The sequence below is a fragment of the Salmo salar genome, chromosome ssa02 (assembly GCF_905237065.1).
Source record: "Salmo salar chromosome ssa02, Ssal_v3.1, whole genome shotgun sequence".
Lineage (NCBI taxonomy): Eukaryota > Metazoa > Chordata > Actinopteri > Salmoniformes > Salmonidae > Salmo > Salmo salar.
Window position 1 is genome coordinate 62908196 of NC_059443.1, and position 275829 is coordinate 63184024.

The following is a 275829-nucleotide window of genomic DNA, read 5'->3' on the forward strand; positions in this document are numbered from 1 at the left end:
CATCCCCCTCCCAATCAGATACACACAATGGTCAGACTATGTGATTGGTTAGGGAATCGAATGTCAACTTGTACCACTTCCACTTCCCTGGACACTCATCACATAACAACCCACACACCCGACAGGCACAGGAACTGGCTAAAACACACCCACACAAACATACACACTCGATATGGCATACATACATGTACACACAACCCATATAGCGGAACCAATAAAATGAAACAAGTAGGGATGTGTAAGAAGGTTTCTAAAAATGGAATTCCTCTTCTATGTAGCCCCTTTAATTGCACAGGGACTACTACATTTGATCTAGAATGGACCTTACATAATCATCACACCAAGAATATTGTGTCTGAAAACAGAAAAGTGCTGGTTTGAAAATTAGTATAGGCTTTGAGTTGAGAAATATTATTAGAAACATAGGCTATTTCTGGCATTGTTATTGTTGTAGTGTACAGGTAAAATAAAGGAAACATCATCATAAAACATCTTAATTCAATTTAGTTGAGTCAAAGATCTCAGATCTTGTCACAAACAAAATTAAGGTCAACTGGGCCTGCTCAGCTTTTTTTATACATGACCCTAAGCATGATGGGGACCAGGAACCACACCTGTGTGGAACTGGTATTAATGTCTATGGTGTGGAAGCACCTGCTTTCAATATACATTATACCCCCTAATTTATGCAAGTGTTTCCTTTATTTTGGCAGTTACTTGTATGTGCATGCTAAATTAAATCCTGTAAGAGTTATATTCATTCACGCCAATTATTCTGAATTCCACCAATAATTTCCCCCCATTTGGGTCTAAATGGAATCAATCCTGAAATTCTCCTGAATTCGATTCCATCCCCACCTGTCACGTCCTGACCAGTATAGGGGTTATTTTTTATTGTAGTTTGGTCAGGACGTGGCAGGGGGTATTTGGTTTATGTGGTTCGGGGTGTGTGTCTATGTAGAGGGGTAGTTGATTTATGTGTTCTGGGGTTTTTGGTCACTGTTCTATGTTTATGTATTTCTATGTTCTATCTAGTTTAATCTATTTCTATGTGTAGGTAATTTGGGTGTGGACTCTCAATTGGAGGCAGGTGTTTTCTAGTTGCCTCAGAGTCCTATAAATAGGTATGTGGTTGTAGTTTGTGGGAGGTTGTTCTTGTTTTGCTGTATGTTGCCTTCAAGACTGTTTTTTTTGTTGTCGTTCAGCGTTTTGTTGTTTTTGTTTGTTAATAAGTGATCACATTAAAATTTCATTATGAGCACTCAACCTGCTGCGCCTTGGTCAATTCCTCACGACGAACGTTACACCACCATTCATCAGTGTAGTATAAATAATCCCAACAGAAATATCTCAAAGCCAAACGGGTCAGAATAGAAGCAATATATGCCTCTAAATAAGACATTGTCTATAAATTGTGACTGGATTTAAATCAGGCCCCAGCCAGTGGCGTGTAGCGGATGACCTTGGATCTGAGTTGCTGAGAGGCTCTGCTCCTCGGCTGCTCGCCTCAAACTCCCACCCCCACAAACCCCAAACTACAGCCCAGGTCTACCACACACTACTAATCGAGTGACTGGGAACAGCACCGAGACTCATTATGTGACAGAGATTAATTACAGCCTACCAGTGTCCCACTGAAGCCACAGCCGTTCACTATATAAAGGCTGGGGCCATTCAATTCCAGACATATCCACAGCCACACGGTTTAAACTAACTTAATGACCCAACTGTTACAGCCACACTTGATGTATTTTTGCATAGGCACAGGTATAAACAGCTTGCCTGTGTTGCCCATATGTTAAATGCACAATGATGTGTGTGATATGCATATGGATTGGATAGATTTGTTTTGGTGCGGGCCTAATATAGACTGTGGTTGGTTGATATATAGAGATACAAGCTTGCATCTGATATCGGCTGATTTCAATTTCCAGACTGTGGACAGGGAGTAAAGCCATATTGAAAGGTAAATATGGTAGATAATCCAATATGTCTTGATGTATATATTTATATATCTCGGCGCTGACACCAGAGGCCTGGTTGTGTGTTACAATGAGAAATACCATTGCCCTCTGCTGTAGCAGACTGATCTTGTTGTCAATCTCTTGCTGGTCTGTTCTTGATGTTAAAGGGGCAATCTGTAGTTGCTACCTCCATTTTTTGACAAATTATATGGTATGTACCCATTGATTCTTGAAGAATATAACTTATAAATGCCTCATGAGCTTAGTTCAACTGTCAAACCCCATACAGAACCCAAAATATGAGCTTGTTAAATTCCAATGTCTCCACGTAAATGTAAACAACCACTGTATAGCCTCAAAACATGGTTAAAACTATAATTTTGAAATCCTGGCTGGTCAGTCCTTGAATTTCTTCTGTCTATGAATTTGAGACTGGTTATATTTCTCCAGTCCCATCACTCAGCTTTTTACCGAAACTGGGAGAACGCCTTGTTTTGTTTCAACTGTTTGGTTATGGTTTCAACTGCTGATTGCCGCTTTAAGGGTTTTTCTTGGATAGTGTGGGGTGTAATTTCAATGTCTGGTCCAGCATCCATTTCTGTGAACGCGTTTCAATGCAGGAGGACTAAGTTTGAGAAAACATTTGCCACAAAATCCCCGGTCGAATAAACAAAGATGTTAAGAGTCTAGGCTTTTCTGCAGGATCAGGTCTGTTTTAGTGTGCATTTTCATCCTGAAAATCACATACAGTGCAAGCCACATAGTAATCTGGACAAAATGTTTTACGGTTCTCCCAGTGCCGAAAGTGACACGGTTACAGACAGAGACAAGTGGCCCTTAACTCATTCCAGACAGACAAGTGGCCCTTAGCTCATTACAGACAGAGATAAGGAGCCCTTAGCTCATTACAGACAGAGATAATGGGCCCTTAGATCATTCCAAAGACACAAAACTCTGCTTTTTTTATTTTGCATACATTGTAAAGTTTAAACAAAGTAGCTGACGGTTTTGTTAGTGCATGTCTCCCCTAGGGGACAATGTGGCAGTGTGCTATATAGTAACTATAATATTGTAATTTTGTATTTGTAGTATGAGATGCTTCCATAGTCCTACTTGTTAAAACCATACACTCATTAATTCAAAGGCCTTATGTATATAATCTTAAAGAGTGTTCAGTCAGCCATGACTGATATAAGAGGGGTTTTCAAATACCCTGTTGGACATTTTAGTAACTACACTGCTATTATTACACACCTAAGGGTAGAGATGAGTAGGCCTAATTATTTGAAGCATCCTTGCACATTGACCCTGTACAATATTGATTTACAATATTACAATATTATAATATTGATACAATATTGAAGAATGATTGCCTACGGAGCTGTGAAGGGAACGGCACCTCCATACCTTCAGGCTCTGATCAGGCCCTACACCCAAACAAGGGCACTGCGTTCATCCACCTCTGGCCTGCTGGCCCCCCTACCTCTGAGGAAGCACAGTTCCCGCTCAGCCCAGTCAAAACTGTTCGCTGCTCTGGCACCCCAATGGTGGAACAAGCTCCCTCACGACGCCAGGACAGCGGAGTCAATCACCACCTTCCGGAGACACCTGAAACCCCACCTCTTTAAGGAATACCTAGGATAGGATAAAGTAATCCTTCTAACCCCCCCCCTTAAAAGATTTAGATGCACTATTGTAAAGTGGTTGTTCCACTGGATATCATAAGGTGAATGCACCAATTTGTAAGTCGCTCTGGATAAGAGCGTCTGCTAAATGACTTAAATGTAATGTAAATGTAAATATTCCCTGCCGTTCTCTGAGTGCAACTTCACTCTATAGTCGGTCATTAAAACACAAGGGAATTGGAGTTTCTGACCTTACAGAGTTGAGGCCAGTTGTATGACTAGAAACAGTGAAGTACACTCCTTTACAGAACCTGTGTGAATTGTTTGCTTAAAAAAAAAATCTGGTCTTGCAAAGAGGGAAAGCTGGTTGAGGTGTAGGTTTTAGACTGTGTCTGCAGGAGGAAATCTAGGGGTCTGAGGTGTAAAACAGAATACAGAGGAGTCTTAATGTACTGTCACATGCCTATTTTGATATCTATTTCCCATACCTCTTTATTTCTCTTTGTCGCTCGCTCTCTCTCATTTCCTTTTTCTCTCTCTCTCTCTCTCTCTCTCTCTCTCTCTCTCACACTGCAGTGGGTCTGTACCAGTCAGAGGTGAAGGGGCACATCCTGCTCTTCATCAACAGGGGGAGTGGTGACTATGAAGTGCTCAAGGACCGGCTAGTTCAGGAGCTCTGGCCCCAGAATTCGTTCAAAAGGTATGAGCAGGCAAGCAGCTACTGGACCTGAAAAGAGCGACTCACGAAAACCTCTATTATATTGGCTATTTGATTCAGATCTTAAGATAATGTTCATAAACCACTATTTGGAACAAGTTATTTTGAATCAACTCTTTAATTGCAGCTTGAATTGAATTTGTAAATTGATTCATTGGAGTCAGATGTTTTAAACTGCTCTGTGAACTGAGAAAACCCTTATCAAATGCAGGAGATAAGGAACTGCCCATCAACAAAATTCATATATATATATAATATATATATATATATATTGAACTACTGTTGACATTGGTCTCGTCCAATAAAACCACAGATTTTAGTTTTAGTTTCGGTTGCAGAACGTTTTGCTACGTTGTGCCCTACTGAACATAACTATGATTTATTTGTCACAGTTCCTGTTTGTGCTGGTAAACAGGGTGAAGTACAATGAAAAATCTCTGAGCTACTTCAGCCTGATGTCACGTGACCTTTGCCGCGTGGGCATTTACGACGGCGTGTCAGACATGAAATGCCTCATGCCCGAGGGAGAGATCTCCACTCACTTATAAGAGGCGATCTCAAGGTTTGAGGTGAAAACAAACCTGAAGTTGGAGACTTATATCTCCCTCACTAACTTTAAGCGTCAGCTGTCAGAGCAGCTTACCGACCGCTCCAGCTGTACACAGCCCATCTGTAAATAGCCCATCCAACCAACTACCTACCTCATCCCCATATTTGTTTTTGTTTTGCGAACAGTTTTGACTGGGCTGAGCGGGAACTGTGCTTCCTCAGAGGTAGGGAGGCGAGCAGGCCAGAGGTGGATGAACGCAGTGCCCTTGTTTGGGTGTAGGGCCTGATCGGAGCCTGAAGGTACGGAGGTGCCGTTCCCCTCTCAGCTCCATAGGCAAGCACCATGGTCTTGTAGCGGATGCGAGCTTCGACTGGAAGCCAGTGGAGAGAGCGGAGGAGCGGGGTGACGTGAGAGAACTTTGGAAGGTTGAACACCAGACGGGCTGCGGCGTTCTGGATGAGTTGTAGGGGTTTAATGGCACAAGCAGGGAGCCCAGCCAACAACGAGTTGCAGTAATCCAGACGGGAGATGACAAGTGCCTGGATTAGGACCTGCGCCGCTTCCTGTGTGAGGCAGGGTCGTACTCTGCGAATGTTGTAGAGCATGAACCTACAGGATCGGGTCACCGCCTTGATGTTAGTGGAGAACGACAGGGTGTTGTCCAGGGTCACGCCGAGGCTCTTAGCACTCTGGGAGGAGGACACAAGGGAGTTGTCAACCGTGATGGCGAGATCATGGAACGGGCAGTCCTTCCCCGGGAGGAAGAGCAGCTCCGTCTTGCCGAGGTTCAGCTTGAGGTGGTGATCCGTCATCCACACTGATATGTCTGCCAGACATGCAGAGATGCGATTCGCCACCTGGTTGTCAGAAGGGGGAAAGGAGAAGATTAATTGTGTGTCATCTGCATAGCAATGATATGAGAGACCATGTGAGGATATGACAGAGCCAAGTGACTTGGTGTATAGCGAGAATAGGAGAGGGCCTAGAACAGAGCCCTGGGGGACACCAGTGGTGAGAGCACGTGGTGCGGAGACAGATTCTCGCCACGCCACCTGGTAGGAGCGACCTGTCAGGTAGGACGCAATCCAAGCGTGGGCCGTGCCAGAGATGCCCAGGTCGGAGAGGGTGGAGAGGAGGATCTGATGGTTCACAGTATCAAAGGCAGCAGATAGGTCTAGGAGGATGAGAGCAGAGGAGAGAGAGTTAGCTTTAGCAGTGCGGAGAGCCTCCGTGACACAGAGAAGAGCAGTCTCAGTTGAATGCCCAGTCTTGAAACCTGACTGATTAGGATCAAGAAGGTCATTCTGAGAGAGATAGCAAGAGAGCTGGCCAAGGACGGCACGTTCAAGAGTTTTGGAGAGAAAGGAAAGAAGGGATACTGGTCTGTAGTTGTTGACATCGGAGGGATTGAGTGTAGGTTTTTTCAGAAGGGGTGCAACTCTCGCTCTCTTGAAGACGGAAGGGACGTAGCCAGCGGTCAAGGATGAGTTGACGAGCGAGGTGAGGTAGGGGAGAAGGTCTCCGGAAATGGTCTGGAGAAGAGAGGAGGGGATAGGGTCAAGTGGGCAGGTTGTTGGGCGGCCGGCCGTCACAAGACGCGAGATTTCATCTGGAGAGAGAGGGGAGAAAGAGGTCAAAGCACAGGGTAGGGCAGTGTGAGCAGGACCAGCCGTGTCGTTTGACTTAGCAAACGAGGATCGGATGTCGTCAACCTTCTTTTCAAAATGGTTGACGAAGTCATCCGCAGAGAGGGAGGAGGGGGGGGGAGGGGGAGGAGGATTCAGGAGGGAGGAGAAGGTAGCAAAGAGCTTCCTAGGGTTAGAGGCAGATGCTTGGAGTTTAGAGTGGTAGAAAGTGGCTTTAGCAGCAGAGACAGAAGAGGAAAATGTAGAGAGGAGGAAGTGAAAGGATGCCAGGTCCGCAGGAGGCGAGTTTTCCTCCATTTCCGCTCGGAAGAGATGATAGGATGGAAGAGGCGAGAGTAGCGGGAGAGAGAGAGCGAAGGTTGGGACGGCGCAATACCATCCGAGTAGGGGCAGAGTGAGAAGTGTTGGATGAGAGCGAGAGGGAAAAGGATACAAGGTAGTGGTCAGAGACTTGGAGGGGAGTTGCAATGAGATTAGTGGAAGAACAGCATCTAGTAAAGATGAGGTCAAGCGTATTGCCTGCCTTGTGAGTAGGGGGGGAAGGTGAGAGGGTGAGGTCAAAAGAGGAGAGGAGTGGAAAGAAGGAGGCAGAGAGGAATGAGTCAAAGGTAGACGTGGGGAGGTTAAAGTCACCCAGAACTGTGAGAGGTGAGCCATCCTCAGGAAAGGAACTTATCAAGGCGTCAAGCTCATTGATGAACTCTCCAAGGGAACCTGGAGGGCGATAAAGGATAAGGATGTTAAGCTTGAAAGGGCTGGTAACTGTGACAGCATGGAATTCAAATGAGGAGATAGACAGATGGGTCAGGGGAGAAAGAGAGAATGTCCACTTGGGAGAGATGAGGATTCCAGTGCCACCACCCCGCTGGCTCGATGCTCTAGGGGTATGCGAGAACACGTAGGCAGACGAGGAGAGAGCAGTAGGAGTAGCAGTGTTCTCTGTGGTAATCCATGTTTCCGTCAGCGCCAGGAAGTCTAGGGACTGGAGAGTAGCATAGGCTGAGATGAACTCAGCCTTGTTGGCCGCAGACCGGCAGTTCCAGAGGCTGCAGGAGACCTGGAACTCCACGTGGGTCGTGCGCGCTGGGACCACCAGGTTAGAGTGGCAGCGGCCACGCGGTGTGGAGCGTTTGTATGGCCTGTGCAGAGGGGAGAGAACAGGGATAGACAGACAAATAGTAGACAAGCTACAGAAGAGGCTACGCTAATGCAAAGGAGATTGGAATGACAAGTGGACTACACGTCTCGAATGTTCAGAAAGTTAAGCTTACGTTGCAAAAATCTTATTGACTAAAATTACGTAAATGATACAGTACTGCTGGCTGGTGGAGTAGGCTAGCTAGCAGTGGCTGCGTTAGGTAACCTCGATAGTTTCAGTACTACCCCTTGTCATGATACAAAGCAACTTTGTAGCTAGCTAGCTAACATAACACTAATCAAGACGTTCCTTGTAATGTATTTAGTTTCTACAATGCTGCTCGTCGGTAATAGTTGGCTGGGTTAGGAAAAATGGCGTCGCGGGGGACGGAAATAGCTGGCTAGCTGACCTCAATGGCTGGCTAGCTAACCTCGGCAATTACTAGACTACACAATTATCAAGCTATGACAAAGACAACTAAGTAGCTAGCTAGCTAACACTGCACTAGTCAAATCGTTCCGTTGTAAAGTATTAGTATCTACAGCGCTGCTAGTCGGTAACGGTTGGCTAGCTAGCAGTGGGTTAATGATGACTAGGTGTGTTGACTAAGTCTGGCGCCGCGTCGCGGCTGGCTTGCTCACCTCGATAATTACTCAAACTACACAATTATCTTAGATACAGAGACAGCAAAGACAACTATGTAGCTGGCTAACTAACACTAACACCACACTAATCAAGTCATTACGTTGTAATGTAATAGTTTCTGCAGTGCTGCTAGTCGGTAGAAGTTGGCTAGCTAGCAGTGATGACTAGCTAGCTAGCAGCTAGCAGTGTTGACTACGTTAGGATGACGAAGATAGCTAGCCTCGATATTTACTCTAATTACTCTAAACTACACAATTATCTTTGATACAAAGACGGCTATGTAGCTAGCTAAGAAGAATTGCTCAGATCAAACAAATCAAGCCGTTGTAATGTAGTGAAGTGTAATATTACCTGTGGAGCGAAGCGTAGTGCGACTGCTCGCTCCAAACCGGAACCATGGGAACATTATTTTGATTGAGTTTCTATTTCCCAAATTAACTCAAAGGATATCAGAATATCGATTTTACAACAGTTGCTAAATTAATCAACCTCTTGTCTCATGTCTGAACGTCGCATAATCCGGGAATCTGCACGGACCCGGGTCCCACCAATGAGTTTACCATACCAATCTTAGTTGATTATTTATTTACTAGCAAGCTAAAATGATGATAAAAATACACATACACAAAACACAGTATAGCTATTGATTAGGACTTAGTATAACGGGCCAACACACTATGGCGAGTGTTACCCAAAATGGGGATTTAAAAAAGAGAGAAACCAAGAAAGTACACGAGAGAAATATACATTTGGTTCATTTGTCAGCCATGCTTATTTAAACCTAGCCTTGCCCCGAACTGCCGCTCTTATGGGTCAGAATATAATGATGTAATTACGTGTTGGAGGTCTCAGGTGGGAAGCTCCGCATGTGTCGTTTAGGCTTCTCAATGACGCACTTCTCCGGCGCAACTCTCTGGTTGTCCTCACGATGTCAGTGTCCTTCTTGGCTTAGGGGTCTGATCCCTCGCCTTTGATCTGAAAGGGGTCTTCTGAGGACAGACAGCTCTGTAGCTCAGAGCTCACAGTTTTGGACTCGAACGGTGTAGATACCACGATTCAATGGAGAGTGGAGGCTGGGTGGTTCGGCTTGAATTCACCCGCTTAGACACAGCTACTCGTCCGTAGCTCGTGTAGAAAAAGATTTCTTTGTCTTCAACCTTGTGTTTCGTTTTGGGGTTCGTTGACTTTGTTAGACCTTCGCTGCAGCTTGGGGTCAATTAGTCTGATATGTTAATTCTTCACTCTCCTGTCTTATACCCTCGGGTCAGAAGTGGGCGTAACCGCCTTTAGGGAAATTCTCTGGGCGGACCAAGTTAAGGGGCAAGGCCTAGATTTGACTAAAATCCTATTTTAGACACTACCTTCACATCTCATCTTTACCAAAACATTCTCTTTGATTTGGATATTTTCCACACAACGTACAATGTATAAACATCAGGCATATACTGGGAAAACTCTTAAAGGTACAATGTTTTCATAATAACGTCATCTCTTAACCTTTAATAACAATACAAAAGTTACATACATTTTCATATTCCACCTCTCGTCATGACCACCATTGTGGCTGACGGAAACCATTGTTCCAAAGTCCCTTTATTGCATGTTTAATGTTCTGAGGCCAGTTCTCCATTGTGAGGACAAAGGAATTTCTCTGTGGCCTAAGGTTTATTATGGGCGTGAGGGGTCATAAAACCCCCACATCTTCAGACCCCTAGATCTCTCCTCCTCTGTTGGGGGTTTGGGAGATAATCTGTAGGGTGGTGGTCTCCTGTACCCTGACCTGATCAGGACAGTCATGACAGTCCCCCTCTGGTAGGTTCAACTTGGAATGATTCTGCATGTTGCAACCCACCATAAGAATGACCATCGGATGTCCTGGTCTGTGGATCATCAGAGCAGCCCCCCCCTTTGGTGGTTCACCCTGGTAGGCTTTCCGCAAGCTGTGGATCACCACCAGAATGGACCTAGGAGGTCTGGCAGTGGCTCTGTGTTCCGGCCCGTCGTCCGGTTATCCCGGCTAGTGGACCTAGTCAGTAACTTGGCAGACGTTAATAATGCACAACACTCAGGCAATACATCATTACATTTCCTCCCCAAACGAGCGGTGTCTTGGCTCTAAGGCTTCCTAAGTGTCAAAGGTAATGAAACGAAAAATTGGAATAAAAACATAAAAGTATACAAAATATGTCTACCACACCTTAATCATCTAATATGGACTATGTTCTATATATGTCCAAGGTCTAGGCTAAATAGCTCTATCATGGCATTGTCTCTAATGTCATGTCTAGGGTGATCCTACTTGCAGGTGGGTAGTTAAGGCACTTGCAAAAACTTGGCCCCTGAAGGCCAAAGCTTACATCAGGGACATTACTGGACTGACCTAGCGAGTTCGGGAGAGGAGGCTGGGACTGGGCCCTGTAAGAGGGTTTCCGGATCCATTGCCAACTTTCCAAAAATCGGGATCGCTTCCGTCCCACGGGTGATCCTAGTATAAGACCTCTTTAGGTCTTCCATTGCACGTGTGTGCCTGTGTACGTAGTATGTGCACACGCCAAGGGAAATGAGACCAAGGATCATGGTAACAGTCAGGATACTGTCCGGCACCGTCCAAGAGCGGGCGACAGACCAATCTTTTGGTCTGTAGTCAGTCGGGTCGACTAACAGTGCCTCATCCAGTACGATAAGATCAACAGTCATGGGTCCCTCGTACTGGATTTGGTATTGAATGGCTTGTGGTAACTCAAGGGAACGTTTAGCAAAAGCCTCCGGCATTTCAATCTCTGTGTCTATCCGGTCGTCGGGAAGGTGGTATAGAGCGAGGTCGTCTACGTGAATAATCGCCCCCTCTGGTACCGTAACAAAAACAGTCTGGTTGGGGAGGTTCAATTGGGTGATGGAGTCATGGCGTTCGTAAGTCATAGTGGCGGACGCGAACGGTGTGTTGACCAACCATCGGTTCCCTACCACCTCCACTTGTGTGGTGGTGGCCCCATCCCTGGCTGTTAGTTTGGCTCTACAGCGTTCTTCGCTGGTGATAGCTTTAATACCACAAAGACGTTTGGTGTTATCCCTGACAAATGGTTTGCTAGGACAAAGGTAGTGGACATCTTTGGTTAGAGTACACATTAGCAGGTTAGGGGTGAGATAGAAATCTGGGTTGTTTTCCTGGTAAGCTACAACTGGGGGCGTGGCAATCTTTACGTGGGTACTGTCGCGCCAAAATCCTACATTGAGAACCGTTTTCAATCTATAGATATTCTCCAGTTCAACAACCGGCAGCGTCAGTAGAAAACCCACTTCATTACGATCAACATCAACGTGTATTGGGATGGTCGACCCCAGACTATAGGCCAAATGTGACTGTAACGGCCTTATCGTGGTTGAAGTAGCTGAGGTCAATATGTCGTGCACCATTGAGAGGGGCACTAGATATGAGGGGATTCGATTCATGGCCAAGTGGTCCATAGAAGAGCTAACTTCACGGAGAAAATCCTCCAGTAACAATCGAACCAATTGGACATGGGCATAGTCATGGTTCATGACCTCTGCTAGCTTTCCTACAGACAGGATAGTTTTGTTCAGGAGAGTAGCGTGTGTGTTGACCACCAGAATAGTGTCCTGGAGAGACTTTCCCACATGTTGCAACCTAAGGGCCTGTGCCTTCATCTGCTGCTGGATAAGTGGCATCTCTTCAGTAATCTCCCTAACATTCCTCTTGACTGTGGCTAGACTGACTGCGTTGACGGCAGTGGTACCTAGGGCAAATAGTGACCCTACGGCTGCCCCTATCGATAGTAGCACCCCGATGAATCGTTTTTCTCGCCTGGGCTCAGCTAGTTCTGACTGGGTTATTGTGAACTTTTGGAGTTGGGCCAACATATGGGCAGTGTCTAGCTGGGCGTGCTTAATTGCCTGGCTGGTCCAGTCAGCCCCGGCCCAACTCAAATGCGCCGCAGGTGGAATGTGTTGGCGGTACACATTCTCTGCATCTAGGCGGACATATACCCTCTGCGTGTGTACTCTGCAGTTAGTTATGAGGAGTCCTGGATCGTCGCGGAGAACGATTCCCGTAGGGGGTCCGTTCGTGATTACGTCTGCTGGGTTGGTTTTGACCAGGGCGCAGAGTGTCAGGATCATCCAAAGGAACTCCATCCTACAGAAACGCATAATCAGAGATTGTTGGATTATTTCAGTTATTTGTGTTCGTAAACAAAAATTGTTTTGACAACTATTTTTCTGTTTTTCTTATTTTTAATCAGTACAGCGCAGGACGATATCACTAGTGACAACAGATGTATATCTGGTAGCTGGGAAGAGAATAAAATATGTTAGGTGCAACGTACTGGTCTCCTGGAAGGGATCAGCTGAGGGTACTTAAGAATTTTCTTAGTACCTCTGGTTTTGCTAGGTTTTTATCTATTCGGTGCTGGCTAGCACCCCTTCTATTCCCATGGGGGGAGTGTACAACTTGATTTGGTTCCGGTGGACCTACTTTAATGTGGCGTTTTGTCAACCTTTGCTGATTTTGATCTGGTAAGCTACAGGTGATAGCTTCACCACAATCTCGTGTGGCCCCGTCCAGTGGGGCAGGAACTTTGTTGCGATGCCCGCGGGTTTGGTGTATATGTAGTACCACACCTTATCTCCGACCTCGAACACCTGGTGTGAGGCTTTTTTGTCGTAATAGGTCTTGTCACCTTCTGCACTTCTTTCCAATTGTCCTTGAGCGTACGCAAAGGTAGTCTGGAGATGGTTCCGCAAGTCGGTCACGTATTGATGAGCCATGTAGGCGGTGGCTGCGGCGACATCTCCCGGTTGGTACAGGAGATGCAGTGGAAGGGTCATTTGCCGGCCCATCATCATCTCAAAGGGTGTCATTCCCGTAGACCTGTTGCATGTGGCTCTGATTGCCATCAGTACCAATGGGAGTTTGAGGTCCCAATCTTTGTGGTTGGCTGCCACATATTTCCTCAAGATTCTGACAATTGATTGGTTGCTCCTTTCTACCCCCCCGAGCTCCTAGGGTGGTACGCGATGTGGAGTTTAGCTTTGACTCCCAGGAGTTTCCACAGTTCGGTCATTACAGCTGCCGAAAAGTGGGTTCCTCTGTCGCTGTCCACGGTTTCTCCTGGCAGGCCGAAACGACTGAAAACGTGGTTTAGCAAAAGAACGGCAGTGGTTTCCGCTGTGTCATTGGTCGCCGGCAGGCACTCCACCCACTTTGTGAATGCGCAAGTCACTGTGAGGAGGTACTTGTTGCCTCTGGCCGACCTGGCAACTGGGCCGACCCAGTCGATCTGGATCGAGCTCCAGGGGTAAGACACACCCTTGCGTTGCAGGGGTGCTCTGTGAAGTGGCTTGGTGGGTTGAAACTGGCAGCAAACTAGACACCCCCTCACGTATCGTGCCACGTCTTGTTCCATGTGAGGCCAGTGGGCCACCTGTCGCAATGTTTCACATGTAGCCTTGACCCCCCTATGGCCTCCGCATGGCTCGTCGTGGGCATGAGCTATCATTATCCCCCTCTGTGTTTTAGGAACCACCCACCTTCGAGCGGTGTCGGTTTCTGAAACATACACCAATAGGTCATCTACAAGTGTGAAGTGCTGTTTAGTTGCGTACAGCGAACGCAAGTCGTGTGAACCTGCCAAAGCCAGTTCGGACACTGGGTGGTTGACAGGATCCGACAGGAATGCCATCAAAGTGGCGAGGGACTCATCTTGGTGTTGCATTGCTACCAGGTCGCCATTCATGAATGAATGCGTTAGCAACACATTATGTTCGTGCGAAGACGTTTTCCGTGGTGCTACATGGCTACGCGTTACCGCAGACACCATAGCTTCCTCAGTGGGTTTCTCGTCTCGAGCATCAAACACCCAAGGGGTGCCGTGAATTGCACCAGATTTCGCCATGCTGTCAGCATGGTCGTTGCCAAGTTTGTCACGACCAGGTGATTTGGAGTGTCCCTTGACTTTCTTCCAATACACCTGTATGTCGTGTTTGGTGATGAGGTCATCACAAGCTAGAATGAGCTCTTTGTTTTTCACCTCTTTACCACTTGAAGTAGTCATGTGCTTTTGTTTCCAAAATGGCAAGTGGCATAAGAAGGTGAGTCTCGCGTAGTTTGAGTCAGTGCAGATCGCCAGTTCTGCCAATTCATGTTTTACCGCTGTTTGCAGGGTGATCAGCACGCCAGCCACTTCTGCAAACTGGCTGGTCTTGTTGCCAAGCTGAAATTGAAGTGGTTTGCACGGAATGTCGTTGTGCCCTACCAATCCCACCCCAGCTTGCAAGTGGTCTAGATGGCGGTAAGAACAGCCATCTACAAATGCCATCGGCATGTCGAGACACACGTTCTCTTCGAAATAGTGATGGTTCGAAGGCAATGGCGGAGCGATGTCACGCGGGGGTGGTCCGGAGTCGGTTTCATCGTCACCACAGTGTTGACACACCGCCAAAGCACTGCCCAAAGGCAGGTTTTTTGCTTTTGCGTAGTTGATTACTACATCATGGCTCTGCAGCGTCATGAGCCAAGCCGCTATCCTGCTGTTGTGTACAGCACCCTCACGGATTCGTTGGCTTTTCAGAAAAGTCACAGGCTGGTGACATGTTTCTATGATCACCTTTTGTCCGCCGACATAACTGGTGAAGTGTTTGATTGCCCAGACTGTCGACAGCAGCGCTTTTTCGCAGTCTGAGTATTTGTGTTCGGCGGGGTTGAGTGTTTTGCTCGCGTAAGCAACCACACGTTTGTCTTGGTCGTATTTTTGGTACAACCCAGCACTAAGGCAGTGCTCTGAGAAACCGACTTCCAAAAAGAATGTCTTGTCTTTGTTGAGGTATACCAGGCAGGGTGCCTCGCAAAGCAGGTTTTTCAAGGAAGCCACCGCTTCGTTGTGAGTGGCATCCCAAACGAATGGCGTGTCTTTCTGAAGAAGGTGAGTCAACGGTTTTGACAAGTCGGCATAGTTTTCGATGAATTGACGGGAGTAATTACATACTCCCAAGAAGCTGCGCACCTCGTGAAGGTTTGTAGGTGTTTTGATGTTGCGGATTCTTGGATTCTGTTAGACTGTGGCAGGATGCCCTCGGCACCCACCAGAAGCCCAACGTAGTTTACCTTGGTCCTGCACCATTGTCCTTTCATGATGGCCAACTTAGCCCCTGCAGTCCCGAGTTGGGTGAGAACGTGTCAATTTCATTGAGGTGATGTGACCAAGTCTCACTTCTCATGAGAACGTCGTCCACGTAAATTATCGTCCCCCTAGAGGCTGCGTCTGGCATCGCCTTGTGCAGGAAGATGTTGAACTCTGAGGGGGAGTTCGCATACCCGAATGGGCAACGATTGAACGTGAAGAGCTTGTTCGAGAAAGAGAAAGCCAACTTGTGTTGGTCACGCGGGTCGACTGTCATGGTCCAGAAACCATTTGCCACGTCGACGGTGGAGAAGTACTTGGCGTTTGCCACCTTTGGCAACTCTTGGTCGAGCTGTGTCATTGGCCAACGAGACAACGGAACCCGTTTGTTGAGTTGTCTATAGTCAATGGTAAGACGCCATTTACCTGTTGGTTTCAGAACGGGCCACACAGGAGCGCTGTACGTACTGTTACATTCCCTGATTATCCGTTTAGCTAATAAGGAATCGATAATCTCTTGTACTGCTGCGTATGCTGTGAGCGGGATTTTGTATTGTCTAACAAACGTAGGAGTTGCTCCGGGTGGCGTAGGAATACGCACCACATGGATACCCGTAACCCCGCAATCCAGCGAGTCTGTCGACCAGATCTCACTGTGTTTATTAAACAATTCTCTCAACTGATGGCGTTCAGTGTCATTGACAAGAGCATCAGCCTCCGACAGTAGTTGTATTACCTGTGCATGGAAACCAGGATATGGTTCGGCGACATTGTACAGGTCTTCATCGGGTGGTGACGGCATGTCACTTTTGGAAGAGTCATCGGTTGTTACCTCACAAGAGTGTACTTCGCATGCAGGAGGAGACGCAATATCATCCTCCGTGACGATGGAGTATATTAACAGGTTGCTGTCAGGATCGACATCCAGCCGGAACGCCGATGTGTCGTCCAGTGGCAATACGGGAGTTAGTGCTATTGCTTTTGACTGACAAGTAAACAGTGTACCTCCCTCGCCATCTAGGTCTAGGGAGGACGGAAGAGGCCCAATCACGGGAACAACTAGTTCAAAATCATGGAAGGCGTAATTGATCAATGTTCCTAGCTGAGTGTGCCGAGGAATGGAAATATCCGCTTGAGTCAGATTTTGTACCAGGAGGTAAGTGGATCTAGCGGTTAGTTCCAACAGTGGGTTGCCATTGATAGTTAGCCCCAAGTCGAATAGTTTTGGAGAGGGTTGGAAGAACGCAGTGGTGCCTTCCATCCGGTATCCGGGAGCCAGGTTCAGTCTTACAGAAACCTCTGTGGTTCTTGCCGGTATCAACATGGCGGACTCAGTTATCGCCTTGCAAGCTTCAGGAATAGTCTGCCCGGAAGCCATTCGCACCGGGTCGAAAGACAAGGCATGTTGGTTTGGCTGCGCCAAAGACCAAAGAACTTGGTGTATGGTATCAAGTTTAACACCCAATCTTACCAAGATGTCCGCTCCCACATAGACTGTATGTGGGAGGTCCGCGACAACCAGTAGGTAGTGGGATAATTCCTTGGTTCCAATGCGGATCGATAGCGCACACACCCCTATTGCGGTGAGTGTTGTCTGGGGAGTTGTTCCCAGTGGAAATCTAAACGTTTTCGGCACAAGGGGATGGCAGTTAGCTGTTTTTCGAAATTTCGTTGAACATTTCCAAACTGATTGCGGATTTTTCTGACCAGGTGGCCAGACTGGTATCCTCAGCCATAGTGCCGTTCAGGCCCACGCCCCCTATCAGAGGAGGGCGGTAAGTGTCGGCTGGTGAATCACCCAAGCCACACAAGAAAACCTCATGTTCGGTTAAGTTCCGAGTCGAACTCACATTGTCATTTGCCACAAATGGCGGGCTCATGGCCAAGTTCACCGGGTTTGCGTCAGATGCTGACGTCGGACCCACGTCGTTGCACAATGTATGGCAGGTAGCCTTGGAAGAATGCGGCGAAGTCAACGGAGTTGGCATAGGTATTTGTGACCAGATTTGATTGGTTTTCCAATCCATTAGTGGTACCAAACGGTCAATTAAATCACTCCCAATCAGCATCCGTTCGATTTCGATGCTAGTCACATACACGGGGTGTATCAGTGACACGCTTTCGAAGTTGAGTTTAAGTAGGAGACGTTTGGTTAGGGGCGAGGTAGCTTGAGTGAAACCTTGAAGATTCGTATCGCAATGTTCCGTTTTCAACCAACGTTTTGTTGGGTCCACTGCCCTTTTTAGTTCATCCAGCAAGGTTTCGGATATGAGGGAAATTGTCGAACCCGAATCTATCAGAGCGTGACAGGTCACACAGTCCTCCAGGACTGTTCTAAGGTATGGCCTGTTCGAGTTGGTTTTTCTCGTCATATCCCCAACAAAATGGAGTGGGTTGGGAGAACGGAGCGGTTTGTAATCTGCGTCGATTTCAAGACAGATAAGTCACCTACGTGACCCCGTGGGTCCTCTATCGGAATGGGAGAGGAATCATCTGTTGCAAAGCTGCTTATCTCGTGCATCTCCACCTCCGTGTCAAAGTCTGTAGACAAAACCTGCGGGCTTGTGTCTAGAACGGGCGGTACCTGGACAGGGATTTGAGTGGGGGCGGGGGTAATGGAAATGTTTGCGTCCTCTTGAATTCCATGAATTTCGGCGGACTCGGTTTCCAACGATTTTACGCCTAGTCATGAGGACTTATCCTTGTCCTCTTTCTCAAATTTCTTACGATGCAGTACATCTTTTATCAGAGCTTCTATATCATTTCGGTTAGCGTTTAAATCATTGTTGAACACTTTGTTGCCCTTGTTACGCTTGTTACCCTTGTGTCCTGACCCTTTGTGAGAGTTAGGCGGAGGGGCATGTCGGCTGGGTTGATCTCTACGGGACCTGTTAGATTGGGGACGTTCATCGTAGCTATTGTTACGGCGGTGGTTGTTGGGGTGGTGGTTACTTGGTAGCCACCCCCTTTGATTGTCATCTTTTACCGCATATGTCCCTGATGCAGCCCCTTCTTATTCGAGTGATGGTTCCCGCCTAAGCTCGAAAGTCGAGGTGTCCGGGCTCTTAGCCCGGCTTGCTTTTGATGCTTCAAAAGCGGTGCTTGCCAGCTCTCGGAGCGTCGAAATTGGCAACCCGACGTGGGCAGTAGGGCCCAAGTAGTTAATGAAGTTGGGAGACATGTTTGACAGAAAAAGTTGTTTGAACGGTAATAGGTCTTCCATTCCTGTTTCAGTGAGCATGCCAAAGTAAGCTGAACGAAGCCGGTGGTAGTAGGCTTGTGGGTGTTCATTTCGAGCTTGTCTGATATTGTTAGCCAACGAACTATCGTGTTTGCGAGTCGCAGAACCACTGAATTCTATTTTCAAAACCGTGGCAAGTTTAGCATAGTCGTTTTGCACGTGTTGCTCTTGTAGACGGATGAACCGTGTCACGTGTCTGTTGGATGTTCGCTTCAAAAGATAGAGCCTGTCTGCATTCATAGCGTTTGGGTAGCCATCCAAGGCGTCCTCTATGTCTGCTAAGAATGTCTCAGTGTCGTTTGGCTTTCCCGGAACGGGGTCGAAGAGGCGGAAGTTTTTGACGATTTTGTCAAGGCGATCCTTGCCAAGTGCGCGGGGAGCATCTGCACTCTCCCGTGGAGAATTGTGGGCCGAGAGGCCAAGAGGAAAAGTCAAGCTGTGGTTGTGTTGGCGAGGAGGCCCCAATTCACTGTGGGCCGAATGGCCAAGAGAAAGAGGCTGAAATCTCCTGTCATCTACATTCCCTCGTTCTCTTAGCTCCGGATGTGAGCTAGGTTGCTTGGTTTGGTTGTCCCGCGATAGCGCGTGACTGTTCTGGAGTTCCTCCAGATGATACCTAAGGGTGGTGTTATGCTGCATCGCAGAGTCCACCTGGGAGTTGAGGGTGTTTATTTTCGACACGTAGGTGTCGCCCTTGCTTCGCTCGGCCTCATACTTATCTGTCATGGTTTGCAGGGAGAGGTCGCGAGTGTGGAGTGAGAGATCCAGTGATGAGATGTCCTCCTTTTGTTTAGAGGTCACATTTTCCAACTTTCTCACCTGGTCTTTCTCATCCTTCATTAAATCAGCGACTTCAATGAGTTCTGCTGTTTTGTCCTCCAACTTGGTCATTGTGTTCATTAACTGATAGTCTTTGGTCTGCAGCTTTTGGAATAGAGCATTATTGCTTTGAGTGGTTTCATTCACAACTGCTTGCAGGGCATCAATTTGCTCGCCCCGTTTTCTAGCTAGCTCGTCCGATTCATCTAGTTTCGCGTGGACTTCATCGTATTTAGTTTTGGCTAAACCGAGTTGTTCTTTTAGAATACGGGCTTGGTCAAGAGTTTGTTTGCGTTCTTTGTTATAAGTGTTAGACAGATCTTCCAATTTATCTGTTCTCACACACAGTTCCTCGGCTAGCAGTAGCTTATCTTTTTCGGCTTTCGATGCAAGCTCCTTGGTTCTCTCCACCTGTACCCTGAACTCCCCCGCTTCCTGCTCGTGCCTCTGCTGGGCACTGAGGTACTGGTGCACTGTCCATCTCTGCTGGTGGGCATAGTTGAGGGCTAAACTGGAGAGAACCTTCACAAGGCCTCCGCCTGATGGTCTATTTTGAAGAGCGTCTGTCGCAATGTCTGCATTTTTCTCGCTTATGGCATTGAAATCTAACATTTCCAGCCCCTCGGCATAGTTAGGATTTGCATTGTTGCTGAGGTCCGCGATCAATCTTTCCGTGGGTGAAGGTCCACTGATTAGAGGGCAATTGGGTGGAAACCCATCTGATGGATTGCTCATTATTATGATTGTCAGTTATTTCAATTTACGTAATGTTTGGGTTTTTTAGTTGGAGGCTGCAAACACGATTTAACTCAGTTTGTAAACGTCAATGAATCATCAAGACTGGGTCAGTAATGTGAGTTAGTTATTACTGAACTTGCCAAAACAGGTTTAATTGATTAAATCGATTTTAATGATAAATCTAACCTGTATAGGCTATTTGGGAATTTTTATTTTAATTCACCTGAAAGAGTTGCTATCTCTAAGTTAACGTTGAGAAGTTTAACTATGTCTCATTGGTTAGAACACATTAGTTTGCGTATTACTCCAATAACCAACCTGGACAGGTAGTGTAGCAATTTAATGTATATTCAATTGAACGAGACAATGATATCCAATCAGTTGAGACTGGTTAGATATCGTACAGTATAACCTGAATTATTTAAAAATAATTACTGGTGATTCTTCACCACCGGAGGTCACTGTTAACACAAGCTAAAATCGACAGCGTACCAGTGAAAATAGAATTTTACAATACTGTTAAAAAGTCTACCTAAACACCATTAAGCTGGTAAAACAGCTTTAATCTATTAATCAATTTGAATGATTAGTCAACCCTGTATAGGCTAAAGGAATTAGCTTTAATTAACCTGAAGTAGTTGCTATATCTAAGTTAACGTTGAAAAGTTTAACTATGTCTCATTGGTTAGAACACATTAGTTTGCGTATTATTCCAATAACCAACCTGGACAGGTAGTGTAGCAATTTAATGTATATTAAATTGAACGAGACAATGATATCCAATCAGTTGAGACTGGTTAGATATCGTACAGCATAACCTGAATTATTTAAAAATAATTACTGGTGATTCTTCACCACCGGAGGTCACTGTTAACACAAGCTAAAATCGACAGGGTACCAGTGAAAATAGAATTTTACAATACTGTTAAAAAGTCTACCTAAACACCATTAAGCTGGTAAAACAGCTTTAATCTATTAATCACTTTGAATGATTAGTCAACCCCGTATAGGCTAAAGGAATTAGCTTTAATTAACCTGAAATAGTTGCTATATCTAAGTTAACGTGGAACAGTTTAACCATGTCTCATTGGTTATGGCACATTCGTGTGTGTATTATTCCCATAACCAACCTGGAAAGGTAGTGTATCAATTTAATGTATGTATAAAATTGAACAAGACAATGATATCTAATCAGTTAAGACTGGCTTGATATCCTACAGCGTAACCTGACTTATTTCATGAAAAATGACTGGCGATTCTTCGCCAGAGGTTACGGATAGCCCAAGCTGAGATCTCACAGGATTCCCGTCTAACGCGGGAATTCACTATGAACAAAAAGGAAAACAAAAATGGCTGCTCCCCTTTGTTAGCTTAGCATCTGGCGCAATGCTTAGCTTTCCTTGCACGGGGTTTCCCCCTCGCCGCACAAGGGAAGTTCCCTCCAACGTCTCACGTTCAACCCTTAACCTCTTCCCGTTACCAAACGCGAGAGGTAGAGAGATAATAACTTCGCTTCGGTCAAACGAATAGATCTACTCTAATTTCTGTAATGGCTGGCTCATATGTCCTCTGCTCTAGGAATTACTTATGACCGAGTCAGATCACTCCTGAAAGCGATCGACAGAAATAACACTACGTTAGGCCCAACTAGTATTATTTCTCAGAATGCCTACATCGGCTGGTACATATGTCCTAGCTCGTAGCATTCAGTAGACCCCCCTTCACACTGGCTTTGGTCAGATATACAACAGGGGTCGTTCTCTTCCGACCAGTATCTGGGTGAAATGGAACGACACACACACTTCTCTCCCGCACTAGTCCTGCCTATAGCTATTAATGGAATGTATATATCTTGCTACACAATTGATATGGACTCACCCAACAGTGCGGCCTAGTCCTATCTTAGACTCCTCACAGGGGGCGCCATATGTCGTGACATTGTATTAGTTAATGTGACGACTGTTGCTCATCGAATGATTAACGGTTTATAATTGCGTGATTAAATGAATTAAGCAATGAATCAAGCAATTATTAACTCATTAACCTGGGGCACCATGGGAACATTATTTTGATTGAGTTTCTATTTCCCAAATTAACTCAAAGGATATCAGAATATCGATTTTACAACAGTCGCTAAATTAATCAACCTCTTGTCTCATGTCTGAACGTCGCATAATCCGGGAATCTGCACGGACCCGGGTCCCACCAATGAGTTTACCATACCAATCTTAGTTGATTATTTATTTACTAGCAAGCTAAAATGATGATAAAAATACACATACACAAAACACATTATAGCTATTGATTAGGACTTAGTATAACGGGCCAACACACTATGGCGAGTGTTACCCAAAATGGGGATTTAAAAGAGAGAGAAACCAAGAAAGTACACAAGAGAAATATACATTTGGTTCATTTGTCAGCCATGCTTATTTAAACCTAGCCTTGCCCCGAACTTCCGCTCTTATGGGTCAGAATATGATGTAATTACGTGTTGGAGGTCTCAGGTGGGAAGCTCCGCATGTGTCGTTTAGGCTTCTCAATGACGCACTTCTCCGGCGCAACTCTCTGGTTGTCCTCACGATGTCAGTGTCCTTCTTGGCTTAGGGGTCTGATCCCTCGCCCTTGATCTGAAAGGGGTCTTCTGAGGACAGACAGCTCTGTAGCTCAGAGCTCACAGCTTCGGACTCGAACGGTGTAGATACCACGATTCAATGGAGAGTGGAGGCTGGGTGGTTCGGCTTGAATTCACCCGCTTAGACACAGCTACTCGTCCGTAGCTCGTGTAGAAAAATATTTCTTTGTCTTCAACCTTGTGTTTCGTTTTGGGGTTCGTTGACTTTGTTAGACCTTCGCTGCAGCTTGGGGTCAATTAGTCTGATATGTTAATTCTTCACTCTCCTGTCTTATACCCTCAGGTCAGAAGTGGGCGTAACCGCCTTTAGGGCAATTCTCTGGGCGGACCAAGTTAAGGGGCAAGGCCTAGATTTGACTAAAATCCTATTTTAGACACTACCTTCACATCTCATCTTTACCAAAACATTCTCTTTGATTTGGATATTTTCCACACAACGTACAATGTATAAACATCAGGCATATACTGGGAAAACTCTTAAAGGTACAATGTTTTCATAATAACGTCATCTCTTAACCTTTAATAACAATACAAAAGTTACATACATTTTCATATTCCACCTCTCGTCATGACCACCATTGTGGCTGACGGAAACCATTGTTCCAAAGTCCCTTTATTGCATGTTTAATGTTCTGAGGCCAGTTCTCCATTGTGAGGACAAAGGAATTTCTCTGTGGCCTAAAGTTTATTATGGGCGTGAGGGGTCATTAAACCCCCACATCTTCAGACCCCTAGATCTCTCCTCCTCTGTTGGGGGTTTGGGAGATAATCTGTAGGGTGGTGGTCTCCTGTACCCTGACCTGATCAGGACAGTCATGACATTTGTTTATCCCATATGTATCTCTGTGTGGTTGTTTTTGTCGCACTGCTTTGCTTTATCTTGGCCAGGTCGCAGTTGTAAATGAGAACTTGTTCTCAACTGGCCTAACTGGTTAAATAAAGGTGAAATAAAAAAAATAAGAACAAGTACATTTTTCTAAACCAAGTATTGTTGGTGAAATCATCTAACTACATAGTATGAGAACTCAGACCTTAAATGGATCCATTTAAGTTCCAATGATGAAGCCGGCAAGGCACTAGGAGGGAAGCTTAGCTAGGATACATGGAACTCATTCACAAACATTGACACAAATGAACACATGTGCCTGCTGTAGTCGACTGCCTGTTTGGCCAAAGACTCATGACACGGGATGAAATTGTATACGCATTCAATGCTCTGCTTTTATGTAAAAAAATGTAATTCTGTGTTGTCGGACAATCTCTTGTCTACCATGCAGTAGCACTCAAATTTGGACACCCCTACTCATTCAAGAGTTTTCTTTATTTTTACTATTTTCTACATTGTAGAATAATGGTGAAGACATCAGAACTATGAAATAACACATATGTGACCCGATTCAGGGAACTAGGCGTATGTCGCAAGTCACGACGTCACAGGAGAGCCGTTTGAACGTAAAAATCTAAATGCGTTTTTTGGCAGAAATTCCTTCTCGAACATGTGAACTTTCATGTGCCTTAATAACAAACATGTATGCCATCTGTAAATACCAATACAATTGTTAAATTACGAGCCTTGCTGGTTAAGCCACAGTAAAAGTAAGCAAACTTCTCACTAGCCATGATTGTTTGAGATAATGAGTGGGCTGGACATGCCGAGAGAGGAGTTCGGATTGGTCTGCCATATTGAAGTCGTCTGTCTATTTGAGTTCGTCAGTCTGTGTTAGTAATCCTGTCGAACGCTGCTTTAAAAAAAAATTGTATAGTGGAGCTGCATAAGTGTTTCTCTCCGTTTTCTGGAGGATCAACATTTGAAATCAGTGTAATTAGAGTATGATAGCTAAAGAGATGGAGAAAACACCTGTCTCCGGATAACATCTTCAAACCGTGCAACCATGGTATGGCATTCCTGACAGGGAGACCGTCCATGATGCATGTTTATAGTCTAGCATTAGCTAGCTACATTTTCAGATATGACACATTTGTAATTTTGACAAAGTGGTTTCATTTCAAGCTAAAGTTTACAGTTAGCTGGCTGGTTCCCTAGCTGACGTTATTATTTGTTTCCCAGAGCCATTTGCTTTTCTAGTTAGAGCCTAATGTTAGCTAGCTAACATTGGACCTGGTTGGTTAGCTCCCAGCACTGTGGCATTGTTGCCACTTTGTTCATTGTTGTTTATCTAGCTAACGTTAGCTGGCTAGCTCGTTAGCTAACGTTACGTGACGTGTGTACAACACCCGTTGAATATGGCCGATGTCAGTAAACGTCTGCAAGAAAGCATCATGAAATTGTTTCCAGCAGAATTGGTTAGGCTGTTTTCATGTTATCCAGAGGTAAACAAATCATCGTGAACGATGCTGAATGGGTGTAGACAAAGAAGAGCTCTAAACTACATACCAAAACATTCAAAAGTGATTTTCTCAAAAGTGAGATTAAAAGTTAATCAACTGTCATGATATACACCATTTTGAAGCTCTGAGTCTCTACTTTTAGCAGATGTAAAAAAAAACACAATTTCACATTTTACTACATAAGATCGAATCCAGGTGGTGAGTCACATATGGAATCATGTAGTAACCAAAACAAGTGTTAAAAAAATCAAAATATATTTTATATTTGAAATTCTTCAAAGTAGCCACCCTTTGCACTGGGTGAGCTTAATAATCAAGTGCACCTTTTATTTCACGCTAATTAATATCCTGCCAGGGGCTTTTGCAGGTGCAACCTCAGTGGTCCGGTAGAAGTGTGATATGCAAAAATATATTTTAGATTTTTCAAAGTAGCCACCCTTTTCCTTGATGACAGCTTTGCACACTCTTGGCATTCTCTCAACCAGCTTCATGACGTAGTCACTTGGAATGCATTTCAATTAACAGGTGTGCCTTGTAAAAAGTTTATTTGTGGAATTTCTTTCCTTCTCAATGCGTCAGTTGTGTTGTGACAAGGTAGGGGTGGTATATAGAAGATAGCCCTATTTGGTAAAAGACCAAGTCCATATTATAGTGAGAACCATTCAAATAAGCAAAGGGAAACGACAGTCAGGAACATTTCAAGAACTGAAAGTTTCTTCAAGTGCATCAAGAGCTATGATGAAACTGGCTCTCATGAGGACCACCACAGGAAAGGAAGACCCAGAGTTACCTCTGCGGAAGAGGATAAGTTCATGAGAGTTACCAGACTCAAAAATTGCAGCCCAAATAAGTGCTTCACAGAGGTCAAGTAACAGACAGATCTCAACATCAACTGTTCAGAGGAGACTGCGTGAATCAGGCCTTCATGGTCGAATTGCTGCAAAGAAACCACTACCCAAAGAAACCAATAAGAAGAGACTTGCTTGGGCCAAGAAACACGAGCAATGGACATTAGACCGGTGCAAATCTGTCCTATGGTCTGATGAGTAAAAATTTGAGATTTGTGGTTCCAACCGCCGTGTCTTTGTGAGACGCAGAGTAGGTGAACGGATGATCTCCGCATGTCTGGTAACCACCATGAAGCATGGAGGACGAGGTGTGATGGTGTGGGGCTGCTTTGCTGGTCACACGGTCTGTGATTTATTTAGAATTCAAGGCACGCTGGCTACCACAACATTCTGTAGCTATACGCCATCGCATCTGGTTTGCGCCTAGTGGGACAATCATTTGTTTTTCAATAGGACAATGACCCAACACACCTCCAGGCTGTGTAAGGTCTATTTGACCAAGAAGGAGAGTGATGGAGTGCTGCATCAGATGACCTGGCCTCCACAATCACCCGACCTCAACCCAATTGAGATGGTTTGGCATGAGTTGGACCATAGAGTGAAGGAAAAGCAGCCAACAAGTGCTCAGCAAATGTTGGAACTCCTTCAAGACTGTTGGAAAAGCATTCCAGGTGAAGCTGGTTGAGAGAATGCCAAGAGTGTGCAAAGCTGTCATCAAGGCAAAGTGAGGCTACTTTGAAAAATCTAAAATATATTTTTGCATATCACACTTCTACCGGACCACTGAGGTTGCACATGCAAAAGCCCCTGGCAGGATATTAATTAGCATGAAATAAAAGGTGCACTTGATTAAGCTCACCCAGTGCAATGGGTAGGTAGAGTTCACTCTTTAAAACCATTGGATTTGTCCATGATGCGCAAACCCTCCAGCACACCAGCTGAATGAAATCAAGCGCACCTAATCTCAATTGGGAAATTGGACCAATGGAAATGATGTTCAGTGGCTTGCAGATGTACCTAATTAACCAGCCAGATTAGAAGGGTCTAGGATTCCTTTGTAAGGCACAGCAAGAAAGACAATCAGATACAATATCAGGGATCTCCTGGTAAGGCTTCTGGCTACCATTAGTTCTGAATACTGAGGTTTTGATGAGAAAAATGGCTGTGAGTTTTGAAATGTCTTTGAGGTAAGTTGTATGGCTCTAGTTTGTTTCCCTTGTCTTCCATGTTTTACAGGTAGCTGTATTTAACTGACTAGGATGTTTTTCTTTTCTTTAGAATTTCTTGGATTTGTTGCCTGCTAATTGGAGGGATAACCTGTTATCCTCCACCTAAAGGTGTGTTTTGTTCTACACATTTAATTCAGTAAAAATAACACTGTATAAATCCCAGAACTTCAAATGCTGGCATTTTACGATTTGTAACTTTCTTTTATTTCGTAGGTAACTATAGATATATTCCCCCAAATAAATTAAAAGGAACCACGACTGGCCCAAATACTTTAGGTGGAGCAACTGGATCCCGTACCTCAGCAGCAGAAGCAGCCACCCACAATGCCTCAGCAAGTGCCACGACTGGCCCAAATACTTTAGGTGAAGCAACTGGATCCCGTACCGCAGAAGCAGCCACCCACAATGCCTCAGCAAGCGCCACGACTGGCCCAAATACTTTAGGTGAAGCAACTGGCCACAGTGCCTCGGCAGCGGCCCCCGTAATGCCTCGGCAGCGGAAGCGGCCACCCATAATGCCTCGGCAAGTGTGGTAACTGGCCCAAATACCTTAGGTGAATCACCTGGCCACAATGCTTCATCAGGTGTCACGGCGTGCCCAAATACCATGGGTGAAGCATCTGACTCCCGTGCCTCAGCAGCAGCAGCAACCCGAAATGCCTCAGCAAGCGTCACAGCTGGGCCAAATACCTTAGGTGAAGCAACTGGCCACGGTTTCTCGGAAACAACTGGCCACAGTGCCTCGGCAGCGGAAGCTACTGGCCACAGTGCCTCGCAAGCGGCCCCCCATAATGCAGCGGAAGCGGCCACCCATAATGCCTCAGCAAGTGTGCTAACTGGCCCAAATACCTTAGGTGAAGCAACTGGCCACAATGCTTCATCAGGCGTCACGGCTGGCCCAAATACCTTGGGTGAAGCATCCGACTCTCGTGCCTCAACAGCAACCCGAAATGCCTCAGCAAGCGTCACGGCTGGGCCAAATACCTTAGGTGAAGCAACTGGCCACGGTTCCTCGGCAGCAGAAGCAACTGGCCACAGTGCCACCCACAATGCCTCGGCAAGTGTGGCAACTGGCCCAAATACTTTAGGTGAAGCACCTGGCCACAATGCTTCATCAGGTGTCACGGCTGGCCCAAATACCTTGGGTGAAGCATCCGACTCCCGTGCCTCAGCAGAAGCAGCCACCCACAATGCCTCAGCAAGCGTCACGGCTGGCCCAAATACCTTATGTGAAGCAACCGGCCACAGTGCCTCAAGTGCGGAATCTGGTTCAAATGCCTCGGCAGAAGCGACAGGCGCCCTTGCCTCGGCAGAAGCGACAGGCGCCCTTGCCTCGGCAGAAGCGACAGGCGCCCTTGCCTCGGCAGAAGCGACAGGCGCCCTTGCCTCGGCAGAAGCGACAGGCGCCCTTGCCTCGGCAGAGCGACAGGCGCCCTTGCCCCGGCAGAGCGACAGGCGCCCTTGCCTCGGCAGAAGCGACAGGCGCCCTTGCCTCGGCAGAAGCGACAGGCGCCCTTGCCTCGGCAGAGCGACAGGCGCCCTTGCCTCGGCAGAAGCGACAGGCGCCCTTGCCCCGGCAGAAGCGACAGGCGCCCTTGCCTCGGCAGAAGCACAGCCTTGAACAGGAGGGCCAACTCCTCAAGCAACATGGATTTTAGCAGCAGTGATGTTTCTCAGGATTTTGTGTCTGATGGTGACAATGAAGGCACCTAATGTGTCAGCTCCAGCAGCGTTCAAGGCAGCATCGTTGAACAGTCAGTTCTCATCCCAATATAGTTACAAATCGTTTATGAGAATGGCAGAACTGTCTACTCCCAATCCTGCCACACCACTGGGGAGGTTATACCTTTTTGATAGCGGAGAAGCATATCCCCACCTGCTAAAAACTCACAACCTGTTAAAGGAACCCCACCACAAGGGAACGGCTACTGGGATGCAATGTATAACTTTTACACATCTGAACTTTGCGTTCTGATTTTGAAATCCTTTGTACTAATCATCTATCAACAGAATTGTAAATGTAGATTCATCCTTTGGATGACAATTCTGAGTTGTTGCTGACACTTTCTTTAAGCTTCCACTGTATGCTTTTGCGACGGCCAGGGAGTTGCTGCTGCTCATGCTACCCTGCATTACTTGTAAAACAATAAAATATTGTACCTTTAAAAGTGCCTCCTTGTGTTTTTGAAATATTGTGTGTTTAATGTCTACCTTTGGCTTGCTGGTTGAGAACAGTGTTGGTTGCCAGTGCAATTTGTAGTAAAAGGGAATGTGGTTCACAGTTCCTAATCTTTTGGATTTCAAATGTATAATTTCTTTGCTGCTGGTTGACAAATCCCAAGATTGGCTCTACATTAAAGCCACTGAACCACGTTTACATGGATACTGAAGTATTTATTTTGTGTTGACATGTAAAGATCAAATCCTGTTTTACAAAAACCTGAAAGCTTGTACCCTGGAGATGGGCTACTATGGCATGTAAACATCTTAATTCTGTGTTTTGTAGTATGCACAGGCTCCGTTTTCGCATTTCATGGTTGTCTGACTCTGTCAAACAAATCAATTTAAAGTTGGCTACCTGCTCAGTTTGATCCACCATAACTGAGTTTAATGGCTACTTTCACCCCTAATTTGGACAAGTTTCTGCTTACTTACATTAGGTAGGCCATTTGTCAACTATAGTTTAATACATGCAACTTGTTGCCCCATAAGACTAAAGTAGTGCTCACAAATGTCTTACGTTGATAGACTGAATGCATTACTAATCTTAACAGGTAAAATGATTGAAGGCGCAGGTAGCATGCTAGAACACATTGGTCCTGTGCCAAATGTCATTTTGACAGATGAGGAAATGGAAAGCTGAGAATGGTAACTTCAGTTAGTCTTGGGTGTGTATTTTATGTGGTTGAAATGCTGTCTGTTAGCAAAAGTGTCAAAGATTACACATGCATTCGCATTTACCCTGAGACGCTGATAGAAATATTTATCAACTCCTGTTCCCAAGACAATTTAAAGATACATTTTTATCATTTCACTGCAAATGAAGTTAAAATAAACTCAAAAGAAACGTCCTCTCGCTGTCACCTGTTTTTATTTTCAGCAAACTTAACTTGTAAATATTTGTATGAACATGAGAACAGACATAAACTGAACAAGTTCCACAGACATGACGAACAGAAATGGAATTTTGTGTCCCTGAACAAAGGGGATTCAAAAGTAATAGTATCTGGTGTGGCCACCTGCTGCATTAAAACCTCTCTAGGGTAGGGGGCAGTATTTTCACGTCCGGATAAAAAACGTACCGATTTAAACTGGTTACAACTCTTTTCCAGAAATGAGAATATGCATATAATTGGTAGATTTGGATAGAAAACACTCTAAAGTTTATAAAACTGTTTGAATGGTGTCTGTGAGTATAACAGAACTCATATGGCAGGCCAAAACCTGAGAAGATTCCACACAGGAAGTGCCCTCTCTGACCATTTCTTGTGCTTCTGTGGCATCTCTGTCGAAAATACAGGATCTCTGCTGTAACGTGACAATTTCTAAGGCTCCCATAGGCTCTCTGAAGGTGCCAGAAAGTGGAATGAGATCTCTGCTGTCTCTGGGCTAGGTACAGGAGCACTGTTTGTGAGTGGTCAGGCTGGTGGCTCAGAGACAGGAGATGCGTGGCCCCGAGAAGTGGCCATGTTTTTCTTTCAGCCTTTGAACGAAAACAACGTTGCCCGGTTGGAATATTATCGCTATTTTACGGTAATTTTAAACAGCGTTTGACATGCTTCGAAGAACGGTAATGGAATATTTTGAAATTTTTTGTCACGACATGCATCCGCGCATCACCGTTCGGATAGGGACCTGAACGCACGGACAAAACGGAGGATATTTGAACATAACTATGGATTATTTTGAACCAAAACAACATTTGTGGTTGAAGTAGAAGTCCTGGGAGTGCATTCTGACGAAGAAGAGCAAAGGTAATCCAATTTCTAAGTATGAGTGAACGCCAAACTTGGTGGGTGTCAAATTAGCTAGCCCGTGATGGCGAGCTATCTACTCAGAATATTGCAAAATGTGCTTTTGCCAAAAAGCTATTTTAAAATCTTACATAAAGGAGTTCTGTATCTATAATTCTTTAAATAATTGTTATGTATTTTGTAAACGATTATCAAGAGTAATTTTGTAAATTCCCCGGAAGTTTTCGGTGTGTTTGCTAGTTCTGAACATCACATGCTAATGTAAAAAGCTGGTTTTTGATATAAATATGAACTTGATTGAACAAAACATGCATGTATTGTATAACATAATGTCCTAGGAGTGTCATCTGATGAAGATCATCAAAGGGTAGTGCTGCATTTAGCTGTGGTTTGGGTTTATGTGACATATATGCTTGCTTGAAAAATGGCTGTGTGATTATTTCTGGCTGGGTACTCTCCTAACATAATCTAATGTTTTGCTTTCGTTGTAAAGCCTTTTTGAAATCGGACAATGTGGTTAGATTAACGAGAGTCTTGTCTTTTAAATGGTGTAAAATAGTCATATGTTTGAGAAATTGAAGTTATAGCATTTTTAAGGTTTTTCGTATTTCGCGCCACTCGATTCCACTGGCTGTTGACTAGGTGGGATTTCGTCCCACATACCCGAGAGAGGTTAAGTACTGCACTGCATCTCCTCCTCATGGACTGCACCAGATTTGCCAGTTCTTGCTGTGAGATGTTACCCCACTCTTCCACCAAGGCACCTGCAAGTTCCCGGACACTTCTAGGGGGAATGACCCTAGCCCTCACCCTCGGATCCAACATGTGCCAGACGTGCTCAATGGGATTGAGATCCGGGCTCTTTGCCTGCCATGACAGAACACTGACATTCCTGTCTTGCAGGAAATCACGAACAGAACGAGCAGTATGGCTGGTGGCATTGTCATGCTGGAGGGTCATGTCAGGATGAGCCTTCAGGAAGGTTACCACATAAGGGAGGAGGATGTCTTCCCTGTAACACACAGCGCTGAGATTGCCTGCAGTGACAAGCTCAGTCCGATGATGCTGTGACACACCGCCCCAGACCATGACGGACCCTCCACCTACAAATCGATCCCGCTCCAGAGTACAGGCCTCGGTGTAACACTCATTCCTTCAAGGATAAACGCAAATCCCACCATCACCCCTGGTGAGACAAAACCGCGACTCGTCAGTGAAGAGCACTTTTTGCCAGTCCTGTCTGGTCCAGCGAAGCTGGGATTGTGCCCATAGGCAACGTTGTTGCCGGTGATGTCTGGTGAGGACCTGCCTTACAACAGGCCTACAAGCCCTCAGTCCAGCCTCTCTCAGCCTATTGCGGACAGTCTGAGCACTGATGGAGGGATTGTGCGTTCCTGGTTTTAATTATCATTTTTTTATTTCACCTTTATTTAACCAGGTAAGCTAGTTGAGAACAAGTTCTCATTTACAACTGCAACCTGGCCAAGATAAAGCAAAGCAGTGCGACACAAACAACAACACAGAGATACACATTGAATAAACAAGCATACAGTCAATAACACAATAGAACAAAAAGAAAGTCTATATACAGTGTGTGCAAATGGCGTGGTGAGGTAAGGCAATAAATAGTCCATAGTAGCGAAGTAATTACAGTTTAGCAAATTAACACTGGAGTGATAGATGAGCAGATGATGATGTGCAAGTAGAAATACTGTGTGCAAAAGACAGAAAAGTAAATAAAAACAATATGGGGATGCGGTAGGTAGATTGGGTGGCCTATTTACATATGGGCTATGTACACCTGCAGCGATCGGTTAGTTGCTCAGATAGCTGATGTTTAAAGTTAGTGAGGGAAATATAGGTCTCCAGCTTCAGTGATTTTTGCAATTCGTTCCAGTCATTGGCAGCAGATAACTGGAAGGAAAGGCGGACAAAGGAGGTGTTGGCTTTGGGGACGACCAGTGAGATATACCTGCTGGAGCATGTGCTACGGGTGGGTGTTGTTATCGTGACCATTGAGCTGAGATAAGGCGGTGCTTTACCTAGCATAGACTTATAGATGACCTGGAACCAGTGGGTCGGGCGACGAATATGTAGCGAGGGCCAGCCGACTAGAGCATACAGGTCGCAGTGGTGGGTGGTATAAGGGGCTTTGGTGACAAAACGGATGGCACTGTGATAGACTGCATCCTGTTTGCTGAGTAGAGTATTGGAAGCTATTTTGTAAATGGCATCGCCGAAGTCGAGGATCGGCATGATAGTCAGTTTTATGAGGGTATGTTTGGCGGCGTGAGTGAAGGAGGCTTTGTTGCGAAATAGGAAGCCGATTCTAGATTTAATTTTGGATTGGAGATGTTTAATATGAGTCTGTGTCAGGACTTCTGCCGAAGTCGGTTCCTCTCCTTGTTCGGGTGGCGTTCGGTGGTCGACCTCACCGGTCTTCTAGCCATCGTCGATCTATTTTTCATGTTCCATTTGTTTTGTCTGGTTGTCGCACTCACCTGCTTTCAATTCCCTAATTACATGTTGTATATGTCCCCTCTGTTTCCCCCACTGTTTCCCCCACCTCTGTTTTCCTTGTCGGGAAATGTTTATTGTAAGTACGTGTGCTTTATGTGACTGGTGCAATACGGGTTTTGTGCCCATGTGTTTTGTTATTTTTGTATGCCGGTAGTTATGTACATTAAACGGCTCCGGCTATTTACCAAGTTCTGCTCTCCTGCGTTTGACTTCCATGCCACCAGTTACGCACCCCTGACAGAATTCCCGACCCCAATGGTCGACGAGATTTTCAGGGACCTGCACAGGCAGGGTGTAGTGGTGTATATCGATGACATTCTGGTATACTCCGCTACTCGCGCCGAGCATGTGTGTTTGGTGCGCAAGGTACTTGGACGACTGTTGGAGTATGACCTGTACGCCAAGGCTGAGAAATGCCTGTTCTTTCAGCAAGCCATCACCTTCCTAGGGTACCAGCCTTGTTAAAACTATACCGTGGCATCACATCTTTGTATTATTAGCCTTTCATGTTCAGTCATATAACCAGACTATACCTACAGACAGTTAATGTACTGTCACATGCCTATTTTGATATCTATTTCCCATACCTCTTTCTTTCTCTTTGTCGTTCGTTCGCTCTCTCTCATTTCCTTTTTCTCCTTTCTCTCTCTCTCTCACACAGCAGTGGGTCTGTACCAGTCAGAGGTGAAGGGGCACATCCTGCTCTTCATCAACAGGGGGAGTGGTGACTATGAAGTGCTCAAGGACCGGCTAGTTCAGGAGCTCTGGCCCCAGAATTCGTTGAAAAGGTGAGAGCAGCTACTGGACCTGAAAAGAGCGACTCACCAAAACCTATATATATATATATATATATATATATATATATATATACAGTATCTCACAAAAGTGAGTACACCCCTCACATTTTTGTAAATATTTGAGTATATCTTTTCATGTGACAACACTGAAGAAATGACACTTTGCTACAATGTAAAGTAGTGAGTGTACAGCTTGTATAACAGTGTAAATTTGCTGCCCCCTCAAAATAACTCAACACACTGCCATTACTGTCTAAACCGCTGGCAACAAAAGTGAGTACACCCCTAAGTGAACATTTCCAAATTGGGCCCAATTAGCCATTTTCCCTCCCCGGCTTCATGTGACTCGTTAGTGTTACAAGGTCTCAGGTGTGAATGGGGAGTAGGTGTGTTAAATTTGGTGTCATCGCTCTCACACTCCCTCATACTGACTGGTCACTGGAAGTTCAACGTGGCAGCTCATGGCAAAGAACTCTCTGACGATCTGAAAAAAAGAATTGTTGCTGTACATAAAGAAGAAGATTGCCAAGACCCTGAAACTGAGCTGCAGCACGGTGGCCAAGACCATACAGCGGTTTAACAGGACAGGTTCCACTCAGAACAGGCCTCGCCATGGTCGACCAAAGAAGTTGAGTGGACGTGCTCAGCGTCATATCCAGAGGTTGTCTTTGGGAAATAGATGTATGAGTGCTGCCAGCATTGCTGCAGAGGTTGCAGGGGAGGGGGGGGTCAGCCTGTCAGTGCTCAGACCATACGCCGCACACTGCATCAAATTGGTCTGCATGGCTGTCGTTCCAGAAGGAAGCCTCTTCTAAAGATGATGCACAAGAAAGCCCGCAAACAGTTTGCTGAAGGCAAGCAGACTAAGGACATGGATTACTGGAACCATGTCCTGTGGTCTGATGAGACCAAGATAAACTTATTTGGTGCAGATGGTGTCAAGCGTGTGTGGCGGCAACCAGGTGAGGAGTACAAAGACAAGTGTGTCTTGCCTACAGTCAAGCATGGTGGTGGGAGTGTCATGGTCTGGGGCGGCATGAGTGCTGCCAGCACTGGGGAGCTACAGTTCATTGAGGGAACCATGAATGTCAACATGTACTGTGACATACTGAAGCAGAGCATGATCCCCTCCCTTCGGAGACTGGGCCACGGGGCAGTATTCCAACATGATAACGACCCCAAACACACCTCCAAGACGACCACTGCCTTGCTAAGGAAGCTGAGGGTAAAGGTTATGGACTGGCCAAGCATGTCTCCAGATCTAAACCCTATTGAGCATCTGTGGGGCATCCTCAAACGGAAGGTGGAGAAGTGCAAGGTCTCTAACATCCACCAGCTCCGTTATGTCGTCATGGAGGAGTGGAAGAGGACTCCAGTGGCAACCTATGAAGCTCTGGTGAACTCCATGCCCAAGAGGGTTAAGGCAGTGCTGGAAAATGATGGTGGCCACACAAAATATTATATATATATATTTCTTCAGTGTTGTCACATGAAAAGATATACTCAAATATTTACAAAAATGTGAGGGGTGTACTCACTTTTGTGAGATACTGTATATATTGAACTACTGTTGACATTGGTCTCGTCCAATAAAACCACAGGTTTTAGTTTCCGTTGCAGAACGTTTTGCTACGTTGTGCCCTACTGAACATAACTATGATTTATTTGTCACAGTTCCTGTTTGTGCTGGTAAACAGGGTGAAGTCCAATGAAAAATCTCTGAGCTACTTCAGCCTGATGTCACGTGACCTTTGCCGCGTGGGCATTTACGACGGCGTGTCAGACATGAAATGGCTCATGCCCGAGGGAGAGATCTCCACTCACTTATAAGAGGCGATCTCAAGGTTTGAGGTGAAAACAAACCTGAGTTCAAATAGTATTGGTTTTCTTTGAGGGTTGATTGAGCCTGCCTGGAGTGACAAACTCAATTAAGAGCAGCTAAAAAAGTATTTCAAAGAAACAAATTCTATTTGAACACATGTCTATGGAGCAGTATACGTTTAAGTGGCTTTGATAATATATAGAAAGCAGCAGTAAATTATACTGAGTTGCCTCTTTATAATGTCTCTATATTGCTTCTCAAATATTTTTTTCTTAATTTTAGGAGGTGAAGCAGGCAGTACTACCTGATCCTAAAACTGAGTTGTAAAACAAACAAATAAATGAATGTAAATAATAATTGTGTCTGTTTTGGAGTCAGTATTGATTTCTACCTGAATCGTATGTAGGCTATGTGTGTGCTCTGGTGGGCATGGTGTGTCTATATGTGAGGTCAAGTCTGCCATCGCGAGTTGACAACAGCTCAGTGGCTACTCACCACTGAAATTTTGGATCTGATGGTTACAATCACAACTGACTGACCTCAGTAGACTAATAGGGCCTGGAGGGTCTAACAGAAAGAAGAATTGGAATCTGTCTTCAGAAAAAAATAACAGTTGAGGATTTCAAATATAATCACAAAGAAACAACAAATACAATAGAATATGATGCAGTATATTACAATACAATACATATTTGTGTATTTTCATGCAAATGCTACATTTAAGCGCAGACCTGTGTTCAAAAACATTTGTATTTCAGGATCTTGTAATACACAGCCCCCCCCCCCAAAAAAAACAACGTATTTTTGTATTTGAATGCTTATTTGTAAAAACCAAATAGTCGGACAAATTGTATTATTTGACAGTATTTTCAAATACTTTGCAGTGGAGTGTATTTGAGTGTGTGAATTTGAGTTTTTCAAACACTTTCCAAGTGTATTTCCAAATACATAAAAGCATTTAACTACTTATCTTTTCAAATAAAAGATCAGAATACTTACTTTGAATGTATGTGAAATTAATTGAAATATTTTAAATAGTATTTGAACCCAGGTCTGATTTAAGTGACATACATTTGTGTACAGTAGGCCAGCCTATAGCAGTGGAAGAGGGGAGTGAGTGCAGATTTCTAGACATTAAGGGCTGTATAATAAAGTAAAGAAGGATTGGAGCACTTGGGGTGAATATAAAAGAACAGATTGTCTGCCTGCTGTGCTTAAACAAACAGGAGAAGAAAAGGAGATGGGAATTTTCAAGGCACAGACTTGGAATCAAGTATAATTATCAGGGATGGAGTGCAAAGTGGAAACATCAGTCGGAATAGGGAAAACACAATTTGGCATATTTAAGGGGGCTGGAGATATATGCATAGCTATCTAAACAGTTGCATTCCAGTTTATGTGTTTGTGGATGTGTACTACAATCAAAGTTGAGACAACATTGGAAAAAAATGCTTCCACAAAGGAGGGTAGACGGTCAGAGGATGATGAGATGGGTTGTTGTCTTGTGTTTTATTTCATCCACATGAGGGAGACATTTTATGGAGATAGTGGGCACCTTCGAGCCGATCACTATTGTCAAGTCGGTGACAATTGTTGGTCACCGCCTTTCAAAGTGTGTTGCGTTCTGGGAATAAAACATTTCTGACGTGAGTATATATGTGGACTGCATGAACTTTACAAAAATCTCTGCTCTTCACCAACTTCATCCTACAGCCGTCACCTGTCACGTGGAGGCTCCGTCGTGTGGTGGCTAATTTCTGCATTACTAAATGAGGAGAGTTACAAACTTCACACACCAGTCAGAGTTATACTTAAAACTACATCTTTAATAATTAAGATGCTTTTGCAAAAGCACTTGACTTTCAATGATGCGCTATCTCTAATGAACCATTGAAAAGTGACTACACAGAAGTACAAAGATCTTTCATAGCCAAGATACAGCCCTCTCAACGTACATGACGAACCACAGATACATAGAATGGGTCACAAGGTTAAGTTTTGTATGAAAGATATCTATAAAACATAGCAGACAGCAACTGCTGTGTCAACAGTGTTCATTGTATAGACCATTGTCTGGTCCTCCTACCCCAAACTGGAACCATCTCTCCCTGGTACGATATAGAACTGAACCATTAGCTCATCCAATGGCATAAATCAATTGACAACTCTAGATACTCTCATCTCGAGTAAACCCCCTCTTGACTCTACTCCTGGACAAGCTCACTGAGGGGAGTGAGCCTCTAGGTCATACACTATCCCAAGATAAGTGCAACATCAGAGAGGACATACAATGGTCCAGACACTGCCATACACCTTCCCCCAATGCCAAAGGAGGGAGTGACTTGCGCACAGACATTGTGGAGACAAGTAATTGGTTCCCCATTAATCACGCCATCCCTCCACATGGTTTAACAGATGCATTCACATATGACAAGTATCTCACATGAGCATATTATGCAAATAAAACATCTTAATTATCTATGTTACCCAACTAATTCTGATTCATCCGCCATTAGTGTTTTTGATTGACCCATGCAAACAAAAACATGACTGAAACAGGAACCAATTTGCTGCAGTTAATGTGTAGCCTACAGTGCATAAATGAATGACGTGATTGAGGCTCTCTCTCATTTATTGATTGTATAATGTACACACAAATTATTTCAGTTTGTGAGTGGGTGTTGGAGACATGTTTTTTTTACATTATAAAGGAAACCTTTTATAAACAATGGCAACACTGCCATGGTGATCTGAGCCTTGCTGTTGGAAAATAACATTAGTATCCGAATTTTGGGTTGTGGCAGATGCACCTTTCCTGACTTTACTTCTTGACTTTGGTCTACAGTCAGTTGCTTTAGCATTACCATTCAAATGAGCCCTACTATATGTTTGCGTCTGAAAAATTAAAGACTCAAATCATCAAAAGCATATGTGTGTGGTGTGTTTGCATAATGTGAGTGTTTAATTGGCGTCTGTCTGAATTCAGAATTTGTCCAAGATGATGCGCTATGTACACCTGAAACTTGTTAACCATCTACTCTTCCTATGCTGAATGAAACACACTGTTTAAAAGAAGGCATGTGTAAAAAAAATGGTGCCTAACTGCTCATTTAGCCTCTAAACTTCAAATGAATCAAGTGAATTTTGTACAAGCAATAATTTAAACCCGATCAATGAAGTGCCAAGACAAAATGTGTTTCCTACTTGAGAGCAGGGTTGTCAAACTCATTCCATGGAGGGCCTAGTGTCTGTAGGTTTTAGTTTTTTCCTTTCAATTAAGACCTAGACAACTACTGTAGGTGAGGGGAGTAATTAGTGGCCCTAATTCAGCAATCAAGTACAAGGAAGGAGCGAAAACCCACAGACACTCGGCCCTCCGTGTAATGAGTTTGAAGCGTGCTTTAGAGTAAGGGCTGTCACACCTGTCAGGAACTCAATTAGAGAATCAACCACACCTGAGTACATTTCTGAATTCCAAATCAACCCCTAGCCCCTACACCTACCACTTAGTCACTTATGGGCATTTGAAACGATCAGATAGGTTATAGCAATATGGTAATTGCTTCACTTTGCCTTCTGATAGGCTGGATGCAATTGTGGCCATATTGCTTATACCTATTCAATCATTTCTGATTCACAGGAGTGTTTAGGCCAGGGTGTAGGAATTAGGGGTCAATTTGGAATTAGGAATCAAATGTAGTTCATGGGTTTACAGCTGTCCTTAATTAGCCAATGACATTAGAAGGGTCTGGGGATTTGTTTAAAAGGAGCAACCAAAAGCCTGCCAGATACAGCAAAAGGGTTATTATGCTAGGGCTTATACTGACCATTAGTTCTGATTACTGGGGAGGTTTTGAAGTGCAAAAGTGGACATGATGATTGGAATCGCTTTCAGGTAGGTTTTTAAAAGTATTGATCTAGTTTGTTTCCCTTGTCCTTCAGGTGTTACAGGTAGCTATGTCTATAACAGACTTTCTTTTTTTTTTAAAGTTTCTTGGCTTTGTTGCCTGCTAATTGGAGGGATAACCTGTTCTACATCAAGTGAGTTTCTACACATTAATTTCAAATAACAGTTGCGGTTCCAGTAACTTCAAAGGCTGGCATTATACTTTACTTTTTCTAACCTAGGTGATGGGTATCCTGCACTAGGGTCTGATGCAGCATGGCTCTATGCAGGCTCACTTGGGTCTAAAGGATATGGTAATTACAGCTCTCCAACAGCTCAAATGCAAGCGCAGCTGACCGAAGGGCAACAGAAACATCCGGCTGCCATCCTGCAAAAACAACTGGTCCCCATGCCCCAGGCACCTCAGAAAACGTGGTATCCAGCTCAAATGCCCCAGAAGCAACCAGCTACTGAACTTCAGCATCAGAAGGAACAGGCCTCCATACCCCAGCTACCTCAGCAAGTGTGGTATCCAGTTCAAATTCCCCAGCAGCAAAAGCAACCAGCTACTGGTCCTCAGCAGCAGAAGGAACTGACCACCATGCCCCAGAAGCAACTGGCTCCAATGCCTATACCGCAGAAACAACCAACAGCTATGCCACAGCAAGCATGGTATCCAGCCCCAATGCCGCAGAAGCAACCGGCCGCCATGCCCCAGCAAGTGTGGTATCCAGCTCAAATGCCCCAGAAGCAATCGACCGCCTTGGCCCAGGAAGTGTGGACTCCAGCTCAATGTACCCAGCAGCAGAAGCAACCGGCTGCTGAAACTCGGCAGAAAATTGAACCGACTGCCATGCCCCAGCCACCTCAGCAAGTGATGCATCCAGCTAAATTTCCCCAGGAGCAGAAGCAACCAGCCCCAATGCCTTTACCGCAGAAGGAACTGACCGCCATACCCCAGCAACCTCAGCAAGTGTGGCATCTGGCGCAGAAGCAACCGGCCCCTATGCCCCAGCAGCCTCACGACGTGTGGTATCCAGCTAAAATGGTCCAGAAGCAACAAGTCGCTGCACTGACCGCCATGCCGCAGGCACATCAGCAAGTGTGGCATCCAGCTCAATTTCCCCAGCAGCAAAAGCAACCAGCTACTGAACTTCAGCAGCAGAAGGAACCGGCCGCCGTAACTCAGCAAGTGTTGCATCCAGCTCAAATGCTGCTGAAGCAACTGACTGCCATGCCCCAGCAAGTGTGGTATCCAGCTCAAAAGCCCCAGAATCAACCAGTCCCTATGCGTCAACCGCAGAAGGAACTGACCGCCATTCCACCACAACTGTGGCAATCGGCTCAAATGCCCCAGCAGCATAAGCAACCGGCTGCCACGCTTCAGCAAGTGTGGCAAGCGGCCCCCATGCCCCAGCAGCCTCATGATGTGTGGTATCCAGCTAAAATGGTCCAGAAGCAACAAGCCTCTGCAACTCGGCGGCAGAAGGAAATGACCACCATGCCTCAGCAAGAGTGGCATCCAGCTCAAATGCCCCAGAAGCAATCACCCACTGAACCTCGGCAGCAGAAGCAATCGACCACCTTGGCCCAGGAAGTGTGGACTCCAGCTAAATTTCCCCAGAAGCAACCAGCCCCAATGCCTTTACCGCAGAAGGAACTGACCGCCATACCTCAGCAAGTGTGGCATCTGGCGCAGAAGCAACCGGCCCTTATGCCCCAGCAGCCTCACGACGTGTGGTATCCAGCTCAAATGCCTCAGCAGCAACCGACTGCTGAGCCTCAGCAGCAACCGACTGCTGAGCCTCAGCAGCAGAAGCATCCGGCCACCATAACGCCGCAAGTGTTGCATCCAGTGCACATGCCCCAGCAGCAACAGGAACTGGCCACCATACCCCAGCAAGTTGGGTATCCAGCTCAAATGCCCCAGAATCATCTGGCCTCCATGCCTCTACCGCAGAAGCAACTGACCCCCGTGCCTCAGCAATTATGGCATGTAGCTCAAATGCCCCAGAAGCAACTTGCCCCAATGTCTCAGCAGAAGCACTACGAAAGCACTGAAGATGGTGTCTCTGGTAGCTCTCAGGCCAGCATTGTTGAACAGTTGGGTGTCATCCCAATCTATTCCTACAGTTCCAAATCGCACTACGAGAAGGGCAGAACTGTCTTCTCCCAAACCCGCTACACTCCTAGGGAGGCTATGCCTGTTGACAGTGGAAATGCTCCCAAGGATAGTTATGTTGGCATTGGTGCACCAAGCATACATCCACCACTAGTGAAGGATTCTGCAAGGTAATGGTTAACTTTAACCTCTTAACTTTGCTCTCTGACTTTGAAGTTCTGTGTACTAACCATGTGTTTATCAACAGGGAAATGTAACGGAGTCATCCTCTAGAAGCTCTAATGGTGAGAATTGTTTTTGACATTGGTTACTTAACATTCTGTGTTGCTGACACTGTTTGCATTTCTTTCTGCTTTTGTTTCGACCAGGAAGTTGCTGGTGCTCTAGCGTGATGGAATCAATAAACAATTTTATTTTCAAAAATGTTTTGTCTCTTTGAAATAATGATTCTTGTGTCCATTGCTTGCTAATTGAGAACAGGTGGTGTGCAGTCTGTAGTAAAAATGACTGCTGTTAAGTTAATTCTTTGCTTTTCTAATCTTTTCACCTTTGCTACTGGTTGTTCAAAATAATAGCTTGGGTCTACATAAGAACATTTGTCAAGGGGTGACTTGTCAGACATTCCTCATGTTCATACTTCAGCTGTAGGCATGCATTGGTGAGTAAGCTAATGTATAGGGAATTGTTTTTAGATGGCTCATTTGGCATTAGAATTGAGTGACCTTTTAGTTTTAAACTTGCATTTGGCCTTATACTATAGCCCATATGGCAAAGTCAAATCAGTTTAGGTGTCTGTCCCATATCTAGGTGATGGCTCAAATGTTATTTTGGACACTTCAACCCCAGACTACTTCATTTAATTTGACACAATCTCAATGTGTCTGCAGCCTTTATGCACAACACATTTCTACCGGACCACTGAGGTTGCACCTGCAACAGCCCCTGGCATTAAAAGGTGCACTTGATTTAAGCTCACCCAGTGCAGTGGATAGTTAGATTTCCCTCTATAAAACCATCGGATGGGTCCATGATGTGCAAACCCTCCAGCACACCAGCTGAATGAAGTATAGCGCACCTAATCTCAATTGGGCCAATGGAAGTGAAGTTCAGTGGCTGGCAGGGTCTAGGATTCCTTTATAAGGTGCAGCAACAAAGATGAGCAGCTACAATTAGGAAGATCTCCTTAATGCTTCTGGCTACCATTAGTTTTTCATATTGAGGTGTGGATTTGAAAAAGGGCTGTGACTTTTGAACTACTTGAGGTGAGTTGTATAGCTCTAGTTTGTTTCCCTTTTTGTTCCAGGTTTTACAGGTAGCTGTTAACTGACAAGGATACATTTTTATTATTCCTTGGATTTGTTGCCTGTTAATTGGAGGGATAACCTGCTATGCTCCAGCTAAAGGTGTTTGTGCTACACAAAGTAATTCAGTTAAAATAACACTTTGTATAGTGCCAATAACTTTAATAAATGATGGCATTTTACTATGCAGAAATGTCTTGGCTCCTAGGTAATTATTGATATAAAGACACCAGCTCCTATTCTAAAGCAACAAAAGGGACCAGCTCCTATGCCCCAGCAAGAAGGCCTCCCGAGTGGTGCAGGAACTGCATCGCAGCGCTAGAGGCGTCGCTACAGACCCGGGTTTGTTCAGTGCTGTATCACAAATGGCTGTGATCGGGAATCCCATAGGGCAGCGCACAATTCGCCCAGCGTCGTCTGGGTTAGGGGAGGGTTTGGCCGGTGGACTTCACAAGTAGGCGGTCACTGTAAATAAGAATTTGTTTTTAACTGACTTGCCTAGCTAAACAAAATAAACTGTCTTGTGTCCCAGCAACAAAAGGAACCGGCTCCCATGCCGCCTCGGCAGAAGCAACCAGCGACAATGTCTCAGCAAGTGTGGCGGCTAGCGCAAATATCTTCGGTGAAGCAACCGGCTGCTGTGCCTCAGCAGCAGAAGCAACCGACTGCCATGCCACAGAATCCTTAGCAAGTGTGGCATCCTAAGCAACCTCAGCAAGTGTGGTATAAAGCTCCAATTTCCCCAGCAACTGTGGCATCTGGCTCAAATGCCGCAGCAGCAGAATCAACCGGCCCCCAATCCCCAACAAGTGTGGCATCCAGCTCCAGCAGCAGAAGCAACCGACTGCCGTGCCCCAACAAGTGTGACATCTGGTTTAAATGCCCCAGCAAAAAAAAGCAACCGGCCACTGAGCCTCGGCGGCAGACGCAACCGACCGCCATGCCTTAGCAAGTGTGGCGTCCAGCTTGAATGCAGCAGAAACAACCGACTGCCATGCCTCAGCAGCAGAAGCAAGTGTGGCATCCAGCCCAAATTCCCAAGCAGCAGAATCAACCGGCCCCTATGCCCCAGCAAGTGCGGCATCCAGCTCCGATGCAAAAGCAGCTGGACGCTGATCCTAAGCAGCCTCCGCTAGTGTGGTATCCAGCTCCAATGCCCCAGCAGCAGAAGCAACTGACTGCCATGCCTCAGCAAGTCTGCCATCCAGCCCAAATGCCCCAGAAGCAACTGGCCCCATGTCTCAGCAGAAACACTACGAAAGTACTAAAGATGGTGGTTCTGGTAGCTCTCAGGCCAGCATCGTTGAACAGTCCCAATCCGTTCCTACAGTTCCTGTTGACTGATTATGCCTGTTGACAGTTGAAATGCTCCCAATGACAGTGATGTTGGCATATTTGAACCAAGCACATACCCGCCACTAGTAAAGGATCCTACAAGGTAACGTACAACTTTAATCTGATCTTATCTTAACTTTGCTTTCTGTATTTGAAGTCCTTTTTACTAACCATGTATGGGCCAACAGGAAAATCTAATGGTGGAGTCATCCTTTAGAAGCTGATGGTAAGACTTTTAATGTCAAATTGATTAAATAAGATTCTGTTGCTGACACTGTTTTAATTTCTTTCAGGTTTTAGTCATGCTTTTGTTTTGACCAGGAAGTTGCCGGTACTCTTGCATGATTGAATAAATAAAAATGTGTCATTGAAATACATACTGAGGGTTCTCCTGTGCCCACTGTGCTTGCTGATTTCAAACATATGATGTGGGTTGCCAGTGCAGGTTGTAGTAAAAGGGAATGTGGCTCAGTTTTCAAATATCTGGTGTTTACATTTGCTACTGGTTGTTCAAATTCAAATATTGGCTCTACGTTAGTGTTGTCAAGTGGCGAAATGTCAGACCTTCCTCATGGTCCTATTTTGTGTATGTTGACACCCCTTCAAATTACTGGATTCGGCTATTTTGGCCTCATCAGCGTATAAAATCGAGCACACAGCCTTGCATGCAGCCTTACTGAAGAGCTCAGTCTCAATAACATTCTAGACAATTCTGTGGTTCCAACTGTGGCAACAGTTTGGGGGGGAAGGCCCTTTGCTGTTTCAGCATGACAATGCCCCTGTGCACAACGCAAGGTCCATACAGAAACGGTTTGAGATTGGTGTGGAAGAATTTCACGGGCCTGCAAATAGCCTTGACCTCAACCCTATCGAACACCTTTGGGATGAATTGGAACGCCGACTGCGAGCCAGGCCTAATCAATCAACATCAGTTTCTGACCTCATTAATGCTGTTGCGGCTAAATGGAAGGAAGTTCCCGCAGCAATGTTCAAACATCTAGTGGAACGCCTTCCCAGAAGAGTGGAGGCTTTTATAGCTGCAATTGGGGGGGAGCAAACTCTATATTAATGCCCATGATTTTGAAATGAGATGTTCAACAAGCTGCTGTCCACAAAATGTTGGTCATGTAGTGCACTTTAGATGTAGTTATGTAGGCATGCATTGTACACGGTGTTGACAATCCAGACGTATTCTTCAACCGCAGTCTGAGCCTTAGGGAGAGTACTAAGCTAACATAAGGAATTGTTTTAAACGTTCATACCATGATCAATTAGCTGTATACATTTTTGGGACACTTTAGGTATCAACATTTTATCACAATGTTTTGATAAAATATAGAATTTAGCCTTTGCTGCCCACAGAAACACATTGAATAACACCTTTCTATAAATGGCAAAGTTTTGAAGTCTGTCCAATATCTAGGTGATGGCACATATTTAACCCTTTATGTGTGTTGACACAACTACCTCCATACTTCCATTAGTTTGTATGGGTTACGTTCAGATGAGTCCGTGAAACTTGTTGGGGTCGTAGAGCAAAACGGAACCATATTCGTGAGTCTCCCCTTTCCATAGTGGTCATAATAGTTTGTAGGCCAAACCGTTCAGATGCCACAGATGCTTTCGTGAGAAGATGGATTTCTGTTATGTCACATGGTCTGACAAACTCCGCTGTAGCTCAGGTGCACCAGATGCGGAAGGGCGACATGGGCAGGCGGATAAAGTGGATTAAGATGCAGCCCATTCAAAAACCTGATATGTTTAGCTTAAATTTATCGATTTCTTTGTTACCTATACTGATTCACATGAGCGTCAATAGATTTTTAACCTATAGCTCATTCCTCCTGCAAGTCCATATATCGTACCACAGGGTCTTAAAAAATGGATTCAGCGTACTTGAACTTTACAATGCCTGGAACGGTTTAACCTATCAATTAACAAAGATATTCTTGAACAGACTATAGAATGTCAACAAAGCCTCCTTCACTCATGCTGCCAAACATGCCCTCATAAAACTGACTATCCTACCGATCCTTGACTTCGGTGATGTCATTTACAAAATAGCCTCCAACACTCTACTCAGCAAATTGGATGCAGTCTATCACAGTGCCATCCGTTTTGTCACCAAAGCCCCATATACTACCCACCACTGTGACCTGTGTGCTCTCATTGGCTGGTCCTCGCTACATATTCGTCGCCAAACCCACTGGCTCCAGGTCATCTATAAGTCTTTGCTAGGTATAGCTCCGCCTTGTCTCAACTCACTGGTCTCCATAGCAACACCCACCCTTAGCACGCGCTCCAGCAGGTATATTTCACTGGTCATCCCTAAAGCTAACACCTCCTTTGGCCACCTTTCCTTCCAGTTCTCTGCTGCCAATGACTGGAACGAATTGCAAAAATCACTGAAGTTGGAGACTTATATCTTCCTCACTAACTTTAAGCGTCAGCTGTCAGAGCAGCTTACCGATCGCTCCAGCTGTACACAGCCCATCTGTAAATAGCCCATCCAACCAACTACCTACCTCATCCCCATATTTGTTTTTGTTTTTCTGCTCTTTTGCACACAAGTATTTCTACTTGCACATTCTCAACTGCACATATATCACTCCAGTGTAAATTGCTAAATTGTAATTACTTTGCCACTATTGGCCTATTTATTGCCTTACCTCCTTACTTCATTTGCATACACTGTATACAGATTTTTCTATTGTTTTATTGACTGTACGTTTGTTTATCCCATATGTATCTCTGTGTGGTTGTTTTTGTCGCACTGCTTTGCTTTATCTTGGCCAGGTCGCAGTTGTAAATGAGAACTTGTTCTCAACTGGCCTAACTGGTTAAATAAAGGTGAAATTAAAAAAATAAGAACAAGTACATTTTTCTAAACCAAGTATTGTTGGTGAAATCATCTAACTACATAGTATGAGAACTCAGACCTTAAATGGATCCATTTAAGTTCCAATGATGAAGCCGGCAAGGCACTAGGAGGGAAGCTTAGCTAGGATACATGGAACTCATTCACAAACATTGACACAAATGAACACATGTGCCTGCTGTAGTCGACTGCCTGTTTGGCCAAAGACTCATGACACGGGATGAAATTGTATACGCATTCAATGCTCTGCTTTTATGTAAAAAAATGTAATTCTGTGTTGTCGGACAATCTCTTGTCTACCATGCAGTAGCACTCAAATTTGGACACCCCTACTCATTCAAGAGTTTTCTTTATTTTTACTATTTTCTACATTGTAGAATAATGGTGAAGACATCAGAACTATGAAATAACACATATGTGACCCGATTCAGGGAACTAGGCGTATGTCGCAAGTCACGACTTCACAGGAGAGCCGTTTGAACGTAAAAAATCTAAATGCGTTTTTTGGCAGAAATTCCTTCTCGAACGTGAACTTTCATGTGCCTTAATAACAAACATGTATGCCATCTGTAAATACCAATACAATTGTTAAATTACGAGCCTTGTTGGTTAAGCCACAGTAAAAGTAAGCAAACTTCTCACTAGCCATGATTTTTTGAGATAATGAGTGGGCTGGACATGCCGAGAGAGGAGTTCGGATTGGTCTATCATATTGAAGTCGTCTGTCTATTTGAGTTCGTCAGTCTGTGTTGGTAATCCTGTCGAACACTGCTTTTTAAAAAATGTTTTGTATTGTGGAGCTGCATAAGTGTTTCTCTCCGTTTTCTGGAGGATCAAGATTTGAAATCAGTGTAATTAGAGTATGATAGCTAAAGAGATGGAGAAAACACCTGACTCTGGATAACATCTTCAAACCGTGCAACCGTGGTATGGCATTCCTGTCCATGATGCATGTTTATAGTCTAGCATTAGCTAGCTACATTTTCAGATATGACACATTTCTAATTTTGACAAAGTGGTTTCATTTCAAGCTAAAGTGTACAGTTAGCTGGCTGGTTCCCTAGCTGACGTTATTATTTGTTTCCCAGAGCCATTTGCTTTTCTAGTTAGAGCCTAATGTTAGCTAGCTAACATTGGACCTGGTTGGTTAGCTCCCAGCACTGTGGCATTGTTACCACTTTGTTCATTGCTGTTTATCTAGCTAACGTTAGCTGGCTAGCTCGTTAGCTAACGTTACGTGACGTGTGTACAACACCCGTTGAATATGGCCGATGTCAGTAAACGTCTGCAAGAAAGCATCATGAAATTGTTTCCAGCAGAATTGGTTAGGCTGTTTTCATGTTATCCAGAGGTAAACAAATCATCGTGAACGATGCTGAATGGGTGTAGACAAAGAAGAGCTCTAAACTACATACCAAAACATTCAAAAGTGATTTTCTCAAAAGTGAGATTAAAAGTTCATCAACTGTCATGATATACACCATTTTGAAGCTCTGAGTCTCTACTTTTAGCAGATGTAAAAAAAATTTTTTTTTAAAAATAACACAATTTCACATTTTACTACATAAGATCGAATCCAGGTGGTGAGTCACATATGGAATCATGTAGTAACCAAAACAAGTGTTAAAAAAATCAAAATATATTTTATATTTGAAATTCTTCAAAGTAGCCACCCTTTGCACTGGGTGAGCTTAATAATCAAGTGCACCTTTTATTTCACGCTAATTAATATCCTGCCAGGGGCTTTTGCAGGTGCAACCTCAGTGGTCCGGTAGAAGTGTGATATGCAAAAATATATTTTAGATTTTTCAAAGTAGCCACCCTTTTCCTTGATGACAGCTTTGCACACTCTTGGCATTCTCTCAACCAGCTTCATGACGTAGTCACTTGGAATGCATTTCAATTAACAGGTGTGCCTTGTAAAAAGTTTATTTGTGGAATTTCTTTCCTTCTCAATGCGTCAGTTGTGTTGTGACAAGGTAGGGGTGGTATATAGAAGATAGCCCTATTTGGTAAAAGACCAAGTCCATATTATAGTGAGAACCATTCAAATAAGCAAAGGGAAACGACAGTCAGGAACATTTCAAGAACTGAAAGTTTCTTCAAGTGCATCAAGAGCTATGATGAAACTGGCTCTCATGAGGACCACCACAGGAAAGGAAGACCCAGAGTTACCTCTGCGGAAGAGGATAAGTTCATGAGAGTTACCAGACTCAAAAATTGCAGCCCAAATAAGTGCTTCACAGAGGTCAAGTAACAGACAGATCTCAACATCAACTGTTCAGAGGAGACTGCGTGAATCAGGCCTTCATGGTCGAATTGCTGCAAAGAAACCACTACCCAAAGAAACCAATAAGAAGAGACTTGCTTGGGCCAAGAAACACGAGCAATGGACATTAGACCGGTGCAAATCTGTCCTATGGTCTGATGAGTAAAAATTTGAGATTTGTGGTTCCAACCGCCGTGTCTTTGTGAGACGCAGAGTAGGTGAACGGATGATCTCCGCATGTCTGGTAACCACCATGAAGCATGGAGGACGAGGTGTGATGGTGTGGGGCTGCTTTGCTGGTCACACGGTCTGTGATTTATTTAGAATTCAAGGCACGCTGGCTACCACAACATTCTGTAGCTATACGCCATCGCATCTGGTTTTGCGCCTAGTGGGACAATCATTTGTTTTTCAATAGGACAATGACCCAACACACCTCCAGGCTGTGTAAGGTCTATTTGACCAAGAAGGAGAGTGATGGAGTGCTGCATCAGATGACCTGGCCTCCACAATCACCCGACCTCAACCCAATTGAGATGGTTTGGCATGAGTTGGACCATAGAGTGAAGGAAAAGCAGCCAACAAGTGCTCAGCAAATGTTGGAACTCCTTCAAGACTGTTGGAAAAGCATTCCAGGTGAAGCTGGTTGAGAGAATGCCAAGAGTGTGCAAAGCTGTCATCAAGGCAAAGTGAGGCTACTTTGAAAAATCTAAAATATATTTTTGCATATCACACTTCTACCGGACCACTGAGGTTGCACATGCAAAAGCCCCTGGCAGGATATTAATTAGCATGAAATAAAAGGTGCACTTGATTAAGCTCACCCAGTGCAATGGGTAGGTAGAGTTCACTCTTTAAAACCATTGGATTTGTCCATGATGCGCAAACCCTCCAGCACACCAGCTGAATGAAATCAAGCGCACCTAATCTCAATTGGGAAATTGGACCAATGGAAATGATGTTCAGTGGCTTGCAGATGTACCTAATTAACCAGCCAGATTAGAAGGGTCTAGGATTCCTTTGTAAGGCACAGCAAGAAAGACAATCAGATACAATATCAGGGATCTCCTGGTAAGGCTTCTGGCTACCATTAGTTCTGAATACTGAGGTTTTGATGAGAAAAATGGCTGTGAGTTTTGAAATGTCTTTGAGGTAAGTTGTATGGCTCTAGTTTGTTTCCCTTGTCTTCCATGTTTTACAGGTAGCTGTATTTAACTGACTAGGATGTTTTTCTTTTTCTTTAGAATTTCTTGGATTTGTTGCCTGTTAATTGGAGGGATAACCTGTTATCCTCCACCTAAAGGTGTGTTTTGTTCTACACATTTAATTCAGTAAAAATAACACTGTATAAATCCCAGAACTTCAAATGCTGGCATTTTACGATTTGTAACTTTCTTTTATTTCGTAGGTAACTATAGATATATTCCCCCAAATAAATTAAAAGGAACCACGACTGGCCCAAATACTTTAGGTGGAGCAACTGGATCCCGTACCTCAGCAGCAGAAGCAGCCACCCACAATGCCTCAGCAAGTGCCACGACTGGCCCAAATACTTTAGGTGAAGCAACTGGATCCCGTACCGCAGAAGCAGCCACCCACAATGCCTCAGCAAGCGCCACGACTGGCCCAAATACTTTAGGTGAAGCAACTGGCCACAGTGCCTCGGCAGCGGCCCCCCGTAATGCCTCGGCAGCGGAAGCGGCCACCCATAATGCCTCGGCAAGTGTGGTAACTGGCCCAAATACCTTAGGTGAATCACCTGGCCACAATGCTTCATCAGGTGTCACGGCGTGCCCAAATACCATGGGTGAAGCATCTGACTCCCGTGCCTCAGCAGCAGCAGCAACCCGAAATGCCTCAGCAAGCGTCACAGCTGGGCCAAATACCTTAGGTGAAGCAACTGGCCACGGTTTCTCGGAAACAACTGGCCACAGTGCCTCGGCAGCGGAAGCTACTGGCCACAGTGCCTCGCAAGCGGCCCCCCGTAATGCAGCGGAAGCGGCCACCCATAATGCCTCGGCAAGTGTGCTAACCGGCCCAAATACCTTAGGTGAAGCAACTGGCCACAATGCTTCATCAGGCGTCACGGCTGGCCCAAATACCTTGGGTGAAGCATCCGACTCTCGTGCCTCAACAGCAACCCGAAATGCATCAGCAAGCGTCACGGCTGGGCCAAATACCTTATGTGAAGCAACCGGCCACAGTGCCTCGGCAGCAGAAGCAACTGGCCACAGTGCCACCCACAATGCCTCGGCAAGTGTGGCAACTGGCCCAAATACCTTAGGTGAAGCACCTGGCCACAATGCTTCATCAGGTGTCACGGCTGGCCCAAATACCTTGGGTGAAGCAACTGGCCACGGAGCCTCGGCAGCAGAAGCAACTGGCCACAGTCACCAATGCCTCGAACAGCACTGGCCCAAATACCTTAGGTGAAGCACCTGGCCACAATGCTTCATCAGGTGTCACGGCTGGCCCAAATACCTTGGGTGAAGCATCCGACTCCCGTGCCTCAGCAGAAGCAGCCACCCACAATGCCTCAGCAAGCGTCACGGCTGGCCCAAATACCTTATGTGAAGCAACCGGCCACAGTGCCTCAAGTGCGGAATCTGGTTCAAATGCCTCGGCAGAAGCGACAGGCGCCCTTGCCTCGGCAGAAGCGACAGGCGCCCTTGCCTCGGCAGAAGCGACAGGCGCCCTTGCCTCGGCAGAAGCGACAGGCGCCCTTGCCTCGGCAGAAGCGACAGGCGCCCTTGCCTCGGCAGAAGCGACAGGCGCCCTTGCCTCGGCAGAAGCGACAGGCGCCCTTGCCTCGGCAGAAGCGACAGGCGCCCTTGCCTCGGCAGAAGCGACAGGCGCCCTTGCCTCGGCAGAAGCACAGCCTTGAACAGGAGGGCCAACTCCTCAAGCAACATGGATTTTAGCAGCAGTGATGTTTCTCAGGATTTTGTGTCTGATGGTGACAATGAAGGCACCTAATGTGTCAGCTCCAGCAGCGTTCAAGGCAGCATCGTTGAACAGTCAGTTCTCATCCCAATATAGTTACAAATCGTTTATGAGAATGGCAGAACTGTCTACTCCCAATCCTGCCACACCACTGGGGAGGTTATACCTTTTTGATAGCGGAGAAGCATATCCCCACCTGCTAAAAACTCACAACCTGTTAAAGGAACCCCACCACAAGGGAACGGCTACTGGGATGCAATGTATAACTTTTACACATCTGAACTTTGCGTTCTGATTTTGAAATCCTTTGTACTAATCATCTATCAACAGAATTGTAAATGTAGATTCATCCTTTGGATGACAATTCTGAGTTGTTGCTGACACTTTCTTTAAGCTTCCACTGTATGCTTTTGCGACGGCCAGGGAGTTGCTGCTGCTCATGCTACCCTGCATTACTTGTAAAACAATAAAATATTGTACCTTTAAAAGTGCCTCCTTGTGTTTTTGAAATATTGTGTGTTTAATGTCTACCTTTGGCTTGCTGGTTGAGAACAGTGTTGGTTGCCAGTGCAATTTGTAGTAAAAGGGAATGTGGTTCACAGTTCCTAATCTTTTGGATTTCAAATGTATAATTTCTTTGCTGCTGGTTGACAAATCCCAAGATTGGCTCTACATTAAAGCCACTGAACCACGTTTACATGGATACTGAAGTATTTATTTTGTGTTGACATGTAAAGATCAAATCCTGTTTTACAAAAACCTGAAAGCTTGTACCCTGGAGATGGGCTACTATGGCATGTAAACATCTTAATTCTGTGTTTTGTAGTATGCACAGGCTCCGTTTCGCATTTCATGGTTGTCTGACTCTGTCAAACAAATCAATTTAAAGTTGGCTACCTGCTCAGTTTGATCCACCATAACTGAGTTTAATGGCTACTTTCACCCCTAATTTGGACAAGTTTCTGCTTACTTACATTAGGTAGGCCATTTGTCAACTATAGTTTAATACATGCAACTTGTTGCCCCATAAGACTAAAGTAGTGCTCACAAATGTCTTACGTTGATAGACTGAATGCATTACTAATCTTAACAGGTAAAATGATTGAAGGCGCAGGTAGCATGCTAGAACACATTGGTCCTGTGCCAAATGTCATTTTGACAGATGAGGAAATGGAAAGCTGAGAATGGTAACTTCAGTTAGTCTTGGGTGTGTATTTTATGTGGTTGAAATGCTGTCTGTTAGCAAAAGTGTCAAAGATTACACATGCATTCGCATTTACCCTGAGACGCTGATAGAAATATTTATCAACTCCTGTTCCCAAGACAATTTAAAGATACATTTTTATCATTTCACTGCAAATGAAGTTAAAATAAACTCCTCAAAAGAAACGTCCTCTCGCTGTCACCTGTTTTTATTTTCAGCAAACTTAACTTGTAAATATTTGTATGAACATGAGAACAGACATAAACTGAACAAGTTCCACAGACATGACGAACAGAAATGGAATTTTGTGTCCCTGAACAAAGGGGATTCAAAAGTAATAGTATCTGGTGTGGCCACCTGCTGCATTAAAACCTCTCTAGGGTAGGGGGCAGTATTTTCACGTCCGGATAAAAAACGTACCGATTTAAACTGGTTACAACTCTTTTCCAGAAATGAGAATATGCATATAATTGGTAGATTTGGATAGAAAACACTCTAAAGTTTATAAAACTGTTTGAATGGTGTCTGTGAGTATAACAGAACTCATATGGCAGGCCAAAACCTGAGAAGATTCCACACAGGAAGTGCCCTCTCTGACCATTTCTTGTGCTTCTGTGGCATCTCTGTCGAAAATACAGGATCTCTGCTGTAACGTGACAATTTCTAAGGCTCCCATAGGCTCTCTGAAGGTGCCAGAAAGTGGAATGAGATCTCTGCTGTCTCTGGGCTAGGTACAGGAGCACTGTTTGTGAGTGGTCAGGCTGGTGGCTCAGAGACAGGAGATGCGTGGCCCCGAGAAGTGGCCATGTTTTTCTTTCAGCCTTTGAACGAAAACAACGTCGCCCGGTTGGAATATTATCGCTATTTTACGAGAAAAATAGCATAAAAATTGATTTTAAACAGCGTTTGACATGCTTCGAAGAACGGTAATGGAATATTTTGAAATTTTTTGTCACGACATGCATCCGCGCATCACCGTTCGGATAGGGACCTGAACGCACGGACAAAACGGAGGATATTTGAACATAACTATGGATTATTTTGAACCAAAACAACATTTGTGGTTGAAGTAGAAGTCCTGGGAGTGCATTCTGACGAAGAACAGCAAAGGTAATCCAATTTTAGTAGAGAACGCCAAACTTGGTGGGTGTCAAATTAGCTAGCCCGTGATGGCGAGCTATCTACTCAGAATATTGCAAAATGTGCTTTTGCCAAAAAGCTATTTTAAAATCTTACATAAAGGAGTTCTGTATCTATAATTCTTTAAATAATTGTTATGTATTTTGTAAACGATTATCAAGAGTAATTTATTCCGGTTGTGTGTTTGCTAGTTCTGAACATCACATGCTAATGTAAAAAGCTGGTTTTTGATATAAATATGAACTTGATTGAACAAAACATGCATGTATTGTATAACATAATGTCCTAGGAGTGTCATCTGATGAAGATCATCAAAGGGTAGTGCTGCATTTAGCTGTGGTTTGGGTTTATGTGACATATATGCTTGCTTGAAAAATGGCTGTGTGATTATTTCTGGCTGGGTACTCTCCTAACATAATCTAATGTTTTGCTTTCGTTGTAAAGCCTTTTTGAAATCGGACAATGTGGTTAGATTAACGAGAGTCTTGTCTTTTAAATGGTGTAAAATAGTCATATGTTTGAGAAATTGAAGTTATAGCATTTTTAAGGTTTTTCGTATTTCGCGCCACTCGATTCCACTGGCTGTTGACTAGGTGGGATTTCGTCCCACATACCCGAGAGAGGTTAAGTACTGCAGTGACTCTCCTCCTCATGGACTGCACCAGATTTGCCAGTTCTTGCTGTGAGATGTTACCCCACTCTTCCACCAAGGCACCTGCAAGTTCCCGGACACTTCTAGGGGGAATGACCCTAGCCCTCACCCTCGGATCCAACATGTGCCAGACGTGCTCAATGGGATTGAGATCCGGGCTCTTTGCCTGCCATGACAGAACACTGACATTCCTGTCTTGCAGGAAATCACGAACAGAACGAGCAGTATGGCTGGTGGCATTGTCATGCTGGAGGGTCATGTCAGGATGAGCCTTCAGGAAGGTTACCACATAAGGGAGGAGGATGTCTTCCCTGTAACACACAGCGCTGAGATTGCCTGCAGTGACAAGCTCAGTCCGATGATGCTGTGACACACCGCCCCAGACCATGACGGACCCTCCACCTACAAATCGATCCCGCTCCAGAGTACAGGCCTCGGTGTAACACTCATTCCTTCAAGGATAAACGCAAATCCCAATCATCACCCCTGGTGAGACAAAACCGCGACTCGTCAGTGAAGAGCACTTTTTGCCAGTCCTGTCTGGTCCAGCGAAGCTGGGATTGTGCCCATAGGCAACGTTGTTGCCGGTGATGTCTGGTGAGGACCTGCCTTACAACAGGCCTACAAGCCCTCAGTCCAGCCTCTCTCAGCCTATTGCGGACAGTCTGAGCACTGATGGAGGGATTGTGCATTCCTGGTTTTAATTATCATTTTTTTATTTCACCTTTATTTAACCAGGTAAGCTAGTTGACAACAAGTTCTCATTTACAACTGCGACCTGGCCAAGATAAAGCAAAGCAGTGCGACACAAACAACAACACAGAGATACACATGGAATAAACAAGCATACAGTCAATAACACAATAGAACAAAAAGAAAGTCTATATACAGTGTGTGCAAATGGCGTGGTGAGGTAAGGCAATAAATAGTCCATAGTAGCGAAGTAATTACAGTTTAGCAAATTAACACTGGAGTGATAGATGAGCAGATGATGATGTGCAAGTAGAAATACTGTGTGCAAAAGACAGAAAAGTAAATAAAAACAATATGGGGATGCGGTAGGTAGATTGGGTGGGCTATTTACATATGGGCTATGTACACCTGCAGCGATCGGTTAGTTGCTCAGATAGCTGATGTTTAAAGTTAGTGAGGGAAATATAGGTCTCCAGCTTCAGTGATTTTTGCAATTCGTTCCAGTCATTGGCAGCAGATAACTGGAAGGAAAGGCGGACAAAGGAGGTGTTGGCTTTGGGGACGACCAGTGAGATATACCTGCTGGAGCATGTGCTACGGGTGGGTGTTGTTATCGTGACCATTGAGCTGAGATAAGGCGGCGCTTTACCTAGCATAGACTTATAGATGACCTGGAACCAGTGGGTCGGGCGACGAATATGTAGCGAGGGCCAGCCGACTAGAGCATACAGGTCGCAGTGGTGGGTGGTATAAGGGGCTTTGGTGACAAAACGGATGGCACTGTGATAGACTGCATCCTGTTTGCTGAGTAGAGTATTGGAAGCTATTTTGTAAATGGCATCGCCGAAGTCGAGGATCGGCATGATAGTCAGTTTTATGAAGGTATGTTTGGCGGCGTGAGTGAAGGAGGCTTTGTTGCGAAATAGGAAGCCGATTCTAGATTTAATTTTGGATTGGAGATGTTTAATATGAGTCTGTGTCAGGACTTCTGCCGAAGTCGGTTCCTCTCCTTGTTCGGGTGGCGTTCGGTGGTCGACCTCACCGGTCTTCTAGCCATCGTCGATCTATTTTTCATGTTCCATTTGTTTTGTCTGGTTGTCGCACTCACCTGCTTTCAATTCCCTAATTACATGTTGTATATGTCCCCTCTGTTTCCCCCTCTGTTTCCCCCCCCTCTGTTTTCCTTGTCGGGAAATGTTTATTGTAAGTACGTGTGCTTTATGTGACTGGTGCAATACGGGTTTTGTGCCCATGTGTTTTGTTATTTTTGTATGCCGGTAGTTATGTACATTAAACGGCTCCGGCTATTTACCAAGTTCTGCTCTCCTGCGTTTGACTTCCATGCCACCAGTTACGCACCCCTGACAGAATTCCCGACCCCAATAGTCGACGAGATTTTCAGGGACCTGCACAGGCAGGGTGTAGTGGTGTATATCAATGACATTCTGGTATACTCCGCTACTCGCGCCGAGCATGTGTGTTTGGTGCGCAAGGTACTTGGACGACTGTTGGAGTATGACCTGTACGCCAAGGCTGAGAAATGCCTGTTCTTTCAGCAAGCCATCACCTTCCTAGGGTACCAGCCTTGTTAAAACTATACCGTGGCATCACATCTTTGTATTATTAGCCTTTCATGTTCAGTCATATAACCAGACTATACCTACAGACAGTTAATGTACTGTCACATGCCTATTTTGATATCTATTTCCCATACCTCTTTCTTTCTCTTTGTCGTTCGCGCTCTCTCTCATTTCCTTTTTTCTCCTTTCTCTCTCTCTCTCACACAGCACTGGGTCTGTACCAGTCAGAGGTGAAGGGGCACATCCTGCTCTTCATCAACAGGGGGAGTGGTGACTATGAAGTGCTCAAGGACCGGCTAGTTCAGGAGCTCTGGCCCCAGAATTCGTTGAAAAGGTGAGAGCAGGAGAGCAGCTACTGGACCTGAAAAGAGCGACTCACCAAAACCTATATATATATATATATATATACAGTATCTCACAAAAGTGAGTACACCCCTCACATTTTTGTAAATATTTGAGTATATCTTTTCATGTGACAACACTGAAGAAATGACACTTTGCTACAATGTAAAGTAGTGAGTGTACAGCTTGTATAACAGTGTAAATTTGCTGCCCCCTCAAAATAACTCAACACACTGCCATTACTGTCTAAACCGCTGGCAACAAAAGTGAGTACACCCCTAAGTGAACATTTCCAAATTGGGCCCAATTAGCCATTTTCCCTCCCCGGCTTCATGTGACTCGTTAGTGTTACAAGGTCTCAGGTGTGAATGGGGAGTAGGTGTGTTAAATTTGGTGTCATCGCTCTCACACTCCCTCATACTGACTGGTCACTGGAAGTTCAACGTGGCAGCTCATGGCAAAGAACTCTCTGACGATCTGAAAAAAAGAATTGTTGCTCTACATAAAGAAGAAGATTGCCAAGACCCTGAAACTGAGCTGCAGCACGGTGGCCAAGACCATACAGCGGTTTAACAGGACAGGTTCCACTCAGAACAGGCCTCGCCATGGTCGACCAAAGAAGTTGAGTGGACGTGCTCAGCGTCATATCCAGAGGTTGTCTTTGGGAAATAGATGTATGAGTGCTGCCAGCATTGCTGCAGAGGTTGCAGGGGAGGGGGGGTCAGCCTGTCAGTGCTCAGACCATACGCCGCACACTGCATCAAATTGGTCTGCATGGCTGTCGTCCCAGAAGGAAGCCTCTTCTAAAGATGATGCACAAGAAAGCCCGCAAACAGTTTGCTGAAGGCAAGCAGACTAAGGACATGGATTACTGGAACCATGTCCTGTGGTCTGATGAGACCAAGATAAACTTATTTGGTGCAGATGGTGTCAAGCGTGTGTGGCGGCAACCAGGTGAGGAGTACAAAGACAAGTGTGTCTTGCCTACAGTCAAGCATGGTGGTGGGAGTGTCATGGTCTGGGGCTGCATGAGTGCTGCCAGCACTGGGGAGCTACAGTTCATTGAGGGAACCATGAATGTCAACATGTACTGTGACATACTGAAGCAGAGCATGATCCCCTCCCTTCGGAGACTGGGCCACGGGGCAGTATTCCAACATGATAACGACCCCAAACACACCTCCAAGACGACCACTGCCTTGCTAAGGAAGCTGAGGGTAAAGGTTATGGACTGGCCAAGCATGTCTCCAGATCTAAACCCTATTGAGCATCTGTGGGGCATCCTCAAACGGAAGGTGGAGAAGTGCAAGGTCTCTAACATCCACCAGCTCCGTTATGTCGTCATGGAGGAGTGGAAGAGGACTCCAGTGGCAACCTATGAAGCTCTGGTGAACTCCATGCCCAAGAGGGTTAAGGCAGTGCTGGAAAATGATGGTGGCCACACAAAATATTATATATATATATTTCTTCAGTGTTGTCACATGAAAAGATATACTCAAATATTTACAAAAATGTGAGGGGTGTACTCACTTTTGTGAGATACTGTATATATTGAACTACTGTTGACATTGGTCTCGTCCAATAAAACCACAGGTTTTAGTTTCCGTTGCAGAACGTTTTGCTACGTTGTGCCCTACTGAACATAACTATGATTTATTTGTCACAGTTCCTGTTTGTGCTGGTAAACAGGGTGAAGTCCAATGAAAAATCTCTGAGCTACTTCAGCCTGATGTCACGTGACCTTTGCCGCGTGGGCATTTACGACGGCGTGTCAGACATGAAATGGCTCATGCCCGAGGGAGAGATCTCCACTCACTTATAAGAGGCGATCTCAAGGTTTGAGGTGAAAACAAACCTGAGTTCAAATAGTATTGGTTTTCTTTGAGGGTTGATTGAGCCTGCCTGGAGTGACAAACTCAATTAAGAGCAGCTAAAAAAGTATTTCAAAGAAACAAATTCTATTTGAACACATGTCTATGGAGCAGTATACGTTTAAGTGGCTTTGATAATATATAGAAAGCAGCAGTAAATTATACTGAGTTGCCTCTTTATAATGTCTCTATATTGCTTCTCAAATATTTTTTTCTTAATTTTAGGAGGTGAAGCAGGCAGTAGTACCTGATCCTAAAACTGAGTTGTAAAACAAACAAATAAATGAATGTAAATAATAATTGTGTCTGTTTTGGAGTCAGTATTGATTTCTACCTGAATCGTATGTAGGCTATGTGTGTGCTCTGGTGGGCATGGTGTGTCTATATGTGAGGTCAAGTCTGCCATCGCGAGTTGACAACAGCTCAGTGGCTACTCACCACTGAAATTTTGGATCTGATGGTTACAATCACAACTGACTGACCTCAGTAGACTAATAGGGCCTGGAGGGTCTAACAGAAAGAAGAATTGGAATCTGTCTTCAGAAAAAAATAACAGTTGAGGATTTCAAATATAATCACAAAGAAACAACAAATACAATAGAATATGATGCAGTATATTACAATACAATACATATTTGTGTATTTTCATGCAAATGCTACATTTAAGCGCAGACCTGTGTTCAAAAACATTTGTATTTCAGGATCTTGTAATACACAGCCCCCCCCCAAAAAAAACAACGTATTTTTGTATTTGAATGCTTATTTGTAAAAACCAAATAGTCGGACAAATTGTATTATTTGACAGTATTTTCAAATACTTTGCAGTGGAGTGTATTTGAGTGTGTGAATTTGAGTTTTTCAAACACTTTCCAAGTGTATTTCCAAATACATAAAAGCATTTAACTACTTATCTTTTCAAATAAAAGATCAGAATACTTACTTTGAATGTATGTGAAATTAATTGAAATATTTTAAATAGTATTTGAACCCAGGTCTGATTTAAGTGACATACATTTGTGTTCCAACAGTAGGCCAGCCTATAGCAGTGGAAGAGGGGAGTGAGTGCAGATTTCTAGACATTAAGGGCTGTATAATAAAGTAAAGAAGGATTGGAGCACTTGGGGTGAATATAAAAGAACAGATTGTCTGCCTGCTGTGCTTAAACAAACAGGAGAAGAAAAGGAGATGGGAATTTTCAAGGCACAGACTTGGAATCAAGTATAATTATCAGGGATGGAGTGCAAAGTGGAAACATCAGTCGGAATAGGGAAAACACAATTTGGCATATTTAAGGGGGCTGGAGATATATGCATAGCTATCTAAACAGTTGCATTCCAGTTTATGTGTTTGTGGATGTGTACTACAATCAAAGTTGAGACAACATTGGAAAAAAATGCTTCCACAAAGGAGGGTAGACGGTCAGAGGATGATGAGATGGGTTGTTGTCTTGTGTTTTATTTCATCCACATGAGGGAGACATTTTATGGAGATAGTGGGCACCTTCGAGCCGATCACTATTGTCAAGTCGGTGACAATTGTTGGTCACTGCCTTTCAAAGTGTGTTGCGTTCTGGGAATAAAACATTTCTGACGTGAGTATATATGTGGACTGCATGAACTTTACAAAAATCTCTGCTCTTCACCAACTTCATCCTACAGCCGTCACCTGTCACGTGGAGGCTCCGTCGTGTGGTGGCTAATTTCTGCATTACTAAATGAGGAGAGTTACAAACTTCACACACCAGTCAGACTTATACTTAAAACTACATCTTTAATAATTAAGATGCTTTTGCAAAAGCACTTGACTTTCAATGATGCGCTATCTCTAATGAACCATTGAAAAGTGACTACACAGAAGTACAAAGATCTTTCATAGCCAAGATACAGCCCTCTCAACGTACATGACGAACCACAGATACATAGAATGGGTCACAAGGTTAAGTTTTGTGTGAAAGATATCTATAAAACATAGCAGACAGCAACTGCTGTGTCAACAGTGTTCATTGTATAGACCATTGTCTGGTCCTCCTACCCCAAACTGGAACCATCTCTCCCTGGTACGATATAGAACTGAACCATTAGCTCATCCAATGGCATAAATCAATTGACAACTCTAGATACTCTCATCTCGAGTAAACCCCCTCTTGACTCTACTCCTGGACAAGCTCACTGAGGGGAGTGAGCCTCTAGGTCATACACTATCCCAAGATAAGTGCAACATCAGAGAGGACATACAATGGTCCAGACACTGCCATACACCTTCCCCCAATGCCAAAGGAGGGAGTGACTTGCGCACAGACATTGTGGAGACAAGTAATTGGTTCCCCATTAATCACGCCATCCCTCCACATGGTTTAACAGATGCATTCACATATGACAAGTATCTCACATGAGCATATTATGCAAATAAAACATCTTAATTATCTATGTTACCCAACTAATTCTGATTCATCCGCCATTAGTGTTTTTGATTGACCCATGCAAACAAAAACATGACTGAAACAGGAACCAATTTGCTGCAGTTAATGTGTAGCCTACAGTGCATAAATGAATGACGTGATTGAGGCTCTCTCTCATTTATTGATTGTATAATGTACACACAAATTATTTCAGTTTGTGAGTGGGTGTTGGAGACATGTTTTTTTGACATTATAAAGGAAACCTTTTATAAACAATGACAACACTGCCATGGTGATCTGAGCCTTGCTGTTGGAAAATAACATTAGTATCCGAATTTTGGGTTGTGGCAGATGCACCTTTCCTGACTTTACTTCTTGACTTTGGTCTACAGTCAGTTGCTTTAGCATTACCATTCAAATGAGCCCTACTATATGTTTGTGTCTGAAAAATTAAAGACTCAAATCATCAAAAGCATATGTGTGTGGTGTGTTTGCATAATGTGAGTGTTTAATTGGCGTCTATCTGAATTCAGAATTTGTCCAAGATGATGCGCTATGTACACCTGAAACTTGTTAACCATCTACTCTTCCTATGCTGAATGAAACACACTGTTTAAAAGAAGGCATGTGTAAAATAAATGGTGCCTAACTGCTCATTTAGCCTCTAAACTTCAAATGAACCAAGTGAATTTTGTACAAGCAATAATTTAAACCCGATCAATGAAGTGCCAAGACAAAATGTGTTTCCTACTTGAGAGCAGGGTTGTCAAACTCATTCCATGGAGGGCCTAGTGTCTGTAGGTTTTAGTTTTTTCCCTTTCAATTAAGACCTAGACAACTACTGTAGGTGAGGGGAGTAATTAGTGGCCCTAATTCAGCAATCAAGTACAAGGAAGGAGCGAAAACCCACAGACACTCGGCCCTCCGTGTAATGAGTTTGAAGCGTGCTTTAGAGTAAGGGCTGTCACACCTGTCAGGAACTCAATTAGAGAATCAACCACACCTGAGTACATTTCTGAATTCCAAATCAACCCCTAGCCCCTACACCTACCACTTAGTCACTTATGGGCATTTGAAACGATCAGATAGGTTATAGCAATATGGTAATTGCTTCACTTTGCCTTCTGATAGGCTGGATGCAATTGTGGCCATATTGCTTATACCTATTCAATCATTTCTGATTCACAGGAGTGTTTAGGCCAGGGTGTAGGATTTAGGGGTCAATTTGGAATTAGGAATCAAATGTAGTTCATGGGTTTACAGCTGTCCTTAATTAGCCAATGACATTAGAAGGGTCTGGGGATTTGTTTAAAAGGAGCAACCAAAAGCCTGCCAGATACAGCAAAAGGGTTATTATGCTAGGGCTTATACTGACCATTAGTTCTGATTACTGGGGAGGTTTTGAAGTGCAAAAGTGGACATGATGATTGGAATCGCTTTCAGGTAGGTTTTTAAAAGTATTGATCTAGTTTGTTTCCCTTGTCCTTCAGGTGTTACAGGTAACTATGTTTATAACAGACTTTCTTTTTTTTTAAAGAGTTTCTTGGCTTTGTTGCCTGCTAATTGGAGGGATAACCTGTTCTACATCAAGTGAGTTTCTACACATTAATTTCAAATAACAGTTGCGGTTCCAGTAACTTCAAAGGCTGGCATTATACTTTACTTTTTCTAACCTAGGTGATGGGTATCCTGCACTAGGGTCTGATGCAGCATGGCTCTATGCAGGCTCACTTGGGTCTAAAGGATATGGTAATTACAGCTCTCCAACAGCTCAAATGCAAGCGCAGCTGACCGAAGGGCAACAGAAACATCCGGCTGCCATCCTGCAAAAACAACTGGTCCCCATGCCCCAGGCACCTCAGAAAACGTGGTATCCAGCTCAAATGCCCCAGAAGCAACCAGCTACTGAACTTCAGCATCAGAAGGAACAGGCCTCCATACCCCAGCTACCTCAGCAAGTGTGGTATCCAGTTCAAATTCCCCAGCAGCAAAAGCAACCAGCTACTGGTCCTCAGCAGCAGAAGGAACTGACCACCATGCCCCAGAAGCAACTGGCTCCAATGCCTATACCGCAGAAACAACCAACAGCTATGCCACAGCAAGCATGGTATCCAGCCCCAATGCCGCAGAAGCAACCGGCCGCCATGCCCCAGCAAGTGTGGCATCCAGCTCAAATGCTGCTGAAGCAACTGACTGCCATGCCCCAGCAAGTGTGGTATCCAGCTCAAATGCCCCAGAAGCAATCGACCGCCTTGGCCCAGGAAGTGTGGACTCCAGCTCAATGTACCCAGCAGCAGAAGCAACCGGCTGCTGAAACTCGGCAGAAAATTGAACCGACTGCCATGCCCCAGCCACCTCAGCAAGTGATGCATCCAGCTAAATTTCCCCAGGAGCAGAAGCAACCAGCCCCAATGCCTTTACCGCAGAAGGAACTGACCGCCATACCCCAGCAACCTCAGCAAGTGTGGCATCTGGCGCAGAAGCAACCGGCCCCTATGCCCCAGCAGCCTCACGACGTGTGGTATCCAGCTAAAATGGTCCAGAAGCAACAAGCCTCTGCAACTCGGCGGCAGAAGGAAATGACCGCCATGCCTCAGCAAGAGTGGCATCCAGCTCAAATGCCCCAGAAGCAATCACCCACTGAACCTCGGCAGCAGAAGCAATCGACCACCTTGGCCCAGGAAGTGTGGACTCCAGCTAAATTTCCCCAGAAGCAACCAGCCCCAATGCCTTTACCGCAGAAGGAACTGACCGCCATACCCCAGCAACCTCAGCAAGTGTGGTATTCAGCTCAAATGCCTCAGCAGCAACCGACGGCTGAGCCTCAGCAGCAACCGACGGCTGAGCCTCAGCAGCAACCGACGGCTGAGCCTCAGCAGCAACCGACGGCTGAGCCTCAGCAGCAACCGACGGCTGAGCCTCAGCAGCAACCGACGGCTGAGCCTCAGCAGCAACCGACGGCTGAGCCTCAGCAGCAACCGACGGCTGAGCCTCAGCAGCAACCGACGGCTGAGCCTCAGCAGCAACCGACGGCTGAGCCTCAGCAGCAGAAGCAACAGGCCACTATACCCCAGCAAGTTAGGTATCCAGCTCAAATGCCCCAGAAGCATCTGGCCTCCATGCCTCTGCCGCAGAAGCAACCGACCGCCGTGCCCCAGCAAGGGTGGCATCCAGCTCAAATGCTGCAGACACAACTGACCGCCATGCCCCTGCAAGCATGGTATCCAGCTCAAAAGCCCCAGCTGCAGAAGCAATTAGCCGCTGAACCTCAGCAGCAAATTGAACTGACCGCAATGCCCCAGCCACCTCAGCAAGTGTGGCATCCAGATCAATTTCCCCAGCAGCAAAAGCAACCAGCTACTGAACCTCAGCAGCAGAAGGAACCGGCCGCCGTAACTCAGCAAGTGTTGCATCCAGCTCAAATGCTGCTGAAGCAACTGACTGCCATGCCCCAGCAAGTGTGGTATCCAGCTCAAAAGCCCCAGAATCAACCAGTCCCTATGCGTCAACCGCAGAAGGAACTGACCGCCATTCCACCACAACTGTGGCAATCGGCTCAAATGCCCCAGCAGCATAAGCAACCGGCTGCCACGCTTCAGCAAGTGTGGCAAGCGGCCCCCATGCCCCAGCAGCCTCATGATGTGTGGTATCCAGCTAAAATGGTCCAGAAGCAACAAGCCTCTGCAACTCGGCGGCAGAAGGAAATGACCGCCATGCCTCAGCAAGAGTGGCATCCAGCTCAAATGCCCCAGAAGCAATCACCCACTGAACCTCGGCAGCAGAAGCAATCGACCACCTTGGCCCAGGAAGTGTGGACTCCAGCTAAATTTCCCCAGAAGCAACCAGCCCCAATGCCTTTACCGCAGAAGGAACTGACCGCCATACCCCAGCAACCTCAGCAAGTGTGGTATTCAGCTCAAATGCCTCAGCAGCAACCGACTGCTGAGCCTCAGCAGCAACCGACTGCTGAGCCTCAGCAGCAGAAGCAACAGGCCACTATACCCCAGCAAGTTAGGTATCCAGCTCAAATGCCCCAGAAGCATCTGGCCTCCATGCCTCTGCCGCAGAAGCAACCGACCGCCGTGCCCCAGCAAGGGTGGCATCCAGCTCAAATGCTGCAGACACAACTGACCTCCATGCCCGAGCTAACGTGGTATCGAGCTCAAATGCTCCAGCAGCAGAAACAACTGGCCACCATGCTGCAGAATCAACCAGCCCCAATGCATCTGCCGCAGAAGCAACCGGCCACCATGCCGCCGCAAGTGTTGCATCCAGCTCAAATGCTGCAGAAGCAACATACTGCCATGCCCCAGCAAGCATGGTATCCAGCTCAAAAGCCCCAGCTGCAGAAGCAATCGGCTGCTGAACCTCAGCAGCAAATTGAACTGACCGCAATGCCCCAGCCACCTCAGCAAGTGTGGCATCCAGATCAATTTCCCCCGGAGCAGAAGCAACCAGCCCCTATGCATCTACCGCAGAAGGAACTGACCGCCATACCCCAACTGTGGCAAACAACTCAAATTCCCCAGCAGCATAAGCAACCGGCTGCCATGCTTCAGCAAGTGTGGCATCTGGCGCAGAAGCAACCGGCCCCTATGCCCCAGCAGCCTCACGACGTGTGGTATCCAGCTAAAATGGTCCAGAAGCAACAAGTCGCTGCACTGACCGCCATGCCGCAGGCACATCAGAAAGTGTGGCATCCAGTTCAAATGCCTCAGCAGCAGAAGCAACCAGCTACTGAACCTCAGCAGCAAATTGAACTGACCGCCATGCTTCAGACACATCAGCAAGTGTGGCATCCAGCTCAATTTCCCCAGCAGCAGAAGCAACCGGCCTCCATGCCTCTTCCGCAGGAGAAACCGACCGCCATACCCAAGCAAGTGTGGTATCCAGCTCAAATGTCCCAGCAGCAACTGGCCTCCATGCCTCTACCGCAGAAGCAACTGACCCCCGTGCCTCAGCAATTATGGCATGTAGCTCAAATGCCCCAGAAGCAACTTGCCCCAATGTCTCAGCAGAAGCACTACGAAAGCACTGAAGATGGTGTCTCTGGTAGCTCTCAGGCCAGCATTGTTGAACAGTTGGGTGTCATCCCAATCTATTCCTACAGTTCCAAATCGCACTACGAGAAGGGCAGAACTGTCTTCTCCCAAACCCGCTACACTCCTAGGGAGGCTATGCCTGTTGACAGTGGAAATGCTCCCAAGGACAGTTATGTTGGCATTGGTGCACCAAGCATACATCCACCACTAGTGAAGGATTCTGCAAGGTAATGGTTAACTTTAACCTCTTAACTTTGCTCTGACTTTGAAGTTCTGTGTACTAACCATGTGTTTATCAACAGGGAAATGTAACGGAGTCATCCTCTAGAAGCTCTAATGGTGAGAATTGTTTTTGACATTGGTTACTTAACATTCTGTGTTGCTGACACTGTTTGCATTTCTTTCTGCTTTTGTTTCGACCAGGAAGTTGCTGGTGCTCAAGCGTGATGGAATCAATAAACAATTTTATTTTCAAAAATGTTTTGTCTCTTTGAAATAATGATTCTTGTGTCCATTGCTTGCTAATTGAGAACAGGTGGTCTGTAGTAAAAATGACTGCTGTTAAGTTAATTCTTTGCTTTTCTAATCTTTTCACATTTGCTACTGGTTGTTCAATATAATAGCTTGGGTCTACATCAGAACATCTGTCAAGGGGTGACTTGTCAGACATTCCTCATGTTCATACTTCAGCTGTAGGCATGCATTGGTGAGTAAGCTAATGTATAGGGAATTGTTTTTAGATGGCTCATTTGGCATTAGAATTGAGTGACCTTTTAGTTTTAAACTTGCATTTGGCCTTATACTATAGCCCATATGGCAAAGTCAAATCAGTTTAGGTGTCTGTCCCATATCTAGGTGATGGCTCAAATGTTATTTTGGACACTTCAACCCCAGACTACTTCATTTAATTTGACACAATCTCAATGTGTCTGCAGCCTTTATGCACAACACATTTCTACCGGACCACTGAGGTTGCACCTGCAACAGCCCCTGGCATTAAAAGGTGCACTTGATTTAAGCTCACCCAGTGCAGTGGATAGTTAGATTTCCCTCTATAAAACCATCGGATGGGTCCATGATGTGCAAACCCTCCAGCACACCAGCTGAATGAAGTATAGCGCACCTAATCTCAATTGGGCCAATGGAAGTGAAGTTCAGTGGCTGGCAGGGTCTAGGATTCCTTTATAAGGTGCAGCAACAAAGATGAGCAGCTACAATTAGGAAGATCTCCTTAATGCTTCTGGCTACCATTAGTTTTTCATATTGAGGTGTGGATTTGAAAAAGGGCTGTGACTTTTGAACTACTTGAGGTGAGTTGTATAGCTCTAGTTTGTTTCCCTTTTTGTTCCAGGTTTTACAGGTAGCTGTTAACTGACAAGGATACATTTTTATTATTCCTTGGATTTGTTGCCTGTTAATTGGAGGGATAACCTGCTATGCTCCAGCTAAAGGTGTTTGTGCTACACAAAGTAATTCAGTTAAAATAACACTTTGTATAGTGCCAATAACTTTAATAAATGATGGCATTTTACTATGCAGAAATGTCTTGGCTCCTAGGTAATTATTGATATAAAGACACCAGCTCCTATTCTAAAGCAACAAAAGGGACCAGCTCCTATGCCCCAGCAAGAAGGCCTCCCGAGTGGTGGAGGAACTGCATCGCAGCGCTAGAGGCGTCGCTACAGACCCGGGTTTGTTCAGTGCTGTATCACAAATGGCTGTGATCGGGAGTCCCATAGGGCAGCGCACAATTCGCCCAGCGTCGTCTGGGTTAGGGGAGGGTTTGGCCGGTGGACTTCACAAGTAGGCGGTCACTGTAAATAAGAATTTGTTTTTAACTGACTTGCCTAGCTAAACAAAATAAACTGTCTTGTGTCCCAGCAACAAAAGGAACCGTCTCCCATGCCGCCTCGGCAGAAGCAACCAGCGACAATGTCTCAGCAAGTGTGGCGGCTAGCGCAAATATCTTCGGTGAAGCAACCGGCTGCTGTGCCTCAGCAGCAGAAGCAACCAACTGCCATGCCACAGAATCCTTAGCAAGTGTGGCATCCAGCCCAAATTCACCCAGCAGCAGAAGCAACCGGCCATTCCTCAGCAAGTGTGGCATCCCGCAATGCCGCAGAAGCAACCGACTGCCATGCCTCGGCCAAACCTCAGCAAGTGTGGCATCCAGCTCTGATGCAAAGCAGCCGCCTTAAGCAACCTCAACAAGTGTGGTATAAAGCTCCAATTTCCCCAGCAACTGTGGCATCTGGCTCAAATGCCGCAGCAGCAGAATCAACCGCCCCCCAATCCCCAACAAGTGTGGCATCCAGCTCCAGCAGCAGAAGCAACCGACTGCCGTGCCCCAACAAGTGTGACATCTGGTTTAAATGCCCCAGCAAAAAAAAGCAACCGGCCACTGAGCCTCGGCGGCAGACGCAACCGACCGCCATGCCTTAGCAAGTGTGGCGTCCAGCTTGAATGCAGCAGAAACAACCGACTGCCATGCCTCAGCAGCAGAAGCAAGTGTGGCATCCAGCCCAAATTCCCAAGCAGCAGAATCAACCGGCCCCTATGCCCCAGCAAGTGCGGCATCCAGCTCCGATGCAAAAGCAGCTGGACGCTGATCCTAAGCAGCCTCCGCTAGTGTGGTATCCAGCTCCAATGCCCCAGCAGCAGAAGCAACTGACTGCCATGCCTCAGCAAGTCTGCCATCCAGCCCAAATGCCCCAGAAGCAACTGGCCCCATGTCTCAGCAGAAACACTACGAAAGTACTAAAGATGGTGGTTCTGGTAGCTCTCAGGCCAGCATCGTTGAAAAGTCCCAATCCGTTCCTACAGTTCCTGTTGACTGATTATGCCTGTTGACAGTTGAAATGCTCCCAATGACAGTGATGTTGGCATATTTGAACCAAGCACATACCCGCCACTAGTAAAGGATCCTACAAGGTAACGTACAACTTTAATCTGATCTTAACTTTGCTTTCTGTATTTGAAGTCCTTTTTACTAACCATGTATGTGCCAACAGGAAAATCTAATGGTGGAGTCATCCTTTAGAAGCTGATGGTAAGACTTTTAATGTCAAATTGATTAAATAAGATTCTGTTGCTGACACTGTTTTAATTTCTTTCAGGTTTTAGTCATGCTTTTGTTTTGACCAGGAAGTTGCCGGTACTCTTGCATGATTGAATAAATACAAATGTGTCATTGAAATACTGAGGGTTCTCCTGTGCCCACTGTGCTTGCTGATTTCAAACATATGATGTGGGTTGCCAGTGCAGGTTGTAGTAAAAGGGAATGTGGCTCAGTTTTGAAATATCTGGTGTTTACATTTGCTACTGGTTGTTCAAATTCAAATATTGGTTCTACGTTAGTGTTAAGTGGCGAAATGTCAGACCTTCCTCATGGTCCTATTTTGTGTATGTTGACACCCCTTCAAATTACTGGATTCGGGCTATTTTGGCCTCATCAGCGTATAAAATTGAGCACATAGCCTTGCATGCAGCCTTACTGAAGAGCTCAGTGACTTTCAACGTGGCACAGTCACAGGATGACACTTTTCCAAGTCAGTTTGTCAAATGCTAACCCGGTCAAATAAGTCCTGTTGATGTGACAGGCCACACAAACTCTCAGAACAGTGCTGTAGCGCGTAATCGTCTGTCCTCGGTTACAACACTTGGTGTAAAGCTCGCTGCCATTGGACTCTAGCGCAATGGAAGTGAGTTCTCTGGAGAGACTGATCCCTCCCCCCATCGGGCAGGAAGAATCTGTGTTTTGCGGAAGCCAGGAGAACGCTACGTGCCCGACTGCATAGTGCCAACTAAAGTTTGTTGGAGGAATAATGGTCTGGGGCTGTTTTTGATGGTTTGGGCTAGACCGCTTAGTTCCAGTGAAGGGAAATCTCTAACATTCTAGACAATTCTGTGATTCCAACTGTGGCAACAGTTTGGGGGGAAGGCCCTTTGCTGTTTCAGCATGACAATGCCCCTGTGCACAACGCAAGGTCCATACAGAAACGGTTTGAGATTGGTGTGGAAGAATTTCACGGGCCTGCAAATTGCCTTGACCTCAACCCTATCGAACACCTTTGGGATGAATTGGAACGCCGACTGCGAGCCAGGCCTAATCAATCAACATCAGTTTCTGACCTCATTAATGCTGTTGCGGCTAAATGGAAGGAAGTTCCCGCAGCAATGTTCAAACATCTAGTGGAACGCCTTTCCAGAAGAGTGGAGGCTTTTATAGCTGAAATTGGGGGGAGCAAACTCTATATTAATGCCCATGATTTTGAAATGATATGTTCAACAAGCTGCTGTCCACAAAATTTTGGTCATGTAGTGCACTTTAGATGTCATTATGTAGGCATGCATTGTACACGGTGTTGACAATCCAGACGTATTCTTCAACCGCAGTCTGAGCCTTAGGGAGAGTACTAAGCTAACATAAGGAATTGTTTTAAACGTTCATACCATGATCAATTAGCTGTATACATTTTTGGGACACTTTAGGTATCAACATTTTATCACAATGTTTTGATAAAATATAGAATTTTGCCTTTGCTGCCCACAGAAACACATTGAATAACACCTTTCTATAAATGGCAAAGTTTTGAAGTCTGTCCAATATCTAGGTGATGGCACATATTTAACCCTTTATGTGTGTTGACACAACTACCTCCATACTTCCATTAGTTTGTATGGGTTACGTTCAGATGAGTCTGTGAAACTTGTTGGGGTCGTAGAGCAAAACGGAACCATATTCGTGAGTCTCCCCTTTCCATAGTGGTCATAATAGTTTGTAGGCCAAACCGTTCAGATGCCACAGATGCTTTCGTGAGAAGATGGATTTCTGTTATGTCACATGGTCTGACAAACTCTGCTGTAGCTCAGGTGCACCAGATGCGGAAGGGCGACATGGGCAGGCGGATAAAGTGGATTAAGATGCAGCCCATTCAAAAACCTGATATGTTTAGCTTAAATTTATTGATTTCTTTGTTACCTATACTGATTCACATGAGCGTCAATAGATTTTTAACCTATAGCTCATTCCTCCTGCAAGTCCATTTATCGTACCACAGGGTCTTAAAAAATGGATTCAGCGTACTTGAACTTTACAATGCCTGGAACGGTTTAACCTATCAATTAACAAAGATATTCTTGAACAGACTATAGAATGTCAACAAAGCCTCCTTCACTCATGCTGCCAAACATGCCCTCATAAAACTGACTATCCTACCGATCCTTGACTTCGGTGATGTCATTTACAAAATAGCCTCCAACACTCTACTCAGCAAATTGGATGCAGTCTATCACAGTGCCATCCGTTTTGTCACCAAAGCCCCATATACTACCCACCACTGTGACCTGTGTGCTCTCATTGGCTGGTCCTCGCTACATATTCGTCGCCAAACCCACTGGCTCCAGGTCATCTATAAGTCTTTGCTAGGTATAGCTCCGCCTTGTCTCAACTCACTGGTCACCATAGCAACACCCACCCTTAGCACGCGCTCCAGCAGGTATATTTCACTGGTCATCCCTAAAGCTAACACCTCCTTTGGCCACCTTTCCTTCCAGTTCTCTGCTGCCAATGACTGGAACGAATTGCAAAAATCACTGAAGTTGGAGACTTATATCTCCCTCACTAACTTTAAGCGTCAGCTGTCAGAGCAGCTTACCGATCGCTCCAGCTGTACACAGCCCATCTGTAAATAGCCCATCCAACCAACTACCTACCTCATCCCCATATTTGTTTTTGTTTTTCTGCTCTTTTGCACACAAGTATTTCTACTTGCACATTCTCAACTGCACATATATCACTCCAGTGTAAATTGCTAAATTGTAATTACTTTGCCACTATTGGCCTATTTATTGCCTTACCTCCTTACTTCATTTGCATACACTGTATACAGATTTTTCTATTGTTTTATTGACTGTACGTTTGTTTATCCCATATGTATCTCTGTGTGGTTGTTTTTGTCACACTGCTTTGCTTTATCTTGGCCAGGTCGCAGTTGTAAATGAGAACTTGTTCTCAACTGGCCTAACTGGTTAAATAAAGGTGAAATTAAAAAAATAAGAACAAGTACATTTTTCTAAACCAAGTATTGTTGGTGAAATCATCTAACTACATAGTATGAGAACTCAGACCTTAAATGGATCCATTTAAGTTCCAATGATGAAGCCGGCAAGGCACTAGGAGGGAAGCTTAGCTAGGATACATGGAACTCATTCACAAACATTGACACAAATGAACACATGTGCCTGCTGTAGTCGACTGCCTGTTTGGCCAAATACTCATGACACGGGATGAAATTGTATACGCATTCAATGCTCTGCTTTTATGTAAAAAAATGTAATTCTGTGTTGTTGGACAATCTCTTGTCTACCATGCAGTAGCACTCAAATTTGGACACCCCTACTCATTCAAGAGTTTTCTTTATTTTTACTATTTTCTACATTGTAGAATAATGGTGAAGACATCAGAACTATGAAATAACACATATGTGACCCTATTCAGGGAACTAGGCGTATGTCGCAAGTCACGACTTCACAGGAGAGCCGTTTGAACGTAAAAATCTAAATGCGTTTTTTGGCAGAAATTCTTTCTTGAACATGTGAACTTTCATGTGCCTTAATAACAAACATGTATGCCATCTGTAAATACCAATACAATTGTTAAATTACGAGCCTTGCTGGTTAAGCCACAGTAAAAGTAAGCAAACTTCTCACTAGCCATGATTGTTTGAGATAATGAGTGGGCTGGACATGCCGAGAGAGGAGTTCGGATTGGTCTGCCATATTGAAGTCGTCTGTCTATTTGAGTTCGTCAGTCTGTGTTGGTAATCCTGTCGAACGCTGCTTTTTAAAAAATGTTTTGTATAGTGGAGCTGCATAAGTGTTTCTCTCCGTTTTCTGGAGGATCAAGATTTGAAATCAGTGTAATTAGAGTATGATAGCTAAAGAGATGGAGAAAACACCTGTCTCCGGATAACATCTTCAAACCGTGCAACCGTGGTATGGCATTCCTGACAGGGAGACCGTCCATGATGCATGTTTATAGTCTAGCATTAGCTAGCTACATTTTCAGATATGACACATTTCTAATTTTGACAAAGTGGTTTCATTTCAAGCTAAAGTGTACAGTTAGCTGGCTGGTTCCCTAGCTGACGTTATTATTTGTTTCCCAGAGCCATTTGCTTTTCTAGTTAGAGCCTAATGTTAGCTAGCTAACATTGGACCTGGTTGGTTAGCTCCCAGCACTGTGGCATTGTTACCACTTTGTTCATTGTTGTTTATCTAGCTAACGTTAGCTGGCTAGCTCGTTAGCTAACGTTACGTGACGTGTGTACAACACCCGTTGAATATGGCCGATGTCAGTAAACGTCTGCAAGAAAGCATCATGAAATTGTTTCCAGCAGAATTGGTTAGGCTGTTTTCATGTTATCCAGAGGTAAACAAATCATCGTGAACGATGCTGAATGGGTGTAGACAAAGAAGAGCTCTAAACTACATACCAAAACATTCAAAAGTGATTTTCTCAAAAGTGAGATTAAAAGTTCATCAACTGTCATGATATACACCATTTTGAAGCTCTGAGTCTCTACTTTTAGCAGATGTAAAAAAAAAACACAATTTCACATTTTACTACATAAGATCGAATCCAGGTGGTGAGTCACATATGGAATCATGTAGTAACCAAAACAAGTGTTAAAAAAATCAAAATATATTTTATATTTGAAATTCTTCAAAGTAGCCACCCTTTTCCTTGATGACAGCTTTGCACACTCTTGGCATTCTCTCAACCAGCTTCATGAGGTAGTCACATGGAATGCATTTCAATTAACAGGTGTGCCTTGTAAAAAGTTCATTTGTTGAATTTCTTTCCTTCTCAATGCGTCAGTTGTGTTGTGACAAGGTAGGGGTGGTATATAGAAGATAGCCCTATTTGGTAAAAGACCAAGTCCATATTATAGTGAGAACCATTCAAATAAGCAAAGGGAAACGACAGTCAGGAACATTTCAAGAACTGAAAGTTTCTTCAAGTGCATCAAGAGCTATGATGAAACTGGCTCTCATGAGGACCACCACAGGAAAGGAAGACCCAGAGTTACCTCTGCGGAAGAGGATAAGTTCATGAGAGTTACCAGACTCAAAAGTTGCAGCCCAAATAAGTGCTTCACAGAGGTCAAGTAACAGACAGATCTCAACATCAACTGTTCAGAGGAGACTGCGTGAATCAGGCCTTCATGGTCGAATTGCTGCAAAGAAACCACTACCCAAAGAAACCAATAAGAAGAGACTTGCTTGGGCCAAGAAACACGAGCAATGGACATTAGACCGGTGTAAATCTGTCCTATGGTGTGATGAGTCAAAATTTGAGATTTGTGGTTCCAACCGCCGTGTCTTTGTGAGACGCAGAGTAGGTGAACGGATGATCTCCGCATGTCTGGTAACCACCATGAAGCATGGAGGACGAGGTGTGATGGTGTGGGGCTGCTTTGCTGGTGACACGGTCTGTGATTTATTTAGAATTCAAGGCACGCTGGCTACCACAACATTCTGTAGCTATACGCCATCGCATCTGGTTTGCGCCTAGTGGGACAATCATTTGTTTTTCAATAGGACAATGACCCAACACACCTCCAGGCTGTGTAAGGTCTATTTGACCAAGAAGGAGCGTGATGGAGTGCTGCATCAGATGACCTGGCCTCCACAATCACCCGACCTCAACCCAATTGAGATGGTTTGGCATGAGTTGGACCATAGAGTGAAGGAAAAGCAGCCAACAAGTGCTCAGCAAATGTTGGAACTCCTTCAAGACTGTTGGAAAAGCATTCCAGGTGAAGCTGGTTGAGAGAATGCCAAGACTGTGCAAAGCTGTCATCAAGGCAAAGTGAGGCTACTTTGAAAAATCTAAAATATATTTTTGCATATCACACTTCTACCGGACCACTGAGGTTGCACCTGCAAAAGCCCCTGGCAGGATATTAATTAGCATGAAATAAAAGGTGCACTTGATTAAGCTCACCCAGTGCAATGGGTAGGTAGAGTTCACTCTTTAAAACCATTGGATTTGTCCATGATGCGCAAACCCTCCAGCACACCAGCTGAATGAAATCAAGCGCACCTAATCTCAATTGGGAAATTGGACCAATGGAAATGATGTTCAGTGGCTTGCAGATGTACCTAATTAACCAGCCAGATTAGAAGGGTCTAGGATTCCTTTGTAAGGCACAGCAAGAAAGACAATCAGATACAATATCAGGGATCTCCTGGTAAGGCTTCTGGCTACCATTAGTTCTGAATACTGAGGTTTTGATGAGAAAAATGGCTGTGAGTTTTGAAATGTCTTTGAGGTAAGTTGTATGGCTCTAGTTTGTTTCCCTTGTCTTCCATGTTTTACAGGTAGCTGTATTTAACTGACTAGGATGTTTTTCTTTTTCTTTAGAATTTCTTGGATTTGTTGCCTGCTAATTGGAGGGATAACCTGTTATCCTCCACCTAAAGGTGTGTTTTGTTCTACACATTTAATTCAGTAAAAATAACACTGTATAAATCCCAGAACTTCAAATGCTGGCATTTTACGATTTGTAACTTTCTTTTATTTCGTAGGTAACTATAGATATATTCCCCCAAATAAATTAAAAGGAACCACGACTGGCCCAAATACTTTAGGTGGAGCAACTGGATCCCGTACCTCAGCAGCAGCAGCAGCAGCAACCCGAAATGCCTCAGCAAGCGTCACAGCTGGGCCAAATACCTTAGGTGAAGCAACTGGCCACGGTTTCTCGGAAGCAACTGGCCACAGTGCCTCGGCAGCGGAAGCTACTGGCCACAGTGCCTCGCAAGCGGCCCCCCGTAATGCAGCGGAAGCGGCCACCCATAATGCCTCGGCAAGTGTGCTAACCGGCCCAAATACCTTAGGTGAAGCAACTGGCCACAATGCTTCATCAGGCGTCACGGCTGGCCCAAATACCTTGGGTGAAGCATCCGACTCTCGTGCCTCAACAGCAACCCGAAATGCCTCAGCAAGCGTCACGGCTGGGCCAAATACCTTAGGTGAAGCAACTGGCCACGGTTCCTCGGCAGCAGAAGCAACTGGCCACAGTGCCACCCACAATGCCTCGGCAAGTGTGGCAACTGGCCCAAATACCTTAGGTGAAGCACCTGGCCACAATGCTTCATCAGGTGTCACGGCTGGCCCAAATACCTTGGGTGAAGCAACTGGCCACGGAGCCTCGGCAGCAGAAGCAACTGGCCACAGTGCCACCCACAATGCCTCGGAAAGCGTGGCAACTGGCCCAAATACCTTAGGTGAAGCACCTGGCCACAATGCTTCATCAGGTGTCACTGCTGGCCCAAATACCTTGGGTGAAGCATCCGACTCCCGTGCCTCAGCAGAAGCAGCCACCCACAATGCCTCAGCAAGCGTCACGGCTGGCCCAAATACCTTATGTGAAGCAACCGGCCACAGTGCCTCAAGTGCGGAATCTGGTTCAAATGCCTCGGCAGAAGCGACAGGCGCCCTTGCCTCGGCAGAAGCGACAGGCGCCCTTGCCTCGGCAGAAGCGACAGGCGCCCTTGCCTCGGCAGAAGCGACAGGCGCCCTTGCCTCGGCAGAAGCGACAGGCGCCCTTGCCTCGGCAGAAGCGACAGGCGCCCTTGCCCCGGCAGAAGCGACAGGCGCCCTTGCCTCGGCAGAAGCGACAGGCGCCCTTGCCTCGGCAGAAGCGACAGGCGCCCTTGCCCCGGCAGAAGCGACAGGCGCCCTTGCCTCGGCAGAAGCGACAGGCGCCCTTGCCTCGGCAGAAGCGACAGGCGCCCTTGCCTCGGCAGAAGCGACAGGCGCCCTTGCCTCGGCAGAAGCGACAGGCGCCCTTGCCTCGGCAGAAGCACAGCCTTGAACAGGAGGGCCAACTCCTCAAGCAACATGGATTTTAGCAGCAGTGATGTTTCTCAGGATTTTGTGTCTGATGGTGACAATGAAGGCACCTAATGTGTCAGCTCCAGCAGCGTTCAAGGCAGCATCGTTGAACAGTCAGTTCTCATCCCAATATAGTTACAAATCGTTTATGAGAATGGCAGAACTGTCTACTCCCAATCCTGCCACACCACTGGGGAGGTTATACCTTTTTGATAGCGGAGAAGCATATCCCCACCTGCTAAAAACTCACAACCTGTTAAAGGAACCCCACCACAAGGGAACGGCTACTGGGATGCAATGTATAACTTTTACACATCTGAACTTTGCGTTCTGATTTTGAAATCCTTTGTACTAATCATCTATCAACAGAATTGTAAATGTAGATTCATCCTTTGGATGACAATTCTGAGTTGTTGCTGACACTTTCTTTAAGCTTCCACTGTATGCTTTTGCGACGGCCAGGGAGTTGCTGCTGCTCATGCTACCCTGCATTACTTGTAAAACAATAAAATATTGTACCTTTAAAAGTGCCTCCTTGTGTTTTTGAAATATTGTGTGTTTAATGTCTACCTTTGGCTTGCTGGTTGAGAACAGTGTTGGTTGCCAGTGCAATTTGTAGTAAAAGGGAATGTGGTTCACAGTTCCTAATCTTTTGGATTTCAAATGTATAATTTCTTTGCTGCTGGTTGACAAATCCCAAGATTGGCTCTACATTAAAGCCACTGAACCACGTTTACATGGATACTGAAGTATTTATTTTGTGTTGACATGTAAAGATCAAATCCTGTTTTACAAAAACCTGAAAGCTTGTACCCTGGAGATGGGCTACTATGGCATGTAAACATCTTAATTCTGTGTTTTGTAGTATGCACAGGCTCCGTTTCGCATTTCATGGTTGTCTGACTCTGTCAAACAAATCAATTTAAAGTTGGCTACCTGCTCAGTTTGATCCACCATAACTGAGTTTAATGGCTACTTTCACCCCTAATTTGGACAAGTTTCTGCTTACTTACATTAGGTAGGCCATTTGTCAACTATAGTTTAATACATGCAACTTGTTGCCCCATAAGACTAAAGTAGTGCTCACAAATGTCTTACGTTGATAGACTGAATGCATTACTAATCTTAACAGGTAAAATGATTGAAGGCGCAGGTAGCATGCTAGAACACATTGGTCCTGTGCCAAATGTCATTTTGACAGATGAGGAAATGGAAAGCTGAGAATGGTAACTTCAGTTAGTCTTGGGTGTGTATTTTATGTGGTTGAAATGCTGTCTGTTAGCAAAAGTGTCAAAGATTACACATGCATTCGCATTTACCCTGAGACGCTGATAGAAATATTTATCAACTCCTGTTCCCAAGACAATTTAAAGATACATTTTTATCATTTCACTGCAAATGAAGTTAAAATAAACTCCTCAAAAGAAACGTCCTCTCGCTGTCACCTGTTTTTATTTTCAGCAAACTTAACTTGTAAATATTTGTATGAACATGAGAACAGACATAAACTGAACAAGTTCCACAGACATGAACAGAAATGGAATTTTGTGTCCCTGAACAAAGGGGATTCAAAAGTAATAGTATCTGGTGTGGCCACCTGCTGCATTAAAACCTCTCTAGGGTAGGGGGCAGTATTTTCACGTCCGGATAAAAAAAGTACCGATTTAAACTGGTTACAACTCTTTTCCAGAAATGAGAATATGCATATAATTGGTAGATTTGGATAGAAAACACTAAAGTTTATAAAACTGTTTGAATGGTGTCTGTGAGTATAACAGAACTCATATGGCAGGCCAAAACCTGAGAAGATTCCACACAGGAAGTGCCCTCTCTGACCATTTCTTGTGCTTCTGTGGCATCTCTGTCGAAAATACAGGATCTCTGCTGTAACGTGACAATTTCTAAGGCTCCCATAGGCTCTCTGAAGGTGCCAGAAAGTGGAATGAGATCTCTGCTGTCTCTGGGCTAGGTACAGGAGCACTGTTTGTGAGTGGTCAGGCTGGTGGCTCAGAGACAGGAGATGCGTGGCCCCGAGAAGTGGCCATGTTTTTCTTTCAGCCTTTGAACGAAAACAACGTCGCCCGGTTGGAATATTATCCATAAAATTGATTTTAAACAGCGTTTGACATGCTTCGAAGAACGGTAATGGAATATTTTGACATTTTTTGTCACGACATGCATCCGCGCATCACCGTTCGGATAGGGACCTGAACGCACGGACAAAACGGAGGATATTTGAACATAACTATGGATTATTTTGAACCAAAACAACATTTGTGGTTGAAGTAGAAGTCCTGGGAGTGCATTCTGACGAAGAACAGCAAAGGTAATCCAATTTAGTGAACGCCAAACTTGGTGGGTGTCAAATTAGCTAGCCCGTGATGGCGAGCTATCTATTCAGAATATTGCAAAATGTGCTTTTGCCAAAAAGCTATTTTAAAATCTGACATAAAGGAGTTCTGTATCTATAATTCTTTAAATAATTGTTATGTATTTTGTAAACGATTATCAAGAGTAATTTTTTCGGTGTGTTTGCTAGTTCTGAACATCACATGCTAATGTAAAAAGCTGGTTTTTGATATAAATATGAACTTGATTGAACAAAACATGCATGTATTGTATAACATAATGTCCTAGGAGTGTCATCTGATGAAGATCATCAAAGGGTAGTGCTGCATTTAGCTGTGGTTTGGGTTTATGTGACATATATGCTTGCTTGAAAAATGGCTGTGTGATTATTTCTGGCTGGGTACTCTCCTAACATAATCTAATGTTTTGCTTTCGTTGTAAAGCCTTTTTGAAATCGGACAATGTGGTTAGATTAACGAGAGTCTTGTCTTTTAAATGGTGTAAAATAGTCATATGTTTGAGAAATTGAAGTTATAGCATTTTTAAGGTTTTTCGTATTTCGCGCCACTCGATTCCACTGGCTGTTGACTAGGTGGGATTTCGTCCCACATACCCGAGAGAGGTTAAGTACTGCACTGCATCTCCTCCTCATGGACTGCACCAGATTTGCCAGTTCTTGCTGTGAGATGTTACCCCACTCTTCCACCAAGGCACCTGCAAGTTCCCCGGACACTTCTAGGGGGAATGACCCTAGCCCTCACCCTCGGATCCAACATGTGCCAGACGTGCTCAATGGGATTGAGATCCGGGCTCTTTGCCTGCCATGACAGAACACTGACATTCCTGTCTTGCAGGAAATCACGAACAGAACGAGCAGTATGGCTGGTGGCATTGTCATGCTGGAGGGTCATGTCAGGATGAGCCTTCAGGAAGGTTACCACATAAGGGAGGAGGATGTCTTCCCTGTAACACACAGCGCTGAGATTGCCTGCAGTGACAAGCTCAGTCCGATGATGCTGTGACACACCGCCCCAGACCATGACGGACCCTCCACCTACAAATCGATCCCGCTCCAGAGTACAGGCCTCGGTGTAACACTCATTCCTTCAAGGATAAACGCAAATCCCAATCATCACCCCTGGTGAGACAAAACCGCGACTCGTCAGTGAAGAGCACTTTTTGCCAGTCCTGTCTGGTCCAGCGAAGCTGGGATTGTGCCCATAGGCAACGTTGTTGCCGGTGATGTCTGGTGAGGACCTGCCTTACAACAGGCCTACAAGCCCTCAGTCCAGCCTCTCTCAGCCTATTGCGGACAGTCTGAGCACTGATGGAGGGATTGTGCATTCCTGGTTTTAATTATCATTTTTTTATTTCACCTTTATTTAACCAGGTAAGCTAGTTGACAACAAGTTCTCATTTACAACTGCGACCTGGCCAAGATAAAGCAAAGCAGTGCGACACAAACAACAACACAGAGATACACATGGAATAAACAAGCATACAGTCAATAACACAATAGAACAAAAAGAAAGTCTATATACAGTGTGTGCAAATGGCGTGGTGAGGTAAGGCAATAAATAGTCCATAGTAGCGAAGTAATTACAGTTTAGCAAATTAACACTGGAGTGATAGATGAGCAGATGATGATGTGCAAGTAGAAATACTGTGTGCAAAAGACAGAAAAGTAAATAAAAACAATATGGGGTTGCGGTAGGTAGATTGGGTGGGCTATTTACATATGGGCTATGTACACCTGCAGCGATCGGTTAGTTGCTCAGATAGCTGATGTTTAAAGTTAGTGAGGGAAATATAGGTCTCCAGCTTCAGTGATTTTTGCAATTCGTTCCAGTCATTGGCAGCAGATAACTGGAAGGAAAGGCGGACAAAGGAGGTGTTGGCTTTGGGGACGACCAGTGAGATATACCTGCTGGAGCATGTGCTACGGGTGGGTGTTGTTATCGTGACCATTGAGCTGAGATAAGGCGGCGCTTTACCTAGCATAGACTTATAGATGACCTGGAACCAGTGGGTCGGGCGACGAATATGTAGCGAGGGCCAGCCGACTAGAGCATACAGGTCGCAGTGGTGGGTGGTATAAGGGGCTTTGGTGACAAAACGGATGGCACTGTGATAGACTGCATCCTGTTTGCTGAGTAGAGTATTGGAAGCTATTTTGTAAATGGCATCGCCGAAGTCGAGGATCGGCATGATAGTCAGTTTTATGAAGGTATGTTTGGCGGCGTGAGTGAAGGAGTCTTTGTTGCGAAATAGGAAGCCGATTCTAGATTTAATTTTGGATTGGAGATGTTTAATATGAGTCTGTGTCAGGACTTCTGCCGAAGTCGGTTCCTCTCCTTGTTCGGGTGGCGTTCGGTGGTCGACCTCACCGGTCTTCTAGCCATCGTCGATCTATTTTTCATGTTCCATTTGTTTTGTCTGGTTGTCGCACTCACCTGCTTTCAATTCCCTAATTACATGTTGTATATGTCCCCTCTGTTTCCCCCTCTGTTTCCCCCCCTGTTTTCCTTGTCGGGAAATGTTTATTGTAAGTACGTGTGCTTTATGTGACTGGTGCGATACGGGTTTTTGTGCCCATGTGTTTTGTTATTTTTGTATGCCGGTAGTTATGTACATTAAACGGCTCCGGCTATTTACCAAGTTCTGCTCTCCTGCGTTTGACTTCCATGCCACCAGTTACGCACCCCTGACAGAATTCCCGACCCCAATGGTCGACGAGATTTTCAGGGACCTGCACAGGCAGGGTGTAGTGGTGTATATCAATGACATTCTGGTATACTCCGCTACTCGCGCCGAGCATGTGTGTTTGGTGCGCAAGGTACTTGGACGACTGTTGGAGTATGACCTGTACGCCAAGGCTGAGAAATGCCTGTTCTTTCAGCAAGCCATCACCTTCCTAGGGTACCAGCCTTGTTAAAACTATACCGTGGCATCACATCTTTGTATTATTAGCCTTTCATGTTCAGTCATATAACCAGACTATACCTACAGACAGTTAATGTACTGTCACATGCCTATTTTGATATCTATTTCCCATACCTCTTTCTTTCTCTTTGTCGTTCGCTCTCTCTCATTTCCTTTTTCTCCTTTCTCTCTCTCTCTCACACAGCAGTGGGTCTGTACCAGTCAGAGGTGAAGGGGCACATCCTGCTCTTCATCAACAGGGGGAGTGGTGACTATGAAGTGCTCAAGGACCGGCTAGTTCAGGAGCTCTGGCCCCAGAATTCGTTGAAAAGGTGAGAGCAGGAGAGCAGCTACTGGACCTGAAAAGAGCGACTCACCAAAACCTATATATATATACAGTATCTCACAAAAGTGAGTACACCCCTCACATTTTTGTAAATATTTGAGTATATCTTTTCATGTGACAACACTGAAGAAATGACACTTTGCTACAATGTAAAGTAGTGAGTGTACAGCTTGTATAACAGTGTAAATTTGCTGCCCCCTCAAAATAACTCAACACACTGCCATTACTGTCTAAACCGCTGGCAACAAAAGTGAGTACACCCCTAAGTGAACATTTCCAAATTGGGCCCAATTAGCCATTTTCCCTCCCCGGCTTCATGTGACTCGTTAGTGTTACAAGGTCTCAGGTGTGAATGGGGAGTAGGTGTGTTAAATTTGGTGTCATCGCTCTCACACTCCCTCATACTGACTGGTCACTGGAAGTTCAACGTGGCAGCTCATGGCAAAGAACTCTCTGACGATCTGAAAAAAAGAATTGTTGCTCTACATAAAGAAGAAGATTGCCAAGACCCTGAAACTGAGCTGCAGCACGGTGGCCAAGACCATACAGCGGTTTAACAGGACAGGTTCCACTCAGAACAGGCCTCGCCATGGTCGACCAAAGAAGTTGAGTGGACGTGCTCAGCGTCATATCCAGAGGTTGTCTTTGGGAAATAGATGTATGAGTGCTGCCAGCATTGCTGCAGAGGTTGCAGGGGAGGGGGGTCAGCCTGTCAGTGCTCAGACCATACGCCGCACACTGCATCAAATTGGTCTGCATGGCTGTCGTCCCAGAAGGAAGCCTCTTCTAAAGATGATGCACAAGAAAGCCCGCAAACAGTTTGCTGAAGGCAAGCAGACTAAGGACATGGATTACTGGAACCATGTCCTGTGGTCTGATGAGACCAAGATAAACTTATTTGGTGCAGATGGTGTCAAGCGTGTGTGGCGGCAACCAGGTGAGGAGTACAAAGACAAGTGTGTCTTGCCTACAGTCAAGCATGGTGGTGGGAGTGTCGTGGTCTGGGGCTGCATGAGTGCTGCCAGCACTGGGGAGCTACAGTTCATTGAGGGAACCATGAATGTCAACATGTACTGTGACATACTGAAGCAGAGCATGATCCCCTCCCTTCGGAGACTGGGCCACGGGGCAGTATTCCAACATGATAACGACCCCAAACACACCTCCAAGACGACCACTGCCTTGCTAAGGAAGCTGAGGGTAAAGGTTATGGACTGGCCAAGCATGTCTCCAGATCTAAACCCTATTGAGCATCTGTGGGGCATCCTCAAACGGAAGGTGGAGAAGTGCAAGGTCTCTAACATCCACCAGCTCCGTTATGTCGTCATGGAGGAGTGGAAGAGGACTCCAGTGGCAACCTATGAAGCTCTGGTGAACTCCATGCCCAAGAGGGTTAAGGCAGTGCTGGAAAATGATGGTGGCCACACAAAATATTATATATATATATTTCTTCAGTGTTGTCACATGAAAAGATATACTCAAATATTTACAAAAATGTGAGGGGTGTACTCACTTTTGTGAGATACTGTATATATTGAACTACTGTTGACATTGGTCTCGTCCAATAAAACCACAGGTTTTAGTTTCCGTTGCAGAACGTTTTGCTACGTTGTGCCCTACTGAACATAACTATGATTTATTTGTCACAGTTCCTGTTTGTGCTGGTAAACAGGGTGAAGTCCAATGAAAAATCTCTGAGCTACTTCAGCCTGATGTCACGTGACCTTTGCCGCGTGGGCATTTACGACGGCGTGTCAGACATGAAATGGCTCATGCCCGAGGGAGAGATCTCCACTCACTTATAAGAGGCGATCTCAAGGTTTGAGGTGAAAACAAACCTGAGTTCAAATAGTATTGGTTTTCTTTGAGGGTTGATTGAGCCTGCCTGGAGTGACAAACTCAATTAAGAGCAGCTAAAAAGTATTTCAAAGAAACAAATTCTATTTGAACACATGTCTATGGAGCAGTATACGTTTAAGTGGCTTTGATAATATATAGAAAGCAGCAGTAAATTATACTGAGTTGCCTCTTTATAATGTCTCTATATTGCTTCTCAAATATTTTTTTCTTAATTTTAGGAGGTGAAGCAGGCAGTACTACCTGATCCTAAAACTGAGTTGTAAAACAAACAAATAAATGAATGTAAATAATAATTGTGTCTGTTTTGGAGTCAGTATTGATTTCTACCTGAATCGTATGTAGGCTATGTGTGTGCTCTGGTGGGCATGGTGTGTCTTTATGTGAGGTCAAGTCTGCCATCTGCGAGTTGACAACAGCTCAGTGGCTACTCACCACTGAAATTTTGGATCTGATGGTTACAATCACAACTGACTGACCTCAGTAGACTAATAGGGCCTGGAGGGTCTAACAGAAAGAAGAATTGGAATCTGTCTTCAGAAAAAAATAACAGTTGAGGATTTCAAATATAATCACAAAGAAACAACAAATACAATAGAATATGATGCAGTATATTACAATACAATACATATTTGTGTATTTTCATGCAAATGCTACATTTAAGCGCAGACCTGTGTTCAAAAACATTTGTATTTCAGGATCTTGTAATACACAGCCCCCCCCCAAAAAAAACAACGTATTTTTGTATTTGAATGCTTATTGTAAAACCAAATAGTCGGACAATTGTATTATACGTTTTCAAATCTTTGCAGTGGGTGAATTTGGTGTGTGAATTTGAGTTTTTCAAACACTTTCCAAGTGTATTTCCAAATACATAAAAGCATTTAACTACTTATCTTTTCAAATAAAAGATCAGAATACTTACTTTGAATGTATGTGAAATTAATTGAAATATTTTAAATAGTATTTGAACCCAGGTCTGATTTAAGTGACATACATTTGTGTTCCAGTTACAGTAGGCCAGCCTATAGCAGTGGAAGAGGGGAGTGAGTGCAGATTTCTAGACATTAAGGGCTGTATAATAAAGTAAAGAAGGATTGGAGCACTTGGGGTGAATATAAAAGAACAGATTGTCTGCCTGCTGTGCTTAAACAAACAGGAGAAGAAAAGGAGATGGGAATTTTCAAGGCACAGACTTGGAATCAAGTATAATTATCAGGGATGGAGTGCAAAGTGGAAACATCAGTCGGAATAGGGAAAACACTATTTGGCAGATTTAAGGGGGCTGGAGATATATGCATAGCTATCTAAACAGTTGCATTCCAGTTTATGTGTTTGTGGATGTGTACTACAATCAAAGTTGAGACAACATTGGAAAAAAATGCTTCCACAAAGGAGGGTAGACGGTCAGAGGATGATGAGATGGGTTGTTGTCTTGTGTTTTATTTCATCCACATGAGGGAGACATTTTATGGAGATAGTGGGCTGATCACTATTGTCAAGTCGGTGACAATTGTTGGTCACCGCCTTTCAAAGTGTGTTGCGTTCTGGGAATAAAACATTTCCGACGTGAGTATATATGTGGACTGCATGAACTTTACAAAAATCTCTGCTCTTCACCAACTTCATCCTACAGCCGTCACCTGTCACGTGGAGGCTCCGTCGTGTGGTGGCTAATTTCTGCATTACTAAATGAGGAGAGTTACAAACTTCACACACCAGTCAGAGTTATACTTAAAACTACATCTTTAATAATTAAGATGCTTTTGCAAAAGCACTTGACTTTCAATGATGCGCTATCTCTAATGAACCATTGAAAAGTGACTACACAGAAGTACAAAGATCTTTCATAGCCAAGATACAGCCCTCTCAACGTACATGACGAACCACAGATACATAGAATGGGTCACAAGGTTAAGTTTTGTGTGAAAGATATCTATAAAACATAGCAGACAGCAACTGCTGTGTCAACAGTGTTCATTGTATAGACCATTGTCTGGTCCTCCTACCCCAAACTGGAACCATCTCTCCCTGGTACGATATAGAACAGAACCATTAGCTCATCCAATGGCATAAATCAATTGACAACTCTAGATACTCTCATCTCGAGTAAACCCCCTCTTGACTCTACTCCTGGACAAGCTCACTGAGGGGAGTGAGCCTCTAGGTCATACACTATCCCAAGATAAGTGCAACATCAGAGAGGACATACAATGGTCCAGACACTGCCATACACCTTCCCCCAATGCCAAAGGAGGGAGTGACTTGCGCACAGACATTGTGGAGACAAGTAATTGGTTCCCCATTAATCACGCCATCCCTCCACATGGTTTAACAGATGCATTCACATATGACAAGTATCTCACATGAGCATATTATGCAAATAAAACATCTTAATTATCTATGTTACCCAACTAATTCTGATTCATCCGCCATTAGTGTTTTTGATTGACCCATGCAAACAAAAACATGACTGAAACAGGAACCAATTTGCTGCAGTTAATGTGTAGCCTACAGTGCATAAATGAATGACGTGATTGAGGCTCTCTCTCATTTATTGATTGTATAATGTACACACAAATTATTTCAGTTTGTGAGTGGGTGTTGGAGACATGTTTTTTACATTATAAAGGAAACCTTTTTATAAACAATGGCAACACTGCCATGGTGATCTGAGCCTTGCTGTTGGAAAATAACATTAGTATCCGAATTTCGGGTTGTGGCAGATGCACCTCTCCTGACTTTACTTCTTGACTTTGGTCTACAGTCAGTTGCTTTAGCATTACCATTCAAATGAGCCCTACTATATGTTTGTGTCTGAAAAATTAAAGACTCAAATCATCAAAAGCATATGTGTGTGGTGTGTTTGCATAATGTGAGTGTTTAATTGGCGTCTGTCTGAATTCAGAATTTGTCCAAGATGATGCGCTATGTACACCTGAAACTTGTTAACCATCTACTCTTCCTATGCTGAATGAAACACACTGTTTAAAAGAAGGCATGTGTAAAATAATGGTGCCTAACTGCTCATTTAGCCTCTAAACTTCAAATGAACCAAGTGAATTTTGTACAAGCAATAATTTAAACCCGATCAATGAAGTGCCAAGACAAAATGTGTTTCCTACTTGAGAGCAGGGTTGTCAAACTCATTCCATGGAGGGCCTAGTGTCTGTAGGTTTTAGTTTTTTCCTTTCAATTAAGACCTAGACAACTACTGTAGGTGAGGGGAGTAATTAGTGGCCCTAATTCAGCAATCAAGTACAAGGAAGGAGCGAAAACCCACAGACACTCGGCCCTCCGTGTAATGAGTTTGAAGCGTGCTTTAGAGTAAGGGCTGTCACACCTGTCAGGAACTCAATTAGAGAATCAACCACACCTGAGTAAATTTCTGAATTCCAAATCAACCCCCTAGCCCCTACACCTACCGCTTAGTCACTTTTGGGCATTTGAAACGATCAGATAGGTTATAGCAATATGGTAATTGCTTCACCTTGCCTTCTGATAGGCTGGATGCAATTGTGGCCATATTGCTTATACCTATTCAATCATTTCTGATTCACAGGAGTGTTTAGGCCAGGGTGTAGGATTTAGGGGTCAATTTGGAATTAGGAATCAAATGTAGTTCATGGGTTTACAGCTGTCCTTAATTAGCCAATGACATTAGAAGGGTCTGGGGATTTGTTTAAAAGGAGCAACCAAAAGCCTGCCAGATACAGCAAAAGGGTTATTATGCTAGGGCTTATACTGACCATTAGTTCTGATTACTGGGGCGGTTTTGAAGTGCAAAAGTGTACATGATGATTGGAATCGCTTTCAGGTAGGTTTTTAAAAGTATTGATCTAGTTTGTTTCCCTTGTCCTTCAGGTGTTACAGGTAGCTATGTTTATAACAGACTTTCTTTTTTTTTTAAAGAGTTTCTTGGCTTTGTTGCCTGCTAATTGGAGGGATAACCTGTTCTACATCAAGTGAGTTTCTACACATTAATTTCAAATAACAGTTGCGGTTCCAGTAACTTCAAAGGCTGGCATTATACTTTACTTTTTCTAACCTAGGTGATGGGTATCCTGCACTAGGGTCTGATGCAGCATGGCTCTATGCAGGCTCACTTGGGTCTAAAGGATATGGTAATTACAGCTCTCCAACAGCTCAAATGCAAGCGCAGCTGACCGAAGGGCAACAGAAACATCCGGCTGCCATCCTGCAAAAACAACTGGTCCCCATGCCCCAGGCACCTCAGAAAACGTGGTATCCAGCTCAAATGCCCCAGAAGCAACCAGCTACTGAACTTCAGCATCAGAAGGAACAGGCCTCCATACCCCAGCTACCTCAGCAAGTGTGGTATCCAGTTCAAATTCCCCAGCAGCAAAAGCAACCAGCTACTGGTCCTCAGCAGCAGAAGGAACTGACCACCATGCCCCAGAAGCAACTGGCTCCAATGCCTATACCGCAGAAACAACCAACAGCTATGCCACAGCAAGCATGGTATCCAGCCCCAATGCCGCAGAAGCAACCGGCCGCCATGCCCCAGCAAGTGTGGCATCCAGCTCAAATGCTGCTGAAGCAACTGACGCCATGCCCCAGCAGTGTGGTATCCAGCTCAAATGCCCCAGAAGCAATCGACCGCCTTGGCCCAGGAAGTGTGGACTCCAGCTCAATGTACCCAGCAGCAGAAGCAACCGGCTGCTGAAACTCGGCAGAAAATTGAACCGACTGCCATGCCCCAGCCACCTCAGCAAGTGATGCATCCAGCTAAATTTCCCCAGGAGCAGAAGCAACCAGCCCCAATGCCTTTACCGCAGAAGGAACTGACCGCCATACCCCAGCAACCTCAGCAAGTGTGGCATCTGGCGCAGAAGCAACCGGCCCCTATGCCCCAGCAGCCTCACGACGTGTGGTATCCAGCTAAAAGGTCCAGAAGCAACAAGCCTCTGCAACTGACCGCCATGCCGCAGGCACACATCAGCAAGTGTGGCATCCAGCTCAAATTCCCCAGCAAGCAATCAGCCACTGAACCTCAGCAGCAGAAGCAATCGACCACCTTGCCCAGGAAGTGTGGACTCCAGCTCAAAATTTCCCCAGAAGCAACCAGCCCCAATGCCTTTACCGCAGAAGGAACTGACCGCCATACCCCAGCAACCTCAGCAAGTGTGGTATTCAGCTCAAATGCCCCAGAAGCAACCACTCTGAACCTCAGCAGCAACCGACTGCTGAGCCTCCAGCAACCGACGGCTGAGCCTCAGCAGCAACCGACGCTGAGCCTCAGCAGCAACCGACCGCTGAGCCTCAGCAGCAAGCGTTACGGCTCCAAAGCCTCAGCAGCAACCGACGGCTGCCGAGCCTCAGCAGCAACCGACGGCTGAGCCTCAGCAGCAACCGACGGCTGAGCCTCAGCAGCAACCGACGGCTGAGCCTCAGCAGCAGAAGCAACAGGCCACTATACCCCAGCAAGTTAGGTATCCAGCTCAAATGCCCCAGAAGCATCTGGCCTCCATGCCTCTGCCGCAGAAGCAACCGACCGCCGTGCCCCAGCAAGGGTGGCATCCAGCTCAAATGCTGCAGACACAACTGACCGCCATGCCCCTGCAAGCATGGTATCCAGCTCAAAAGCCCCAGCTGCAGAAGCAATTAGCCGCTGAACCTCAGCAGCAAATTGAACTGACCGCAATGCCCCAGCCACCTCAGCAAGTGTGGCATCCAGATCAATTTCCCCAGCAGCAAAAGCAACCAGCTACTGAACCTCAGCAGCAGAAGGAACCGGCCGCCGTAACTCAGCAAGTGTTGCATCCAGCTCAAATGCTGCTGAAGCAACTGACTGCCATGCACCAGTATGTGTGGTATCCAGCTCAAAAGCCCCAGAATCAACCAGTCCCTATGCGTCAACCGCAGAAGGAACTGACCGCCATTCCACCACAACTGTGGCAATCGGCTCAAATGCCCCAGCAGCATAAGCAACCGGCTGCCACGCTTCAGCAAGTGTGGCAAGCGGCCCCCATGCCCCAGCAGCCTCATGATGTGTGGTATCCAGCTAAAATGGTCCAGAAGCAACAAGCCTCTGCAACTCGGCGGCAGAAGGAAATGACCGCCATGCCTCAGCAAGAGTGGCATCCAGCTCAAATGCCCCAGAAGCAATCACCCACTGAACCTCGGCAGCAGAAGCAATCGACCACCTTGGCCCAGGAAGTGTGGACTCCAGCTAAATTTCCCCAGAAGCAACCAGCCCCAATGCCTTTACCGCAGAAGGAACTGACCGCCATACCCCAGCAACCTCAGCAAGTGTGGTATTCAGCTCAAATGCCTCAGCAGCAACCGACTGCTGAGCCTCAGCAGCAACCGACTGCTGAGCCTCAGCAGCAACCGACTGCTGAGCCTCAGCAGCAGAAGCAACAGGCCACTATACCCCAGCAAGTTAGGTATCCAGCTCAAATGCCCCAGAAGCATCTGGCCTCCATGCCTCTGCCGCAGAAGCAACCGACCGCCGTGCCCCAGCAAGGGTGGCATCCAGCTCAAATGCTGCAGACACAACTGACCTCCATGCCCGAGCTAACGTGGTATCGAGCTCAAATGCTCCAGCAGCAGAAACAACTGGCCACCATGCTGCAGAATCAACCAGCCCCAATGCATCTGCCGCAGAAGCAACCGGCCACCATGCCGCCGCAAGTGTTGCATCCAGCTCAAATGCTGCAGAAGCAACATACTGCCATGCCCCAGCAAGCATGGTATCCAGCTCAAAAGCCCCAGCTGCAGAAGCAATCGGCCGCTGAACCTCAGCAGCAAATTGAACTGACCGCAATGCCCCAGCCACCTCAGCAAGTGTGGCATCCAGATCAATTTCCCCCGGAGCAGAAGCAACCAGCCCCTATGCATCTACCGCAGAAGGAACTGACCGCCATACCCCAACTGTGGCAAACAACTCAAATTCCCCAGCAGCATAAGCAACCGGCTGCCATGCTTCAGCAAGTGTGGCATCTGGCGCAGAAGCAACCGGCCCCTATGCCCCAGCAGCCTCACGACGTGTGGTATCCAGCTAAAATGGTCCAGAAGCAACAAGTCGCTGCACTGACCGCCATGCCGCAGGCACATCAGAAAGTGTGGCATCCAGTTCAAATGCCTCAGCAGCAGAAGCAACCAGCTACTGAACCTCAGCAGCAAATTGAACTGACCGCCATGCTTCAGACACATCAGCAAGTGTGGCATCCAGCTCAATTTCCCCAGCAGCAGAAGCAACCGGCCTCCATGCCTCTTCCGCAGGAGAAACCGACCGCCATACCCAAGCAAGTGTGGTATCCAGCTCAAATGTCCCAGCAGCAACTGGCCTCCATGCCTCTACCGCAGAAGCAACTGACCCCCGTGCCTCAGCAATTATGGCATGTAGCTCAAATGCCCCAGAAGCAACTTGCCCCAATGTCTCAGCAGAAGCACTACGAAAGCACTGAAGATGGTGTCTCTGGTAGCTCTCAGGCCAGCATTGTTGAACAGTTGGGTGTCATCCCAATCTATTCCTACAGTTCCAAATCGCACTACGAGAAGGGCAGAACTGTCTTCTCCCAAACCCGCTACACTCCTAGGGAGGCTATGCCTGTTGACAGTGGAAATGCTCCCAAGGACAGTTATGTTGGCATTGGTGCACCAAGCATGCATCCACCACTAGTGAAGGATTCTGCAAGGTAATGGTTAACTTTAACCTTTCTTAACTTTGCTCTCTGACTTTGAAGTTCTGTGTACTAACCATGTGTTTATCAACAGGGAAATGTAACGGAGTCATCCTCTAGAAGCTCTAATGGTGAGAATTGTTTTTGACATTGGTTACTTAACATTCTGTGTTGCTGACACTGTTTGCATTTCTTTCTGCTTTTGTTTCGACCAGGAAGTTGCTGGTGCTCAAGCGTGATGGAATCAATAAACAATTTTATTTTCAAAAATGTTTTGTCTCTTTGAAATAATGATTCTTGTGTCCATTGCTTGCTAATTGAGAACAGGTGGTGTGCAGTCTGTAGTAAAAATGACTGCTGTTAAGTTAATTCTTTGCTTTTCTAATCTTTTCACATTTGCTACTGGTTGTTCAATGTAATAGCTTGGGTCTACATCAGAACATCTGTCAAGGGGTGACTTGTCAGACATTCCTCATGTTCATACTTCAGCTGTAGGCATGCATTGGTGAGTAAGCTAATGTATAGGGAATTGTTTTTAGATGGCTCATTTGGCATTAGAATTGAGTGACCTTTTAGTTTTAAACTTGCATTTGGCCTTATACTACAGCCCATATGGCAAAGTCAAATCAGTTTAGGTGTCTGTCCCATATCTAGGTGATGGCTCAAATGTTATTTTGGACACTTCAACCCCAGACTACTTCATTTAATTTGACACAATCTCAATGTGTCTGCAGCCTTTATGCACAACACATTTCTACCGGACCACTGAGGTTGCACCTGCAACAGCCCCTGGCATTAAAAGGTGCACTTGATTTAAGCTCACCCAGTGCAGTGGATAGTTAGATTTCCCTCTATAAAACCATCGGATGGGTCCATGATGTGCAAACCCTCCAGCACACCAGCTGAATGAAGTATAGCGCACCTAATCTCAATTGGGCCAATGGAAGTGAAGTTCAGTGGCTGGCAGGGTCTAGGATTCCTTTATAAGGTGCAGCAACAAAGATGAGCAGCTACAATTAGGAAGATCTCCTTAATGCTTCTGGCTACCATTAGTTTTTCATATTGAGGTGTGGATTTGAAAAAGGGCTGTGACTTTTGAACTACTTGAGGTGAGTTGTATAGCTCTAGTTTGTTTCCCTTTTTGTTCCAGGTTTTACAGGTAGCTGTTAACTGACAAGGATACATTTTTAATATTCCTTGGATTTGTTGCCTGTTAATTGGAGGGATAACCTGCTATGCTCCAGCTAAAGGTGTTTGTGCTACACAAAGTAATTCAGTTAAAATAACACTTTGTATAGTGCCAATAACTTTAATAAATGATGGCATTTTACTATGCAGAAATGTCTTGGCTCCTAGGTAATTATTGATATAAAGACACCAGCTCCTATTCTAAAGCAACAAAAGGGACCAGCTCCTATGCCCCAGCAAGAAGGCCTCCCGAGTGGTGCAGGAACTGCATCGCAGCGCTAGAGGCGTCGCTACAGACCCGGGTTTGTTCAGTGCTGTATCATAAATGGCTGTGATCGGGAGTCCCATAGGGCAGCGCACAATTCGCCCAGCGTCGTCTGGGTTAGGGGAGGGTTTGGCCGGTGGACTTCACAAGTAGGCGGTCACTGTAAATAAGAATTTGTTTTTAACTGACTTGCCTAGCTAAACAAAATAAACTGTCTTGTGTCTCAGCAACAAAAGGAACCGGCTCCCATGCCGCCTCGGCAGAAGCAACCAGCGACAATGTCTCAGTAAGTGTGGCGGCTAGCGCAAATATCTTCGGTGAAGCAACCGGCTGCTGTGCCTCAGCAGCAGAAGCAACCGACTGCCATGCCACAGAATCCTTAGCAAGTGTGGCATCCTAAGCAACCTCAGCAAGTGTGGTATAAAGCTCCAATTTCCCCAGCAACTGTGGCATCTGGCTCAAATGCCGCAGCAGCAGAATCAACCGGCCCCCAATCCCCAACAAGTGTGGCATCCAGCTCCAGCAGCAGAAGCAACCGACTGCCGTGCCCCAACAAGTGTGACATCTGGTTTAAATGCCCCAGCAAAAAAAGCAACCGGCCACTGAGCCTCGGCGGCAGACGCAACCGACCGCCATGCCTTAGCAAGTGTGGCGTCCAGCTTGAATGCAGCAGAAACAACCGACTGCCATGCCTCAGCAGCAGAAGCAAGTGTGGCATCCAGCCCAAATTCCCAAGCAGCAGAATCAACCGGCCCCTATGCCCCAGCAAGTGCGGCATCCAGCTCCGATGCAAAAGCAGCTGGACGCTGATCCTAAGCAGCCTCCGCTAGTGTGGTATCCAGCTCCAATGCCCCAGCAGCAGATGCAACTGACTGCCATGCCTCAGCAAGTCTGCCATCCAGCCCAAATGCCCCAGAAGCAACTGGCCCCATGTCTCAGCAGAAACACTACGAAAGTACTAAAGATGGTGGTTCTGGTAGCTCTCAGGCCAGCATCGTTGAACAGTCCCAATCCGTTCCTACAGTTCCTGTTGACTGATTATGCCTGTTGACAGTTGAAATGCTCCCAATGACAGTGATGTTGGCATATTTGAACCAAGCACATACCCGCCACTAGTAAAGGATCCTACAAGGTAACGTACAACTTTAATCTGATCTTATCTTAACTTTGCTTTCTGTATTTGAAGTCCTTTTTACTAACCATGTATGGGCCAACAGGAAAATCTAATGGTGGAGTCATCCTTTAGAAGCTGATGGTAAGACTTTTAATGTCAAATTGATTAAATAAGATTCTGTTGCTGACACTGTTTTAATTTCTTTCAGGTTTTAGTCATGCTTTTGTTTTGACCAGGAAGTTGCCGGTACTCTTGCATGATTGAATAAATAAAAATGTGTCATTGAAATACATACTGAGGGTTCTCCTGTGCCCACTGTGCTTGCTGATTTCAAACATATGATGTGGGTTGCCAGTGCAGGTTGTAGTAAAAGGGAATGTGGCTCAGTTTTCAAATATCTGGTGTTTACATTTGCTACTGGTTGTTCAAATTGAAATATTGGCTATACGTTAGTGTTGTCAAGTGGCGAAATGTCAGACCTTCCTCATGGTCCTATTTTGTGTATGTTGACACCCCTTCAAATGACTGGATTCGGCTATTTTGGCCTCATCAGCGTATAAAATCGAGCACACAGCCTTGCATGCAGCCTTACTGAAGAGCTCAGTCTCAATACATTCTAGACAATTCTGTGGTTCCAACTGTGGCAACAGTTTGGGGGGAAGGCCCTTTGCTGTTTCAGCATGACAATGCCCCTGTGCACAACGCAAGGTCCATACAGAAACGGTTTGAGATTGGTGTGGAAGAATTTCACGGGCCTGCAAATAGCCTTGACCTCAACCCTATCGAACACCTTTGGGATGAATTGGAACGCCGACCGCGAGCCAGGCCTAATCAATCAACATCAGTTTCTGACCTCATTAATGCTGTTGCGGCTAAATGGAAGGAAGTTCCCGCAGCAATGTTCAAACATCTAGTGGAACGCCTTCCCAGAAGAGTGGAGGCTTTTATAGCTGCAATTGGGGGGGAGCAAACTCTATATTTTTCCAGTTCTCTGCTGCCAATGACTGGAACGAATTGCAAAAATCACTGAAGTTGGAGACTTATATCTCCCTCACTAACTTTAAGCGTCAGCTGTCAGAGCAGCTTACCGATCGCTCCAGCTGTACACAGCCCATCTGTAAATAGCCCATCCAACCAACTACCTACCTCATCCCCATATTTGTTTTTGTTTTTCTGCTCTTTTGCACACAAGTATTTCTACTTGCACATTCTCAACTGCACATATATCACTCCAGTGTAAATTGCTAAATTGTAATTACTTTGCCACTATTGGCCTATTTATTGCCTTACCTCCTTACTTCATTTGCATACACTGTATACAGATTTTTCTATTGTTTTATTGACTGTACGTTTGTTTATCCCATATGTATCTCTGTGTGGTTGTTTTTGTCACACTGCTTTGCTTTATCTTGGCCAGGTCGCAGTTGTAAATGAGAACTTGTTCTCAACTGGCCTAACTGGTTAAATAAAGGTGAAATTAAAAAATAAGAACAAGTACATTTTTCTAAACCAAGTATTGTTGGTGAAATCATCTAACTACATAGTATGAGAACTCAGACCTTAAATGGATCCATTTAAGTTCCAATGATGAAGCCGGCAAGGCACTAGGAGGGAAGCTTAGCTAGGATACATGGAACTCATTCACAAACATTGACACAAATGAACACATGTGCCTGCTGTAGTCGACTGCCTGTTTGGCCAAAGACTCATGACACGGGATGAAATTGTATACGCATTCAATGCTCTGCTTTTATGTAAAAAAATGTAATTCTGTGTTGTCGGACAATCTCTTGTCTACCATGCAGTAGCACTCAAATTTGGACACCCCTACTCATTCAAGAGTTTTCTTTATTTTTACTATTTTCTACATTGTAGAATAATGGTGAAGACATCAGAACTATGAAATAACACATATGTGACCCGATTCAGGGAACTAGGCATATGTCGCAAGTCACGACTTCACAGGAGAGCCGTTTGAACGTAAAAATCTAAATGCGTTTTTTGGCAGAAATTCCTTCTCGAACGTGAACTTTCATGTGCCTTAATAACAAACATGTATGCCATCTGTAAATACCAATACAATTGTTAAATTACGAGCCTTGTTGGTTAAGCCACAGTAAAAGTAAGCAAACTTCTCACTAGCCATGATTTTTTGAGATAATGAGTGGGCTGGACATGCCGAGAGAGGAGTTCGGATTGGTCTATCATATTGAAGTCGTCTGTCTATTTGAGTTCGTCAGTCTGTGTTGGTAATCCTGTCGAACACTGCTTTTTAAAAAATGTTTTGTATTGTGGAGCTGCATAAGTGTTTCTCTCCGTTTTCTGGAGGATCAAGATTTGAAATCAGTGTAATTAGAGTATGATAGCTAAAGAGATGGAGAAAACACCTGACTCTGGATAACATCTTCAAACCGTGCAACCGTGGTATGGCATTCCTGTCCATGATGCATGTTTATAGTCTAGCATTAGCTAGCTACATTTTCAGATATGACACATTTCTAATTTTGACAAAGTGGTTTCATTTCAAGCTAAAGTGTACAGTTAGCTGGCTGGTTCCCTAGCTGACGTTATTATTTGTTTCCCAGAGCCATTTGCTTTTCTAGTTAGAGCCTAATGTTAGCTAGCTAACATTGGACCTGGTTGGTTAGCTCCCAGCACTGTGGCATTGTTACCACTTTGTTCATTGCTGTTTATCTAGCTAACGTTAGCTGGCTAGCTCGTTAGCTAACGTTACGTGACGTGTGTACAACACCCGTTGAATATGGCCGATGTCAGTAAACGTCTGCAAGAAAGCATCATGAAATTGTTTCCAGCAGAATTGGTTAGGCTGTTTTCATGTTATCCAGAGGTAAACAAATCATCGTGAACGATGCTGAATGGGTGTAGACAAAGAAGAGCTCTAAACTACATACCAAAACATTCAAAAGTGATTTTCTCAAAAGTGAGATTAAAAGTTAATCAACTGTCATGATATACACCATTTTGAAGCTCTGAGTCTCTACTTTTAGCAGATGTAAAAAATTTTTTTTTTTAAATAACACAATTTCACATTTTACTACATAAGATCGAATCCAGGTGGTGAGTCACATATGGAATCATGTAGTAACCAAAACAAGTGTTAAAAAAATCAAAATATATTTTATATTTGAAATTCTTCAAAGTAGCCACCCTTTGCACTGGGTGAGCTTAATAATCAAGTGCACCTTTTATTTCACGCTAATTAATATCCTGCCATGGGCTTTTGCAGGTGCAACCTCAGTGGTCCGGTAGAAGTGTGATATGCAAAAATATATTTTAGATTTTTCAAAGTAGCCACCCTTTTCCTTGATGACAGCTTTGCACACTCTTGGCATTCTCTCAACCAGCTTCATGACGTAGTCACTTGGAATGCATTTCAATTAACAGGTGTGCCTTGTAAAAAGTTTATTTGTGGAATTTCTTTCCTTCTCAATGCGTCAGTTGTGTTGTGACAAGGTAGGGGTGGTATATAGAAGATAGCCCTATTTGGTAAAAGACCAAGTCCATATTATAGTGAGAACCATTCAAATAAGCAAAGGGAAACGACAGTCAGGAACATTTCAAGAACTGAAAGTTTCTTCAAGTGCATCAAGAGCTATGATGAAACTGGCTCTCATGAGGACCACCACAGGAAAGGAAGACCCAGAGTTACCTCTGCGGAAGAGGATAAGTTCATGAGAGTTACCAGACTCAAAAATTGCAGCCCAAATAAGTGCTTCACAGAGGTCAAGTAACAGACAGATCTCAACATCAACTGTTCAGAGGAGACTGTGTGAATCAGGCCTTCATGGTCGAATTGCTGCAAAGAAACCACTACCCAAAGAAACCAATAAGAAGAGACTTGCTTGGGCCAAGAAACACGAGCAATGGACATTAGACCGGTGCAAATCTGTCCTATGGTCTGATGAGTAAAAATTTGAGATTTGTGGTTCCAACCGCCGTGTCTTTGTGAGACGCAGAGTAGGTGAACGGATGGTCTCCGCATGTCTGGTAACCACCATGAAGCATGGAGGACGAGGTGTGATGGTGTGGGGCTGCTTTGCTGGTCACACGGTCTGTGATTTATTTAGAATTCAAGGCACGCTGGCTACCACAACATTCTGTAGCTATACGCCATCGCATCTGGTTTGCGCCTAGTGGGACAATCATTTGTTTTTCAATAGGACAATGACCCAACACACCTCCAGGGTGTGTAAGGTCTATTTGACCAAGAAGGAGAGTGATGGAGTGCTGCATCAGATGACCTGGCCTCCACAATCACCCGACCTCAACCCAATTGAGATGGTTTGGCATGAGTTGGACCATAGAGTGAAGGAAAAGCAGCCAACAAGTGCTCAGCAAATGTTGGAACTCCTTCAAGACTGTTGGAAAAGCATTCCAGGTGAAGCTGGTTGAGAGAATGCCAAGAGTGTGCAAAGCTGTCATCAAGGCAAAGTGAGGCTACTTTGAAAAATCTAAAATATATTTTTGCATATCACACTTCTACCGGACCACTGAGGTTGCACATGCAAAAGCCCCTGGCAGGATATTAATTAGCATGAAATAAAAGGTGCACTTGATTAAGCTCACCCAGTGCAATGGGTAGGTAGAGTTCACTCTTTAAAACCATTGGATTTGTCCATGATGCGCAAACCCTCCAGCACACCAGCTGAATGAAATCAAGCGCACCTAATCTCAATTGGGAAATTGGACCAATGGAAATGATGTTCAGTGGCTTGCAGATGTACCTAATTAACCAGCCAGATTAGAAGGGTCTAGGATTCCTTTGTAAGGCACAGCAAGAAAGACAATCAGATACAATATCAGGGATCTCCTGGTAAGGCTTCTGGCTACCATTAGTTCTGAATACTGAGGTTTTGATGAGAAAAATGGCTGTGAGTTTTGAAATGTCTTTGAGGTAAGTTGTATGGCTCTAGTTTGTTTCCCTTGTCTTCCATGTTTTACAGGTAGCTGTATTTAACTGACTAGGATGTTTTTCCTTTTCTTTAGAATTTCTTGGATTTGTTGCCTGTTAATTGGAGGGATAACCTGTTATCCTCCACCTAAAGGTGTGTTTTGTTCTACACATTTAATTCAGTAAAAATAACACTGTATAAATCCCAGAACTTCAAATGCTGGCATTTTACGATTTGTAACTTTCTTTTATTTCGTAGGTAACTATAGATATATTCCCCCAAATAAATTAAAAGGAACCACGACTGGCCCAAATACTTTAGGTGGAGCAACTGGATCCCGTACCTCAGCAGCAGAAGCAGCCACCCACAATGCCTCAGCAAGTGCCACGACTGGCCCAAATACTTTAGGTGAAGCAACTGGATCCCGTACCGCAGAAGCAGCCACCCACAATGCCTCAGCAAGCGCCACGACTGGCCCAAATACTTTAGGTGAAGCAACTGGCCACAGTGCCTCGGCAGCGGCCCCCGTAATGCCTCGGCAGCGGAAGCGGCCACCCATAATGCCTCGGCAAGTGTGGTAACTGGCCCAAATACCTTAGGTGAATCACCTGGCCACAATGCTTCATCAGGTGTCACGGGCGTGCCCAAATACCATGGGTGAAGCATCTGACTCCCGTGCCTCAGCAGCAGCAGCAACCCGAAATGCCTCAGCAAGCGTCACAGCTGGGCCAAATACCTTAGGTGAAGCAACTGGCCACGGTTTCTCGGAAACAACTGGCCACAGTGCCTCGGCAGCGGAAGCTACTGGCCACAGTGCCTCGCAAGCGGCCCCCCGTAATGCAGCGGAAGCGGCCACCCATAATGCCTCGGCAAGTGTGCTAACCGGCCCAAATACCTTAGGTGAAGCAACTGGCCACAATGCTTCATCAGGCGTCACGGCTGGCCCAAATACCTTGGGTGAAGCATCCGACTCTCGTGCCTCAACAGCAACCCGAAATGCCTCAGCAAGCGTCACGGCTGGGCCAAATACCTTAGGTGAAGCAACTGGCCACGGTTCCTCGGCAGCAGAAGCAACTGGCCACAGTGCCACCCACAATGCCTCGGCAAGTGTGGCAACTGGCCCAAATACCTTAGGTGAAGCACCTGGCCACAATGCTTCATCAGGTGTCACGGCTGGCCCAAATACCTTGGGTGAAGCAACTGGCCACGGAGCCTCGGCAGCAGAAGCAACTGGCCACAGTGCCACCCACAATGCCTCGGAAAGCGTGGCAACTGGCCCAAATACCTTAGGTGAAGCACCTGGCCACAATGCTTCATCAGGTGTCACGGCTGGCCCAAATACCTTGGGTGAAGCATCCGACTCCCGTGCCTCAGCAGAAGCAGCCACCCACAATGCCTCAGCAAGCGTCACGGCTGGCCCAAATACCTTATGTGAAGCAACCGGCCACTTTGCCTCGGCAGTGGAAGCAACCGGCCACAGTGCCTCATCAAGTGCGGAATCTGGTTCAAATGCCTCGGCAGAAGCGACAGGCGCCCTTGCCTCGGCAAAAGCGACAGGCGCCCTTGCCTCGGCAGAAGCGACAGGCGCCCTTGCCTCGGCAGAAGCGACAGGCGCCCTTGCCTCGGCAGAAGCGACAGGCGCCCTTGCCTCGGCAGAAGCGACAGGCGCCCTTGCCTCGGCAGAAGCGACAGGCGCCCTTGCCTCGGCAGGCGACAGCGCGGGCAAGCGACAGGCGCCCTTGCCTCGGCAGAAGCGACAGGCGCCCTTGCCTCGGCAGAAGCACAGCCTTGAACAGGAGGGCCAACTCCTCAAGCAACATGGATTTTAGCAGCAGTGATGTTTCTCAGGATTTTGTGTCTGATGGTGACAATGAAGGCACCTAATGTGTCAGCTCCAGCAGCGTTCAAGGCAGCATCGTTGAACAGTCAGTTCTCATCCCAATATAGTTACATCGTTTATGAGAATGGCAGAACTGTCTACTCCCAATCCTGCCACACCACTGGGGAGGTTATACCTTTTTGATAGCGGAGAAGCATATCCCCACCTGCTAAAAACTCACAACCTGTTAAAGGAACCCCACCACAAGGGAACGGCTACTGGGATGCAATGTATAACTTTTACACATCTGAACTTTGCGTTCTGATTTTGAAATCCTTTGTACTAATCATCTATCAACAGAATTGTAAATGTAGATTCATCCTTTGGATGACAATTCTGAGTTGTTGCTGACACTTTCTTTAAGCTTCCACTGTATGCTTTTGCGACGGCCAGGGAGTTACTGCTGCTCATGCTACCCTGCATTACTTGTAAAACAATAAAATATTGTACCTTTAAAAGTGCCTCCTTGTGTTTTAGAAATATTGTGTGTTTAATGTCTACCTTTGGCTTGCTGGTTGAGAACAGTGTTGGTTGCCAGTGCAATTTGTAGTAAAAGGGAATGTGGTTCACAGTTCCTAATCTTTTGGATTTCAAATGTATAATTTCTTTGCTGCTGGTTGACAAATCCCAAGATTGGCTCTACATTAAAGCCACTGAACCACGTTTACATGGATACTGAAGTATTTATTTTGTGTTGACATGTAAAGATCAAATCCTGTTTTACAAAAACCTGAAAGCTTGTACCCTGGAGATGGGCTACTATGGCATGTAAACATCTTAATTCTGTGTTTTGTAGTATGCACAGGCTCCGTTTCGCATTTCATGGTTGTCTGACTCTGTCAAACAAATCAATTTAAAGTTGGCTACCTGCTCAGTTTGATCCACCATAACTGAGTTTAATGGCTACTTTCACCCCTAATTTGGACAAGTTTCTGCTTACTTACATTAGGTAGGCCATTTGTCAACTATAGTTTAATACATGCAACTTGTTGCCCCATAAGACTAAAGTAGTGCTCACAAATGTCTTACGTTGATAGACTGAATGCATTACTAATCTTAACAGGTAAAATGATTGAAGGCGCAGGTAGCATGCTAGAACACATTGGTCCTGTGCCAAATGTCATTTTGACAGATGAGGAAATGGAAAGCTGAGAATGGTAACTTCAGTTAGTCTTGGGTGTGTATTTTATGTGGTTGAAATGCTGTCTGTTAGCAAAAGTGTCAAAGATTACACATGCATTCGCATTTACCCTGAGACGCTGATAGAAATATTTATCAACTCCTGTTCCCAAGACAATTTAAAGATACATTTTTATCATTTCACTGCAAATGAAGTTAAAATAAACTCCTCAAAAGAAACGTCCTCTCGCTGTCACCTGTTTTTATTTTCAGCAAACTTAACTTGTAAATATTTGTATGAACATGAGAACAGACATAAACTGAACAAGTTCCACAGACATGATGAACAGAAATGGAATTTTGTGTCCCTGAACAAAGGGGATTCAAAAGTAATAGTATCTGGTGTGGCCACCTGCTGCATTAAAACCTCTCTAGGGTAGGGGGCAGTATTTTCACGTCCGGATAAAAAACGTACCGATTTAAACTGGTTACAACTCTTTTCCAGAAATGAGAATATGCATATAATTGGTAGATTTGGATAGAAAACACTCTAAAGTTTATAAAACTGTTTGAATGGTGTCTGTGAGTATAACAGAACTCATATGGCAGGCCAAAACCTGAGAAGATTCCACACAGGAAGTGCCCTCTCTGACCATTTCTTGTGCTTCTGTGGCATCTCTGTCGAAAATACAGGATCTCTGCTGTAACGTGACAATTTCTAAGGCTCCCATAGGCTCTCTGAAGGTGCCAGAAAGTGGAATGAGATCTCTGCTGTCTCTGGGCTAGGTACAGGAGCACTGTTTGTGAGTGGTCAGGCTGGTGGCTCAGAGACAGGAGATGCGTGGCCCCGAGAAGTGGCCATGTTTTTCTTTCAGCCTTTGAACGAAAACAACGTCGCCCGGTTGGAATATTATAAACAGCGTTTGACATGCTTCGAAGAACGGTAATGGAATATTTTGACATTTTTTGTCACGACATGCATCCGCGCATCACCGTTCGGATAGGGACCTGAACGCACGGACAAAACGGAGGATATTTGAACATAACTATGGATTATTTTGAACCAAAACAACATTTGTGGTTGAAGTAGAAGTCCTGGGAGTGCATTCTGACGAAGAACAGCAAAGGTAATCCAATTTAGTGAACGCCAAACTTGGTGGGTGTCAAATTAGCTAGCCCGTGATGGCGAGCTATCTATTCAGAATATTGCAAAATGTGCTTTTGCCAAAAAGCTATTTTAAAATCTGACATAAAGGAGTTCTGTATCTATAATTCTTTAAATAATTGTTATGTATTTTGTAAACGATTATCAAGAGTAATTTTTTTCGGTGTGTTTGCTAGTTCTGAACATCACATGCTAATGTAAAAAGCTGGTTTTTGATATAAATATGAACTTGATTGAACAAAACATGCATGTATTGTATAACATAATGTCCTAGGAGTGTCATCTGATGAAGATCATCAAAGGGTAGTGCTGCATTTAGCTGTGGTTTGGGTTTATGTGACATATATGCTTGCTTGAAAAATGGCTGTGTGATTATTTCTGGCTGGGTACTCTCCTAACATAATCTAATGTTTTGCTTTCGTTGTAAAGCCTTTTTGAAATCGGACAATGTGGTTAGATTAACGAGAGTCTTGTCTTTTAAATGGTGTAAAATAGTCATATGTTTGAGAAATTGAAGTTATAGCATTTTTAAGGTTTTTCGTATTTCGCGCCACTCGATTCCACTGGCTGTTGACTAGGTGGGATTTCGTCCCACATACCCGAGAGAGGTTAACCTGTTGGGTCTAGGGGGCAGCATTTGCACGTCTGGATAAAAAAAATGTACCCGATTTAATCTGGTTACTAATCCTACCCAGTAACTAGAATATGCATATACTTATTATATATGGATAGAAAACACTCTAAAGTTTCCAAAACTGTTTGAATGGTGTCTGTGAGTATAACAGAACTCATTTGGCAGGCAAAACCCTGAGACATTTTCTGACAGGAAGTGGATACCTGATGTGTTGTATTGACTTTAAACCTATCCCATTGAAAAACACAGGGGCTGAGGAATATTTTGGCACTTCCTATTGCTTCCACTAGATGTCACCAGCCTTTACAAAGTGTTTTGAGTCTTCTGGAGGGAGATCTGACCGAACAAGAGCCATGGAACGATGATGGCCCATTAGACACCTTGCGCGAGTTCATCTTGGGTACCCTCGTTCCAATACGTTATAAAAGAGTATGCATTCGTCCACCTTGAATATTATTCATGTTCTGGTTAAAAAGGCCCTAATGATTTATGCTATACAACGTTTGACATGTTTGAACGAACGGAAATATATTTTTTCCCCTCGTTCATGACGAGAAGTCCGGCTGGCTTACATCATGTGCTAACGAGACGGAGATTTTTGGACATAAATGATGAGCTTTTTTGAACAAAACTACATTCGTTATGGACCTGTGATACCTGGAAGTGACATCTGATGAAGAGAATCAAAGGTAATGGATTATTTACATAGTATTTTCGATTTTAGATCTCCCCAACATGACGTCTAGTCTGTATCGCAACGCGTATTTTTCTGGGCGCAGTGCTCAGATTATTGCAAAGTGTGATTTCCCAGTAAGGTTATTTTTAAATCTGGCAAGTTGATTGCGTTCAAGAGATGTAAATCTATAATTCTTTAAATGACAATATAATATTTTACCAATGTTTTCTAATTTTAATTATTTAATTTCTGACGCTGACTTGACTGCCGGTTATTGGAGGGAAACGATTTCCTCAACATCAATGCCATAGTAAAACGCTGTTTTTGGATATAAATATGAACTTGATAGAACTAAAAATGCATGCATTGTCTAACATAATGTCCTAGGAGTGTCATCTGATGGAGATTGTAAAAGGTTAGTGCATCATTTTAGCTGGTTTTATGGTTTTGGTGACCCTGTCTTTGACTTGACAAAACATTACACACAACTCTTGTAAATGTACTGTCCTAACATACTCTAAATTTATGCTTTCGCCGTAAAACCTTTTTGAAATCGTAAAACGTGGTTAGATTAAGGAGATGTTTATCTTTCAAATGGTGTAACATAGTTGTATTTTTGAAAAATTTGAATTTTGACATTTATTTGGATTCAAATTTGCCGCTCTTGAAATGCACCTGCTGTTGATGGAGTGCACCACGGGTGGCACGCTAGCGTCCCACCTAGCCCCAAGAGGTTAAGTACTGCACTGCATCTCCTCCTCATGGACTGCACCAGATTTGCCAGTTCTTGCTGTGAGATGTTACCCCACTCTTCCACCAAGGCACCTGCAAGTTCCCGGACACTTCTAGGGGGAATGACCCTAGCCCTCACCCTCGGATCCAACATGTGCCAGACGTGCTCAATGGGATTGAGATCCGGGCTCTTTGCCTGCCATGACAGAACACTGACATTCCTGTCTTGCAGGAAATCACACACAGAATGAGCAGTATGGCTGGTGGCATTGTCATGCTTGAGGGTCATGTCAGGTTGAGTCTGCAGGAAGGGTACCACATGAGGGAGGAGGATGTCTTCCCTGTAACGCACAGCATTGAGATTCCCTGCAATGACAACAAGCTCAGTCTGATGATACTGTGACACACCGCCCCAGACCATGACGGACCCTCCAACTCGATCCCGCCCCAGAGTACAGGCCTCGCTGTAACACTCATTCCTTCGACGATAAATGCGAATCTGACCATCATCCCTGGTGAGACAAAACCGTGTCTGGTCCAGCGACAGTGTGTTTGTGCCCGTAGGCGATGTTTCTGGTGATGTCTGGTGAGGACCTGCCTTACAACAGGCCTGCAAGCCCTCAGTCCAGCCTCTCTCTCAGCCTATTGCAGACAGTCTGAGCACCGATGGAGGGATTGTGCGTTCTTGGTGTAACTCGGCAGTTGCTGTTGCCGCCCTGTACCTGTCCCGCAGGTGTGATGTTCGGCTGTACCGATCTTGTGCCGGTGTTTCACGTGGTTTACCACTGCGAGGATGATCAGCTGTCCGTCCTGTCTCCCTGTAGCGCTGTCTTAGGCATCTCACAGTATGGACATTGCAATTTTTTGCCCTGGCCACATCTGCAGTACTCATGCCTCCTTGCAGCATGTCTAAGGCACATTCACGCAGATGAGCAGGAGCCCTGGGCATCTTTCTTTTTGGTGTTTTTCAGAGTCAGTAGAAAGGCCTCTTTAGTGTCCTAAGTTTTCATAACTGACCTTAATTGCCCACTGTCTGTAAGCTGTTAGATTTTTATATTCATTATACATGTAAAGTAATATGGTAACATGAAGTATTTTCAAAATAGTATCCAACAAAATTGTAAAATAGATTGTATGTAGAAGCTTAACTATTGTTCATTAGTTTACTCCAATTAGGGGAGGGGTGGTAGGGTTAGTGGAAAATATTGTATGTATGGGTGATTGGAAATGATGCAGGCTATTACATTGATAGATTGTAGCTTCTATCTGCAAAATATAAAGCTGATCTACCCCTTAACAAAACAAGTCAAAAGGTTGGCATTTTTCTATTTTGAACTTTGCCTTTTCCTAGGTGATTATGGATATATTCCCCTAACTGCACCAAAAGTAACTGGCTCCCATGCCCCAGCAGAAGCAATAGCGCCCGTGTCTCCGCAGAAGCAACAAGACCCTGGCAGATGCAGCAGGACACTGGCAGAAGCAGAAGGCGCCCTTGCTTTGGCAGAAGCAACAGGACCCCAACAGATGTGGCAGGCGCCCTTGCCTCAGCAGAAGAAACAGGACCTCGGCAGATCTGGCAGGCGCCTTTGCCCCGGCAGATCTGGCAGGCGCCTTTGCCACGGCAGATCTGGCAGGCGCCTTTGCCCCGGCAGATCTGGCAGGGGCCTTTGCCTCGACAGAAGCAACAGGACCTCGGCAGAAGCAACAGGACCCCGGCAGAAGCAACAGGACCCCGGCAGAAGCAACAGGACCCCGGCAGAAGCAACAGGACCCCGGCAGAAGCAACAGGTCCCCGGCAGAAGCAACAGGTCCCCGGCAGAAGCAACAGGTCCCCGGCAGATGTGGCAGGCCCACGTGCCTCAGCAAGTCTTTGACAAAGAAATTGATACTACTGTTGCATGATTTAATGATTAATAAACCATTTAATTTCTGCCTATAAATTATTCCAATTATTTTCAATATTTTGCTTAAAGAATCAGTTTAATGTTGTGTTGATGGTACATAGTGTCTTCAGAAATAATTCATACCCCTTGACCTATTCCCCCCAAAATTTTAGCCTGAATTCAAGCGTATATATATTTTTTATCTACACACTACCCCATAATGTAAATATGTTTTTAGAAATGTTGACAGTTACATAAATATTCACACCCTTGAGGCAATACTTTGTAGAACACCTTTGGCAGTGACTACAGCTTTGAGTCTTTCTGGGTAAGTATCCTTAGAGCTTTCCACACCTGGATTGTTCAACTTTTGCCCATTTTAATATTTTAAAAAAATGTCACACTGTCGAATTTGGTTGTTCCTTGCTAGAAACCATTTTCAGGTCTTTCCATAGTTTTGATTTAAATATATCTTGGCCACTCAGGAACATTCACTATCTTGGTAAGCAACTTCTGTAGATTTGGCCTTTTATGTTGTCCTGCTGAAAAGTGAAATCATCATCCAGTGTCTGGTGGGAAAGCAGACTAAACCAGGATTTCCTCTAGGATTTTGCCTATTCTTAGGTCATTCAGGTTTATTTTTTTTCCTGAAACACCCCAGTCCTTAATGATTGATAGCATACCCTAACATGATGCCGCCACCGCTATGCTTGAAAATATGGAGTGGTAATGTATTGGATTTGCCGCAAACATAACTCTCCGTATTCAGGACAACTTTAATTGTGTTGACACATTTTTTGCAGTATTACTTTAGTGCTTTTGTAAACAAGATTAAAAAAATAATTCTGTACTGGCTTCCTTTTCACTGTCAATTAGGCTAGTATTGTGGAGTAACTACGTTGATACATCCTTAGTGTTCTATCACAGCCATTACACTAATTGTTTTAAAGTCACCATTGGCCTCATGGTGAAATCCCTGAATGGTGTCCTTCCTTTACAGCAACTGGGATAGAATGGAGGCCTGTATCTTTGTAGTGACCGGGTGTATTGAGACACCAGAGTGTAATCACTTCATGCTCAAAGGGACAATCCATGTCTGCTTTTTTTCTACCATCTACCAATGAGCGCCTTTTGCCAGGCATTGGAATACCTCTAGTCTTTATAGTTGAATCTGTTTGAAATTCACTGCTCAGAAAAGCATACTATTGCACAGTGAGTCCCATGCAACTTATGTAACTTAAGGACATTTTTACTCCTGAACTGATTTAGGCTTCCCCTAACGAAGGGGTTGAATTGAATACTTAATGACCCAAGATATTTCAGCTTTTCATTTGTAATTAATTTGTGAAAAAATTATTCAACTTTGACATTATGGGGTATTGTGTGTGTGTAGGCTGGTGACAAAAAATATACATTTTAAATTCAGGTGACGTGGAAAAAGTCAACGGGTGTGAATACTTTCTGAAGGCACTGTATGCGTGCAGTATCATACGTGCCCTCTCTATGGTTCCAACCATTGTTGTAGGAATAGGTCAAACTTGCTTGGCGCAACCAAAATGAGTCAATCATAAAAGATCAAAGATTGCAGTCATTGCAAAAATACATTGTGTGAAGTCATTAACTAGAGTGAGTAGAGGGAGAACGTATGCAAGTTAGAGGTCAGAGACCTGGCAGTGTGGTGCAATTACAACAACCTCTCAACGTGAGCAAGACAAAGGAGTTGACTGTGGGCTACAGGAAAAGGAGGGCCGAACATGCCCCCATTCACATTGACGAGGCTGTAGCGTAGCAGGTCGAGAGTTTCATGTTCCTTGTCCACATCACCAACAAACTATAATGGTCCAAACACACCAAGACAGTCGTGCAGAGGGCACAACAACACCATTTCCCCCTCAGGAGACTGAAAAGATTTGGCATGGGTCCCCAGATCCTCAAAGTTCTACAGCTGCACCAATGGTGAGCATCCTGACCGGTTGCATCACCCCCTGGCAACTGCTCGGCATGTGACCGCAAGGCCGCAAGTACATCACTAGGGCCAAGCTTCCTACCATCCAGGACCTATATACTAAGCGGTGTCAGAGGAAGGCCCAAAAAATTTTTCAAAGACTCCAGTAACCCAAGTCATAGACTGTTCTCTCTGCTATCCAAACGGCTCCTTAACAGCTTCTACCCCCAAGCCACAAGACTGCTGAACAATTAATCAAATGGTTACCCTGACTATTTACATTGACAGCCCCACCCCTTTGTTTTTACACTGCTGTTACTGACTGTTTATCTATGCAAGAAGAAATACAGTTGACGGCACGTGTCAAAAAGGGATTGATAACCTATTTTATGTGTCACGTGGTTATGCCCATATATTTACATCCTGTCCTTCTCACGCTATCTAGTGAGTGCTTATGCAACCGGATAGTGCATCTGTTTATGGTAAAGCATGTGTTTGCATTAAAGATGTCAATATGATTGATGTTTATTGACCTTGTTGAACTATGTAATGTATTTGAACATTTTAAAGAGTAGAGCACTGTAGTAGTGAGCTTATGGCCTGGCTGTTGTATTTTAAACAGTAATTTCCGGGGGGGTAGGGTTAAGGTCGGTATAAGTAAAGAGCTGTGAACACTATGAGCGACAAGAAACCTCGAGAGATAAACCACAGAAAACTACAGAAAACATGGCTCCTAGACCAATTTTAAGTGTATTGTGATTTAACTTCAATGAATGAAATCGCTGTCTCTTTTTCTCTCTCCGTGTGTGTGTGTGTGTTGACAAGGATCTGTAGCGTCGGGGGGGAGCTAATGACATCTGCCACCACCCAACAGGTGGTTGTATGTGGGAGGTGGTTTGGTTACAAACATAGAAACATGCTGATAACATTATTTTCTAACAAAGGAATTAAAGAATAATTATACATGTAAACATTTAAAGGATATAAATGGCATTTATGTATAAACATTTTAGAAGAAAATATATGGGTTTTAAAAAAGAAAAATGTATTTACCTTCAATGAATGACAGGGGGGGGGGTGTGAGGTCTTTGAAACAACTGTCTGAAAACAGTGGCGTCCGAGGATCTCCTGACCTCTGGACTTCCAAAAGACTTCTCGGTATATCCATATGTCAGCAAAAGATAAAATAAAAAATGTCAGGAAACAGGTTTATATGTTCTCGTGAGGTCTCCTGGGGTGGATGTCTCAATCAATCACACCATCCTCTTTTTGAAAGGGTAATTGTACTCTTTAACTTCTCTAGGGTAGGGGGCAGTATTTTGACGCCCGGATGAAAGGCGTGCCCAAATTAAACTGCCTGCTACTCAGGCTCAGAAGGTAGGATATGCATATTATTAGTAGATTTGGATAGGAAACAGTCTGAAGTTTCTAAAAATGTTTGAATGATGTCTGTGAGTATAACATAACTCATATGGCAGGCCAAACAACCTGAGATAAATCCAACCAGGAAGTGTGGAAATCTGAGGTTTTTAGTTTTTCAAGTGATTCCCTGTCCAGTATACAGTGACTTAGGGTTCATTTTGCACTTCCTAAGGCTTCCACTAGATGTCAACAGTCTTTAGAACGTTGTTTCATGCTTCTACTGTGAATATAGAGCGAACAAGAGGGCCTGGAAGTTGATGACTGAGAAAATGACATGAGCTCAAAGGCGCATGCTCACGTGAGCGTTAGCTGTGTTCCTTTTCTTTTCTGAAGACATTGGAATTGTCCGGTTGGAATATTACTGAAGATTTATGTTAAAAACGTCCTAAAGATTGATGCTATACATCGTTTGACATATTTCTACGAACGTAAATATAACTTTTTTTGAATTTTCTTCGTGACATTTGTGCGCGCTTCCTGCATTTGGAGTAGTGGACTGAACGCGCGAACAAAAGGAGGTATTTGGACATAAATTATGGACTTTATCGAACAAAACAAACATTTATTGTGGACCTGGGATTCCTGGGAGTGCATTCTGATGAAGATCATCAAAGGTAAGTGAATATTTATAATATTATTTTTGAGTTTTGTTGACTCCACAAAATGGCGGGTTTGGTTTCGTGTCTGAACGCTATACTCAGATTATTGCAAAATTTGCTTTCGCCGTAAAGCTTTTTTGAAATCTGACACAGCAGTTGCATTATGGAGAAGTGTATCTATAATTCTTCAAATAACTGTTGAATATTTTATCAACGTTTATGAGTATTTCTGTAAATTGATGTGCTCATTCACCGGAAGTTTTGGGAGGCAAAACATTTCTGAACATTACACGCCAATGTAAAATGGGGTTTTTGGATATAAATATGAACTTTATCGAGTAAAACATACATGTATTGTGTAACATGAAGTCCTCTGAGTGCCATCTGATGAAGATCATCAAAGGTTAGTGATTAACTTTAGCTGTATTTCTGGTTTTTGTGACGCCTCTCCTTGCTTGGAAAATGGCTGTGTGGTTTTTCTTGTTTAGGTGCTGTCCTAACATAATCTAATGTTATGCTTTCGCCGTAAAGCCTTTTTGAAATCGGACAATGTGGTTGGATTAACGAGAAGTGTACCTTTAAAATGGGATATAATAGTTGTATGTTTGAGAAATTTGAATTATGAGATTTTTGTTGTTTTGAATTTGCCGCCCTGCTATTTCACTGGCTGTTGAATAGTGTGTCCCGCAGGTGGGACGCTAGCGTCCCACATACCCCAGAGAGGTTTTAAGATGGGCCATTTACTTATGACTTAAACAGATCCACCCTTTAATAATCTTTTAATGCATGGGGCTAAATCAGGGGCACACAGTGTTTCTTGGTAGTCTTAAACAAATCTACTGTGAAATAAAAGTGTACACCTCACACACAGGGTTATGGACTTAAAAAAGAAGACACCAGTAACATGTCAGATATATTTTAAATGTATTAATTTATGAGTTTGCACCACAATATGCCACTTTAAATACATCACAGAAGACTGAAATGTAACAAAACGCTTATTGTGTTTATTGAGGTGTACACTGAGATGCACTGTTGGGTAATAGTCCCCTCCAGAGATTCCCCAACATCTTGTGAACATGGGACCCAAAAATTGGAGCAGATATCTTATACCAACCTATCTTTACAGACATGTATCCATAACAAGGCATAGGAGGCCCCTATAAGTGTCCAAAAATGTCTCCAAAATGTCACATATTTTAAGCATCTTTATTTTCATGCATATAACTTGTCAACTAGTATTTTTATGACCAAATTCACATTCTTTAGTGTAGACATTCATTTTTTTATGATTTCATGACTGTTTGATAGTAGATCCCTGAATGGTAAAAAAAACCTCATCAAATAGAAGTATGTTTGTAGCACAAAATATCTTACAGGTAGGCCCTCTTTCACTCACTCAACATGTAACAAGCGGACAGGCTCCCAGAGGCAGGGCCATAAAAGGCCCCAGCTCACTCAAATGCCCCTCCCCTCTACAACAGCCAACAGACCAGAACAGCATGAAAACAGAACAGCTAAAAGATCATCTGGGAATCCACCCTTTCCTCATGGAGCTTTTTGAAGGTGAGTTGAATATTCAATGTGATGTTTATATATAGATATATATTATTTAAGAATGATTTGTCTTAATTGTTTTCATTGACATATGTTTTTTTTTAAATGAAGGCTATTTAGCCATTGAGCAGTAGCCATTGTTTTTATTCATACTTTTTGTAAACAATAGCTTCTGCCCTCTTGGGTTCAATTTGACCCTCTTATTATATCAAAACCTCTCAGACTAGAAGGTATGATTAGAAACTATGATTAGAAACTATTGCCAACTATGTTCAAACTATGATTAGAAACGATAATTAGAAACTATGACAAACTATGATAATAAACTGTGAACAACGATGAAGTCATGTCTGTGTGTGTGAGTGATCTATTATTTAATTGTGTAATATTACACACTCTCTCTCTCTCTCTCTCTCTCTCTCTCAATGTATAACATTTCACTCAATGTATACCAAAGTAACAAATATTTAGCAAGGTTTCAATGTTTTGTATTGCAACAGTTATGAAAGACAATGACATCCAATTTTTAGGGAATTATTAATGTAATGTGTCACATAGTGTGCATCTGTGATAACTTTATGTAATAGATCCTCTCTCTCTCTCTCTCTCTCTCTCTCTCGCTCAGGCTATGAAAAAAGACAAAAGACATGACATTGAATCCTGAGTGTTAAAGTTTTGCCCCTCTCTATAGCCACCCTGATTATTATATGACCCTGATGGTCATTGTAATGGTTTTCTTAGAGAAGTGGAGGAGTCAAGCGCTGGACACAGGGATAAATGTAAACAAACATGTTTACTAAAAATACCAATAAATCTTCTCATAGAAAAATACATTGTTCGGAGAAACACCTCCAACTACACAAAACAGAAAAACAATCACCGACAAGACAAACAGGAAATGCAGAGGATAAATAATGAACATGATTAGCGAAATGAAAAACAGGTGTACACAATAAAGACAAAACCAAACGAACAGTGAAACATCGATCGGTGGCAACTAGTAAGCCGGTGACGTCGACCGCCGAATGCCGCCCGAACAAGGAGAGGGGCCGACTTCGGCGGGAGTCGTGACAGTCATCTACGATCATTGGAACGTCTTGAATAACAATAAGGGCACATGTACAGTTCCTCTCTAGTTTTAATCCTAGGTTAATGACTTCTAGGGAGTGTTTCCTAGATGCTGTGCTTCGACATATGCATTAATGGGTCTTCGATTTTTAGACTGGGTATCTCTAAAACACTTTGTGACAACAGCTGATGCATTAAAGGGCTTTTCAAAAATACATATGGTTGATTGACAGATTTTTATTATTATAAAAATAATATAACTGCTCAAAGCAGGCACCGGCCTTATCGGTCTATGGAGGCGCACTGGAGGTCTGCTACGTGGGACTGGCATAGGAGGCGCCAGGCTAGTCACACACACCTTCAGGCTAGTGCGGGGAGCAGGAACAGGACGTACTGGGCTCTGGTGATGCACTGGAGGTCTGCTACGTGGGACTGGTATAGGAGGCGCCAGGCTAGTACCACATACCTTCGGGCTAGTGCGGGGAGCAGAAACAGGGCGTACTGGGCTATGGTGGCGCACTGGAGGTAGAGTGCGCGGAACAGGCACAGGGTACACTTGGTCTTGGAGGCGCGCTGGAGGTCTGGAGCTCACGGCCTGCACAACCCGCCCTGGCTGGATACTCAACTCCGCTCGATCACTGCGGGGTGCAGGCACAGTTCGCACCGGCCTTTGTATGCGCCCTGACGACACAGTGCACGTCACCGCAAAATACGGTGTCTGCTCCATCACTTGCTCCTCATAGTAAGCCCGGGAAGTTGTCTCAGGCCTCCATCCTGACCCTGCCTAACTCCCCTTGTGCCCCACCCTAAACATTTTTTGGGACTGCCTCTCAGTCTTGCCTTTAGGCGCATTTAGAGCCTCCTCACGTCGCCGCTCTGCTCTTGCTGCCTCCACTTCTTCCCATGGACGGCGATTCCATCCCTTCTGGATCTCCTCCCATGTCCAGGATCCCTTGCCATCCAATATCGGCTCCCATGTCCATTCCTCCTGCTGCTCCTTACGCTGCTTGGTCTTTCTTTGGTGGGTGATTCTGTCATGGCTGTTTGAATGAGCGGACCAAGATGCAGCGTTTTCGTAGTTCCACATGTTTTATTTAAATCAGTGAAACCGAATGCAACAATTAACACTTTAAGTAAATACAAAACAACAAACCGTGACGCTGGAGGAACATAAACCTCACGAAGAACAATCACCCACAAACACCTGTGGGACAAATCTAAACTTAAATAAGACCTCCAAGTAGAGACAATGACAACTTGCTGCCTCTAATTGGAGGTCAATGCAGAACAACTGATTTCCCACCTCAACAACAGCCCCTTCACATTACACTCCATGCAGTTTGGCTTCAGAGCGAAACACTCCACAGAAACGGCCAACTGCTTTCTTCTGGAAAATGTGAAGTCCAAGATGGACAAAGGGGGCGTTGTTGGGGCTGTGTTTCTGAACCTAAGGAAGGCTTTCGATACTGTTAACCATGAGATTCTCATCACAAAATTGTCCAAGTTCAACTTTTCCCCCGATGCCTTGAGAAGGATGAAATCATACCTTGAAGGCAGAACTCAGTGTGTCAGAGTGAGCAATGAGCTGTCGCCCACTCTTAGCTATGATGTGGGCGTGCCCCAAGGGTCAATACTGGGGCCCCTCCTGTTCAGCCTGTACATTAATGATCTGCCTTCCGTCTGCACTGGGTCTGAAGTTCAAATGTATGCAGATGATACAGTGATATATGTGCATGCAAAGAGCAAACAACAAGCTGCACAAGAACACACTACTGTAATGGTCCAGGTTACAAAGTGGCTCAGTGACTCGTGTTTGCATCTCAATGTGAAAAAAACTGTTTGCATGTTCTTCACTAAGAGGGCAACAGATGCTACTGAGCCAGATGTCTATGTGTCAGGGGAGAAGCTCCAGGTGGTATCTGATTTTAAGTACCTTGGAATCATACTTGATTCCAACCTCTCTTTTAAAAAGCATGTGAAAAAGGTAATTCAAATAACCAAATTCAACCTAGCTAATTTCCGATTTATACGAAATTGTTTGACCACAGAGGTAGCAAAACTGTATTTCAAATCGATGATACTCCCCCACTTAACATACTGCTTGACTAGTTGGACCCAAGCTTGCTATACAACATTAAAACCTATTCAGTCTGTCTACAAACAGGCTCTCAAAGTGCTCGATAGGAAGCCCAATAGCCATCATCACTGTTACATCCTCAGAAAGCATGAGCTCCTGAGTTGGGAAAATCTTGTGCAATACACCGACGCATGTCTTGTATTCAAGATCCTAAATGGCCTAGCTCCCCCTCCACTCAGTATTTTTGTTAAACAGAAAACCCAAACATATGGCAGCAGATCCACAAGGTCTGCCATGAGAGGTGACTGTATAGTTCCCTTAAGGAAAAGCACCTTTAGTAAATCCGCTTTCTCTGTGAGAGCTTCCCATGTCTGGAATACACTGCCATCAGACACACATAACTGCACCACATATCACACTTTCACAAAATGCATGAAGACATGGCTAAAGGTCAATCAGACTTGTGAACATAATCCCTAGCTGTGTATTGCCGCTTTCCATGTTGTCTGTTGTCTGTAGCTTGTGAGGTGTGGAAACACTTTGTTGTTTTTATGGATTTTGTCTTGTTGCTTTTTGTTCTATGTTGCTCTGTCTGCATGCTACATCTTGCTTGTCCTATGTTGCTCTGTCTGTATCCTATGTCTTGCTTGTCCTATGTTACTCTGCGTGTGGTCACTGTTCAATGATTGTCTATATTGTAATTGTTTTTAATAACCTGCCCAGGGACTGCGGTTGAAAATTAGCCGGCTGGCTAAAACCGGCACTTTTACTGAAACGTTGATTAATGTGCACTGTCCCTGTAAAAATAAAATCAACTCAACTCAACTCAACAACTAAACCTCACGAAGAACAATCACCCACAAACACCTGTGGGACAAACCTAAACTTAAATAAGACCTCCAAGTAGAGACAATGACAACCTGCTGCCTCTGATTGGAGGTCAATGCCAAATAACACCAACATAGAAATACAAACCTAGAACCAAAACATAGACATACAAAAACCAGACAAACACCCCCTGTCACGCCCTGACCTAATATACCATAGAAAATAACACTCACTATGGTCAGGACGTGACAACAGAACATAATAGCAGCCCAATTCATAGGCGAATTCTACAAATGAAACAACATTTTTAACAGATCTGGTTAGTAGGCTATATAATCAATCCAATGTCAATAACATAGCCTAATGATTACATTGATAAAATCACCAATGTCGCTATTACATTAGTGACATGAAATCTTTATGAGGGGATTGGGGAAAAACAGCTTGAAGTCAAGAGAAAATGTTGTGCTGAAAAAGTCTCAAGAAAGGTGGATAATGAAAATAGAAGTTTCAGGGAAGAATGGACAGAGAAATAAACAAACTTAACATTTCTCCAATGTCTAACCAGAGTGTCTTGTTTGCAATGCTGTTTGCAAATAATTACATCTTAGACATCCTTATGAATCTAATCATGGCACTTTCAAAAGTTCCCTTTCCACCCAGACAGAGGCTCTACCGATGCAGAAAAATGTAAGCTTCCACTGCTGGCTACTTGTCCGTTGTAAAACCCAACAACAGAAGTGCTTCCCTAAAAGCTTCCTGGGTTCAAATAAACATATATTTTTTTAATAGGGACAGAATAGCTCATTGAATATTATAGGCTGCAGCTCAGCTTCAGAATGGCATAGAGAGGAATCAATACATCCTCATATGCATCGGAGTCACCTCTTTTGCCCATATAAGACCTTTTTACAACTGATTAATCACTGAAAGCTTGTTTCTACCATAAGGCATCACAGAGTTAAGCATTGTTATAGAACGCTTTATATAATCTGGATTCCTTGTATGTATTTTTTTTCTACATTTAAATGAACAATAGATACCCTTTTCTTTACAAAGGGTATGGGATCCCCTCACTCAATTTGAGCCCTGGTTTTAACCAAACACACCAAACCCTTCACGGAGGTATTTAAGGAGTACATGCAGTATTGGAGGATTTGGCTATACCAACATCTATGGATAGCATAATTATGTCTGTCAAACAGGTAGGCTTACCACTTATTTTTTGGAATAGGAAGAAATAGGCTCCAGTTATATATGTAATTAGATGGTTGGTGCTCGTGTGCACATATAGGCGGCCCCTTACCGGAAAGTTACAATGTTGCAATCAATATGCAGCCAACTCCCTATATGAGGAAACTGAGTTTCTTACTAATAAAATGCCACCTGTTATCACACATGCCATGACACAATAAAAATAACACTTTTATTTAACATATAATTTAATATTCCTGTAGAACTGTAAAAAAGAGTGAGATCATTTGAGCTTTGCAAGCAAGTGCCTCGTTTTGTTGGAGCAGTGTAAAAAAAAGCTTTATGTCAATGACCCAGCCTTAACAAATTCATTTTATTTACATATTGAATTTCATTGTCCAACATCAGTTTCAGCATTTCTTTATTTCGTGGCCCACATAGAGTGGCCTCTTTCCTCTGCTGTTGAGCTGCATTGCAGTCAGCAATGTTTTCTTTCTAGCTGTCCATGGACCTCAAATCAAATCGATAGAGTGTGAGAGAGAGAGCGACAAAGGAAGAGAGAGCGAGAGACAGGAAGAGAGAGAGACAGAGAGACAGAGAGAGAGAGATTAGGATGTAGTCTATTTAAATAAATAAAAAATACAACGTAAACAGGCAATAGATAATGAATCTTAATAAATTACTGAATACGACTGTATGATCAACGCTTCCCTTCATTCAAAGACAAGTTGACTCACATGGCCATCCTGGAAGCAAACGCATGCACTGCTTGTTGGAGGTTGATTTTGTAAGACAATTCATGATCAATTGATATGGTGGCGAGTCCATTGAGTCTCTTGATTCATAGTAGAGCTCAGGTCGTTTGAGCTTGGAGAATGTGTGCTTTCCCCTTGCCACTGTCACTGGGAGTGTGAAGAACTCTCAGGGCAACATAGCCATTGAGATACAAGGAGGCCATTTGGTGTCTGGATATATATACTCCAGTGCGTCGAGTGGTTTTGCCTCACTGACCAGTCTCCTGTTCAAGACTTTGAGCTCATTACACAGCTCTTTTGCGTCGATGTCCCTGGAATTCGCATACGTAAGGGCCCTCTCGAGTCTTGCGCAATCCCTGGTAAGCACTACAGTGTCCATGTCCTTGACGGTGGGGTGTTGTACAGGATGCTGAAAACACTGCTGTGCTCTTTGAGCTGCGTAAAGCCCTCGTTGACGGACTGGATAGCAGAATCAAGAAACTGATTAAAGAAATGTACTTTGAATTTCTGCTGAGGGTCAGTCACAGGCTCATCCTCTCCCTCGTAGCCAAAACAGACTCATTTTCTTCCTGGGACGGACAATGGGCTGCACTCGGAAACAGGGCACAATACACATCTCCTCTGCCAACTCATTTGCGCTTGCTAATGCGCCAGCGAAAGCTGCATCGGAGTGGTAGTCTTGGAGGAATACCCTGGTTGAGTTCAGTTGAGCCACTGCTTGTGAAAGGTTAAAACTCACTACCTGCTAACTCTTTCTGGTGATTTCACTTTGAACAATGTGTCATACCAAACGATCACTGCGCACATGAAGCCAAATTTGTTCATTTTGGCGGCAATGCTGTTTGCCTCCAACCTTGTTTTAGCACATAAAATCATAAATCTCCCCGAGTTGGTACTGCACAGGTTTCACAGCCTCCACCCGGCTCTCCCATCTGAGGGGTTTCACTGTGAGTCCATCTTTTACATGCTCTTTCAGCACGTCCCAGCTGTGTGTAGCTCCAGATAAAAATGTCTAAATCTCTTGGATGGTGTTAAAAAACTCAGCTGCCTCCAAGCAACACGATAATGCATCAGAGAGAACCAGATTCAGTGAGTGCGCGCTCCATGGGACAAAAAAATGTCCTTGTATTGATATCATGCACTCTTTTTTGAACTCCGCTGTGCCTCCCCCGCATATTTGCCCCATTGTCATACCCCTGCCCTCTCATGTCCATGATGGCGATGCCATGTTTCTGGAGTTTTGAGATGAGCAACTCTGTCATGCCAACCCCGTTGTGTCAAGCAGTTCACTAAACTCCAGGAAGTGCTCTCTCGTGCGCACTGACCCATCATCCTCGGTTGAAACAAAATGCACCACTGTCGTCATCTGATTTGTTTTGCTCTTGTCTGTTGTGCGGTCCAAAATTATAGAAACATATTTGGCTGCTTTTAGCTCACTGCACACTGTCTGCTGGAAGTCTTGTGCCAGCATGTCAATGATTTTGTTCTGGAGTCTTTTACCAAGGTAGTGCACATGTGTTTCTTTGGACTGTACTCTCCTTACATGCTTCTTCATGATTCCATCAAAGATACCCAGCATTTCCACAAACTTCAGAATGTTCCCATTATTTGGCTTGTTCAGCCAGTCGGTGGTCCCACGTAGCGCAATATTCTGGGTGGCCATTAAGCGTATCAGGGCTATGAGCCTCTGTAGCAGCTGCTGCCAGTTGGGAGTCTCTCCGTCAATAGGCCGTTGGGCTTGGGCATCGATAGTTTGCTTGTACACCAGCCTGATCTCCAGCTCCTTCCACCTCTGGAAACTATCTAGGTGGTCATGCGACTTCTCATGCGAGCTGAGGCGGTGGCACAGAGTCTTCCAGTCCTTGGTTCCATCCCTGACCAGCGCAGATTTGCACTAGTGTGAAAAAAGTTTGCAGCAAAAACAGAAGGCTGCATCATTTTGCTTGGAATGGACAAGCCATGGTCTCTCCACTTGCTCCCCGTTCACCATCTTCCTATTGTAGTGGGCCACCGAACATTTTCGTTGCCCCTCATCTCTTGGGAAATTCCCCTCCTTATCCTGATGTGGCCCAGCCTGCACTAACATATCCCGTAAAGATCCATTCATATATTTTGGCCACTCACCGGGATCTTTAATGTTTTTTGTCTGGGAGTCGGATTTAGCAGCAGCACCGTTGTCATCGGGGATGGGGTGCGACGAATCTGAGTCAGGGTCCAAGACAGTAGGGTCTCCGCCAGCATTGTTTGGAGGTGTGGCTAGGCCTGGTGTGTTTCTTGTTCACCCAGTGAGCTCTTATCATTGGTGAAAGTGGATGGCTCCTCCGGTACGCCCTCTTCACTGCTAGAACCAGCGAACGGGGGCTCGTCCATCTCGGCGAATGAACGCCTGTCCCCGGAGGCTTGTCGTTCTCTATACCGGCTGATGGACATTGCTGCACGCTGATCAATTTCAGCAGCGAATTTCTCTGGTTTAGAGATTGTGCCTCTTTTGTCATTCTTTTTTTTAATTCACTTCATTCATTTTTGTCTCTTAGACATGGTAGCAAATTTGTTTCAAATCTCTGTAGCTTACTTTTAGCTGATGATATCTACTAGTATGAGCTAGCTAACATTAACAGGATAGGCTAGGCAACTGCCTTAATCACCAACCGTCTTCATCACACAAACAAAAAAACAATACAATAATTGAATTGGCAGATTCATTTTTATTAATGTTTCACAGTTGAATAATCCCATATAAAACACACATCACCATAGCTACCAAAGATAGTAAGAGTGAACTTCGGGAGAAGAGAGAACTGCAGCAATGGCTATGAGCTGGTGGCTGGAGTGCGGGCAGTTTAGAAGCCGATCAGGGGCACCGGAGGGTGGCAGCCAATTGCCAAAATGACGGCCGCATAATCTTGCCTAATGGGAGGGCCAGCCCTGTTTGCATCATGCAGAGCTATGCAACTGTAATCCTAACAAAACATTAACTCACACCTGTCATCACTATTATGTTGATTGATTAATTCCAGTTACTAATTTTGGATTGAAAACTTATAGGCAGCCTGGCCAGCCCAAGTTTGAATGTAAACCAAATTTAATCACATTTTCTCTTGACACACAAATAAACTATAAATACATAACGTTACCAATTTGTTTACCCTAACCAGATGGACATGGCGCATAGGCTGTACGCAGCTGCTATTATTAGCCTATATGATCAGACTGAAAAATGGTCTCATTTTCATTATGTGTTATCACCTTTGCTAAATAAATACATAAGGAAAGTGGAAAGCCTACTTGAGCTGGCAGCTCTCTTTAATTGAAATGCATTCCAAGTGACTACCTCATGAAGCTGGTTGAAAGAATGCCAAGAGTTTGTAAAGCTGTCAAGGCAAAGGGTGGCTACTTTGAATGACAAATATATTTTGATTTGTTTAACACTTGTTTTGGTTATTACTTGATTCCATATATTACTCACCACGTGGATTCGGACTTATGTGGCAACATGTGATACATAAAAGGGTTAAATATGTGCCATCACCTAGACATTGGACAGACTTCAAAACTGTGCCATTTATAAAAAGGTGCTATTCAATGTGTTTGTGGGCTATAGCAGCAAGATTCTATATTTTATCAAAACATTGTGATAAAATATTGATACCTAAAAGTGTCCCAAAAAGACATACAGCTAATTGATCATGGTATGAACGTTTAAAACAATCCATATGTTAGCTTAGTACTCTCCCTAAGGCGCAGACTGCGGTTGAAGAATACGTCTGGATTGTCAACACCGTGTACAATGCATGCCTACATAACTACATCTAAAGTGCACTACATGACCAAAATTATGTGGACAGCAGCTTGTTGAACATTTAATTTCAAAATCATGGGCATTAATATGGAGTTTGCGCCCCCAATTGCAGCTATAAAAGCCTTCACTCTTCTAGATGTTTGAACATTTCTGTGGGGACTTGCTTTCATTCAGCCACAACAGTATTAATGAGGTCAGAAACTGATGTTGATTGTTTAGGCCTGGCTCGCAGTCGGCGTTCCAATTCATCCCAAAGGTGTTCGATAGGGTTGAGGTCAAGGCTCTTTGCAGGCCCGTCAAATTCTTCCACACCAACCGCTTCTGTATGGACCTTGCGTTATGCACAGGGGCATTGTCATACTGAAACAGGAAAGGTCCTTCCCCCAAACTGTTGTCACAAAGTTGGAAGCACAGAATTGTCTAGAATGTTATTCTATGCTGTAGCGTTAAGACTTCCCTTCACTGGAACTAAGGGGCCTAGCCCAAACCATCATAAACAGCCCCAGACCATTATTCCACCAACAAACTTTAGTTGGCACTACGCAGTCGGGCAGGTAGTGTTCTCCTGGCATCTGTGAAACCCAGATTCATCCTGCCAGATGGAGTGATTAGTCTCTCCAGACAAGGCATTTCCATTGCGCTTGAGTCCAGTATCACCGAGCTTTACACCACTCCCGCAGACAAGTGGAATTGCACATATTGTAGGCTTGTGTGCAGCTGTTCATTCATCGAAACACAGCATGAAGCTCCTGAACAGTTCTGGTGCTGACAATGCTTCCAGAGGCAGTTACAAACACTAAGTGTTGCAACCGAGGACTACACACTACAGCCCTGTTCTGAGATTGTGTGGCCTATCACATTAACAGGACTTATTTGACCAGGGTTGCAATTGACAAACTGACTTGGAAAAGTGTCATCCTATGACTGCCACATTGAAAGTCACTGATCAAGGCCATTCTACTGCCAATGTTTGAATATGGATATTGCATGGCTGTGTGCTCGATTTTATACGCGTCAGCAACGGGTTTTGGCCGAATGCCGAATCCAGTCATTTGAAGGGGTGTTAACATACAAAAGTATGAACATGAGGAAGGTCTGACATGTCACCACTAAAGTAAAGCCAAACTTGGAATTTGAACAAACAGTAGCAAAGGTAAAAACCAGCTATTTGAAGACTGAACCACATTCTCTTTTACTGACAACTGTACTGGTGATCCACACCTGTTTGAAATCAGAAAGCACAAGAGTACCCTCAGTATTGCAAAGACACTAGATATTGGAAAGTAAAATTATTTATTGATTCACTCATGCAAGAGTAGCAAGAACACCAACAACTTCCTGGTCAAAACAAAAGCATCACTGAAACCTGAAAGTTAGAACAGTGTCAGCAACAGAATCTTATTTAATCAATTTGACAAAAAAAGTCTCACTATCAGCTTTTAAAGGATGAATCCACCATTAGATTCTCCTGTTGGCAGATACATGGCTAGTACAAAGGACTTCAAATTCACAGCGCAAAGTTAAGACCAGATTAAAGTTGTACGTTAACTTGTAGGATCCTTTACTAGTGGTGGGTATGTGCTTGGTTCAAATGTGCCAACATCACTGTCATTGGGAGCATTACCATTGTCAATAGGAATAGCCTCGCTAGGAGTGTAGCGGGGTTGGGAGAAGACCGTTTTGCCATTCTCGTAGTGTGATTTGGAACTGAGAGCTACTAGAGCCGCCATCTTCTGTGCTTTCGTAGTGCTTCTGCTGAGGGATGGGGGCCAGTTGCTGCTGGGGAATTTGGGCTACATGCCATAATAGCTGAGGAATGGGGTTCGGTTGCTGCTGGGGCATTTGAGCTGGATACCTAACTTCCTGGGGCTCGACGGCCAGTTCCTCCTGCTGCAGGAGCATTTGAGCTGGATGCCACGCTTGCTGGGGTGTGTTGGATAGTTGCTTCTGCTGAGGTTCAATGGCTGGTCGATTCTTGGGCATAGGGGCCAGATCCTCCTGCTGCAGGGGCTCGACGGCCAGATCCTCCTGCTGCAGGGGATCGACGGCCAGATCCTCCTGCTGCAGGGGCATTTGAGCTGGATGCCACGCTTGCTGGGGTGTGTTGGATAGTTGCTTCTGCTGCTGAGGTTCAATGGCTGGTCGATTCTTGGGCATAGGGGCCAGATCCTCCTGCTGCAGGGGCTCGACGGCCACATCCTCCTGCTGCAGGGGCTCGACGGCCACATCCTCCTGCTGCAGGCGCATTTGAGCTGGATGCCACGCTTGCTGGGGTGTGTTGGATAGTTGCTTCTGCTGCTGAGGTTCAATGGCTGGTCGATTCTTGGGCATAGGGGCCAGATCCTCCTGCAGGAGCTCGACGGCCAGATCCTCCTGCTGCAGGCGCATTTGAGCTGGATGCCACGCTTCCTGGGGTGTGTTGGATAGTTCCTCCTGCTGCAGGGGCTCGACGGCCGGTCGATCCTCCTGCTGCAGGGGCTCGACTGCCGGTCGATCCTCCTGCTGCAGGGGCTCGACGGCCACATCCTCCTGCTGCAGGGGCTCGACGGCCACATCCTCCTGCTGCAGGGGCTCGACGGCCACATCCTCCTGCTGCAGGGGCTCGACGGCCACATCCTCCTGCTGCAGGGGCTCGACGGCCACATCCTCCTGCTGCAGGCGCATTTGAGCTGGATGCCACGCTTGCTGGGGTGTGTTGGATAGTTGCTTCTGCTGCTGAGGTTCAATGGCTGGTCGATTCTTGGGCATAGGGGCCAGTTGCTTCTGCTCCAGGGGCATTTGAGCTGGATGCCACGCTTGCTGGGGCACGGCGGTCGGTTGCTTCTGCTGCAGGGGCATTTGAGCTGGATGCCACGCTTGCTGGGGCACGGCGGTCGGTTGCTTCTGCTGCAGGGGCATTTGAGCTGGATGCCACGCTTGCTGGGGCACGGCGGTCGGTTGCTTCTGCTGCTGGGGCACGGCGGTCGGTTGCTTCTGCTGCTGGGGCATTTGAGCTGGATGCCACGCTTGCTGGGGCAAGGCGGTCGGTTGCTTCTGCTGCAGGGGCATTTGAGCTGGATGCCACGCTTGCTGGGGCACGGCGGTCGGTTGCTTCTGCTGCAGGGGCATTTGAGCTGGATGCCACGCTTGCTGGGGCACGGCGGTCGGTTGCTTCTGCTGCTGGGGCATTTGAGCTGGATGCCACGCTTGCTGGGGCACGGCGGTCGGTTGCTTCTGCTGCAGGGGCATTTGAGCTGGATGCCACGCTTGCTGGGGCACGGCGGTCGGTTGCTTCTGCTGCAGGGGCATTTGAGCTGGATGCCACGCTTGCTGGGGCACGGCGGTCGGTTGCTTCTGCTGCAGGGGCATTTGAGCTGGATGCCACGCTTGCTGGGGCACGGCGGTCGGTTGCTTCTGCTGCTGGGGCACGGCGGTCGGTTGCTTCTGCTGCTGGGGCATTTGAGCTGGATGCCACGCTTGCTGGGGCACGGCGGTCGGTTGCTTCTGCTGCAGGGGCATTTGAGCTGGATGCCACGCTTGCTGGGGCACGGCAGTCGGTTGCTTCTGCTGCAGGGGCATTTGAGCTGGATGCCACGCTTGCTGGGGCACGGCGGTCGGTTGCTTCTGCTGCTGGGGCACGGCGGTCGGTTGCTTCTGCTGCTGGGGCATTTGAGCTGGATGCCACGCTTGCTGGGGCACGGCGGTCGGTTGCTTCTGCTGCAGGGGCATTTGAGCTGGATGCCACGCTTGCTGGGGCACGGCGGTCGGTTGCTTCTGCTGCAGGGGCATTTGAGCTGGATGCCACGCTTGCTGGGGCACGGCGGTCGGTTGCTTCTGCTGCAGGGGCATATGAGCTGGATGCCACGCTTGCTGGGGCACGGCGGTCGGTTGCTTCTGCTGCAGGGGCATTTGAGCTGGATGCCACGCTTGCTGGGGCACGGCGGTCGGTTGCTTCTGCTGCAGGGGCATATGAGCTGGATGCCACGCTTGCTGGGGCACGGCGGTCGGTTGCTTCTGCTGCAGGGGCATATGAGCTGGATGCCACGCTTGCTGGGGCACGGCGGTCGGTTGCTTCTGCTGCAGGGGCATATGAGCTGGATGCCAAGCTTGCTGGGGCACGGCGGTCGGTTGCTTCTGCTGCAGGGGCATTTGAGCTGGATGCCACGCTTGCTGGGGCACGGCGGTCGGTTGCTTCTGCTGCAGGGGCATTTGAGCTGGATGCCACGCTTGCTGGGGCACGGCGGTCGGTTGCTTCTGCTGCAGGGGCATGTGAGCTGGATGCCACGCTTGCTGGGGCACGGCGGTCGGTTGCTTCTGCTGCATGTGAGCTGGATGCCACGCTTGCTGTGGCACGGCGGTCGGTTGCTTCTGCTGCAGGGGCTTGTGAGCTGGATGCCACGCTTGCCGGGCCACGGCGGTCGGTTGCTGCAGGGGCATTTGAGCTGAACGCCACGCTTGCTGTGGCACGGCGGTCGGTTGCTTCTGCTGCAGGGGCATTTGAGCTCGATGCCACGCTTGCTGGGGCACGGCGGTCGGTTGCTTCTGCTGCAGGGGCATTTGAGCTGGATGCCAAGCGTGCTGGGGCACGGCGGTCGCTTGCTTCTGCTGCAGGGGCATTTGAGCTAGATGCCACGCTTGCTGGGGCACGGCGGTCGCTTGCTTCTGCTGCAGGGGCATGTGAGCTAGATGCCACGCTTGCTGGGGCACGGCGGTCGCTTGCTTCTGCTGCAGGGGCATGTGAGCTGGATGCCACGCTTGCTGGGGCACGGCGGTCGCTTGCTTCTGCTGCAGGGGCATTTGAGCTGGATGCCACGCTTGCTGGGGCACGGCGGTCGGTTGCTTCTGCTGCAGGGGCATGTGAGCTGGATGCCACGCTTGCTGGGGCACGGCTGTCGGTTGCTTCTGCTGCAGGGGCATGTGAGCTGGATGCCACGCTTGCTGGGGCACGGCGGTCGGTTGCTTCTGCTGCAGGGGCATGTGAGCTGGATGCCACGCTTGCTGGGGCACGGCGGTCGGTTGCTTCTGCTGCAGGGGCATGTGAGCTGGATGCCACGCTTGCTGGGGCAAGGCGGTCGGTTGCTTCTGCTGCAGGGGCATGTGAGCTGGATGCCACGCTTGCTGGGGCACGGCGGTCGCTTGCTTCTGCTGCAGGGGTATTTGAGCTGGATGCCACGCTTGCTGGGGCACGGCGGTCGCTTGCTTTTGCTGCAGGGGCATTTGAGCTCGATGCCACACTTTCTGGGGCACGGCGGTCGCTTGCTTCTGCTGCAGCATGTGCGCTGGATGCCACACTTGCTGGGGCACGGCTGGCGCTTGCTTCTGCTGCAGCATGTGAGCTGGATGCCACACTTGCTGGGGCACGGCGGGCGCTTGCTTCTGCTGCAGCATGTGAGCTGGATGCCACACTTGCTGGGGCACGGCGGGCGCTTGCTTCTGCTGCAGGGGCATTTGAGCTGGAAGCCACACAGCGGTCAGTTGCTTCTGCAGCATTTGAGCTGGATGCCACACTTGCTGGTTCATGGCAGCTTGTTGCTTCCGCTTCTCAACTTCAGTGGCTGGTTGATTCTGGGCCATCTGAGCTAGATACCACACTTGCTGAGGTTGCTGGGACATGGGGGCCAGTTCATTCCGCAGGATGGTGGCCGGATGTTTCTGTTGCGCTTGCATTTGAGCTGTTGGAGACTTAGAATTGCCATATCCTACAGACTTAAGTGATCCTGCATAGAGCCATGCTGCATTAGAACCCAGTGCAGGAGACCAATCACCTAGGTAAAACAAATAAACTGTAAAATGCCAGTCTTCTTAGGTTATGGAACTACACATCTGTTATTTGAAATATACGCACCTGATGTAGAACACGTTATCCCTCCAATTAGCAGGCAACAAAGCCAAGAAACTCTTAAGGAAAAAGAAAGTATGTTATGAACATAGCTACCTGTAACACCTGAAGGACAAGGGACACAAACTAAATAAAGACTTATAAACATACCTTAAAGCAATTCCAATCATCACGGCCATTTTCCCTCAAAACCTCACCAGTGTTTAGAACTAATGATAGGCATACATCCTACCAGAATATCCCTTTTACTATATTTGCCAGACTTTTGGTTGCTCCTTTTAAATGAATCCCAGACCCTTCTAATGTCGTTGGCTAATTAAGGACAGCTGTCAGCCACTGAACTACATTCATTTTCTATTTCCAAATTGACCCCTAAATCCTACACCCTGACCTAAACACTTCTGTGAATCAGAAATGATTGAATAGGTATAAGCAATATGGCCACAATTGCATCCAGCCTATCAGAAGTCAAGGTGAAGCAATTACCATATTGCTATAACCTATCTGATCATTTCAAATGCCCATAAGTGACTAAGCGGTAGGTGTAGGGGCTAGGGGTTGATTTGGAATGCAGAAATTTACTCAGGTGTGGTTGATTCTCTAATTGAGTTCCGGACAGGTTTGACAGCCTTTACTCTAAAGCACGCGTCAAACTCATTACACGGAGGGCCGAGTGTCTGTGGGTTTTCGCTCCTTCCTTGTACTTGATTGCTGAATTAGGGCCACTAATTACTCCCCTCACCTACAGTAGTTGTCTAGGTCTTAATTGAAAGGAAAAAACAAAAACCTACAGACACTAGGCCCTCCATGGAATGAGTTTGACACCCCTGCTCTCAAGTAGGAAACACATTTTGTCTTGGCACTTCATTGATCGGGTTTAAATTATTGCTTGTACAAAATTAACTTGGTTCATTTGAAGATTAGAGGCTAAATGAGCAGTTAGGCACCATTATTTTACACATGCCTTCTTTTAAACAGTGTGTTTCATTCAGCATAGCAACAGTAGATGGTTAACAGTTTCAGTTGCACAAAGTGCAACATCTTGGGCAAATTCTGATTTCAGACAGACACCAATTAAACTCTCACGTTATGCAAACACACCACACATATGCTTTTGATGATCTGAGTCTTTAATTTTTCAGAGGCAAACATATAGTAGGGCTCATTTGAGTGGTAAGACTAAAGCAACTGACTGTAGACCAAAGTCAAGAAGTAAAGTCAGGAGAGGTGCATCTGCCACAAACGAAAGTTGGATACTAACGTCATTTTCCAACAGCAAGGCTCAGATCACCATGGCAGTGTTGCCATTGTTTATAAAAGGTTTCCTTTATAATGTCAAAAAACATGTCTCCAACACCCACTCACAAACTGAAATAATTTGTGTGTACATTATAAAATCAATAAATGAGAGAGAGCCTCAATCACATCATTCATTTTTGCACTGTAGGTTACACATGAATATTAGCAAGTTGGTTCCTGTTTCAGTCATGTTTTTGGTCACATTTGCATGGGTCAAACAAAAACACTAATGATTGGTTGACAATGGAGCCGCCCACAATGCAGGTGATGGATGCAGGAGGAAGTTGGTGAAGAGCAACTGCAGAAACTTGGAGTCAAATCTTCATGACCTTTGATCACATGATTTTTTTCAAGTTCATGCAGTCGACATATAGACCCACGTCAGAAATGTTTTAGCCCCAGAATGCAACACACTTTGAAAAGAGGTGACCAGCAATTGTCACCGACTTGATTTCCCCTAGAAGGTGCCCACTATCTCCATAAAATGTCTCCCTCGTGTGGATGAAATAAAACACAAGACAACAACCCATCACATCATCCTCTGATCGTCTACCCTCTTTTGTGGATGTATTTTTTGCAATGTTGTCTCAACTTTGATTGCGGTACACATCCACAAACACTCAAATGCAGCTGTTTAGATACTGTAGCTATGCATATATCTCCAGCCCTTTCAAACTCAACATCTGCCAAATAGTGGTTTCCCTATTCCGTCTGATGTTTCCGCTTGGCACTCCATCCCTACTAATTATCCTTGATTCCAAGTCTTTGCCTTGAAAATTCCCATCCACTTTTGAAGGAATTTATTTGGATCAACCGTTCAACTTTTCTTTCTCTTTGGAGTGTGTTGTTTTCTTCTCCTGTTTGTTTCAGCACAGCAGGCAGACAATCTGTTATTTTTTCTGGTCTTTTATATTCACCCCAAGTGCTCCAATCCTTCTTTACTTTATTGTACGGCCCTTAATGTCTAGAAATCTGCACTCACTCCCCTCTTCCGCTGCTATAGGCTGGCCTACAGTTACTGGATCTTTCATGTACAGTTGAAGTCAGGAGTTTACATACACTTAGGTTGGAGTCATTAAAACTTGTTTTTCAACCACTCCACAAATTTAGGACATCTACTTTGTGCATGACACAAGTCATTTTTCCAACAATTGTTTACAGACAGATTATTTCACTTGTAATTCACTGTATCACAATTCCAGTGGGTCAGAAGTTTACATACACTCCAATTAGAGACAACGACAACCTGCTGCCTCTAATTGGAGGTCATGCCAAAAAACACCAACATAGAAAAACAAACCTAGAACCAAAACATAGACATACAAAAATCAGACAAACACCCCCTGTCATGCCCTGACCTAATCTACCATAGAAAATAACACTCACTATGGTCAGGACGTGACAACAGAACATAATAGCAGCCCAATTCATAGGCGAATTCTACAAATGAAACAACATTTTTAACAGATCTGGTTAGTAGGCTATATAATCAATCCAATGTCAATAACATAGCCTAATGATTACATTGTGTCACGTCCTGACCAGTAGAGGGTGTAGTTGGGTCAGGACGTGGCAGAAGGGAGTGTGTGTTTTTTATTGTTTCATTGATTTTGGCCGTGTGACTTCCAATCAAGCACAGCTGTAGAGTGTTGTGGTTGATTGGGAGTCACACATAAGTTGCCTACGTTTCCTTTGGGTTTCGTGGGTAATTGTGCTTGTCATTGTGGTTGCACTTGACAGGACTGTGTTGGCTGTCAGTTTTGTTGTTGTTTGTGAATTGCATAGTGTTCGTGTATTAAATATGACGAACCCTAACTCCGCCGCATTTTGGTCCACTTCTTCCTCAGACAGCCGTTACACATTGATGAAATCACCAATGCCGCTATTACATTAGTGACATGAAATCTTTATGAGGGGATTTGGGAAAAACAGCTTGAAGTCAAGAGAAAATGTTGTGCTGAAAAAGTCTCAAAAGAAAGGTGGATAATGAAAATAGAAGTTTCAGGGAAGAATGGACAGAGAAATAAACAAACTTAACATTTCTCCAATGTCTAACCAGAGTGTCTTGTTTGCAATGCTGTTTGCAAATAATTACATCTTAGACATCCTTATGAATCTAATCATGGCACTTTCAAAAGTTCCCTTTCCACCCAGACAGAGGCTCTACCGATGCAGAAAAATGTAAGCTTCCACTGCTGGCTACTTGTCCGTTGTAAAACCCAACAACAGAAGTGCTTCCCTAAAAGCTTCCTGGGTTCAAATAAACATATATTTTTTTAATAGGGACAGAATAGCTCATTGAATATTATAGGCTGCAGCTCAGCTTCAGAATGGCATAGAGAGGAATCAATACATCCTCATATGCATCGGAGTCACCTCTTTTGCCCATATAAGACCTTTTTACAACTGATTAATCACTGAAAGCTTGTTTCTACCATAAGGCATCACAGAGTTAAGCATTGTTATAGAACGCTTTATATAATCTGGATTCCTTGTATGTATTTTTTTTCTACATTTAAATGAACAATAGATACCCTTTTCTTTACAAAGGGTATGGGATCCCCTCACTCAATTTGAGCCCTGGTTTTAACCAAACACACCAAACCCTTCACGGAGGTATTTAAGGAGTACATGCAGTATTGGAGGATTTGGCTATACCAACATCTATGGATAGCATAATTATGTCTGTCAAACAGGTAGGCTTACCACTTATTTTTTGGAATAGGAAGAAATAGGCTCCAGTTATATATGTAATTAGATGGTTGGTGCTCGTGTGCACATATAGGCGGCCCCTTACCGGAAAGTTACAATGTTGCAATCAATATGCAGCCAACTCCCTATATGAGGAAACTGAGTTTCTTACTAATAAAATGCCACCTGTTATCACACATGCCATGACACAATAAAAATAACACTTTTATTTAACATATAATTTAATATTCCTGTAGAACTGTAAAAAAGAGTGAGATCATTTGAGCTTTGCAAGCAAGTGCCTCGTTTTGTTGGAGCAGTGTAAAAAAAAGCTTTATGTCAATGACCCAGCCTTAACAAATTCATTTTATTTACATATTGAATTTCATTGTCCAACATCAGTTTCAGCATTTCTTTATTTCGTGGCCCACATAGAGTGGCCTCTTTCCTCTGCTGTTGAGCTGCATTGCAGTCAGCAATGTTTTCTTTCTAGCTGTCCATGGACCTCAAATCAAATCGATAGAGTGTGAGAGAGAGAGCGACAAAGGAAGAGAGAGCGAGAGACAGGAAGAGAGAGAGACAGAGAGACAGAGAGAGAGAGATTAGGATGTAGTCTATTTAAATAAATAAAAAATACAACGTAAACAGGCAATAGATAATGAATCTTAATAAATTACTCAGTGATAGAATGAATACGACTGTATGATCAACGCTTCCCTTCATTCAAAGACAAGTTGACTCACATGGCCATCCTGGAAGCAAACGCATGCACTGCTTGTTGGAGGTTGATTTTGTAAGACAATTCATGATCAATTGATATGGTGGCGAGTCCATTGAGTCTCTTGATTCATAGTAGAGCTCAGGTCGTTTGAGCTTGGAGAATGTGTGCTTTCCCCTTGCCACTGTCACTGGGAGTGTGAAGAACTCTCAGGGCAACATAGCCATTGAGATACAAGGAGGCCATTTGGTGTCTGGATATATATACTCCAGTGCGTCGAGTGGTTTTGCCTCACTGACCAGTCTCCTGTTCAAGACTTTGAGCTCATTACACAGCTCTTTTGCGTCGATGTCCCTGGAATTCCCATGCGTAAGGGCCCTCTCGAGTGTTGCGCAATCCCTGGTAAGCACTACAGTGTCCATGTCCTTGACGGTGGGGTGTTGTACAGGATGCTGAAAACACTGCTGTGCTCTTTGAGCTGCGTAAAGCCCTCGTTGACGGACTGGATAGCAGAATCAAGAAACTGATTAAAGAAATGTACTTTGAATTTCTGCTGAGGGTCAGTCACAGGCTCATCCTCTCCCTCGTAGCCAAAACAGACTCATTTTCTTCCTGGGACGGACAATGGGCTGCACTCGGAAACAGGGCACAATACACATCTCCTCTGCCAACTCATTTGCGCTTGCTAATGCGCCAGCGAAAGCTGCATCGGAGTGGTAGTCTTGGAGGAATACCCTGGTTGAGTTCAGTTGAGCCACTGCTTGTGAAAGGTTAAAACTCACCACCTGCTAACTCTTTCTGGTGATTTCACTTTGAACAATGTGTCATACCAAACGACCACTGCGCACATGAAGCCAAATTTGTTCATTTTGGCGGCAATGCTGTTTGCCTCCAACCTTGTTTTAGCACATAAAATCATAAATCTCCCCGAGTTGGTACTGCACAGGTTTCACAGCCTCCACCCGGCTCTCCCATGTGAGGGGTTTCACTGTGAGTCCATCTTTTACGTGCTCTTTCAGCACGTCCCAGCTGTGTGTAGCTCCAGATAAAAATGTCTAAATCTCTTGGATGGTGTTAAAAAACTCAGCTGCCTCCAAGCAACACGATAATGCATCAGAGAGAACCAGATTCAGTGAGTGCGCGCTCCATGGGACATAAAAATGCCCTTGTATTGATATCTAGATCTTAGTGCCGCTTTTGATACCATCGATCACCACATTCTTTTGGAGAGATTGGAAACCCAAATTGGTCTACATGGACAAGTTCTCGCCTGGTTTAGATCTTACCTGTCGGAAAGATATCAGTTTGTCTCTGTGAATGGTTTGTCCTCTGACAAATCAATTGTAAATTTCGGTGTTCCTCAAGGTTCCGTTTTAGGACCACTATTGTTTTCACTATATATTTTACCTCTTGGGGATGTCATTCGAAAACATAATGTTAAATTTCACTGCTATGCGGACGACACACAGCTGTACATTTCAATGAAACATGGTGAAGCCCCAAAATTGCCCTCGCTAGAAGCCTGTGTTTCAGACATAAAGAAGTGGATGGCTGCAATCTTTCTACTTTTAAACTCGGACAAAACAGAGATGCTTGTTCTAGGTCCCAAGAAACAAAGAGATCTTCTGTTGAATCTGACAATTAATCTGGATGGTTGTACAGTCGTCTCAAATAAAACTGTGAAGGACCTCGGCGTTACTCTGGACCCTGATCTCTCTTTTGAAGAACATATCAAGACTGTTTCAAGGACAGCTTTTTTCCATCTACGTAACATTGCAAAAATCAGAAACTTTGTGTCCAAAAATGACGCAGAAAAATGTATCCATGCTTTTGTTACTTCTAGGCTGGACTACTGCAATGCTCTACTTTCCGGCTACCCGGATAAAGCACTAAATAAACTTCAGTTAGTGCTAAATACGGCTGTTAGAATCCTGACTAGAACCAAAAAATGTGATCATATTACTCCAGTGCTAGCCTCCCTACACTGGCTTCCTGTTAAGGCAAGGGCTGATTTCAAGGTTTTACTGCTAACCTACAAAGCATTACATGGGCTTGCTCCTACCTATCTTTCCGATTTGGTCCTGCCGTACATACCTACACGTACGCTACGGTCACAAGACGCAGGCCTCCTAATTGTCCCTAGAATTTCTAAGCAAACGGCTGGAGGTAGGGCTTTCTCCTATAGAGCTCCATTTTTATGGAGTGTGAAGGTGAACGGAAAGGCTGGAGCAACGAACCGCCCTTGCTGTCTCTGCCTTGCCGGTTCCCCTCTTTCCACTGGGATTCTCTGCCTCTAACCCTTTTACAGGGGCTGAGTCACTGGCTTACTGGTGTTCTTCCATGCCGTCCATGGGAGGGGTGCGTCACTTGAGTGGGTTGAGTCACTGACGTGGTCTTCCTGTCTGGGTTGGCGCCCCCCCTTGGGTTGTGCCATGGCGGAGATCGTTGTGGGCTATACTCGGCCTTGTCTTAGGACGGTAAGTTGGTGGTTGGAGACATCCCTCTAGTGGTGTGGGGGCTGTGCTTTGGCAAAGTGGGTGGGGTTATATCCTGCCTGTTTGGCCCTGTCCGGGGTATCATCGGATGGGGCCACAGTGTCTTCTGATCCCTCCTGTCTCAGCCTCCAGTATTTATGCTGCAGTAGTTTATGTGTCGGGGGGCTAGGGTCAGTCTGTTACATCTGGAGTATTTCTCTTGTCTTATCCGGTGTCCTGTGTGAATTTAAATATGCTCTCTCTAATTCTCTCTTTCTCTCTTTCTGTCTTTCTCTCGGAGGACCTGAGCCCTAGGACCATGCCTCAGGACTACCTGGTATGATGACTCCTTGCTGTCCCCAGTCCACCTGGCCGTGCTGCTGCTCCAGTTTCAACTGTTCTGCCTGCGGCTATGGAACCCTGACCTGTTCACCGGACGTGCTTGTTGCACCCTCGACAACTACTATGATTATTATTATTTGACCATGCTGGTCATTTATGAACATTTTAACATTTTAACATCTTGACCATGTTCTGTTATAATATCCACCCTGCACAGCCAGAAGAGGACTGGCCACCCCTCATAGCCTGGTTCCTCTCTAGGTTTCTTCCTAGGATTTTGGCCTTTCTAGGGAGTTTTTCCTAGGGAGTTTTTCCTAGCCACCGTGCTTCTTTCACATGCTTTGCTTGCTGTTTGGGGTTTTAGGCTGGGTTTCTGTACAGCACTTTGAGATATCAGCTGATGTACGAAGGGCTATATAAATAAATTTGATTTGATTTGATATCATGCACTCTTTTTTGAACTCCGCTGTGCCTCCCCCGCATATTTGCCCCATTGTCATACCCCTGCCCTCTCATGTCCATGATGGCGATGCCATGTTTCTGGAGTTTTGAGATGAGCAACTCTGTCATGCCAACCCCGTTGTGTCAAGCAGTTCACTAAACTCCAGGAAGTGCTCTCTCGTGCGCACTGACCCATCATCCTCGGTTGAAACAAAATGCACCACTGTCGTCATCTGATTTGTTTTGCTCTTGTCTGTTGTGCGGTCCAAAATTATAGAAACATATTTGGCTGCTTTTAGCTCACTGCACACTGTCTGCTGGAAGTCTTGTGCCAGCATGTCAATGATTTTGTTCTGGAGTCTTTTACCAAGGTAGTGCACATGTGTTTCTTTGGACTGTACTCTCCTTACATGCTTCTTCATGATTCCATCAAAGATACCCAGCATTTCCACAAACTTCAGAATGTTCCCATTATTTGGCTTGTTCAGCCAGTCGGTGGTCCCACGTAGCGCAATATTCTGGGTGGCCATTAAGCGTATCAGGGCTATGAGCCTCTGTAGCAGCTGCTGCCAGTTGGGAGTCTCTCCGTCAATAGGCCGTTGGGCTTGGGCATCGATAGTTTGCTTGTACACCAGCCTGATCTCCAGCTCCTTCCACCTCTGGAAACTATCTAGGTGGTCATGCGACTTCTCATGCGAGCTGAGGCGGTGGCACAGAGTCTTCCAGTCCTTGGTTCCATCCCTGACCAGCGCAGATTTGCACTAGTGTGAAAAAGGTTTGCAGCAAAAACAGAAGGCTGCATCATTTTGCTTGGAATGGACAAGCCATGGTCTCTCTACTTGCTCCCCGTTCACCATCTTCCTATTGTAGTGGGCCACCGAACATTTTCGTTGCCCCTCATCTCTTGGGAAATTCCCCTCCTTATCCTGATGTGGCCCAGCCTGCACTAACATATCCCGTAAAGATCCATTCATATATTTTGGCCACTCACCGGGATCTTTAATGTTTTTTGTCTGGGAGTCGGATTTAGCAGCAGCACCGTTGTCATCGGGGATGGGGTGCGACGAATCTGAGTCAGGGTCCAAGACAGTAGGGTCTCCGCCAGCATTGTTTGGAGGTGTGGCTAGGCCTGGTGTGTTTCTTGTTCACCCAGTGAGCTCTTATCATTGGTGAAAGTGGATGGCTCCTCCGGTACGCCCTCTTCACTGCTAGAACCAGCGAACGGGGGCTCGTCCATCTCGGCGAATGAACGCCTGTCCCCGGAGGCTTGTCGTTCTCTATACCGGCTGATGGACATTGCTGCACGCTGATCAATTTCAGCAGCGAATTTCTCTGGTTTAGAGATTGTGCCTCTTTTGTCATTCTTTTTTTTAATTCACTTCATTCATTTTTGTCTCTTAGACATGGTAGCAAATTTGTTTCAAATCTCTGTAGCTTACTTTTAGCTGATGATATCTACTAGTATGAGCTAGCTAACATTAACAGGATAGGCTAGGCAACTGCCTTAATCACCAACCGTCTTCATCACACAAACAAAAAAACAATACAATAATTGAATTGGCAGATTCATTTTTATTAATGTTTCACAGTTGAATAATCCCATATAAAACACACATCACCATAGCTACCAAAGATAGTAAGAGTGAACTTCGGGAGAAGAGAGAACTGCAGCAATGGCTATGAGCTGGTGGCTGGAGTGCGGGCAGTTTAGAAGCCGATCAGGGGCACCGGAGGGTGGCAGCCAATTGCCAAAATGACGGCCGCATAATCTTGCCTAATGGGAGGGCCAGCCCTGTTTGCATCATGCAGAGCTATGCAACTGTAATCCTAACAAAACATTAACTCACACCTGTCATCACTATTATGTTGATTGATTAATTCCAGTTACTAATTTTGGATTGAAAACTTATAGGCAGCCTGGCCAGCCCAAGTTTGAATGTAAACCAAATTTAATCACATTTTCTCTTGACACACAAATAAACTATAAATACATAACGTTACCAATTTGTTTACCCTAACCAGATGGACATGGCGCATAGGCTGTACGCAGCTGCTATTATTAGCCTATATGATCAGACTGAAAAATGGTCTCATTTTCATTATGTGTTATCACCTTTGCTAAATAAATACATAAGGAAAGTGGAAAGCCTACTTGAGCTGGCAGCTCTCTTTAATTGAAATGCATTCCAAGTGACTACCTCATGAAGCTGGTTGAAAGAATGCCAAGAGTTTGTAAAGCTGTCAAGGCAAAGGGTGGCTACTTTGAATGACAAATATATTTTGATTTGTTTAACACTTGTTTTGGTTATTACTTGATTCCATATATTACTCACCACGTGGATTCGGACTTATGTGGCAACATGTGATACATAAAAGGGTTAAATATGTGCCATCACCTAGACATTGGACAGACTTCAAAACTGTGCCATTTATAAAAAGGTGCTATTCAATGTGTTTGTGGGCTATAGCAGCAAGATTCTATATTTTATCAAAACATTGTGATAAAATATTGATACCTAAAAGTGTCCCAAAAAGACATACAGCTAATTGATCATGGTATGAACGTTTAAAACAATCCATATGTTAGCTTAGTACTCTCCCTAAGGCGCAGACTGCGGTTGAAGAATACGTCTGGATTGTCAACACCGTGTACAATGCATGCCTACATAACTACATCTAAAGTGCACTACATGACCAAAATTATGTGGACAGCAGCTTGTTGAACATTTAATTTCAAAATCATGGGCATTAATATGGAGTTTGCGCCCCCCAATTGCAGCTATAAAAGCCTTCACTCTTCTAGATGTTTGAACATTTCTGTGGGGACTTGCTTTCATTCAGCCACAACAGTATTAATGAGGTCAGAAACTGATGTTGATTGTTTAGGCCTGGCTCGCAGTCGGCGTTCCAATTCATCCCAAAGGTGTTCGATAGGGTTGAGGTCAAGGCTCTTTGCAGGCCCGTCAAATTCTTCCACACCAACCGCTTCTGTATGGACCTTGCGTTATGCACAGGGGCATTGTCATACTGAAACAGGAAAGGTCCTTCCCCCAAACTGTTGTCACAAAGTTGGAAGCACAGAATTGTCTAGAATGTTATTCTATGCTGTAGCGTTAAGACTTCCCTTCACTGGAACTAAGGGGCCTAGCCCAAACCATCATAAACAGCCCCAGACCATTATTCCACCAACAAACTTTAGTTGGCACTACGCAGTCGGGCAGGTAGTGTTCTCCTGGCATCTGTGAAACCCAGATTCATCCTGCCAGATGGAGTGATTAGTCTCTCCAGACAAGGCATTTCCATTGCGCTTGAGTCCAGTATCACCGAGCTTTACACCACTCCCGCAGACAAGTGGAATTGCACATATTGTAGGCTTGTGTGCAGCTGTTCATTCATCGAAACACAGCATGAAGCTCCTGAACAGTTCTGGTGCTGACAATGCTTCCAGAGGCAGTTACAAACACTAAGTGTTGCAACCGAGGACTACACACTACAGCCCTGTTCTGAGATTGTGTGGCCTATCACATTAACAGGACTTATTTGACCAGGGTTGCAATTGACAAACTGACTTGGAAAAGTGTCATCCTATGACTGCCACATTGAAAGTCACTGATCAAGGCCATTCTACTGCCAATGTTTGAATATGGATATTGCATGGCTGTGTGCTCGATTTTATACGCGTCAGCAACGGGTTTGGCCGGAATGCCGAATCCAGTCATTTGAAGGGGTGTTAACATACAAAAGTATGAACATGAGGAAGGTCTGACATGTCACCACTAATGTAAAGCCAAACTTGGAATTTGAACAAACAGTAGCAAAGGTTAAAACCAGCTATTTGAAGACTGAACCACATTCTCTTTTACTGACAACTGTACTGGTGATCCACACCTGTTTGAAATCAGAAAGCACAAGAGTACCCTCAGTATTGCAAAGACACTAGATATTGGAAAGTAAAATTATTTATTGATTCACTCATGCAAGAGAGGCAAGAACACCAACAACTTCCTGGTCAAAACAAAAGCATCACTGAAACCTGAAAGTTAGAACAGTGTCAGCAACAGAATCTTATTTAATCAATTTGACAAAAAAAGTCTCACTATCAGCTTTTAAAGGATGAATCCACCATTAGATTCTCCTGTTGGCAGATACATGGCTAGTACAAAGGACTTCAAATTCACAGCGCAAAGTTAAGACCAGATTAAAGTTGTACGTTAACTTGTAGGATCCTTTACTAGTGGTGGGTATGTGCTTGGTTCAAATGTGCCAACATCACTGTCATTGGGAGCATTACCATTGTCAATAGGAATAGCCTCGCTAGGAGTGTAGCGGGGTTGGGAGAAGACCGTTTTGCCATTCTCGTAGTGTGATTTGGAACTGAGAGCTACTAGAGCCGCCATCTTCTGTGCTTTCGTAGTGCTTCTGCTGAGGGATGGGGGCCAGTTGCTGCTGGGGAATTTGGGCTACATGCCATAATAGCTGAGGAATGGGGTTCGGTTGCTGCTGGGGCATTTGAGCTGGATACCTAACTTCCTGGGGCTCGACGGCCAGTTCCTCCTGCTGCAGGAGCATTTGAGCTGGATGCCACGCTTGCTGGGGTGTGTTGGATAGTTGCTTCTGCTGCTGAGGTTCAATGGCTGGTCGATTCTTGGGCATAGGGGCCAGATCCTCCTGCTGCAGGGGCTCGACGGCCAGATCCTCCTGCTGCAGGGGCTCGACGGCCAGATCCTCCTGCTGCAGGGGCATTTGAGCTGGATGCCACGCTTGCTGGGGTGTGTTGGATAGTTGCTTCTGCTGCTGAGGTTCAATGGCTGGTCGATTCTTGGGCATAGGGGCCAGATCCTCCTGCAGGAGCTCGACGGCCAGATCCTCCTGCTGCAGGCGCATTTGAGCTGGATGCCACGCTTCCTGGGGTGTGTTGGATAGTTCCTCCTGCTGCAGGGGCTCGACTGCCGGTCGATCCTCCTGCTGCAGGGGCTCGACGGCCACATCCTCCTGCTGCAGGGGCATTTGAGCTGGATGCCACGCTTGCTGGGGTGTGTTGGATAGTTGCTTCTGCTGCTGAGGTTCAATGGCTGGTCGATTCTTGGGCATAGGGGCCAGATCCTCCTGCTGCAGGGGCTCGACGGCCACATCCTCCTGCTGCAGGGGCTCGACGGCCACATCCTCCTGCTGCAGGGGCTCGACGGCCACATCCTCCTGCTGCAGGGGCTCGACGGCCACATCCTCCTGCTGCAGGGGCTCGACGGCCACATCCTCCTGCTGCAGGCGCATTTGAGCTGGATGCCACGCTTGCTGGGGTGTGTTGGATAGTTGCTTCTGCTGCTGAGGTTCAATGGCTGGTCGATTCTTGGGCATAGGGGCCAGTTGCTTCTGCTCCAGGGGCATTTGAGCTGGATGCCACGCTTGCTGGGGCACGGCGGTCGGTTGCTTCTGCTGCAGGGGCATTTGAGCTGGATGCCACGCTTGCTGGGGCACGGCGGTCGGTTGCTTCTGCTGCAGGAGCATTTGAGCTGGATGCCACGCTTGCTGGGGCACGGCGGTCGGTTGCTTCTGCTGCAGGGGCATTTGAGCTGGATGCCACGCTTGCTGGGGCACGGCGGTCGGTTGCTTCTGCTGCAGGGGCATTTGAGCTGGATGCCACGCTTGCTGGGGCACGGCGGTCGGTTGCTTCTGCTGCTGGGGCACGGCGGTCGGTTGCTTCTGCTGCTGGGGCATTTGAGCTGGATGCCACGCTTGCTGGGGCACGGCGGTCGGTTGCTTCTGCTGCAGGGGCATTTGAGCTGGATGCCACGCTTGCTGGGGCACGTCGGTCGGTTGCTTCTGCTGCAGTGGCATTTGAGCTGGATGCCACGCTTGCTGGGGCACGGCGGTCGGTTGCTTCTGCTGCTGGGGCACGGCGGTCGGTTGCTTCTGCTGCAGGGGCATTTGAGCTGGATGCCACGCTTGCTGGGGCACGGCGGTCGGTTGCTTCTGCTGCAGGGGCATTTGAGCTGGATGCCACGCTTGCTGGGGCACGGCGGTCGGTTGCTTCTGCTGCTGGGGCACGGCGGTCGGTTGCTGCAGGGGCATTTGAGCTGAACGCCACGCTTGCTGTGGCATGGCGGTCGGTTGCTGCAGGGGCATTTGAGCTCGATGCCACACTTGCTGGGGCACGGCAGTCGGTTGCTTCTGCTGCAGGGGCATTTGAGCTGGATGCCACGCTTGCTGGGGCACGGCGGTCGGTTGCTTCTGCTGCTGGGGCACGGCGGTCGGTTGCTGCAGGGGCATTTGAGCTGAACGCCACGCTTGCTGTGGCATGGCGGTCGGTTGCTGCAGGGGCATTTGAGCTCGATGCCACACTTGCTGGGGCACGGCGGTCGGTTGCTTCTGCTGCAGGGGCATGTGAGCTGGATGCCACGCTTGCTGGGGCAAGGCGGTCGGTTGCTTCTGCTGCAGGGGCATGTGAGCTGGATGCCACGCTTGCTGGGGCACGGCGGTCGGTTGCTTCTGCTGCAGGGGCATATGAGCTGGATGCCACGCTTGCTGGGGCACGGCGGTCGGTTGCTTCTGCTGCAGGGGCATTTGAGCTGGATGCCACGCTTGCTGGGGCACGGCGGTCGGTTGCTTCTGCTGCAGGGGCATATGAGCTGGATGCCACGCTTGCTGGGGCACGGCGGTCGGTTGGGGCATATGAGCTGGATGCCACGCTTGCTGGGGCACGGCGGTCGGTTGCTTCTGCTGCAGGGGCATATGAGCTGGATGCCACGCTTGCTGGGGCACGGCGGTCGGTTGCTTCTGCTGCAGGGGCATTTGAGCTGGATGCCACGCTTGCTGGGGCACGGCGGTCGGTTGCTTCTGCTGCAGGGGCATTGAGCTGGATGCCACGCTTGCTGGGGCACGGCGGTCAGTTGCTTCTGCTGCAGTGTGAGCTGGATGCCACGCTTGCTGGGGCACGGCGGTCGGTTGCTTCTGCTGCAGGGGCTTGTGAGCTGGATGCCACGCTTGCCGGGGCTACGGCGGTCGGTTGCTTCAGCGGGCATTTGAGCTGGACGCCACGCTTGCTGTGGCATGGCGGTCGGTTGCTTCTGCTGCAGGGGCTTTTGAGCTCGATGCCACGCTTTGCTGGGGCACGGCGGTCGGTTGCTTCTGCTGCAGGGGCATTTGAGCTGGACGCCACGCTTGCTGGGGCAAGGCGGTCGGTTGCTTCTGCTGCAGGGGCATTTGAGCTCGATGCCACGCTTGCTGGGGCACGGCGGTCGGTTGCTTCTGCTGCAGGGGTATTTGAGCTGGATGCCACGCTTGCTGGGGCAAGGCGGTCGGTTGCTTCTGCTGCAGGGGCATGTGAGCTGGATGCCACGCTTGCTGGGGCACGGCGGTCGGTTGCTTCTGCTGCAGGGGTATTTGAGCTGGATGCCACGCTTGCTGGGGCACGGCGGTCGCTTGCTTTTGCTGCAGGGGCATTTGAGCTCGATGCCACACTTTCTGGGGCACGGCGGGCGCTTGATTCTGCTGCAGCATGTGCGCTGGATGCCACACTTGCTGGGGCACGGCGGGCGCTTGCTTCTGCTGCAGCATGTGAGCTGGATGCCACACTTGCTGGGGCACGGCTGGCGCTTGCTTCTGCTGCAGCATGTGAGCTGGATGCCACACTTGCTGGGGCACGGCGGGCGCTTGCTTCTGCTGCAGCATGTGAGCTGGATGCCACACTTGCTGGGGCACGGCGGGCGCTTGCTTCTGCTGCAGCATGTGAGCTGGATGCCACACTTGCTGGGGCACGGCGGGCGCTTGCTTCTGCTGCAGGGGCATTTGAGCTGGAAGCCACACAGCGGTCAGTTGCTTCTGCAGCATTTGAGCTGGATGCCACACTTGCTGGTTCATGGCAGCTTGTTGCTTCCGCTTCTCAACTTCAGTGGCTGGTTGATTCTGGGCCATCTGAGCTAGATACCACACTTGCTGAGGTTGCTGGGACATGGGGGCCAGTTCATTCCGCAGGATGGTGGCCGGATGTTTCTGTTGCGCTTGCATTTGAGCTGTTGGAGACTTAGAATTGCCATATCCTACAGACTTAAGTGATCCTGCATAGAGCCATGCTGCATTAGAACCCAGTGCAGGAGACCAATCACCTAGGTAAAACAAATAAACTGTAAAATGCCAGTCTTCTTAGGTTATGGAACTACACATCTGTTATTTGAAATATACGCACCTGATGTAGAACACGTTATCCCTCCAATTAACAGGCAACAAAGCCAAGAAACTCTTAAGGAAAAAGAAAGTATGTTATGAACATAGCTACCTGTAACACCTGAAGGACAAGAGACACAAACTAAATAAAGACTTATAAACATACCTTAAAGCAATTCCAATCATCACGGCCATTTTCCCTCAAAACCTCACCAGTGTTTAGAACTAATGATAGGCATACATCCTACCAGAATATCCCTTTTACTATATTTGCCAGACTTTTGGTTGCTCCTTTTAAATGAATCCCAGACCCTTCTAATGTCGTTGGCTAATTAAGGACAGCTGTCAGCCACTGAACTACATTCATTTTCTATTTCCAAATTGACCCCTAAATCCTACACCCTGACCTAAACACTTCTGTGAATCAGAAATGATTGAATAGGTATAAGCAATATGGCCACAATTGCATCCAGCCTATCAGAAGTCAAGGTGAAGCAATTACCATATTGCTATAACCTATCTGATCATTTCAAATGCCCATAAGTGACTAAGCGGTAGGTGTAGGGGCTAGGGGTTGATTTGGAATGCAGAAATTTACTCAGGTGTGGTTGATTCTCTAATTGAGTTCCGGACAGGTTTGACAGCCCTTACTCTAAAGCACTCGTCAAACTCATTACACGGAGGGCCGAGTGTCTGTGGGTTTTCGCTCCTTCCTTGTACTTGATTGCTGAATTAGGGCCACTAATTACTCCCCTCACCTACAGTAGTTGTCTAGGTCTTAATTGAAAGGAAAAAACAAAAACCTACAGACACTAGGCCCTCCATGGAATGAGTTTGACAACCCTGCTCTCAAGTAGGAAACACATTTTGTCTTGGCACTTCATTGATCGGGTTTAAATTATTGCTTGTACAAAATTAACTTGGTTCATTTGAAGATTAGAGGCTAAATGAGCAGTTAGGCACCATTTTTTTACACATGCCTTCTTTTAAACAGTGTGTTTCATTCAGCATAGCAACAGTAGATGGTTAACAGTTTCAGTTGCACAAAGTGCAACATCTTGGGCAAATTCTGATTTCAGACAGACACCAATTAAACTCTCACGTTATGCAAACACACCACACATATGCTTTTGATGATCTGAGTCTTTAATTTTTCAGAGGCAAACATATAGTAGGGCTCATTTGAGTGGTAAGACTAAAGCAACTGACTGTAGACCAAAGTCAAGAAGTAAAGTCAGGAGAGGTGCATCTGCCACAACCGAAAGTTGGATACTAACGTCATTTTCCAACAGCAAGGCTCAGATCACCATGGCAGTGTTGCCATTGTTTATAAAAGGTTTCCTTTATAATGTCAAAAAACATGTCTCCAACACCCACTCACAAACTGAAATAATTTGTGTGTACATTATAAAATCAATAAATGAGAGAGAGCCTCAATCACATCATTCATTTTTGCACTGTAGGTTACACATGAATATTAGCAAGTTGGTTCCTGTTTCAGTCATGTTTTTGGTCACATTTGCATGGGTCAAACAAAAACACTAATGATTGGTTGACAATGGAGCCGCCCACAATGCAGGTGATGGATGCAGGAGGAAGTTGGTGAAGAGCAACTGCAGAAACTTGGAGTCAAATCTTCATGACCTTTGATCACATGATTTTTTTCAAGTTCATGCAGTCGACATATAGACCCACGTCAGAAATGTTTTAGCCCCAGAATGCAACACACTTTGAAAAGAGGTGACCAGCAATTGTCACCGACTTGATTTCCCCCTAGAAGGTGCCCACTATCTCCATAAAATGTCTCCCTCGTGTGGATGAAATAAAACACAAGACAACAACCCATCACATCATCCTCTGATCGTCTACCCTCTTTTGTGGATGTATTTTTTGCAATGTTGTCTCAACTTTGATTGCGGTACACATCCACAAACACTCAAATGCAGCTGTTTAGATACTGTAGCTATGCATATATCTCCAGCCCTTTCAAACTCAACATCTGCCAAATAGTGGTTTCCCTATTCCGTCTGATGTTTCCGCTTGGCACTCCATCCCTACTAATTATCCTTGATTCCAAGTCTTTGCCTTGAAAATTCCCATCCACTTTTTAAGGAATTTATTTGGATCAACCGTTCAACTTTTCTTTCTCTTTGGAATGTGTTGTTTTCTTCTTCTGTTTGTTTCAGCACAGCAAGCAGACAATCTGTTATATTTTCTGGTCTTTTATACTCACCCCAAGTGCTCCAATCCTTCTTTACTTTATTGTACGGCCCTTAATGTCTAGAAATCTGCACTCACTCCCCTCTTCCACTGCTATAGGCTGGCCTACAGTGACTGGATCTTTCATGTACAGTTGAAGTCGGGAGTTTACATACACTTAGGTTGGAGTCATTAAAACTCGTTTTCCAACCACTCCACAAATTTAGGACATCTACTTTGTGCATGACACAAGTAATTTATCCAACAATTGTTTACAGACAGATTATTTCACTTATAATTCACTGTATCACAATTCATGTGGGTCAGAAGTTTACATACACTAAGCTGACTGTGCCTTTAAACAGCTTGGAAAATTCCAGAAAATGATGTCATGGCTTTAGAAGCTTCTGATAGGCTAATTGACATAATTTGATTCATTGGAGGTGTACCTGTGGATGTATTTCAACGCCTACCTTCAAACTCAGTGCCTCTTCGCTTGACATCATGGGAAGATCAAAAGAAATCAGCCAAGACCTCAGAAAATAATTGTATACTTCCACAAGTCTAGTTCATCCTTGGGAGCAATTTCCAAACAACTGAAGGTACCCCGTTCATCTGTACAAACAATAGTACGCAAGTATAAACACCATGGGACCACACAGCTGTCATACCGCTCAGGAAGGAGACGCGTTCTGTCTCCTAGAGATGAACGTACTTTGGTGCGAAAAGTGCAAATCAATCCCAGAACAACCGCAAAGGACTTTGTAAAGATGCTGGAGGAAACAGGTACAAAAGTATCTATATCCACAGTAAAGTGAGTCCTATATCAACATAACCTGAATGGCCGCTCAGCAAGGAAGAAGCCATTGCTCCAAAACCGCCATTAAAAAAAGCCAGACTATGGTTTGCAACTGCACATGGGGACAAAGATCGTACTTTTTGGAGAAATGTCCTCTGGTCTGATGAAACAAAAATAGAACTGTTTGGACATAATGACCATCGTCATGTTTAGAGGAAAAAGAGGGAGGCTTGCAAGCCGAAGAACACCATCCCAACCATGAAGCACTGTGGTGGCAGCATCATGTTGTGGGGGTGCTTTGCTGCAGGAGGGACTGGTGCACTTCACAAAATAGATGGCATCATGAGGAAGAAAAATTATGTGGATATATTGAAGCAACATCTCAAGACATCAGTCAGGAAGTTAATCTTGGTCGCAAATGGGACTTCCAAATGGACAATGACCCCAAGCATACTTCCAAAGTTGTGGCAAAATGTCTTAAGGACAACAAAGTCAAGGTATTGGAGTAGCCATCACAAAGCCCTGACCTCAATCCTATAGAAAAGTTGTGGGCAGAACTGAAAAAGCACGTGCAAGCAAGGAGGCCTACAAACCTGACTCAGTTGCACCAGCTCTGTCAGGAGGAATGGGCCAAAATTCACCCAACTTATTGTGGGAAGCTTGTGGAAGGCTACCCGAAACATTTGACCCAAGTTAAACAATTTAAAGGCAATGCTACCAAATACTAATTGAGTGTATGTAAACTTCTGACCCACTGGGAATGTGATGAAAGAAATAAAAGCTGAAATAAATGTTTTCTCTGCTATTATTCTGACATTTCACATTCTTAAAATAAAGTGGTGATCCTAACTGACCTAAAACAGGATTTTTTTACTAGGATTAAATGTCAGGAATTGTGGAAAACTGAGTTTAAATGTATTTGGCTAAGGTTTATGTACATTTCCGACTTCAACTGTATGTAACACAATCAGATCTGGGTTCAAATACTAGTGGCAAGAAAAAGTATGTGAACCCTTTGGAATTACCTGGATTTCTGCATAAATTAGTCATAATATGTTATCTGATCTTCATCTTAGTCACAACAATAGACAAACGCAGTGTGCTTAAACTAATAACACACAAATTATTGTATTTTTCTTGTCTATATTAAATACATAATTTAAGCATTCACAGTGTAGGTTGGAAAAAGTATGGGATCCCCTAGGTTATTGACTTTTCCAAAAGCTAATTGGAGTCAGGAGTCAAACTAAAGTTGATTTGTTTGGAAGGAACTCATACCATAACTATGTGTGGAGAGAAAAAAAGGCACAGCACACCAACATCAAAACCCCATCCCAACTGTAAAGTACGGTGGAGGGAGCATCATGGTTTGGGGCTGCTTTACAGCCTCAGGGCCTGGACAACTTCCTATCATTGATGGGGAAATTATTTCCCAAGTTTATCAAGACATCTTAAAGGAGAATGTAAGGCTATCTGTCCTCCAGTTGAAGCTCAACAGAAGTTGGGCGACGCAACAGGACAATGACCCAAAACACAAGTAAATCAACAACAGAATGGCTTGAACAGAAGAAAATACGCCTTCTGGAGTGGCCCAGTCAGAGTCCTGACCTCAACCTGATTGAGATGCTGTGGCATGACCTTGAGAGCGGTTCACACCAGATATCCTAAGAATATTGCTGAACTGAAACAGTTTTGTAAAGATAAATTGTCCAAAATTCCTCCTGACCTCTGTGCAGGTCTACAGAAAACATTTGGTTGAGATTATTGCTGCCAAAGGAGGGTCAACTAGTTATTACATCCAAGGGTTCACATACTTTTTCGACCCTGCACTGTGAATGTTTACACAGTGCGTTCAATAAAGACATGAAAGCGTATAATTGTTTGTGTGTTATTGGTTTAAACAGACTGTGTTTGTCAGTTGTTGTGACTTAGATGAAGATCAGATCAAATTTTATGACCAATTTATGCAGAAATCCAGGTAATTCCAAACGGTTCACATACTTTTTCTTGCCACTGTATTTAAAATATTTCAACTAATTGCTCATATATTCATAGTATTCTGATCTTTTATTTGAAAAGATAATATATATTTGGAAATACACTTAAAGGATTTGAAAAACTCAAATACACTCTCATGAATTTACATAAGAATTTGAAAATACTGTCAAATAATACAATTTGGCAGACTATTTGGTTTTTACAAATAACCATTCAAATACAAAAATAAAAGTTATTGTTTTGGGCTGCGTATTTGAAAAAGTTTTTTATATACCAGACACTCAAATATCCTGTACATGTATTTCAACACAGGTCTGCACTTAAATGTAGCATTTGCATGAAAATACACACGTATTGTAATATTTTGCATTGTATTGTTTCTTTGTGATTGCATTTGGAATCTTCAACTGTTATTTTTTCAGAAGACAGATTACAATTCTTCTTTCTCTGTTAGACCCTCCATGCCCTGCCAGTCTTCTGAGGTTAGTCAGTTGTGATTGTAACCATCAGATCAGCGCCAACGCTGACAAACTAGGCAAAAATTTCAGTGCCCACCAGAACACACACACATGCCCACCAGAACACACACATAGCCTACATAAGATTCAGGCAGAAATCAATACTGACTCCAAAACAGACACAATAACTGTCACAAAGCTAATTACTTACATTCATTTATTTGTTTATTTTACAACTCAGTTTTAGGTTCTCCTGCCTGCTTCACCTCCTAAAAAGATGGAAAAAGTTTTTGAGAAGCAATATACATTAAATGGAGGCCACTCAGTGTAATTTACTGCTGCTTTCTACATATTATCAAAGCCACTGAAACGTATACTGCGCCATAGACATGGGTTCAAATAGTATTAGTTTTATTTCAAATACGTATTTACCTGCTCTTAATTGAGCTTGCCTGGCACAATGGAACCAATAGAATAGTCCAAAAAGTGCAAACCCTGTCCATCTGGCACTCCAGGCAGGCTCAATCAACCCTCAAAGGCATTTGAAAGAGAACCAATACTATTTGAACTCAGGTTTCTTTTGACCTCTGACCTTGAGATTGCCTAGTGTGAGTGACTGGCAGAATTCCCGCATACGTTTGGTGGAGATCTCTCCCTCGGGCATGAGCCACCTCATATCTGAGTCGCGGTCGTAAATGCCCACGCGGGGAAGGTCACGTGACGTCAGGCCAAAGTAGCCCAGAGATTTCTCATTGGACTTCACCCCGTGTACCAGCACAAACAGGAACTGTGACAAAAAAATTATGGTAATATTCAGTAGAGCACACTGTAGCAAATACATTTGGCAACAGAAACTAAAACTAAAATCTGTGATTTTATTGGACGAGACCAATGTCAAAAGTAGTACACTATATATAATATACAGTACATTGAGATTCTGGGACTCAAAACATCTGACTCCATTGATCCAATTTTCAAATTAAATTCAAGATTCAATTAAATAGCCAATATAAACAGAGGTTTTGTTGAGTCGCTCTTTTCAGGTCCAGTTGCTGCTTGCCTGCTCTTACCTTCCCAACAAATTCTGGGGCCAGAGCACTTTATAGTCACCACTCCCCCTGTTGATGAAGAGCAGGAGGTGTGCCTTCACCTCAGACCGGAACAGACCCACTGCTGTCTGAGAGGAGAGGAGAGAGAGAGAGAGCTATAGGAAATAGATATCAAAATAGTCATGTGACAGTACATTAACTGTCTGTAGGTATAGTCTGGTTATATGACTGAACATGAAAGGCTAATTATACAAAGATGTGATGGCAAGGTGTAATCATAACAAGGCTGGTATAACTGTTAATAGGTGCTGTTGTATAGAGTAGTGTGTTAGGTGTAGATGAACAGTGCTGTGGTCAGTGACTACCACTTGGTTGTACTCGGTGATGTAGCGAAGCTCGTTCATGGTGATAAAGTGAGCAAGGCCGTCCGCCTCCACTTTCTTGGTCTCAGAGAGCTGAAGGTTGTCTTGGTGGTTATCTGCCTGAGCACACACACAGAAATCAAATTTTTCAGTTGATATTTTCTTGTAAATTTGTTGTCGAAGTAGTTGTAATGGGAGTCAAGCAGGTGATTTCTGATGGACAAAGTGAAAAGTGTGGTGTAGTAGTTTACTTTTCTGAAGATGGTGATAGTGTCAGACACGATGCTGAGTTTGGCCCATGCCTCCTTATCGCTGCACAGAGCCACAGGGATATGCTTCACAGTCTTAGCTGCCTCCACAAACTCCTTGTAGCCAAAAGTCTCGTCTGAGGGAGTCTGAGAGAGAGGGAAAGAGATGGCGAGAGAGAGAGAGAGAGGGTGGGGCAGAGAGAGGGGGTAGACAGAGAGGGAGAGAGAATGTTCGAGTCTAATAACACTCACAACAGTGATATACTATTGAAGTCTGTTTTTGAGATTGAAATTGCCACTTAGCCCAAGTGAATTTCAGTGAATAATATTTTTCCTCAAAGAATGTCTTGAAATAATATTTTGGTCCCCAGCAGGTACATGGCAGTCCACCATTTACCCTCTCTCTCTCTCTCTCTCTCTCTCTCTCTCTCTCTCTCTCTCTCTCTCTCTCTCTCTCTCTCTCTCTCTCTCTCTCTCTCTCTCTCTCTCTCTCTCTCTCTCTCTCTCTCTCTCTCTCTCTCTCTCTCTCTCTTCCCTCCTCTCTCTCTCTCTCTCTCCCCTCCACTCCCAATCTCTCTCTCCTCCACTCCCAATCTCTCTCTCTCACCTCCACTCCCTATCTCTCTCTCTCTCCTCCACTCCCGCTCCCTCATTTATTCTCTCTCCTCCTCCAGTCCTTTCTCTCTGCACCACTCCTTCTCTCCACCCTTCACCCACGCTCTGTTTACACTTGTTTACAGCGACCTCCTCTGTGCCAATTCCTCAGATGCGTCCTCATTTCCTTGTCCAGCGGCCTGCCGTCCGCCAGCCATCGTCCCCCGCACACTGAGTTTGGCCAAAGGGCTCGGGCCGCCACTTGGCACTCTGGGACGGCCGCCTACTATCCCCAAGGCAACGCCAGCTAGTCACTTCCTGTGCCAAGTGTGTGGCCAGCCACAGGAAATAGTTTCTCGTCAAACCTGACAGCAGCTGGGACTGTAGCTACGAACAGTCAACAGTGCACAGGAAGGAATGCATGTTTAGTTTTTTTCTTGTCTCAAATCTGAGTTATGGTTTAATTTGCCCTCGGTTATATCTGGCTGGCCGCGTCCGGCCGCACGTTAGTGGTGTAGCGTCTAGCCAACGATGCTAAAAATCTGATGTGGTTTTGTACCATCGTGATGTGTCAACCTTACTCAGGCCTGCAGTAGGTTACTGTACACGTTACATTTCCCTCCCTCCCCTCCCATCCTGCCCTTCCCACGCTTGTTTCCTGTCTGACCTCAAAGAACCCGATGACGACCACTTCGGAGGCTTCGATGAAGGCCTCGGCTGCAGTGACATCATTCAGGGTTGGGAGGGCGCTGTCTTTAGGGAGAGAGAGAGAGGTGGGGGGGTTGATGGAATTAGTTGGACAAGCCCTAACCCAACTACCTACACTAGTTCCATCTCTTTAGAAACACGGAGAGGAAAAATGCATCAATCTGTAGAACGGCTCTCAGAAAGCCAGTCATAGTCTCAATCCCAATGTCAATTTCAGCATACCACTTAGAATGAAGCAATGTATTGGGCATATATTCTAAGTGGTATACTAGTGTGCATATTGTAACATAGAGGTCAAAAAGATAGAAGAGAATATCACACCATTCAGGAAGGACTTAAATCACTGATGAATGATCTTGAGACTGATTCCCTGATATGTCAATGTTTTTAATTTGCTGTTTTTGATTTTGTTATATTCTTTGTAAATTCTATGGTTTTTACTAGATTACTTGTAGTTTTTCATGTTGTTTGTCTAATTTTTGTAATGACTTGGCGCTGCCTATCTTGGCCAGGACGCTCTTGAAAAAGAGATTTTAAATCTCAATGAGCCTTTCCTGGTTAAATAAAGGTTAAATAAATAAAAGAAAAAAGAAAAGAAAACAGGAAATAAAGACTAAAAAGATAGATGTCTAGGAAATCTAAAAACATGTACATGACCAAAGGCAAAGAGATTCTTACCTTTAGCTATGACTGAGGCGGCCAGGAGGGAGAGAAAGAGAGAGAGCAGCGATATCATAACTTTATCAGTAGGCTGTAGACAAAGAAGAGCCTCAGAGAATTTTGTCAGTTTTTGATTCTATGCCGGACGGTTGAGTTTTAGGCTGGAGTCTGTGTCCGTCTGTCCATGTGTGTGTCGTGTCCCTCCTTCCGTCCCTCTGTACCTCAGGGTCTGCCACATGGCCGTTTCCTTGTGCTGCTGATTGGTGCCTGTATGAGAACCTGACAGGTGTTATTGATAGGTTAAGATCAGTGAGTGTTGGACTACGTGTCACCGTGTCAGTTCATGAGTGTGGCTGGGCGGGTGGGTGGGCGTGCATACACACGTGTATGACTAAGAATGTACCTCCTAACCTGAGGATATCCATGCAAAATGTTTGTTTGCTTTTACTTCAGAATCTCAATATGAAAAAATCCCAAGCAATCAAATCTGTCACATATTTTCAGCCTATACAGACACCTCACTCAACAAGGATGTATATCTCTAGTATAATCCAGAATGTACGGTACATAAATATCTGTAGTATCTAAATGGTCTAGCCAGTTTGAAGTGAGCATATATTTTCTTTATCCCTTTTCCCCTACTCATTCTGTAATGTTCTGCTGTTCACCTAAAAGACAGCATTATTTTTCTGACAGAGCAATGCCACTTTATAGGAATTCGATTTGTATGCATGTGTGCATGCCGTTCAAACTAATGCAGGGTTGGATGTGGCCCTCCCTCCTGTGGTGACTTGGCCACACTGCACTCTGAATCAGCAGGGTTTGTGTACCTACCGGTGACACTGGTCTGGCCATAGTGGTGGCACTGGTCTGGCCATAGTGGTGACACTGATCTGGCCATAGCGGTGATACTGGTCTGGCCATAGTGGTGGCACTGGTCTGGCCATAGTGGTGGCACTGGTCTGGCCATAGTGGTGACACTGGTCTGGCCATAGTGGTGACACTGGTCTGGCCATAGTGGTGACACTGGTCTGGCCATAGTGGTGACACTGGTCTGGCCATAGCGGTGATACTGGTCTGGCCATAGTGGTGGCACTGATCTGGCCATAGTGGTGACACTGGTCTGGCCATAGTGGTGACACTGATCTGACCATAGCGGTGATACTGGTCTGGCCATAGTGGTGGCACTGGTCTGGCCATAGTGGTGGCACTGACCCTAGAGAATTAGCCAACCTGCTATGTTAGTATCCAACGGACACGCAACAAACCAAACCTTTATGTAACATGTTTATCAGAGACATCTTTGGAAGACGTATTAATGAAGCAGGAGAAGTATTTTAGATTGTTGAATATTTAGTGTGATTTATTTATTTTAAATAAAGTTTCAATTAAAAGCAATTTGAGGATTCCAAGAGGAAATGTGTGCTGAAAAATTGAGAATTTGTTTAAGGTGTATAGATTTTCTATATTATAGAGTCTGAGTACACAAACTACCAAAAGTACAGTGCCATTTAAAAATGAACCAACGAGCGGCTTAAAGGAATACTCCATTCAAAAATGATCTTTTGGTATTTTTTACATTAGTCCGCTGTTGAACTAACTTGCAAAACACATCCTCATGATGATGTGGCAAGTTACAATTATCTTTTTGAAAGTCCTATGTCTTGAAAACTTGATCGCTGACATTCAAAGCCTTTTGGGACTAATGAAAAAAATACCAAAATGTTGTTTTTGAGGAAATTTTTGCATTAAAATGAAAGCAGTTCCCACATTTGAAAAGATTCCCCTCTAATACCAGAGTCATCTGTGTCACAGTCCTGCTAGATGTTTCATAAACAGCTTGTAACCAGCTTAAGACTTGTCATAGTGGGGGCAATTTGCCAGGTGTGGACTGTCCTCAATCTAAAGGGAATCCTCCTTGGTTAGTGCAACCCAGGATCCCTGGGACATCCCTACCCTAAACCCTAACCTTAACCATTACCGTAATCTTCCTTAACCATAACCATAGGCTTAACCATTTCTTATGTCAACTTCAGTGGGGTAGAGATATACCGAAGATCCCGGATAGCAAGGACCAATCCTCCTTAGTGATGAGTTGTGGGACATCCCTATCAGCAATAACCTAAGTGACCATGTGGAGTTCTCACAACTAGATATGAAGAAAAATAATTCGATTTTACCATATTTTTACTTGTTTATAATATTGTAAAACAATTGAACTGTATAATTAACATGTACTCTGAAAAAAAATTGAAAAACAAATATATCAATATATAGAGTACCAGTCAAAAGTGTATGTACACCTACTCATTCAAGGGCTTTTCTTTATTTGTATTATTTTGTACATTGTAGAATAATAGTGAAGGCATCAAATGTATGAAATAACAGATGTGGAATCATGTAGTAACCAAAAATGTGTTAAACAAAAAGAAAACAAACTCAACATCAAGTCTCTATGGTAAGGTATCATTGTTGTTCCTGAAAATAAAAATGGGAGTTCATTTCATATTATCCACAACTGTAGCTTGTGTTGCTTGCCACATTCCAAGTGCTTCATGTCCCTCTTACATAGTGTAACTTCCTGTATCTACACTACAGTATAGTAAACATGTAGGTATAATCTGTTGGTTGTGTAATACCCTGCGATGTCAACTGAATGATGAAGGTTGATGATATCAAGTATCGTGAAATGTGTCAATGTTGGCTTAGCTTTCTTTGACGATGTGAACTTGTGAATTTTTGGCAAAAGATCCCTCAACATGCTCTAGTTACATCTCATATCGGGTCTCAAGCAGGCCCTTTTTTTGTTTCATCCTCTCTCCAATCAATATAGGAGAAAGTTACGTACACATATCCCATGTTTCTGAACAAGTGCTTAATATCAGATAATAAGTAACCTGATGAATAAGGGTTGAAACGTCGCCAATAAAAACCTCATGAGAGCATAGATTGCAGTGTTCTAAGTCTCCATTTACCTTTTGTCTCTTTCTAACCACCTCAATGTCTGCAATGTATGCATGGGGCTCCCGAGTGGCGCAGCGGTCTAAGGCACTGCATCTCAGTGCTAGAGGCGTCACTACAGAGCCTGGTTTGATTCCAGGCTGTATCACAACCGGCTGTGATTGGGAGTCCCATAGGGCGGCGTACAATTGGCCCACCGTCGTCCGGGTTAGGGTTTGACAGGGGTAGGTAGGCCATCATTGTAAATAAGAATTTGTTCTTCTCTTTATTATGACTTTTATGTATGGTTGTATATATAATTTGAATTTTTTTGTTACGCTCGTCTGTTACTGTCACTTTGTCCTATTGTTGTCTAATATCTTTTCACTTTTGTTTTGAATATGCTTAATTGGAAAATGCAAAAATAAAATATAAAAAAATATATATATTTGAATTTGTTCTTAACTGACTTTCCTGGTTAAATTAAAAAATAAATACATGTGAATCTACTGTATGTTGGCCTGTACGTGTATATTATTAACAGAGTATTAGTGACAGTGCCATATTAAGTCAGTAAGGCTTCTTAAGAGCTAAACTCATGAGAGCCTCGAAACTTATGTTGTGTCACTCATGTCCTCAGACGGTCTCCACTCTTTTTGGCATACCTCTGTATGATCTCAAATGTATGTACAGTATCTATATGTATCTATGTTCCACTGGATATCATAAGGTGAATGCACCAATTTGTAAGTCGCTCTGGATAAGAGCGTCTGCTAAATGACTTAAATGTAAATATCCATAGCTGCATGATATCCTTCCCCCAACAGTGTTGACCTCAAACACTCATTGTTCAATGTTTCTGAGAAACTCTACTCCACTTGGCTGATCTCCTCCTCTCTTATTCCCACTTTTTCACTCCTCCTTTTGCCTCTGATGTTATTTCACAGTCTAGTGAATCAAAAGGTTTCCTTCCATTACAGTAATCTCTAGCTTTTGGAAACAAATGCTTTGTTAAAGAGACAAATTACATGTAAGGCCTTTGCTGTAAACTGGCCCGGGTGTTTAAAAACATGTTGTAAAATCTTAACACTGAAATACTGCCAAAAACATTTGGAATGAGAGGAGGAAAATGAGAGAGTTGGAGTGGAGGGAAGACAGAGACAAATTAATGTTCAAATTCGTGCATCTTCTGATTTTCTTGTCTGGGAGAGAAAGAGAGAAGGATGAGAAAAGTGAAAGCTGATTCATGGTGACTGAGTTTGAATTTATAAACACCTGTAATCTCAGAAAGAGATGATGACTGGACAGATAGATGGATGGATGGATGGATGGGTGGGTGGGTGATGAAAGAGGCACACGTGAGAGCATTAATATGGCTTTATCACTGATACTCTGAGAGAGTTAATAATACACACAGGCTCGGGTGTTCAGTCCCAAGGTAGGTTAAGCATCTCAACAGGCAGAGATGAATCCAGAAGGTGATGATGGGTAAACACACCTGACAACAACCAGGTATAACATGAGATGATGGTGATGGCACATCCATCGCGTATTTATATTTTTAAAGCTCTCTACTTGTCAGTTCCAAACGGGACATTATTTGTATTTTTACCTTAACATGGAAGATAGAATTCAAAGCAAGCAGTGCACTGGAATGACATTCAAAACAACTGGAATGGCATTCTATCTCACGGGATGGGTGGCCAAAAATAACTAACTTAAAGCCACACCCCCAATAAGCCACAAATATGACCGCATTGAGGCATATGTCACTGTGCTTCTATGGCAGTAAGCACCATGCCGCGGCAAACAAGACAGTTCATAATCCATTGTCTTTGTTTACCTTGTATCTTTATTGACCTTTTATTTCAGTATTTGCACTGTCTCTATGCACACTCTCAGGGCCCTATACACTCGCACACACTGTCACTCCAATACACACACACACACACACACACACACACACACACACACACACACACACACACACACACACACACACACACACACACACACACACACACACACACACACACACACACACAAACGCTCACTCCATCATTTGCTCACTCACACATAATATGCAGATACATTAACACGGACTCTACACACTAGCACACCCACTCACATACAAACTGCTGCTACTCTGTTAATCTCATATCCTGTTGCCTAGTCACCTAACCCCTATACATATCTACCTCCATCAATCCAGTATCCCTGCATATGTAAATATGGTATTGGAATTGAGTTCTAAATATTTGCCTTATATACAATACCAGTTAAAAGTTTGGACACACTTACTCATTCCAGGGTTTTTCTTTATTTGTAATATTTTCTATATTGTAGAATAATAGAAGACATCAAAACTATGAAATAGCACATATGGAATCGTGTAGTAACCGAACAAGTGTTAAATATATTTTATATTTGAGTTTATTCAAAGTAGCCACCCTTTGCCTTGATGACAGCTTTGCACACTCTTGGCATTCTCTCAACTAGCTTCATGAGGTAGTCACCTGGAATACATTTCAATTAACAGGTGTGCCTTGTTAAAAGTTAATATGTGGAATTTATTTCCTTCTTAATGCATTTGAGCCATTCAGTTGTGTTGTGATAAGGTAAGGGTGGTATACAGTGGGGGGAAAAAGTATTTGATCCCCTGCTGATTTTGTACGTTTGCCCACTGATAAAGAAAGGATCAGTCTATAATTTTAATGGTAGGTTTATTTGAACAGTGAGAGACAGAATAACAACAAAAATATCCAGAAAAACGCATGTCAAAAATGTTACAAATTGATTTGCATTTTAATGAGGGAAATAAGTATTTGACCCCCTCTCAATCAGAAAGATTTCTGGCTCCCAGGTGTCTTTTATACAGGTAACGAGCTGAGATTAGGAGCACACTCTTAAAGGGAGTGCTCCTAATCTCAGTTTGTTACCTGTATAAAAAACACCTGTCCACAGAAGCAATCAATCAATCAGATTCCAAGCTCTCCAACATGGCCAAGACCAAAGAGCTCTCCAAGGATGTCAGGGACAAGATTGTAGACCTACACAAGGCTGGAATGGGCTACAAGACCATCGCCAAGCAGCTTGGTGAGAAAGTGACAACATTTGGTGCGATTATTCGCAAATGGAAGAAACACAAAAGAACCGTCAATATCCCTCGGCCTGGGGCTCCATGCAAGATCTCACCTCGTGGGGTTGCAATAATCATGAGAACGGTGAGGAATCAGCCCAGAACTACACGGAGGAAAAAAAAATAGAAAAAAAAATGTATGCATTCACAACTGTAAGTCACTCTGGATAAGAGCATCTGCTAAATGACTAAAATGTAAATGTAAAATGTACACGGGGGGATCTTGTCAATGATCTCAAGGCAGCTGGGACCATAGTCACCAAGAAAACAATTGGTAACACACTACGCCGTGAAGGACTGAAATCCTGCAGCGCCCGCAAGGTCCCCCTGCTCTAGAATACATATACATGCCCGTCTAAAGTTTGCCAATGAATATCTGAATGATTCAGAGGACAACTGGTGAAAGTGTTGTGGTCAGATGAGACCAAAATGGAGCTCTTTGGCATCAACTCAACTCGCCGTGTTTGGAGGAGGAGGAATGCTGTCTATGACCCCAAGAACACCATCTCCACCGTCAAACATGGAGGTGGAAACATTATGCTTTGGGGGTGTTTTTCTGCTAAGGGGACAGGACAACTTCACCGCATCATTTGACGGGGCCATGTACTGTCAAATCTTGGGTGAGAACCTCCTTCCCTCAGCCAGGGCATTGAAAATGGGTCATGGATGGGTATTCCAGCATGACAATGACCCAAAACACACGGCCAAGGCAACAAAGGAGTGGCTCAAGAAGAAGCACATTAAGGTCCTGGAGTGGCCTAGCCAGTCTCCAGACCTTAATCCCATAGAAAATCTGTGGAGGGAGCCAAACGTCAGCCTCGAAACCTTAATGACTTGGAGAAGATCTGCAAAGAGGAGTGGGACAAAATCCCTCCTGAGATGTGTGCAAACCTGGTGGCCAACTACAAGAAACGTCTGACCTCTGTGATTGCCAACAAGGGTTTTGCCACCAAGTACTAAGTCATGTTTTGCAGAGGGGTCAAATACTTATTTCCCTCATTAAAATGCAAATCAATTTATAACATTTTGACATGCTTTTTTCTGGATTCTTTTGTTGTTATTCTGTCTCTCACTGTTCATATAAACCTACCATTAACATTATAGACTGATCATTTCTTTGTAAGTGGGCAAACGTACAAAATCAGCAGGGGATCAAATACTTTTTTCCCCCACTGTAGATAAGATAGCCCTATTTGGTAAATGACCAAGTCCATATTATGAACAGCTCAAATAAGCGAAGAGAAAGACAGTCCATCATTACTTTAAGATATGAAGGTCAGTCAATGCGGAACATTTCAAGAACTGAAAGTTTCTTCAAGTGCAGTCACAAAAACTATCAAGCGCAATGATGAAACTGGCTCTCATGAGGACGGCCACAGGAAAGGAAGACCCAGAGTTACCTCTGCTGCAGAGAATAAGTTCATTAGAGTTATCAGCCTCAGAAATTGCAGCCTAAATAATGCTTCACAGAGTTCAAGTAACAGACACATCTCAACATCAACTGTTCAGAGGAGACTGTGTGAATCAGGCCTTCATGGTCAAATTGCTGCAAAGAAACCACTACTAAAGGACATCAGTAAGAAGAAGATACTTGCTTGGGCCAAGAAACATGAGCAATGGACATTAGACCGGTGGAAATCTGTCCTTTGGTCTGATGAGTCCAAATCAGAGGTTTTTGGTTCCAACCACCTTGTCTCTGTGAGAAACAGAGTAGGTGAATGGATGATCTCCGCGTGTCTAGTTCCCACCTTGAAGCATGGAGGAGGAGGTGTGATGGTGTGGGGGTGCTTTGCTGGTGACACTGTCTGTGATTTATTTAGAATTCAAGGCACACTTAACCAGCATGGCTACCACCGCATTCTGTAGCGATATGCCATACCATCTGGTGTGGGCTTAGTGGAACTATCATTTGTTTTTCAACAGGACAATGGCCCAACACACCTCCAGGCTGTGTAAGGACTATTTGACCAAGAAGGAGAGTGATGGAGTGCTGCAGCAGATTACCTGGCCTCCACAATCACCCGACCTCATCTCAACTGAGATGGTTTGGGATGAGTTGGACCACAAAGTGAAGGAAAAGCAGCCAGCAAGTGCTCAGCAAATGTGGGAACTCCTTCAAGCCTTTTGGAAAAGCATTCCAGGTGAAGCTGGTTGAGAGATTGCCAAGAGTGTGCAAAGCTGTCATCAAGGCAAAGGATGGCTACTTTGAAGAATCTTGATTTGTTTAACACTTTTTTAGTTACTACATGATTACATATGTGTTATTTCATAGTTTTGATGTCTTCACTATTATTCTACAATGTAGAAAATAGTAAAAATAAAGAAAAACCCTTGAATGAGTAGGTGTGTCTAAACTTTTAACTGGTACTGTAGAACGCTTACTTTGTGTTTTTCGTATTTCTTATTCTTATTACTATTATATTTTTGTAATACATTGTTATTGATTATTGCATTGTTGGGCTTTGAGTTTGCAAGAAAGACATTTCAATGTACTTGTGCATGTAACATTAAAACTTTAAACTTGATGTTGTAAAGTCTGCTTCCAACTCACACCCTCAAACACGTAGATCCCCTGAACACAGCTTACTTTCCAGACCACTTTCCGGCTCACACTCTCAAACACCTAGATCCCCTGAATGCAGCTCCCTCTCCAGATCCCAATCACCCGAATTCTAATCACCTGTTCACACACCTGTATGTCATTATCACACCCTATTTAGTTCAGTTCTTTGTACCCCATCACTGTGAGGTATTGTTTGTTTTGTGACACATGTCGTTTGGAGCACTGGGTCCTGTGAGTTACTCCTCCACTGTATGATAGTTTTTGCCTGCCTTACTAACGACACCTTTTGCCTATTCTCTGCCTGATTTCCTGTTCCTATTATCTGATCTCCCAGACGATGTTACTAGCCTTTTCCCTGCCTGTACTGTTGCTGCTTTTGGACCCCCTGTGTATGACCTGCCTGCCCCTGGACCCAGCTACCTGCCTCCTCCTGTGGTTCTTTGCAATAAACACCTGCTGCGCCCTGCACTTGAAACCAGCTCTCTGTCTCCCCTCGTGTACATTAGAGATGTAGGACCTTAATTTCAGCCAGTTTCCTACAGCAGGAAATGTGAATTATTATGTGGATTATAATTTATGGACATTTTTGTATCGGTTGATGGAATTTTCAAAAGGGAAAATCAAGTCTGAAATGTCAAAGGGGATTTTTTTTAATTTATTCCCTACATTGCAGGAAAGTTCTAATTAAGATCCTTCGTCTGTAAAACTAGTCCCGAGAACCAGGGAGTCATTGATTTCCACAACAAGGCCCCGGTCTATATGGAGATTGTGCAGACAATATTATGTAAGACATTTGAAGACACCCTTCAATGAATAAATTACATTGAGTTGCTATGGGCAGGTTGCTGAAAATGTATCTGTTTTGTTACATTGCATTACAACAACGACGGAAAGAACAGGTAAAGACCATAAACAAACAAGGCCCCAGTCTATATGGAGATTGTTGGTTGTCTAACACATTTACAGTACATTCGGAAAGTATTCAGACCCCTTGACTTTTTCCATATTTTGTTACGTTACAGCGTTATTCTAAAATGGATTAAATAATTTTTTTCCTTCAATCTACACACAATACCCCATAATAACAAACAAAAACAGGTTTTTAGAAATGTTTGCTAATTTATATGTATATTGTTTACTGAAATATCACATTTCATAAGTATTCAGACCCTTTACTCAGGACTTTGTTGAAGCACCTTCAGCAGCAATTACAGCCTCAAGTCTTTTTGGGTATGCTACAAGCTTGGCACACCTGTAAACTCTGTCAGGTTGGATGGGGAGTGTCGCTGCACAGCTATTTTCAGGTCTCTCCAGAGATGTTCCATCGGGTTCAAGTACAGGCTCTGGCTGGGCCACTCAATGACATTCATAGACTTGTCCTGAAGCCACTCCTGTGTTGTCTTGGCTGTGTGCTTAGGGTCGGTGTCCTGTTGGATGGTGAACCTTCGCCCCAGTTGGAGGTCCTGAGCGCTCTGGAGCAGGTTTTCATCAAGAATCTCTCTGTACTTTGCTCCATTCATCTTTCCCTTGATCCTGACTAGTCTCCCAGACCCTGCTGCTGAAAAACATCCCCACAGCATGATGCTTTCACCACCATGCTTCACGGTAGGGATGGTGACAGCTTTCCTCCAGACATGATGCTTGGCATTCAGGCCAAAGTGTTCAATCTTGGTTTCATCAGACCAGAGAATCTTGTTTCTCATGGCCTGAGAGTCCTTTAGGGGCCTTTTGGCAAACTCCAAGTGGGCTGTCATGTGCATTTTACTGAGGAGTGGCTTTCATCTGGCCACTACCATAAAGGTCTGATTGGTGGAGTGCTGCAGAGATGGTTGTCCTTCTGGAAGGTTCTCCCATCTCCACAGAGAAACTCTGGAGCTTTGTCAGAGTGACCATCGGGTTCTTGGTCACCTACCTGACCAAGGCCCTTCTCCCCCGATTTCTCAGTTTGGCCTGGTGGCCAGTGCTAGAAAGAGTCTTCCATTTAAGAATGATGGAGGCCACTTTGTTCATGGGGATCTTCAATGATGCAGACATTTTTTGGTACCCTTCCCCAGATCAATCATGCCTCGGAGCTCAACAGATAATTCCTTCGACCTAATGGGTATGGCTTGTTTTTTGCTCTGACATGCATGTCAACTGTGGGACCTTATATAGACAGGTGTGTGCCTTACCAAATCATGTCCAATCAATTGAAATTATCACAGGTGTCACGACTTCCGCCGAAGTCGGTTCCTCTCCTTGTTCGAGCGGCGCTCGGCGGTGCCGGTCTTCTAGCCATCATCGATCCACTTTTCATTTTCCTTTTGTTTTGTCTTGTCTTCCCACATACCTGGTCTGATTTACCTCATTACATGTTGTGTATTTAACCCTCTGTTCCCCCCATGTCTTTGTGTGGAATTGTTTATTGTAAGTGCATGTGCACGTTTTCTCTGGTGCGCGACCGGTTTTGTACCCATTTGTTTGTTGTTCTGGTTTCCGGTGGTTTTATGAATAAAACTGCTCCGTTGATTAACCAGTTTTGCTCTCCTGCGCCTGACTTCCCTGCCGCCAGTTACGCACTCCCTTATAGAATTCTGCACCACTAATGGAGTCAGCAGGAGCAGGTGCCCCTGGTATAGGGGTGGAGGAGCGCGTCCGGGAGCACGCGGCAATGCTCCACCATTTTGGCACCGCCATGGACCGCGTTGTCCAAACAATGGACCGCTGGGAGAGACATGGAGTTCTTCCAGCGCCTCCACCAGCACAACCAGGGTCTCCACTTCCCCCCCCCCCGTCCTTCTCCTGGTCCCAGTGGGATTCGTCTCGCCCTTCCCCGGGAATACGACGAGACGCTGCCAGGGGTTCCTGTTGCAGCTCGACCTATACCTCGCAACCGTCCACCCGGCTCCTTCGGGCCGTGAGAGGGTGTCTGCACTCGTCTCGTGCCTCTCTGGGAAAGCCCTGGAGTGGGCCAACGCCGTGTGGGGAGAGGGAGATGTGGCGTTGGACCATTTCGAGGAGTTCACCCGCCGCTTCCGGTCAGTCTTCGACCACCTGCCCGAGGGTAGAGCGGCGGGTGAGCGCCTCTTCCATCTGAGGCAGGGGACGAGGAGCGCCCAGGAGTTTGCCCTGGAGTTTCGGACCCTGGCCGCCGGCGCGGGATGGAACGACAGGGCCCTGATCGACCATTATCGTTGCAGTTTGCATGAGAACGTCCGTCGGCAGTTGGCCTGCAGAGACACCACCCTCACCTTCGACCAGCTGGTGGACCTGTCCATCCAGCTGGATAACCTGCTGGCTACCTGCGGACGTCCAGATAGGGGTCTGTCGGTTCCATCCCCCCGCACCACCTCTCCGATACCCATGGAGCTGGGAGGTGCGGTGCGCAGGGAGACCGGAGGAGGTTCCAGCTCGTGCACCATTTGTGGCCGCAGAGGTCACACTGCCGGTTGGTGCCGGGTTGGTTCCTCTGGAGATTGAGGCAGCAGGCAGAGCACTCTGGCATCACCCCAGGTAAGCCGGCACCATTCTCACCCAGAGCCCTCTGTTGCACATATGTTTTTGTATGTTACTTTTTCTGAGTTTTCCCCGCATAAGGCGCTCGTCGATTCAGGTGCGGCTGGGAATTGTATAGATAGATCCTTCGCCCATAGTTTAGGGATCCCCATTGTTCCCGTGGCTGTGCCATTCCCCGTTCACACCTTAGATAGTTGACCATTAGGGTCAGGGTTGATTAGGGAGGCCACCGCTCCTCTGGGAATGTTGACGCAGGGGGGTCACAAGGAGAGAATTAGTCTCTTCCTCATTGACTCTCCTGCATTTCCCATGGTGCTAGGCCTACCCTGGTTAGCTTGTCATGACCCCACTGTTTCTTGGCAACAGATGGCACTCACAGGTTGGTCGCGAGAGTGCTCGGGGAGGTGTGTAGGGGTTTCCATTGGTGCTACCACGGTGGAAAGTCCAGACCAGGTCTCCACCGTGCGCATTCCTCCCAAATATTCCGACTTGGCTCTCGCCTTCTCTAAAAAGAGGGCAACTCAATTACCACCTCATCGTCGGAGGGATTGTGCGATAAATCTCTTGGTAGACGCCGCACTTCCCAGGAGTCACGTGCATCCCCTGTCACAGGTGGAGATGGTGGCTATGGAAACCTATGTCACTGAATCCCTGCGGCAGGGGTTCATTCGGTCCTCAACTTCACCCGCCTCCTCGAGTTTCTTTTTGTGAAGAAGAAGGAGGGAGGTCTGCGCCCGTGTATTGATTATCGAGGCCTGAACCAGATCACTGTGAGGTATAGCTACCGCTCATAGCCACAGCGATTGAGTCAATGCACGGGGCGCGCTTCTTCAACAAACTAGATCTCAGGAGCGCTTACAACCTGAAGGGGGGCCAGGTATATTTGCAGTGGTCGGCTGAGGCGGACAGGGCCTTTGGTCACCTGAGGGCTCTGTTTACTTCGGCTCCCGTGCTGGCCCATCCGGATCCCTCTTTGGCGTTCATAGTGGAGGTGGACGCGTCCGAGGCTGGGATAGGAGCTGTGCTCTCTGAGCGCTCGGCTACGCCACCGTAGCTTCGCCCGTGCCTTCTTCTCGAAGAAGCTCAGCCCGGCAGAGCGAAATTATGATGTGGGGGACCGGGAGCTGTTGGCTGTCGTAAAGGCCTTGAAGGCATGGAGACATTGGCTTGAGGGGGCTAAACACCCTTTTCTCATCTGGACTAACCACCACAATCTGGAGTACATCCGGGCAGCGAGGAGACTGAACCCTTGTCAGGCAACATGGTGGGCCATGTTTTTCAGCTGTTTTGTTTTCACCCTGTCCTACAGACCAGGCACCCAGAACGTGAAGACAGACGCACTGTCCCAGCTGTATGACACAGAGGAGCGGCCCATGGATCATACTCCCTTCTGCCTGGTAGCGCCGGTGGTGTGGGAGCTGGATGCGGACATTGAGCAGGCGTTGCGTGCAGAGCCCGCTCCCATCCAGTGTCCTGCTGGGCGTCTGTACGTCCCGTCTGCTGTCCGTGACTGGTTGATCTATTGGGCCCACACGTCACCCTCCTCTGGTCATCCTGGTATTGGTCAGACAGTGCGCTGTTTGAGCGGGAGGTACTGGTGGCCTACCTTGGCTAAGGATGTGAGGGTTTATGTTTCCTCCTGCTCGGTGTGTGCCCAGTGTAAGGCTCCTAGGCGCCTGCCCAGAGGGAAGCTACACCCCTTACCCGTTCCACAACGGCCGTGGTTGCACCTGTCGGTGGATTTCCTTACCGATCCCCCCCCCCCAGGGTAACACTGCGATCCTGATCATTGTGGATCGGTTCTCTAAGTCCTGCCGTCTCCTCCCTCTGCCCGGTCTCCCTACGGCCCTACAGACTGCGGAGGCCTTGTTTACACACGTCTTCCGGCACTACGGGGTGCCTGAGGATATAGTGTCTGATCGAGGTCCCCAGTTCACGTCGAGGGTCTGGAAGGCGTTCATGGAACGTCTGAGGGTCTCGATCAGGTTTCACCCCGAGAGTAATGGGCAGGTGGAGAAAGTAAACCAGGATGTGAGCAGGTTTCTGTGGTCTTATTGCCAGGACAGGCCGGGGGAGTGGGTGGCGTTCGTGCCCTGGGCCGAGATGGCACAGAACTCGCTCCGCCACTCCTCCACTAACCTCTCCCCCTTCCAGTGCGTACTGGGGTACCAGCCGGTTCTGGCGCCTTGGCATCAGAGTCAGACCGAGGCTCCTGCGGTGGACGACTGGTTCGGGTGCACGGAGGAGACATGCCTGTGTTCACCTTTAGCGGGCCGTGCTGTGCAAGAAAGACAGCGCAGACCATCACCGCAGTGAGGCCCCGGTGTTTGCACCGGGGGACCGGGTCTGGCTCTCACCCCGAAACCTGCCCCTCCGCCTGCCCTGCCGGAAGCTGGGCCCGCGGTTTGTGGGGCCATTTAAAGTCCTGAGGAGAGTGAACGAGGTTTATTACAGGTTACAGCTTCCCCCCGATTACCGTATTAACCCCTCATTCCATGTGTCTCTCCTCAGGTCGGTGGTGGTTGGCCTGCTCCAGAAGTCTGAGGTGCGGGAGGTTCCTCCGCCCCCTCTGGACATCGAGGGGGCCCCGGCGTACTCCGTTCGCTCCATACTGAATTCGAGGCGTCGGGCGAGGGGCCTTCAGTACCTCGTGGAGTGGGAGGGGTACAGTCCGGAGGAAAGGTGCTGGGTTCCGGTCGAGGATGTGTTGGACCCTTCAATGCTGCAGGAGTTCCACCGTCTCCGTCCGGATCGCCCTGCGCCTCATCCTCTGGGTCGTCCCCGAGGTCAGTGTCGGCGCGCTGCTGGAGCTGCGCGTCAAGGGGGGGTACTGTCACAACTTCCACCGAAGTCGGTTCCTCTCCTTGTTCAGGCGGCGCTCGGCGGTCAGCATTGCCAGTCTTCTAGCCATCATCGATCCACTTTTCATTTTCCTTTTGTTTTATCTTGTCTTCCCACACACCTGGTCTCATTTCCCTCATTACATGTGGTGTATTTAACCCTCTGTTCCCCCCATGTCTTTGTGCAGAATTGTTTATTGTAAGTGCATGTGCACATTCAGCTCAATCGGAAATTACTTTTACATTTCTATCGTGCAATCTGTAACACTTCAGCGAGACAGATTGAATAGGGCCTAAGTGTAAATCCTACATAAACAGCTTGTTTTAGCTTAATTTTTTTGTTGCAAACACTTAGTTAAACTGGGCCTTACTAAGAGAAGAGCTTTTGTAGTCTTATCTCAGCAGTTAACACAATTAACCCTTGCAACAACTACAGACCACTGATACACTACCCTCTCACCCCTACTAAAACAGTCCCTCTCTCCCTATAAATACCAACCTAAAGCTTACTTTACATCAGGTTTACCAATGTGTGTTCATTCATTCAATTACACAACAGCCTACACATGCCAAGACATTATACACTGCTGTACATACTCATAGTGGCCGGTGCCATGTGTAAGCCAATTACAGGGCCTTAACTTTGCAAGCACGTAGCCCACAGTGGATATATATATACACTGCATCCCAAATGGCACCCTTTTCATTACCCATTCATCTGGTCAAAAGTAGTGCACTATGTAGGGAATAGGGTGCCATTGGGGACTAACAATATGCTCTGGATGTTATGTCAGGCCAGCTAGCAGCATGGGACAGGATGGTGGCCAGTAAACACCCAGTAGGACACACAGTACACACGGTCATGCATTGGCCACTGGGTTTACCTCCAGTTTACCTGCAGAGATTAACTCTGACCTCTGGGACCTAAGGGTCACATTTGTTTGTTTTCTCTTTAACCAAGCTAGTTTTTAGTGTCCTTATAGAGTTAGATTTTTTTTTTTAAATAAGCTAGAAATATAAGCAAAAAATGCATTTGTTATTACATGCCAATATATAACCGCACAGCTAATACAATGTTGATGCACCATATCATAGTCCTGCTTCAGCATAACAAAAGGTCTTGGCTTTGAATAAAAATCTGTCTCTCAGATTGCACTACACTGGACCATACATACTAACATAACAATAAATTGATTACTGATTGCTGACTAAGTGCATGAAATACAATACACAATATAGTCTGATAAAGTCAATGAAACATCCTTGCAACTCAAATAATTAAACAGTTATTTACCACTTCATCTGTACTTAAATATGTGAATTATGCCATAATGCAACATTAAAATGAATCTATTTGTCCCCAGATGTTGGCCCCGATTGAACCCGACTATGAATACCCCATACCAAAATATGCGACCCACCGCTGACACGTCGACTGAGAACAACATTACCTGCACGTTTTGCACCTATGCCCACAAAAACCACATGCAGGCTATATCCTCCACAAATCCATCTTAAAATACACCTCTCTCTTCACTCTTTTGATCCCTCACTATGTGTAGGGGCAGAGCGATGGGGGAGGGATGGAGAGGGGGAAAAAAGAGCGTGCGAGCGACAGAGCAAAGGTCAGAGGGGATTAGGTCAGAGGTGTATAAAAGGGGAGGACAGTCGGAGAGGAAGAAGAGAGATACAGCAGGATCTCAATAGGATCAACCCAACCCCGGAGAACTGTTCACTACAGACTGCAAAGACAGGTAGGATGAAACTGTAGCGTCCTGCTACGCTCAGCCCTGAGCATTAGTTACCTTTATTGCATTCCCTGTAAGGGTCATTTGGCTTCAATGCCTTAGACAATTGCAGAAAACATTTTAGAGTGTAGAGAATTCGCTGGAAAGATTGCACTGTTTCCATGGAGTTGTCTTGTTGAGATTGTGCTCCATTGCTGATGGTCATTGACTGGGTAGCGTTCAGTGCACTTGCTTTAGTGCTGGCTCTGGAAAAGGACCTTTGTAGACTTCACAGGAGGTTGGTGTCACCTTAATTGGGGAGGACGGGCTCATAGTTGGAATAAATGAAATATCAAAACTCATCAAACACATGGTTCTCATGTGTTTGATACCATTCCCGTCACTCCATTCCAGCCATTATTATGAGCCATCTTCCCCTCAGCAGCCTCCTGCTGTAGACTTGAGACTGCGCACACAACTGACTCTTGAGGATGAGAGCAGAGCAGGATAACAGACAATGGACTTTTTGAGTGGTTGTAGTCTAATAGAGCTTTCATTCAACACACTGATAGACAGGGAATTGAATTGTACTGTAGGACACTAGGACGAGACCAGTAGACCAATAGGCAATACCAGGACACCAGGACGAGACCAGTAGACCAATAGGCAATACCCGGACACTAGGACGAGACCAGTAGACCAATAGGCAATACCAGGACACTAGGAGGAGACCAGCGGGCCTATAGGCAATACCAGGACACTAGGAGGAGACCAGCGGACCTATAGGCAATACCAGAACACTAGGAGGAGGCCAGCAGACCAATAGGCAATAGCAGGACACTAGGAGGAGACCAGCAGACCAACAGACAATACCAGGACACTAGTAGGAGACCAGCAGACCAATAGGCAATACCAGGACACTAGGAGGCCAGCACACCAATAGGCAATACCAGGACACCAGCAGACAAATAGGCAATACCAGGACACTGGGAGGAGGCCAGCGGACAAATAGGCAATACCAGGACACTAGGAGGCAAGCAGACCAATAGGCAATACCAGGACACTAGGAGGTCAGCAGACCAATAGGCACCCTGTGGACACTATAGAATGAACACATGCAGATCAGTAGAGCACCTTTGGAATGTGATGTAGGAGAGATGTTGATTGGCTGTTGACTTGACAACAGAATGTCATTCACCTATACAGGATGCATGTCTAGAGTGGTGGAATAAAGAGTGTTTGGGTGCAGAGTATTGCTTGCATGGACAATGAACTCTCAAAAGCATCTGTGTGCAATGCATTCTATGATAGAACTCTACATTGTATAGAGTGCAGTTGAAAGGGAAGACCGGGATAGGCTACTAGTGGTTTCGAAGGTCTAGAAGAACCTTCTAGTTACACAATGTTCTGGTTGAAGTGACCTCAGCTGAACTAAAGATTGTAACGCTAACAAGTAGCTTTGGTACTATTTTGGCCTTGGTTAGTACAGTATGGGTTGGTGCCAAATCTAATCTGGTATGATTGGATCAACATAGACCGCTCAGGTGTATTTTAGAGGGATTATCACTCTTGGGGTGCGACGGGATAGAGAGAGGGAGGGGGTGGTAATAACTAGGTATTAGGAAAAGGGGTTTGGATTAAGACAGATTGAGGATAAAACCGATGGAGTTAAGGAAATCTACCCCTGACTGATATCTTGATGGGATTTACTACTGTTATTCAGTTAAGTATTTGCCAGCTACCTTATTGACTCTCATTCCTCGCTCTCGGTAACCAACAGAAATGGCTGACGTTGCAACTGCCGCTGCAAAGAAGGCCGCGCCTAAATTCAAGCAGAGGACTACCCGTACCTTCAAGAGCAAGGCCCCCAAGCCTGGCCAGAAGGGGTGAGTTGGAAACTCACTTAGAACACACAAATATAACTACTACCAACAATGAAAACTAATAGGCCTACTAACAAAACAAGCATCCATCCTTACATATCAAATGCAACTATTTTTATACCGTACCAACACACACTTCAATAAATCTTTGTCTCTAACTCAACATTACCACCACAACCCTCACGTCTGCTGTGTCTCTATCCCTTTAGCTCATGGAACTTCTCCCTCTCTCCTCTTCCACCAGATTCGGTGATGACATCCCCGGCATGGAGGGTCTCGGCACAGACATCACAGTGGTCTGCCCATGGGAAGCTTTTGGTGACATGGAACTCGGTGACCTGGCAAAATATGGAATTGTTTAGACACCCTACCCCTCCTTCCCTTCCCTCGACCACCCCCTCCACTTCTCTTTCCTTCACTCCCCCTCTCCTCCTCCTTTCTGGACCCTGAGGTCAGGGATTCCAGTACTGAACTGATTCTTGTTGTTTTGTTATGCCATCTTGTACAAGGCGCTTCCACTTTGACATCAGCTCGTTGTTTAAGAGCCGGGCATACTCGGGTGCACATCTGACCCTGAGAGAATTGGTGAAGTCACACAAACACACAGTGATACTTGGGAAATATGCACACACCAGCTTTAAACTGAAGACACATATGACCAAACCTCCTCCTGCCACTGTCCTCCCGTAGAAATCTTACGTAAATGACCAGCTAAGCAATGTCCTAACACCTGAGGTCAAATGGCACTCAAGTTATGAATAAGACATGTAATGTATAGTAGTGATGTGCATTCACTTTTGCGGTCTGGTAGGTAAATAAATGGTCAAGTCAGTGATGCTTACTTCGACACTACTACTACAGTTTCACTGGTGCATTTCCTGAGAGAGAAGCTGGACTAAATGTATAATTTTATTAAAGAGCGTTTGACTAACCGTTGTTTATATCTCAACCAAAGTTGGTCTCCTCCCGCCTGCCTTTTTTCTCAACCTGCACCCGCTCTCCTTGAAAGCACTTTATATATACAGAAATATATATTTTTTTTTACAGTGAATGTCAAATGTCTGTGTAATTGAACTGTTCATTTGAGAGCTGATCACTCTTGCAATGTGTCAATCACATATGAACCCTCTTGAATTATATGAAGAATAACCAATTGAAAAACAGCTACTTCTCCTGGTACTTTGGCAATACTTCATCAGAAGCAATCAATTAAAATGTACATTTATCATCTTGGATCCTCAATAACACAAAATACAACCGCCAGCGAATCAAACACACATTATTAAAACACAGGACAACATAAGAAATTGCTCAGTCCCCTCCTGTACTCCCTGTTCACTCATGACTGCATGGCCAGGAACGACTCCAACATCATTAAGTTTGCTGATGACAACAGTAGGCCTGATCCCTGACAACGATGAGACAGCCTATAGGGAGGTCAGAGACCTGGCCGTCTGGTGCCAGGATAACAACCTCTCCCTCAACGTGATCAAGACAAAGGAGATGCTTGTGGACTACAGGAAAAGGAGGACCAACATTCCCCCATTCTCATCGACGGGGCTGCAGTGGAGCAGGTTGAGAGCTTCAAGTTCCTTGGTGTCCACATCACCAACAAACTAACATGGTCCAAACACACCAAGACAGTTGTGAAGAGGGCACAACAAAACCTATTCCCCCTCAGGAGACTGAAAGGCATGGGTCCTCAGATCCTCAAATGTTTCTACAGCTGCACCATCGACAGAATCCTGACTGGTTGCATCATTGCCTGGTATGGCAACTGCTCAAGGCACCAGAGGGTAGTGCGTACGGCCCAGTACATCACTGGGGCCAAGCTTCCTGCCATCCAGGACCTCTATACCAGGCGGTGTCAGAGGAAGGCCCTAAAAATTGTTAGACTCCAGCCACCCTAGTCATAGACTGTTCTCTCTGCTACCACATGGCAAGTGGTATCGGAGCACCTAGCCTAGGTCCAAAAGGCTTCTGAACAGCTTTAACCTCCAAGCCATAAGACTCCTGAACATCTAATCAAATGACTACCCAGACTATTTGCATTGCCCCCCTCTTTTACACTGCTGCTACTCTGTTTATTATCTATGCATTGTCACTTTAATTCTACCTACATGTATATATTACCTCAATTAACCGGTGCCCCCGCACATTGACTCTATATTGACTCTGTTATTTTACTGCTGCTCTTTAATTATTTGTTACTTTTATTTTTTACTTAACACTTATTGTTCTTAAAACTGCATTGTTGGTTAAGGGCTTGTAAGTAAGCATTTCACTGTTGTATTCTGCGCATGTGACATAACATTTCATTTGAAATTGGACACCAAAATAACAACATGATCGTCACAAACCACAACAAAATATTTTATATAAAAGATTTTATATGGACATTCACTAACAAAATAGCATAATGGCAGCCAAGGGATAAACATGAGAGGGGAAGAGATTCGTAAAAGGACAGTCACTTCCATTTGGAACCTATAGTGATTAAGAACCACCTCACTGTATATCATACAAGGAGCCAAAAAAACATGACAAGGAATGAGCCTACTCCATGGCTCTGTTCCAATATCCACACAAGTATACTACTTAGTATGAAGCACTGTATCAAGGTATGAATTCAAAGTAATATGCTGGTATGGAAATTAGAACGTTGCCATTGTGTTCTTGCCTCGTGGCGGCCATTTTGTTTTGCCCATCACTGGGCCTGAGTCTTTGACAAACAGCACTCTGCTCTTCTTTGCTACACTAGCATCCTAAGCATAAAAAAAGGGCTAGCTGCCTAGCATTCTCAATGGTGTTTAGTGGCAAAAGATGACTACTGCAACCGAATGCTGTTGGAGTCTGATCTCAAAAGACAGACAAATCATGCAAAACAGTTAGGTCAGGGGTCTCAAACTCTACTTCCTGGAGAACGACATCATGCTAATTGCCCATGTTGATTGGTTCAATAGGTTGTCAATCATTTATCCACTTTGCTCTGCGTTTCTCAATTCGGTAACCATAGAAATAGGGCATAAATAACTCTTTGGCTGTATCTTTTCAGTTATTCATATTTCAGTCCACTTTTGCAATACATGATAATAAAGTCAAATGACCAGAGAAGAAGAGTTTGATCCCTGTTGATGTCTTAGATTAGGTTCACACTGAGAAGAGTGGTACACACAGCCAGAAAACCGAAGATAAAATGAAAAATAGAGCAAACATTTCAAAATAAACAATGACTGCAGCATTTTGAAATATTGTTTCATAGTAATTAGTTCATGCCCCACATAACATTTTCTTTGTAAAACTGCTTTGAAACATTTACCATTGTACAAACCAAACGATAACACTTACAACCTTTTGTATACTTGGATCATTCAAAACTGCATGCCCTTTAACCTAGACAGCACACGAGTGCTACGCTCTTCACATCCGTTTTAAACCTTAACCGACTAATTTCAGCACTGAAATGTTAGTTGTCTTTGTCTACGACAGATCGACTAGGTTACTTCACCAGGTCAGAAGAAGTGCTTGTCAGGCCACCATTCATTCCAAGGTATTTTTGTCTACTGTAAACTTTGGATTTTGAATAAATTGTGAGGCCCGAACATTTCAGCCTTTCCCTATTTTTTTGGGGGGGAAATACTCAATCCAATGCTTGCCAACCCCCATCACCCTATTTCAGTCTGGACCAAAAACTCCCGTTTCTTCCATTGAGATTTTTTTTGATAGTTTAGTTTTACATGCGTTCCCGTTTTTTCGCTCCATAGATATAGAACACTAGATAGGCTGATGTCATAGTGGCATTAGTAGCAGTAAAATGGTTCCCTCCCTCTTTGAAACTACCAAATAGTCCATTCCCCTCTGCCCAAGAAAACAACAATGGAGGAAAAAAAAATCAGATTTCAACTAATCTTGGAGGAAATGAAAATGTCACCTTACTTTAGGAGGAACAACAACATTTACCAATAGAAAAAATATAACAAGAGCTAATGCAACAAATAAAAAGACAGCACTTATAATAATAACCACAATAACGACAATATATTTATCATACACATGACTAAAAGTGTGCTTTTCTACAAATCTTTGGAACACAAAAAAAAGGCAAAAACAACCACATTTGGAAATAGAGTATAAGGATATAGAAATATGCACAATAGTATGGTATTTTGCATTAAATATTTTTCATATTGATGGTGTCCCTCTTTCAACGCCTGTTGACAGACTCTCACTATCTATTACCAACGTAGCTATTCTCAGGAAGACTGTACTTGATGTTTACCTGCTCTTCTAAAAGACAGAACAAGTTAGGGAAATCAATCATATAGCCAAATAAAACATCTCTATCATAACTTTTCAAAGAAACATAACTGAATAAGTATTCTAGGTCACTAGGTTCTGGTTGTTTCAATGATAGTGATATATGTCTAAGCCTAACATTCACAATGCAATAAAAAGCTAGCCGGTACCTCTATAGTAGTGATGAAATATTATATAATTCTGAGTGATTTGTGTATAGCGTGAAGTATTGTGAGAATATGATGTTGTGCACTGGAAGTTTAGTTCGGTATAATATTGTGTAATGTAGAGGGGACGTGTAGTGTTGCCCACTGTAGTGAACGGCTTACAGATATTATCTACACTGTAGTCCTAGCCCCTAGACCTCGTTTCTAGGGAAGTGGAAAATGTGTTTAGAGGTGTGCTCAGCGAACCCCTAAAACTAACAATAATAACGCAATAAAGACAACGCTATAAATCAGTAATAATAATAATAATAATAATAATAATAATAATAATAATTTTGGTAACTTTTTTTCTCTCTAATTTATTTGCATAATTGTAACAATAAAATGTTTAAAGGTTCGCCATTTTCACGGACTAAGAAAACTTTGAGGTAAGGAACAGCTATGATAATCCTTTTACTGCTCAGTTTGAAGTGAGTAATTTCTAATAGTGTTAAAAAAAACATCAGTCCATCCCTCTCTCTGCAATGATGTCATTTCCTCTCTCATACTCCTTCGCCCAACAAGAGGAAACATGGAGTCACATCCTCCATTTTGTTTGCAAATTGTCTTTCTGTTCCAAAATGCTTTTGGTGCTCGGTTGCTGTGGTTTCTCGCTCATTCAGGCTCCACAGACACTGGCAGTCACAGTTCTGTCTTCCATAACTAGGCTCCACCTCCATTCTTGATGTGTGAATTGTGTATAGTACATGCCACATTACACCTTGGCTGTTATACGTGTGGTAGGGGGTTTGTCTCAGTGTTCAGTTAACGGTCCGGACACCAGTTACATGATAGGCTCTGGAGGTACGCTAGCTGGGGGCGACCATTCTGTGTCTTGTGCTGCTGAGAGTGTCGAGAGGGAGAAACAGGGGGACTATAATACAGCCGTGCAATGGAAACAAGCGGCCATTTGGTTCAAATACAAGTTATTTTTTTCTATTTTCTTTTCTTTGTCAAGGCTTTCCACCAGTCTTTAAAACGGCATTCCTATTTTTGTTTGAAGCGAAAAAGAGTGGACAGCAGGAGATTTTGAAATATAAAGGTATCCATGGTAGGCTACAAACTTGCTGCAATCTCTGTCGTGGACAGCAGAGGGAGCTCTTTTATAGATTGTTCAAACAGGATGAGAGAGAGCTCCTGGGAAATATGGTTATCTTTAGTAGGGCGCAAATCTACTGTAGCCTCCCCTGTACAGTGTGGCCTGGTAGAGAGAGGAGAGGAGGTAAGATGGCAGTTAGTGGGTTAGTGAATGGCTAGATCTTTACCATAGAAGTAGAATTACTAGAATGGACAATCTAATTCTATGATCTTTTCTTTGTTGTGGCTAGTAATGTAAATAGACAAGCGTTCTTACCATAGCTCCTACACCGTAGGCTGCAGCTGTGGCAGGGTTTAGTGCAGCGTGGTAAGGGTCTGTCGTGTACACCCGTCCGTAGCTGGAGACCAGAGATTAGTATATTACAAACCCACAGCTGTGCAACCAAACATGTTCCAGAATAGAAAGTGAAGCAGGCCCACTACTTTTCATTTGAATATGTTAATATATGTTACATATATATATATATATATATACACATATATATATATACACATATATACACACATATATACACATATATATATATACACATATATACACACATATATATATATATATATATATATATATATATATATATATATATATATATATATATATATATATATATATATATATATATATATATATATATATATATATATATATATATATATATATATATAGTCATAGTACGGTGTGCTACTGCTTATTTTGTGTAATATATTGTGTCCATCACTCACCCATCACTGTAGGCAGCTGCTGCGGCAGCCGCTGCTCCTGCAGGACTGGCTACAGCAGTCGGCTGAGCATAGCGATACGCAGCATAGCCACCCTACAGAAGGAAGGGACAGACAGACAGAGAGAACACGGTTGTTAGTCGATTTTTATCAACTGCCTCACACAATACCCCAGGAATGAATGATAGTGAAGCTATGTTACTTTATAACAGCAGAAAAAGGAGAGAGACTAACACAAGCAGCAACAACAGGTCATCTGGTGCAACATGGCATTCAGAGAATGTAGCAGAGGCCTTTTCCCCGTGTTGGTCTCCCTCCATGATCAACAAAAAATACTAGGGCCTCGGTTTGTGGCAATGATATAGGCCCTGCATCAAGTGTGCTGCAGCTTTTCTTCATTCAATTCATCTGATCATTGATGTTTTGTTGGAGATGGAGGGAGAGACAAAGACGGGAGAAAGTGTGCATAACCTCAGGTGTGAAATCTCCTCCTTCCCATCAAAAACACTCCGTTAAAGAAAGGGGGGATGAATAAACAGGTGATCGGGATCATTATTCCTTTAATGTGGAAAAACGGATGTTGAACACACAGAAGACGGCCAGCCAATCCAATTAAGGGTGAGGGGACACATACACACTCGCATGGTCACAACCAATCACTGACGCTGGACAGCATGCACCCCAAACTCAAAACAGAGCAACACACCACTGCCTTCTAACCTACAGATCAGTACAGGACCAAGTCCCAGTATTCAGTAACACACACATCTGCTGGGGTGAGGGGGTGGGGTGGGGGGTTAGGGAGGGGATAGGAAGAGGAGGATACAGAGAGAGGAGAAGAGAGCAGGAGAATGGGGAAGAGGAGGGGAGAGGGGTATAAGTGTGTCTGCATGCCAACATTGATTCAGTTAGCATGCCACAGGTGGAACAGATATAGGGAGATACCGGGAAGGGGTCAGAATGACTCATTAAGATGAATATCCATGTCCCTGAGAGTCTGTGGACCTGTGTTGATCCTCAGATCCTGGAGATCCTCTGTAAGCCGTCTTTAAGCTACTCAGCATCAACTTTCAGAAACCATGTCAGCATTACTGGCAAAGTGTACCTCTCATTTTGGCTCTACTTCATATCTAAGGGTGGCCGTTATAAAGACTGCATAAGAATCGTGGCAAAATCCTATATTTTTTTATCTGTGTATATGATTTATTGTACTATTCTTTTTTTTTTTTAACTGAACAAAACTTAAAAAATGTCTATGTTATGTCTAATTCCTTTAGAAGGTAATATTGTCATTCGTGTTATAACGATTCCCTTTCTCCCCCGTTCTGCAACTCCACCCATGTCAGAATCCAGTGAGTTAGTAATAGAAACAGAAATAAAGAGGCATTTCAATCTGGGATGGTCAATAAAACACCAGTAGCAGCAGTAGCAGTCAGTCAGTCAGTGGAACGCATAGTAATAGGATGGATGCACACTGGCTGATCACACAGTGACGTGATGATGGGACCCTACCTGGGGCAATCTGCTACTAATGTCCTGAAACACTATTCTACAGAGAGAACAGAGAACAGCTATGGTCAACCTGGTACCCCACACACACAATCACACTCCACACGCAGGCAAACAACGCATAGAGCAGTCTATTCATGAATGTATTGAACTATGAGGGCGTGTAGTATAGATCCTGGAAGATTGGACGTTGCACATGGCATGCACCGCTTCATATAGCAATATGATTCATCAATAACAAAATGTGTGCAGTGTGTGTAACAGCTTATTATTGATCTGTCTAATTAAAATAATTGAATGAATAAAAAAAATTAAAAATGTGTGTTAAATTGTAAAGTTTACTACATCACCCACATATACACAGCTCTGTGGATTTGGTCCATACACACACACACACACAGATGGAAGGAGGGAGGGGAAAGGAGAGAATGAAAGAGCGGAGGAGAGAGGTATACTTACATAGAGGTCTGCTGCACCGTAAAACCCTTCCTGATACATCACACTGAGAGAGAGGAGGAGGAGGGGAGGAGAGGAGAGGAAAGACAAGAAAAAGAGAGATGGATAGAAGAGAAGTGATGGATGGTGATTGAGGAGTGGGAGGAAATACAAGTTGTGAGGAGGAGCAGAAAAAAGAAGAGAAAAGGGGTGGGTGATTAATATACACACATGTGCAACATGCGAGATAAAATACCACTTCTCTTGTTTGGCCAATCATAGCCCTACAAGTCATATTGGAGTGATTGTGACCACTGTGCAGTAGACCGCAATATTATCTCATGTTCATACAAAGAAATGATATTTCAGTGCAGCAACAAACTAATGCAATTAATTCAAGTGCATTTGTTATATCACACCATGCAGTAAAAGTGTGTGTGTTTTATTGAGTAACACCTACCCTGGGTATGTAGGTATAGCTTGCTGGGGTAGGGCTGCCCTGACAGCACTGTAGACCGGCCGGCCACGACCCCGGAGGTGGGCGCCCCTAAAGGTCGCTGCCGCTGTGGCAGCCTGTGCAGCCGCCGCAGGGTACGGGAAACCAGGGACTGAGAGAGACAGGCCAGAGAAATCAGAGAGAGGCAAAAAATAACAAAGAGTTAGTCTACACAAAAGAACAAACAGTCTACAGAAAAGAGAAACAGGCTATTTTGATTATGATGGAGAGCCATTGTGGGGTGAAGAGTCCTAATATAAAGGAATACATATGGGCTAGTCATATCAACATCTCACCAATCTCCTATTCTGATGAAATTAGGATTTAAGATAACAATGTTAGCATCTCACCAAAACTGATGAAATGAGGACTTACAGTGCCTTCGGAAAGTATTCAGACCCCTTGACTTTTTCCACATTTTGTTACATTACAGCCTTATTCTAAAATGTATTCAATCGTTTTTCCCCCTCATCAATCTACACACAATACCCAATAATGACAAAGCAAAAACAGGTTTGTTTGCTGAAATATGACATTTACATAAGTATTCAGACCCTTTACTCAGTACTTTGCTAAAGCACCTTTGGCAGTGATTACAGCATCAAGTCTTCTTGGGTACGACGCTACAAGCTTGGCACACCAGGATTTGGGGAGTTTCTCCCATTCTTCTCTGCAGATGCTCTCAAGCTCTGTCAGGTTGGATGGGGAGCGTTGCTACACAGCCATTTTCAAGTCTCTCCAGAGATGTTCGATTGGGCCCAAGTCTGGGCTCTGGCTGGGCCACTCAAGAACATTCAGAGACTTGTCCCAAAGCCAATCCTGAGTTGTCTTGGCTGTGTGCTTACGATCATTGTCCTGTTGGAAGGTGAACCTTCGCCCCAGTCGGAGGTCCTGAGCACTCTGGAGCAGGTTTTCATCAAGGATCTCTCTGTACTCCGTTCATCTTTCCCTCGATCCTGACTAGTCTGCCAATCCCTGCCGCTGAAAAACATCCCCACAGCATGATGCTGCCACCACCATGCTTCACCGTAGGGATGGTGCCAGGTTTCCTCCAGACGTGATGTTTGACATTCAGGCCAAAGAGTTCAATATTGGTTTCATCAGACCAGAGAATCTTGTTTCTCAGGGTCTGAGAGTCGTTAGGTGCCTTTTGGCAAACTCCAAGCGGGCTGTTATGTGCCTTTTACTGAAGACTAGCTTTCGTCTGGCCTCTCTATCATAAAGGCCTGATTGGTGGAGTGCTGCAGAGATGGTTGTCCTTCTGGAAGGTTCTCCCATCTCCACAGAGGAACTCTGGAGCTATGTCAGAGTGACCATTGGGTTCTTGGTCACCTCCCTGACCAAGGCCCTTCTCCCCCGATTTGCTGAGTTTGGCGGGCGGCCAGCTCTATAAAGAGTCTTGGTGGTTCAAACTTCTTCCGGTTAAGAATGTCTGAGGCCACTGAGTTCATTCATTGCTGCAGAAATGTTTTCGTACCCTTCCCCAGATCTGTGCCTCGACACAATCCTGTCTCGGAGCTCTACTGACAATTGCGTCGACCTCATGATTTGGTTTTTGCTCTGACATGCACTGTCAACTGTGGGACCTTATATAGACAGGTGTGTGCCTTTCCAAATCATGTCCAATCAGTTGAAATTGCCACAGTTGTACTCCAATCAAGTTGAAGAAACATCTCTAAGATGATCAATGGAAACAGGATGCACCTGAGCTCAATTTTGAGTCTCATAGCAAAGGGTCAGAATACCTATGTAAATAAGGTATTTCAATATTTTATTTTTAATACATTTGCAGAAATTTCTAACAACCTGTTTTCCTTTGTTATTATGTGGTATTGTGATGTTATTATGGGGTATTGTGCGTAGATTGCTGGATTATTTAAAAAAAAAATCCATTTTAGCATAAGGCTACAACGTAACAAAATGTGGAAAAAGTCAAGAGGTCTGAATACTTTCCGTAGACACTGTAAGCTAACAATGTTAGCATCTCACCTATACAGATGAAATGAAGACTTAAGCTAACAATGTTAGCATCTAAAAACATCAGCTGTGTTGATGAAATTAGTCTAACAAAGTTAGCATCTCACCTGTATAGAGCTCTGGACTGTACATGGCTCCAACCATTGGACTCAACTTCCACCCGGCTGTAGGGGAGTTGGCATTTAGTAGCCCTAATGTAAATTTGAGGAAAAAGAGGATAAGAACTATGAGTAACACTCAACATCTATATCTCAACAAGTTAAACAAACTATGCAATTACACTGATCACATGCAACTACACAGGAACTACATTGCTACTACCGTATTGGTCATATTCAGTAGTTATAACCAGCAATATTATCTTTACCATAAGGTAGAGCGGCGAGCCCCTCTCCTCCATTAGAATATGGGGTGACCATTTTCTTATTGGTCATCACCCTGGCTGTGGCGTTGTTGACCTGGGTGTCAGAGAGAGGTCAGAGGTCAAGACAACACGACGAGGGGTCACACCGGACCTGAGGGACAAACACACGCCTGCTCCATGCACAAACAACATGGGCTCCTCCTGTATACCAAAACCCATAGAAATAGATGGAATAGAACAGGCTTGGAACCTCTAACCCTGGAAAACTGACTATTAAACTCAAGGGTACACTCTCAATATCTGCCTGGTACTGTGATGTAATAATTTCCATGATAATGTAGACTATTCATTCAAATAATGCCAACTGATGTTGTGATGTGGCTCATGCAATTGAATGTACTGTATTTTTTGTAATGTCAGTTTTTTTAAAATTGTTTAAATCACAGCACAGATTGATGGGTACACTTCCTGCTTTTACTTACTGCTTTGGTCTTATGGGTACACATGCAATGGCTGACAGTCCACCCATTATGCCATCACTGACTTGAATGGGGACATCCGTTCTAGTCATTCTATTTCTATGCCCAAACCACACAGTACAGGCACCAACATAACCTTCAGTACTACCGGAACAAATAGGCCCTAGATATTTGAAATATGAGTGCTTCAATACACTTAGAACTGGTTATGACTTTACTAACTCAGATTATTAATACATATGTAACTAACGCAAATAAATTGAGATTAGTAAAAAAACACTAAGTTTGTACTTGCCAACATTTATCTGCTACTGTGAGTCGTATGAATTGAAAAAGTGACAGTAGTGTCTACGCTTGGATAAGAGGTTCATTTTTCTGATGTAAAGTGATAGTAATTGATTGATACATGCGTTCTTTTGAAGGAAAAAAAACTAGGAATTTCTGAGTATTCACAATAATTTAACCATTGACACACACACACACACACACACACACACACACACACACACACAGAAAAAATAAAAAAAATAAAAAACACTTCAGATTAAGGCATTCAAAAAAAATCCAAGACCATTCCAGGCATTGCTACCTTTAAAAAGAGGGAAAAGAGAGGGTGAAGAAAGCTTCTGTTGAACACGATGCAAAACGTTTCATCACTTGAACAGGACATACACAGATTACACACAGCCAGTCAATCAAGAGCCCATCACATGACCAGAAGGTGAGCCAAACCAGCCAATCAGCAAGCATCAGATGCAGTATATATAGACCAATCAAAACATTCTGGCAGCCCTCCCAATCAAGTCACACACATCATACAGAGAGGGGGAGAAGAGAGAGCGGGATGCAGGAAGAATAGCCAGTCCACATTAAAAGACATGGGAACACATAAATGATGGGAGGTGAAGAGAGAGTGAGAGAGAAAGAAATGCAAAAATTATTTTTCTCATGAACAAAAAACAAATACCAAGATGCGGAACAAACGAATCAAAACAAAGAAAAAAACGTCTAACCGTTTGCCTACATATAAGATCCAATACATGAGCTGGGATAGAGAGAGGGATGAGACAGAGAGAGGACAGAATAAAGAGAGAGGATGGGGGGATGCAAATGTCATTCCTCAAAAACCAAATCAAACCATGACCGTGAAACACTGTCAGGCATTGCAATTCAGTGTCGCACTACAAATAACTGGAAGCAGACGCCAATATAACACACCATCCAAAACCAAACTATTGCTCAACATTTTTAAAAAGAAACTCCGGGCACATAATCCAATTAAATACAATCCTATTGAGAGTCAGATGTGATACTGATGATGGTTTCAAGATGATCTTCTCTCTAGCGGTGGTCTCCATTTGTAACTAGTTTGAAGTATTTTATGTACTCTATATCAGTTGCATATCCTTAGCTTGTACAAAGTGTCATTTTACCTTCGTTTTAATGTGAAGAAGAGACTACTCTCTGCCCTTCGACATCAACAACTACAGCCAGCGCACAAAACCTACTGTCTAGTTACCAAGACTGAATTCTACAACAACGCATTCATGCTTTATCATGCCAATCCACTACTAGTGTACCACGCTATTGAATCAAAGCAATCTACCGTTTGGTATTCACTAAAGAAAGGTAGCGAATACATAACAGAGATGACAATGGCACTATATGATACAGACGACAAGAGATAGTCAACCATGCAGTAAGGAAATAGCTCTAGAATTAATGTTTGAATGCAGTTAGAATGAATGCATAAAGTGGTAGTCAGTTGAGCTTGCAGATGCGTTTTATATCAGGTTATCTTAATGTTACAGAAAGAGTCTGGAAGGCCATGCGGTCAAATGCCATTGGTTTTCTAATCAGCATTTTATTCGCCAGCTCCACAATCAATCACAGGATTAGCCAATCTGATCCTTTCGATCAAACCCTGCCGGGTCAAGGACACTTATCGTATTTTTTTGTGTGTAGGGTGCACTTTATCTTTATTTGGCGGATGGGGGGTGGGGGGGGTCATTCAAAAATGATGCCATGTGTACACAACTTACCATTGCTGGGGAAACGGTGTGAGGACACGCGAACGGTTACCGTGGAGACTGACAACACAGAAATCATCAGGGGGAAATAGAGAAAATATAATAAGAAATTAACCAAAACAAAAACAACCAATGAGGTGATGAAAAGCAACCACCCCCACCCTGAGGTACACAGAGGAAGTGATGTCATGAAGTGATGTCACAGATGATTGGTCACCTTTTGACATAAAGCTGACCTCTATTGATGTAACTACTACAAATACCCAATACAACTGAGCAGATACAGCCATACACATATGGGAGACAGAGAGGGACAGTTGAGGGATCAATCTAGAAGCCTATGGGTCAGGGAGAAGTCACTGCCCAGCTTTCACTGATATTATAACAACTTTTCAACACATAACCAGTGTTGGGGGTAACACCTTACAAAGTAACGTGCTACAGTAATAATAATACTTTTTGTGGTAACGAGTAATATATCAGAGTTACTGTTCAAATTGGAGTAATAATATTAGTTATTTTTGTTATCATTCCCTTCCTATTACATTTATTGATCCAAATAAATGTGTGAGATTATTATTCTCTCTGTTGGTGCAATATATATACAATTTATAAAAAAAATCCTCTCATCATGTTCCTGTTTGTGCATGCACACACTACTACTAACTGCTTAAGTGAGGGCGATGGTAAAATGGCAGAAGCGTCTAAAACACTTACTTTCCCAGCCTGGAAGTACTCCCATTAGTTTAATTTGGTAGGACAAGATGACAAGAATAACACAGTAAAATGTCAACTCTGCCCAGGTGAGAAACACCTGACTTTGCTGCTGAAGATGACTGTGGGCCTACCTCATTCAAACAACCAAGGTTTGATTCTAATGGTTCAGGAGGACAGGCTGTAACCCAGGGATAGCTGAACCAGCTCGTAGCTGGGTATGTAGTAGGGGAAATGCTGCCCTTATCCACAGTAGATATTGTGTCTGTCATTATTAGGCTAATTGTGTTGGTGCATAGGCCTACGTAGGGTAACGTTGACATTGTTTACATTGAGTGAGGAAGCGCAGCGTTTTGGGGTGTAACAAAAGTAATAAAGAGAAGTGTAACTAATTACTTTTTCCAGGAAGTAATAAGTAATTCATTAATGTTGAAAGAAGTGATAGATAACTTTTTTTGTGTAAAAAACCCAACGCCGCACATAACAAAAATACTCTATTGGAGTACACTTAAAAATGAGAATGGACAGACGGAGAGAGGGGTATATCGACTAGGCTTGGGCAGTATACCATTTATACCGTATACTAGGGTATTTGGAAAAAGCCACAGGATGTTTTTTTCAATACTCTCAAAATTATTTATTTGAAGTTTTTGAATAAATTGGAATATTTGCAGTAACTTTTTAAGTTAATACCTGCAGTCAACTTGTGCAATACGTTCGGCGATAATGCAGATTTTCACCGGTCACATTATTTTACGTTCTGAGGTTTACCGCAGTTCCTCAGAACAGTTGAGCCAGTCAAGTGTTTGTTTGTAAATGGCAGAGGTGTGGACTTGAGTCACAAATATGATGACTTGCAACTCGACTTTGACTTCAACACCAATGACTCGTGACTTGAGCCTTATGACTCGACCTGACACCCTCCCCAAGCCCAAATATTAAAAATGCTGTTATTAAAAAAAGTGTGCAGCGCATCAACTCTTCAATTAACGGATTACAGTTTGAATCGGACAGCAGCCAATCAAATTGTGCCAGCTGAGGAAAACGTTGTGTGTGGCAGTGCAGAGGAACGTCGGCGGGTGAATTCAGATGGAGCCCTTGGAAAGATGATACCCCAAATTATTATTTTCGGATATAAAGACGACGCTGTATCAACAAAAAATGAATTGCAACTTGCAAAACATGCGGGAAGAAAATTACAGACGGAGGCGCAACAATTTCCAAAGTTGTTCGACATTTGAAGCTGCACAAAGAACGGTAAGTCGTGGCTAATATAGCCGACAGCTATATATTTTCTTACTTTACTGGTGTCTCATGTAGGCTAAAGTAACGTTAAATCAAATGAGCCTCCACACAGTCAGTCAGTGTGGGATCGGGATCATTGCACCCAGATTGAGCTACAACTGGCTAGGCAGTTGGTAGCCTAAATCCTGCCCGATGTTCCTAAAACAAGGTTGGGCGATTGTGGTTGGGCGATTGTGTACCCATGTATTTCCATGGAAATATAACGTTTATTTGGAAAGTAATAAATATATAGTTATTTTTAAAAGCATTCATGATTTGCGTAAATGTAATATACTAACTATTACTCTTGTTAAAAATATGAAATGGTATTACATTTGGTGAAGAGCACATTATAACTTGTTTAGGACTCGAAACTCAAAGTTCAAGACTTGAGACTTGACGGTCTTGACTTGGGACTTGAGTGCTAAGACTTGAGACTTACTTGTGACTTGTAAAACAATGACTTCGTCCCACCTCTGGTAAATGGCACAACACGAGACAGCGAGAGCTGGTGAGACCATAGCGTTGTATATCTATCGGCCAGTCACTGTTGTGCGCCGCACGAGGTAATGAAGTTACGCTCATACAATTCACTACGAAATGTTTGCCATCAGATATCTTATAACGGCTTTCTGCCGTGTGTGAGAAGTCAAAGAGCTCTTGGTTAGTTATCTGTACAGCTGTGCTTCCTACTAGCAGGGTTTTTCCTCCTCCGTTCTTCTCACCTCTGCTGGATCTTCTTTCAGAAAAGCATGCATCACAACTTTGTTCATTTGCACAATGTCTCTCGTTCACCTTCGCTTGTACAAGACCACACGCAACGAAAATGACATTCGGTAGCTACGAGCTATGACTGTATAACTTTATGAGCTGGATTTGCCGGTCTTTGCAATTAGTTTGTTGTTAGCATTCTAGTAATCGACGCCTAATGGGCTTTTTGTTGCGTTTTTAGTGCCCCTTGTGTGCTATGCCGGTAATACCGTAAATCCTGGGATGGCAGGTAGAACGGTATGAAAATCTGGATACCGCCCAAGCCTAATATGGACAGCTGTGGAGGGTCACAAACAAACACAGGTTGATATAAGGGGAGAAAGACAAACAAGGATAGACAGACCGACCGGCATGAAGATAGAGAAAGAGTGGAGAAAGAGATGGAGCAGAACAGAAAAGGGGGGAAAGGAGAGGAAGACAGCCGTATTATCGTCACTCTCCCCATCTCTCTCTCTCCCCCTGTATTTCTCTTTCTCACCCACACGTTTAGGCCCACATTCACACAACAGAGGAGTGCATAACAGTTGAGAGCATGCAGAAGAGCTCGAAATAAAGCATGGATCTAAAACCAGGAGCCAAAGCAATGGCAGAGCATGAGGTGTTTTCCTTCCAAGATCTTCCAGGTCATGCTGACAAAGAGAAACGTAGAGGCATCGCAGCGAAACTCATTCCCATTACACCAGGTATTACTCTTGGAAAAGGGGGATGCAAGTGAGGGTATGAGGTGTGGGCTGCCTTTATTTAATGAGTGATATATAGACCCCAAAAATCACCAGTGAATCTATAAGCAGCAGATCAAACACTTCACCACCACACTCCCTCAGGGCAGTCTCATACCAATACCTGCACCTGCCAACACCTAATGCATGCAGCAATGTCAACATACAGAAACGTAATCAAACTACTTCAATACTGTGCACTGACTCACGATCAAGCACACAGGTATCTGAATGTAGGGGAAAGAAAAGGCGACAATCTTTTATGATGTCACATCACCTGACCGGTCTTCTGAAACACGATTGGTAGCCCATGCAAGAGAATCGCTCACAAACACAAGCAAGCATGGTTGTTTCTCAGAAGAAGAAAATAAGGAAGAGAGGAGAGGGAGACGTCCCCTCTAAAATAGTGAACACCAATAAAGCCCGGATTCTGATCGTGGAAGTGATGATGGATATAAAGAAGGGGTGCAGCAGAGAAAACAAGATACTCCCTCTCGCATGCTGTGTCATAAGCAGCGTCCAGAGGTACAGTGTGTAAAGGTTTCATGTGAAAACACTGTTCCCAGACCATTTTGTTGCCAAACCACCCAGCATGCTTTGCAATTCAGGCAGACCCATAAAGCTGAAGATCAAAACGTGCAAATGGACAGTGCACGAAACATGACGTGATGTAAAACCAAGACATCGTGCGCATCAATCTTTCTGTGAGGCACCACCGCACCATGCTGGAAGGGGGTTATTATAACACTAAACACAAACAGACTCCCCGAAACCATTTGAGACAGTTCAACTGGAGATGGAAGAGCATAGTAAGCCAACCGGACCTCATTTCACTGCTGAACATGGGACAAAGACGAAAAACAAAATGGCCACTGTTCTTGGAGGGTAAATTACCTCAACCTTGCGTCCTTCCACCAGAGTTCCGTGGAGAGCGGCTCTGGCCTTCTCAGCGTCCGCGCTCGTCTCAAACGTCACAAAACCAAAACCCTAGAGGGAATGGTGTTTAGGGTTGGAAAGAGAAGGGGATGGAGAGAAAATGAGAGGGTTGGAATATAAGAGAAGGATAAGGGAGATGAAGAAATATGCGTGAGCTATGTCCATTCTGTGCAGAGTATTATGTAATGCAACTTAAAATGAACAGGTTTGGTATTTTGATGTGTACATGTCATACCTTCGATCCTCTCTCGTTGAATATGATCTCTACATCAAGGATCTTTCCAAATTGCTGTAGAAAAAGGGGGGGGCAGCATCAATAAGCATGGCACTGCAAACTACTGCATTGAAAATGAAATACAGAAATTGAACACAAGGCGTCAGTATTGTACACGACATATAAACTAGCAGAAATCATGCTGTACTTTTTAATGATCAGTTCTATTCCTCTTAATTCTCTGCTCTTTTTCCTGCTTTACTAAAACACTCACTTAAAAAGTCCTAAAATGGATGTAGCAATCACAGATTGCTCCTTTAAATCACTAACTAATCTAGAATGTCAGGGTTGTGGATGGTGAAAAGGACAATATTCCTGGTCTCGTACCCCAAACATCTGCCGGAGGTCAGGGTCTCTGAAGCGGAAGGGAATGTTGGAGACGTGGAGGCGTTTGGGGGTCCCCTTCTCGGAGTCGTCCCCTACGGACCCCCCGCCACCACCTCCTCCTGTACCCACCAACTGGTTATCAATCTGTGACGACACATCTGACTGCTGTGAGAAAGAGAGAGAGAGAGAGGGAAAGTAGGGATTTAATAGACACTTACTCCCTCATTCACAGCGTGAAACAAACTCACTTGTAAAGTTTGTGCAAATAAAAACCCCAACAAACTCACGTGGGTCGTTAAGCTGTTTGGGACGCTTGTCGGAGTGTTAAGGCCTGCCTGTCCGGCCTCCACCGACCCCTGGATGGCCCCTGCGGCGTACAGACTGGCCCCGTACTCCAGGGCCAAGCCGTTCTGGGGGGGAGGAGGGGGAGGAGGGGGGAAGGCGGAGAAGGATGGGGGGATGAGACCCTCTTGACCACCTGCTGCATCCTGAGAGCCCTGAGGATGGGTGGGAGAGAAAGAGAGCGAGAGGTGAGTGGTCTTAAGTAACTGGCTGGCTATACTCCACCGTATTCCTTTACCGACAGAAAGCCAGAGGGAGAGCCTGAGAGAACGTCGCTAAGGGTAAGACCACTTTCCCCAAGAGGTTCAGTTTAAAAGGCTTACAGGCACGGATATTATATTTCCATCCCCCCGGTGTGTGTGTGTGTGTGTGAATGTGTACTGTTGTCCATTAAATATTCACTTCAGCCCCATCTATTATTGAGGGGGTCAGCAGCTTCCACACAGAGAAGCAGCACAATGGATGGCGACGCCCACACACAGACACACACAGAGACACAGACACACACAAACCTCAACACACTAACTCTGACACGCAAACGCCCACATGCCTAAACATTCAAAGGCTGACTGTTGGATAACGGCTGTGCTATAATCTAATGCCCACAACTACCCGAAATACCCTCATAAACACACACACCACAGTGCATTCCTGGCTTACTGGCAGAGGGGCATCGCTACCCTAAATGGAAATGGTGAGAGTGCTGAAAGAGATGACAGAGAGACAAGAGGAGGAGAGGAAAGGGGGTGGGATATGGAGAGGGAAAGGACAGGAGATGTGAAGACTGACAGAAAAGTCCTGCTACTAATCCATGAAATACTAGATTCAACGTGTTTTATCATTTACTATATCAGACTGCTAGAAACAGGTTTGGCTTAGATTGTTGACAACATATAACTATATATAGTCTCCAAATGTTTATTGAAAACAAATACATTTGCACAATGAGCTCTTGTTGTCTCTCAAATACATTGTTAGTTGTAGGTTAGCTAGCTAGCAAATGTTTTACCATATCAGCATTCACATGAAATGAGTCAAAACAAGACACGATATCACAGCCGTGGTCTCATGTGGCTCAGTTGGTAGAGCATGGCGCTTGCAACGCCAGGGTTGTGGGTTCGACTCCCACAGGGGACCAGTACGAAAATGTATGCACACTACTGTAAGTCGCTCTGGATGAGGGCGTCTGCTAAATGACTTCAATAACAAGAAATCTATCAGAATGTCAGCTTGTTGTCATTGTTGATAGCTAGCTGACTATTTTTGTGACGTTGTCTATAGATAATGACAAGCATCAGTTGATATAATAATAATGGTGTGATATCTAAAACACAACATCTGTCTGTGTGTGTGTGTGTGTGTGAGATGGGGTGAAGCGTTTCCCTGCTGTGTGGTACAATACATCCAGAGTCCCTGAGGGAGTGTTAGGACAGAGTGTGTGTGTGCCATCTGTTTAAGCTCCTGACCTTTCGCTGCCTTGCACCTGTGACAAGCTGGGGACACTGGGCAAGCCTGGGTCCTTCTGACTCTTACAGACCAGAAAAATAAAAACAGGGCAACCTCCAAGCCCCTTCCCCAAGCCCCTTCCCCAAGCCCCTTTCCCAAGCCCCTTTCCCAAGCCCCTTTCCCATGTTTCTAACCGTGGGTTGTTCTATGTAGACTTGGAAAAAACAATGCAGCTAAAATATTGGCAAATAATATCCCATTCTATTCCCTTGCTTTGTTTTTCAATTCTGCCAAACCGAAACTGAAAAATAGAGCAACCTTGAGCTTTCCATTTTAGCTGAACGACTGCATGACCTTTCAAAGAGAATATTAATGTTCCATTTTCCACACAGGCCATACACAGCCCTGATACTGCACAGCATGGGTATCTCCCAAATGGAGCCCTGTTCCCTTTATAGTGCACTTCTTTTGACCAGAGCCCTGTGGGCATCAACTGGAATGGTCTCCTGGTCTGTCAGGACCGCCTTGTTATGTGATTTAGACTAAGATGCTTTGTCATTCTCTCTGGATAAGAGCATCTGCTGAATACATACATAGATTGCGTAACGAAGAGAGGGATGGCTGAGAGAGGGATGGAGAAAGAGAGGGACGGAGAAAGAGAGAGAGATATTGTCACTGATGTGGGGTGTCCTGTAGACAGATATGTGTCACGCATCTTGTCAGCACACACTTGTAAAGGCGCGTGTGTGTGTCCCTGATTGTGTAAGCTTATGCCGTCAGTTCAGCGGAGCCCGTGATTCAGAGGCAGACGCTGCAGCGGACTTACTTTCGGGTCAGTTAGCACCGGCTAGCTAGTGTGTTTGAGGAGCCTGGCATGTTAGAAAATGCACTCCTCTGCCCTGTCTGACTGCAGCAGTGTCACTGTGTGCGCGTGTGTGTAGATAACTGCAGCTAACCAGGCCAGATCTAGGCCTTTTGACATGAATAATTACTTTTCAGGGACCTCTTTGTCTAATGGGTGTATGGCATAAGTCTACAGTCTAATTCTAAAGAACTGGAGTGTATGAAGAGTAGGGATAGGTGGCATTCAATGGATACTACTGAACTGTAGATGATGCAGGAATTGAAAGGTGCAGTTCTGTTGTCAGTACATTAGAGACGGAACTTAACAGTATACAATTCAAAATACTATTTCTTAAATTCTTGGCACGTTTACCAGCGATCTTTACATTCCTAACATAAAGAACTGCAGAAGAAACCCTTCCCTTCCTTCCTTGTTAAATAATTCCATCCTCCTAAGCCGCCCCCTCTCCCCATCACTCTCCTCCCTCCCACTCTCTCTCCTCCTGCTGCTGCTGTTCTCCCTGTCCTCCCCCTCAACTCCACCCTTTTTTTCCCTCCCTCGCTTCATTAAATCCAGACGGGACCCTTGCATCCACCCCCCCAGTCAACCTCGCTGCCAGGCAGCCTCGTAGCAACAGAACATTAGCTCGCCCCGTAAACTCCTCCCACTCCACATCTCCTTATAGGGTAACATGTCTGCTTGTCATGAAGCCCCTCTCACTCCGCCCCCACATCCATTTCCTTGTAGGGACTTATGCATGCTCCCGATTATCACGTGCACACCACGTTCTCTGTCATCTCTCCTGTATTGTGTCTGGTATTAATGGTCTGTTGGGCTCCAGTGCAACTCTTTATGAAAAGGTACACATTCAAGACAGACATGGTTGACAAGATCTGTCGGTCAATATTGCTTTACCGTACCGCTTGTCAACCATGCAACTATGCACGCAACCCCAGACAAACAAACAAACAAACAACCACACACACACGAGTCTATTGACACTACATATGACGTTCCTCCTCTTCTAACACATTGTCATTGATCACGGAACTAGTTTGTCTTGTTCAGAAGACAGGAAGTGCTCAATACCAATCTGAGTCTCACATGGCCAACGTGTCCATGTGTGTACATAAGCTAGTGCCTAGATGACTGTTGTACTGTCAATCACACTGTGCACTGAGTGGTTGGAACAAGGCTTGTCGGGATTTCACATCCTCCCCTCTTTGGAAAGTGCATCATTAGTTTTCAATAGCAAATCAGTTTAGCGCTGCCAGAGAGTGGATACAAATGAACATTCAAAATGGACCTCCGCAAAGAAGACTTCCACGATCCCAATAGTAGAACGGTTTTGCAGTGTTAACTGGGCCCATTAAATAATCCATTATTATTACATTTGAAGCATGGCTCAGGACATTGTGTATCCTTCATGCCCATGTGGGCCTGAGCAAAGTTGTTACACTTCCTAGCGGCACTTCACGCCTACCTCGATCAATGAATGATCGTCATAGCAACAACACTAATAGACCATTTTGAAGAAAGGGGGCAGAATCATAAATCACCGGTACTGCCTTCGAAGAATGTCAAGAGCTTTTGACCTCCATAGTTTAAGAAAATGTGTGTGTGGTGAGCCAGGTAGGCGTCCCTCCCATGCCTTAGGGCACACGCTTGGGTGGGGCTCTGCAAATATTTCTCAATTTCTCCAACCCTCTCTCTTTCTCTCAGTGCTAGGCTATCCCTATTAGCACAAAGAGCTCTGTAGTAAAAGCACACCTTAAAACAGAAGCTATAATTTACTGTGCCAGTGCTTCTCCAGAATTTTTTTTTAAAAATCCCCCTTTCAAGTGAATTACAACTTTGGATCCACAGAACTGCGATGTCAGCGATTCAGCATTCTATTACGTCACGCAAAAAAATAGCTTTATCCAGTGAGCTATCCATCTCACTGTCTAGATTATATGTCCACACCCATCTACCTCCCTTATCCATATATATTTCTCTATCAGTCCATCTGTGTATAATCTATCCTTTAGGAACAACTATGACTCCTATGGGCCTTCCTGCAAAGACAAAAGGTGGGCTGTCTGTCACCTTTCATTTCAATTTACATTCTTCTGTTTCCCCTCTCTCTGTCCCATCCCCCTCTTTCTGGGGCTCTTAAAGGAAAACATTGAGATAACAGCTGCTTGGGCCCCAGGGAGAGGCACAGGGAAAAGAGGTCAAACAGTAAAGGGAGCAGGATTCAAAAGGTACTGCTGAAAGAAGTGTACAGGCCAACGCATGAATGCAGGCAGAGCACTAACCAGGGTCGTCACTCAGACACGGGTGGAACACACAGATGGGACCACTGAGTCACCCCTCAAATATAATGATATGACGATAGTCTGACACACACACGAGAGTCTCGACCTTCAACAGTGTGTGAGAGAGAGAGAGAGTGTCTCTCAGAGAAATAAGAGAGTGAGGGTGTATTGGTTGAGAAAAAAGAGAGCAAGACAGCGAGAGAAACAGAAAGAGAAACAGAGAGAGAGAACTGTTCTTGGGGCACCTGTCCCTTTCGCTCAGAGCATAGAGGGATACGTATACACACAGCTGCAGAATTTCTTTACCGCCCATTTGCTCTCCTCCCTCCTATTCCCCCTCTCCTATTCCCCCTCTCCTATACGCAAACATGTCTTGAGGTTTACTCAGACCCCGAGGATAGTGCAGGCTAGAGGCCTGTACGTACACGGTAGTCTTATTCTCACACACGTACACATCCCTTTCCCTGTTCTCCAGAATTGCAGGAACAAATATTCCCGTCCATATGTGCTCCATATAAACATAAATGCTACGAAGCATGAATTGAGAAGCCAGAGTGCAAATGTAGCCAGTGAAAGTATCTGTTAGCACTAGAGGCCCAGGGCAAGAGAACAGATGCCATGACAATACGGTACTGCAAAGCTCACACAGCATATTATAATACAGATTCTATCTTCAAAGGCTCCCATCTCTGTCCCTCTCCTAGTTCAGCGCAGTATTCCAGTGTTGATTTCCTATTTACCGACGCTTCTGACTGATGATTGGGTGGAAAGCCATGCATGAAATGGCCTCACTAGCACACCGCTCAAGTAAAAGGGGTCAAACACAACGCTTGGCATTTGCGCCGAATTAAGAATCACTGCTGCTAAAGAACAGACAAACCTAGTTTATGTAATTTAATTGTTGTTCTTTTAAAAATAGCAACCGCAACACAGTAGAATAAACCTTGCAGAGGGGATTTCAAGATAGGAACTCACCGACAACACGGAAGGATAGTACAGTCCCATCATCGTATTTGTGCAAAAACTTGAAATATCCGTTTATCCTCTCTCCTTTCCTCCTCTCTATCCGAGTACGTGTCCCCTCTTCCAGCTCACTCTCCCGTCTATCTGTCGGTCTTCACAGATTCAAAATCTCCCTCCTCTTCCCTCGCTTGCTCCGTATACCATGCCAATCCCCCCTCCCCACCTCCTCCGCTCTCTCTGTCCCTGTCACTCTCCCTCGTTTACTTTTTTTCTCTATTGTGCTTTCCTTTCCCTCAACCCCCAGCCTTCTGTTTCTCTGTCGTGCCGTTGCCTGTTCACTGCTCATCCCTCTCTCTCTCTCCCTCCCTCTCCCCCCCTCTTTCACCCAGATAGCCTGATGCTCCCCAGCCACACTTCCTCCTCCCCTCCCTTTACGCCGCCTCCTTTCCCTTGCTGTCACACCTGCAAACTTTCCCCTCCCCTACTTCTCTCTCTCCGTGTCGCAGTATCTCCCTCCCCCATGTTCTCCTTCTCTCCATGTAGGTGAGTTAAACTGGGGCTGCTCGCACCACTGGGAGACTAAAGAGAGAGAGACTACAGAGTGAGCGAAAGAGCTTTGTTTCCCTCCTTCCTCTCCTTTCTGTTTTTCCTCACACTGTCTCTTCGTCTCCTGCGTGACACTCTCTAGGCTCTTCCATCGGAAAGTCTTTGATCACCTCGTCTCATGCTGTCAGTGACAGTTTAGCAGCTCTCCCCCAGGGAGCTTTGTGAGCGACTTCTCATCATCTCAAGTTTTTAACCTCTTCAGGCCAACATCCCCTCACGATACCGCCGTGGTCCAAATGGCTTTTTCCTCTATACTGCTTCCTTGAGGAAGAGTAATTTAAGAATGGACAAATTGTAAGTATTTTCAGTTAAAAGACACCATGCCATCGTTTTCCTTTAGCTGTCATTCCACACTACACAGAGGTATACAGTAAGTGGACATGAGGACAGTCTGTATTCTTCTATTTGGCCACAGAACAACAACCAAGGATATAGAGATGTATAGATAGTGGAGTGGAATGGGAATATCCATTCTAGTAATTCTAATTCCATGCATACATTGTCAACCATGTAAAACGTTCATGATGAATGATGTTACACGGCATCCGTAGCGCGAGGGAGCGAGGGATAAAGAGAGAGGGATGAGGGGATTATGGAAAGAGCATGGAGGATGAATGGAGGATAATCTGAGGATTACCAACACCAACTAAACCACCTAATAACACAATCAGCCTCTAAAACACACCCAGGTAAACACACTGGACATACGGTACACACACACATTTATGAGGTAGGCCCCTATGTATTTTTTTTATTGTCATATGGGCTGTGTTGACTGCAGGGCACACACACACGCAAACAGTTTGTATCTCAGTTAGTAGTGTTTCCACTAGGATTTATTTCAGCAGCGGTGGCAAATACTTTATATCTGGTTCAAGTTTACATTGAAAAAGACCCCCAAAATTATTTCAAAATAAAATAATTATACATACAGTTGAAGTCGGAAGTTTACATACACTTAGGTTGGAGTCATTAAAACGTGTTTTTCAACCACTCCATACATTTCTTGTTAACAAACTATAGTTTGGCAAGTCAGTTAGGGCATCTACTTTGTGCATGACAAGTAATTTTTTCAACAATTGTTTACAGACAGATTATTTCACTTATAATTCACTGTATCACAATTCAGAAGTTTACATACACCAAGTTGACTGTGCCTTTAAACAGCTTCGAAAATTCCAGAAAATGATGTCATTAGAAGCTTCTGATGGGCTAATTGACATAATTTTAGTTAATTGGAGGTGTACCTGTGGATGTATTTCAAGGCCTACCTTCAAACTCAGTGCCTCTTTGCTTGACATTATGGGAAAATCAAAAGAAAATCAGGCAAGACCCCAGATTTTTTTTTTTGTGGACCTCCACAAGTCTAGTTCATCCTTGGGAGCAATTTCCAAACGCCTGAAGGTACCACGTTCCTCTGTACAAACAATAGTACGCAAGTATAAACACCATGGGACCACGCAGCCATCATACCGCTCAGGAAGGAGACGCGTTCTGTCTCCTAGAGATGAACGTGCTTTGGTGCGAAAAGTGCAAATCAATCCCAGAACACAAAGGACCTTGTGAAGATGCTGGAGGAAACAGGTACAAAAGTATCTATATCCACAGTAAAACGAGTCCTATATCGACATAACCTGAAATGCTGCTCAGCAAGGAAGAAGCCACTGCTCCAAAATCACCATAGAAAAAAGCCAGACTACGGTTTGCAACTGCACATGGGGACAAAGATCGTACTTTTTGGAGAAATGTCCTCTGGTCTGATTAAACAAAAATAGAACTGTTTGGCCATAGTGACCATCGTATGTTTGGAGGAAAAAGGGGGAGGCTTGCAAGCCGAAGAACACCATCCCAACCGTGAAGCACGGGGTGGCAGCATCATGTTGTAGGGGTGCTTTGCAGCAGGAGGGACTGGTGCACTTCACAAAATAGATGGCATCATGAGGAAGAAAAATTATGTATGAAGCAACATCTCAAGACATCAGTCAGGAAGTTAATCTTGGTCGCAAATGGGTCTTCCAAATGGACAATGACCTCAAGCATACTTCCAAAGTTGTGGCAAAATGGATTAAGGACAACAAAGTCAAGGTATTGGAGTGGCCATCACAAAGCCCTGACCTCAATCCTATAGAAAATGTGTGGGCAGAACTGAAAAAGCGTGTGCGAGCAAGGAGGCCTACAAACCTGACTCAGTTACACCAGCTCTGTCAGGAGGAATGGGCCAAAATTCACCCAACTTATTGTGGGAAGCTTGTGGAAGGCTACCCGAAACATTTGACCCAAGTTAAACAATTTAAAGGCAATACTACCAAATACTAATTGCGTGTATGTAAACTTCTGATCCACTGGGAATGTGATGAAAGAAATAAAAGCTGAAATAAATCACTCTGCACTATTATTCTGACATTTCACATTCTTAAAATAAAGTGGTGATCCTAACTGACCTAAAACGGGATTTTTACTAGGATTAAATGTCAGGAATTGTGAAAAACTGAGTTTAAATGTATTTGGCTAAGGTGTATGTAAACTTCAGACTTCAACTGTACATATACATACACACACACACATACATACATATAGGCAAAACGCTGTAGTATATACTCAAAACAAACTATTATGTTTTAGAATAGTGAGGGAGAAATTGAAGCTACAGGCAGGATAGCTCTTCTCCATCATCCATGCCGTATCCATGTGCTTATCTTGATATTGAATTGAAATTCCTACCATATTTTATGTCTATCCAAGGGCAAACAGGAAATAAAAATAAACCTAGAGCAACCATATACCTAATGTAAAGCCATATTTACAAAGAGTAAACTTAAATAGAGAAGGTTATTCAGGGGGGGTTGGGTTATGTGTGGAAGAAACATTTCAGTTGAATGCATTCAGATGTACAACTGACGAGGTATCCCCCTTTCCCTTATATGAAGTTGTCAGGCTCCCAATCAGAAATGATCCGAATCCACATCACCACCTTGTGGCTTGAAGATCTTAGAAAATAACTTCAATATGTCGTTGCCCATATATGGAAGAGGACAACGGAGGACATAAGATAATGAAAATATATCATACAATATGCAAATGTCTCACATGTATGCAATTATGTTAAGGAGACTGTAGTCTTACCTGACTGTGGGTTGGGTATCCATGGTAACCAAGGGTCAGGGGGTCATTGTTCTGAAAGAGAAGAGAGCAGACATTTAAAAACAAGAAAAATGTATTTATTTAGTCTGTCTGGCCGAAAACAAAAGGTCACCAAAATTATTATCATTTTTTACATCAACGTTTGACCCGGTTTTTTTTGTGTCCGTTTTAAGTTGTATAATCTTCACTCCTTTATTCTCTCTTTCCAGCCAATCATCGCTCTCTCCTCACCAGTATATTCCATGTTCTAGTTAATTGATGCATTAATGGCCACACTAATCAAATTAAATCTGCCTGTGCCTCACACACTCTTGTAGCTAGCTCCTCCACTCATTGTCCTGGTGTGTCCTCTTCCTCTCTCTCCTCACGCCAGTGGAGCTATTGTGTGTTAGTTAGGAGAGATAAGAGGACAGGAAGAGAAAGAACGAGGGACGAGGAGGGGGAGAAAAAGAGAGAGACTCACCGCAGCGCTTAAATCAGAAATAGGTCACAAGTGTCATGGAGTATACTGCCTCCCTCACATCATCTGCCCTGATGCAACCCGCTGTCAGATTCCTCTCATTTATTTGCTCCGTTATAATTGGTGGGGGTGGTGTTGCAAGAGAAAGAGAGAAAATGGAAAGAGAGAGATGTAGGCTAGCTACCAAATATTTGGTGAGTAATTGCCTAGTGTCCTCATTAAGCTTTCCTATACCCCCCCTTGTGCTATCAGTTAATGTTAGGTTACCCGATGTTAATTACACGCATAACACCATGTACTGGCATTTATGCAGTGTTCTATCAAAATACGGGATGAGTTGGTTTTACAGCAATTACTATACGCTCGGTTTGAGGGGAATAAAACATAGGCTTGGCTGTGTATCGCTACATCAAAACCATCTCTCATTTCTGTTTTCCTCCTCCCTCATCTCCCTTTCATCTGGAACCAATGTCCCTCGCCTGTGTTGTCCCTGGAGGGAGCACTTTGCTCCACGCGCATCACAACTTGAGCCCTCACAATGAACGCTGTAGCCATCTACCTCAAGCCACAGGCGCTGTTACACAAACACTCCATCACAATACTTTTTATGAAATTCAAAAGTAGAAAGTAGAGTTGCTATGCTCGTTCGCTGCCGTTTGAGTAAGTGTCCTGGAGAGCCAAAAATGTACTTAGCGAGAACAGACTTTTGAGGCAACAGTAAATTATTAATTGCCTTTTAGAAGCCTGACTAACATGAATAAAGTATAAACATCTATTTGAAACGGAGGGTAAATTCCCTGAACTGTGTTGTAGTCATGAAGGCAGACATGCAATAATACTAGTCAAATCCAGACACATTTTTTAAGGGGCACCGCGTAATCGGATAATTATGTTGAAAGATCTATGGGGGAAGGGCCGGGGCGAGACGGTAAAATCACATCTGGAATAAATATTTCTGGAATAGCTCAAAAAAAGGAGGGCGATCGAGGAGAATGAAGGGATGAAAAGGAGGGAGGAGTGGAAAGTGAGGGAGGAACCCGGGCTAGATGGAGAGAAATGGGGTTAAAAAAACAGTCCAAAGGAGACAAGGACTCCGTGCCAAATAGCACCCTATTCCCTACAAAGTGCCTATGGCCCTGGTCAGAGCAGTGCACTATATAGGGTGCCATTTGGGATGCAAACAAGAACAAAGACAGTAAGTCATACATAAGCAGAGTCATGCACTTAATTTCCTTGAGGAGAGGAGGGGGGAAAAGGAGGGGGAGAAAAGAGAGGAGAGAGTAGAGAAGGAGGGAAGAGGAGGAGGGAATAGGAGAGGGGGAGAAAAGAGAGGAGAGAGTGGAGAGGGGGAGAAAAGAGGAGAGAGTAGAGAAGGAGGGAAGAGGAGAGTAGAGGAGGAGGGAAAAGGAGAGCTGTCTGAACGGAACATGTCCACTCAGATAAACACTAACACAAACGCACACTCACTCACATTCAGACACGCATGCACACACATGCTCTCTGGATAACAGCTTTGCTATAATCTAAAAGCACACAACGACCCAAAATACTCTCATAAATACACACACACACACGTTGTGCTATCCCCACACATTACAGTTAATCTACTAGACTGACTCCATCTAGCATCTGCAGCCTTTTAAGAAACCATCCAAGTATGTAAATGCTTCTTCTACTTATGCCTTCTGTCTTTGTCAAATGGACAAATTAATGGGCTATTTCTGTTTAGAGGAGAAGCTGAATAAAAGCAGAGGACAAACTCAAGGAGGGAAAAAGAGAGTGAGAGGGAGAGAGCAATCAGGAGAAAGTAACAAGATGTCTTGAAGTCAACAGATGGTGAAAGGAGGGAGCGGAAAGGGGGACTCCGGGGGGTAGGGAATGGGATAGGGCTTGATGGAGGTGAAAAAGGACCCAAAACAGAGGTATGGGTTGAGAAGGGCAAGGTGTGTGTGTGTGTGTCAACGTGAACAGGAGTTCAGTTACTTCCAATGGTCCAAATTTCTCACTCACGTCACCAGTTCACAGGATTGTGGTAATCCCTTGTACACATGGACCCAGTGCCCTCCCAAAACCACAGGGCGTGTGTGGTGGCGATGCCTTCATTTCACAGGCCACCTGGTTATTCACTCATTTGATACAGGATCACTTTCTTACGGAGTCGACTCCAAGTTGAAACCACATCAAATTTTATTCCATTTTTCCCAAAGAACTAGAGGGCCAAGAAGGCATGAGGCACTCAGTAGGATGTGACTCCATTTTAACCACAGAGCCCTTACATTAAGCCTCATAGCCAGCCAGAGGATCCAATAGTATATTCTAGCGCTCTATACTTCCCATTCTTGTCCCTTGACACAGAAAACCTACACTTATAGTCCTATGCTTTTAGAGGGGCTTTAACTGGTTTTAGTGGATGTTGCCTGTATGTGCAGCTCTTGGATCAGTTTGAACTGTTACTGCTGAAGGTTGATGCTAGAACTGGGGCAGAAAAATCTGATTCTAGATCAGTTTATCAAGACAATGTCGACCTGTAATACACTGATAACAAATGAACCCCTGCTACACAGAACCCAAAATAAACAACTTGGGGTTGAGTCAGTGAACCCGATGGAGGAGACCGTCATCATCCTCTCGGAGAGAAATGGGACCAAAACTAAATAAATATTCTCAAACTCACAGCAGGAGAGAACATTTTTCTTGCTGACGTTTCATTCTATTTCGGTCGGGTGGACTGAAATAAAAGTACATCTAAGTGCTGCTGCTCACTACTCTGCTGACCTGGGTTCAAACACTATTCAAAATCATTCCAATTTCCAAATCATTTCATCTCTGCTTGACTGAGCTTGCCTGACTTTAATGGACCAATTGAATAGCCCCAAATGTGTAAACCCGGCCCATCTGTCTCTCCGGGCATGACTAGAGCAAACGCATAAAGCATTTGAAAGATTTCAAATCGCTTTAAACCCAGGTCTGCTGCTCTGTGCTCCTCCACCTACATTAATGTTGTAGTCCAGTCATTCATCCTGGCCGCTGTCACCCCAGGTGTGTCCCTATTAGGTTCGGGACCCGGGTCGTAAGCTGCGTGACAGACGCAGGGAGCTCTGCATACGGAATCAAATTTTATCCGACAACCTCGTCATCTCCAAAATCTCAATTTGCTGTTCTTATTCTAATTCTAACCCATGCATTTTGGATTGCAGCCAAAGTGAAATATGAAGGAGGTTTTCAAAGACCTAGGCAGCTGCAGGGTAAGAATATGAAATAGCAGCTTCATAAGTGAACAACCCATTCAGGGTTAGAGCTTTTATTGTTATGACTGAACTAGATGAGATTAATGATAAGAACTAGATGAGATTAATGATAAGGACTTTTGTGACTTCAATGTGTAAAACAGCACAAGCACGCTATTCCCTATTAGGGAATAGGTACCAAAAGTCAAAAGTAGAGCACTATGTAAGGAAATAAGGTCCCATTTGAGACACACACACTAACTTTAATAGTGTCTATGACAAAGTGTGCAATGGCTGACGGTCCTCTGTCGTGCGATGGTGGAAATGGATGGCTTATCACCATTATCACCACATCCCATTCTACTGGCATTAACCAGAGGTCAGAGGTCATGACGTGGTGTGATGAGCAGCGTGCCAAACATTCTGTGATAACACTCAGTAGGGGGAAAGACAGAAAGAGAGGGAGAGAAAGAAAGACAGCGGAAATGTTGAGAGAACGAGATGAGTGTGAGACATGTCCAGTTACTTGTCTCCTTAAAAAGGAATAACGTCACGTATAAACACAACACTTTCCATGATTCATCCTGCCCATGGGGGAGAGGCCGGGAGGGGGTGAGGCCGGGAAGGGGAACGAAGTTAGATTTGGAGAAATGCAAGCATGCATTTATGAAGTCATTTCTTGGAAAGCTTAGCGCCACTCTCGTTTAAGGAAGGAGCGTTTAATATCTCTTAACCTACTTTCAGCTGAAATATTAATGGAGGCGTCATGTCAGGGGAATAGGAACACAGCACCGGTACCAGGTATTCACTAAGTGGAAAAGTATTAACAGTACTCAATCTAATGTAGTAACAATGAACAGTCTGTATGATAATACTGTGAAAGCCTATTGATTACAATAGACAATAGGAATTTAAAGCAACGGCAATAAATGTACATCACCGGCTTTTGTAGCCAAAATATGATACTAAGCTCTACCGTCTGCATTATGCAGTGTGTGTGTGATTAATCCTCCCCCTGTAGATAGGGATCAGTGTGGTTCTAATGCCCCCTCCTGAATGAGCGGTGATCCCGTTAGCCTAGCGGAAAAAAAGCCTCTTTACTGCTGGTGATAGGGCAAATCTGCTCCCTACTACCAGGGAGGGGATCTACGAGGGAGGGGTGGAGGGGGATCTACCAGGGAGGGGATCTACCAGGGAGGGGATCTACCAGGGAGGGGATCTACCAGGGAGGGGATCTACCAGGGAGGGGATCTACCAGGGAGGGGTGGAGGGGGATCTACAAGTGGAGGGGGATCTACAAGGGCAATAGCAACCCGCAGACTTTCAATACCTTTTTAGGAGCCACGGGAACATTGATCCATACCCCTCCCTCACACACACACACACACACACACACACACACACACACACCACCTTCCATGCTGTCTGTTTTAAGTGAATTAGAGCTATAAGATTGTCTTTCAGCACCCCTGTAGGAAAGTATAGTGGTGAACTGCCTCTAAAGACAGTCTCCCCCACTATTACACGAGGGCAGCAAACTGGCCAATTCCCCTCCATTACCGCTACTTACAATGGCAGAGAGAAGGGCATTTTACCTTCTGATGGATTGGTTAACTTCCCGCTGCAACTTAATGCAACGTGATACATTTAGTGTGTCACGTGACATCCTGCCTATGTATTTCTCTAGAGATGTGGAAATGTGGGTATTTGACAACAACACTGAAAATTACTGGGTAGCTGGGTCAATTTGATTTGGTTGAAATAAATCTGTTGTGATGATACTGGCAGTTCCATCAATTGCATCATTAAGTGGTAAATGTCACCGCCAAGTGCAATAGACCTAAAGCATGTGGGTTTGACTTGTTACAGGAGGACTAAATACACGAAAGGCAGTGATTGTATCCCAGTCATGGAATGGGACGTCTTTGTTTAAGGACCCCCACCCCAACCCCCCTAAATCACACAGGCAAACATTTCACTCCCATTATAAACCAAATACTATTAACACCAAGACGCCAGACGAAGTACGACTGTTTTAGCATAACAAAGGTTACTTTAGTTTGCATTCCTGCTCTTTGAAAACATGCTTTTCTCAGTGATAGAGGCCAAATGCCGCTGCTTTCGACGGAGCATAATAATGTACCGCTGGAGAAAGAGCATAGCCTGCATAACTAAGTCGTTAAATAGGCCTACAATAACAAAGGACATCTGAAGCATTGTATCGTTTCAGGAAAATGTAAGTTTTGAGTACACTTCAAAAGACATGGCAACATTGTAGCAGCCTCCGTAGTCATCGATATTAATAGGCTATATATTGCTTGCCGAGTCCGCGGAGAGCTAAAATGCAGATAGGATACTGTAAACTACTAGTAGGCTATTGTGCGGGCCAACTCGTACACCGATCTCTCTCTCTGGCGACACGCTAATTAATCACACCAATAAATAGATTAAAATGGTCGGAAGATAATTAGCCTAGCGACCTCATTCGAGTGCTAGATTAAATAGTTTGGGTTAGCATGATGTTTCCTGTGCCATGTGTGGTTATGTCTACAGTAGCGAATAATTAGGCTATTAGCAGCCTTTCTGACATGAAAACACCAGTTTGAGATCTATCTATAACAGCGCTTTGCTTTGTGTTTTGGCTGTAAAGCATGCCAGTGGGCGTATTAATTCGAAAAACAGAGCAATTCAAATGCCCACTCCTCTCTCGGTTCCTTCTCACCTGGCCGACCTCTGCGACTACTCCAGATCCGTCAATCCGGGGACGCTTGCACTCTGCCCCGGCCGATTCCACAAGAGCTGCCGACGTCTGCGCGTCAGATGCTGGGTCTCCTCGCTTCATTCCCCGGACAGCTGCGCCAGAAGCCCCGGTCGAGTTGGGATGCACCCCGGCCATTGTGTCCTGGAGCTCTCGATCCCGGTCCATGATAGCCCGAGATACAGGCAGCATGATTGATGTTGTGTCGTTCGACATTAACATTTAAAAACGTCTGATGTTCCCTGTCTAATGCTAAAATATCCACCTATCCTTTCTACCTTGGCCTCTGTCGAACTCTTTTCTGTGGTCAAAATTATGTTTGTAAGAAACAGAGTGTGGTTTTATATAGTCTGTCCCTATGTAGCCACTGTTATGCAACCCTTGATATTAAAAGATGATCAGATGTATAAAATCTGATCAAGAAATTCGATATAACTAATAACTACTTGTTTCTTTAAAATTGTAAATGTGTTGCCCTTACTGCCATTGATACGATGCAGATTACAAATAAATTCTATACAAAATTAGTTGTTAACGTTAATTTTCACCTGTTCATAGCCTTGTTTAGGCCTAGCCTACTAACGTTACAGCAATATTCAGTCTGCAGAAGGCCTAGGCTATTTCATCGTTTTGTTATTAACCTAAGTAATTAACTAGACTACTTCATAATGATACTGCTCCTGGAATAATATGCCCATTCACCGTTGACCCCTTATTTGTGCCAGAGAGAGCCATATTTTACGAAAATACATCAACATCCTACCTCAAGCGCAGGACTAAAATCACTAAACATGTCTTCCCTGACTGCTATTGCCTTTTTCAGTCTACTCGCCAGACTTTTTCGCATGTAGAGAGGGTTATTGAAAGTCAATCCTGAAGAACCATCTCCCCGTGTTTGTCTTCCGTTCTGTGTTAGATGAATTCCCAAAACAAAAGACAACAGGGCTGCGGTATTTCCTTTACCGTCTTCCCTATGTAATTTTTCGTCCTTATCCCGGTGTATTCTTGCGGCGTGTACACTACAGAAAGGAAATGATCTTCCCTCCCCCTCCGTGCTCTCGTGTAGGTCCCTCCCTCGTTCCCCTTGGACGTGCGCCCTCCTATCTTCCGTTCTCTCCCAAAAAAACCGCACACTAGCATGGCAGCCACAAAAAAAAACGCAGTGTGCCGCAGTGCTTATAAACAATTAAAAATGGGGGGCATGTGAGGGCCATGTTCATCTTCACAGCATTTTGAACCTGGACATCTTTAACCAGCGGAATATTAATGACGCATGATTCGCGTGCTCCTCCTTTAAAATAGGCCTCTAGTCTACTAACCTGTGCTGTAGAATAAAAAAAAACATTTCAAAATGTGACATTACTCATAAAATGTGCCATTGAGGTTATAACACGGTTGCGCACCTCAGGAGGCCTTCTCTATCCTGGTTTAGAGCTTGGCTGACACCCAGTGGTCAAAACGAATGATCTTCATGGGAATTAATGACTATAGGCTGATATTATGTATGCATGTATGTATGTGCAATATGGAAGAGGTCTGCTAACTTATCTAAATACTAACCTATATTCAAAACAATGTATGGAGCAATATTGGATATCCAGAATGTTGATTCATGCCGTTGTCTAGAACCTCCATAGGCGGAGTCAGTGTGAACATAAACAACTGAGTACAACACTCGTGGAGTCAGCTTCATGCCATCCAAACTAGACTAGACTGCCTGGGAGCAAGAAACACACAGTCTCCTTTTAAGGGGTTTTATTAGTAGTGAACGAGCAGCCTTGGGCCTGGAGATGAAAACAGAGGGAGGAAAGAGAAGTTACAATGGAAATGTATCAGTAAAGTTGAATCTGTTCCACTGACAAAGAAAATCCTACCAGTTAATCTTCCATGACTATTGCTTTCTGTCCATCTTTTCTCTGTGGAACAGAGACAGGAAATGCATTAGTCCTCTTAAATAATTCAAGTAGCCTTAATTACAAAACCATATTTTTGCTGTGTGGCACCACACGTCAGCCATTTGCTCCATTTCTGGGAATTAAATAATTAAAAATATATATACAAATCTGTGAGTTATGGATGCATCCCAAATGGTACCCTACTCCCTATATTGTGCACTACTTTTCACCAGGGCTCTGCAGTAGCCATAGCGGCTGAACATTGTGTCCGTGCGGTTCCTTACAGTCACTGGCCAAAGCATCCCTCTACACACAGGCTGCCGTCCAGCGGCGAACACTCTTCAGTAGAACACATGAAGTAGATCTGAGGGAAGGAGAGAGCGAGAAGAGGAAAAGGGAGGGTCAGATGAGAAGCAAGTCAGCCACACCTACAGAAGGTGCTGCTTTACTAGCCTCTTTTTTGCCTTTGGCTAGGTCTCAAGACTCCTGTTGTTCATGACCATTGATAGATTAAAGGGCTAGATAAGTGAAATTAATGGCGGGAACCTGTCATGCCCTGCCAGATCACTGAGAATGGAGCAAAGAAAGAAAAAAAATAAAAATAAAGAAAAAACAGGGGAAGATGGCTACTTTAAAACTTAAAACAGCCATTGGCTCCAAGTTAAAGGTCTAGTGCAGGGGCAGCCCTCACCTCTTCATGGTCCTCCAATGTCTGGGTCTGTCCAGAGGTGAGGAACTGGAAGGTGGAGATGGTGAACCTTCGTATCTGGCCTTGGTGGAAGGGTGGGGGTGGAGGAGATGGGTGAGACTTCTGAGAGGCCGGGTCCAGATGGTTAGGACATCTACAGAGGCGAGAATGTGGTTATTCATGGGAACAAGAAAAGCTCTTTCTGAAGATGCTTCCCTTTTCCTCCATCCCTTTGATGGTCTGCCCACTGACGTGTGCAGTTTGTAAATGTAAAATAATATAAAATGAATTACTTGAAATTGTACCCCAAACGTTAGTGAGCTACTAAAGTTTTGGAACAGTGACCTTTGTTGTTATGAAATGAACGATTCAATGACTGAGGTTTAAGTGAAGACTGTCAGCTTTAATTTTAGGGTATTTTCATTAATATCAGATGAAACGTTTGATGAACAGCACTTTTTGTACTTTGTCTCCTAAATTGGGGGGGGGGACAAATTCACTTGTGTATTAAAGTAGTCAGTTTAATATTACATCCCATATTCCTAGCACCCAATGATTACATCAAGCATGTCACTTCAAACTTGTTGGATGTATTTGCTGTTTGTTTTGGTTGTGTTTCAGATGATTTTGTGCCCAATAGAAATGCATGGTAAATAATCTAGTGTGTCATTTATTGTTATTGTAATAGTATGAAATTAGCATATCTTGGGGTATGATATTTGTGCGTCTAACTTTCACTTACGATTCATTCAGGACTATCCATAACCATGGTAGCATCCACATTAATGTAGAAGTGTTTAGAAACATTCTATTCTTATTTACAATTAAAGTGAAAGTACATTATTTATCATTCATTTCTATAGGGCACAATATAATCTGAACAGCCAAAACAAAGAGCAAATGCATCCAACAAGTTCAATGTAATCATTGGGTGCTAGGAATATGGTAGAAAATACTTACCTGTTGACTATAATACACAAGTGAATTTGTTCCAATGCTTTTGGTCCCCTAAAAAAAGGGGGAGATTACGTGCAAAAAGTGCTGTAATTTCTAAACGGTTCACCCAATATGGATAAAAATACCCTCAAATTAAATCTGACAGTCTGCACGTTAACCTCATAGTATCAATCCAAAGTGCTGGATTACAGAACCGAAAAAATATATTTTACAATTAAAAAAAAAAAAGTTTCACTGTCCCAATACTTTGAGCTCACTTGTTGTTGAACACAGACATGTGTGAGCCTAGAAGGTCAAAGGTAACCCTGCAGCATACCCATTATAGAGGAGTACCCAGACAGTCTGTCCTGATCTGGGGTAGGCCACGCAGTAGTGTACCAGCAGGACCACTTTGTCATCTGGGGGGGGTTGAGCAGACGCACCTCAAGGTGTAAGGGTTTACCCAAGAGCATCTGCAGGGGCCGGTGGTACTGGGGGTAGAAGCTACTGTACTGCACGTCTGGAGCGGAAGTGGGGAAAGGGTGTTACTTTAATGTGTAATATAATAATGTTCATCCTTTACAGGTGCTTGACAATGTTTCTTGGCATTCAAAGCAAATTGACATACTGTTAAACGCTCTAAAAGTGATCTTTCTAAGTTTACATGCAAGACTGACCACTACCACTTGGAGTGTAGAGTTCGAGAAACCGACAGCAGCAAAATGAGTGAGACGTGTGAGCAACCAAAGCTGCGTACCTGTGGCAATCCTGAGCTGGACCCCCAACACACCCTGGGCCTGAATGGAGGGGCCCAGGGAGGGGGTCTTGACCAGGAAGCCAACACTCACCACAGAGCCAGGAGTGTACTGGCACTCTACCAGCAGCCTAGGAGCAACAGGAAAACAGCAGGTAGGGAGGTCACAACTCAGATTACAGAATTAGTCAGATACTTCATGCAGTCCGGCACTGAAAAAATATAAACTCCATTCCTATGGAATACAATGCGTCACTCAATAAGATAATGCATTGAATTATTGTTGTTGTTCTCGTTTGATCGGTATGCGTTTTTCTTTGCCAAGTAACAGTGAAATGTGAAATTAACAGCCTATAAACCCCAGTGGGGGTTTATAACTGACCTGATAGGAGAGTCTCTGGTGATGGTCCCATAGTCGAGGGTGATTGACTGGACCGTGTTGATGATCTCCACCATGTAGATTACCGTTTGGCCTACCTCCTGTTAGAACAATAGGGTCCAGTTCAGTAGGGAGAAAACATTTTAAAACTGAACTTGTCCAATTACAAACACAGATTGATGTTGTCCACTACAAAATATTATGCTACATGAACCCTACCCAGATGTTATCAATCACTGCCTGACTTTACCAAGTAGAACTGTTAAAAGAAAACAAAATCTGAGCCATGTTCCATGGGTCACTTCATGTTTTCATGTGCATCTACATTCTTAATCAGAAACTCATGCAGAAATACAGCCGCATCATACCCGCTGTATTTGAAAGTTTTATATCTTGAAAACTTGATTGCTGACATGCAAAACATTGTGGGACTGTATCAACTGTAGACTAATGAAACAAATACCAAAATATAGTTTGACTGAATGTTCCTTTAAGCCCAGCGCCCTTCAGAGCACACAAATTGATTCAGATTCTGACATTTGAGAGAAATGTTAATGAAGTGCACCCATTCAGTAACCCATGAGGCTTAATGGAGTCCCAACCATTGCTAATCAACTCCGACTTCAAAAAATGAACTCAAACTGTACAAGAAGATAATTAGGGGCCACTCGCGTATCTGTGGGCCCCGCAGCCACCCAGTGGGATCTTGAACAGGGCGTAGTCTGCAGTCACCCTCTGAGGGGCGCAGGTGGGGTTGCCAGCTGCAGTGAGCAAGGCGGGGGACAGAGGGGGGTCCGTGAGGGAGGCGGGCACCGAAAAGACAAAGTGGCGGTCCAATGTGCATTCTGGGGAAAGGACATATATACACTCTGGGTTAGCTAAAGGTTATATAAAGGTCATGGATCTAGAGTGGCGTTCCCCAAGGTTTTGACTGATATTGGGACCCTATATATCTCAGACAATTAAGATTCATTGCAGGGGTGAATCTTAATTGTATTTTCTTGATTCCTCGTGTTCTCTCCCTGCATTGGAGAAGGTCAGGAGGGGACAAAAGAATCAAGAAAATACAAATTGTGATTCATTTGGGGTTATACTTACCATCCATGGAGTAGTAGCAGGCAGAGGGCTTGGTGCTGTAGCAGCAGCCCAGAGAGAGACACTCTGCCTGGGATAGAGGGCGGCGGCCGCAGGGGAGGCGCTGGTCACTGGGAAGGTTACACTCTACAGGGGATACACAGGAAATGTCAATGGACAGGAGTGATCAGCAATCTGAACGAGCTGGATATAACATCCTACATATCCCCTTATTTCCATTCAGACAACACAGGACAAGTAAGGCTCAATGCTCGCTCACCATTAAAAACAAATGAAGCAATTGTAAAAAGACTGACGTGTCAGCCATCAAAGCATTCATCAGATCGAGGATAACCGGTTATGTTTCTACCTTGATGAGAAACTGGTATGGAAACTGGACAGGACAACTGGGCCTTCCCTTTTTGTCCGTTCAACGTGGAGTAAATCACATCCATGCGGTGCTCTTTACCCTGTTAGGACCAAAGATCGGAGTCAGTTTAGCCTTTTAGACCATAATGAATGAGAATACATGGACAGGGAGGACCTGATCCTTATCAGCACATAAAACACACCTGGACAGTCATGTGACAGGAGTTGAAGGGGCGGTTCAGGGTGATCATGCCATCCTTGCCCTTGCTTGCCACATACCCACAATGCTTTGGGGCATCCATCAGGCTCATCTCATTCCCTTCGATGTCTGAGAATGATTTGTAGCCATTATTGCACAATCACTAAGACATTTTGAAAATAAAAAGGCCCATATTTGGTCTAACAAAGCCATTATTTGCATTTAAGCCCAAGCTGCAGTTCTGGTGAAACAGCGTATGGTACTGCACAAACCAACACATTTTCCCCCCCACCCCAATCAACTGAAGAAAAAAAAAAAGCGTCGGTCCTCTCAACCATGTTAGAATTCAACTCATGCAGGGATGACAACCATACACACCTGAAACACACACCATCCCAACAGACACACACTTACCCTTGACAACGATTCCAGATATGGGACCTGGGGGAAGCTCCACCCTCATGTGGCGAGCAGAGCAGAAGACGTGTGGCTTAGGGGGAGTGGGAGGCCTGGTGTGGGTCGTGGTAGTGGTGTGGGGTGATGGGGTCACAGTTGACGGGCAATGGAGCTCCAGAGTTCTGTATTGCCCCAGGACTGTGTCCCAAAACTTCAGGGGGAGGGAGAGCTGGTGTGGGTTGAGGGCCTGGATGAAATAAATAAATAATATATAAATAAAAAAAGAAGAAACATTGGGTTTAACAGCCAAAACCAACAACTTCAATGGGCCACATCAAAATAGGAGACTGAGGTCCATTTTCACAGCAAATACTTAAAAATGAAAACAGGGTTATATTCACCAAGCAACAAATGGAAGAAAACTGACAAACAGGGAGGGACTATCTGAACCTGTCCAATAAGGAACTCATTTCCCGTTGCAAAACGCTTTGCTTCATTTTCTACTCTGTGCAGAAATTAATACAACCCAGAATTAAGTTCTGGGGGACTCACCATAGCCTGGCTGTGGCAGGCAGGGAGAGGGGAATGGAGGATCACTCCACCACCCTTACTCATCTGCAGGATGTATCTACAAGCCGCCGGGGCACTGGAGATAGACACCCAGCCATTCAGCTGATCTGAAAAGAGCAATGCAATTCACATGCAAGTCAGTGAGCATTAATGTAATAAAAGTGAATCATGGGCCCATGTGTTCTTCCTGATTGGGTCATATGGTCAATTTACACAGCAGCTCACGTCACAATTGGAGGAAAGACAGGGGTCTAAAATCCATTTCTTTATAGATACACAATGAAGCAATCAATGCAGCAGTTAGTACATCAAATAAGGGAAGGCCCATTGTGTTTCTGGACATCACTAACACCGACCATGTGGCGAGCAGAGGGACATTCTGACCTTTGACCTGGATGGAGTCCAGGAGAGCAGAGGGCAGCGACACCATCATCTGTCCTGCTAGACAGCGGAGGGATGGCCGAGGGGAGAGCCCAGGAGAGAGGGAGGGCTGAGGGGGGAGAGTAGGGGTGAGGATGGACATCCAAGGAGTGAGAGTAGTAGTGGTAGATATGGTCCTGGAGGAGGGTGAGGGGTGGTTGGTGAGGTCTGGGGTGGTTGAGTAGCACCAGGCAGAGCTGTACCCGTGGAAGGAAGGGCCGGGGTGGTCAGAGAGGGGCTGGGCGTCAGGTAGAGAGGATATGGATGGTGTGGCTGGTAGTGTGGCACATCCACGGGATATGGGTCATAGCTACAGATGGTATGGGCAGAGGGAGAGCAGGTGACTGGCTGAGGGTAGTGGTGGGGTGGGTAGACTGTGGGCATTGTAGGGTCCTGAGGACCTGAAGGGAGAGTCTGGGGAGGACTAGCCATGACTGGGCTAGGCCCTGGGGTAGGTAAGGGGTAGTAGATGGGTATGAAGGGGTAATGGTGAGGACCAAATGGGGGGTAGTAAGGACCATAGGGGTAATAGTATGGACCCACAGGCCATTTAGGAGGTTGGGTATAGGGATCCGGATTGGGGCTCCCAGTAGCAGACATGGGCTCTTCAGTAATCAGGGCCTGATTGATGGTCATGTGGACCCCATATGGGTCATTTGGATCTGCAGGTGGTTTTGGAGGTTGGAAAACAGGTGATGAAGGTTTGGATCCAGAAGGGGGAGGAGGAGATCCGGTAACAATGGGGTAAGAACGACGTTCAATGGCAGTAGGTGTTATAGGAAGAACAGGTTCAGTATCAAGAGGTGGAGGTTGTTCGGTATAATATGGAGAAGGTTTGGTATAAGCGGCGGGAGGAGGAGAAGAAGGTTTGGTATAAGCGGCGGGAGGAGGAGAAGAAGGTTTGGTATAAGCGGCGGGGGGAGGAGAAGAAGGTTTGGTATAAGCGGCGGGGGGAGGAGGAGAAGGTTTGGTATAAGCGGCGGGGGAGGAGGAGAAGGTTTGGTATAAGCGGCGGGAGGAGGAGAAGGTTTGGTATAAGCGGCGGGAGGAGGAGAAGAAGGTTTGGTATAAGCAGCGGGAGGAGGAGAAGAAGGTTTGGTATAAGCGGCGGGAGGAGGAGAAGAAGGTTTGGTATAAGCGGCGGGAGGAGGAGAAGAAGGTTTGGTATAAGCGGCGGGAGGAGGAGAAGAAGGTTTGGTATAAGCGGCGGGAGGAGGAGAAGAAGGTTTGGTATAAGCGGCGGGAGGAGGAGAAGGTTTGGTATAAGCGGCGGGAGGAGGAGGAGGTTTGGTATAAGCGGCGGGAGGAGGAGGAGGTTTGGTATAAGCGGCGGGAGGCAGTGGTCGGATAGCTATAAGAGGAGTAAGGATAGACAACAGAAGGACGGTGGACACCAGGGGTGATTTTATTATAATAGTGAAGCATGGGATCGTGGGTAGGGGGCGGGGAGAGGTAAAAGGAGTCACGGTGGTCTCCAGAGGCGTAGGGGTGAGTCCCAGGCCCCATGGGGAAGAAGGGCTGCTGGCCTGGGTATCTCCCTGGGAGAAGCTGATGGGAGCCAGGGTATGGATCGTGACCAGGGTGGAGGAGAGGGTGATAACCAGCTCCACCGTAAGGGAAATGGGGATACATGCCATGAGGGAGGTGGTGGGGAACGCTGGAAGTTGGGGCATCTGTTCCTGGGCTGGGAGTTGAGTATATGGGGTGATGGGAGGAGAGGTAAGGGGAGGGCTGGTGGAGGGAGCAAAAGTCACAGGGTCAGGTATCTGCTGCTGCGGGTCACCAGGAGAGAAGGGTTGAGAAAATGGAGGCGAGGGAAAGAAGGGAAATGGAGGTGGGTGGTGTGAGGGGCAGGAGAGGATGAAGTCCTGGCCGTCCAATAGGACCAGTCGATGAACTCCATTCTGGAAGAGGAAACATTTTATTTATATATAAGCTCAATTCAATGCTAGAGTGGACTCGAAGTTAAATTGAATGATTGAGTATCAACTTCCTACAACTTACTCCGATGGTCACACATGGGGCTGTAAAGGGAACATAAAAGATGAGGTCTTCTGAGTGGGACTCCACTTGGTAGGCACACTCTTTAGACACAAACGGCACCCACTCGCCGTTCTCTGTTAGGGACAGAGAGAGAATGAATCAGTCATAATCCAAATGGGAACATGAGCAGATCAAGCCAACTCACCTATGACCTGTAGTGTGTGTATGACCTCCTCCCCTCCGTGTATCTGGATGGCCATGCCAAAGTGGGAGCAGAGTACTGAGGGGACAGAGTTTGGGGGGACAGGGTGGGGTCGGGGGTCAGGGTGGGGGACTGTGCAGATGATCTTCACAGGGCTGCCCCACCACAGCATGGGCAGGACATAACTACCATGCTGATAGGGGGGGGAGAGAGTGAGTGAAGAAGAGAGGGGAGAGAGACAAAGAGCACAGACAGTGATTAATCTGATGTTCTAGTATGTACAAAAGCAGGGTGGATTGTAGAGTGAATGGACAGGAGGCAATCTGACTGAAGGTTTCTATGAGGAACAGAGCATCAAGGCCAGGCACCACAGGCTGAAAGGACATTTTTGCAGCTACCTACAGTATTCATTTTGAGATGTTGATGTTCATTAATATTAGTATTTTTAAAAAGTAAAAAATAAATGTAAAATTCTCTTGAGTTTATCAAACTACAGTAAACCTTAATTCATTTTAAGCACTTAAAATGGACATAGGTCAATCATTTCAAATCTCATTACTTTAAATTACACAATTTAAAAATCAATTTCATAGAGTGTTACAAACTGGACTATATTTAGTAACTTACTTTGAAGAGATTGTGATTTGGTCTAAATAGGCATTTGGCAGTCTAATTTCAGTGTACTGACTAACTGCCATTTCTCGAAAGTCAGACTACCCACACGCCAACTCACTTTTCTCAGCTTCACCGTAGGGATGGTGCCAGGTTTCCTCCAGACATGACGCATGGCATTCAGGTAAAATAGTTCAATCTTGGTTTCATCAGACCAGAGAATATTGCTTCTCATGGTCTGTGAGTCCTTTAGGTGCCTTTTGGCAAACTCCAAGCGGGCTGTTATGTGCCTTTTACTGAGGAGTGGCTTCTATCTGGCCACTCTACCATAAAGGCCTGATTGGTGGAGTGCTACAGAGATGGTTGTCCTTCTAGAAGGTTCTTCCATCTTCAGAGGAACTCTGGAGCTCTTTCAGAGAGAGACTAATCGGGTTCTTGGTCACCTCCCTGACCAAGGCCCTTCTCCCCCCGATTGCTCAGTTACCCTTCCCCAAATATGTGCCTTGACACAATCCTGTCTCGGAGCTCTACGGACAATTCCTTTCATCTCATGGTTTGGTTTTTGCTCTGACATTCACTGTCAACTGTGGGACCTTATATAGACAGATGTGTGCCTTTCCAAATCATGTAGGTAGACATCAATTAAGTTGTAGAAACATCAAGGATGACCAATGGAACCAGGATGCACCTGAGCTACATTTCAAGTCTCGTAGCAACAGGTCTGAATACCAATGTAAATAAGGTATTTTTAATACATTTGCCAAACCTGTTTTCGCTTTGTCATTATGGGGTGCTGTGTGTAGATTGATGAGGAAATTTCTTACATTTAATCCATTTTAGAATAAGGCTGTACATAACAAAATGTGTAAAAAGTCAAGGGGTCTGAATACTTTCTGAATGCACTGTATAATCTCCAGACTTACCCAGAGAGAAATTGGTGATGTTTATAAAAAAATATAAAAAAATAAAAATAAAAAAAACATACATTTTTCATTGGAAAAATAGACAATCTGCTCTGGACAGAATGTGCATTTTTAGGCTGACTTCAAGTTGTCCAGAAATGTATTTGCACGATATGCAAATGCGTGCATATTTCATGACAACACGTCATTTGCACATTTTAATACAATATTTTCGAACATTTTAATACAAAAAAGGTATAGTTGGGTCTACAGTCAACTGGTAAAAGTGGATTGTGATATGATTGGGGTGGGGGGGGGGGGGGGGGGTTACCCTTTCTTTGAGGGTGTGGGGCCTGGCTTTAAGCAACCTGGGGAAAATATTCTACCTCCTGCATGATGTAGCATCCATCGTATGGTGCCATCATCACCATCTCTCTCCAGGTAGTCTTCACATGGTAGCCACAGGACGGCGGCAGCTGGAACAGGGAGATGGGAGAGGCGCCCGCTGGAACGATAAACAGGGGCATATTCAATATTCAGGAACCTATCCGAATTTATCCAATATAAACTCTCATTTGCCTCATAGAAACAGTAAATGGTTTCCATAATGAATACTTAAGGGCCAGGAGTTTCCAGACCACATGACCTTGCCAGGAAAAACTACTGGGGTGTACTCATTTAGTAGATTCCGTTGCAAAACGTTTGCAACAGAATTAGTTCACTCTAGGAACCAAATGGGAGGAAACAGCGCAAATTAAACAAAACGGGGTGGGACCTACATTCAATTTGTCCAATAGAAACTCTAGTTTTCATTGCAAAATATTCTGTTTTGAGTAAATGGTTTCCGTTGCAAAACGTTTTGCAACAGAATTTGCTAAATAAATACACCCCTGGCCCCAGACACAACTAAACTAACAATCCCATTTAATTATATTCCATAAGTCACTGATGCTTTCACATTGTGGTAAAGGTCTTTAAGAAATATTGGGTGGGTCTCCAACGCTTACCTCTATCCACAAGTAGATGCGTGTATCCTCGTCCAGATGCAGTGAACATCATGAGGTTGTCATTACACTGGACCAGAGGCCTCATCGACAGCCATTCACTGGAGTGGGGGGGTTGTGCTCAGCTGATGGACCATAGACCTTCCCTTGAAAACCGTGGCCTTCAAACCCTATTGGATAAAAGGAGAGATCTTTATCCATGCCCAAACACCAATTTAAAATGCATATACTACTGATAAGATATCCTAATATATGTGATATTAACCCACGACTGCTTGACCTCACGCAGTTCCAACTCCATCAAATTTGCTGACGACACGACAATAGTAAGCCTGACTACAAACATCGAGACGGCCTACAGCTCCCCTGGCCCTCTCCTTAACAGACATGTACCCTGCCAATGAACATTTACCATTGTTAGTGTTATGTATACATTTTATTTATATTCTTTATTATTACATTTGTTTTAATTTCACTTTGACCTGCATTGTTGGAAGTCAGAGTTAAAGATTCACATTACAGGGTGCAGGTGTAATTACAAGGTACATGTGACTATTACACTTTAATCTAACAATAGAAACAGATTCACCTTTTAAGACTGCCTGATGTCCAGCATTGTAATCCAGAGATCTTTTCTGGACATTGAAACCATTACGCACATTCAAAGGCGCCCGCAAATCAGTTGACTTTAGATCAATGTTGGGTTGACTCGAATAATTTATAGAGTTCTCACTAACGTCAATGGACTCTGCACTCTGTTCTTGAATGCTGGACTTATTAACAGTGGGTCGAAGACTGCGCCGAAGAACGGCCAGTCCGCCCAGGTACTCAGGTTTGTGTTTGGCGTCTTGTTTTGTGTTGATCCTCGGCTCTCTGTCAGCATTTGACGCCTTTTCATGATCCGCATTAAAACCATTGAGAATCGTAAACTTTTCTACACTCAACGCACCACAGGACATCAAGTTAGGAAAAAGCTACAGTTATTATACATAAAAACACAACTATGTTTCTCTTCTGTTCGGAAGACATCGCCAGATTGATGCTTCTGCGCATAGAGGCCAACACGCAGGTAAAATCAACTGCAGGGCAATGAATTAGGTCTAATTAGTGAGGACCAATCAGATGGCAGCTCGTTATGAAAAGGCTGATTCCGTCTCAATCAACCTTATTACAACAAAACGTTGATAAGGAATTTTCCCAACACTTTCCAAACAAGTATCTCAACATTTCCAAAAAGCTGTCGTTCCTTTTTGAAAAAACATGCAAGTCTATGGCTGTGTCTACACTTGACCCTTACATGTGACTTCTGCTATCAGAATCGCATTGGAGATTGAAGAATCCATTGAAAAGACATGTCTAGACGCACAAAAGTCGCATTGTGTTCAAGGGGTCAGGGATGCATTGGCACTCTCTAGTAGGAGCAGTCCTCCATTGGAATGAATGGAATTCGACAGTATTTCAATTAAATATTTCAAGGACAAAATTACATGTATTTAAGTATTTTTTGTTGTAGTGGGGACAGTAACATTAGTACTCTCTAAAAACAATACTTTAAGAAAATGTTTTATATATAAAAAAATACAAATAAATAATGTTTAGCTCACATAATATAATTGAAAAGAATGTATTGAAGTGTCTGTAATAGAATAAACGTGTCAAAAGAATGTAGACATGAATAAATTACTTTCTATAGATTCCTAAATCTTTTTTTACAGTTTACATCTTCAATATGACGCCTCCTTTCAGTCATCCAGGGTTTATGCACGTCATTGGTCTGGACGCAATCAGCCAACCGAAAGCGCGTACAGTCGGTGACGTCAGCAACACTCTGCCCACAAGTGTTTTGGGAGAAACAACCCCATTCCCAGTGTATGCGGAACGTGTTTGCTGGCTTCATAAATGCTAGCTAGCTTATTTAGAGTTGTTTTAGTTATGCTAACCTGTTTGCAAACCTTTAGCTTTTCTGGCTAGTTACAGAGGTTAGCTGACCAGTTAGCTTCAGTAGTTGGTTAAAGCCATCAAGTTGTTATGTTATCAGATTTAGCCTGTTCCACCTTTTGCAGAATGCACTATAGAGCGGGAAAAGGGAATCCCGCCACAATGTGGACACGGTAGACACATTTAAATGTAGACGCATGACGAGTTCGTAATTCCATGATCAGAATAACAAAGCTGCATGAACTGTCAAGTCTAGACACAACCTACTGCGTTTAGACAGGCAGCCAATTAAGATTTTTTTTTTTTTTTTTACATCAATTGGTCTTTTGAGCAATCACATCAGCTCTGAAAAATTGCCGTTGTGAGACGATCTGATGTGATTGGTCAAAAGACCAATTACTGGGAAAAGATCAGAATTGGGCTGCCTGTCTAAACGCAACCTTAGTAAAGCCTCAAGGGGGCTTCATGTTATGAGTTTCATACACACATTAGTGATTTACTAGGCCTCAAGTTATATGCACATCTCAAAGTTTGTCTAGGCCTATGGGTTCAGGAGCTGGGGCATGGAACCTAGGGTTATTGGTGGAATTGATATGGAGGGTAGTGATGTTTGGAGAGTTAGAAGGAGCTGGAGGTGCTACATACTTCTGATAGTGCTGTAAATTGGGGTCAGGGACACTGTATTGCTGGTAGAGATGAGGATGAGAGCCAGTGGTAGGCTTACTGGGACTACCAGGCTGAGAGTGTTTGTAGTGGTACATGTATGAATAGTGGCTGGGTGAACTAGGGTGATGGTGTTGAGGTCCAGAGGGAAGACACGGCCTATTCTGGTGGGGTAAGGGGGCTGGAGGGACATACTTAGAATATTGGTTTTGGTGCTGGACAGCCTCCATATGGGGGAGTTGTGGAATCTCTAGATCCTGTGGTGTGCTTGTTGGAGGAACAGGGGCAATATGCTTCCTCTGCAGGTGTTGATGCATAGAGGGACTGATGATACTGAGGGAGGAGGAGGAGAGAGAGGAGGACGAGGGGCAGCGAGAGTAGGTGGTTGAGTGACAGGTCTGGTGTGTTTGGTTAGGCTTCTCTTGCTGGGGAGAACTGGGGTGATTAGTGCCAGAAACAGTAGGATCATATGTCAAAGCCACAAACGCAAGTTGATGTTCCACATGCACGTATTCTTGGTACTGCTCAACCCTTTGACTGTGTGATGTCTCAGCAGGCTGAGGTGGTATGGGAAAACTCAGGGGAGAACTTGAAAGGAACTGGCTTAAAAGGAACAGGCTTGATGGGGGGGGGTGGGTATCATGTGTAACTCGGGATTGTCGTGGATGAAGGGAAAGCAACGGGGGGGCGCTTAGCTGGGGACTTGGTGGAGGTGAGCGGTTGGGAAGGGGTAACAACAGCCTTACCCCTGGTATTCTTTGAGGTGTCGGGTAACTTCCGATGTTGTACTACTGGGAGAGGGGGTTGAATGGTGAGAGGGGTTGGGGAATGGGTGGGTGTGAAATGGTTTGTGAGGCAAAGAATACATATAGTCTGGAGATGCATCAGGCTCCTCATAAGAGTCATAGTGGGGTTTGTTGGGGTGTTGTAGGTAAGGGGTTTGGAACAGGCAGGAGAAAGACAGGTCCTTTTCCCTGGATTAGATCTGTATTGTTTACATGCCATTCTATAGGAGAGAGGAAACAATACCCTTACGTAAGGCATACATTTTAAAATAAACTGACCAAATAAGCGTAATAAAATCCCCTCTGGAATTGCCGGTAACAACAGCTCACTCATTTATCCCCTAATCATAATGTACAGGAAGCCGTTATAATCAGGTGAGTAACATTAATGGTAGTTCCATACATAGATTTAACTTCACTGTAGTCCCACAAGTTGTGTTGGGAACTACAAACACCAGAGGCTCAGTAGTGTCTTCAGTGGGGTACCAGCACCGGGACACAGCATACAGGAGCGGCACCCAGTCACCATTCACTGATGGGGGCGAGAAGGTCAGAGGTCAAAGACATTGCTCAGTGACCCCTATTCAACTGGTTTAGGCTGCATCCTGATTCTCCGACCACCCTTCTCCCAAATCGTACACATGCACACTCCCTGTCATGGATTTAACAATGGTGAAAACTCCCTTAACCATTTCTTGCACCAATGCATTTGTGTGGAGAATTGGGATGCAGCCATAGTCAAGATAGATCATGTCAATTTACCATGGCATGAGGTCAAAATTCCTGTACATACAGTACTTACTCCACGGTCTCCTCTCCATAGATCAATAGATCCATCTCAGATCCCAGACATGTGACCTGGGGAGAGGGCACCCTGACTGGATGTGAGGCCCTCACTGGAGATCCATACCAATACACTGGCAAAAAAATAAATATTTAACCTTTATTTAACTAGGCAAGCCAGTTAAGAACAAATTCTTATTTACAATGACGGCCTACACCGGCAAAACCCGGACGACGCTGGGCCAGTTGTGCGCCGCTCTATGGGACTCCCAATCACGGCCGGTTGTGATACAGCCATGACAATGTAGTCAGTTCCCTGCAAAAGGAATGGATGTTATTATGAGCTGAAATGTGGAAAACTCATTCTAGAAAGCTGCAATGCAAACAGTCATTATTCACCTTGATTCGCAATGTATCCATCAATAGAATTCCAAGCAGTAGAGACTAGCCAAGACTATTCTGAATTGTTCAGATGTATTACATGCCAAGGAATGATCCAAGACCAAACATGCACAGAATGTAGTCCAAAACAGATTCAAGACCAAACATACACAGCATGTAGTCCAAAACAGACCCAAGAACAAACATGCACAGCATTTAGTACAAAACAGTCAGAACAGAAATCCACGCAGTCTTCATAAGTGAGAGGGGCAGATGAGAAAGGACAGGAAATGAAGAGTGAATACCTCCTGGTGAACAAAGCATCCATTGTAGTGTACCATCAGGACTGCCTCTGTCTGAGGTCTTCAGCTTGAGGCCCTAGCCCGAAGGGAGGTGGGACAGGGCCAGAGGAGAGGCTGATTGGGACAGGGCCAGTGGAGAGGCTGATTGGGGACAGGGCCAGAGGAGAGGCAGGGACGTCCACAAGGAAATTAGAAGTAATGACGGTAATAAGAAGCAGCATCATTCACTGACTGGTAGTGACAGGATTGATTAAGTCAAATACTACTGTCTGGACATTATGTAAGTGCTCAGACCACCTGGTAGCTAATTTATACCTAGTCCTAAATGGCACCCTATTCCCTACATAGTGCACTACGTTTAACCAGAGCTCTATGGGGAATATATAGGGAATAGGGTGTGATTTAGGACAGACTCAGATTTAGTAAGTTTAAGACCAGTACAGTATTATCATAGGTTTTCAGCCATCCCAATAACCTGACTGACTAACTGGTCTTGAGTGAATGGATAAAGATCTTTATTGAAAAGCAATGTTAACTGTGTTAAGCTAGAAGCTCCATATGACTTCCAGAAGGCCTACGAGTGTTACAATATGACTTCCACAAGGCCTAAGAGTGTTACAATATGACTTCCACAAGGCCTACTACAATATGACTTCCACAAGGCCTACTACAATATGACTTCCACAAGTCCTACTACAATATGACTTCAACAAGGCCTACTACAATATGACTTCCACAAGTCCTACAAGTGTTACAATATGACTTCCACAAGGCCTACTACAATATGACTTCCACAAGTCCTACGAGTGTTACAATATGACTTCCACAAGGCCTACTACAATATGACTTCCACAAGGCCTACTACAATATGACTTCCACAAGGCCTACGAGTGTTACAATATGACTTCCACAAGGCCTACTACAACGTGACTTCCACAAGGTCTACTACAATATGACTTCCACAAGGCCTACTACAATATGACTTCCACAAGGCCGACTAAAATATGACTTCCACAAGGCCTACTACAACGTGACTTCCACAAGGCCTACTACAACGTGACTTCCACAAGGCCTACTACAATGTGACTTCCACAAGGCCTACCACAATGTGACTTCCACAAGGTCTACTGCAGTGTGACTTCCACAGGGCCTACTGCAGTATGACTTCCACAGGGCCTACTGCAGTATGACTTCCACAAGGACTACTACAAAATTACTTCCACAAGGACTACTACAGTATGACTTCCACAAGGCCTACTGCAGTATGACTTCTACAAGGCCTACTAAAATATGACTTCCACAGGGCCTACTGCAGTATGACTTCCACAGGGCCTACTGCAGTGTGACTTGCACAAGGCCTACTGCAGTATGACTTCCACAAGGACTACTACAAAATTACTTCCACAAGGACTACTACAGTATGACTTCCACAAGGCCTACTGCAGTATGACTTCCACAAGGACTACTACAAAATTACTTCCACAAGGACTACTACAGTATGACTTCCACAAGGCCTACTGCAGTATGACTTCTATAAGGCCTACTGCAGTATGACTTCCACAGGGCCTACTGCAGTATGACTTCCACAGGGCCTACTGCAGTATGACTTCCACAAGGACTACTGCAGTATGACTTCCACAAGGGCTACTGCAGTATGACTTCCACAGGGGCTACTGCAGTATGACTTCCACAGGGCCTACTGCAGTATGACTTCCACAGGGCCTACTGCCGAATTTCTTACACAAGGCCTACTACAGCATGACTTCCACAAGGCCTACTGCAGCGTGACTCCCACAAGGCCTACTACAGCATGACTTCCTCAAGGCCTACTGCAGTATGACTTCCACAAGGCCTACTGCAGTGTGACTTCCACAATGCCTACTACAGCATGACTTCCACAAGGCCCACTTCAGTATGACTTCCACAAGGCCTACTGCAGTATGACTTCCACCGGTCCTACTGCAGAATGTCTTCCACAAGGCCTACTGCAGTATGACTTCCACAAGGTCTACTGCAGTAAGACTTCCACAAGGTCTACTGCAGTATGACTTCCACAAGGCTTACTACAGTATGACTTCCACAAGGCCTACTGCAGTATGAATTCCACAAGGCCTGCTAGTGTTACAATATATGGCTTTACATACATCTGTCAATTAAGAAGTTTGGAATGTCCTGTTTCTAGAATGTGAACATCAGGATGTCGTTCCCACAATGGACAGTGGGGTCCACCGCTGTATAGCATGCCTATGATGTCCCTTCTGGGGTCCGAGCCCAGGGTCTGGAGAGTAGATCTGCTGTTTAACTGAGGCAATATCTTCAGGACATAGGGTTACATTAGAACAGACTCATTATCATGTGTAAGATAAGGAAATGCCTGTATTATTTTGTAGCCTAAGACTAGAAATACACCTATATATTTACTTACTTGAAAAGGTGTCATGGTCAGGCTGATATTGCTGTTGGACATCACCATGGTACCCACTGTGCATCCTGTAATTGACAACACAACATTCCCCAAGACTTGTCCAAAGTAGGCCTACCTACTGTGCAAAAGGATAGCTTTGAGGTGAAAACTCCCATCTAGGAAAAGTGGAACCACTGTAAATTTGACCTCAGAATGTGAAACTCTTCATGCGAAATTCGATTATAAAGCCAAATCTGTATATCAGACCTGACAGCTGTAATTCCAAACTGATTATGCAAATGTGGAGCGCTTCTCACATGCGCAGTTAATTAACTCAGACAAAACATAAATCTGGTTGGATTTCATCATGGAAGAAAAAGAGACATACAGTAGAAAGAATTTGTTAATACCTTGACATTTTGAAGGTAAAAAAGTAGGCCTATAGGCTGTTCAACCTCTCTTTCGTGTCGTCTGAGAATCCCAAAGATTGGAAAGCAGCTGCGGTCATCCCCCTCTTTCAAGGGGGACACACTCTTGACCCAAACTGCTACAGACCTATATCTATCCTACCCTGCCTTTCTAAGGTCTTCGAAAGCCAAGTTAACAAACAGATTACCGACCATTTCGAATCCCACCGTACCTTCTCCGCTATGCAATCTGGTTTCAGAGCTGGTCATGGCTGCACCTCAGCCACGCTCAAGGTCCTAAACGATATCTTAACTGCCATCGATAAGAAACAATACTGTGCAGCCGTATTCATTGACCTGGCCAAGGATTTTGACTCCGTCAATCACCACATCCTCATCGGCTGAATCAACAGCCTTGATCTCTCAAATGATTGCCTCGCCTGGTTTACCAACTGCTTCTCTGATAGAGTTCAGTGTGTCAAATTGGAGGGCCTGTTGTCCAGGCATCTGGCAGTCTCTATGGGGGTGCCACAGGGTTCAATTCTTGGGCCGACTCTCTTCTCTGTATACATCAATGATGTCGCTCTTGCTGCTGGTGATTCTCTGATCCACCTCTACGCAGACGACACCATTCTGTATACTTCTGGCCCTTCTTTGGACACTGTGTTAACAACCCTCCGGACAAGTTTCAATGCCATACAACTCTCCTTCCGTGGCCTCCAACTGCTCTTAAATACAAGTAAAACTAAATGCATGCTCTTCAACCGATCGCTGCCTGCACCTGCCCGCCCGTCCAGCATCACTACTCTGGACGGTTCTAGAATATGTGGACAACTACAAATACCTAGGTGTCAGGCTAGACTGTAAACTCTCCTTCCAGACTCACATCAAACATCCCCAATCCAAAGATAAATCTAGAATCGGCTTCCTATTTCGCAACAAAGCATCCTTCACTCATGCTGCCAACCATACCCTCGTAAAACTAACCATCCTACCGATCCTAGACTTTGGCGATGTCATTTACAAAATAGCCTCCAATACCCTACTCAATAAATTGGATGCAGTCTATCACAGTGCCATCCGTTTTGTCACCAAAGCCCCATATACTACCCACCACTGCGGCCTGTATGCTCTCGTTGGCTGGCCCTCGCTTCATTCTCGTCGCCAAACCCACTGGCTCCAGGTCATCTACAAGACCCTGCTAGGTAAAGTCCCCCCTTATCTCAGCTCGCTGGTCACCATAGCAGCACCCTCCCGTACCACGCGCTCCAGCACGTATATCTCACTGGTCACCCCCAAAGCCAATTCCTCCTTTGGCCGCCTCTCCTTCCAGTTCTCTGCTGCCAATGACTGGAACGAACTACAAAAATCTATGAAACTGGAAACACTTATCACCCTCTCTAGCTTTAAGCACCATCTGTCAGAGCAGCTCACAGATTACTGCACCTGTACATAGCCCATCTATAATTAGCCCAAACAACTACCTCTTCCCCTACTGATTTATTTATTTATTTTGCTCCTTTGCACCCCAGTATTTCTACTTTGCACATTCATCCACTGCAAATCTACCATTCCAGTGTTTTACTTGCTATATTGTATTTACTTTGCCACCATGTTCATTTATTTATTTTGCTCCTTTGCACCCCAATATTTCTACTTTGCAGATTCATCCACTGCAAATCTACCATTCCAGTGTTTTACTTGCTATATTGTATTTACTTCGCCACCATGTTCATTTATTTATTTATTTTGCTCCTTTGCACCCCAATATTTCTACTTTGCACATTCATCCACTGCAAATCTACCATTCCAGTTTTTTACTTGCTATATTGTATTTACTTCGCCACCATGACCTATTTATTGCATTTACCTCCCTTATCTCACCTCATTTGCTCACATTGTATATAGACTTATTTTTCTACTGTATTATTGACTGTATGTTTGTTTTACTCCTTGTGCAACTCTGTGTTGTTGTATGTGTCGAACTGCTTTGCTTTATCTTGGCCAGGTCGCAGTTGTAAATGAGAACTTGTTCTCAACTTGCCTACTTGGTTAAATAAAGGTGAAATAAATTAAATAAAAAATAAAAGTAGAAAATGACATCCATAAACTATGTGGATGGAGATGACGTGTGCAGTATGTCATTACCCAAAACACGAATAGGTAATGGCTGTTGCTATTCTATTACTCATATTTTGGGTTGCTGCTGCGATACTGCGTACAGAGGGGAATTGGGTGTTGTTGTTTACTTATATGAATGTGAGGTAAAATACTGTATTTCTCATGTGTTGAGAGCTCATTGTAAAAGGGAGAGGTGTAGCCTACATATTGCTTTGAGGGCGGGAGAGGGGGGGCTAGAGTGGAGCGCAGCATGTTTGTTTGGTTCTTTTTAGAATTAAGAATATACTACAAACTGGGACTATTCTGCACACATTCTGTACACAGTCGTAATTGTTACTCCATTCATTCAACGAGCTCCTTTGAAGATCACTTAGCTTCACGCAGTGTTTTGACAGAGGGAAACGTTGCCTATTTGTCATAGACTTTTAAAGTCCCTGACTTTAAAGATACGAAAAAGTTTGAGGATATGGGTGGGGTTTGGGAAAGGGAAAAGGGAGGGAAGGGGCCGAAGAGAAAAAAAGACTGATGTGTAGGCTATGAATTCGATGCTGGGTGGGTCTAACGTTACAGCTTTTCAGAATTGCAAATAACTATCGTGCGTAAAAGCTCCTTCACAGGTAATGTTTATCAGCCTAATGTGGTTTACAATTTCTATGCAATGGGATTGGTGGAGGGTTGGTACTGTTTAGCGAATTTTTTGAAGGCTCTGTGGGCGAAAACAATAGTTTTGGGGAGGTATTTAAACGTTTTATACTGGAACTACATTCAGTTGATAAGGACGCTTTGGAAGGATTACATGGATTTCACGTTTGCGAGCGGCAAAAAAACGTGAACACAGGTTTACTTTATGCATAGTATTATAGATCATATTTTAATAAAGATGTTGTATTCATTTATGTATAACACATTTGTTTCATAGACTCACTTCTGTCGTCGTATTCTCGCGCTCTTTTCTCATAGCCTGTGTATGGGGCCCGTTGCAACTAACGGATATAGCATCCATAACAAATAGTTATGTGCAGCCTAGTAGTCCAGTTAAAATACATGGCCACGTTGAATAGCCTATTATTTTTCTTTACTGAAACTTGCAATTGAGTCAAAAAAAATGTATGCATATATTCAGGTTAATAATTATTAGTCTGCACTTAAACGAATAGTCTAAACTTTTAGGCCTAATAACTTTATACACATGAGTAACTTTTTAAACAATGTTGTGATGGAAGACCTACAGAAACGACAATTATTACTTTACCCTCTAAGCGGTCTAATTGTAGTTGATAACAAATAAACAAATCTATAAACTCCTTTTATAGGCTAAACTTGAATGAGAAATCGAATCCAATGATTTGAGTCGTATTTCGAAACGAGCCCAATTGACCATTTTAGGTAGAGCGCTCTTCTATCCTAGGCCTGGATCAAAAACACGTCAAATACTTTCATGTGTGCTTGATTTATCTGGGAGCTTGCACTTTTGGGTCAATTTTATTATTCCCATTGTAGGCAAACCAATTCAAGCACAATACAAGCATTTTAAAGTATTTTACATGTGTTTGACCCAGATCTGGTTTTGCCTCGTATTTAGTAAGATAATTAACCAATAAGACCCAAAGGTAGTGTGGTATATGGCCAATATACCACGGCTAAGGGCTATTCTTAAGCACAATGCAACGCGGAGGGCCTGGAAACAGCCCTTAGCCTTGGTATATTGGCAATAAACCACAAACACCCGAGGTGCCTTATTGATGTTATGAACTGATTACCAACATAATTAGAGCAGTAAAAATAAAAGTTTTGTCATACCCGTGGTATAGGGGCTAATATAACAAGGCTTTCAGCCAGCATTCAGGGTTCGAACCACCCAGTTTCTAATACGCTAATAAGCCTACTCACTGTATATCTTTCCACAACACATCTTTTCTCCGTTAGTCACAATGTTGGTCCTGGCTGGAATCGTTGTTCTTCACATTACCGCCATCATCCTGCTTCTGGTGGCAACCATTGATAATGTAAGTAAATAAATATCCCCTCTCCTTTTTCTTACTTTCACATGCTTCCAATGTCACCTCAATGACCCCTTCTGTTCCATCTGTTCTCCTGCTCCATATGAACTTCAGAACGTCTTTATGGACACCATAATAAATACAGGGCTAGAACAAAAATGTCCACTGTTGGGCCTAAGTATCCAACAATGAAAACATGGTTACAACACTGTTATGAGATGATATAGCTGTACGTTTTGTTACAATGACTTTGCTACTCTTCTCCTGTGTTGTTTTCTGCAGGCCTGGTGGTTCACAGACTCAGTGGCCACAGACGTGTGGGGTCGGTGGGAACTGGAAGGCTCAGCTTGGCACTACACCAACCTCAAAGGAGACTATGCTGAAGGTATAGTACAGATGCCGTATCTTAATTTGATGACCCTGTTGTTGCAGGAATTTTCCTGCACAGCAGGAAATACAAACTTGTGGTGTACTCAAGGTTTGAAAAGGCTTCAAAAGTTTGTAATTTATACTTTAAAATGTCTGACTTGATTTTCCCAACAAAAAATGTATCAACCCCTACACAAAATGTAATTCCCATTTCCTGTTGCTGCAGGATTATTTTCCTGCTGGTTGAAACTGGCTCACATTAAGATACAGCATCTGTGTGCTAACCTCTTGTTATGGCTAGACAGTATTAGCTTCTACCAAAACAAGATAGAGTGGACATGTGCATATGCTTATACTCGCTCGGTAGGCAGGGGTTGAATTAAGCTTCCAAAGTGAAACTAATTTTGATGTGTTCATTTTACTGTGGTGAGTTCTCAGAATATTTCTACCCCAGCTGGTAGGCCTACATGACATGGACAAAAAAATATATATATTTTGTAATTATTATTCATTAAAATAAATGACTGTCATTGTTCTGTATGACAAGAGTGTGCATCTTCCCATCTCATAGAGCCCTGTTCTCTCTGTATCCCCTATAGAATACCTCCAGGTAGTGCAGGCCGGGGCCGTGCTGGCCTGCATCTTCTCCATCCTGGGCCTGTTTGTGTTCGTGGCTCAACTCTTCACTTTGTCCAAGGGCCAGAGGTTCACCTTCTCTGGAGCCTTGATGCTCATCTCCTGTAAGTAGCTCGGGTCCCTGTATCTGCATCTTAATACTGTATAATCTATGTAATGACATTGATATAAACACAGTGGATATGTTTTGTTGGAGTCCAGCACTAGCAAACAAACTAATAACTGATGCAAACTGATAACTAATCATCCACTCTTTGAATGCACACCCTGTGGGTGGGTCCCCATGAGCATGATTGAAAAACACTATTGTTTATTGCTATAACTATCACTGTTATTTAAGTTCAGGTTGAAATAGTCTCCTCAGCAGTTGTGTCTACAGCCCTATGAGTGACTTTGAAGTGATGTTTCCAGTACAGCACATAACTGTTATTAACCTAACAGGTGTTTTTAAATCTCCGCTCGTCTCCATCCAGGTCTGTGTGTAATGATCGCTGCGTCCATCTACACGGACATCTTCCACAAGCAGGAACAGGGCCGGTTCGGACACTCTTTCATTCTGGCCTGGATCTCCTTCGTTCTCACCTTCATACTGGGCGTCATCTATGTGGTCCTGCGCAAGAAGAGCGAGTAGAGGAACAAGGGATGAAGGGGAGGAGAAGAGGATTGTAAGGAAGGACAGTTTTTATTACGTTTTTGCAGTGTGTTGGAAAGGGATGGAGGGAGGGTAGGGGTCTTAATTAGTTTATTAACAGTCCCAGTATTCCGATGTTTCTTGTGAGGAGGAAGGTGGTACAGAAGGGGGAGAGCGGACCCCAAAGAATTGTATGCACAATCAATTTCTATGCAGACTACTGCATGCCTGTTCAAATGGGAGATTTGTAATGTGTAATTGATATAGTACTGTATATTTCAAGGTATGCTACATACCTGTTGCAGTACTTGAACAATCAGCAAACAAGCTTTAATTTCCAGTACATGTTTTAAAAGGAATTTTAATTTTTATATTTTTATAACTGAAGTATTTTATAACCAATTGTAATTGTTTTTTGATCTAAATACAATGTAACCGTTTGTTGTGTAATTGCCGTAACGTGTATTCTAAGTGCATTTTAATCAAGTGTGTGATTCAGAGTTTTGGTTGGCTTCTATATCAAAATACATTTTAATCACGTGTGTGATTCTGAGTTTTGGTTGGCTGCTATATCAAAGTACATTTTAATCATGTGTGTGATTCTGCGTGTTGGTTGGCTGCTATATCAAAGTACATTTTAATTTGTACAAGTGAAAAAGGTAAACCAGGAACAGAGGTAAATGCGGTATATGTAATATCACCATTTATTATAATGCAGTAGAGGGATTCTGTTTTGTAATTACATTGGAATTTAAGCCATGTTTGTTCAGACTATACAATTTATTAACAAAATAAAAACGCTACAAAAAAAAGCACATTTTTCATTCATATTTAATCTATTCAACATATTTCTAATAAATAACTATTTGATGCAAGACTTCACCACGAGAGCAATCCTGCGACCACTAATAGGCATAACAGGGGATGCAGTAAGATGTACAGTATGTCCTTCACAATGACATGCTTGGTCCAGTTCCCACGTTTTTAGAAAAGACGCAAAACGTGTTTGTGAATGCAACCCCACCAAAACATTATTTAAGAGGCCCTACAACAGACCAAGACAGAGACAGGAATGTTCCATTATGTGTCATTCCGAGGGGGTGTAGTGAGTTGATCTGGACTGTACTAAATCCCCTGTCCAGAGGGGGGTGATCCGCTCTTGCACCACTAGGTGAAGGAGGTGGTTCTGCTCTGCTGAGAGAAGAGGCCTGAGGCATGAAGAAGAAGAATTTACTGTCCATTTTCCTTACAGTCTACGGAAATGTTCTTAATAATTTAGAGACAAGACATCAATGAGAAAATCACAAGGAAAAAAACTCAATTGAAATGTGTATTGCAGCTAAATAGCTACCACATGACTGAGATTTTATTATTTATTTTTGCTTACCAGAGTTCAGGTTGAAGAGACTTGAGGGACTCTATGTCTTTTTCCTGGCAGGCCATCTGCAACAACACAATGATAGACTGTTATAGACTTAAGACTTTGAAAGCCCAGCATAACCACGAAAATAGATCAGCATAAAGCCAGAATCCTTAAATCAAAAAAACAATAACAAAGCGTCACCATGCCTTTGTTTTTGTAAAATGCTGAGGGATGGGCCTGGAGAAACACAACCACTCTAATTCATAAACAGAGCTATGGATGCAAGGGCTGACCATCCATGATATCAACATTATAGTTTTAACCATGTTGTTAGGCTGTACAGTTTTTGTTTACATTTGCATTGTTTACAAACATTGGAGTAAAACAAGCTCATATTTTGGGTTCTGATGGGGTACGACAGTTGAACTAAGCTCATGAGCCATTTATAAAGTTATATTCTTCAAGACTCAATAGGTATATACCATTCATTCATAAGATGTAGCAACAATGGTTTCTTGCTTTAAAGTTGACTCAGTCCTACAATTATGCTCCTATTAATCCTCATGTGAGACACTGGATCTTCTCACCCGGACATTAAGGGCCAACACATAACTATTTTGTATGATATAGTCTAGTAAGGAAATATGCCACATACCACAACTGACTGCAGGAGCAGGAAGACATTCTCAGGTAGGAAGGTCACTACAATGAGAGGTTTGGAAATATATGTTTAAAAATATATAATTATGAACTTCGTTCCTCATCCCAACCTTGCTAGTGCTGTGTGTATGAGTGTTTAAGGTCAGTCAGGTTAGACTAATGGCTGTAGTGTAGTTACCCTGACTATGAGGGTCAAACGACTCCCAGGCGTATCTCTCCAGGGTCTGGGCATGCTCTGGCAACAACTTCTGGGGAGGAGGCTGCAAAATACATTAACATTCGTTCTCAGCTTTCAGAGAGATAACGCAATTTAGCAGTGATAAATCATCTGTAAGTGTTTGTAGGAAGGAATTTAATACAAGTGACGTGAAATGTAATGTTATAAGAAGGGACAACAATCTTCGCTATGCTATGATTACCTCAAGCAGCATGAGCAAAAGTACTCTGGAAATCTCACACTTGGCCACAATGTCCAGAAATGCACCTAAGAAGACAATGAGCAGAGGAAAAGCATACTGTTATCAGTTTCAGAATAGTTCATGAACTTCCTGCTTTAACACAGGAAGTGGTGAGTTAGCCACAAGTGTTGGGCCAGTCCATTATGGCCTCACCAACGGGGGTGCTGGTGCCGGGCAGCTGCAGTCCCCTCTCCTGACACATCAGCTGCATCTCTGTCAGCACGGCCAGCGCGCCGTCATAGTCACCTGACACACAGAGAACAGACGATGTCTATTACAGTATCATGATGTTGTTGTTAGGATTAGAAACACAAACACCAGAGTTTGGGTCAGTTCATTATCAATTCCAGTAAAGGCAGAAATTGAATTGCACTCCTCTGGAGAAATTCCATGTCCAAAGCAACTTACTGGAATTGACATGGTTTTGACCCCAACCCTGGTATACTCTAGACCCCAACACATGTATACGCTTCAACTGACATCTGGACCACATGAAGGTAATCCCCATACCATAACCCAATTTCCTGGCCCTGAGTTCCATACGGAGTTGAAAACAAAGAATAACACAAATCTTCACCTATGGTCCAGACCCATCAACCCCCACACATCCCACCACTGTACTCACGGGTGAGTATTTTGCAGGTGGCCATCTCTCCCATAGACAGCAGAGACTCAATGGGCTGCTGTGTCTGTAGTTCTGCTGCTCTCTGGTAGTGAACTATGGCCTCACCTGGTCTGTTCATCTCCTATAGATGAAGATGAGAAGAGAGAGGAAGAGAGAGGAAGGGAGAGAGGAAGGGGGAGCGAACAGAAGACAGAGAAACAGAGAAAACAAAGAGAGAGAGAAGATGAGAGGGATGATCATATGATCTTAATTCACCACACAGACTGACATAGATTGGCAACCATTCCTCTTCTATCTTTTGTGATCAGTTTGGTCCATTACCTTGAGGGCATTGCCAAGTTCCAGAGATAGACTGGCGGCCATGACAGGCTGGTTCATCTCAATGTAAACCTGAAACACATTTGTAAAACAGCATTATACTACTGTCTCCAGAGGAATCTAGGGGAAAGGCCAGGGAAAATGGGTTGTTGGTATGTACAGTAAAATCTCCAGATGCTTGGTCCATCTCTTTGTAGCTGTTATTTCAGAAGGATTCAACTATATACTAAAGAGGATTAGATGATCATTTAAATGCCCTAGCAAAACCAATAAAGATATTCTGATTGATCATTTTCCCTTTCACAGCTGTTGTTCACCAAACCTGATTAAACTAGACTGAATGCTGCGCACACTTTTGTCTCACTTCCTGTTCCATCTGGTTTAATAGGGAAGCTTATATTCATGAGCTCGCCTTGACTGGCAGCTCTTTGAAACGCCTCTGTCAAGAAACGTGGATGCAGTGAGCAGTGTTGCAGTTAAATCATCTCAAGCAAATTTGGTGAAATATAAAGCAACTCAATAGAACATTGAAATTACATCAATGATGTGTTTTTTTTTTAAATATTTTTTTATACATCTATGTCTCTTGTGATGCAGTTCACAGCAGCACTGACAGATGTGTTGACATGACAATTGCGTCAGAGTTTTGAATGCCCTTCCCCCCCTTTTGTTCCATGCTGGCTGAAGACCAAGCTAGACTGTAACTAACACCAGACACAGATGGAAGTATCTTTGCCATAGATGAAGAGTAAACTTTTAATTATAGTTGCTGACACCCTACAGTCAAATGATGCACTAGTAAAGTAGCTATCTAGCTACTGTATATAAACCATGCCTCTCTGCAAACACGTGCTGTCCCCCATCCCGTTAATAATCCCACCTCCTGAAATAAAAGTGTTTGACATGGGGAAGGAGACCAGTAACTTTATGATCAAAGTTGACCAATGTAGAAGCAACAGTCATGTTTCATACTTTGATCTGGTTTTATCCAAATATAATCAAATTTCATGAAAAACATGATTTTGACTGTTCGTGACCTTTAACTTATGACCTGTTTGTGTATCTCAATTCTATTATGTCAAACATTTGTAGTCTTTTTTTACCTTGATGGCGAAGCTGTAGCAGTTGAGTGCGGCCTGCAGGTGCTCGTCGAAGCCTGGGGCTTGTAGTGCTCTGTTCTCCTTCTCAGAGAGCAGGAAGAGCCGGGCAGCATCGGTCAGGGCCAGGGCCTCCCCAGGTGCATTGAAAAGAGTCTGCTCACACCTGTGGGTTCAGGTAGGATATAACAGGTATAGATTATATATTGTAATGTGAGATATCTAATTTACATTATAATAGGTAGTAGGAAATAATGTTGGTTGTAGGATACTTACAATGGAGGAGAAAGGGTAATACTGATCCATCATTCTATGCTACCCATGTCTGTATGATATTAATAAGGGCAAACAATATGTTCTGATTAGGGGGCAATAGTTAGAGATGGAGACTTACCTTGCCATTGCAAGGTCACAGAAGGCTGCATACTGAAGGCAGTCTTGCTGCTTCAGCTCTTTAGCCAACTGACCTGCAGCCAAGCAGAAATACTGGGTGAGATGCAAGCCACATAATCAACAGAAATGTGCAAATGGTGTACTTAATAGTAAGGGTCATCATCTGAAAACATGAACATATGAATGAATTGCTGATATGTTAGAAACATGGTTATTAGTCATAATTTTTTCTAGGAAACATTAGCTACTCACCAAACTGCTCACTTGCTTCTGCTACATTGGGTTTCCGAAGAAAACGTCTAACGTGGGCAAAGTGAAATTACAACTGAATGTCATACATGTTAAGTTAGCTAGTTACCGTTAGCCTAGTAACCACTGCTCTAGTACCTGATTAGCTACAACGCTAGAAAACTAACGTTAGCTAAACAATCATTATCATTCAGGGATGAGGATTCATTTGAAACAGCTAACTAATTATCTATCTAGTGCCAGCTAGTTAATGAGTTTAGCCAAAACATGGTAAAAAATAGTAAAAAATAAATAAATAAAACGCTCTTGGGGCTTTTCTTTGGACCCATGGACCTGACAGCAAGTTTAGCTGGCTACCGTTAGCTAGCTAGCTGTGAAATCCTGGCTCGCAATTCAAAAGATTAGACGATCATGCATTACACATAGTCACTCGAATGGATACCTAGAACAAAGACAAGAACGTAATAAATCGTACTTTTTCAATTTATTTGATACAGCACGATATCTCATCAGAAAGTCCCCCTCCGCTGCCATGGTCAACAATAGATGAAAAACGTAAATAAACCAAACCAGGAAGTAGAGATGGGAGACGCGTTTCGATTGGTTCTTACTCCAAATAGCCTAATAGTCTCATTGGATACAATCTTATTATGGTGGGACTTTGGTGTACATGGGGTTCTCTTTGCAAAATCTCTCGCTAAAATGAATCTGACATATTGCAGATATCTGTTAATTAGACAAAATGACAACCAGAGACATTCCGTGATGATAACAACCAGAGACACAGCAGTTTATTTTCAACAGAAGTCACGAAGTTGCAGGGTAAAATACATACGTGATTTTAGGTCTGTGTACAAAAACTAGAGAGATTGCTAAGGCAGGAAAATAGAGGCATATAGATTCCCAAACACAGTGCAGATGCCAGTAGGTCAGAAATTCTCATAGACGCATTCAAATATTCCTTCTCCTTTCGGCGTTGCATTCTCCATCTGTGGGAGAGAGGTCAGGACAGTAGCATCCGCATTAACTCGAACAGCTCTTTATCATCATTATTGGTCTATAGGTCTACTCATATCTATTTTGGGGAATAGAATATACTAGAAAAAAATTGAATACAATTAAATATAATATATCTGGAATGACAAATCCAAGGCTTTAGTAATTGATATTTCCTGGTTAGTGCATGTTCACACTGACCGATTCCTTTGACTTTCTCTTGACTTTTCCTTTCCTCTGGACAGATTCACGGTTTACTGCTGCTGCTGATGCTCCTGGGGTCAAGACCTCATAGACAGATGCTGGCCGAGACTCTAGACTCTGAGAGAGGAGGGAGTTCCAGGTGAGACACATTCATTCTTGTAGTTTGCATAGGGCCTACAGTGGATGTGAAAGTTCATCAAAACAGTGAATCTTTGTTGATGATATTCTTTTGATGACCCACACACAGCTTTGACATGTGTCAAGGTGGCATTTTTTTGTTCAACTCATAAAATCAATGTGATATAGTTACAGCAAGTCAATGGAGATAGAGAGATATGCTTACAGCGTAAACTGAAGCAGAGGCAGCTGCATTCACTGATGTTTTACTGTTCTCCTCCTCCTCTTCATTCTCACATCTATTCCTTCTGCTTACTCCACTACCGGTACTTCCATTCTTCAATATAAATTGACCATGGAAATCACAAGTTAACACACACACGGACTGATACAATGACAACATACCAACCACAACAGAAGGGTACAAAAATATACAGTGTTGCAAAACCTCCACCAAACCTTTCTCAAATCTCTTACCGATTGGCTTTTGAACAGATATATGGAGCCGATCACACTGAAGATGAGGAGGCCTGCGGTAAGAACCCCCAACACGAGGAAAAGGATGAAACCAGAGTAAAGCTGCCGGTACCCCTCGTCTGAAAGAGAGACAGAGACAAATACAGAGACACAGAGATACAGAGACAAATACAGAGACACAGAGACAAATACAGAGACACAGCGATACAGAGACAATAAACATAGTACCATTAGAGTTTGTCCAGTGTCAGTCAATGGCTGAACACTTTGGTTGGAAGTAGATTAATGTCAAGTGAAAAAAAAAAAGAGTTAGAGGACTTTTTATTTTCATGATGACAATCATGCGTGTTGTTGATGGTGGCATACATCCGACATTCAGCTGACATCTACAGTATTTGTACCAAAAAAAGGTCCCTTTTAAAAAGGGATTGTGTTTTCACTATCATGTCAACAGTTCCTGTTACTCAACATGTGGATAACAGAAGTTTCACTAACTGACTAACTGTTATCTTTCTATCATCCCTTCATTTTCTTTTTCTACCACACACTCACCTTTCACCAGAAGGGTCCAGAAGATCTCCACATTTTTATACTTGCAGTTATACTCTCCTGAGTATGAACTGTTATATGCTGTTATTTCCCAATTAAATGTTCTTGTATTTGTTTCAGGAGGAAAGAGGATCCTCCATTCTTTTATCTTCTTTTGGTCTGGAGGCCCAGAGCAGACTAAGTCACTGGTGCTCTGATTCATTGGGATGGTCACTTTGAGTTTGTAATGGACCGTTTCTCCTGCCAGAGCCACCCTGATTCTGTCCGGCATGGAGATGGTTGGGTTGGCTTCTAAATTACACAGGGGGATGTAGAGTAAGCCTCAATCTGACATCGAAGAACCAAATAGGCAACTTACTTATGTATTGATTTGCAATACTTTGATATAGCCCGCTAAAAATACATTGATATACAATGTTGATGAGAAAAGACAATTCTGTAAATGACAACAGGAATTTCTATCATATTTCTAACTTCTAACATGAAAAATTTAAAGTATCATGGTATTGGTATTTAAATGTTTTGTTAATTAAATACCCTTACCTTGAGCCTGATGATTTCCCAAACCCATCAGGACACACAGAACTCCAGCCATCCAGATGCACATTTTGAAGAGACACCAAAAGTTGAGTTCTTCCCCTCTGTTTCTATTTCTCTGTGGTCACTTGAGATAGGAATACCTGTATCAGTATTGGAAGGATTTCGTCGAATTTCCCAAACAGTGTATGAGTGTCACTCCAAGCCTTTCCCCTGTTCAGATTGCCCAGAATGTGTGTGTCTATATCTGTTAGTCTTGGCCTCAGAGAGGTCGCAATACTGGGGTTCCTGTTTTGCCCTGGCCACTTCCTCAAAGTATTAATTCTTGTGAGCCTTGTAAAATCCCCAACCATCAGACATAGAATGACCAAGATACTGTACTGATCTAGGAGGCATAGGCTATAAACAGATTATGAATGAAGGCATGAAGCATTTACAGCAGACAGATATTACAATATGTACTCTTGTGTATGTTTTGTTGTGATACCACAGGCAGCTACTGTGTTATTATTGTGTTTGTTACGTCACTCACCCTATCCATCCCAGATGCAGTGTTGAGTTTCTTCCACTGTGAGACAGTGTTGGAGAGACCCAGAGTTAAAGTTCAAACCACACGTGAGCACTAAATGAGAGTCTGGCCCTTCAGATGAAAGAGAGAGAGAGAGAGGAAAACATCTGAGAAAGAGAGAATGGAATTCGGGGGAGGTGACAAATTGTCTATGTTAATGCAAACCAGGTGAATGTACATCCGTTTGACTTCTCCTCAACTAATGCTCTCAGTCAGTGTGGAAGGAAGAACTGCACAGCATTACAACACCTCTGCACGTGCCTATGCCTCTTCCCCTCTTCCCTTCTTCCCTCTCTCTCTATTCCCTTCTTTTACAAACTCTTTCCCCTGTTATCCCCCTTTCATTGGCAGAGCTAGAAGCCAACTCTGACCTCACAGCAGCCACTGCACAAAAACAGACTCAGAGAGAGAGAGAGAAGAGAAATAACATCTGGATACCAGTGAATAAACATTATGTTCATGTAACCGATGTGAAATGGCTAGTTAGTTAGCGGTGGTGCGCGCTAATAGCGTTTCAATCGGTGACGTCACTCGCTCTGAGACTTGAAGTAGGGTTGCCCCTTGCGTTGCAAGGGCCGCGGCTTTTGTGGCGCGATGGGTAACGATGCTTCGTGGGGTGTCAGTTGTTGATGTGTGCAAGGGTCCCTGGTTTGAGCCCAGGTTGGGGCGAAGAGAGGGACGGAACCTACACTGTTACATTGGTGCCGTGACCCGGATCATTGGTTGCTGCGGAAAAGGAGGAGGTCAAAGGGGGGGTGAGTGTAACCGATGTGAAATGGCTAGTTAGTTAGCGGTGGTGCGCGCTAATAGCGTTTCAATCGGTGACGTCACTCGCTCTGAGACTTGAAGTAGGGTTGCCCCTTGCGTTGCAAGGGCCGCGGCTTTTGTGGCGCGATGGGTAACGATGCTTCGTGGGGTGTCAGTTGTTGATGTGTGCAAGGGTCCCTGGTTCGAGTCCAGGTTGGGGCGAAGAGAGGGACGGAACTTACACTGTTACATTCACTCTATTTCATACCATTCCCCCTCTCCTTATCTATCTCTAACTCCCCTCTGACCTTAAATCACTTTCTTGCATTATTTTACCTGGCAGGGCAAATCCACTGTCAAAAGTATGGAAGGTATTCACCTGGATTTGGTCAGTTGATGTATTGGACTGAACTTGGACGATAACCAGAGCTGGATGAAATGCGTCATCATTTGAGGAATGTGGAGAATTTGCTGTTATACTTTTGGGTTCTTGAAATAATGTTATAGCTCATAGGATAACGATCATTCTTTACCTCCATCTGCATCAAAGAGAAGGGAAAACAGAGGGGCGGGGAAGGGGGGGGGGAATGACAGGAAGACTAAAAAGAAAAGTGAATATGAAGAGAACACGTACGTTTGGAAACAGCTGGAACCCAGAAAGAGAGGGGGAGAGAGAGAGAGAGAGAGAGAGAAGAGAGAGAGAAGAGAGAGGGAGATGTGTACGTTCCTCAGTCCTCTCACAGATCCCAAATAAAGAGTTCTTAAGTGGGTCCGCACTGCCCGGCCACATTCTCCTGCTAATCACATTACTACGGCAGGGACAGAGAGGAGAAGAGAGGGAAGAAGAAGAGGAGACCAGGGCATTGGAAGAGTGGAGGAGAGAAAAGGGGGAGATAATACTTCAAATAAAGTGAAGGCACCAAGTTCTATTGAGTGACAACTTGGACCTGCTAAATTAAACCTAATTCCCTGAAGGTGTAAGTATTGTTTCATTCACTCATTTAAAACACGCAATGTACTTCTTATCCAGCAAATGCATTGGTTTGTTGGCCTTGATTCAGTTGTTTGGCACTGTTGTTTTACCGTTGACAATTTAACTGGGATACATACAGAACCTTATCTTCCTGCATGTTTCTAATTTGTCTGTTTGGTTCTTGATATTTTTATTGAAACAGCTCCACCATATTCAAGTTTCACGTTTCAATGTTTATTCGCCACCTGCACAGGACACCACAAGTGTAAAACAGTACGGTGAAATTCTTACCCTGAGAGCCCTTTCCCAACATTGAAGTGATAATAATATACTGTAGATAATAATAGAAAATATATATATTTTTTTAATTAAGAATAAAAACCACACAAGAACTACAATGACAGTTAAAGAAACGAGAATCCAAGTACATACAGGTCAGTACCAGTACCTTATTCAATGTGCAGGGGTACTGGAGTGGTAGTACATATAGGTCAGTACCAGTACCTTATTCAATGTGCAGGGGTACTGGAGTGGTAGTACATACAGGTCAGTACCAGTACCTTATTCAATGTGCAGGGGTACAGGAGTGGTAGTACATACAGGTCAGTACCAGTACCTTATTCAATGTGCAGGGGTACTGGAGTGGTAGTACATACAGGTCAGTACCAGTACCTTATTCAATGTGCAGGGATACAGGAGTGGTAGTACATACAGGTCAGTACCAGTACCTTATTCAATGTGCAGGGGTACTGGAGTGGTAGTACATACAGGTCAGTACCAGTACCTTATTCAATGTGCAGGGGTACAGGAGTGGTAGTACATACAGGTCAGTACCAGTACCTTATTCAATGTGCAGGGGTACTGGAGTGGTAGTACATACAGGTCAGTACCAGTACCTTATTCAATGTGCAGGGATACAGGAGTGGTAGTACATACAGGTCAGTGCCAGTACCTTATTCAATGTGCAGGAGTACAGGAGTGGTAGTACATACAGGTCAGTACCAGTACCTTATTCAATGTGCAGGGGTACTGGAGTGGTAGTACATACAGGTCAGTGCCAGTACCTTATTCAATGTGCAGGGGTACAGGAGTGGTTTAGGTGGGCTCATACATAAAAAGTGACTGGTAGTATGATATACATGTAAACAAGGCTGAAAAGTGACTGGTAGCAGAACGGGAGCATGGAGAACAGTCAATGTCTCGGGTGACCGGAGTCTTTGGCAATTTTTTGTGCCTGATATGGCTTCCCTGTGGATCAGTTGGTAGAGCATGGTGTTTGCAAAGCCAGCATGGTGCGTGCAACGCCAGGGTTGTGGGTTCGATTCCCACGGGGGGGCAGTACAAAAAAATGCATGAAATGAAATGTATGCATTCGCTACTGTAAGTTGCTCTGGATAAGAGCGTCTGCTAAATGACTAAAATGTAAGTGTTATGTAATGGCTTTTAAAGCTTGTTTCTTGTGAGGATAGGTGTTAATTTGTCTATTCCACTCTCCCTCTGGTCTGGTTCCAACTGCAACACGAGACCCTCTTATGAAAGCATTTACAAGACTTCTTTCATGAGTCATCATCTAAGATATCAAAAACATTCCAAGTGATTACCAATCCTTCTCATGGTCTACGTTCTGGCTATAATCCCCTTCCTGCTCTTCATATTTCCTTGTTTCTGGAACCAGTACGATACAATCAAGGTCTTCAAACTGTTTGCTGGTTGGTTGGTTGGACACATGGTCATTCTCCTTCTATCACACCACTGTCCCTCACACAAAATAGATTTTCTTCAGGCTTTGAAATAACCTAATTGAGTTTGCTCAGTCCAACAGGTCATAAGACTGTCTGACTCCTGTCCTTACCACAAATGAATGGCTATGTTACCTGTTTTCAGTTATAATATTGAAAACATACTTGTACATACTTTGAGAGACTTTCAAAGAGCGATAGGTAATATAGAGGGTTTCTACGATGACCTATACCAAACCAACATGTGAACATGCACGTGGATCTGTTTTCAACTCTTAACTGGGCCACGGAGAGACTGTTGGCAGACTTGTGTGGAAAAAAACAACTTTTTCTTCACTCTTCTCTCTCTCTCTCTCACACACACACTCTCTCTCTCCCTCTTTCTGGTTCTTCTCTCTGTCTCTGACTTTCCCTATTTCTTCTGAAAGTAGTCAAATTGTTGTAATGTCACAGTGAACTGATTTAGGCTAATTGGCAGATTCTTTTCAATCATTCTTGTTGTGTTTTCCCTTTCTTTTTCATAAAGGGCTGTGTCTTCTCATCATGGCCCCTCAAACTGTGATGCTGCTGCTGCTTCTGGCTGCCATAGCGACCGTGGCCCAGTCCGTTGGCGAGGAGAACGAACTGGATTATGGGTACTGGAACTACCGGGAGGGAGGTAAGCTAATAAATAAGAACATCCATCCAGCCTACTCAGTTGACGTCAAGGAAAGAAAAATCAGAAGTGAAAAAGACAAGTCTTTCATAATAATATCCTTTTCTCTGGGGTTGTGGTTGCAGCTGAGAGTGTGAACGTGACCACCGTCCGCAGTGTGACCAGAGTCCTGGACGTCTGGGGAAAACGCATCTTCAACGAGATCAAGACCCTACTCCACTCTCAGCCCAGCACCCTGCTCCCTGACTACTCCAGGTAGGAGTACCAGAGGGACATCTTTACTGTGGTATAGGTCAATAGAGAATGTACAAATCCATTTTACAGTACTTTCAGAAAGTATTCATACCCCTTGACTTATTCGAAATTGTGTTGTGTTACAGCCTGAATTCAAAACAGATTAAGTATATATTTTTTTCTCACCCATCTACAGACATCACTCCATAATGTCAAAGTAAAACATGTTTTTAGACATTTTTGCAAATGTATTGAAAATGAAATACAGAAATACCCCATTTGCATAATTATTCACAACCCTGAGTCAATACATGTTAGAAACACCTTTAGCAGCAATTACTGCTAAAGGTGTAAGTCTCTAAGAGCTTTCCACACCTGGATTGTACAATATTTGCCCATTTAAAATTCTTCAAGCTGTCAAATTGGTTGTTGATCATTGCTAGACAACCATTTTCATGTCCTGCCATAGATTTTCAAGCTGATTTAAGTCAAAACTATAACTAAGCCGCTCAGGAACATTCACTGTCTTCCTGGTAAGAAATTCCAGTGTATATTTTACCTTGTTTTCCGTTATTGTCCTGCTGAAAGGTGACTGTCTCCCAGTGTCTGTTGAAAAGCAGACTGAACCAGGTTTTCCTGTAGGATTTTTCCTGTGGTTAACTCCATTCCGTTTATTTTTTATCCTGAAAAACTCCTTAATGATTACAAGCATACCCATAACATGGTACAACCACCACTATGCTTCAAAATATGGAGAGTGATACTCAGTAATGTGTTGTATTGGATTTGCCCCAAACACAACACTTTGTATTCATGACAAAAAGTGAATTGCTTTGCCACATTTTTGCTGTATTATCTTTGTAGTGACTAGGTGTATTGATACACACTCCAAAGTGTAATTAATAACTTCACCATACTAAAATATATTCAATGTCTGCTTTTTTATTTTACCAATCTACCAATAGGTGCCCTTCTTTGCGAGGCATTGGAAAACCTCCCTGGTCTTTGTGGTTGAATCTGTGCTTGAAATTCACTGGGGTACAGAGAGGAGGTAGTCATTTAAAAAATCATGCTAAACACGATTATTACTCACAGAGTGATCCATGCAACTTATTATGTGACTTGTTAAGAAAATGTCTACTCCTTACTTATTTAGGCTTACCATAAGAAAGGGGTTGAATACTTATTGACTCAAGACATTTCAGCTTCTCATTTGTAATTCATTTGTAAAAATGTCTAAAAGCATAATTATACTTTGACATTATGTGGTATGTGTAGGCTTGTGACCCCCCAAAAAACTAAATTTAATCCATTTTAAATTCAGGCTGTAACACAACAAAATGTGGAAAAAGTGAAGGGGGTGAATACTTTCTGAAGGCACTGTATGTCTCTATAATGAAGTTGTAGGCCTATAAAGTTATTTAATCTGTCCAACAATGTGTGAATAACATTGTAGATTGATGTTGCTAAGTTCCTGTTTTGACTCTACAAAATATTGACCAGTGCAGATGAATAATTTGAAGTTACTGTCCAGGTTCTTAAAGTGTGATTGATTGCCAGTTTGCAGTGCCTGTTGCTAAGTTACTCTGTGTGTCCTGCAGGGTGCGCCCTCTGTCCGAGTCGCTCAACGATCTCTTCAAGGAAGTCACTCTGCTGCACAGGCGTATCACGGAACTCACCCATCGCCTAGCAACCCTGGAACCATTCCTCCGTCGCCACGGCTACCGGGACGAGGGGGAGGAGGGAGGGGGTGGCGGTAGCAGGGCTCTGGCACCTCGGAGCATGAGAGGTGGCGCAGCGAGACTGACGAGGTACACCTTGAAGAAGGCGGTCCCTGTGAGGGGGACTAGGGTGGTGAGGAGGAGGAGGGTGAGAGTATACAACAACGGACAAGTTAGGATGCTGGAGAGTGCGAGTGAGAGATAGCGGGAGGGATTGTGGACTACGGAGGAGTGCGATAGTAGGAAAGTTAGTGTTTTAAGTTCAGTGTGAGGTGAGAGGTCAAAGGTGAAAGAGTGAGAAATTAACAAAATAGAGTTTGCAAATAATTATAATGCATCAAAATCAGATATATATTGTAGAAAGTTGATGTAAAATGTATGTATTCTCTATCTCTGCTTCATTATAAACAAAGATGTGCATCTGTAGCTGTTATGTGTATCAACCCATGAGAGAGCAATGATATATTCATTAAACAAACTCATCAAGTCTCAACTGTCTGATCATCTCATTCAGAACTAGCCAACTGTGGCTGCATGGCCATGAAAATAATTCAATCATTTTCATGGAAGCGTGATCATCATTAGATTCAAAACCAATCGCCACACAATTGATTTTAGAGTACCACATTATCAATACACAATAGAACAAAATTCTACTATTGGAGGGGATGTTGTATGCCACATTGTTATGTTTGCTATCTGAATTTAAAGGGTGACTCCCTACTCTGTTATTCGTTTGGGACTTTGGTGTTTGAAGGATCTGTGAAGGTTTGTAGATTTTTTTTCTTCCGTTAGCTGTAGTCACAAAGGGTAATACTAAAGCCAGCTGGTATATATACTGTGTGTGTGTGTGTGTGAGTGTGGATGTGTTGTGGGCATAAGGATCGAACTTTGTGCCCTCATTAAAACTTTGCCAAGCGTTTCTACAGCAACCGTTCCTTCTCTCCTTTCTCTCCTCTCCTCTTCCCCGACTCTTGCTTGTCATCCACAGAGCCGCAGTATATAATGTTCCGTCTTTCTCATTCCCTGTTTTCCAACCTGCCTCTACTCTCCCATCTCTGCTTGTCATCCTCCGTTGTTTCTCTCTCGCCCTGTTTATACCTGGTTCTAACATGCGTCCGTTTTCCTGATCTGTTCCACATTCTGATTGATCCCGCATTTTTAGACAGGTTTACACGATTAAAAGACGCATTGTTAGACCAATCTGGGCAGTGAAACCACTTAAATCATCATTATACCGGCCTCTAACATCATTGACAGGCTGCACCATTGACTTATGCCACCAACATGTCTTCAAATAAATAACTTATAATTGGAAAGAATAGCTGTGAAATCCTTTGCATACAGGGATGGATCAGGAAATTTGCTCACAATGCAGACACAAAAATGTGGGCACAATCAGAATGTGGACAAGATTAGGACACACAACCCATGTTAGCACCAGGTATAAATAGGGCTTCAGTCTTTCATCTCTTCTTCTTAATCTGCATTCCATCCCCCATTTCTCTCTCTCTCTCTCTCTCTCTCTCTCTCTCTCTCTCTCTCTGACTCTCTCTCTCTCCGACTTTCCCTCTCTCTGTAGATGTTCGGCTCATGCTGTACTTTCCATTTTGGTATTGGATGTTGATTCATTTTCCCATCCAATCCACTAAGACAGTGAGAGTATACAGTATAAATCCTCCACTCTCCCCATATCTCTTGAAAAAAGAGCCAGTTGCTAGGTAACGGTTAATTGTCAAGTAGTTACATGTGTTGCAATGTGTTCTATCAATGTGTTCTTGTTCTATCAGTGTTGTTTATAGCACTAGCTAATTATCTATCTCTCAATGACATAGGATCATAGCAGAGATATTGAATTATACAAATATAGATACAGAGATATGCTTTACCAAAATCTCAAAGAGGGTTTTGTGGATGACTGGTTTCTTTAAATATCCCCCTTGTTGCTGGTCAGAGCTCTTTCAGAAGAAAGAGAGGCAGAGAGTCTCAGGAGGAGAATTTGGAGTCTTTCAAATTCTGTATACAATATCCTACTGGTTCACTTTTTATCAGTGTGTCATTCGTCACTTCCCTCTCCGTCTGTCCTGGCCTACAAACCTGCCTCTCCAACATCTTGAGTAACCTCAATCTCATTTCAGTGTCCTACTTGTGAAAGAAAAAAAACAGACAGAAAGATATGAAAATGCAGAAAAAGGAGAGCTACGGAGAGACAAGATGAAAGGTAAAAGGGGATGAGAGGAACGGGAGGATGGACAGGTGTCCTGGATGAAAGTGACAATACAGCAACAGGATTAAAGAGGAGTGATACTGGCCATTTAAATGACAGATGAATCTGAGAACACTTGAAAAGGCCCTGCACCTTTAAAGGGGCAATCTGCAATTAATACATCAATTTTTGGACTTGATGTGTACCCATTGATTCTTGAAGAATATAAGTTATAAATGCCTCATGAGCTGTTGTACCCCACCAGAAGCCAAAATATAAGCTTGTTTTACTCCAATGTTTGTAAACTAATTAAATTTAAACAAACACTATATAGAGTCAAAACATGGTTACAACTATAATATTTATATCATGGCTGGTAAGTCCTTGCATCCATCCATAGCTCTGTCTTGGAAGTTGAAAGTGGTTACGATTCTCCAGCCGCATTATTTAAAAAAATGAAACAGGGGCGGGGAGAACACTTTTCTATTGTTTTAACTGCCGAATGACCCTTTAAGGTATTGGTCCTTCGAGCCAGATAATTCCAATATATACAAAAACATATACATTATCATGAATCGCAGACAAATGAGAGACCATGAATGAATGTTGAAATCTGTGTAGAGGGGAAAAAAAGAAAACATAGGAATTTCACAAATTACATGATTTCATTTTTTAAAATTAATACTCAACAATTTGTTTTGTACAAAGAGACAGAAGAAGAATATTTCTTAGCACTTATTTTCACATCAACTGTGTTTAATTATCCTAATTTTAAATATTATTAAATATTTCATCACATTTGTTATTATTCTTTAACACATGTCATTTCTTCCCATAAAAAAATTAAAGAGTGACTGAAATGTTTAGTCATATATACATTTTCACAATCTTTACAGTTCTAGAAATGGTTGTGTTATCATTTTCTCTTGGAAACACGTAAAATAAAGGGTTGCCAAAGAAGAAAAATTATAACTTGTAAAAATGTAGTAGAGAGTCATGATGTTGTGCTTATGTAATAGCCACTAATGTCATTACCATTAGTTGTTTAACAAAAACAAGTGTGTATGCCGGTCTTTTACCAAATTAAAGTGAAAGGAAATACATCAACTTGCTGTAAAAATAGTCTCTACTACTTTAGGTGTGCACTGTTTCAACAAATTACAAGCTTGCACATATGTGGCCTTTCATTTTTTTTATAAAACAATTTTAGCAGGGAACCTTCAAATCAAAGATATCACCCAAAAGGTTCTTACTTTCAGCCATTTTGTACACTTTTATTAAAAGTCTGCTAGAGGGAGGTAAGTTATTTACATACAGCACTATAATACAGAACATCAGTCAACAGTTCTCTCTTTAGCGCTTTCTTTTCCACACACACACACACACACACACACACACACACACACACACACACACACACACACACACACACACACACACACACACACACACACACACACACACACACACACACAGAGGTAATCAATCGTATGTACTGAGGCACATACAACAACAGAAAGAAAGAATGAAAGAAAGAAAGAAAGAAACTTACTGAAGGAAGAGAGGTTGTAGGGAAAAAACAAGCAAAAACATTGAAAATCAAAGCTGGTTCATCACTTCATAAAAACGTTATACCAATACCTTTACCTCATTCACAGGAATGTAATAATACCAATACCTTTACCTCATTCACAGGAGTTTAATAATACCAATACCTTCACCTCATTCACAGGCATTTAATAATACCAATACCTTCACCTCATTCACAGGCATTTAATAATACCAATACCTTCACCTCATTCACAGGCATTTAATAATACCAATACCTTCACCTCATTCACAGGCATTTAATAATACCAATACCTTCACCTCATTCACAGGCATTTAATAATACCAATACCTTCACCTCATTCACAGGCATTTAATAATACCAATACCTTCACCTCATTCACAGGCATTTAATAATACCAATACCTTCACCTCATTCACAGGCATTTAATAATACCAATACCTTCACCTCATTCACAGGCATTTAATAATACCAATACCTTCACCTCATTCACAGGCATTTACAACCAAACGTCAAGAGGAGCAGAGAAGCCTGAACTTCTCTTCTTACACTTCTTCTGGTTCCATAATAAATCTGTTGAAACTATTTCTGTCATAGCAGTTATTCCTATTGACAATTCTGTTTACTGAATTTGAAATATTTTAAAATAACGACCATTTTCAGAGCAAAATTCTATTTGTCTTTTTACAGAGACAAACACACACCAACAAGGATCAGAATCAATTAAATCGATTAAAAAGTCCAGATATCATTCCCAAACACCCACTTTTGGGATAAAATAGAGTCTAAGTAAAAAAGGGAAAATAAAAAAATTCCACTGATGCATGCATGTCCTTACGAACACATGTCCTTATACACTGACTCAATATCATACACACTGACTTGTCAGTCATGAAAGAAGGAAAAATCTTTCAAAGTTTCAATAGGGATGTACAAGTATTGATCAACTAATCAATAACACTGATTGTGCTTAGATCGTACAATTTAGTTTGGCCAAATGACAAATCACTTAGAAATGTAATATTTCAGACAGCTATAACTTAAAGTAATTCATAAATAGAATAAATCAAATGAAGATATGGGGGGTCCTAAATTGTATATTACAACAATGACATGGAGGTGAACACAAATACAGCTTGGGCCTGGATATCTGTCTGTGATAAGTTGTGGCTTTGAGGTCATCTTCCATGGACATGAGGTTATCATTGATGGAAGCGACCCAGAGACATTGGCAAAGGCGTGATAAACAAACCACTGGACTCAATGCTAATAGAATAGGGGGGAAAACGTTACTTTCCACACTATGTGGAGATTAAACGTTTTTTCATTTTTATCATGGCATTGGTTAGCTTTTCTCCACCTTCCACCAAGTACCTTCCAGGACAGTGGTGAGGACTATTTTCCAAAAGGAAAATACTGTCCAGTGTCTTCAATCACATTTGTAAATTCACAAGATATTTGCCCTTGATAGATGAAAAGTTGTTGTTCTGGTTGAAATAGACAGAATTATTCAAAATAGGTTTTTATTTTAAACGCAGAGATTAGGAATTCTTGCTAATACTAGGCTAATGTAATCATGTCCTGGTCAAGTAAGTACTCAAGCTTCACATACGTCATTGTCCTTTTATCCTACTTATGTTCTGGCCATTGATGGAAATTGCCAGAACATTCCATAATCATCTTCGGCAAAATGTTGAAAGTTAACTGAGATTTACTGAATGTTACATCCCGACTGTCTTGTGTGGCCTGTATAAAGTGATTGATTTGTTTTGGTATTCACAAGGAAAAAGCAAACAAATAGTGAATAGTGATTTTTCTCCCCAATCCCCATCTCAAGTGACCACCTTCAGTGATATCTGAATGATCTCAGAAATTATACCACATTCTAAGTAAGTCAAACATGATTAGTGGTTTGATCAAGTCCTTGACGTGAATTAAGGAGAGACATACAGTATACAGTACAGTAACAGTACAATGATTGGGTGAAATAAAATAAATAAACCCACTGAGACTTTCTTTCCTCCCTGTGTTCACAGCGCACCACTCCCCGCCCATCCCCCTTGTAATAAATGTGTTTTGATAATACAGCAGCAACAGCCTACTGCCATAATACAAATGAAATAAGTAACACTGCTGTTCATCTCTCCATTCCCAGACCATGGTCCAACAGTCCATATCTTTAAAGTAGAAAAAGTCAAATTGAAACCAATTCCATTGAATCACTTCCCAGCAACATATAGGCATACAAGGGGATTTACATACATTTAGCAAATACTGCATCTATGCCATTTTTATTTTTTTTTAAACACAAAAATTATAATAAGTGTAATTGATAGTTTACCTTTGGGTATATAAGGGGGACTTGTGATATGTTGGGATTTAAAACGGTAAATCAAATGATTTATGGAAAGCTAAAGGGTGAGATAAGAGCCTCTTGACAAGCACCCGAGTGAAACGAGTGGAAAACTACATCGTCCATGATGCAACTCTCTCTCCTTTCAGGTGGGTGGATCTCATTTAAAGCAAAATCTCAGCTAAGTGGATTCTCAGAGAACATGATAAGCACTTTATGAATTACTAGTTAATAACTGAATTGTCCACAGAATGAACACCCTTTCTACCGATAGGAGGAGGAGTCTTCATATCTTTATGATTGTAGTGAGTTCAGTAAGGCACATCCCGCTCGGTATCTGAGATCACCACTACTCCCGACGTACTGCCAGGCAAAACAAGAAATCTAAATTGCAAACCAGTATGATGCCACATAAGTACTTTCTCCTTCACTATAAGATGTCAAGTATATGGAAAATGTACTCAGCAAATCATGCCTTTCACATACAGTATACTTTTTCACAGCACTCCAAGAACAGAAAATATGGATAATCAAGAATTAAGAAGACATCTGAATTACACAACCTAAAAGTATTGGTACTTAAGTAACATTTCTTCCTAACAAATAGTCTATTAGTCTCCTGTAATATGGTGGCCTAGCAAATAATTAACAATAGTACAAATATATAACAACATGAACTATTAAAAAAAAAGAAAACGAGCCCAAACTGAACATCTTAAACAATTTAATTATATTCAATAATATCATTAACAACATTATCAATACAATTATTGTTAGTTTACCCTGTTACTTCAAGAAAAGTATTAGATTTTTCATTAATTTGATTGTATTTCTGATAGCTAAGCAAAATGTTTGTTTTGGTGTAAGGAACAGCAGGCGAGTGGAAGAGAGAGAAAGATTAGAGGGAGTGAAGAAGGAGAGGAGAAACGGAGGAGAGATTTCTCTCCTCCTCCCTCACAGTCTCAGAGTCAAGCAGCAGAATCCATTCATTTTCTCATTAGAAGTCGTGTCGCTTTCTGTTACACTTGACAGTTCCTTCACTCTCCTTCACTCTGTCCGCAGTGTCCATTGTCCAACTAACCTTCCTCAGTTAGAAATATGAGAACGATGTACACAATGTAGCGTCTATTCGTTCTCTTCAGACGGAGAAGCAATTATCCTGTTCTCTAGCTCAATCTCTTTCTTTCAGACGTCAGACTCGATGCTGGAGAGCTTCTCGTAAACGTGGCCGTTGCTCGAGCCATTGAAGGGTCTCTGGCCGCCCTGCCCCACCAACCCTAACCCCCCGTCCCTGACCGGCAGTAGCTTGTTGCCTCCCAGTCTGGGGCCATGGTGGTTCCCCATGGGCCCCCCCAACCCTCCCCCAAGACACAGATCATTGGGGAACCTGGGGGTCACGTTGGACATGACCCCCGTCGTGGCTGACGCCGGCAAATATGAAGGCACCCCCATGGAGCCTCGGAAGTCCCCACGGCTGTTGTTGAGGAGATGCTGTGGCGGTTGTTGCTGTTGCTGTGGAGACATTTTGACGTAGTACGGTTTGCCGCCATGTAATAGACACTGGTCGTCGCCGAAGGTTGGGATGAAGGGGTTCTGGGTCACCTTATCTGGGTAGAGAGATTTAGACAAGGAGTAAGTCCCGGCCCCTTTGCCACTACCGCCCCCACCACCTCCACCTCCACCTCCCATCATTCTTCTATCCCTGTCCCTCATGTCTTTCTCCCCCACCGACCGACGGTGCAACCCACCTTCGCCTCGTTCGCCTCGGAACAAACTGAAGGAGGAGCCTCCTTTCGCCCTCTCCCGCTCACTACCACCCCGATTGAAAAAGGAGGGACTATCTCTGTCCCTCTCCGCGTACTGGGCAAACATTTGGGCGTATGGGCTAACGCCCTCCATGTAGCGGTCTTTGTCTTTCAAGCTCACGCTTCTGGGCGGGAGGAGCTGCCCCCCTCCTCCCCCTCCTCCCCCACCTCCTCCTCCACCCCCGCCCATGCGTCCGCCGTCCCCCCCCTTCTGCAAATCCACAAATGTGTCGTAGGAGTGTTGCCTCCGTAACACCCGCCCACCTGGCCCTAGCTTCCTGCGCTGTGCATGACTTTGTGATTGGACAGCACCCCCAGCGTCACCACTCTTCCCCCCTCCACCCCCCATCTGGCTAAATATGAGGTTATCTTCACTGATGTCATACAGGTTGCCTGGTTTCTTACATGACTCGCACCGTTTGCAAGTAGCAGAGCTTGGACGACTATTTCCCCCTCCGCCACTAGCGCTCCCACCCCCTCCTCCCCCTCCGCCACTAGCGCTCCCATGCGTACAGGTGCCCCCTGGTCCATGGTGAGAGATGGACTTCCCTCCTCCTCCCCCGCCACCACCACTGTGATTCCGACACTCCCAGTCACCCCCTGCTATGCCTCCACCCCCCACTTCAGACATGTTCTTCTCCCAACACGTGTGGGCCTGTTGCCCTGATGACCCCAAGCCCATTCCTCCGACTACGCCACTTTTGCCCTCTGACTTCTTGGGTTTGTTACCTTTCAGGAAATCCTCCACGGGCACTAGGCTCTTACAAATGCCACTACCACTACTACCGCCACCGACTCCTCCTCCCCTACCGCCCATCGGACAAGGCCCGTCGGACATATCCAGATGCTCCCACTTGGCAGAGCCCTCCTTGGAATGGAACTGCTCCGCGTAGAACTCCCTCAGATTTTCTTTGTCGCGGAATAAGTAAGGTGAAGAGTTACCCCCTCCTCCTCCACCTCCTCCACCTCCTCCTCTCTTCCGCTCAGAGGGGACCAGGGGTGGGGAGGCCGAGCGGTGTCCCAGGGGCCCGCGGGAGAAGTGGTGGTGGACGGTGTGATGGTGGTGGGCTCGCCTCCGGTAATCAATCTCGTCCTGCTCCCGTCTGGATTTGGCTGAGTGGGGCCTCTTTTTCAAGCTGTCCCTGTACTGTTTACGCCTCTTGGCGTTGCCCTCCAGATTGCCGTAGGTGATGGTGTGTGAGGAGATATCCGACACATCATCGCCCCCGAGCCCCCGCCACCCCCTCCTCCTCCACCCATGCAGTACCTGTCGTGACCGCCCCTGTCGATAAACCCAGAACTGGACGCCCCGCCTTTGAAGGAGAACCTCCCGTAGAGGTCGTTCGACTTGAACTGACCCCCCTGCTGACCGGAGGCCGAGGTGTGGCCGGCGATCAGGTCAAACTTATTGGTGTTCCTGTGAGTCAGGGAGGCAACGCGGGGCTGTGTGGTGAATATGGGCGCTACCCCTCCCCCTAAACTGTCACAATCAAACATCCCTCCCTCCAATGAACTGGTACTGCCTAAGCTACTCGGCCTGTTAGGCGGGGGGCCGGACATACCCAGAGCCAGCCCGGGTCCCGGGCCTGAGTGGTGGTGCAGGTAATGGTCCTGGTACAGGTTGTTGTCCTTCAGGGGCAAGTTGCCAAAAGTCCTCTCCACCTCGCTGATGTAGTCGCTGAACATGTTGTCCTCGGGCAGGTAGGGCGGTGGCGGGGCCTTGCGCTCTTGTAAGCTGCGCCGGTGCTCGGAGATGTCGTAGATGCTGGGCGACTCGCCGCCGCCACGGTGGTGGCCACCGTAGTCCAGGGCGCCGTGCGTGTGCGGCGAGCCGTTGACCCCCGGGATGGCGGTCATGTCCTTGGCTGTGCGGAGCAGTCGCAGGATGTTGGAGTGGGTGTTGTTCATGTTCATGTTCATGGTGGCCGATGGAGAGTCCATGGCCGACTTGTTCTCCTCGATCTGGACCCCGTGGATACAACTCCAGATGCCCTGATGGAGGAACAGATGAATAGGGGGGATAGAGAATGGTATAGAAACAGGAGGAGCGGGAGAGAGAGAAAAACACGGGGAGAGGGGGAGCAAGCGAAAGAAACCAACACAAAGACAGATTGACGAAAAACAGAAATAGGGTAGATTGGTGGACGAGCATTAGAAAGCGGACGAGAGGTGGAAAGGTGGAGCGAGATGAGAGAGAGAGAGACAAAGAGAGAGAGGTTAATGCATTGCAGTGTTTCATCTGGCCACCTTGTTTACACACTATTAAACAGTAATAGGGGTGAGTTCATCAATACGTTCTCCCTGGGGGGCAGACAGAGCTTTGGCCCCTGCAGAGGCTCAGAGCCTCTCCTCCTCTCACTCAGACCCAGTGTTGGAGGGCAGATCAGAGACTTGATTGATAATGACAGGAGCGCCGTTAGCGTCTAGTTTTGACCAACCCATCAATAAGTTGAATTCATTTAATTGAAATTCGGCTGACAGCACTTTTCCTGGGGCAATCCAACCCCCCTCTCGTAAAGACACGTCACGAAAATGAATCATGCAATAAAAGTATTTAAAAATATTCTGCGAAATGAAAGGCGGGTGTGGTATTGTTGAAATGTTATGTTATTATCTGGTTGTGAATTTGGTATTGTGAGGACAGGAATTCTAAGAGGTGACACCTGCCAACAAATCAAGGCATGTATGTTAGGATCAGCGCTGGGGGTTGGCGTTTCTCATGCCATTCCAGATAAAAAAACGAAAGACCATTGCCTGCCAGTGAAAACGTGTGTCACTGTTCATCAGGGGCGTCATGTCAAAACAATTTTTTTGTCCATCTCTTAGTCTTTCCTCTCCCCTGGCCCCCTGAATTCGTTATTCTTTTTTCTACTCTTTCCACTCTTTTATTTCTCTTTCACTCTTTTTTTGTGTATTTTTTTGTCTTATTTTATCTCCATTGCCTCCTGGTCGCCATGGTGAAGCTTCTCCTCCAACGGGACTTTCTTTATCTATCTACGTATGTCCATACAATCCCTCCATAAAGGTGATAGGACAGAGGTTACTGGCACATTTTTCCTTTTGTGCTCCTCTGTTCCTTCTGTTCCCCTTTTATGTTTAATCATTCTTTTTCACGGACAGATTTCCTTTTCCTCTCGTCACATGATATCGGTTCCTTTTAGTCTCATCATATTCTCTCTCTCTCTCTCTCTCTCTCTCTCTCTCTCTCTCTCTCTCTCTCTCTCTCTCTCTGTCTGTCTGTCTGTCTGTCTGTCTGTCTGTCTGTCTGTCTGTCTGTCTGTCTGTCTGTCTGTCTGTCTGTCTGTCTGTCTGTCTGTCTGTCTGTCTGTCTGTCTGTCTGTCTGTCTGTCTGTCTGTCTGTCTGTCTGTCTGTCTGTCTGTCTGTCTGTCTGTCTGTCCCTGTCCCTGTCCCTGTCCCTGTATGGTGTGGAGCGCTAAACCAGGCATTGAAATCTGTAATAGACTAATATCTCTTGCAGGTGGCAATCGTTAGATGAGGGGTAGTATTGAGGGTAATAGTGTAGAGGGTGAAAATGAATGCTGTAATGCAACTGACAAATAATATCAACACCTGTACGCTTGAACCAATAAATACTGAATTTGTATTCTACCGAGACTCTCCCTACATGTAAACTATTTGATGTACTTCACATAAAATCGTTATTGCTGTGTTACAGAGCAACTATCGTCAAGCTCCCAAAAGAGGAAGGATACAGTAGAGAAAACTGTATTTTCAAAATGCTCAAGAGGATATTAGAAAAACCTTTCTAAAGAAGTTCAGGCAGGTAAACATTTGCGACTGTTTCTCAAATGAATGATAATTGAGTTCAATGAGCGTGCAACAACAAAAACATTCCCCCCCTCTTAAAAGGTAACATTATGCAAATGTAATTGTTCCTCAAGCAATTGTTTTTCATGCGTAAACAAGCTCTCTGACTTACAATAATAACTGCCATGACAACTGCCATGGTAAATGACCCGCATAAACATCCCTCAGAGCAGTCCCCATTTAACGATGCAACAACACCGTGATAAAGTTTTGTTTTTACCCTTCTACACAACTGGAATCAATGGGCATGTAACTAACTGTAAGAGCCTTAGCATTAGTGTTATATATTAAAAGGGCTTTCAAAAGGCCCATTGGCGATGATTGTTATGTTAGTTTTGCTAGCACCGTTAGCATGGATTAGCCTAAATTCTATTAGCGTTCACAATATCAGTAGCTATACTTGTTTTGTTATCCTTGCTCAAAGGGTATCATGTAGTATCATTACTTATTACTATGTCTCTATCACAGTTAACAAAGTATCATTAGCTTATTAGTATAGGTTTTACTATGCCGCGTTCACATCATGTCAGCTTACTCGTTGTAGAAAGATTATACTCAAGTTTCTCACTTGGGAAGTATCAGAATCAACAAATATTAAGCCCTACGCAAATAACTTACGTTAATTTGAACTCGGAAGTCCCAAGTTTCCGACATGACGTGAACGTGGCATAAGCACAGAGTATTAGCAACCTGACCAGGAAGTACCGGTCCGGTTAAAGACGTGCTCCAATCCAGCCATGAACTCACCCTGCTGATGGAGAAGGTAAAGCCTGGCTTGCCGGTGCAGTAGCCCATGAAGCAGAAGCGCAGTTGCCAGTAGAAGGCATGCTCGGCAATAAAGGTGATGAGCGACAGAGCCATGGCCGCCCCCAGCATGTAGAAGACGCCTGCCATGTTGTCCACGTCCAGCTGGCTGCTCATCACCTCGTTCTTCTCGTTGTGGCAGATCCCCGTCAGCCACAGAGCCTCCAGCTCCTCCATCTCTCCTGGGGGGACAAGCAGGAGATAGAGGGGGTTAGGAGGGGGGTTAGCAGGAGGGGTTAGTTTATGATAAGGTTGTAGGTTAGGGGTTAGAGGGGATATACAGTGAGGATGGGTTAGGTTGGTTCAGTTTATATTGAGTTAGGTTAGGAGAAGATGGAAAGAGAATATAGCTAGGTGCTGAAAGGAAAGGTGAGGTATTTGAATAGTATAAGGCATGAGTGCTGAGGGATACAGTGAAGAGGGATACAGTGCAGAGGGATAGAGTGAAGAGGGATACAATGCAGGGGGATACAGTGAAGAGGCATACAATAGAGAGGGATACAGTGGAGAGGGATACAGTAAAGAGGGATACAGTGTGGAGGGAAACAGTAAAGAGGGACACAGTAGAGGGATGCAGTGAAGAGGGATACAGTAGAGAGGGATACAGTAGAGAGGGATACAGTGCAGAGGGATACAGTGCAGAGGGATACAGTGCAGAGGGATACAGTGCAGAGGGATACAGTAGAGAGGGGATACAGTGCAGAGGGATACAGTGCAGAGGGATACAGTAGAGAGGCATTCCTAGTTGATCACCAAATATTTCTGTAGAAAAGCCAACGAACGATTAAGGCTTGCGCTCCTTTTTAAGAATTGTGTTGAGCTGTTGCCGGTAGGTGCACTTGATTCAAAAGTCCTGCACACCGGGTAAGCAAAGTGTTCCCATGAGACAAACTACGCCTACCCGGCGGCGGCAAATCTGTGACTAAATCGAGTGCACCTACTGCGCTGCCCAATCGGATCACTCAAATCACCGTGGCTACAGAGCTTCCATGACCCTGGCCACAGCCAAGTTTAATAGGCTATTAGCCTACGTAACATTTAATAACTTTAAAAACCATGACCACAGAGAGCAAAGATCTGCTGTTATTGTGAGTGAGTTCATGTTTAAAGAGGGATACAGTAGAGAGGGATACAGTGAAGTGGGATACAGTGAGGCGGGATACAGTGAAGAGGGATACAGGGTGGAGGGATACAGTATAGATGGATACAGAGAAGAGGGATACAATGCAGGGTGATACAGTAAAGAAGGATACAGTACAGAGGTATACAGTGGAGAGGGATAGAATCTAGAGGAATAGAGTGTGGAGGGATACAGTAGAGAGGGATAAAAATGAAGATGGATACAGTGTAGAGGGATACAATGAAGAGGGATACAGTGGCGAGGGATACAGTGTGGAGGGATACAGTCTAGAGGGATACAGTATAGAGGGATACAGTCTAGAGGGATACAGTGAAGAGGGATACAATGAAGAGGGATACAGTGGCGAGGGATACAGTCTAGAGGGATACAGTGTGGAGGGACACAGTCTAGAGGGATATAGTGTGGGGGGATACAGTCTAGAGGGATATAGTGTGGAGGGATACAGTCTAGAGGGATACAGTGTGGAGGGACACAGTCTAGAGGGATATAGTGTGGGGGGATACAGTCTAGAGGGATATAGTGTGGAGGAATACAGTCTAGAGGGATATAGTGTGGAGGGATACAGTCTAGAGGGATATAGTGTGGAGGGATACAGTCTAGAGGGATATAGTGTGGAGGGATACAGTCTAGAGGGATACAGTATAGAGGGATACAGTCTAGAGGGATACAGTGAAAAGGGATACAATGAAGAGGGATAGAGTAAAAGGGAAACAGTAGAGAGGGATACAGTAGAGTGGGATACAGTGGAGAGGGATACAGTGGAGAGGGATACAATGAAGAGGGATACAGTGCAGGGGGATACAGTGGAGGGGGATAAGGTGGAGAGGGATACATTGTAAAGAGATACAGTGAAGAGGGATACAGCAAAGAGGGATACAGCAAAGAGGGATACAGTAGAGGGATGCAGTGAAGAGCAATACAGTGAAAAGGGATACAGTGTAGAGGGATTCAATGAAGAGGGATAAGGTGGAGAGGGATACAGTGAAGATGGATACAGTAAAGAGGGATACAGTAGAGGGATACAGTAGAGGGATGCAGTAGAGGGATGCAGTGAAGGGGGATACAATGGAGATGGATACAGTAAAGAGGGATACAGTAGAGGGATACAGTGAAGAGGGGTACAGTGAAGATGGATACAGTAAAGAGGGATACAGTTGAGGGATACAGTAGAGGGATGCAGTGAAGAGGGATAGAGTGAAGAGGGATAGAGTGAAGAGGGATACAATGCAGGGGGATACAGTGGAGAGGGATACAGTGAAGATGGATACAGTAAAGAGGGATACAGTAGAGGGATGCAGTGAAGAGGGATACAGTGCAGAGGGATAGAGTGAAGAGGGATACAATGCAGGGGGATACAGTGAAGAGGCATACAATAGAGAGGGATACAGTGGAGAGGGATACAGTGGAGAGCGATACAGTGGAGAGGGATACAATGCAGGGGGATAAAGGGAAGTGGGATACAATGAAGATGGATACAGAGGACAGGGATGCTGTAGAGAGGGATATGGTCTAGAGGGATACAGTGTGGAGGGATACTGTAGAAAGGGATACAGTAGAGAGGGATACTGTAGAGAGGGATACAGTGAAGAGGGATACAGTAAAGAGGGATACAGTAAAGAGGGATACAGTAGAGAGGGATACAGTGAAGAGGGATACAGTCGAGAGGGATACAGTAGAGAGGGATGCAGTGAAGGGAGATACAGTAGAGGGATACAGTGAAGTGGGATGCAGTGAAGTGGGATACAGTAGAGAGGGATACAGTGTGGAGGGATACATTGAAGAGGGATACAGTAGAGGGATGCCGTGAAGAGGGATATAGTAGATATGGATACAGCAGAGAGGGATACAGTGAAGAGGGATACAGTAGAGAGGGATACAGTGTAGAAGGATACAGTAGAGAGGGATAGAGTAGAGGGATGCATTTGAAGAGGGATACAGTAGAGAGGGATACAGTGTAGAGGGATAAAGTGAAGAAGGATACAGTAGAGGGATGCAGTGAAGAGGGATATAGTCTTAGAGGGATACAGTAGATGGATGCAGTGAAGAGGGAAACAGTAGAGAGGGATTCAGCATAGAGGGATACAGTAAAGAGGGATACAGTAGAGAGGGATACAGTAAAAAGGTATAAAGTGAAGAGGGATACCGTGAAGTGGGATACTATAGAGGGATGCAGTGAAGTGGGATACAGTAGAGAGGGAAACAGTAGAGAGGGATACAGTGAAGAGGGAAACAGTAGAGAGGGAAACAGTAGGAGGGATACAGTGGAGAGGGATACAGTAGAGAGGGATACAGTGTAGAGGGATACTTTAAAGGAGGATACAGTGTAGAGGGATACTGTGAAGCGGGATACAGTGACAAGGGATATAGTAGAGGGATGCAGTGGAGAGGGATAAGGTGGAGAGGGATACAGTGTGGAGGGATACAGTGAAGATGGATACAGTAAAGAGGGATACAGTAGAGGGATACAGTAGAGGGATGAAGTGAAGATCAATACAGTGAAAAGGGATACAGTGAAGCGGGATACAGTGAAGAGGGATACAGTATAGAGGGATTCAATGAAGAGGGATAAGGTGGAGAGGGATACAGTGTGGAGGGATACTGTGAGATGGATACAGTAAAGAGGGATAAAGTAGAGGGATACAGTAGAGGGATGCAGTGAAGCGGGATACAGTGAAGAGGGATACAATGAAGAGGGATACAGTAAAGAGGGATACAGTGTAGAGGGATACAGTGAGGATGGATACAGTAAAGAGGGATACAGTAGAGGGATACAGTAAAGATGGATACAGTAGAGGGATGCAGTGAAGAGGGATACAGTGTAGAGGGATACAGTACAGGGATGCAGTGAAGAGCGATACAGTGAAGAGGGATACAATGAAGAGGGATACAGAGAAGAGGGATACAGTGAGGAGGGATATAGGGAAGAGGCATACAATGCAGATGGATACAGAGAAGAGGGATACAATGCAGGGGGATAAAGGGAAGTGGGATACAATAAAGATGGATACAGAGGACAGGGATGCTGTAGAGAGGGATACGGTCTAGAGGGATACAGTGTGGAGGGATACTGTAGAAAGGGATACAGTAAAGAGGGATACTGTAGAGAGGGATACAGTGAAGAGGGATCCAGTAGAGAGGGATACAGTAGAGAGGGATGAAGTGAAGCGGGATACCGTGAAGGGAGATACAGTAGAGGGATGCAGTGAAATGGGATACAGTAGAGAGGGATACAGTGTGGAGGGATACATTGAAGAGGGATACAGTAGAGGGATGCCGTGAAGTGGGATACAGTAGATATGTATACAGCAGAGAGGGATACAGTAGAGAGGGACACAGTAGAGAGGGATACAGTGTAGAAGGATACAGTGGAGAGGGATAGAGTAGAGGGATGCATTTGAAGAGGGATACAGTAGAGAGGGATACAGTGTAGAGGGATAAAGTGAAGAAGGATACAGTAGAGGGATGCAGTGAAGAGGGATATAGTCTTAGAGGGATACAGTAGATGGATGCAGTGAAGAGGGATACAGTAGAGAGGGAAACAGTAGAGAGGGATACAGTGGAGAGGGAAACAGTAGAGATGGAAACAGTTGGGAAGGGAAACAGTAAATGGATACGGTGGAGAGGGAAACAGTAGAGAGGGATACAGTGGAGAGGGATACAGTAGAGAGGGATACAGTGTAGAGGGATACAGTAGAGAGGGATACCGTGAAGAGGATACTGTAAAGGAGGATACAATGTAGAGGGATACTCTGAAGCGGGATACAGTGACGAGGGATATAGTAGAGGGATGCAGTGGAGAGGGAAACAGTAGAGAGGGAAACAGTTCAGAGGGAAACAGTGACGAGGGAAACAGCAGAGATGGATACAGTAGAGAGGGAAACAGTTGACAGGGGGAAACAGTGAGATGGATACAGTGGAGAGGGATAAAGTGCAGTGGACTGTACTTAATATTGTGACACTCATTAAGTTGCTATCTGATGTCTTTGATTGTTATTGTGACTGTGTGTGTGCATGTGTATGTGTGTGCGTGTGTGCGTGTGTGTGTGCGTGTGTGTGTGTGGCCATTACAGCTGTGTGTGTGAGCACAGTCAGTGCAGGCGTGAACAAATCAAATCAAATGTTATTTGTCACATGCACCGAATACAACAGGTGTAGACTTACAAGACCTTAAACAACAATGCAGTTAAAAAAAATTGAGTTCGTAAAATATTTACTAAATAAACTAAAGTAAAAAAAAATATCAAATCAATCAAAAAGTAACACAACAAATTTACATAACAATAACGAGTCAATGTGCGGGGGTACAGGTTAGTCGAGGTAATTTGTAAAGTGACTATGCATAGATAATAAACAGCGAGTAGCAGGGGGGGGGGGGGGTCAAATAGTCCAGGTGACCATTTGATTAGTTGTTCAGCAGTCTTATGACTTGGGTGACTGGAGTCTGACAATTTTTGGGGCCTTCCTCTGACACTGGCTACTGTATAGGTCCTGGATGTCAGGAAGCTTGGCCCCAGTGATGTACTGGGCTGTACATACTACCCATAGCGCCTTACGGTCAGATGCCGAGCAGTTGCCATACCAGGGGACCCATGCTAAATCTTTTCAGTCTCCCGAGGGGGAAAAGGTATTGTCGTTCCCTCTTCACAACTGTCTTGGTGTGTTTGGACCATAATAGTTTGTTGGTGATGTGGACATCAACGAACTTGAAACTCTCGACCTGCTCCACTTCAGCTCTTTCGACGTTAACGGGGGCCTGTTTGACCATCCTTTTCCTATAGTCCACAATCAGCTCCTTTGTGTTGCTCACATTGAGGGAGAGGTTGTTGTCCTGACAACACACTGCCAGGTCTCTGACCTCCTCGCTATAGGCTGTCTCATCGTTGTTGGGGATCAGGCCTACCACTGTGGTATCGTCAGCAAACTTAATGATGGTGTTGGAGTCGTGCTTGGCCACGCAGTCGTGGGTGAACAGGGAGTACAAGTGGAGACTAAGCATGCACCCCTGAGGGGTCCCAGTGTTGAGGATCAGCCTGGCAGATGTGTTGTTGCGTACCCTTACCACCTGTGTGACCTGTTAGGAAGTCCAGGATCCAGTTGCAGAGGGAGGTGTTTAGTCCCAGGGTCTTTAGCTTAGTGAGGAGCTTAGTGGGCACTATGGTGTTGAACACTGAGCTGTAGTCCATTATTGTATTTTTTATTTATTTCACCTTTATTTAACCAGCTAGGCTAGTTGAGAACAAGTTCTCATTTACAACTGCAACCTGGCCAAGATAAAGCAAAGCAGTGTGACACAAACAACAACACAGAGTTACACATGGAATAAACAAACGTACAGTCAATAACACAATAGAAAAGTCTGTATACAGTGTGTGCAAATGGAATGTGTGTGCAAGTAGAAATACTGGTGTGCAAAAGAGCAAAAAAGTATATAAAAACAATATGGGGATGAGATAGGTAGTTGGATGGGCTATTTACAGATGGGCTGTGTACAGCTGTAGCGATCGGTAAACTGCTCAGATAGCTGATGCTTAAAGTTAGTGAGGGAGATATAAGTCTCCAACTTCAGCGATTTTTGCAATTCGTTCCAGTCATTGGCAGCAGAGAACTGGAAGGAAAGGCGGCCAAAGGAGGAGTTGGCTTTGGGTACGACCAGTGAGATATACCTGCGTGCGTGCTAAGGGTGGGTGTTGTTATGGTGACCAGTGAGCTGATAAGAGATAAGGCGGAGCTTTACCTAGCATAGACTTATAGATGACCTGGAGTCAGTGGGTCTGGCGACGAATATGTAGCGAGGGGCAGCCGACGAGAGCATACAGGTCGCAGTGGTGGGTGGTATATGGGGCTTTGGTGACAAAATGGATGGCACTGTGATAGACTGCATCCAGTTTGCTGAGTAGAGTGTTGGAGGCTATTTTGTAAATGACATCGCCAAAGTCGAGTAACGGTAGGATAATCAGTTTTATGAGGGTATGTTTGGCAGCGTGAGTCAAGGAGGCTTTGTTGCGAAATAGGGAGCCGATTCTAGATGTAGTTTTGGATTGGATATGTTAAATATTTAGGGTTGTACCTGGTGGGTTCCTTGATAATTTGTGTGAGATTGAGGGCATCTAGCTTAGATTGTAGGACTGCCAGGGTGTTAAGCATATCCCAGTTTAGGCCACCTAACAGAACGAACTCTGAAGATAGATGGCAATCAATTCAAATATGGTGTCCAGGGCAATACTGGGATCTGAGGGGGGTCTATAACAGGCAGCAACAGTGAGAGACTTATTTCTGGAGAGATACATTTTTAAAATTAGAAGCTCGAGCTGTTTGGGCATAGACCTGGAAAGTATGACAGAACTTTGCAGGCTATCTCTGCAGTAGATTGCAACTCCTCCCCCTTTGGCAGTTCTATCTTGATGGAAAATGTTGTAGTTGGGGATGGAAATCTCAGAATTTTTGGTGGCCTTCCTAAGCCAGGATTCAGACACGGCAAGGACATCAGGGTTGGCGGAGAGTGCTAAAGCAGTGTGTAAAACAAACTTTTGATGTAACATGCATGAAACCAAGGCTTGTACAGTTACAGAAGTCACTGAAAAGCATTCTCACATGCAGCATTCTCACAAGGTTCCTGGTGTGTGCAACACATGTCATGTTGTGTTATGTCCCCCCAACACACCCCCGTCACAGATAATCTTCATTAATCATTGATTATGCAAGTCGCTCGTTATCTGGTCTTGATGTGGGAAACAATTGCCTCATGGGACTTCTGCTAGTCCTTGGGGTCCGGGAGGAAGTACACACACAGTCATGTGATCGCCAGTCCCACCCTAAAATATGTCCCCATAGCCCCCCCTCCGTGCCCTGGAATTGGTGCTGAGGGGGAGAGGAGGGAGATTGGGGAGGACATGTCCGGTGAGATTTGTTTGATGTGAGCCACCAGAGTCTGTATCTCACCAAAGGGGATTTCCCACTCCCCTAGTGCTTGCGTAACTAACAGTGTGCTAACTCACTCGCTGCCTGGACAGTAGCAGGTTTTGCCTGCCCGGTTGTTAAGACTTCCTGTTAAAGTAGGCCACAGTGAAGGACATGAAGAAAGCTCAGCAGGTTGTGTCAAGATGACTTTGAGCTCCTCAGATGTAGGACATGCAATCTTTGGGTTAACCTCAATACTCCTCCACCTACCCTTGCACAAGACCTGGTTGAAATATATTTGCAAAAGACTTGAGCTGTTCTTGTTTTCATTGGCCCTGTAGAATAGAATCAATGGAGAAGTCCTACAAGGGTCCTACTTAATCAAAGCTATTCACTTCTGTATGTGTTCCATGTACAGATGTAGAATCTTAATTTGATCACTCTTATGTTGCTGAGAATTTTCCTGTGCTGCAGGAAATGCAAATGAGCTTATTGATTTACATAAATTCACTGGAAACCCGCACTAACACACGGTTATATTAACAGTATTGTATGTAGCCTACTTTTGTCCAGCTAATAACTTAACCACCGATCAAGCAACTTTATGGGCTAAATGTTCAAATCCTGTTTCCCCCCACCAGACCTCTGCCCCACCAGACCTCCACTCCACCAGACCTCCACCCCACCAGACCTCTACCCCATCAGACCTCTACCCCCACCAGACCTCCACCAGACCTCTACCCCATCAGACCTCCACCCCCACCAGACCTCCGCCCCACCAGACCTCCACTCCACCAGACCTCCACCCCACCAGACCTCTACCCCATCAGACCTCCACCCCCACCAGACCTCCGCCCCACCAGACCTCCACTCCACCAGACCTCCACCCCACCAGACCTCTACCCCATCAGACCTCTACCCCCACCAGACCTCCACCAGACCTCACCTCAGACCTCCACCCCCACCAGACCTCCCCCCACCAGACCTCCACTCCACCAGACCTCCACCCCACCAGACCTCTACCCCATCAGACCTCCAACCCCACCAGACCTCCACCCCACCAGACCTCTACCCCATCAGACCTCCACCCCCACCAGACCTCCACCCCACCAGACCTCTACCCCATCAGACCTCCACCCCCACCAGACCTCCACTCCACCAGACCTCCACCCCACCAGACCTTTACCCCATCAGACCTCCACCCCCACCAGACCTCCACCTCACCAGACGTAAGCATGCCCACCCTTGATGCTATCTGAGTACACTCCAGATGCACCAGAGGCTGCCACTTGGAACTAGGACACTATTCTTGGCCCCCCTGTCATCACATGATGTACACACATGACACACGCACACATACAACCACACACACACATCATGACTGACACACACACACACACTTACACACACACGACACACACACGAGACAAACATAGATAACCATGTTGTATGGATTATAACAGGGGATGACACCTTAGCAGACACCCAGTGAGGGTGAACTCTGAGCTCTTTACTAGTTTATATAAAGTGTGTTTTAACGGCATGCTAACGTTTGAATGAAATGAACGACTGATCACATACAATTGGCAGTAGATAGCAGACCTGGGTTCAAACACTAGTTGAAATCTTTCAATTACTTTGAGCGTTTTCTCTAGCCAGCCTAGAGTTCCTTCCTAGGTGGGGTTTAGAGTTTTGAGGATATTCTATTGGTCCATTACTCCACCCAAGCTTAATCAAGCACAGGTAAAGTATTCAAAATGATTTAAAATGGTATTTGAACCCAGGTCTGGTACATACTGTAGAGATGTATGCTACTGTATGTGAAGCTCACTTTCAGTGGTGAATCCAAATCCCTAGACTCTTGTATCAAGAGCCTTTCAACTGTCTGAAACAATCCGGACCATATCCCTCTCACACTGTAATGACCTCCCATACATTATAAAAACTGGGACATGCTATGATAGAAAATGTGCATTCGAGCCATGTTGTGTGTGTGTGTGTGTGTGTGTGTGTGTGTGTGTGTGTGTGTGTGTGTGTGTGTGTGTGTGTGTGTGTGTACTGACCATGTCCATGTATAAACACTGAGTGTACTAAACATTAAGAACAGCTTACTAATATTGAGTCCCTTTTGCGCTCAGAGCAGCCACAATTCGTCCACAGGGATGCTGGGCCATCTTGACTCCAATGCTTCCCACACATGTGTCAAGTTGGCTGGATGTCCTTTGGGTGGTGGACCATTCTTGATACACACAGGAAACTGTTGAGCATGAAAAACCCAGCAGCGTTGTAGTTCTTGACACACTCAAACCGGTGTCTTGCCCATTCACCCTCTGAATGGCACACATACACAATACATGTCTCAATTGTCTCAAGGCTTAAAAACCCTTCTTTAACCTGACCCTTCTTCTACCCTGCTTGAAGTGGATTTAACAAGTGACATCAATAAGAGATCTTAGCTTTCATCTGGATTCACCTGGTCAGTCTATGTCATGGAAAGAGCAGGTGTTCCTAATGTTTTGTACACTCAGATTATAGAACGTTTCTCTGAAGGCGGTGAGGTGATCATCCAGGTATCTTGTCAAGACCACTCAGTGTTTCTACTATACATACTGTGGACCATAGACTCTAGATAGGACACATTGAGGAGTACAATATACAGTGGGGGAAAAAAGTATTTGATCCCTTGCTGATTTTGTACGTTTGCCCACTTACAAAGAAATGATCAGTCTATAATTTTAATGGTAGGTTTATTTGAACAGTGAGAGACAGAATAACAACAAAAATATCCAGAAAAACACATGTCAAAAATGTTATAAAATGATTTGCATTTTAATGAGGGAAATAAGTATTTGACCCCTTTGCAAAACATGATTTAGTACTTGGTGGCAAAACCCTTGTTGGCAATCACAGAGGTCAGACGTTTCTTGTAGTTGGCCACCAGGTTTGCACACATCTCAGGAGGGATTTTGTCCCACTCCTCTTTGCAGATCTTCTCCAAGTCATTAAGGTTTTGAGCCTGACGTTTGGCAACTCCAACCTTCAGCTCCCTCCACAGATTTTCTATGGGATTAAGGTCTGGAGACTGGCTAGGCCACTCCAGGACCTTAATGTGCTTCTTCTTGAGCCACTCCTTTGTTGCCTTGGCCGTGTGTTTTGGGTCATTGTCATGCTGGAATACCCATCCATGACCCATTTTCAATGCCCTGGCTGAGGGAAGGATGTTCTAACCCAAGATTTGACGGTAGATGGCCCCGTTCATCGTCCCTTTGATGCGGTGAAGTTGTCCTGTCCCCGTAGCAGAAAAACACCTCCAAAGCATAATGTTTCCACCTCCATGTTTGACGGTGGAGATGGTGTTCTTGGGGTCATAGGCAGCATTCCTCCTCCTCCAAACAGGGCGAGTTGAGTTGATGCCAAAGAGCTCCATTTTGGTCTCATCTGACCACAACACCTTCACCCAGTTGTCCTCTGAATCATTCAGATGTTCATTGGCAAACTTCAGATGGGCATGTATATGTATTCTTGAGCAGGGGGACCTTGCGGGCGCTGCAGGATTTCAGTCCTTCACGGCGTAGTGTGTTACCAATTGTTTTCTTGGTGACTATGGTCCCAGCTGCCTTGAGATCATTGACATGATCCTCCAGTGTAGTTCTGGGCTGATTCCTCACCGTTCTCATGATCATTGCAACCCCACGAGGTGAGATCTTGAATGGAGCCCCAGGCCGAGGGACATTGACAGTTCTTTTGTGTTTCTTCCATTTGCGAATAATCACACCAAATGTTGTCACCTTCTCACCAAGCTGCTTGGCGATGGTCTTGTAGCCCATTCCAGCCTTGTGTAGGTGTACAATCTTGTCCCTGACATCCTTGGAGAGCTCTTTGGTCTTGGCCATGGTGGAGAGTTTGGAATCTGATTGATTGATTGCATCTGTGGACAGGTATCTTTTTTACAGGTAACAAGCTGCGGTTAGGAGCACTCCCTTTAAGAGTGTGCTCCCAATCTCAGCTCGTTACCTGTATAAAAGACACCTGGGAGCCAGAAATCTTTCTGATTGAGACGGGGTCAAATACTTATTTCCCTCATTAAAATGCAAATCAATTTATAACCTTTTTGACATGTGTTTTTCTGGATATTTTTGTTGTTATTCTGTCTCTCACTGTTCAAATAAACATACCATTAAAATCATAGACTGATCCTTTCTTTATCAGTGGGCAAACGTACAAAATCAGCAGGGGATCAAATACTTTTTTCCCCCACTGTATAATATGTCTAGTCCAATGGAACTCAGCAGTGTAATTAAGACTGTGGTATCCAGCATCTTGTGTTCAAATCCTGAGATTTGACAATGCAAGTGGGAGATGAACTACCAACCAGAAGGAAGCTGGTTTCAGATCCCATGTACCATCTCCTGCCGTTGTGCCCTTGAGCAAGGCACTTGCTGCTAAATGTGTAGCTGCAGGGGTGCTGCTCTGTGGTTGGCTAAAGCTGTGCTCCTACCCAAAATGTGTGTGTTGTGTGTTTGTGTGTTGTCTTGGGAAGTGGGAGAGGAGGAGGGAGCAGATTAAGAATTTCTGTCTCTGCAGATGGACTAATAAATGACTATTCAATATTCTATTCTACTGTAGGACTACAATCGCATGTCAGCTGAAGCTTTACCATCGCCAAACAGCATGAGGATGGCCAGGTCCACTGCTCTCTTCCAGCCAGAGTCCTTCTGGATGGCGATGCCGTAACCGGTGGTGGCGAACACCTTCCCGCTGCCGATGGTCACCAGTTTACAGCCCTCGTCCCTCCCGGCCATGTAGTTCAACACAGCAGCATCGTAGATGAAGGCATCCAATTTACTGAGCAGGAGCAGGGAGGGAGATAGTGGAGGATAGTTAGTGGTCAGTACTGGTCAGGCAAAGTGTTAGTAATTGAAGATATTGGTTATTTTCAGGGTTAGGTGTTTTTTCCTGATCGTATGACTGAACCAGTAAAACTCCGGGCCCTGGTTATAGCCTGTACATGGGCCTGGAGTTTTCCTGGTGAGGTCACATGGTCTGGAAAAAACAGCAGGGCCTAGTAATGAGAGATATACCGAACAAAAATATAAACGCAACATGCAACAAGTTACAGTTCATATAAGGAAATCAGTCAATTAAAATAAATGAATTAGTCCCTAATCTATGGATTTCACATGACTGGGAATACAGATATGCATCTGTTGGTCACAGATATCTTTAAAAAAATGGGCCTCACAATTCAGGATCTCGTCCTGGTTTTTCTGTGCATTCAAATTGCCATTGATAAAATTCAACTGTGTTCATTGTCCATACATATTCCCACCGCCACCATGGGGCACTCTGTTCACAACGTGGACATCAGCAAACTGCTCGCCCACATAGCGTCCTACACAGGGTCTGCAGTTGTGAGGCCAGTTGGATGTACTGCTAAATTCTCTAAAACGTCGTTGGAGGCGGCTTATGGTAGAGAAATTAACATTTCATTATCTGGCAACAGCTCTGGTGGACATTCCTGCA

The 275829-nt window shown here is 44.5% G+C and overlaps 15 protein-coding genes, 2 long non-coding RNA genes and 1 pseudogene across 43 annotated transcripts in view; 8 read left to right on the forward strand and 10 right to left on the reverse strand.

Annotated features, from left to right (window-relative positions):
- The window catches only part of LOC106589049 (osteocalcin 2b), a 2708-nt gene extending 2600 nt beyond the window's left edge, over positions 1-108 (reverse strand). The window contains exon 1 of the mRNA XM_014178725.2: positions 1-108. This exon is cut by the window's left edge and continues 195 nt beyond it. The gene's annotated coding sequence lies outside the window, so the exon portion shown is untranslated.
- Positions 109-27079: 26971 nt separating this feature from the next.
- Positions 27080-53616, forward strand: LOC106593622 (autotransporter adhesin BpaC-like). Of its 3 annotated transcripts, XM_045707404.1 has the most exons (5): positions 27080-27239; positions 27331-27389; positions 27495-28144; positions 28280-28684; positions 52822-53616. In XM_045707404.1, the coding sequence occupies exons 3-5, from the start codon at positions 27889-27891 to the stop codon at positions 53067-53069; spliced, it is 909 nt and encodes a 302-aa protein (XP_045563360.1). In that variant the 5' UTR covers positions 27080-27239; positions 27331-27389; positions 27495-27888; the 3' UTR covers positions 53070-53616. The 3 variants fall into 3 exon arrangements, with proteins under 3 accessions (XP_045563360.1, XP_045563352.1, XP_045563356.1); XM_045707396.1 differs by having other exon boundaries at positions 27081-27239; positions 27495-28684; XM_045707400.1 differs by having other exon boundaries at positions 27081-27239; positions 27495-28369; positions 52615-53616.
- LOC106597079 (transcription factor SPT20 homolog) lies at positions 40203-42785 on the forward strand. Its single transcript, XM_045707392.1, has 5 exons — positions 40203-40289; positions 40383-40435; positions 40523-42572; positions 42650-42686; positions 42771-42785. The coding sequence occupies exons 1-4, from the start codon at positions 40267-40269 to the stop codon at positions 42657-42659; spliced, it is 2136 nt and encodes a 711-aa protein (XP_045563348.1). The 5' UTR covers positions 40203-40266; the 3' UTR covers positions 42660-42686; positions 42771-42785.
- A 10731-nt stretch (positions 53617-64347) lies between the features above and the next one.
- On the forward strand, positions 64348-68512 carry LOC106588940 (chromatin modification-related protein eaf-1-like). Of its 2 annotated transcripts, none has more exons than XM_045707385.1 (5): positions 64348-64451; positions 64546-64598; positions 64686-68277; positions 68353-68389; positions 68474-68512. In XM_045707385.1, exons 1-4 carry the CDS (start codon positions 64429-64431, stop codon positions 68360-68362), a joined length of 3678 nt encoding a protein of 1225 aa, XP_045563341.1. In that variant the 5' UTR covers positions 64348-64428; the 3' UTR covers positions 68363-68389; positions 68474-68512. The 2 variants fall into 2 exon arrangements, with proteins under 2 accessions (XP_045563341.1, XP_045563344.1); XM_045707388.1 differs by lacking the exon at positions 68474-68512 and having other exon boundaries at positions 64686-67691; positions 67791-68277; positions 68353-68390.
- An 8717-nt stretch (positions 68513-77229) lies between these two features.
- Positions 77230-78936, forward strand: LOC123737608 (autotransporter adhesin BpaC-like). The gene is made up of 3 exons (XM_045713264.1): positions 77230-77388; positions 77481-77539; positions 77645-78936. The coding sequence occupies exons 1-3, from the start codon at positions 77351-77353 to the stop codon at positions 78934-78936; spliced, it is 1389 nt and encodes a 462-aa protein (XP_045569220.1). The 5' UTR covers positions 77230-77350.
- Positions 78937-91765: 12829 nt separating this feature from the next.
- LOC106599202 (chromatin modification-related protein eaf-1-like) lies at positions 91766-94198 on the forward strand. Its single transcript, XM_014190319.2, has 2 exons — positions 91766-94094; positions 94174-94198. The coding sequence occupies exons 1-2, from the start codon at positions 91897-91899 to the stop codon at positions 94181-94183; spliced, it is 2208 nt and encodes a 735-aa protein (XP_014045794.2). The 5' UTR covers positions 91766-91896; the 3' UTR covers positions 94184-94198.
- Positions 94199-101407: 7209 nt separating this feature from the next.
- On the forward strand, positions 101408-102079 carry LOC123730493 (uncharacterized). The gene is made up of 3 exons (XR_006761936.1): positions 101408-101561; positions 101654-101712; positions 101818-102079. It is a non-coding gene; the product is annotated as an uncharacterized lncRNA (long non-coding RNA).
- Positions 102080-126354: 24275 nt separating this feature from the next.
- Positions 126355-129421, reverse strand: LOC106597369 (mediator of RNA polymerase II transcription subunit 15-like). Of its 6 annotated transcripts, none has more exons than XM_045707416.1 (2): positions 128330-129421; positions 126355-128239 (listed from the first exon to the last, which is right to left on the reverse strand). In XM_045707416.1, exons 1-2 carry the CDS (start codon positions 129365-129367, stop codon positions 126539-126541), a joined length of 2739 nt encoding a protein of 912 aa, XP_045563372.1. In that variant the 5' UTR covers positions 129368-129421; the 3' UTR covers positions 126355-126538. The 6 variants fall into 6 exon arrangements, with proteins under 6 accessions (XP_045563372.1, XP_045563382.1, XP_045563375.1 ...); XM_045707426.1 differs by having other exon boundaries at positions 126355-127789; positions 128120-129421; XM_045707419.1 differs by having other exon boundaries at positions 126356-127789; positions 127880-129421.
- Positions 129422-142799: 13378 nt separating this feature from the next.
- Positions 142800-145540, reverse strand: LOC123730497 (transcription factor SPT20 homolog). 9 transcript variants are annotated; one of them, XM_045707458.1, is made up of 2 exons: positions 144390-145540; positions 142800-144179 (listed from the first exon to the last, which is right to left on the reverse strand). In XM_045707458.1, the coding sequence occupies exons 1-2, from the start codon at positions 145521-145523 to the stop codon at positions 142989-142991; spliced, it is 2325 nt and encodes a 774-aa protein (XP_045563414.1). In that variant the 5' UTR covers positions 145524-145540; the 3' UTR covers positions 142800-142988. The 9 variants fall into 9 exon arrangements, with proteins under 9 accessions (XP_045563414.1, XP_045563397.1, XP_045563401.1 ...); XM_045707441.1 differs by having other exon boundaries at positions 142800-144299; XM_045707445.1 differs by having other exon boundaries at positions 142800-143666; positions 143781-145540.
- A 1144-nt stretch (positions 145541-146684) lies between these two features.
- LOC106593766 (uncharacterized) lies at positions 146685-147087 on the reverse strand. Its single transcript, XR_006761943.1, has 3 exons — positions 147001-147087; positions 146857-146909; positions 146685-146776 (listed from the first exon to the last, which is right to left on the reverse strand). It is a non-coding gene; the product is annotated as an uncharacterized lncRNA (long non-coding RNA).
- Positions 147088-152488: 5401 nt separating this feature from the next.
- LOC106589210 (endoplasmic reticulum resident protein 27-like) lies at positions 152489-156161 on the reverse strand (annotated as a pseudogene).
- A 16409-nt stretch (positions 156162-172570) lies between these two features.
- LOC106589281 (retinal cone rhodopsin-sensitive cGMP 3',5'-cyclic phosphodiesterase subunit gamma-like) lies at positions 172571-175441 on the forward strand. The gene is made up of 3 exons (XM_014179047.2): positions 172571-172640; positions 174394-174499; positions 174741-175441. Exons 2-3 carry the CDS (start codon positions 174396-174398, stop codon positions 174856-174858), a joined length of 222 nt encoding a protein of 73 aa, XP_014034522.1. The 5' UTR covers positions 172571-172640; positions 174394-174395; the 3' UTR covers positions 174859-175441.
- A 1407-nt stretch (positions 175442-176848) lies between these two features.
- On the reverse strand, positions 176849-210320 carry LOC106589218 (RNA binding protein fox-1 homolog 2-like). 8 transcript variants are annotated; one of them, XR_006761952.1, is made up of 14 exons: positions 209183-210320; positions 202756-202806; positions 193419-193628; positions 193132-193296; positions 192766-192819; positions 192489-192581; positions 185601-185691; positions 185341-185424; positions 183221-183392; positions 182785-182827; positions 182329-182365; positions 180820-180911; positions 180353-180434; positions 176849-180199 (listed from the first exon to the last, which is right to left on the reverse strand). XR_006761952.1 is itself a non-coding variant. In XM_045707471.1 (13 exons), the coding sequence occupies exons 1-13, from the start codon at positions 209438-209440 to the stop codon at positions 180155-180157; spliced, it is 1434 nt and encodes a 477-aa protein (XP_045563427.1). In that variant the 5' UTR covers positions 209441-210310; the 3' UTR covers positions 176849-180154. The 8 variants fall into 8 exon arrangements, 6 of the variants coding, with proteins under 6 accessions (XP_045563427.1, XP_045563434.1, XP_045563425.1 ...); XR_006761953.1 differs by having other exon boundaries at positions 183221-183368; positions 209183-210311; XM_045707471.1 differs by lacking the exon at positions 182785-182827 and having other exon boundaries at positions 209183-210310.
- Positions 210321-211397: 1077 nt separating this feature from the next.
- Positions 211398-217044, reverse strand: LOC123730511 (uncharacterized). The gene is made up of 11 exons (XM_045707487.1): positions 216863-217044; positions 216461-216585; positions 215927-216155; positions 215517-215641; positions 215315-215414; positions 214969-215091; positions 213874-213971; positions 213586-213622; positions 213075-213257; positions 211805-211955; positions 211398-211477 (listed from the first exon to the last, which is right to left on the reverse strand). Exons 1-11 carry the CDS (start codon positions 216999-217001, stop codon positions 211420-211422), a joined length of 1368 nt encoding a protein of 455 aa, XP_045563443.1. The 5' UTR covers positions 217002-217044; the 3' UTR covers positions 211398-211419.
- A 158-nt stretch (positions 217045-217202) lies between these two features.
- LOC123737624 (uncharacterized) lies at positions 217203-222663 on the reverse strand. The gene is made up of 7 exons (XM_045713265.1): positions 222191-222663; positions 221605-221771; positions 220984-221102; positions 219087-219276; positions 218903-219015; positions 218365-218802; positions 217203-217208 (listed from the first exon to the last, which is right to left on the reverse strand). The coding sequence occupies exons 2-7, from the start codon at positions 221687-221689 to the stop codon at positions 217203-217205; spliced, it is 951 nt and encodes a 316-aa protein (XP_045569221.1). The 5' UTR covers positions 221690-221771; positions 222191-222663.
- Positions 222664-231876: 9213 nt separating this feature from the next.
- Positions 231877-235836, forward strand: LOC106589271 (epithelial membrane protein 2). Of its 2 annotated transcripts, none has more exons than XM_014179008.2 (5): positions 231877-232002; positions 233312-233391; positions 233668-233770; positions 234354-234494; positions 234864-235836. In XM_014179008.2, exons 2-5 carry the CDS (start codon positions 233317-233319, stop codon positions 235019-235021), a joined length of 477 nt encoding a protein of 158 aa, XP_014034483.1. In that variant the 5' UTR covers positions 231877-232002; positions 233312-233316; the 3' UTR covers positions 235022-235836. The 2 variants fall into 2 exon arrangements, with proteins under 2 accessions (XP_014034483.1, XP_014034494.1); XM_014179019.2 differs by lacking the exon at positions 231877-232002 and adding an exon at positions 232060-232213.
- On the reverse strand, positions 235703-243366 carry f8a1 (factor 8-associated gene a). 3 transcript variants are annotated; one of them, XM_045695716.1, is made up of 17 exons: positions 243071-243366; positions 242531-242818; positions 241979-242097; positions 241728-241838; positions 241382-241501; positions 240660-241173; positions 240188-240234; positions 239937-240009; positions 239549-239708; positions 238449-238517; positions 238128-238248; positions 237656-237748; positions 237464-237528; positions 237223-237304; positions 237040-237086; positions 236409-236464; positions 235703-236229 (listed from the first exon to the last, which is right to left on the reverse strand). In XM_045695716.1, the coding sequence occupies exons 6-17, from the start codon at positions 240716-240718 to the stop codon at positions 236109-236111; spliced, it is 993 nt and encodes a 330-aa protein (XP_045551672.1). In that variant the 5' UTR covers positions 240719-241173; positions 241382-241501; positions 241728-241838; positions 241979-242097; positions 242531-242818; positions 243071-243366; the 3' UTR covers positions 235703-236108.
- A 12417-nt stretch (positions 243367-255783) lies between these two features.
- LOC106594786 (glutamate receptor ionotropic, NMDA 2B) overlaps positions 255784-275829 on the reverse strand; it is a 121834-nt gene continuing 101788 nt past the window's right edge. The window contains 4 exon segments of the mRNA XM_045707501.1: positions 255784-258863; positions 258866-259627; positions 262212-262450; positions 274964-275151. Of these exon segments, the coding sequence (XP_045563457.1) occupies positions 257016-258863; positions 258866-259627; positions 262212-262450; positions 274964-275151 (3037 nt within the window). The 3' untranslated portion in view covers positions 255784-257015.

Excerpts from the sequence above, each read along its gene's own strand:
- LOC106597079 (XM_045707392.1), top strand. The coding sequence starts at position 40,267 with ATGATGATTGGAATCGCTTTCAG. Across the intron at positions 40,290-40,382 it reads ATGATTGGAATCGCTTTCAG|AGTTTCTTGGCTTTGTTGCC; the intron begins GTAGGTTTTTAA and ends TTTTTTTTTTAA. Across the intron at positions 40,436-40,522 it reads GATAACCTGTTCTACATCAA|GTGATGGGTATCCTGCACTA; the intron begins GTGAGTTTCTAC and ends TTTCTAACCTAG.
- LOC106597369 (XM_045707411.1), bottom strand. The coding sequence starts at position 129,367 with ATGCCCCTGCAGCAGAAGCAACCGACCGCCGTGCCACAGCAAGCGTGG. Across the intron at positions 127,511-127,540 it reads CTCAAATGCGCCTGCAGCAG|GAGGATGTGGCCGTCGAGCC; the intron begins GAGGATGTGGCC and ends CCCCTGCAGCAG.
- LOC123737608 (XM_045713264.1), top strand. The coding sequence starts at position 77,351 with ATGAGAAAAATGGCTGTGAGTTTTGAAATGTCTTTGAG. Across the intron at positions 77,389-77,480 it reads AGTTTTGAAATGTCTTTGAG|AATTTCTTGGATTTGTTGCC; the intron begins GTAAGTTGTATG and ends CTTTTTCTTTAG. Across the intron at positions 77,540-77,644 it reads CTGTTATCCTCCACCTAAAG|GTAACTATAGATATATTCCC; the intron begins GTGTGTTTTGTT and ends TTTATTTCGTAG.
- LOC106599202 (XM_014190319.2), top strand. The coding sequence starts at position 91,897 with ATGCCCCAGAAGCATCTGGCCTCCATGCCTCTGCCGCAGAAGCAACCG.
- LOC106593622 (XM_045707396.1), top strand. The coding sequence starts at position 27,889 with ATGGGTGAAGCATCTGACTCCCGTGCCTCAGCAGCAGCAGCAACCCGA. Across the intron at positions 28,685-52,821 it reads TGCCTCGGCAGAAGCGACAG|GCGCCCTTGCCTCGGCAGAA; the intron begins GCGCCCTTGCCT and ends CAGAAGCGACAG.
- LOC106589218 (XM_045707468.1), bottom strand. The coding sequence starts at position 209,440 with ATGTTAATGTCGAACGACACAACATCAATCATGCTGCCTGTATCTCGG. Across the intron at positions 183,393-185,340 it reads CAGTCCAGAGCTCTATACAG|ATTTCTCTGGCCTGTCTCTC; the intron begins GTGAGATGCTAA and ends TGCCTCTCTCTG. Across the intron at positions 180,435-180,819 it reads GCAGCTGCCTACAGTGATGG|CTACGGACGGGTGTACACGA; the intron begins GTGAGTGATGGA and ends TCTGGTCTCCAG.
- LOC106588940 (XM_045707385.1), top strand. The coding sequence starts at position 64,429 with ATGATGATTGGAATCGCTTTCAG. Across the intron at positions 64,452-64,545 it reads ATGATTGGAATCGCTTTCAG|AGTTTCTTGGCTTTGTTGCC; the intron begins GTAGGTTTTTAA and ends TTTTTTTTAAAG. Across the intron at positions 64,599-64,685 it reads GATAACCTGTTCTACATCAA|GTGATGGGTATCCTGCACTA; the intron begins GTGAGTTTCTAC and ends TTTCTAACCTAG.
- LOC123737624 (XM_045713265.1), bottom strand. The coding sequence starts at position 221,689 with ATGAGGCCTCTGGTCCAGTGTAATGACAACCTCATGATGTTCACTGCA. Across the intron at positions 221,103-221,604 it reads GCATCTACTTGTGGATAGAG|CGGGCGCCTCTCCCATCTCC; the intron begins GTAAGCGTTGGA and ends TTATCGTTCCAG. Across the intron at positions 219,016-219,086 it reads ACACACACTACAGGTCATAG|AGAACGGCGAGTGGGTGCCG; the intron begins GTGAGTTGGCTT and ends TGTCCCTAACAG.
- LOC123730511 (XM_045707487.1), bottom strand. The coding sequence starts at position 217,001 with ATGTCCATCCTCACCCCTACTCTCCCCCCTCAGCCCTCCCTCTCTCCT. Across the intron at positions 213,623-213,873 it reads ACCAGAGACTCTCCTATCAG|GCTGCTGGTAGAGTGCCAGT; the intron begins GTCAGTTATAAA and ends TGTTGCTCCTAG. Across the intron at positions 213,258-213,585 it reads AGTACACTCCTGGCTCTGTG|ACGTGCAGTACAGTAGCTTC; the intron begins GTGAGTGTTGGC and ends CTTCCGCTCCAG.
- LOC123730497 (XM_045707429.1), bottom strand. The coding sequence starts at position 145,523 with ATGCCCCTGCAGCAGAAGCAACCGACCGCCGTGCCCCAGCAAGCGTGG.
- LOC106589281 (XM_014179047.2), top strand. The coding sequence starts at position 174,396 with ATGGCTGACGTTGCAACTGCCGCTGCAAAGAAGGCCGCGCCTAAATTC. Across the intron at positions 174,500-174,740 it reads CCCAAGCCTGGCCAGAAGGG|ATTCGGTGATGACATCCCCG; the intron begins GTGAGTTGGAAA and ends CTCTTCCACCAG.
- f8a1 (XM_045695716.1), bottom strand. The coding sequence starts at position 240,718 with ATGGCAGCGGAGGGGGACTTTCTGATGAGATATCGTGCTGTATCAAAT. Across the intron at positions 239,709-239,936 it reads TGTGACCTTGCAATGGCAAG|GTGTGAGCAGACTCTTTTCA; the intron begins GTAAGTCTCCAT and ends CTGAACCCACAG. Across the intron at positions 236,465-237,039 it reads TGCTCCTGCAGTCAGTTGTG|ATGGCCTGCCAGGAAAAAGA; the intron begins GTATGTGGCATA and ends GTGTTGTTGCAG.
- LOC106589271 (XM_014179008.2), top strand. The coding sequence starts at position 233,317 with ATGTTGGTCCTGGCTGGAATCGTTGTTCTTCACATTACCGCCATCATC. Across the intron at positions 233,771-234,353 it reads CAAAGGAGACTATGCTGAAG|AATACCTCCAGGTAGTGCAG; the intron begins GTATAGTACAGA and ends TATCCCCTATAG. Across the intron at positions 234,495-234,863 it reads AGCCTTGATGCTCATCTCCT|GTCTGTGTGTAATGATCGCT; the intron begins GTAAGTAGCTCG and ends GTCTCCATCCAG.